This window comes from Hemitrygon akajei, chromosome 5 (genome assembly GCF_048418815.1).
Source record: "Hemitrygon akajei chromosome 5, sHemAka1.3, whole genome shotgun sequence".
Classification (NCBI taxonomy): domain Eukaryota; kingdom Metazoa; phylum Chordata; class Chondrichthyes; order Myliobatiformes; family Dasyatidae; genus Hemitrygon; species Hemitrygon akajei.
The window spans coordinates 163,979,050-164,221,805 of NC_133128.1; the positions used below are offsets into that span (position 1 = coordinate 163,979,050).

At 39.0% G+C, this 242,756-nt stretch overlaps 2 protein-coding genes across 6 annotated transcripts; one reads left to right on the forward strand and one right to left on the reverse strand.

Moving 5' to 3' along the window:
• Positions 1–14,893: 14,893 nt before the first annotated feature.
• On the reverse strand, positions 14,894–23,816 carry dusp19a (dual specificity phosphatase 19a). The gene is made up of 4 exons (XM_073047053.1): positions 23,460–23,816; positions 22,389–22,435; positions 21,354–21,506; positions 14,894–16,106 (listed from the first exon to the last, which is right to left on the reverse strand). The coding sequence occupies exons 1-4, from the start codon at positions 23,680–23,682 to the stop codon at positions 15,918–15,920; spliced, it is 612 nt and encodes a 203-aa protein (XP_072903154.1). The 5' UTR covers positions 23,683–23,816; the 3' UTR covers positions 14,894–15,917.
• A 54,422-nt stretch (positions 23,817–78,238) lies between these two features.
• On the forward strand, positions 78,239–240,862 carry nckap1 (NCK-associated protein 1). Of its 5 annotated transcripts, none has more exons than XM_073047054.1 (32): positions 78,239–78,553; positions 95,784–95,801; positions 96,443–96,553; positions 114,046–114,138; positions 118,097–118,153; positions 118,241–118,383; positions 123,342–123,432; positions 123,560–123,697; positions 123,775–123,823; positions 129,142–129,298; positions 131,224–131,280; positions 133,825–133,921; positions 135,038–135,147; positions 138,695–138,827; positions 140,368–140,449; positions 140,552–140,610; positions 142,209–142,354; positions 143,264–143,396; positions 159,009–159,128; positions 169,069–169,208; positions 169,837–169,968; positions 171,355–171,573; positions 171,666–171,796; positions 177,934–178,031; positions 194,550–194,643; positions 197,562–197,644; positions 198,748–198,828; positions 201,725–201,818; positions 221,543–221,659; positions 226,024–226,133; positions 239,115–239,204; positions 239,916–240,862. In XM_073047054.1, the coding sequence occupies exons 1-32, from the start codon at positions 78,449–78,451 to the stop codon at positions 240,030–240,032; spliced, it is 3,405 nt and encodes a 1,134-aa protein (XP_072903155.1). In that variant the 5' UTR covers positions 78,239–78,448; the 3' UTR covers positions 240,033–240,862. The 5 variants fall into 5 exon arrangements, with proteins under 5 accessions (XP_072903155.1, XP_072903156.1, XP_072903157.1 ...); XM_073047055.1 differs by having other exon boundaries at positions 114,052–114,138; XM_073047056.1 differs by lacking the exon at positions 95,784–95,801 and having other exon boundaries at positions 78,240–78,553.
• Positions 240,863–242,756: the final 1,894 nt, after the last annotated feature.

The following is a 242,756-nucleotide window of genomic DNA, read 5'->3' on the forward strand; positions in this document are numbered from 1 at the left end:
TTGTTTAAAAAGATCATAGCTGAGCATTTGATTGTTTCCTCAATTCCACATCCCCTTCTTTTCATGAATCTCCCCACCCCACCAGGTTATCAAGTATCAATCTCCTTAAAATATTCAAACTATGGTTCCACTGCCTTTTGATGAAGAAAGTTCCAAGGACTTACAATGTTCTGCATTCAGAATATGCCCTCTTATTGTTACTACTGTCAGGGAGGCAGTAGAGAAGCCTGAAGACCCCCATTATCTGATTCAGGAACTGATTTTTCCCCTCCGCTATCCAATTTTTGGATGGTCCATCAACCAATGAACAATATTAGAGTCATAGAAAAGTACTGTACAGAAACAGACCCTTGGCCATCTATTCTGTGTCAAACCATTTAAGCTGCATACTCCCATCAACCTGCACTGGGACCACATCTCTCCATACTAGTACTATCCATGTACCTATCCAAACTTCTCTTAAATGTTGAAATCGAGCTCACATACATCACTTATGCTGGCAGCTTATTCCACATTCTCAAACCCTCCGAGTGAAGAAGTTTCCCTTCATTCCCTTAAGCTTTTCACCTTTCACTCTTAACCCATGAGCTTTAGTTGTAGTCCCACACAACCTTAGTGTAAAAAGCCTGCCTGCATTTACCTGTCTATACCCTTCATAATTTTGTATACGTCTATCAAACTTCTTTTCAATCTTCTATCTTCCGAGGAATAAAGTCCTAACCTATTCAAGAGACAATTTTGAATGAGATTCGAGGCGACATTGGATGCACGGCAAGGTCTTCAAGACATTACTTCCAACAAAGCGAAACCCAATAGCATGAATGGCAGCAATGCTTCACTACCAGATGAACTCAACGCCTTCTATGCACGCTTTGAAAGGGAGAACACAACTACGGCCGTGAAGATCCCTGCTGCACCTCATGACCCTGTGATCTCTGTCTCAGAGGCCGACGTTACGCTGTCTTTAAAGAGAGTGAACCCTTGCAAGGCGGAAGGTCCCGAAGGCTCTGAAAACCTGTGCCAACCAACTAGCGGGAGTATTCAAGGACATTTTCAACCTCTCACTGCTACAGGCAAAAGTTCCCACTTGCTTCAAAAAGGCAATAGTTATACCAGTGCCTAAGAACAATAAAGTGAGCTGCCTTAATGACTATCGCTCGGTAGCACTCACATCAACAGTGACGAAATGCTTTGAGAGGTTGGTCGTGACTAGACTGAACTCCTGCATCAGCAAGGATCTGGATCCATTGCAATTTGCCTATCACCACAATAGGTCAACGGCAAACTCAGTAGCTCTCCACGTGGCTTTAGACTGCCTGGAGAACAAAACATGTACGGCAGGATGCTGTTCATCGACTATAGCTCAGCATTTAATGCTATCATTCCCACAATCCTGATTGAGAAGTTGCAGAACCTGGGCCTCTGTACCTCCCTATGCAATTGGATCCTCGACTTCCTAACCAGAAGTCGATCTGTGCAGATTGGTGATAACATATCCTCCTCGCTGACGATCAACACTGGCGCACCACAGGGGTGTGTGCTTTGCCCACTGCTCTACTCTCTATTTACACATGACTATGTGGCTAGGCATAGCTCAAATACCATCTGTAAATTTGCTGACGATACAGCCAGTGTTGGCAGAATCTCAAGTGAGATATGCCAACTAGTGGAGTGGTGCCACAGCAACAACCTGGCACTCAACGTCAGTAAGACTAAAGAGCTGATTGTGGACTTCAGGAAGGGTAAGATGAAGAATTACATACCAATCCTCAAAGAGGGATCAGAAGTGGAGAGAGTTAGCAGGTTCAAGTTCCTGGTTGTCAAGATTTCTGAGGATCTAACCTGGTCCCAACATATCAATGTAGTTATAAAGAGGGCAAGACAGCGACTGTACTTTATTAGGAGTTTGAAGAGATTTGGCATGTTAACAAATACACTCAAAAACTTCTATAGTTGTACCGTGGAGAGCAGTCTGACAGGCTGCATCACTGTCTGGTATGGAGGGGCTGCTGCACAGGACTGAAAGAAGCTGCATACGGTTGTAAATCTAGTCCGCTCCATCTTGGGTACTAGCTTACAAAGTATCCAGGACATCTTTAGGGAGCAGTTTCTCAGAAAGGCAGCATACATTATTAAGTACCTGCAGCACCCAGGGCATGCCCTTTTCTCACTGTTACCATCAGGTAGGAGGTCCAGAAGCCTGAAGGCAAACACTCAGCGATTCAGGAACAGCTTTTTCCCCTCTGCCATCGGATTCCTAAATGGACATTGAATCTTTGGAGACTACCTCACTTTTGTAAAAAAATATACAGTAGTTCTATTTTTGCACTTTTTAAAATCTATTCAATGTACATAATTGATATATTTATTTTTTTTAATTTTATTTATTGTTTTTTTCTCTTCTAAATTATGTATTGCATTGAACTGCTGCTGCTAAGTTAACAAATTTCATGTCACATGCTGGTGATAATAAACCTGATTCTGATTCAACCTTTCCTTATAACTCAGGTCCTCCAGTCCCAGCAACATCCTTGTACATTTTCTCTGTTCTCTTTAAACTTATTTACATGTTTTCTGTAGGTAGGTGACCAAAACTGTACACAATATTCCAAATTAGGCATCGCCAACATCTTACACAACTTCAATATAATATCCCATCTCCTGTACTCAATACTTTGATTTATGAAAGCCAATGTGCCAAAAGCTTTCCTTACGACCCTATTTACCTATGATGCCACTTTTAATTTACTACGTAGCTTTATTCTAGATCCTTTGTTCTACAGCACTCCTAACCTGGTTGGTCCTACTGAAGTGAAACATACCACACTTTTCTGCATTAAATTCCGTCTGTCACTTTTCAGCCCATTTTTCTAGCTGGCCCAGATTCCGCTGCAAACTGTGATAGTCTTCCTCACATCCAATCTTGGTGTCATCCACAAATTTGCTGATCCAGTTAACGTTATCATCCAGATCATTGATATAGATGATGGACAGCAGACCCAGCACCAATCCCTGTGGCACTACACTAGTCACAGGTGCCCAGTCAGAGAGGCAACCATCTACTACCACTCTCCGGCTTCTCTCACATAGCTAACATCTAATCTAATTTAATACCTCATCTTGAATGCCAAGTAACTGAACCTTCTTGACCAACCTTCCATGTGGGACCTTGTCAAATCCCTTGCTAAAGTCCATGTAGGCAACATCCACTGCCTTGCCTTCACCAACTTTCCTGGTAATTTCCTCTTTTTGCACTACTTATTTAATTTATTTTTTTATCTATACTTCTTATTGCAATATATAGTTTTATTTATTTTTTTAAAGTTGAGATACAGCGCAGATTAGGCCCTTTTGGCCCTTCAAACTGTGCCAACCATCAGCCCCCGACTTAACCCTAATTATTGGACATTTTGGACTGTGGCAGGAAAGCGGAATACCTGGAGAAAACCCACATGGTCATGGGGAGAAGGTACCAACTCCTTACAGACGGTGGCAGGAATTGAACCTGGGTCGCTAGGACTGTAAAGCATTGTGCTCACCACTACACTATCATGCCCTCCCAATTTTTCTTATTATGTATTGCAATGTACTGCTGCCACAAAACAATGAATTTCACAAGATATGCCAGTGATATTAAGTCCGATTGTAATTCTGATGAGGGTTGGAACATGGTGTTGCATTTGTACAAAACATTAGTTAGACAGAGTACAGTATTGTGAGGTGACATAAAATGTGTTAGGAAAGACAATAAATTATTTGATTGAATAAAGTGCATGAAATTGTAAGTATTTTAATAGTCTTACACAAAAGGGCATCTTTCACCAAGGTGATCGTCATCCAGTAACATTTGATGTTTGTTTTGGTATGTGTCCTGGGAACAGTCTGCAGACCAGAGGGTACTCAGCTACATCTGCTCAGAACAAGTCTAGAAAAGCACCCTTACATCTTTTTCCAGATCTTCATTCCTAATACGGAGAGGCAGGCAATGTCTTTACAGCAGCAGGGATCACTGACCGGGGTTCAATTCCCGCCACTGTCTGATGAAGTTTGTATGTTCTCCCCATGACCGTGTGGATTTCCTCCCACATTCCAAAGACGTACGGTTAGGATTAGTCATTTCTGGGGATGCTATGTTGAGGCCAGATGCTGACAATACTTGAGGACTGCTCTGAGCACAATCCTCACTGATTTGATTTGACATAAATGATGATTTCAGTGCATGTTTTATGTTTCAATATACATGTGACAAAGCTAATCTTTAATGTTTATCTTTGATCTTCGAGTTGTTTTGACAGTCTGCTCAGGAACCCATCTCACAGGATCTGTTACAGGTGGGTTTATGTCCAATCCCTGTACACCTCCACTCCCCATCAGGAAGGCCTAAAGCTCTCAGTTCCTTTCTGGACACTAGACCCAACTAGTTCTCCTCCACCTCCAACCTCTTCTGCCTGGCGGAACTGGTCCTGACTCTTAATAATTTCTCTTCTGGCTCCACCCACTTCCTTCAAACAAAAGGTGTAGCCATGGGCACTCGCATGGGTCCCAGCTATACTTGCCTTTTTGTGGTTACGTGGAACAGTCTATGTTTCAAGCCTACACTAATGTCTCTCCTTCACTATTCCTACGCTACATCAATGACTGCATTGGTGCTGCTTCCTGCACCCATGCAGAGCTCGTCAACTTCATCAACTTTGCCTTCAACATCACTCTGCACTCAAATTTACATGGTCCATTTCCGACACCTCCTTCCCCTTTCTCAACCTTTCTGTCTTTGGAGATAGCTTATCTACTGATACCTTTCATAAACCCACTGATTCTCACAGCTACCTGGATTATACCTCTTCCCTCCCTGTTACTTGTAAAAATGCCATCCCATTCTCTCACTTCCTCCGTCTCCACCACATCTGCTCTCAGGATGAGACTTTTCATTCCAGAACTAAGCAGATGCCCTCCTCCTTCAAAGAAAGGGGCTTTCTTTCCTCCATCAATAACACTGCCCGCCCCTGCATCTCTTCCATTTCTCTAATGTATGCCATCACCCCATCCTCCTGCTACTCCACCAAGCATAGGGCTCCTCTTGTCCTCTCTTACCAACCCACCAGCCTCCACTTCCAGCAGGTAATTCCCTGTAACCTCTGCAATCTCCAATGGGATCCCACCACCAAGTACATTTTGCCTACCCCTCACTTTCTGCTTTCCACGTGGATTGCTGCCTACGTGACCCCCTTGTCTATTTGTCCTGCCACACTGATCTCCCCCTTGGTACTTATCCTTGCAAGCAGAACAAGTGCTACACCTGCCTCTACACTTCCTCCCTCACTACCATTCAGGGCCCCAAACTGTCCTTCCAGGTGAGGTGACACTTCACCTGTGAGTCTTTTGGGGCCATGTATTGTATCTGGTGATACCAGTGTGGCATCCTGAATAACAAAGAGACCCAACATAGATTGGGAGACTAGTTCATCAAGCACCTATGTTCTGTCCGCCAGAACAAGTGGGATCTCCATTTTAATTCTACTTCCCATTCCCATTCTGACATATCAGTTCATGGCCTCCTCTACTGCCAAATTGAGGCCACACTCAGGTTGGAGGAACAACGCCTTATATTCTGACTGGGCAGCATCCAAATTGATGGTATGAATTTTGATTTCTCGAACTTCCGATAATGGCCCCACCTCTCCTTCACCATTCCCCATCCCCTTTTGCCTCTCTCACCTTGTCACCTTAACCTGCCCAACACCTCCTTCTGGTGCTCCTCCCCCTCCCCTTTCTTCTATGGCCTTCTGTCCTCTCCTATCAGATTCCCCTTTCTCCAGCCTTTATCTCTTTCACCAATCGACATACAAGCTCATTACTTTACCCCTCCCCCTCTCCCGGTTTCACCTATCACCTACTACCTTGTATTTATTTCAACCTCCCCCCCCACCTAGTTACTCTGACTTCTCATCGTTTCCCTCCAGTCCTGATGAAGGTTCTCAGCCCGAAACATTGACTGCTTACTCTTTTCCACAGATACTGTCTGGCCTGCTGAGATCCTCCAGCATTTTGTGTGTGTTCCACAGGATCCACCATGCCTTTCTCCTGTTATGTGTTTATGATCTTTTCCATGAAGGACAGATAGAGTGGTGAAGTCCAAGTGAATAGAACATTATACGACAGACCCATCCTTCACAACACTGGGGATGGGTAGAATCTTAGTATTAAGTGAGGATGAGGGCAACATCCACCATTAATGCTGCTTTCACCGGCATCTCCTCCATTTCCTAACCATCTGTGCACACCCCATCTTCCTGCTGCCTTAAAAATGATAAAGAGTTCCTCCTGACCACCTACCACCCCTTAGGCATCCAACACATCATTTTCCACAACATTCCTACCAACAAGCAAGCATACCTTTACCCCACCCCTCCATTTTCTGCAAGGATTGCACTCTCCATGATTCCATTCGTCCCTCCCCACTAATCTCCCCCTGGGCACTTATCCCTGCAAGCAGCCAAGGTACTACACTGGCTCATTCACCTCCTCCCTCACCTCCATTCAGGACCCCCAAAGGTCCTTCCAGGTGAGGGAACACTTCACCTGCAAATCTACAGGTGTTGTCTATTATGTCCGGTGCTCCTGGTACAGCCTGCTCTACATTGGCGAGACCCATCGTAAATTGGGGGACTGCTTTGTCGAGGACGTTCTTTCCAACCGCCAGAAGTGGAACTTCCCAGTGGCCAAGCATTTTCATTCCAATTCCCATTCCAATGTGTTAGTGTATGGCCTCTCTTGTGCCACAAAGAGGCCACCCTGAGGGTGGGGGAACATCACTTGGTATTTGGTCTGGGTAGCCTCCAACCTGATGGTATGAATATTGATTTTACCTTCCGGTAAAAAAAAATCCCTATCCCTCCCCTCTTCTATTCCCCACTCAGGCCTCTTAGCTCTTCTCACCGGCCTATCACCTCCCCCTGGGGCCCCTCCTCCTTTCTTTCTCCTGTGGTCCACTCTCCTATCAGTTTCCTTCCTCTCCAGCCCTTTACCTTTCACACCCACCTGGCTTCCGTTATCACCTTCCTGCTATCCTCCTTCCCTTCCCCCACCTGTTTATTCTGGTATCTTTCCCCTTCCTTTTCAGTCCTGAAGAAGGATCTTGGTCTGAAACGTTGACTGTGGTATTTAACATTTATGTACAGCAGTTCTACATGCAGCTTGATGCTGCCACACAAAAGGTAGTAATCAAAACTGGGTAACGTTGGGAATGCTTTTTCCTTCATTCCTCTAGAGCAGGGGTTTCCAACCTTTTTTTATGCCATGGACCTTACCTTTCAACAAGGGGTCAACAACAGGTTGGCAGTCCCTGCTCTAGAGACATGCATCATAATCTTGAATCCCAGTAAAAGAGAAGATGCTCAGGTGACTTGCTCAGCGGAGCAGTGGTGTATGGCCCAGATTTGTGCCAAATATGTCAACACCAAAACAACCTTTGCAGTTGATGACTAGGTTCTTCTTGCCTGCCTTCAAAAGAGAACACCAGCGACTGAGAATACTGAAGTTCGTAACAGAGTGCTGAAGCAAAAATGTTTGTGGTTGACAAAGATTAAGATCATCATGTTTAGTTTGTTGTGAGTTGCTACAACATACAGTATATAGTTATAGAATCTTTGAAGAAGCTGTCTGCAGTTCCTGAATTTCAATAGTCAAGGATCTTATTCACGTATTTATATGTCCTGTTTCTGGATGGAGTTCAAAGACTTTTTTAAAAATGTGTTATGGACCAGGATCTAGTACTTTCTTGCTGTATATGACAACTAAACTCTTCTCGGGCTTACTGTACCTGGCTTAAAGCCCAAGAGGAATTTATTCATCTTAGGGACCAATTTGCCACCTCAGGACTTCTCCATTCAAATCAAGTAATTTCATTATTTTTTGTAATTCACTCTTAATTCCCCCTTGAATGGATGATGGTGAGACACCTTCCTGAACCACTACAATCCTTTGAGTGAATGTACTTCAAACATGCTGTAGGACATCGAGTTCCCTGAGTTTGACTCAGCAATACTGAAGCAAGAGTGATAATAATGCATATGAAATGCTGTCACTAACAATTAGTAACATCTCCTTGTGCCACCTACATCAGTTCTGCCTGTTGATTCTTGAAAGAGCTGGTACAACCATTTCTTACCTTTTCTATATTTTATTATCTATCTGAACCTCAATTCTTGTCACACACACCTTCCCCCATCAAATAATTCTGCTGCTTTTCTCCATCATGTCTGCATCTCCACTTATCTCTTTATAGAACAGACTGTTCCACCCTTCATACCTGTCCCACTGTTCACCCAGTTAATAAGAGATGTGATCTGAAATCCATTTGTTCCTGCTCTGAATGTCATAATCAACCCAGTATTCAGAACTTTTGGGAGAAGAGAAGCTTTGTTCAAAAAGTACTTACCGATTTCATTCTAACTAGCTTTAAAATAAATGCAACCTTAGCTGATCGTGACCAGCATGATGCTTGACATTTGAGTACTGAGACTTTGAAACAGACACACAAAGTAATTTCCAGCATCTGCAGATTTTCTCATTGTCTTTCAAACAGTTACTCTTTTTCTCTTCAGATTAACTTTGAGCTATGATATCCAGGAAGATGATTTACACCTATAAATACTGAGCATATACTGCTGCTATTCTCTACCAAGATCATTTAAAGATTTTAAAAAATAAAAATAATTTCTCCACTAATTCATCTCTAATAGGTGAAAAATGTGGCGGTATGTTTCAAATAGTAATACAGCATCACTAAATGTTCAATAGCTAATTGGGTTTCCCATTGAATAAATACTTATATAGACAACAAGTAAATTATTTGCAGTTTTATGACATCATTTAGAAATTATTTTTCACCAGTTTACTACTTTGTTGCTGTTTACCATTCAGTTATAATGACTGACATAAAATAAAAATGTCATCATCTGGCTTTTCTTTTTAAAGGCGCTGACTGACCTGTTACGCTGAATTATTTGGACATTTTGGCTGCAGTGTTATTCTGAGTGTGTACTTTTTGGATTTGTAAACTCAAATCAAACCTATTTCAGTGAATCCCTAGGAGGGATGACCTAATCTGACTGGAGTAACAATGAGACATCTTTATGACATAATCACATACATAAATTGGGAGGAATCGCTAACAGCAACTGCTTTGGTTTGCTTTGTATCAGCATCTGGTCTACCTTCTAATCATTGATTTTAATTACCCAAATACTAATTGGATAAAGTCAATGTGAAAGCTACAGAGTATACAGAACTCTGAAATTGCATTCAAATGAACTTTTAAGTCAGCACACAGTAACTTCAACAAGAGGGAGTGGGGAATAGTTGGGAACTTCTGGACTTTAAGGTATGAAATACCCAGATGAAAAGAATTTCAGTGGGAGCATATTTTTATGATAGTAATCATAATTCATTTAGACAACATACTGTAAATATGGATAAAGACAAAGGTTTAAAAAAGAGAGAAAACACTGTTTTTACTAGGCTTTGGTTATGATGAAGGACAAAAAATAGACTAGAATTAGCTAATCGATATTGAATCAATCTTAGAGCAATGAAAGACATTCATCAGGGGATTTAGCAGAGTCAAGATAAACATGTTCCCAGGAATGGAAAAGGCAAGACTGCCAAATTTACAACATACAGATAATAAAGTCCATTGAAACTACAATAAAGCAAAACAAAACAGATACCAAATCTGCAGACTGACAGGAGCATAAAGAAACTGTAGGAGCGACACTAGAAAATTAAAAAAGGGAAGCAAAGAGGAGATGTGAGAAACTGCTGGCGAGTAACCTCAGAGAACATCCAAAGATATTTTATGTTCATAAAGAGCTAGGCGATACCATGAACAGAGTAGAACCTATTAGGGACCAAAAAGGAAAGCAATACGTGGAGGAGGCAGCTATGGTTTTGGTCCTTAGTAAATGCTTAATAAAGAGAGGGTCAACAGAAATAGACACAATGTGCTGAATTCCAACTTCTCCATCACCCCATTAACATAAAATGGAACACAATTTAAAGACACAAAATGAAGTTTACAAACAAATGGCAAAGAAGCTCTGGGCATGACCTTCTCACAGAAGCAAATGTCTGAAGAGAGCTGTCAGGTTTGGTAAGACATGATACATTTCTTATTAAATAACATGCTAAAATCATAACCAACTTTTTGTTCTCTGATGGAGTCCCTGGAGAACTTTACCATTGCCTGTCTGGTGATTCAGTGTGAGTTCAAACAAATGTGCATCAGGTAAATGCAGTTAGATTCACTTCTGCCCCAGTTTACGGCTGCAGGGATTCCCACAGATTCAGCTATCTTTTCTCTGCTGATCCTTTTCCACAAAGTGTGCAAGAGAAATTAATTGAACATAAAACAAATAGCAGTATAGTAATCACTGGCTCCTGACTGGCAAAGTGGAAACAGGAAAACACAAGATTGAGAAACACCCTCAAAATACTGTTACTAATCTTCCTGTAAAGATCTCATTTCATGACAAGGATTTATTCGCCTTTCCCTTTTATAATGAAGTGGAATAATCAACAATATCACAATGTTAACCTTTCTGTCTCTTTGTAAAAAGCTATACTGAATAAAATTTGAATTCAATTGAAACTCAGTGTAATATTTTTGTTTGCATCTTTTAAGAAAGATCACGATGTGTTCTTAATACAAATTTAAGATCATCCCTTGTATGAAAATTTTAGGAGAATAGCACTCAAATTCCAAAACATTAGCTACTCACTGAAGCAGTTAATGAAAGTACTTCTTAGGTCTGTTGAGGTAATGTCATTGTATCTCATCTTCAGTCTTTCTTCCTTCTGAACTCCAGTTCAGATTGATATAATTTCATGTGAAAAATTGTTTCCAGTTTTTGACACTTGCTGGGTTTTTGAATATAAAAAAATTGAATAAATTGCAGAAATTCATCCTTCAAAGGTGAAGGCTGCAACAAGAGGCTTAGAATAGAAGCTGATTTTATGTGTGCCACTAATTGGAAGAGGCCATTGATTAAATGATAGACTCACATTTGCTAGGATGTAAATGGACATTATTTTCCTGCTCAGTGATAGAAGTTTGCTACTCAGCATAATATTCCAAGCTGTAAAACTTAGCATTTTAAACAATAATCTATATTAAATGCACAAGCTTTCAATCAAAACCTTTTCCCAAGAATGGTGTTGTGCTGGTTCCTGATTTAAAACCTTGAGTTAGTATCTGCTTTTTGCTCTATCTATAGGATACTCTTTGCCACACTGATGAGTTAAATTGTATCCTTTGCAATTAAAATCATACAGAAATTAGTGTTAAAGTCCATCTCATCCATGCCTGCCATGATGTCTATCTATACCAGTCCTATTTGCTTGTGTGAGGCATGTATCCCTCACTCCTCTCTTATCCAAGTACCTGACTAAATGCTTTTTAAGTGATGTAATAATTCTATTTGTTTCTCCTCCTCTAGTATTTCATTCCATATAACCACTAACCTCTTATGAAAATCTTACCCCTCACATCTCCTTACTTTCTCAATAAGCCTTGCATGGGTTACCTTATTAAATGCCTTGCTGAAATCCATATACACTACATTTACTACTCTTCCTTCATCAATGTGTTTAGTCACATCCTCAAAAAACTCAATTAGGCTCATAAGGCACAACCTGCCCTTGACAAAGCCATGCTGACTACTCCTAATCATATTATACCTGTCCAAATGTACATTAATCCTGCCTCTCAGGATCTTCTCCATCAACTTACCAACCTCTGAGGTAAGACTCACTGGTCTATAATTTCCTGGGCTATCTCTACTCGCTTTCTTCGATAAAGGAACAACATCCACAACCCTCCAATTCTCCAGAACCTCTCCCGTCCCCATTGATGATGCAAAGATCATCGCCAGAGGCTCTGCAATCTCCTCCCTTGCCTCCCACAGTAGGCTCGGGTACATTTCGTCCGGTCCCCGCGACTTATCCAACTTGATGCTTTCCAAAAGCTCCAGCACATCCTCTTTCTTAATATCTACATGCTCAAGCTTTTCAGTCTACTACAAGTCATCACTACAATCATTAAGATCCTTTTCCATAGTGAATACTTAAGTATTCATTAAGTACCTCTGCTACTTCCTCCGGTTCCATACACACTTTCCCACTGTCACACTTGATAGGTCCTATTCTCTCATGTCTTATCCTCTTGCTCTTCACATACTTGTAGAACGCCTTGGGGTTTTCCTTAATTCTGCCCGCCAAGGCCTTCTCATGGCCCCTACTGGCTCTCCTAATTTCCTTATTAAGCTCCTTCCTAGTAGCCTTATAATCTTCTAGATCTCTAACAGTACCGAGCTCTCTGAACCTTTTGTAAGCTTTTCTTTTTTTCTTGACTAGATTTATTACAGCCTTTGTACACCACAGTTCCTGTACCTACCATAACTTCCCTGTCTCATTGGAATGTACCTATACAGAACCCTACACAAATATCCCCTGAATATTTGCCACATTTCATCCATACTTTTCCCTGAGAACGTTTCCAATTTAAGCCTCCAATTTCCTGCCTGATAGCCTCATAATTCCCCTTACTCCAATTAAACGCTTTTCCAACTTGTCTGTTCCTATCTCTCTCCAATGCTTTAGTAAAGGAGATAGAATTATGAACACTATCTCCAAAATGCTCTCCTACTGAGAGATCTGACACCTGACCAGGTTCATTTCCCAATACCAAATCAAGTACAACCTCTCCTCTTGAAGGCTTATCTACATAGTGTGTCAAGAAACCTTCCTGAACACACCTAACAAACCCCACCCCATCTTAACCCCTTGCTCTAGCGAGATGCCAATCAATACTTGGGAAATTAAAATCTCCCATCACGACAACTCTGTTATTATTACACCTTTCCAGGATCTGTTTCCCTATCTGCTCCTCAATATCCCTGTTACTATTGTGCGGCCTATAAAAAACACCCAATAAAGTTATTGACCCCTTCCTGTTCCTAACCTCCACCCACAGAGACTCCGTAGACAATCCCTCCATGGCATCCACCTTTTCTGTAGCTGTGACACTATATCTGATCAACAGTGCCACACCCCCACCTCTTTGGCCTCCCTCCCTGTCCTTTCTGAAACATCTAAAACCCAGCACTTGAAGTGACCATTCCTGTCCCTGAGCCATCCACGTCTCTGTAATGACCACTACATCATATCTCCAAGTACTGATCCACGCTCTAAGCTCATCCGCTTTGTTCACAACACTCCTTGCATTAGATACATCTCAATCCTTCAGTCTGAGCGAGTCTTCTCTATCACCTGCCTATCCTCCCTCTCGTGACTGTCTACAAGTTTTCTCTATTTGTGAGCCAACCTCCTCTTCCCAGTCTCTTCAGTTCAGTTCCCACCCTCCAACAATTCTAGTTTAAACTCTCCCCAGTAGCCTTAACAAACCTCGCCGCCAGGATATTGGTCCCCTGGGATTCAAGTGCGACCCATCCTTTTTGTACAGGTCACACCTGCCCTAAAAGAGGCCCCAATGATCCAGAAGTCTGAATCCCTGCCCCCTGCTCCAATCCCTCAGCCACACATTTATCCTCCACCTCATTCTATTCCTATTCTCACTGTCGTGTGGCACAGGCAGTAATCCCGAGATTACTACCTTTGCGGTCTTGCTTCTCAACTTCCTTCCTAACTCCCTGTACTCTTTTTTCAGGACCTCTTCCCTTTTCCTACCTATGTCATTGGTACCAATATGTACCACAACCCCTGGCTGTTCTCCCTCCCACTCCAGGATATCTTGGACATAATCTGAAATATCCTGGACCCTGGCACCTGGGAGGCAAACTACCATCCGAGTTTCTTTCCTGTGTCCACAGAATCGCCTGTTTGACCCCCTAACTATAGAGTCCCCTATCATTACTGCCATCCTCTTCCCTTCCCTACCCTTCTGAGCCACAGGCCCAGACTCTGTGCCAGAGGCACGGCCACTGCCACTTCCCCCAGGTAGGCTGTCCCCACCCAACAGTACTCAAACAGGAGTACTTATTGTCAAGGGGTACAGCCACAGGGGTACTCTCTAGTACCTGACTCTTCCCCTTCCCCCCCTGACTGTGATCCACTTGTCTGTTTCCCGTGGCCCCGATGTGACCACACACCTCTCTATCACCTCCTCGCTCTCACTGACTAGACGAAGGTCATCGAGCTGCATCTCCAGTTCCCTAATTCGATCCCTTAGGGGCTGCAGCTTGACACACCTGGTGCAGATATGGCCGTCCGAGAGGCTGGGAGACTCCAGGACCCCCCCACATCTGACACTGAGCACAGAAAACTGGCCTCACACACATAGTTCCTCCTTTCCGCAAATAACACAGGTAAACCTACCTCGCCTTGTCCCATTACCGCCTCAGCCCGTTGAGCCAAAGCCCTACCACACTGCTGCCTCTATCTCCGCTGCCCACTCCGAACAGTGCCCAATGGATAGGGCGGTCTTCCTTTGAAACCTTTCGCACTCTACTGGCTGACATCACGCGCCTGCACAGCCTCGCCTCTCTTTTACCCCGAGTAGTAAAAAATTCCCTTCACTCCAAAAAAATCAGCCATTCACTCGCCGCCTTCTCCCTCCAATAGCTTCCAGTTCGAGGCTTTCCTGCCCTGGGAAAACAATTTTGACTATCTACCCTATCTGTGCCCATTAGTAAATTGTATTAATCAATCTTATAAAGTTTTCTGTGGACTGAGTCAGGATTTTGTGTGATAGGGAGCCAATTTTATTAGGAATCTGATAAGAAGATTTTAATCTGCATCACTTACATCCCCTATATTTGCTACACCAAACAGGACCCAAGAAAGGAGATTGGTACTTACTGAAAAGGACACCCAAAAATCAATCTTAACAACTGGATATTTTATTGCTTATACACTGGTCATATCATTACATGTTAGTACATTTTTAATCAAAATACTCCAAGCCATGAACTTTTAATATTAACTTTTAAAATAATATTCGTATGAATTTGAATCTATTTAAGACACTCAAGTAAATATAAAGAATCTGCCTCAAGAAGTCATCTTTTTTATCATTTATGATTTTTAATGGCAGGTGAATCCATTTGAACAAAAACTCCTGCTTGACACATTTGTAACCATTTATACTTTACACTAATTTTATACAATTTCTTAAACTCAACGGATTATGATTTCTTCTAAGTTAGTTTCATTTCAGTACAATATCGTGGGCCAAAGGGCCTGTTGCTGTACTGTACTGTTCTATACAACACACACAAAATGCTGGAGGAACTCAGCAGTCCAGGCAGCATCTATGGAAAAGAGTAAACAGGTGACGTTTCAGACTGAGAACCTTCTTCACTCTCAATGAAGGGTCTGGCCTGCTGAGTGCCTCCATCATTTTTGTTGCTTGGACTTCCAGCATCTCTAGATTTTCTCGTCTCTTTACTGTTCTATGTTTTATTTGTCGAGTATCTAGCATTGTAAATATTAACCATTAAATAAACAGTTCTACAAGCATAAATAATTAAAGATCCATTGCTCCAAGATAATCTAAAATAAACAACAACATAAGTTTTACAGTACATATTTTTCTAACAATAAACATATGGTATCTACAGTTTTGTTACCAAGCTGTTGATTGTATAAATCACAGCAACTTTCTTTTACTTTGCTCAATATTAACCCTTTTAGTTTTTTGTAGTTTGTAATTTATCAACATTCAAACCAGCATAAATACATTATTTATATTTACATAACATTAATTTGGGAAACATTAACAGTAAATACAGCTAAAATCAAGTTGAAAATGTACAAATTGCATTAACAGCATTGCTCTCCTGTCAAAAGTATGTAGCATTCATACAATTCAGTCCTTCTTATTCAGCACCATTTTGTTCTATTCATTTCTTTGTCTGGTAATTCTTCAGTTGCTCCATAAACCCAGGGTTAGGATTGATAACCTGTCTTGCATTCTTCACTTCTGAGAAAGCATCATTAAAGCTGAGTCCATATAACCACATGAGATAACCTATCACTATAGATGCAGAACGAGACACTCCAGCATTGCAATGAACCAGCACCACACCATTCTTGAAAAGAATATGACAAACAAGGCAAAGTGATTAAATGACTATCAACTCACTGTCACTTAAATAAGACCAAACTTAGTTCATATATAACGTAAATAGTACAAAATGTTTTCAAGGTAGCTACCTAATATTTGGCTTTTCAAAATTATTCTCCCCAAGGTACTTACCTGATTTTGAACGATTCCAGTGCCATTTATTTATACAATATAAACCTCGTTAATGGGAAATGATAACTACAGGTCTGCTTTTTGAGTATCTTACTACTATAGAGTGGTGGCGCGTGGCCTAGTGGATAAGGCATCGGACTGGTAATCTGAAGGTCACTGGTTCGAGCCTCAGCTGAGGCAGAGTGTTGTGTCCTTGAGCAAGGCACTTAACCACACATTGCTCTGCGACGACACCGGTGCCAAGCTGCTTGGGTCCTTGTGCCCTTCCCTTGGACAACATCGGTGGCTTGCAGCTTGGGCAACTGCCGGTCTCCCATACAACCCTGCCCAGGCCTGCACCCTGGAAATCTTCCAAGGCACAAATCCATGGTCTCACGAGACTAACGGATGCCTATATACCGTAGATTCCGGATTTTAAGCCGCTACTTTTTTCCCACATTTTGAACAGCTCTGAACTCTGCGGCCTTTAATACGGAGCGGCTAATACATTATTTTTTTCATGCCGCCAAAAACATTTTGCCTCGTAACAGTAGACCAATAAAATTGATGAGTAGTTCACAGAGGTCCAATGAAATTGTACGATAAATCAAGCGCACTTTCACAATTAAATTATTGTAAATCAGTCATTTGTACTCACCCTCATCAACATGGAAAACACTCGAAGAAAAGCATTGTGCTGCCTTTATGGCAGTTATTTAGTTTATAATATTTTCGCTTAGTAATTCATTTTCTAGTTAAAGTTAGAAGTGTTTTAACTATATTTGTTTTCTGTACTACATCGCGGGATGCTATGACGTCACACCCGGTTTCGCCGCGTCTTGTGGGAAAAATGCCGTTTGCGATAAACGGGAAGGCGGGGGGCGAGCGGCGGAGCCAAAACGCTGCTTTTAAGTTAAAGGCGATCAATAACTTTTCCTGGTAGGCTGCAGTATATATATTTTTTACCAGTCGTTAGGAGATATTGGAATGTTGTTCAGTAAAAAAGTATACGCAACGTATATTTAAAAGTAGCCGCGTTACAGGCACGGTTCGAAAAAAAGCACTTGCAATATGTATTTGTTTATGTTACCATATGGATTTAATTAAAAGTTAAAAAATCCTCACGTGTAATATCTTTCTGTGTAAATATCTCATATTACAACGTGGGACACCTGCGGCCGAAAATCCGGTGCGGCCTAAAATCCGGTGCGGCCTGTACAAGTAAAAAATTGATTTTATTTCTAAAATTAGAGCCAGCGGCTTTTAATCAGGTGCGCTCTGTAGTCCGGAATCTACGGTAATACTATAGACTATGATACCCAACAGCATATCAACAGTAAAATAAGCACTGGCTATATCTTCAGATTTAATTACAGAATATTGCTGTTTAGCATTCCAAACATCCTCAACAAAAAAAAAAAATCAAACTGCATGCTAATTGCTTTTGATTAGGACTTCAAGCTGGCTGGTGACACAGTGGCATCAGCGCCGGTCTTCAGAGCGAAGGCTCCAGCCGGCTCCCTTGCACACTTTCCATCCTTGCTGGGTTGAGCATTGAGCTAGCAACTAGGCCTTGTAAAAATTAGAAAGCCTGCTAAAAAAAAAGTGTCATCATGATGGTTTCCCGATGACTCCACTCGGAGTTAAGGGCTTTCTTCTTCAAGCCTGTGATATTTTATTTGATTCCTATACATTCTCAGCTCTTACTCTAAGATAGAATTTATGATTTTGTATCTTTCATTTCTTTTTAAAATGTACCCAAAATACTATTTGATTTCTCGATTAATATTAAAGGTATTATATCAAATGCATCAATATCAAAATTGGATTAATGTTCCATGTACATGCATTACTTTACTTTTATTGTCACCAAACAATTGATACTAGAGCGTACAATCATCACAGCGATATTTGATTCTGTACTTCGCGCTCCCTGCAGTACAAATCGAAGTAAATATAATAAAAAATTTAATTATAAATCCTAATTAGAAAATAGAAAAGGGAAAGTAAGGTAGTGCAAGTCAGGTCCGGATATTTGGAAGGTACGGCCCAAATCCAGGTCAGGATCCCTTCAGCAGTCTTATCACAGTTGGAAAGAAGCTGTTCCCAAATCTGGACGTATGAATCTTCAAGCTCCTGATCTTCCTCCCAGAGGGAAGAGGGACAAAAAGTGTGTTGGCTGGGTGGGTCGTGTCCTTGATTATCCTGGCAGCACTGCTCCGACAGCGTGCAGTGTAAAGTGAGTCCAAGGATGGAAGATTGGTTTGTGTGTTGTGCTGGGATATGTTCACGATCTTCTGTAGCTTCTTCCGGTCTTGGACAGGACAACTTCCATACCAGGTTGTGATGCACCCTAGAAGAATGCTTTCTACGGTGCACCTATAAAAATTAGTGAGGGTTTTAGGGGACAGACCAAATTTCTTCAGCTTTCTTAAGAAGTAAAGGCACTGGTGGGCCTTCTTGGCAGTGGATTCTGCTTGGTTAGACCAAGTCAGGTCATTTGTGATATTCACCCCAAGGAACTTAAAGCTTTTGACCTGTTCCACCTGCGCACCACTGATGTAGATGGGGTCATGCGGTCTGCTACTCTTATATCTCTTAACCTGTTAAAAATAATTATTTGGCAAGGTCTCTTCAGTTGAAGTTAATGGTGGAAATACATACTGATAAAAACATACTGATATAAATCTTCAATGCAAATATTTATGACATTACAGTCACATCTAAAACCTATACATCAGTCTGTCATGTTCTGCAACTTGATGGTAAAGTAGAACCCAGCCCTACCATCTCCCAAACTTAACACCATTACTACTGCAGTAATGGATCCACTTTCTCCCAAAACAGGACATAAATAGTCTCCATCAATCCTCCTCTACTGTTCATAAACTCACAGAACTGTACAGCATAGGAACAGGTCCCTTGGCCCACGATATTACGCCAAATTAATTAAGCTAATGGCACCTAATCCCTTCTGTTGGCACCATATCTCCCATTTTCTGCATATTCATCGGCCTATCTAAGACCCTATTAAACACTATATCATACTAGCCCCAGCACTACTCCTGGAAGTGCATTCCAGGCACTTACCACTCCTTTGTCTAAAAAAATTTTGCCCTGAGCATTTACTTGGAACATTCCACTTTCAACTTAAATGCAATTCCTCTAGTGTTAGAGAGTTCAACACCGGGAAAATATATCAGCTGTCTGTTCCATCTCTATTGCTCATCATTTTGTAAACTTCTGTTAGATCTCCCCTCAGCCTCTGCCATTCCAAAGAAAGCAGCCGAGTTTGTCCAACCTCTTGTCATGGTACATGTCCTCTAATCTAAACAGCATCCTCGTAAACCTCTTCTGAACCCACGCCATAGCCTCTACATCCTTCCTATAATGGGCAACCAGAACTGACTGAAATACTACAAATGCAGCCTAACCAAAGTTTTATAAGGCTGCATTCTAATTTCCTGATTCTTAAACTCAATGACTTGATTAATAAAAGCAAGCATGTCATACGCCCTCTCCAGCACTGTCAACTTCCAGGGAGCCATGGACTTGGACTGCAAGATCCCTTTGTACATCAACAATGTTCAGGGTCCTGCCATTAACTATCCCTTTACATTTGTTCTCCCAAAGTGCAACACCTTACACTTCCCTGGATAAAATACCACCTGCTATTTTTCTGTCTATATCTGCATCTAAGGGTCCTGCCATTAACTGTAATCTATATCCTGAAGTATCCATTGGCAACTCTCTACATTTTCCATAATGCCACCAATCTTTGTGTCATCAGCAAACTTACTAACTACCCATCAAGTCATATGTTATCCCAAACAGCAGAGGTCATAGTACAGATCCCTACAGAATGCCATTAGCCATGGGTCTCTAGTCAGAATTAGTCCAATCAACCACCCTCCTCTTGCTTCCTATGAGAAAAATAACTCCAAATCCAAACAGCCAAGTCATCTTGGATCCTTTAAAAAGTTAACGAGGAATACAGAAATAATTTAAAAATAATAACATAACAGGGAGGCAAAGTATTTTTTCCTTTTTCCTAAAAACTTTTCCATAATACTCAATTGAAACCAATTGTGTTTCAGATTCCATGTCAGGTCTCAGCGGATGCTGGATTCAAAATACAATTCCTTAGTGACTTTGCTTCAGATCCCATGAGACAGATGCCCAAGGCTTGCTACAGAATAAATGGCTGTGTGCGTAGGACTGTTGACAAAGTCACCATCATTCAGCCTAGTGTTTTTCTTATACTAACCTTCCCATGACTTGACAAGGTCCTCTCCTTTAATCATAACTCAGAACGCAGCACACCACTATCTAGATCTTGTCAAATACATAATACTCAAGCTAAACTACAATTTTTATGATTATTCCTATACTTGTCGCACATTATCTTTCACCCCTTACCCGGCCAATGCAATGCAAATCCTATCCATCACACCACCTACTCACTTCTGCAAAATAATAGAAAAAGCAGTGTTTCACAATGAATAGGAAAACATTAAGAGAAAACCAATAGGAAGCAGAACAAAACTGATACAACAAGATGGATGTATGTGCACAGAGCAACATAGATACGTACGTAATATCACTGATTTTGCAAAAGTTGGAATGCTAAACAAAATACTTGATTAAATTAGTCTGGATATTTATTAGTATGTTGTTTTTTCCTACTAATGAATATTTGCTTCTCATTAAACAAATATTTTCATTTGTGATGAGGTTTTTAAACTGTTCGGTGGATTTGAAGGTAAATGATCAAACCCATTACAAGCAGTTTCACATTGCTAGACATGATACCTAAAGTCAGATAAGGAAACTATAAAAGAATTGTTGGTGGAATAGTCTTTCAATCAAGTCTTCAGTAATAAATAATAAAACCAGTTGATCACTGGTATGTGTGTGGAGTCAATTTCCTCGTACATACATTCCTTTGTCAAAGGAAAACAGAGCTCAGTGGAAAAAAGAATAAATTATGCATTGCACACGCATCAAGTGGAAATATTTTATTAATAGATTCACCAGTTAATGTGAAATGCTCTTTATGTGTTTAATTGCAATAAATTAATTCACGACCAGCGCTTCTTACCTGTGTCTTGGCTTGGTCAATAAAGTCAAAGCATTCTTGAAAGTACAAGGTGATGGCAGTGTCAGGGAGGTCCAGTATGGAAACGTTTTTGTAAATGAACTCACAGGGAAAGGCATTTTCTATGCCATAGCCCACGTTCAAGATGTGAGATATCTGAGAAAGAAAACAGGTTTTTTTGTTTAGAAAGCTATCTGTTTCACCTTTCCACCTGTGAAACGTTCGAGGTTTATATTCAAGCTGCTCTTTAGCTAGTTGCTAGCGAATGCACAAGAGTTGACTTTGCTACCGGCTTTACTTCCTGTCAAGGAGAGTCCCTCTGATCCACTTTCAAACAATTTGTCTGTTAAAAACATTAAAAGGTGCATGTACAAAGGCCCATACAACATAGAAAGAGGCCTTTTGCCCATTGTACCTGCACTAATCATAAAATACCCAGTTTACCTAAGCTTACACTAATCTCCTTTATCATCTCATAGGCTAATCTCTTGTCAATCACCCACACTATAGACAATTTACAGAAACCAATAAATCTACGTACCAGCATGTTCTTTGAAGCACGTGAAGGAACATATGCAAATCCATACATTCAACACCCAAGGTCAGGATTGAACCCCAGCGTTCAGAACTGGGAGGCAGCAACACTACTTCTGCACTGTCGGGCCGCACTACCTGCTGGTCTGAACTCTAATTTGCAATTGCATGTTATTTTTGATGTAGAAGAATATTCCAATGTACCTGAAGGAGGGAAACCCACATCAAATCTTTGTGGGATGATTAGCAGAAAATGTCTATAAAGTGGGCATTTGAAGATAGAATGTAGAGCAATGAGCCAAAACAAAACTCTGATTTGTAGATCCGACTGAGGCACAAACTAGAAAGAATTCTTTTTAAAAATGAAGTACGATTTTGATGTAAAAAGAGAATTTAACCTCTAAAGTCCAGTGGCACTCAATATGGTCCAACCAAATTTGGTGCTGATGACTCATTTCAGTCATTCACCCATTTTTAAACCAAAGTAAAACTTATTTTTTTTACCTTGTGTGTTTTTAATTTCTCATAATTATGGGCCACATCTTGTGAAGCTGGAAAAGACACAAATACAAACATTATCAACAATCTTCTTAAATTTGTGAATTCTGGACTGAGGCTAGAAATACAACCAGCTGTAGCTGAGTAAACTCACTGAACAAGCAGCTAGCTGACTGACACTGGCTTTGGGAGACTACCTTTTGAAAATCAATTGTCTTAATAAGTAACTTGATGACTGGATGGGAGAGCAGCTTTCAACCTTGTCATTTTATGCATTGAGAGCACTTAATGCCAATAGCATGAAAGTGTAGAACTTAATGCTAACGGCGCAGAGTCTAGAGGTGCATGTGATAAATGGCGTACAGATTCGTAATTATTACCGAATGTTGATTGTGCTAAACTTACATGTGAAGGTATAACTGTTTCCAATGTAATTTTGTCAAAATATCAGAATACACCAAGAATGATACAATTTAAATACCGTAAACACAAAGAATCATTCCAAATTCTGGTCCCAAAACAAGTATGATTTAAATAACTTCAGAATAATTTAAATAAACAGCTCCAACTATTATCGGTATGATATGATCTACTCAATATTACAAAGCCATAAAAAACAGGGAAAATCATTGCTTCTTAAGAGAGCACGGGATTTAATAAGCAAAACACCTACAGAAACATTTTGTTTTGCTTATTCAACATGGAAACACCCTCAGAAAAGCTCACTTATATTGTTAGATAGCACCATTATTATCGTCATTACTTTTTCAAGAGAATAACTTACTCCAGTAAACAAAACAATCTCTTACTATAAAGAAATTGTACTAGTTGGCCTTGCTATCAAGCCAATAAAGAAATGACTCCCTGAGTTTAAAAAGCAAACACGAGGAAATCAGGGTTTTAAGGGAGGCAAGAAAGATGTAGCGAAAAATAAACTTCCTTGGTAACAAACTAACAAGTTTACTTTTACCCGCTTTCAGCAATCAAACACACGCAGCTACGCTACAATGAGAAAAGGCAATGTAGTAATCCCCTCTGTGAGATTAGAAGTTATAGCAGAGGTTCTATTACGCTCACCCAGCAAAAGCCACGGTTTAATAACACCAACTTGCAGATCAAGGCTGGTATCGTGGACATATCCACAAGCTCCATCCGTTTGCTGAGCATCTTCTTCGACGTGCACTCGAGCATCTTTCAGCGTTTCAATTAGTCTTCTCCCAGTTATAGTTGTCACTCTCGTGCTCTGTTTCCTGAGCGACGTTTTGGAAAAAGCCTTGATTTCATTGACAAGCGAATGCATCACATTTAAATTGCAGAAAGCAAATAAACAAAATACTGATAATTCAATATATGATATACACTAAAAGGCAAAAATCACAACAGCATGACTTCAATGTGCTGTAATAAACATGGTCAACTTAATACAAGTAAGGCACTTACTACACAATCCGTATTGAAACCAATCCTATCCTTCTGATTGGTTGTTTCTACGTTGCGGGATACCAACAACGTTCTATGAAATACAAATTACTAAAAGAAGAAGAAGAACTTGGTTGCTCCAGAAGTATCGCCACCTACTGCAGGAAGATCGAAGTTTGAAATTACGTATACTGTATGCAGATACTGAATTTTGTTGAAATATTATAGCAAAATTTAATTGGGATCCTCCAGCTCGATAACATAATGAATACAGCGTAATCACAGATCAGTAATATATGTGGTGAAAATTTTACTGACAGAATTACCAAATTATCCTCCCTTTTGTTGGCTGGAACTATCAATGTGTTCAAGACTAAACTGCATTTAAAAACAGAGACATCAGTCCATCGACAATTCTATTTGCTGCATTCCAATTTTTCATTAGATTTGTTGCTGATTTTCACCCTACTGTCTCACAGTCCTCTGACTTGCATTCCCCTTCCGGAATTCTCCCTCTCCATCTTGGGGGATGTTGTATCTACAAACATCTATACAAGCTCACAGATTTTCACAACTACGTTGACTATACTTTCTCCCACATTGCCTCCGATAGGGTTCTATTCTTTTTCTCCTAGCTGCTCCATTTCAGTCAAATTTGCTCTGATGAGATATTCCGCATAGGTGCCTCTGAAATGGGTTGCTTCTTCCTGAATCATGGCTATCACAATGCATTTCATCTATTTCTTGAGCTCCTGCTCTCACCACTCTCTGGACAGAGCAAGAAGAGAGATGGAGCAATGTAATTGTGTGAAATCATGTCTCATGAATTTGATGTGAGTCCTTTGAAGAAGTGATCAAGATAGTAGGTGCAGTTGATGTAATCTATGTGGAACAGTAAAGCCATTGATAAGGTTCCATAGGATAAGTTGCTATAGTAAGTTTGATTGCATGTGATCCTGGGAGAGTTGGTGATCTAACAGAGCTCCCATGGTATTTAGCTTTCACCCCATCAGCCTCCACATCCAGTCGATCAACCTTCTTAATTTCCACCGACTTATTTCTCTACCCTTTCAGAAGCTCATAAGGACTGCTGTCTTTGCAGCTCTCTGGTCCACCATTGCACTGAGTCTAACTTCAACAAACTTCTGTAGGTGCACAGTGGAGAGGATCCTGACTGGTAGCATCAAGATCATCAAGTGATTGCCGTGGAATCTGGGCACTCTCGCAGGCAGGCAGCTGGAAGAAGTTGGCAATCACACACATGAAAATACACATACCAGCCAATTTGGGTTTTTTTGGTAATTGTGTTTAATTTCCTTCCTTTTGTTTTGTCTTGTCAAGTCTTGACTGAAGCACATTGATGTCAATGTTCCTTGCTTAACTTAGTCCACATTTTGGTAAAAAAGATTACAATTCTGTCTGAAGCTGTGAAGGAGCAGTATTAATTTAGTATTAAGTTACCTCTTCTGAGCCACAGTGTTGGCATCAGATTTTAGTTTGAGAGTTTTAGCTAGCAGCCCTGTTGTACTATCATTTATTATTTTCATTTTGTTCTGTACAATTCTTTTTAAAACTCAGTGAACTGTTCAATGTGCTTCAGTGTCTCTCCCTCTGCACTTTAGCCATCACCGAACACCTTGTCAATAAGACTTGACCATCAAAATGGACCCAGCAGAGATAGAACAGCTGACATTGGCTCTGAGTTTCACTGGTCCGGTAGGAGAGAAATTAAAGTCAGTGGAGGCTGGGTTAGCAGAAATGGTTCACGCAGTCAAACAACAATCTCAGAGCAGCAAGCCCAGTGCAAGCAGGGACAACAAGTGTCAGCACACACACAGCTCACCAGAGACAGTCAGAATCAGGTAGCAGTCACTACTGCTCTCATGGCAGCTATTCAGTAACCTTCTGTGAGAACAGTCGAACTCCCAGCATCAGTACCACCCACATCCCCCTCTACAGAAGTCTCTTCAGCTTTAGCCACTATTGCCCTCATTCCCTTGCCAGCCTCCTCACCTGAGACGAGCATTTCTCCACCAGGAAAACACTTGGAGACCCCGACGGCTGCAGGAACTTTATTACCTAGTGCAGGCCAATTTTCCAAGCCCCGGCCAGGTCAGTTCAGTGATGAAGCATGTAAACTGGCTTACCTGGTGAATATGTTAGATGGAACCCCCACTCAACCTGTTCAATGCTCTGTGAAAACAAGATTCCCTTGCGGCCTAGTCTTTCCAGTAATTTGTAGTCAATTTCAAAAGCATTTTTGACTTTCCAGTGCAGAGTCAGGAGGCTGCCCACTGACTCTAGGGAGAGGGACAGTGAGGGATTATGCGGTAAAGTTACACACTTCTGTTGTTGGTACGGGGTGGAATGAAAGATCCCTCATCACCGTTTTCCAGTGTGATCTAAACACTGTTGTCTGGCACGAGATCACAGTCTGTGATGAATAGGACCACCTGGATGATCTGATAAGTCTGGCCATTAGAATAGACAACTGGCCAGCTGAGTGGCACAGAAACAGAATTCCCTGAGCCTCCTCATTAATTACTGCAGGTCCTCACCCCTCTCTCGCCACCCCAGTACACAGACAATGGAGGAGCCAATGCAGGTGGCGGACCCTGCACCTATCTCCAGCAGAGCAAGATCATTGCAGGAGAACAGATTGCTGACTCTGCTGTGACTCTCTGGGATACTCCTAGGCATCATGTCCCAAGCACCCTGTAAAAAAGGATGCCCATCAGCAGGAAGAGGAATTCTGAAGGGACGTTTCTCCCTGCAAGGTTTTTCCTCTACTCAAGTAATACTCCCAGTTTCCCTGTTACGGGGTCCCAGACCCATGAACTTCAAGCATTTATTGACTCCAGAAAAGCCAGGAACCTCATGGATGTCTCGCAGGCCCAAAGATGTTTCCACTCCACAACTGAGAGAGAATATTGATGTCAAGGCTCTGGATGGTTGGCCTCTGGGCACCTGCAGGATCCACATTTCCACAGAGCCCATCCAACTTGCGCTCGAAGGCAACCACAAGGAATAACTCTCCTTCTACTTGTCTGGATCCAACTCAAGCCATGTCAGCATATACCTCCTGTGCGAACTGCTAGTGCAGACCTGTCTGGAGTTCCAGCTGAATATGCGGACCTTGAGGTCTTCAGTAAGGAGAAGGGCACCTCTCTGCCTCACAGCAGTCATGCAACAGCACCACTGACCTCTAACCTGGTTGTAGTCCTCCCCGGGGGCCGCTCTTCTCCCTCTCTCATCCTGAAAGGGTGGCCATTGAAGAATACATCAAGGAGACATTGGTCTTAGGATTTATCCATCCATCAAACTCACTAGCAGAGGCAGGCTTCCTTTTTATGAGCAAGAAGGATGGCAGGGTCTGAACCTGCATTGATTATTAGTCCCTCAACAGTGTTATGGTGAAGAACTGCTACCCTCTTCCCCTGCTAGCCTCTGCATTTGAACAGCTCCAGGGAGCAACATTATTTTCCAAGGCAGATCTGTGCAATGCTTACAACCTGGTTTGCATCCGAGAAGGTGATGAGTGGAAGACAGCATTCAACACCTCTACTGGCCACCACGAGTACCTCATGATGCCATTTGGTCTGGGCAACCCCCTTGCCGGCTTTCAGGCTCTGGATGAAGATGTGCTCCAGGACATCTTTGTTCAGCATATGTTTCAACATGTTGAAACTGTTTGTTTTTGTGTATTTGGACAAAATTCTTATCTATTCCCGCTCTCACCAGGGACATGTCAGCATGTCCACAGGGTTCAAAGGTGGCTCCTTGAGAACAAACTTTGTGCCAATCCAGAGAAGTGTGAGTTCCACAAAGAGCAGTATTGTTCTTGGGCTACATCCTCACCCCTTCAAGAGTTCAAATGGACCCAAGTAAAGTTCAAGTGGTGGCTGAGTGACCCAAACCATCACCAGTCAAACAGGTGAGGCATTTCAAGGGGTTTGCAAACTTTTATCTCTGTTCCATCAGAAACTACAATTCCTTTAAGGTTCTCATAAATGCAATCACCAAGAAGACGTCTGCAGGATTACAGTGGACAAGTGAAGTAGATCAAGCCTTCTCAGAGCTAAAGTAATTCTTCACCACTGCTCCAATGCTGCAGCATCCAGTCCCATTCCATCCATTCATCATTGAGGTTGATGTATCTGGTGTTGGTGTTGGAATTGTACTCTCCCAGTGCTCAACTCCCGTCAAGTTTGTTGGGCTCGCTTCTTTCAGCCCTATTTACTGTCCTGGCAGCTGGAATAGAACATCGATGCTCTCTCTTCCGACAGTTTTGACATCTACGAAGACAATGCCTTATCCGGAGCACACTCGTGCATTGCTGTTCCAGTGATTTGGGAGAAAGAAGCAGAAGTTAAGTCGGATCTAGGGCCAAGTGGGGAACCTCCCGACCGGCTGTTTGTCCCTACCACTGTGCACCCCAGAGTGTTGGAAAGGGGTCATTCATCCTGCCCAGTTGGCCACCGGGTCATTCAACGGATCCTGGAATTTGTAAAGTTACAATTTTGGTGGCCATCTATCTCCCAAGGTATTCATGACTTTGAATCTGCCTGTCCTTCTTGGGCTTACAGCAAGATGTCACATCACCACCCTGTCAGTCTGCTCTGCCCACTGCCTGTGCCTCACCGCCTCCCGGTGGATTTCATCACTGGTCTGCCTCCGTCAGATGAGAACACTAGCATTCTGGTCATTGTGGACAGGTTCTTCAAAGCAGCCCACTTCTCCAAACTCCCATCAGCATGTGAAACTGCCACCATCACAGTTCAGCATGTGTTCATTCCTTCAGGACAGTGTCTGATTGAGGATCACAGTTCACATCCCAGCTTTTGAAGGCTTTCTGTTCTCTCTTGGGAGGTCCAGCCACTCTCTCATCAGGTTTCCATCCCCGTCTAATGAAGACAACCCTGCATTACCTTATCACTTCCAGCCCCACAACCTGGAGCTCCCAACTGTTTTGGGCAGAGATTGCTTACAGTAACCTTCAATCATCCTCCACTGGCATGTCCCCCTTTGAATGCCAAAAGGGATGCCAGCTACCACCCTTCCCTTACCAAGAGATTGATGTAGGAGTTCCTGCTGCTGAGCAGTTTGTCCAATACAAAGAGCGCATGTACAGACAGGCCAGGGCTTCTCTGCTGGGCACTCAGAAACAATAAACCTGGCAGGCTGATTGGCTCTGCTGAATAGTGAGGCCTCCCAAGCTAGGAGAAAATGTTTGATGCATCCATTGAGAGTTGAGAGCTGCAAGTTGACCCCATGCTACATGTGGCTATTCATTGTGGAGAAGGCTATCAACAGAACCTTCTAGAAGCTCTGCTTACCATCATCCATGAGGAGTCACCCAGTGCTCCCGGCTCAAGCCAGTGACTTCCTCCAGTCACTCCTCCTCCTCTTCCTTCCCGCTTGCTGGATGCCTCCCACATCTATTCTGTGCAGTGCCTCCTGGCATCTCGCCGACAGTGGGGCAGGTCTAGTATCTCGTGTTGGGAAGGGTATGGCCCAGAGAAACACTCTTGAGTTCCGGTCCATGACATCCTGGATGAGTCTTTCATCCAGGATTTCCAGTAAGCACAGGCCTCTGGAGCTGTGGGAGCAGCGCCTAGGGAGGGGAGCCCTACAGCGACTGCCACGGAGTCCAGGTGCTCTCGCAGGCAGGCAGCTGGAAGAAGTCAGCAATCACGCATGAGAACGCACATTCCAGCCAATTTGGATTTCATGGTAATTTAATTTAATTCCCTTTTTGCTTCACTCTTGTCAAGCCTTAACCAAAGCACAGTGACGGCAGCATTCCCCGCTTAACTTAGTCCACATTCTGGGAAAGAGGATTACAACTTAGATGGACGCTGTAAAGGAGCAATATTAATTTAGTATTAAGTTACTATTTCAAAGCCACAGTTACGGTGTTCGATTTTAGTTTGAGAGTTTCAGTTACAGCCCTGTTGGCCTAGTGTTTATTATTTTCCTTTTGTTCTGTACAGTTTTTATTGTAACTCAGCAAAATGTTCATCCCACTACCGTGTCTCTCCCTCTTCACATGGGCCATCACTGAACACCTTGTTGCAGTCCATCAATGGAGACAAAGCTCTCCACATCACTGAGCAGTTTTACAACTGCGACCACAAGAAAGCAGCATCCATCATCCAGGACCCATTATCCAGGCCAAGCCCTCTTCTTGCTACTACCAACAGGCAGGTGATACAGGAACTTTATGTCCCGTACCACCAGGTGCAGGAACAGTTGTGACCTCCAGCTATCAAGCTCCGGAACCAGCATGGATAACTTCACTCACCTTAATGCTGAACTGACTCTCCAACTTCTAGACTCACTTTCAAGAAACCTGCAACTCTGTATTATTTATTTACTTTTTTTCCATTACTGTATTTGTATGATTTGTTTGCTTTTGCATATTTCTTGTTTGTCATTCTTTGTTATTTACAGTTCTTCATAAATTCTATTGTATTTCTTTGTTTTCCCATAAACGCTTGCAAAAAAATCAAAACTCAGGGTAGTATATAGTGACATATACGTACTTTGGTAATAAATTTAGACTATAAGTCCATAAGACCAAAAGATATAGGAGCAGAATTAGGTCATTTGGCCCATTGAGTCTGCTCCGCCATTTCAGCATGGCTGATCCATTTCTCCTCTCAGCCCCAATCTCCTGTCTTCTCCCCATATCCCTTCATGCCCTGACCAATCAACCTCTGCCTTAAAGATACATAAAGACTTGGCGTCCACAGTAGCCTGTGGCAATGAATTCCACAGATTCAACACTGTCTGGCTAAACAAATTCCTCTTCATCTCCATTCTAAAAGGATGCCCCTCTATTCTGAGGCTGTGCCCTCTGGCCTTAGACTCATCTACCTACATCCTCTCCACATCCACTCTATCAAGGCCTTTCACCATTCAATAGGTTTCACTGAAGTCACCCTTCATTTTTTGGAATTCCAGTGAATACAGGCCCAGAGCCATCAAACGTTCTTCATATGATAAAGTTTATGTGTCATAACACCTTTACCAGACTTAACAACATTAGCAACACATTAAATGGGTAAGGGAGCTCAACTGTCCTTTCACACCATATTCTTTCATGCTATCAGAGACATTCCTTTTGTTACGTGTACTCATCTATCCTCCCATCTTCTCTGTTACCTGGACAACCTGGACCATAGAATCAGAATCAGATTTATTATTTCTGACATACAGTATGTCAGGAACTTTGTTGTTCTGTGGCAGCAGTACAGTGCAATACATAAAATATACTATCGATTATGAAATAATAGTAGTGGAAAAAGAGAGCAAAAGTAGCGAGGTAGTGATCGTGGGTTCATGAAAATGGTGGATGCGAGAAGGCTGTTCCTAAAATGTGGAACGATTTTAGGCTCCTGTACCCTCTCCCTGATGGTAGTAATGAGAAGATGGCACGTCCTGGGTGGTGGGGGTCCTTAATAATGTATGCCATCTTTTGAAAAGGTCCTCGATGATGAGGAGGGCTAGCGCCAATAATGAAGCGACTTTGAACTATGAACTTTTAGCCTCCAACTTCTCATATTTCAGCATTTTCCCAAGCAACCACAGGTGATACTGTACATACCTGTGCCTCACCTCTTCCCTTCCCACTAACCAGGGGATTAAGCAGTATTTCCAGGTGGAAGGAGTAGTTCACTTGCACTTCTTCCTACTTACTATACTGCATTCTGTATTCACAATATGGCCTCCTGTACACTGAAGAAACCAAATGCAAATTGGGGGAATGCTTCATTCTGTGCAAGTGACGCTTATCTTATTAGCTGACACAGCAATTCTCCATCTCTTCCCACTCTGACCCTTCTCTCTGTGACCTTCTCCTCTGTTACAAATTGGCCCAATGCACATTTGAAAAACTGCACTTCATCTTCCACTTGAACATGCTACAGCCTTCAGAAATCAATATTTAATTCTCCAAATTTAGATAACTTACTCTTTCTTTCTGTCATGATCAGAACTGGCCATTGCTGCATGTTGTAATTTTAGTTCAGACTTGCTTCTTCTAGTTGTGTGGTCGGGCCTGCTGGGCATGCCTTACAGTCTTACCATTAGCAACACATAACACAAAACTAAAGATTTAATCTGATCTTAACTGTTATATTTATTCATTTGGTTTCACCCGATCAGAGATAACTTTTTTGTTCCACCCCATCTTCTCTGAAAATGCTCATCACCAGACCGCTGGAAGAGTTATGGACCTAAAGATTCAACTGTTCCTCTTTCCACAAACATTGCCTGGTCAGCTGAGCTTTCCCGGTATTTCCTCTTTTCAGATTTCAAGCCTCTACAGTTTTTTTTTTGATTTTTGTTGAACCATGTTTTACGTCAATCACCTTAAATACATGCCTTCTTGCTTCCAATACCTCTACCATAGGTAAAAGTTTCGCATATGCCTTATACAATTTTATACACCTCTATCAAGTCACAACTCAGCTTCCTTCACTCAGGGAAACCCAGCCTATCCAATTGCACCCCATAATAACCAACGTCCTCCAATCCAGGGAGTATTCTGGAGGATTTCCTCTGCCTTCTGTTTTGCACAACCACATCCTCTGTATAATGTGACAACCAGAATTTTACACAGTACTCCACCCACCTAGTATTTTGCAATGTTGAAGCCTAGCATACCAATTCTTAAATCCTGTACCTCAATTTATGAAGGCAAATATGCCTTATGCTTTCTTTACCTCCCTATTCACCTATATTGCTATTTTCAGGGAACTATGGACTTGAACCCCTACAATCCCTCAACAGCACCCTAACATTTACTATTTTAAGTACTATGCATAGGCACATCTAAAATAATTCTGTAAAGCGAAGGTGCTTTCAAAATAATGAAATGAAAAGTTTCTAAATATAAAAATGACTATAAAGAGCAGTAAACAGTAATAAACTAATTCAAATCAATATTTGGTGTGACCAACCTTTGCCTTTAAAAGTGCATCAATTCTCTTGGGTATACTGTCATGCAGTTTTTTTAAGAAAATCGATTGGTAGATTTTTCCAAACATTCTGGAGAACTTGCCACAGTTCTTTTGGAAACTTTGGCTGTCTTGCTTCTGTCTCTCTAGGTAGTCCCAGAGAGCCTTGATAACGTTGAGAGCAGGGGTATATGGAAGCCGTACCATCTGAAACCTTATAAAAAATCTAGGGTGCAAAACGCTATATGTCCTACCCCAGTTTGAATTTCCAAAATGTATCATCTTGGACTTGTTGGGATTAAATTCCACTTGCTCATGCTCTGCCTGACTTTCCAACTGATCTACAATATATTCTGCTGTAGACATAGACAACCTTCCTCACTATCCACAACACCTTCAACTGAAGCTAAATTTGTTCTTCCTTGTGAAATAAGAACTTTGCAAAGTAAAGTCCATGCTGCATAGAATTATCTTCATGTATAGCACAGAACCTTGTCTTTACCATGGTTTGAACTGGTGTGTGGACAGACAGTTTTCCCAATGCACCTAAACTTTCCTTATTTAGTGGACTGAGCTTGAAATCAACTACCATGTGACTGATTCCACTTTTAGTCAGGTCCTCCTGTCACCAAAAGAATTCCTGTTGTTCATACAGCTGCTGAGTCCTAATTGAACACACGTTTGCTGCCAGAATCTGAGTGGCTGCTTGTGAGGAGGAGTTTCAAAGCTGGTGTGACTTGAGGCAGAATGGCCTCCTCTTTCAATATTGCAAAGGTACGTCTGCTTCTTCAGCACTTTAAAGGGAAGGAAAGAAAGATTATTCTTAAAGTAGAGCAGAGAGGAAGAAAGACATGACCGTGAAAGGTCTTGCATTGTGAAATACAGGTTGTACTTAATGAAACAGAAATTAAGGGGAATTATGACAAAAAGTATTGCATGAAGCATCCTTCAGTACTGACTTTTACAGTGAAGGAAGTTCAGTGAGTTATGTCACAGTGTTTGCACAATTATAAATAACGGGCACTGATGCTAGAGATACTGGCCTTGAGAACTTAGATCAAAAGAGCTGCATTCATTCCTCAAGGATTCTGATGGGGCCATTAAACATTTCAAAGCATACGCATGATTTGGTCATTGAGAAGATGAATGGAGGTTGCAATGTCGTTAAAAAAAAAGCAAGAACGCTGTTGTGTATTTATTCAAGGTCGCACTTTCACAATCTTTACCATCACAACTCTGTACTTAGCAGCTTGTGCAATCACCATAACAAAATTAACTGCACTGCATCTCCTTCTACCCAAATCAGGCAGTGCTGGAGAAAATACTGTGCATTGCTTTTTTTTCTCATTTCTCTCTGCCTTACAGTTTTTCTCTCTGTATGGACTGCACACTATAATGTTCACCATTCATCTCTCTTTCTCCCCCCTCTCTCCCCAACCCTCCCTCCCTCCCTCTCCCTCCCTCCCTCTCTTTCCATCCTTCCTACTTACAGAATGTTCTTAGAATAAGTACTAATTTTAATAATGAGGGGGGTTTTAAACAGTTGATAGTAAATAAAATACTTATAATTCAGTCTTACTTGAATATAGTAAATGTAGGAGCTGGGTTGTACATATCAAATTGCAATGAAATATTAATCAAATAATTTGTCCTACTCATTTTGTTGAGGGTAAACATCAGTTAAGACATCAGGGAAAATGTTCCTGCTGTGTAAAAGAGGTCTATAAGATTTTTTACACCATCAGGGGAAGTCAATGGAGATTTGGTGTAATGCATCTTGACAGATCATGTTAAGAACAAGGCACTCTCCCAGTTCCTCACAAATATATTAGCCTAGGTTTGTGTGTTTACACTTCAGAAGTGGAGCTTGAATTCACAGCCTCCTGGAAAGAAGCATAACCAAGATTCCCTATGAAAATAATATTTACTGTAGTTATATTGTATCACCAATAATGGCCTGGCTTTTACATATAGAATGTGACTACATAATGATTGTTCACAATAATTTAAAATATCTATAAATTGCATTTTCTGTAGATCTTTTAACTTTTTATGCCAGGGTCCTGGACAAGCTATCACTCATGCCCAATAGAATGCTCTCCTGTCTGTTTCATAAAGATAAATCAGACTTTGTTTGAAGGAAGAACCCGACATACTATTGGAAATGAAATCCAATAGCAGCACAACCAGCAATATATGATCAAGCTCCTGTATGTAACTGACTTTGTTGGGGACGGCACGAGTAAACTTGGTTCTTGGATCATTTTTCTGCTTAAAGATCTTTCCAAAACTGGGCAACTATGTCATTGCCTGTGAATGAGGCATTGAACATTTGTTGTATTCATGGAATTACTATAGAAATAGCAGTCTGATGTGGGTAAGGGTTGATTTTCTGCAGTTGCCTGTACAGAAGACAAGTGGTGGGGGAATGGGGAGCAGGTATTCTTTCAAATTTCAGAAGGATGAGCAGGATTGCGATCCCAAATAGGTGAGCAGGATCTGGTTGCTGAAAGAATTCGATAGTCTAACATGTAATGCTACTTGTACATTTCAGGACTGCTTTTCTCCTTACAATTCTCCCCTTGCCCTTTACTTACTCACATCTACACCATCATTCTTACCAGTGCCATATTCTTTCATGACAATCATATCTCCACAACTTGTTATCAAGTGGTGGGTATATAGCATGAGCTGTCAGGGGTGGGTGCAATTACATCTTTTAAACGAAAGTTGGACAGGTACACTGATAGGAAAGAGATATGCGGCAAATGCATGCAAAAGGGACTAGCTCAGGAAGGTCCCTTAATCAGCATGGATATGCTGAGCTGAATAACCTGGTCACTTTATAAGTCTATGACACACTTCATGTCTGTGAGGGGGAAGTTGGCACAAAAACTCATTGAGAATCATAGACCTGCAGGGTGCTGACACCCATCATATTATATCCTTGTTAAAAGGAAATGGTAATGTATAAAAAATTGATTGTATCATTTAAAAAATGTGGCCAAGGGAGTTAACAAGCACATTATAACTGGTGAATTTGGGGAATATGCTCTTTGTAAAATTATCTTCACTTTCACCTTACTGAAGTCTTTCTTCACTCTATATAAAGTGATGGTGCTTTGTGCACACACTCATGTGTATAATCATAATTTTGTTAATAACTGTTAACTCTCATCCTTCCCTTTTTAGTTCCAATGGAAAATGAAGACTTCATTGGAGCAGTGGAAGGAAAGAAATCCCCTTTTGAGCAGAAACTATTACTCAACTTTAATAATGCAAGTGACAGTTCAGGAAGCACTAACCTGGGAGGTTTAGAATAGGAGGTGGGAACTGCAAAGGAACCCAAGATTGGGCTTAGAATTCCATAGGATTGCAGTTTGGTGCGGGTATTCTTATATTATAGCCCTGTCACTGACGGCCAAGATGTTGATGCCAAGGTCCCAGCCTTCAAACAATCACTGATGACCGTACATCACCAACTTCTTTAAGTGCATTGCCCTCCATTGTTTATGCATAATTTGGCCAGGTGCAGAGACAACAAGGTGATCTTGAAAACAATGCAGTTAAGCATTAAGTGTGTATTCAGCGTTGAACACTGAAGTACACCCCTCAACCACAGAGCCTCCAGTGATGTTTTGACAGAACTTCAGTCTGCTGGGATCTCGGCTCAAGCTTCAAATGTTTCACCAGACTTTGAGAGCATTCAATACCATTTCTGCAGTCCGTAGTTGCCCAGAAATGGGGATGAAGTGCTACATGTTGCTATGCCAGAGCTCTTCAATATTACTATAGGTAACTAGTTTAAATCCTTAGTATTAAGTCCAGCCACCTTATTCCTTGTGAAGTAATGTACAAAACAGGCTATTTCATAAAAACACAAAAGACAAACATTGGGGAATTTGCACTCAGGTGATATTTTAGTTTTAAAGAAAATGTTATGAACTTGTTTTAACATTTGTGCTAATCATTGGAATCTAATCAGGGTCAGCAAAGATGGAAGAGAGGTATAAAGAAACACACACAAAACATTGGAGGAACACAGCAGGTCAGGCAGCATCTTTGGAAAAGAGCAAACAGTTGATGTTTCAGGCTGAGACCTTTCTTCAGGACCGAGAAGGAAGGGGGAAGATGCCAGAATAAAAAGGTGGGGGAGGGGAAAGAGACTAGCTGAAAGGTGATAGGTGAAAAAGGTCAAGGGCTGGAGAGGAAGGAATCTGATAGAAGAGGAGAGTGGATCCTAGGAGAAAAGGAAGGAGGAGGAGACATATAAATGACATTGAGTACATCTATGTTAGTAGATGCATTGAAAAGATAGAGTTACTAATGAAATGGCAGATCATAATTAATGGGTAAAATAACTTTACTTGATAACACACAAACATATAAGATTCACAGTGCTGTGCAGGATCATTTTTGAATGGTGCACCTGTAATAACTTCAATGAGCCTTGAAAAAACTTTGCTGATTTTGATAAATATTTTAAATTATTAAAACTATATCATCATTGGGGATTACTTTATTGAATTAATTTTCCGTGGTATTTGGAAAATACCATCAATAGCTGATGGGATGATGTTAGCACTTTGGTAGAGACAACTAAAATGTAAATTAGTCATAGCAATGCAGTGCAATTAAGACCTATAGAATGTTCACTTTGAACATGGAACCTAAGAAAAACAAGAAAAAGTATTGGCACAGACTAACTGCACCAGAGCTTTCAATGATAACTGTTCAGTTCCCTATGATATTACATTATTGCTGTTATGCCAAGACCACTTTGGTATTCTGACACTGTAAGTATCAATGTCACTATCTTGATGTGTTAGAAAATATTATCCTAGAAGATGTTGTTAAAACTACATTCTGTTTTAAAGATTACAAGATTTCTGATGCAGCTTCCCTAAAAAAGGAAATGTATCCTGATTAATCAAACATATAAACATTTTTAAGGTCCTCTTTTCTAACAAAAGGCAATTTTTAATCCCACTTACAGCATTTGATTTATTCCTTGGCAAATAAATAACATACTTGAAGAATTAAAGCCTGAATCCGTTTGTAAGCTTTTTGTATACATTTCAGAATTGTCTAGCAAGGCAAGATACCTGGGGTAGATCAGAACCAAATGAAATTTGTACTTTTAACTTAAAACAGGTGTGAGGGGCTAATGAGCTGATGTATAAAGGTTCCAATTGACTCTGAGGAACTCCCTCTTGTAAATCATGTTATTCATGACAGGTTTGTAGGATATGAATGCCCTTAAATTTTCCCTGAAAATTCTAAGCCTTTAATATGCCAAATATTATTCAGGCACATTGAAGAGGTCACAGGTAATGATATCAGCATATCAATGTAAAGATTATTTACGTGAACTAGATTTTGGAAGAGGAATGGTATACTTATGCCACACACGCCTGTTCTCATGTTCCTAACATTCTGATGTTCCAATATCCCTGACCTCTAACCTAACTAACCCTTTGTGCCTGTCTTACCCCTACATGAGTGAAAGTGAATAATTCACCCAGAATCACAATTTGCAAAAGACAGTTTCAATCTTCAACCCTGCTCAGATGTAGAAATGCTTTCTATTCATAAAAGGTCTCTTTTTAACTTTCTCGCCTGCTTGTCCAAGGCCAATGGAAATAGTCTCTATCCACACTTATGTATTTGAAGTTTTAATTATATCCTAGACCTAGCCTTCATAGGGCCATTCAGGTAAATCTACATAATGATGTCACTAAGAACGATGAATCCTCCCTATGGTATGATACTGAAACCTGATCACCGTACCCAAATTCTGTCTAACCAGAGTCCTGTCGAAAGCTTTCATATTTCTTGTATTTTAGTCTTCTGATGATAAAGGATAGCATTTATTTAGCCTTTTTAAATTATGCTTTCTACCTGTCCATGATGTTTTAATCTTCCATATACTTGAGACATTTGAGTAACTTTAGATTCCAGCTATTTCTAACTTTTTATTATTTAATCTATACTTTAAGGTTCAAGGTAAAGATTCCCATTCAATATTGAAAGCCATTTGCCTTAATGTTGTCCATTTATTTTGTCTATTAACACCTGATTGCAATTTTATCCTTCCATCTGCAGTGATATTATTCCCTAAGTCCTATCATTGGACCATCAGCAAACTAGGATGAATGCTCTCTCTTTATTTTTTGATAGCTGACTTGTCGTGAACTGGACACATGTAACTGGGCCCCCCAACTTGGGTCATGTGGTGAGGCTTTGACCTATCTTATTCTCAGTTAAAAATAATACAGTTTATTGTTGAATCCTTGTTTGACTCCCCATTACATCCTGAAAACTAAACCATCTACCTTTTATTCATGTGTTCTGATCTGTTATTTTATCCTGTTGGCAATATATTAATAGGTTTCTTTACAGGAGAACCTTCAAACACAATCTGATACCTAGCAACAAAAAATGATGCTAAGTGAAACAATCAAAGGATTAAAAGATTGATTTTAAAAGCATAACATAGATGAAAGAAAAAACAACTCTCAAATACTTATGGAGGAATTCCAGCGTTTAGAATTTTCTTAGTGAAAGATATGGCCATCAGTCATAGAGCAATTAAAGTTGGAATGATCAGGTCAGGACTGCAGGACCATATGTATCTAAGATCTTGTTCGTCTGGCAATTTCAGTGACAGGGAGGGAGCAATCAGACTATTTAAAGGCAATGAGAATTAGCAGTCACCAGACATGAACATCTCAGATCTGGCCCTCATTGGGTTTTGGATCTTATGGTTCATCCAGGTCTTCTGGTTGGGGAAGACTCTGAATGATTTAGTGGAGACACACTTATCTATAACTGTTTTAATAAAGTCTATGACATTCATGGTGCATTTATTCAGATCTGCAGCCATTCCTCTGTTTCCTGCAACCACCTGTTTGTTGTCCTGATCTCTAGAGCTTTGCTCTTTAGCCTCTACCTGTATGCAGGTAGGAGAAGGATAGCTAAGTGATTAGACTAACTGAAATGTAGTCTGAGCATGGTATGGTAGGCGTTCCTTATCTTAGTATAATAGCAGTCTAGTGTGTTGGGACGTCTGGTACTACAGGTTATATGCTGAAGGCAATTGGGCAGAGTTTTCTTCAAACAAGTCTGGTTAAAGTCCCCAACTATGATTTGAAAAGCATTGGGATAGAATGTTTCTTGTTTGGTGAACTTTCCTACAACTAGCTAGCATCCAAAAAAACCATGGGAGTCAAATGTGACACTTGACGGAGGAGTATGCAAAATGGTTTCATGAGCCATCACACTTTAGCCCACTTCCATCATAAGCCATGTAACTGCCACGTATTGCAGTGGCAGGCCAGTCACTAGGTGTGACTGTTGTTGACAGATGATTTCTTGCTTCCCAACCTCCTGGAGCCCTTGTAATGCCTGGATCAAGGACCCAACCCTGGTGCAAAACCCATATCTAGCTTCAAGTACATGTCAGGGAAAAAACATATTGTCAATTACTCAAAAGAGAAAGTATATCTTCTCATACCATGTAGGTTACAATATAGAGAAGATAGTTCTTAAACAGTTGCGTATCAGATGTGAACATGTGCCTGGTCAGTTTGATGTGCGAATATTTCATTGGGCACAAAAGTCCTGGAGACTGTAACTGTCATGTTGAAAGAGCATTTGGCATAAATAAAGCATGAATGTGCTTGAGTCTAAATTGCAAACCTGAAAATAATTTAAAACTTTTAATGATGAAGTGTGTTCTACTGGGGCTGTAAGTGAACATAACAAGTACTCCTTAAGGACCTCATCTACATCCTCTTCAGCAAAGCAAATTTTTTCCACTTTATCCTTGAGTCTCCCTAATTATCTTGTTGATCATGATGCATGTGTTAATTGCTTTGGGATTCTCTTTAATTCTACTTGCCAATGACTTTCCATGGCTCCTCCTGGCTTTCCTCATTCTTTTCTTGAGTTCTTTTTTGGTCTTTTTATAACCCTCAAGGGCTGTGTTTGAATCTAGCTTCCTAAGCTTTACAGACTTTTCATTTTTCTTTTTAACTAAATTCATCACCTCTTCACACCCAAAGATCTCCTACCTTGCCATCCTTGCCCTTCCTTTCTTACTGGACCATACAGTACCTGTCCTGTGCTCCGCACAATTGGTCTTTCAATTTGCCTAGAATCAGCTGTTCCCAATTAACTTTCCCTAGTTCCTGCCTAATGCTCTTATAATTTGTCCTGTTCCAATTTAATACTGTCCCGCAAGATCCATACTTATCCTTTGTATGGCTGTCGTAAAATTTAAGGAGTTGTGGTCACTGTTCTCCAACAGCTCACCCACTGAAAGGTGGGTCACCTGGCCAGGCTCATTATCCAACATCTGGTCCAGTACAACCACTCCACTTGTTGGACAATCTACATACTGATTTACAAAACCCTCCTGGATGCACAAAACAAATTCTGCCCAAGCTAAACCTCTTACTCTCAGAAAGTCCCAGTTTATATTACTGAAGTCAAAGTCCCTCATGACAATGACTTCATTGTTTTTACAGCTTTCCTTAATCTGCCTGCATATCTGTTCCTCAATGGCCATGGGGGGGGGGGGGGGTGGGGGAGGTCTGTATTACAATCCCATCAGAGTGATTGCACCCTTCCTACTTTTGAGTTTTACACATTTAGACTCCATGGACGAGTTCTCAATTATGTCCTCTCTGAGTGCAGCTGTGATATTGTCCCTGATTAGTAGTGCAACTCCACCACCTCTTTTACCTCCCTCGATATCTTTTCCAGAACATGGAAACCATGGGAAATTAAGCACCCATTCCTGTCCAACTAAGTCTCTGTAATGACTAGAATATTATAGTTCCATGTACTGATCCATGCTCAAAGTTCATTGCCTTTACTCATAATTCATAGCATTAAAATACCTACTCTTCAAACTATCTGTCCCATCATATCTATTACTGTGTTCCTGCCTGTTTTTACTGGTCCTGACATCTACATCTGTATCCCTCCTTTCTGACATAGAAACATAGAAAATAGGTGCAGGAGTAGGCCATTCGGCCCTTCAAGCCTGCACCGCCATTCAGTATGATCATGGCTGATCATCCAACTCAGAACCCTGTACCTGCTTTCTCTCCATACCCCCTGATCCCTTTAGCCACAAGGGCCATATCTAGCTTTCTCTTAAATATAGCCAATGAACCAGCCTCAACTGTTTCCTGTGGCAGAGAATTCCACAGATTCACCACTCTCTGTGTGAAAAAGTTTTTCCTCATCTCAGTCCTAAAAGGGTTCCCTTTTATCCTTAAACTGTGACCCCTCGTTCTGGACTTCCCCAACATCAGAAAGAATCTTCCTGCATCTAGCCTGTCCAATCCCTTTAGAATTTTATACGTTTCAATAAGATCCCCCCTCAATCTTCTAAATTCCAGTGAGTATAAGCCTAGTCGATCCAGTCTTTCTTCATATGAAAGTCCTGCCATCCCAGGAATCAATCTGGTGAACCTTCTCTGTGCTCCCTCTATGGCAAGAATGTCTTTCCTCAGATTAGGGGACCAAAACTGCACACAATATTCTAGGTGCGGTCTCACCAAGGCCTTGTACAACTGCAGTAGATCCTCCCTGCTCCTGTACTCAAATCCTTTTGCTATGAATGCCAACATACCATTTGCCTTTTTTACCGCCTGCTGTACCTGCATGCCCACCTTCAATGACTGGTGTACAATGACACCCAGGTGTCGCTGCATCTCCCCTTTTCCTAATCGGCCACCGTTCAGATAATAATCTGTTTTCCTGTTCTTGCAACCAAAGTGGATAACTGCAACCAAAGTGGATAACCTAGATAGACCTGCTAGTGGATAGACCTGCTACTCTAGTTCCTATCGCCAACCAAACTAGTTTAAACCCTCCGAGCAGCACTAGCAAACCTCCCAGACAGGAAACACGAGGAAATCTGCAGATGTTGGAAATTCAAGCAACACACACAAAATGCTGGTGGAACGCAGCAGGCCAGTCAGCATCTATAGGGAGAAGCACTGTCGACGTTTCGGGCCGAGACCCTTCGTCAAGGCTAACAAAGTCCTAACGTTGGTCCTGACAAAGGGTCTTGGCCCGAAACGTCGTAAGTGCTTCTCCTTATAGATGCTGCCTGGCCTGCTGCGTTCCACCAGCATTTTGTGTGTGTTGCTCCCAGACAGGATATTGATTCCCTTCCAGTTTAGGTGCAACCAATTCATCTTATACAGCTCAGCCCTGACCCAAAAATGGTCCTAATTATTCAAGAATCTGAAACCCTACCCACCCACCCCCCCCCCCCCGCACCAGTTCCTCAGCCACTCATTTACCTGTACTAGAGTAAGAAAGCAGGTTGGCAAATGTGTACTAGAAGGCAGCACTACGTGAGGATTTTGGCGTTTGAATAGTGGCCAATCAGAGATTAGGTGTGAGAGAAGAGGTGACTCACACAGTTCGGCAAATGTGCATTAAAAAGCAGGGCTTCACAGAGGTTTTTGGTGTTTGGACAGTGGCCAATCAGAGATTGGGATTCATTAGCAAGGAAAAATGAAAATAAGCAGCGGCAAGTGGAACAGCCATTGTTGGAATGGAGAGTGTTAGAGGGGGGATTTGAGGCTTCAGCAAGGACAGCGCTGAACGAGAGAAGGTGAAAAGCTATAGGTTGACTTTTATCTCCAGTTTATTTATTGTTTCCTTCTTTATAATTGTACAGATAGAGCAGTGGGAATGCCAGGCAGGATAGTTGAATGCTCCTCTTGCGGAATGTGGGAAGGCAGGGAGACTTGCAGTGTTCCTGATGACTTCAGCTGCAAACAGTGCAAGCAGCTGCAGCTTCAAACACTCCATGTTAAGGAGTTGGAGCTGGAACTGGATGAACTCCGGATCATTTGGGAAGCTGAGGGAGTGATGGACAGAACATGTAGGAAGGTAGTTATACACAAGGTGCAGGGCACAGGAGGGTAAAAGGGGTTAACCAGTCAGAGCCCCTCAACAACAAGCATACCACTTTGGATACTGTTGGAGGGGTAGATAAACTAGCAGTCAGGTTTCTGGCACTGAGTCTGCCTCTGTGGCTCAGAAAGGAAGTGGAAGAAGAGGCGAGCTGTAGTGTTAGGAGCTTTATTAGTTAGGGGAACAGAAAGGTGGTTCTGTGGATAAGAATGAGATTCCCAGATGGTATGTTGCCTCCCGGTTAGCCAGGGTTCAGGACAGTTCGGATTGAGTCTCCAGCATTCTTAAGTGTGCAGTGAGCATCCAGAGGTCATAGCCCATATAGGTAGGAAGAGGGATGAGACTATGCAAAGTGAGTTCAGGGAGTTGGGTATAAACAGTCAATGTTTGAACCCCTGATCACTCGGGAGGTTGAAGGGATGATGGACAGCCCTAATGTCCTGAGTCCTTATGAAGGGTTTCAGCCCAAAACCTCAGCTGTTTGTTTATTTTCATATGTGCTCCTTGGCCTGCTGAGTTCCTCTAGTATTTTGCCTTGAATTTCCAGCATCTGCCAGATTCTCTCATCACAGGGTGTTAGGTGCTAAGTTAAAGGGCAGGACCTCCAGGATTGTGATCTCAGGATTGCTACCTGTGCCATGTGCTAATGAGGCCAGAAATATGAAGATCCTACGGTTTAACATGTGGCTGAGGAGTTTTGGATCATTGGGCTCTCTTCCAGGGAAGTGGGACCTGTAGAGGAGAGACAATTTGTACCTAAACTGGAGGAGGATTAATATCGTAGTGGGAAGGTTTATTAATACTGCATTGGGGAGGGGTTAACCTAGAGTTTCAGGGGGATGGGAATCAGTGTGCCAGAACATAGAGTGGAGTTGTTGTGGAGACAGATGATGTGAAGACCTCAGACAAAGTCAGGAATGGTGCTGACGCTAATGTTCTGACTTGCAAGATGTAAGGCAGATGGGCTCAGGGCATGGATCAATAAATGGAATTATTATATTGTAGCTATCAATGAGTCTTGGTTGCAGGAGAGGCAGGACTGGAAGCATAATATTCTGGGGTTCCATTGTTTTAGACATGATAGAGCAGGAGGGATTAAAGGGCGAGTGGTGGCATTATTAGTCAGGGAAAATGTCACAGCAGTGCTCAGTGAGGACAGACTGGACAACTCACCTATTCAGGTTTTATGGGTGGAACTGCGAAATAAGAAAAGTATGACCACGTTAATGGGGCTATATTATAGACCACCCAACAGTCAGCAGGATTTAGAGAAACAAATCCGTAGACAGATTGCAGACTGTTGCAAGAAACATAAGATTGTGATAGTAGGTGATTTTACCGTTCCACATATTGACTGGGACTCCCATACTGTGAAAGGACTAGACGGGATAGAGTATGTCAAATGTGTTCAGGGAAGTTTCCTTAATCAAGACATAGAAGTCCCAATGAGAAAGTGTGGAATACTTGATTTCCTATTAGGGCATGAGACAGGGCTGATGGCAGAGGTTTGTGTACAGAGGAGATGTCAGGGTTAAGTTTTTTTTACACAGAGAGTGGTGAGTGTGTGGAATGGGGTGGTGGTGGTGGAGGTGGAAATGATAGGATCTTTTAAGAGTCTCTTGGATGGCTACATGGAGCTTAGAAAAATAGAGGACTATGGGTAAAGACGAGATAGTTCTAAGGTAGGGACATGTTCGGCACAGCTTTGTGGGCTGAAGGGCCTGTATTGTGCTGTAGGTTTTCTATGTTCTATGTTCTATATGTGTGTAGGGCAACACTTTAAATCTAGTGATTATAATGCCATTAGCTTCAAGGTAATTATGGAGAAGGTTATGGAGAAGGTTGGGTTGAGATTCTAAATTGAAGAAAGGCTAATTTTAATGGTGTCAGAAAGGATGTGGCAAATGTGGATTGGGACAGGCTGTTTTCTGGCAAAGGAGTATTTGGTGAGTAGGAAGCCTTCAAAAGTGAAATTCTGAGAGTACAGAGCTTGTATGTGCCTGTCAGAAAGAAAGGCAAGGATAACAGGTTTATAGAACATTGCTTTTCAAGAGATATTGAAGTCCTGGTTAAGAACAAGAAGAAGATGCATGGTAGGTATAGGCAGGTAGTATCAAATGAGGTACTTGAGGAGTATAAGAAATGTAAGAGAAATCCATAGAAAGAAATCAGGAGGGCTAAAAGAAGGCATGAGGTTACTCTAAAAGACAAGACGAAGGAGAATCCTAAGGGCTTCTACAGATGTGTTAGGAGCAAGGGACAAAATCGGTCCACTGGAAGATCAGAATGGCAATATATGCATTGAACCAAAAGAAGTAGGGGGAGGTGGATTTCTTTTGCAATTGTATTTTCTTGGGAGAGAGACCTAGAGTTTATAGAAGTGAGGCAAAGCTGCAGCGAGGTAATGGGCCTTATACAGATGACAGAGAAGGAAGCTTTGCTATCTTGAGGCCAATTATGGTAGATAAATCACCAGGGCCTGACAAGCTGTTGCTTCAGACCTTCTGAAAGGCAAATGCAGAAATTGCAGGGGCCTGAGCAGAGATATTTAAGTCATCCTTAGTGACTGGTGAGGTACCGGAGGATTGGAGGAGAGCTAATGTAATTACGCTGTTTTGGATAGACATGGACTGATTTGGGATAGGCAGTATGGCCTTGTGAATGGTAGGTCATGTCTAACCAACCTTATTGAGTTTTTTGAGGAAAGTACCAGGAAAGTTGATGAAGACAAAGCAGTGGATATTATCCAAATGGACTTCAGCAAAACATTTGACAAGATCTAGCATGGAAGATTGGTCAAGAAGGTTCACTCATTTGGCATTTAAAATGAGGTAGTAAATTGGATTAGACATTAGCTTTGTGGGAAAAGCCAGTGAGTGGTAGTAAATGGTTGCCTTTCTGACTGGAGGCCTGTGACTAATGGAGTGCCACAGAGATTAGTGCTGGGTCTGTGGGTGTTTCTTACCTACATCAATGATGTGGATGATAATGTGGTTAACTGGATCAGCAAGTTTGTGGATAACACCAAAATTGGGGATGTAGTGGACAGCGAGGAAGACAATCAAAGCTTTCAGTGGGATCTGGACCAGCTGGAAAAAAATGGGCTGAAAAATGGCAGCTGGAACTTAATGCAGATAAGTGTGAGGTGTTGCACTTTGACTGGACAACAGTGAGTGGTAGGGCACTGAGGAGTGCAGTGGATCAAAAGGGTCTGGGAATACAGATCCATATTTTATTGAAAGTAGTGTCGCAGATAGATAGGTTCATAAAGAAAGCATTTGGGCATATTGGCCTTCATAGACCAAAGTATTGAGTACAGGAGATGGATGTTATGTTCCAGTTGTATAAGATGTTGGTGAGCCCTGATTTGGAGTTTTGTGTGCAGTTTTTGTCACCTACCCGTGGGAAAAATGTAAATAAGATTTTAAGAGTATGGAGAAAATTTACCAGGATGTTGCTGGGACTGAAGGACCTGAGTTATAAGGAAAGATTGAATAGGTTAGAACTTAACTCCCTAGAACATAGAAGACTGAGGGGAGACTGATAAAGGTATAATAACCTCTGAGGTGTATAGATAGGGTAAATGCAAACTGGCTGTTTCCTCTGAGGGTGGGTGAGACTACAATTAGAGGCGATGGATTAAGCGTGAAAGGTGAAATGTTTAAGGGCAACATGAAAGGAAACTTCTTCACTCAGGTGAGAGTGAGAGTTGAGCGTGCTGCCAGTGAGTGATGGATGCGATCTCGATGTTTGAGAGAAGTTTGGATAGGTACATGGATGGGAGAGGTATGGAAGGTTACGATCTGGGTGCATGTCAATGGGACTCACTAGTTTAAATGGTTCAGCATGGACTAGATGGGCCAATGGGCCTGTTTCCATTCTGTAGTTTTCTATGACTCTACTATCATCCTATTCCTACTCTGACTAGCACATAGCACTGGGAGTAATCTAGAGATTACTACCTTGGAGGTCCTGTTCTTCTGCCTCTTTCCTATCTCCCTATACTCACTATGTAGGACCTCTTCCCCCTTTCTACCCATGTCATTAGTACCAATATACACCACATTCTCTGGCTGTTCAGCCTCCTCCTTGAGAATATTCTGCAGCCGCTTTAAGACGTCCATGACGCAAGCACTTGGGAGGCAACATACCATCCTGGTGTCTCTTTTGCAGCCACAGGGGAACACTGCACTGCTTACTCCTCTTACTTCTTCTGGTGGTCACACATCTATTATCTGAAGCCTGCGCTCTGGGTGCAACTACCTCAGGAAAAGTCTCATCTATAATGTCTTCAGTTCCCCGGATGATCCTGAATACATCCAGCTCAAGCTCCAGTTCCTTGGCCTAGTCAGCCATGAGCTGATGTTGAATGCATATCCTGCATATGTTGTCATCAGGGAGTCCATTAGGTACCATGCAATCCCACATCTTACAGGAGGAGAATTCCACAGCCTTAACTACCATCCTGCCTACACTTGTTATAACTTTGGCTTTAACTTCTTAAGCTTAAATTCTACAATCAAGCATATGATAAGATTCAGCACCCTTAGCCTCTATCTGTTCTCACCAAAGCCTCCCACTCTAACCCTGGCCCACTGCAACAATAGCTGCTCTGCTTAAACCTTCCTTCTTTTTATTTGCTCTTGCTGTTGGTTGTCTGTCATATCCAACAATGACAGGAGATTTGTGCAGGAGAATTTTTAAAGTGAAAAAACCATCGCATTGGGGCAGTTCCACTTTCTTGACTTCTGAAGTCCGAGACCAGCGGTAGCAGTAGTCATCCCAAACTGGGGTCTTCCTTAGTTACAATAGTTGACCTTGACTTCTTCTATGCATTGCCATGCCTTGGCTCTTCATGACACACTGCAGAACCGCCTTTTTGGCCATTGGATCTCACTGTTGCTCTTATCTGTCCAGTCTGCCGAAGCTGAGCTCACATGCTAGGACAGGCATGTCCCTATCTCACCAGATTATGAGGCCTGCTGACTATCCTCACCTGCTTTAGCCTGCCTGTTGAAGTGGTGTACTGGGGCGTGGCCGCTATCATACGCAAACAGCTACTTGGACAGGTGAGAGTTGAGTGTCCAGTGAGATACAAAGGCAAGTGAGCTGCCCACAAACAGATATGACAAGCTCCTTCACCAGAAGTATTACCCCTCCCTGGACACCTTAACATCCCATTGTTTCAGGCCGAGACCGCCCTGACGAAGGGTCTTGGCCTGAAACGTTGACTGCTCGTTTCAACGGATGCTGCTCAACCTGCTGAGTTCATCCAGCTTGTGTTGATTTGACCGCAGCATCTGCAGTGTATTTTGTGTTAACATCCCATTGGCCCTGGCTCAGTTACAAATCACCCAAGCAATCTTCTGCTCGGCAGACAAGACCCGACCAGCCCCACTCACTTTTTAAAACAAGGAACTGTCTCCAACTCATTCTGTGATTTTCTGCTCCACAGATAAGCCGTGACAGGTCTGGCTTGCTTTTTAAATTGGCATGTGAAGTCCACAAGGAACTGTCTCCAACTCATTCTGTGATTTTCTGCTCCACAGATAAGCCGTGACAGGTCTGGCTTGCTTTTGAAATTGGCATGTGAAGTCCACAAGGAACTGTCTCCAATTCCAACTAAAATTCTAGAGGAGCTCAGCAGATCAAGCAACATCCATGAATGGAAATTAACAGATGAGGTTTTGGGTCAACACCAGGTCCTGATGAAGGGTCTCAGCCCGAAATGTCGACTGTTTCTTCCCAACCATAGATACTACTTGACCTGCTGAGCTCTTCCAGCACATAGGGTGTATTGCTCTAGATTTCCAGCATCAACAGTACCTCTTGTGCCGACAAATGGTCTGTGGCTTGAGGATGGGTAAGCCACATGTACTTGCATATCATGAGGAAACACCTGTAAATAACAAAGCTTTCATACTACATATTATTCCCATGCCGTCACTCACTTGAAGAGAATCCCTTACATTGTATTTTGATGCAAGCACTGATGTGTATAATGAAAAACTATAGCCTCTGCCTGGTTTCTTCACACTTCATTTGGAGAAACTAGATGGAGTGTCAGAGATTCATGTTTGTAATTAAAATTTGACTGGACACAGATTTGTCAATAAAGGTCAGAATATATAAGTATTGGTCTGTTGCATCACTCATTCAATCTGACTGCTAAGAAAAGATTGTTGCTGGTTATTCTGCATCAATTATTTTTTTTTAAAACAACTGCTTAAAATAAAGAAGCTGGCACAGCAAATGAACTGTGTTGAATTGTGATTAAAACCTGGATCGACCCATTGGTTTGTATTGGGATAAAAAATGAGTTTGGATCAGATCCAGTTCTCAAATCATTTCCAGCACAACAGGAAGAACAAAAATATCTACTGATTAAGAGATTAAATGCAGCACTCTATGAGCCAAACATTGTGTTGTATATATTCTTCTCCTTAGGTAGTCTCCCTGGGTTGTGGATGACTTGTTTCCACTCTAATTCTGTGGGCAAATGATAAAGCCTATGTGGGGCAAATAGATCCAACCGCAGATGGTGCAGGTGAAGTTTGATGGGACCAGTGAGTGAGTAGATCAGGAGGTAATACACTCTTTCTCTGTATTATACTGGACTTCTTTATGCTCCTGAAAAATGGACTTGAAGTTTTCAGTGCTGGTCTGAACACTCCTTCTCCACTTTGAGCAGCCGTGGGCCAGAGATTCCCAGGAATAAGTGGGGATGTTGTAATTTTTCAAAGTTTCAGAGAATAAGATTTCAGAGAACCCTTAAATCTTTATCCCCATCCACCTGGTAATCTCCAATGACAGAGATTGGATTTGGGTTAGAACAACAGATTTTATCTAAGACAACCAACCAAAGGCTGTGCAAATATACTAAATGTAATGATGAATTTCTTCATTGATGTCTGTTGTTTCTGAGGGGTGACTCTTGAGATTTGGTAATTAGCACCCATTTTCCAGGATCTAATCTCTAATCTTTATTATGAATAGATTATGAATGGTGTTGTACAGTGGGAGAGGTTGTCAGAGAAATGTTGTTTTTACTCATGTTATGTGTAAATCTCATCAAATCTCATCCTATTGTATGCTTCAGTAAACAAGCTGAAGATAATTTGTACTCCAAATGGGTCCATCTACAAGTGTCATCTACATATTTCAGCTGATCTACTAAGATTTGGCTGTCCTAGTTCTGGACTGCAGGTTGGATAGTTTTGCATTAATCTTGGTTATCAGCTTCACTTCACTGGCAAGCTCATTGGAGGTAAGGTCTAGCATTATAATATACTTAAAATTAACAATAAACGTACTGCGGTAAAAAAAATTGAAAACAAATTTACAACAATGTTGTCGCCTTTGATTCACTGGTTTGCACAAAGACCTTTCTTGGTTGTAAACCAATTGGCTAAGATCATGTCTTGCACATATAGGTTGCAGATGAATTTCTGCAGGTAACCAAATGTAAGGAGTCATAGGCTCTAATGTTCCTTGTGTTTCCTGTAGAGTGGTCACACATTGAAGATCATGTCCTCCACAAATTTATATGGACACAATCCACATTGCGGTTTGCAACCTCCGCAGGATGTTAATAAAATTCCCTGCCAAGAATGGCAGGTAGATCTTCTCAGTTTGACTTATCTCCTTTCTTGAAGATAGAAACAATTGCAGCAACCTTTGTACAAAACAGTGAGGTTACACTTAGTGTTATCGTATACAGTTCTGTTATAGGAAAGATGTCATTAAACTGGAAAGAGTACAAAAAAAACAAAAAATGCTGACAGGACTCAAGGATCTGGGAGGCTGGGCAGGCTAGGACTTCAATCCTCATAGCATTATGTACTAAGGCTTGTCCAAAATCTTTTACAAAATCCAGACATCAGAAGTTTGGAGAGGATGGATCTTCAATCAGGTCCATTGACCGAGGATAAAAGGTAGGAGCAGGTCATGGCAGCATAATAGAGCTTTGACCAGCAACCAATCAGTGTGTGGTATTGATTGGTAAGAGCAAATTAAAGGACGGCAAGGGCAAGCCAAGTTGCCATTGTGGCAGCGACTGTCGTCTGAGCGGACATAGTCAGACTAGTGATCTTGAGGCATTAGCTCTTTGAGGCTTCACTCGGAGAAAGCATCCACTTGTGGGAAGTGGGAAGGCATGGAGATCTCCAGTACCCCTGATGACTACAACTGCAAGAAGTGCATCCAGCTGCAGTTTCTAACAAACTATGTTAAGGAGTTGGAGCTGGAACTGGATGAACTCTGGATCATTTGGGAGGTTGAAGGGGTGATAGATCAGAGATATAGAGAGGTAGGTTCCAAGGTGCAGGACACAGGAAACTGGGTGAGAGCCAGGAAGAGGAAAGGGGTTAAACAGCCAATGCACAGTACCCCTGTGGCCTTCCCCCTCAACAACAGGTAAATCACTTTGGATTCAGTCGGGGGGATGATCTAACAGAGGAAAGTTGCAGTGGTTGAGTCTCTGGCACAGAATCTGCCTCTGTGACTCAGAATGTAAGTGGGGGGGCGGGGAGAAGAGGCACGCTGTGGTGATAGGGATTTGTTAGATACAACAGGAGGTCCTGTGGGCGAGAATGAGATTCCTGGATAGTAAGTTGCCTCCCAGTTGCCAGGGTCTGGGATATCTCAGATATAGTCCTCAGCATTCTTATGCGGGAGGGTGAACAGCCAGAAGTCATGGTCCATGTAGGTACCAATGACATGGGTAGGACGAGTGACAAGGTTCTGCATAGGGAGTTCAGGGAGTTAGGTGCTAAGTTAAAGGGCAGAACCTCCTGGGTTGTGATCTCAGGTTTGCTACCCACATCACGTGCTGGTGAGGCCTGAACTAGGAAGATTATACAGTTTAATATGTGACTAGGGAGTTGGTGTAGGAGGAAGGACATAAGATTTTTGGATCACTGGACTTTCTTCCAGGGAAGGTGGGACCTGTACAGAAGGGACGGCTTGTACCTGAACTGGAGAAGGACTAATATCCTAGCAGGTTTGTTAATACTGCATGGTGTGGTTTAAACTGGAGTTGCAGTGGGATGGGAACCAGAGTGCCAGAACAGTAAGTGAAGAGGTTGTGGAGGCAGATGTTGGGAAGATTTCAGACAACGTTAGGAATTAAAAGGTTGAGCATGATACGACTATTGTCCTGAGCCTATTCTTCAACAGGAGAATTATTGTAGGAAAGGTGGATAGTAGTGCTGAAGATCAGGTAGCTGGATAACAAACAGAAACTATGTGTAGTGAGGAGAGGCTGTTGATAAGACAAAATTGCAGTTAACAGGATGTGTTGCAATGTAAAAGGTGGACAAAATCAAAAAGGGTGAATACATGACTCAAGGTGTTGTATCTGAATGGGCACATACACGAAAGAGCGAAGGGCGCTGAGTAGGCTACGGTCAATTATGGAAAACTCTGAACATCCTCTACATAGCACCATCCAGAGACAGAGAAGCAGTTTCAGCGACAGGTTACTATCGATGCAATGCTCCTCAGACAGGATGAAGAGGTCAATTCTCCCCAATGCCATTAGGCTTACAATTCTACCGCCAAGACTTAAGAACTTTTTAAAAGCTATTATTAATGCTTTTTGAGATAGTGATTTAAATGCATATCATATTTTTTTACTGAGTTAAGTATTGTATGTAATTAGTTTTGCTACAACAAGTGTATGGGACATTGGAAATAAAGTTGAATTTCCCCATGGGGATGAATAAAGTATCTATCTATCTATCTATCTATCTATCTATCTATCTATGAACTTGTAGCACAGTTGCAGATTGGCAGGTATGATGTTGTAGGCATCACTGAATCAGGGCTGAAAGAAGATTATAGCTGGGAGCTTAATACACTGTATCAAAAGGATAGGCAGGAAGGCAGAGGAGGCAGTGTTGCTCTGTTGGTGAAAAATGAAATCAAATCATTAGAAAGAGATCAGAAGGTGTTGAATCTTTGTGGATAGAGCTAAGGAACTGCAAGGGTAAAAAGACCCTGGTGGTTGTATACAGACACCCAAACAGTGGTAAGGATGTGGCCTACAAACTCCAACGAAAGATAGAAAATGCATGCAAAAAGAAAATGTTACAATAGTCATGGGGGACTTCACCACTGGGAAAATCAGGCTGGATTACAGGAGGGGGAATTTCTACGATATAGCTTTTTAGAGCAGCATGTGGATGAGCCTACTAGAGGATCAGCTATTCTGGATTGAGTGGTGTTCAATAATCCAGAATTGATTAGAGAGCTCAAGGTGAAAAAAACACTGAGGAGAAGTAATCATAATATAATCAAATTCACCTTGAAACCTGGGCAGGAGAAGCTGAAGTCAGATGTATCTACATTTCAGTGGTGTAAATGAAATTAGAGAGGCATGAGAGAAGAGGTGGCCAGAATTGACTGGAAAAGAACACTGGCAGGGATGACGGCAGAACAGCAAAGGCTGGAGTTTCTGGAAGCAATTCGGAAGGCACAGGATATATACATCCCAAAGAGGAAGAAGTATTCTAAAGGAACATGACAGTATCATGGCTCACAAGAAAAGTCAAAGTCAACATAAAAGCCCAAGTGAGGGCATATAATAGAGAAAAAATTAGTGGGAAGTTAGAGGATTGGGAAACTTTAAAAAACCAACAGAAAGCTTAACAAAGTATGAGCACATGCTATTACAGGAAAGATTATATCCTGGATGAAACAGTGACTTGATTGGCAAGAGGCAAAGAGTAGGAATAAAGGAAGCCTTTTCTGGCTGGCTTCTGGTGACTAGTGGTGTTCCACAGGGGTTTGTGTTGGTATTGTTTCTTTAAACGTTATACAAGGGGTGATTGATAATTTCGTGGCCTAAGGTAGAAGGAGTTTATTTTCGAAAACCTAGCACATTTATTTTTCAAAATAGTCCCCTCCTACATTTACACAATTAGTCCAGGGGTCATGGAGCAAACAGATCTTGGACCTCCAGAAAGTGTCCACAGATGGGTGATTGATAAGTTTGTGGCCTAAGGTAGACGGAGATAAGTTATACAGCTCTCGTTATAGGCACATACAGGTCAACTCTTTGAGTGATAATGCCGAAAGTTTGAAGTTACTAACTCATCTCCTTCTACCCTAGGCCACAAACTTATCAATCACCCCCCCCCCCCCACCGCTGTGGACCACTTCTACAAAGAAGGGATCCATATGCTCCGCAACCGCTAGACTAAGTGTGTACATGAAAGAGGGGACTATGTTGAAAAATAAATGTGCTAGGTTTTCTAAAATTGACTCCTTCTACCTTAGGCCATGAACCTAGCAATCACTCCTTGTATGGTCATGCACTTCGGTAGAAGAAATAAAAGGGCTGACTATTTTTTAAATGGAGAGGAAGTACCAAAACTGAGGTGCAAAGGGACTTGGGAGGCCTTGTGTAGGATTCCTTAAAATTTAATTTGCAGGTTGTGTCTGTGGTGAGGAAGGCAAATGCAATGTTAGCATTCATTTCAGGAGAACTGGAATCTAAAAGTAAGAATGTGATGTTGAAACTTTATAAAGCACTGGTGAGACCCCACTTGGAGTACTGTGAGTAGGTTTGGGCCTTTATCTTAGAAAAGATGTGCTGAAACTAAAGAGGGTTCAAAGGAGATTCATGAAAATGATTCCAGGATTGAATCGCTTGTCATATGAAGAGCGTTTGATGGCTCTGGGCAGGTATTCACTGGAATTCAGAAGAATGATGGGTAACCTCATTGAAACCTATTGAATAGAGAAAGGCCTTGACAGAGTGGATGTGGAGAGGAGGTTTCCTGTGGTCAGAAGGTCTAAGACCAGACGACGCAGTCTCACAATAGAGGGTTGACCTTATAGAATGGAGGTGAGGAAGAATTTCTTTAGCTAGAGGGTAGTGAATCTGTGGAATTCTTTGCCACAGACAGCTGTGGAGGCCAAGTCTTTATGTATACTTAAGGCAGAGATTGATAGATTCCTGATTGGTCAGGGCATGAAGGGATATGAGGAGAAAGCAGAAGATTGGCACTGAAAGAAAAATTGGATCAGCCATGATGAATTGGCAGAGCAGACTTGATAGACCAAATAGCCTAATTCTGCTCCTACATTCTTAAAACCAAGAGGGGCATAGACAAGTTGCAGGGTGAATGCACGCTGTCTTTTTCCCAGAGAAAAGGAATAAAGAATTAGAGGGCATAAGTTTAAGATGAGAGAGGAAAGATTTAAAAGGCACCTGAGAAGTAATGCCTTCACACAAAAGGTGGTTCATATGCAGAATGAGCTGCCAGATGAAGTGGTTGAGGTTGGTCACAGAAACAGAATCAGAATCAGAATTATCGCTGCCAGTGAAGACGGTGCCTATGTACAACACTCTTTTGGTCAACATCTTCTGGATAGATCATGAAACCATCTTTTTCACTTCTTTTGTGTCTTTTACATTGGTTTCTCCTCTTGAATGTGATTCTGGAACTGCTGGAGCCTGTGTTTTGCTGTTTGGAAATCACTTGGGTGTTACAGCGCTCTGCAGTCTCCAAGAGGATTCCGGGAGGCAGAGGCAGCGTGAGCAGGATGGTGCACAATCTGATGTTTGATCCCATTTAGCTGATTTTAGCTTCCACTGTCTGCCGAGCGATGAGGGAGATTGAAGCATTGAAACGAGTGCATGGGCTGAGCACCAGCTGCCTGCCTTTTGATTGGTTACTCTATGCCTGAGAGGGGAGAGCCTGTCACTGTGCCCGGGGGGTATGCCCAGGTTTATCTGTGTTTTGGATGCGGATTTGAAATATGGATAATTTTTTTTCAGTTTTATAGTTTTTATATACTGTGTTTTTTTTTACTGATCTCTTTATTTTTGGGCGGGGAGGGGGATTTGGGGGTCGATGCGCCTGATCTATTTTGTTTGTTTTTTTTTGTGCAGGAATAGAGATTTGGGGGTTGATGTGCCTGATTCATTTTGTTCCTGTTTTTGTGTAGGAGGAGGAATTTGGGGATTGATGTGCCTTTTCCATTTTTGTTTGTTTTTTTGCAGGGAGCTGGGATTTGGGGCTGATGATAGTGCTGCCTTTCTTTTCTTTCTTGGTTTTATGGGCTGCCTGGAGAATTGAAGAATTTCAGAGTTGTATACTTTGATAATAAATGAACCTTTGTAGATTTTTAAAATTTATAAACAAAAGATTATATGGCAGCAGGGGAAAATAGGACAGTATTTGCTGTAAGCTAGAACTGGAAACTCAAACCTACAACTTGAATAAGCATGGGCATTTGGATTTTTTTCTATCAATTTTTTTCTTATGTTCTACTGATAGTAAACAGGAGCTTTGAATGGCAATCTAGATTTATGCTTTTAAAGACATTCAAAATTAGGATTTGTTTGTAAATGCCAATTGATCCACAAAGTTTGGAGACACAAGCATATTCTGTCTCGAAGTTGGTGACCAATGGGACCAACAGATCACCAACTTGGTGATCTGTTCTAGGACCCCCGCTCTTTGTAATTTTTATAAATGACTTGGAAGAGAAAGTGGAAGGATGGGTTAGTAAGTTTGCAGATGACACGAAGGATGGAGACGCTGTGGATAGTGTAGAGGGTAGTTGCATGTTACGGCAGGATATTGACAGGATACAGAGTTGGGCAGTGAAGTGACAAATGTAAAGTGTGAAGTGAAACACTTTGGAATATCAAATTTAAAAAGAAGCACACAAAGTTAGTGATGGGATTCTTGGTAGTGTGGCCGAACTGGGATTTTGGGGCTGAGATCCATAGATCCCTCAAAGTTGATAGTGTGGTTAAGAAGGTATCTGGTCTGCTGGTCTTCATTAGTTAGGGGATTGGGTTCAAATGCTGCAATGAAACGTTGCAGCTCTATAAAACTCTGGTTAGACCACATTTGGAGCATTGTATTCAGTTCTGGTCAACTCATTACAGGAAGGATGGAAGTTTTAGAGAGTATACAATGATTTACCAGAATACTGTCTGGATTAGAGAGTTTGTCTTATGAGGAAAGATTGAATGAGCTCGAGCTTTTATCTTTGGTGCAATAGAGGATGAGAGGTGATTTGATACAGGTGTATAAGATTACAAGAGCATTGATTGAGTGGACAGCCAACATCTTTTCCCCAGAGTGGCAGTGGCTAATATCAGAGGACATCTGTTTAAGGAGAATGGAGGGAGGCTGAGGGGAGCTGTCAGAGGCAGGGTTCTTTTTCTTTTTGCTCAGAGAGTAGACTTCAGTGATGCAGATTACAGAATGCACTGCCCAGCTTGATAGTAGAGACCAATGCAATAGGGACATTCAAAAAAATCTCTGAGATAGGCACATGTATATAAGAGAAATGGAGGGTTGTGGACTGCGTAGGAGGAAAATCATGGAGTAGGGTTTATGTTACAGCACAACATTATCAGCTGAGGAGCCCATACTGTGCAGTACTCTTCGATGTCTATGTTCTCTCCACTACCATCAGGCAGAAGGTGCAAACGCCTAAACTTTCAGGCTTGAGGACAGCTTCTATCTTGCTTTTACAAGACTACTGAACCACCCCTTATACGATAAGATGGACTCTTGCCTTTAGAATTTAACTCATTATTGCCTTGCACCTTATTGTTTGTCTCCACTCCACTGCTTTGAAAATAATGAACCTTTGAACCTTTAAGATCACCAGCATATATCATGAAATTTGTTAACTTCATGGCAGCAGTACAATGAACTACATGAGAAATGAATATAGAGAAAAAAACTGAGTTACATTAAGTATATACATGTCTATTAAATAGTTAAGTTAAAATAAGAAGTTCAAATAAAACAGAAATAAAAAAGTAGTGAGGTAGTGTTCTTGGGATCAATGACCAGATGGCAGAAATTAGACGGCAGAGGGGAAGAAGTTGTTCCTGAATCACTGAGTGTGTGCCTTCAGGCTTCTGTACCTCTTTCCTGATGGTAACAGTGTGATTTATGAACCCACAGGTTTCATTTACTGTGGTCTGTTGCTTTAAACGCCTGAGTGAGGCGGGACTATGACATCAGTCACAGGCTTTGGATTTTTACACGAGAGAGAGAGAGAGAGAGAGAGAGAGAGAGAGAGAGTGAGTGAGTGAGAGAGAGAGAGAGAGGGAGAGAGAGAGAGAGAGAAGAAGAAGAAGAAGAAGAAGAAGAAGAAGAAGAAGAAGAAGAAGAAGAAGAAGAAGAAGAAGAAGAAGAAGAAGAAGAAGAAGAAGAAGACTGGACAGGCAAACTGAAACTCCAGCTTGTTACTGCTATGGTTTGGAACTGTCCTAAGCCCACAAGGGTGGGTTAAACATCAGCACATGGTGCACAACGAATGTGGCACCGTCACTTCGTATAATCTATAGGAGTGGATTTCGGGATATCTTTTAAAAAAAAATTTTTTATTGAATTTTCAAATAGGTTACAGAAAGAAAATTTTTTTAAAAAAATTATCAACCCTTCCCCCCCCCAACATATCCCTATAGAAAAAAAGAAGAGGAAAAAAGAAAGAAAGAAAGAAAGAATAAAAAACACAAAATGCTGGCAGAACTCAGCAGGCCAGACAGCATCTATGGGAGGAGGTAATAACGACGTTTCAGGCCGAAACCCACAGAAAAGAAAGAATGTCTGGATATCGGAAGATCCCCACATGCTTCATGGAGTTCATAATAGCTTTAATATGTATATTTATTTCTTTCCCCAGATAACCAATAATTTTATCTTCGGAGCACCTATATATTTAATCATATTTTTTGTAAATAAGGGTGCCAAATTTTCAAAAATATTTCATATTTATCTCTTAAATTATAAGTAATTTTTTCAAGTGGAATGCAGCTAAAAATTTCATTCTTCCAACGATCTATACTTAAGTATGAATCCAATTTCCAAGTAACTGCAATAGCCTTTTTGGCTACTGCCAATGCAATTTTTATGAATTCTTTCTGATATTTATTCAATTTGGATTTCGATTTTATCCCTTCAATATCGCCTAGTAAAAATAATATTGGATTATGTGAAAGTTGTATTCCAATAATTTGTTCCAGTAAAACTCTTAAATTTGTCCAAAAAGGTTGAATTTTAAAACAAGACCAAGTAGAGTGTAAAAAAGTACCAATTTCTTGATTACATCGAAAACATTGATCAGATAAATTTGAGTTTAATCTATTTATTTTTTGTGGTGTAATATATATTTGATGTAAAAAGTTATATTGTACTAATCTTAGTCGAACATTTATTGTATTTGTCATACTGTCAAGACATAATCTTGACTAACTTGTTTCATCAATTTTAATATTCAAATCAGTTTCCCATTTTTGTCTTGACTTATGAATTCCTTGTATAATTGCCTGTTTTTGAATCAAATTATACATACCAGAAATATTTTTTTAAATTTTTCCTTTATGAATTAACGTTTCTATTTCATTAGGTTTCGGCAATAACATTGTTTGACCCAGTTTATCTCTTAAATAAGCCCTTAATTGGAAATAACAGAAAAGAGTGTTATTTGATATTTTATATTTATTCTTTAATTGGTCAAATGACATTAATATAGCTCCTTCAAAACAGTCTCCTATATATCTAATCCCTTTGTGAAACCAGTTATATAAAAGTTGATTATCCATTGTAAAAGGGATAAGTTTATTTTGAATTAAAGGTCTCTTTGCTAATAAAGATTTCTTTATCTCATCATCAACATTTATCTTATTCCATCAATCAATGAAATGTTTTAGTATAGGAGATTCTTTCTTTTCCCATATCCATTTAGATTCCCATTTATTTATAAAATCTTCTGGTATATTTTCTCCTATTTTGTCTAATTCTATTCTAATCCATGCTGGTTTATCTTCATCAAAAAAAGATGCAATAAATCTAAGTTGATTTGCTTTGTAATAATTCTTAAAATTTGGTCATTGTAACCCTCCTAGGTCAAATTTCCATGTCAATTTTTCCAGCGATATTCTTGACATCTTACCTTTACAAAGGAATTTCCTCACACATTTATTTAACTCTTGAAAAAATTTCTGTGGTAATTGTATTGGTAATGTTTGGAATAAATATTGTAATCTAGGGAATATATTCATTTTTACAGCATTGACTCTACCTATTAATGTTATTGGTAACATCATCCATTTATCAAGATCCTCTTGAATTTTTTTCAATAATGGCAAATAATTTAATTTATATAAATTCTTTATATCATTATCAACTCTTATACCTAAGTACTTTATACCATTTATCAGCCATCTAAATTGAGTTATTAATTGACATTGACTATAATCTCCTTTAGTAAGGGGTAGAATTTCACTTTTATCCCAATTTATTTTGTACCCTGATATTTTCCCATATTCTTCCAATCTAGAAGATAATTTACGCAACAAATGTAATGGGTTAGTTAGATAAATCAGGACATCATCAGCAAATAAGTTAATCTTATATTCCTCCTGATTAACTCTGAAACCCATAATATCTGAGTCAGTTCTAATTAATTCAGCTAATGGTTCTATTGCCAACACAAATAAAGCAGGTGATAATGGACTATCTTGTCTAGTTGACCTTGTTAATTGAAATTTGGCCATTTGTCACCACTTTAGCTTTGGGGTTAGTATTTAAGGTTTTAATCCATTTTATAAAAGATACTCCTAATCCATATTTTTCCAATACCTTAAATAAAAAATCCCATTCCAATCTATCAAATGTTTTTTCTGCATCCAAAGCAACTGCCACACTCATTTCTTCCCTCTTTTGTGCCAAATGAATTATGCTAAGTAACCGAGTTACATTATCTGCCGATTGTCTATTTTTAATAAATCCTGTTTGGTCCATGTGTATTAATTTTGGTAAGTATTTAGATAATCTATTAGATAAAATCTTTGCTATTATTTTATAGTCCGTGTTCAACAAAGAAATAGGTCTATATGATGTTGGCTTTAAAAGATCTCTGTCTTTTTTTGGCAATACTATTAAAATAGCTGTCAAAAAAGATTCTGGAAGTTTATGCGTTCTTTCCGCTTGGTGTATTAGCTCCATAAAAGGAGGAATTAATAAATCTTTAAACTTTTTGTAAAATTCAGGCGGAAAACTATCTTTTCCTGGAGATTTATTACTCTGAAGTGATCCGAAAGCTTCTTCGACCTCTTTTAATGTTAAAGGCACATCTAATCCCTTCTGTTCTTCCGAATTCAATTTTGGGAGAGTTATTTGTGATAAAAACCTTTCTATCTCGACAATATCATTTTGTAATTCTGATTGATACAATTCAGAATAAAAAATTTTAAAAGTTTCATTGATTTCTAAAGGTTTATAAGTAATTTTATTTACACTTGTTCTAATTGCATTTATCATTTTGGAAGCCTGGTCTGTTTTTAACTGCCAAGCAAGAACCTTGTGTGATTTTTCACCTAGTTCATAATATCTCTGTTTAGTTCTCATAATTGCTTTTTCTGTTTGGTATGTCTGAAGTGTATTATATTGTAGCTTCTTATTAACAAGTTGTCTTTGTTTTTCTTCTGTCATATATCTTTGAGATTCTTTTTGTAATTTTGTAATCTCTTTTTCCAATTGATCTATTTCTACCATATATTCCTTCTTAATTTTAGAAGTATAACTTATTATCTGGCCTCTTAAATATGCCTTCATCACTTCCCATAATATAAATTTATCATCAACTGAATGTGAGTTTGTATCTCAAAAAAACTGAATCTGTTTTTTCATAAAATCACAAAAATCTTGACGTTTTAATAATATTGAATTAAATCTCCATCTGGAAATCGATTCCTCCTTATCCGTCATTATCATTGTCATTATCAAGGGGGAATAATCTGACAATATTCTTGCTTTATATTCCATATTTTTCACTCTGTCTTGAATATTAGCTGATAGTAAGAAAAAATCTATCCTTGAATAAGTTTTATGTCTATTTGAATAAAATGAATAATCTCTTTCTCTTGGGTTTATTCTCCATATATCAATGAAATTTAAATCTTTCATCAATGATAAAGTTAATTTTGCTACTTTTGGTTTTGTAACAACCTTTGTGACCTATCTAAAACTGGGTCTAGACAAAAGTTAAAGTCTCCACCTATTAATTTTTTATCATGTGCATCAGCCAAATTCAAAAAAGCCTCTTGTATAAATTTTACATCGTTTTCATTTGGTGCATAAATATTCATAATAGTCCATAGTTCTGAAAAGATTTGACAATGTATAATTATATATCTTCCTGCAGAATCAATTAATACATTTTGTATTTTAATTGGTAAAGTTTTATTGACCAAAATTGCAACTCCCCTCGCTTTTGAATTAAATGAAGCTGCTATAACATTTCCGACCCAATCTCTCTTTAATTTCTGATGTTCTATCTCTGTTAAATGTGTTTCTTGTATAAAAGCTATATCTATTTTCATTTTCTTAATGTATGTTAAAATTCTTTTTCTCTTCACCGGTCCATTAAGCCCATTAACATTAAAACTTTAAAAATTCAGTAAATTAGTCATTATTTTTAACGGGGTTTCTCCAGTCTATAATAATGCATAATATTTCAACTCTCATAGTACCTTGGGGAATTATTTTAAAATTCTTCATGATGCTATGTGTCTCCCCTTCGATCATCCAGGCAAAGAAAGAAAGATAAAAGAAAAATAGATTATAAAGAAAAAAAACCAAAAAAATCCCCTGCTAATGTTGTGAATGAAAGAAAACACAACATTACCCCCCTCCGTTGTGCGGGTCATGGCAAACGCCATGATTACACATGTGAATCCCATAGCGATCGATCCGAAGCTCCCCCAGCTCCCCCGTAACATAAAAAAGTATGTATAAGAGAAGAAAAAATAATATCACTACTTTTGATTAATATTTCTCAAATTTTTACCTTTCTCCCCTGCATCATATAATTAAAAGTATTTTAAAATATTCTTCCGTCCTTAATGTCCATCAACTCACTTCAGTGTCCCCGTCTTCATCTTTAATCTGTTTCACTTTTAAATCTTTACTGTGTCTAGCGAATATTTGGGAGTTCTTGAGCAAACTCCTCTGCATCCCGATGATCAGTAAAAAATCTGCTTTTTCCGTCATCCAAAAAAATTATCAGTCTTGCCGGTTGGCGCAATATAAAATTATAACCCTTTTCCCATAAAACTTTTTTCGCTGGGTTAAATTCCTTCTTTCTCTTCAAAAGGTCATAACATATCAGGATAAAAAAAAACTGCTTTCCCTTCTATCATCAATGGCTCATTTCTCTTTCTGGCACATTGGGCAGCCACCTTCAGGATCTTTTCTTTATCTTGATATCTTAAGAATTTTATCAAGATTGGTCATGGGTTTTGGTCAGGTTGGGGTTTTGGTCTTAAGGCTCTGTGGACCCTTTCGATTTCAATCAACTGGGTTCCCTCTTACATTTCCAAATTTTCCGGGATCCATTTTTGAAAAATTTTATTGGATCCTCTCCCTCTATCCCTTCTTAAAGACCAACAATTTTAATACTATTTCATCTACTAAAATTTTCAAGCACGTCTATTTTTTCCAACAGTCGTTTTCTTTCTGATGTCCAGTCAAGAATATTATCTTCCATTTTATTCACTCTCTCAATAGTGTCTCCCGTTATTTCTTCCAGCTTTTTAACTTTCTTGTCCATTTCTCCTGTTTTTTCACCATTTTATCAAACATAGTCTTCATATTTTTAATATCTTTTATTATTTTTAATGTTTTTAATTCTTTTAATTCATGCATTATTTGCATCAAAGCTTCTCTTATGTCTCCAGAATATCTTCCACCTCCAACCTCTTCCTGTTTTTCTTCTTTTACCTCCTCATCTTCATCTGTATATTCCAGAGAATCCGAATCCTCCTCGGGTTCATTTTCACTTCCGCTTCCAATCGTAGCTGGGATTTGTAGTTCAAATTGCTCATGTTTGCGCATGCCGTTTCCTGCGCGTAAGTGCAGTACCTGTTGTTCCTTCTTGGAGACTGTTGATGTTGCCGCCGATTTCTGTTCTGTATCACCGGAGATAAGATGCACTTGAGTCCGAGACTTCTTCATGGTGGCCGGCTCACCTTGTACTATCTTCAAAGTAGAAGTTTTCTTCTTTGTCTGTTTAGGAGGCATATCTAAGGAAAATCCTGAGTAGTTTAGACGTAGTTTTTAGAAAATATTTACTAACTTTTCTTCACTTAAACATTAATTTATTCATTTTTTTACAGGAAAACTGGATTTCCACTGACTTGTTATTATATATATCTGACCCTGAAAGATCTATTCCTGCTATTTCTTCTTTGCTCACTCAATGTAGTAACTTTTCTGGTTATAAATTGAATTTTAATAAGAGTGAACTATTTCCATTAAATATGCATGTTCCAATTTATAATCATGTACCATATAGAATTGTTACAGATTATTTTACTTATTTAGGTATTAAAATTACTAAAAAACATAAAGACTTATTTAAAATTAATTTTCTACCTTTAATCGATCAAATTAAGCAACTTGCTAATAGGTGGTCTCCACTATCTTTGTCTTTGGTAGGCAGAGTTAATGCCATTAAGATGATGATACTACCTACATTTTTATATTTATTTCAAGCATTACCAATTTTTATTCCTAAATCTTTTTTTGATATGGTTGACTCTATAATATCTTCTTATTTGTGGCAGAACAAAAATCCTAGACTAGGCAAAAAATATTTACAGAAGCCTAAGAAGGAGGGCGGCTTGGCTCTACCAAACTTAAGATTTTACTATTGGGCAGTTAATATACGGTATTTAATATTCTGGACACAAGAATCGACTACAGCTGCTTGCCCACAATGGGTAAATTTGGAATGTAAATCTGTACAAGATTTTTCACTGATCTCAATCTTAGGATCTTCACTTCCTTTTTCGTTATTCAAAATGAATAAACAGATAACTAATCCCATAGTCAAGTATACATTACGAATTTGGTTTCAATTTCGTAAATTTTTTGGCTTGAATAAGTTTATGCTGTCCTGTCCTATAATATCTAACTACTTCTTTCGGCCTTCATCTATAGATCAAGCTTTTCTTTTATGGAAAACAAAAGGTATAACATGTTTTCGTGATCTGTTTTTGGATGATAACATTATGTCCTTTGAACAGCTATCGAATAAATATAATTTACCTAAAACCCATTTTTTTAGATATTTGCAAGTCAAAAATTTTCTGTATAATGAATTAAAGTCTTTTTCGAAAGAATGTCCATTGGACATTACAGAAAGAATTTTAGCCCTCAATCCTTGTCAAAAGGGTTTAGTAGCTATCATTTATAATATGATTATGAGTGTACAGCCAGCTGTATCAGAAAAAATTAAGAAGGAATGGCAAGAAGAATTGCATTGTCCTATCTCTACTGAGCAATGGGAAAATTTTTTATCATTGGTAAATTCATCCTCTATTTGTGCTAAACATGCCCTAATACAATTTAAGGTTGTACATAGAGCTCACATGTCTAAAGATAAACTTGCTCGATTTTATTCTTATGTTAATTCAACCTGTGACAGATGTCATTCTGATGTTGCTTCATTGACTCATATGTTTTGGTCTTGTCCTTGTTTACAAAATTATTGGAAAGATATTTTTAATATTATTTCAAGAGTTTTAAATATCAATTTCCAACCACATCCTTTTACTGCAATTTTTGGTTTAGATAGATAGATAGATAGATACTTTATTCATCCCCATGGGGAAATTCAACTTTTTTTCCAATGTCCCATACACTTGTTGTAGCAAAACTAATTACATACAATACTTAACTCAGTAAAAAAATATGATATGCATCTAAATCACCATCTCAAAAAGCATTAATAATAGCTTTTAAAAAGTTCTTAAGTCCTGGCGGTAGAATTGTAAAGCCTAATGGCATTGGGGAGTATTGACCTCTTCATCCTGTCTGAGGAGCATTGCATCGAATATAACCTGTCACTGAAACTGCTTCTCTGTCTCCGGATGGTGCTATGTAGAGGATGTTCAGAGTTATCCATAATTGACCGTAGCCTACTCAGCGCCCTTCGCTCAGCTACCGATGTTAAACTCTCCAGTACTTTGCCCACGACAGAGCCCACCTTCCTTACCAGCTTATTAAGACGTGAGGCGTCCCTCTTCTTAATGCTTCCTCCCCAACATGCCACCACAAAGAAGAGGGCGCTCTCCACAACTGACCTATAGAACATCTTCAGCATCTCACTACAGACATTGAATGACGCCAACCTTCTTAGGAAGTACATTCGACTCTGTGCCTTCCTGCACAAGGCATCTGTGTTGGCAGTCCAGTCAAGTTTACCAATGATAGATAATAATCGTCTATCCACTTCATCTCAACAAATGATTGCATTTGTTACATTAATGGCTAGAAGATCTATTTTACTGATTTGGAAAGAAACTAACCCTCCAACTGTATTTCAGTGGTTTTCTCAAACTATTTCCTGTTAGAGTTTAGAAAAAATTAGAAGCGTGGTTTTTGATTCTTCGGTTAAATTTGAGGAAACTTGGAGACCATTTATTCAACATTTTCATATGAGTTAAATGGTCTGATCCTAAACCAAGCTCAATAGTTTGGGAGTTATATTTATACACATATATACACATAACACTGTAAACTTTTGTTTATCTTGGTTACTATATTATAAGTAGTTACTAATAAAGATAGTGGTTTTAACATCAAAACTAGACTCCATGTATAATCTATTGCTGCCGGTTTGTTTCTAAAATGTTACATTTCGTAATGGTGAAGAGACCATGTCCGAGGTGGTGGAGAACGTTAATGATGGATTCCACCTTCCTAAGGCATTGTGCCTTGACGATGCTTTGGATACCATGGAGGCTAGTACCCCTGATGGAGCTGACTAATTTCACAAGTTTCTGCAACTTATTTAGTTCTTGTGAAGTAGCCCACTCAAATCAGACAGTGATGCAGCCAGTCAGACTGCTCTCCACGGCACATTTATAGAGGTTTTTGAGTGTTTTAGTTTACAAGTCAAGTCACTTTTATTGTCATTTCGACCATAACTGCTGGTACAGTACATAGTAAAAATGAGACAACGTTTTTTCAGGACCATGGTGTTACATGACACAGTACAAAAACTAGACTGAGTAAAAAACACAGAAAAATAACTACACTAGACTACAGACCTACCCAGGACAGCTTAAAGTGCACAAAACAGTTGCAAGCATTACAATAAATAATAAACAGGACAATAGGGTAGTAAGGTGTCAGTCCAGACTCTGGGTATTGAGGAGTCTGATAGCTTGGGGGAAGAAACTGTTACATAGTCTGGTCATGAGAGCTCAAATGCTTCGGTGCCTTTTCCTAGACGGCAGGAGGGAGAAGAGTTTGTATGAGGGGTGCGTGGGGTCCTTCATAATGCTGTTTGCTTTGCGGATGCAGTGTGTAGTGTAAATGTCCATAATGGCAGGAAGAGAGACCCCGATGATCTTCTCAGCTGACCTAACTATGCGCCGCAGGGTCTTGCGATCCGAGATGGTGCAATTTCCGAACCAGGCAGTGATGCAGCTGCTCAGGATGCTCTCAATACAACCCTGTAGGATGTGATGAGGATAGGGGGGTGGGAGATGGACTTTCCTCAGCCTTCGCAGAAAGCAGAGATACTGCTGGGCTTTCTTTGCTATGGAGCTGGTGTTGAGGGACTAGGTGAGATTCTCTGCCAGGTGAACACAAAGAAATTTGGTGTTCTTAACGATCTCTGCCGAGGAGCCATCGATGTTCAGTGGGGAGTGGCCGCTCCGTGCCCTCCTGAAGTCAACAACCATCTCTTTTGTTTTTTGTTTTCTTCACATTCAGAGACAGGTTGTTGGCTCTGCACCAGTCTGTTACCCGTTGCACCTCCTCTCTGTATGCTGACTCATCGTTCTTGCTGATGAGACCCACCACGGTCGTGTCATCGGCAAACTTGATGATGTGGTTCGAGCTGTGTGTTGCAGCACAGTCATGGGTCAGCAGAGCAAACAGCAGTGGACTGAGCACACAGCCCTGGGGGGACTCCGTGCTCAGTGTGTTGGTGTTGGAGATGCTGCTCCCAATCTGGACTGACTGAGGTCTCCCAGTCAGGAAGTCTAGGATCCAGTTGCAGAGGGAGGTGTTCAGGCCCAGTAGGATCAGCTTTCCAATCAGTTTCTGAGGGATGATTGTGTTGAATGCTGAACTGAAGTCTATGAACAGCATCTGAACGTATGTGTCTTTTTTGTCCAGGTGGGTTAGGGCCAGGTGGAGGGTGATGGCAATGGCGTCGTCTATTGACCAGTTGGGACGGTACGCAAACTGCAGGGGGTTCAGTGAGGGGGGCAGCAGAGTCTTGATATGCCTCATGATGAGCCTCTCGAAACACTTCATGATGATGGATGTGAGTGCAACGAGACGGTAGTCATTTAAGCAGGACACTGAAGACTTCTTCAGCACAGGGACGATGGTGGCAGCCATGAAGCACATTGGAACGGTGGCGCTGCTCAGGGAGATGTTGAAGATGTTCAACCAAATCTCTTCAAACTCCTAATGAAGTACAGCTGCTTTCTTACCTTCTTTTTAGCTGCATCAATATGTTGGGACCGGGTTAGGTCCTCAGAGATATTGGCACCCAGGAACTTGGAATAGCTCACTCTCACTACTTCTGATCTCTCCATGAGGATTGGTTTCTGGTCCCTTGTCTTACCCTCCTGAAAGCCACAATCAGCTTTCACAATCAACACTTAAAAGACATTATTCACAGGTACATGGATAAGAAAATTAAGAAGGATATGGATCAAACCTGGGCAAATGGACCAGCTTAGGTGGACTTCTTGGCATGGATCAGTTGTGCTGCAGGGCCTTTTTCCATGCTATATTATTCTATGACTCTCAGGTTCCCTAGTGTATCTTATTTTTCCCAGATGTGTAAAATGTATTGCAGATTTGTCACTGAAGTTCTGACTCACCAACTTTTAGAATTCCAGCATGACTACTGTTTGATCCAGAGTCCATGTTTTCCATTGGTGTATGGTCTTTATGAGTTCCTGTCAGAAGTAGCAGCAAAGTTGGACAAAATAGATTGTTGCAGCAGGACAAAGACAAAAGAAGATCAGAGTTGCTGTTACAAAGATCTCCAAACCTTTCCTTCCAGGTGATACTGGCGGTCTCTCTGTAGTTGGCCATTCCTCTCCAATCTTGGCGTCTAATTGAATGGGTCTTTCAGTGATTGGGTTATAAATGGTCTTAACAGTGCTAAAAAATCCATGCATTCTTTGGCTATCAACTAGCTGCTGGGAAACTTAGGTTTGTTTCCCCCATTCGTCATCTGCTCCTTAAACCATATTTCTACTGGATCTCAGCAATCCTGCTGCAGATGAACCATTTCTTTTCCTTGAGACATAGTGAAACATCTAATCCAAAAGCAAAATTAATAGAAAATCTGCAGATCCTGTAAATCAAAGCAATTCACACAAAGTGCTGGAGGAACCTAGCAGGTCAGGCATCATCTACAGAAGAAAGTAAGCAGTTGACGTTTCAGGCCAAGATCTCGGCTCTAAACATCGCCTGTTTACTCTTCTATAGATGCTGCCTGCCCTGCTGAGTTCCTCAAGTGTTTTGTGTGTAATCCAAAAGCATCTTGCTTTTGTGGTTAATTTATATTTATATCTCCTGATCATTCTCACCAAATTCATCCAGTGGGAGAAACCAAGAATTTTAACCCAAGTACCAATCATGGTGGACCAAGGTAGTCTAGAAACTTTGGATATTCTATGGGTCCTGTTGGATGGCAGTTATCAGGTTGTCAGAGAAGTGCTGTCCTTTGGAAGGTCCCAGGAAACTTTGATATCAATGTTCTTAGTAGCAACAAATGTTTGCCAATGCTTGAGTCCAGGCTAATGTATTAGATGTGGATTAAGCATTTCTTAGTCCATCTGTTACCAGTGCTTTTCATGGCTAGGTGATGCAGGTATCCACTTGTATGTGAGCATTAATATCTATGCAGCACATTCTGCTCTCGATTTGTCTTTGTCCACAGTCGTCCTGGTGCACCCATGCTCCAGGATCATGGCCGTACCATACTGTATGTATGCTCGGTCTTGCCTCCTTGATACTATTAAACATATACTTGCAGCAAAATGTGCAATTCTTTAAAATGTATTAAGGCTGATTTATACTTGTGCGTCGCATCTATGCTGTAGGTACCGCGTATCCTAAGCCGTACCTATGCCATACCATACGCCGTAGGGTGACAAGCACCTCCCCAAAAAAGTAACTCACATGTCGCGGCGACGCAGACCGCAACAACTATGATTGGACCACTTGGTAGTACCGCATTTCCTCCTACGCATTTCCGGTTGCTTCTTCTCCGACATGTCTGTACACCGATGCGAAATAGATGAACCAAATCATCAAATCTACCTGCCGACATGCGAAAATGTTTGAAATGCATTTCCTCGTCCATGTCTTTCAAGAAGAAACTCAACACAGTGGCATAGAAACCCCACCGCCAACTAGCATTTTGGCGCACATCAATGCACGCTCGCTACGGCGTAGAGCGACGCATAAGCGAAAATCAGGGCTACAGCGTAGCCAGTACATTCAAGTATAAATCAGCCTTTATGCAGCAGATTCATACAACTGATGTTCTGGAAATATTCTTAGAAATTGACATGCTTTAGGGAAATGCATTGAACTGCTTGGAGAAACAGAACCAATTTGTTCTTTTCAGAATCAGAATCAGGTTTATAATCATCAGCATGTGACGTGAAATTTGTTAACTTAGCAGCAGCAGTTCAATGCAATACATAATATAGAAGAAAAATTAAAATAAAATAATAATGATAATAAATAAATAAATTACAGTATTTGTATATTGAATAGATTAAAAATCATGCAAAAAACAGAAATAATATATATTACAAAATTGAGGTAGCGTTCAAAGTTTCAATGCTCATTTAGGGATTGGATGGCAGAGGGGAAGAAGCTGTTCCTAAATCACTGAGTGTGTGCCTTCAGGCTTCTGTACTTCCTACCTCATGGTAACAGTGAGAAAAGGGCATGCCCTGGGTGCTGGAGGTCCTTAATAATGGACGCCGCCTTTCTGAGACACCGCTCCCTGAAGATGTCCTGGGTACTTTGTAGGGTAGTACCCAAGATAGAGCTGACTAAATTTAAAACCCTTTGCAGCTGCCTTCGATTCTGTGCAGTAGCCCCCCTCCCCATACCAGGGAGTGATACAGCCCTTCAGACTGCTCTCTGTAGTACATCTATAGAAGTTTTTGAGTGTATTTGTTGACATACCAAATCTCTTCAAACTCCTAATGAAATATAGTCTCTGTCTTGCCTTCTTTATAACTGCATCTATATGTTGGGACTAGGTTAGGTCCTCAGAGATCTTGACACCCAGGAACTTGAAACTGCTCACCCTCTCCACTTCAGATCCCTCTACAAGAATTGGTATGAATTCCTTCATCTTACCCTTCCTGAAATCCACAATCAGCACTTTTGTCCTACTGACGTTGAGTGCCAGGTTGTTGCTGTGACACCACTCCACTAGTTGGCATATCTCACTCCTGTACACCCTCTCATCACCACCTGAGATTCTACTAACAATGGTTGTATCATCAGCAAATTTATAGATGATATTTGAGATATGCCTTGCCATACAGTCATGGGTATAGAGAAAGTAGAACAGTGGGCTAAGCACACACCACTGAGGTGCACCAGTGTTGATTGTCAGCAAGTTCACAACTCATCTGTATATCTATAACTCCTCTAAGACCAACAACCATCAATAAGAAGCACAAAGGTAACAGGTGCACAGGAACCCCAGCACTTTCAAGAACCATCCAGGTCACATACCATCCTGACTTTGAAATGTCACTCTGATCCTTCATTGTTGCTGGCAGTGTGAGCCAGTACACTGATATGGAATGGCCCTGAGACTATGGTTCAGTGCATTGATGAAGGTAAGACATTGATGAGACTGTACTGTTAAAGAAATTCATCACTGGATCTAAATGGCAAAGAACATGAGAGGAAAACTGATTAAGATGGCAGCACACCCTCAATTTCTCAAGGGCAATGTGGAACGGACAATAAATGCTGGTCTTAGCAAAATAAAAGAAGAATAAGTTGAAAAAAATTCCAATCAATCAAACTGCAGATACTGGAAATATAAAATAAAATCAGTAAATGCTGAAAACAGATCAGGCATTATCTCAGGAAAGAAAAAAAAGGTTAACCTTTTAGTCATGCCTTTGATTCAATTCATGAAGATGAAATTGAAATTGAAACAGAAATTGAAATATCTTTATTGTCATTGCATAGAACAATTTGTCATGCACCAATACAGCGAAAATGTGTTTGTAACTCTCGTACCCAATGCTATAAAATAACAAATAAAATAAATAAACAATAAATAAAATCAAGTAACCAGCCAGTACAAGCAATGTCCAGCAGTCCAAAAGCGCAACTCAGATGCATGACAGCCATAAAACCAGTATTAAAAGTAGCAATATAACAAAATTATGGATGATGCTTGATCAATTGGTTCAGAGCAATTATAGCTCCAAGAAAAAAGCTATTTTTTAGTCTGGCAAGTGCGGGCATAGAAAATTAAAATGTTTCATAGAAACACAGAAACCCTACAGCACAATACAGGCCCTTCAGCCCACAATGCTGTGCCAAACATGTCCTTACCTGAGAAATTACCTAGGTTTACTCATAGCACTCTATTTTTCTAAGCTCCATGTACCTGTCCAGGAGTCTCTTAAAAGACCTGTTGTATCTGCCTCCATCACCATCGCCGGCAGGTCTCACCACTCTCTGTGTAAAAAACTTACCCCTGACATCTCCTCTATACCTACTTCCAAGCACCTTCAAAATATGCCCTATCGTGTTAGCCATTTCAGCCCTGGGAAAAAGCCTCTGACTATCCACATGATCAATGCCTCTCATCATCTTATACACCTCTATCAGGTCACCTCTCATCCTCCATCACTCCAAGGAGAAAAGGCTGAGTTCACTCAACCTATTCTCATAAAGCATGCCCCCCAATCCGGGCAACATCTTTGTAAATCTCCTCTGCACCCTTTCTATGGTTTCCACATCTTCCTGTAGTGAGGCGACCAGAACTGAGCACAGTACTCCAAGTGGGATCTGACCAGCGTCCTATATAGCTGCAACATTACCTCTCGGCTCCTAAGCTCAATCCCAAGGTTGATGAAAGTCAATGCACCATATGCCTTCTTAACCACAGAGTCAACCTGCGTAGCAGCTTTGAATGTCCTATGGACTCAGACGCCAAGGTCCCTGTGATCCTCCACACTGCCAAGAGTCTTACCATTAATACTATATTCTGCCATCATATTTAACCTACCAAAATGAAATACCTCACACTTATCTGGGTTGAACTCCATCTGCCACATCTCAGCCCAGTTTTGCATCCTATCGATGTCCTGCTGTAACCTCTGACAACCCTCTACACTATCCACAACACCCCCAATCTTTGTGTCATCAGCAAATTTACTAAACCATCCCTCCATTTCCTCATCCAGGTCATTTATAAAAATCGCGAAGAGAAGGGATCCCAGAACAGATCCCTGAGGCACACCACTCCTCACCAATCTCCATGCAGAATATGACCCGACTACAACTACTCTTTGCTTACTGTGGGCAAGCCAACTCTAAATCCACAAAGCAATGTCCCCTTGGATCCCATGCCTCCTTACTTTCTCAATAAGCCTCGCATGGGGAACCTTATCATTTCCCATGTAGAGTCTGTAGTTCTATTGAAGTGAAAGGACATGGGATGAAAGCTGATGTTTCTTCTTTGTCTTACAATTGAAAATTGTGGAAAAAAATGCTCGATATGTCAATTTACAAGGATGCACTGTTCAAGGAGTTTCTAACAGGTAAATAGGAAGAATGTAATTCTACATTCCTGACTATAATGTGATAGATGGAATGCAGTAATCAGATATTTCACAGTAACTTTAGTATGCATTGTGAACTAAAAATAACAGGCTGAACTCATTGTTTTTTCTGGCAGTCATATTTCTGTGAAGGTGGTTTTCTTCTGTCATGAATGTCCTGCGAACACAGAAATCTAGACAAATGACTTGAAACTGCCTCCTCACTATTAGAACAGCCCTTAGTTTATTCTGCCTTGAATTTGGAATTGAACTTGGAATTGGTTTATTGTTGTAAAGTGTACAGAAATACAGTGAAAAGCTTGTCTTGCATAGTGCTTATGCAAATCAATTCACCCACAAGGGTGACCCTGAGCTCCCAGCAGCCTGTCACTTTCATTCTCTATCCCACTCCCACACTGACCTCTCCTGCCTTAAGCTTTTTATATTGTTCCAACGTTGCCCAATGTTATTACCTCAAGGAACAGGGTCTCATTTAACTTGGTATATTACTGCCCTTCCGACTCAACAGTGAGTTCAATAATTTCAAATAACCAACATTTCCAGATTGTGGAAGAACTGGTATGTTCTGTTACAAGGACATCAGTCTGTAATGTTAGTACACATTTTTCTTTCTCCACAGATGCTTGCTAACCAGTGAAGCATTTTCAGCATTCTCATTTTATTTCAGATGTCCAACAACTGTTCTGGTTTGTAAGCCCAACGCATTTCTGTCTTGCGGGCTTGAAGGCTGCCCCAGCACAAAGAACCATAGAACATTACAGCACAGAAACAGGCCTTTTGGCCCTTCTTGGCTGTGCTGAACCATTTTTCTGCCTAGTCCCACTGACCCACACCTGGGCCATATCCCTCCAACCCCTCTCATCCATGTACCTGTCCAAGTTTTTCTTAAAAGTGAGCCTGCATTCAATACTCCAACTGGCAGCTCATTCCACACTCCCACTACTCTCTGTGTGAAGAAGCTCCCCCTAATGTTCCCTTTAAACTTTTCCCTTTTCACACTTAACCCATGTCCTCTGGATTTTTTCTCCCCTAGCCTCAGTGGAAAAAGCCTGCTTGCATTCATTCTATCTATACCCATCATAATTTTATACACCTCTATCAAATCTCCCCTCATTCTTCTACGCTTCAGGGAATAAAGTCCTAACCTATTCAACCTTTCTCTAAAACTCAGTTTCTCAAGTTCTGGCAACATCCTTGTAAACCTTCTCTGCACTCTTTCATCCTTATTAATATCCTTCCTGTAATTAGGTGACCAAAACTGCACACAATACTCCAAATTTGGCCTCACCAATGTCTTATACAACCTCACCATAACATTCTAACTCTTATATTCAATACTTTGATTTATAAAGGCCAAGGTGCCAAAAGCTCTCTTTACGACCCTATCTACCTGTGACGCCACTTTTAGGGAATTTTGTATCTGTATTACCAGATCCCTCTGTTCTACTGCACTCCTCAGTGTCCAACCATTACCTTGTGTGTTCTACCTTCGTTTCTCCTTCCAAAATGCAATACCTCACACTTGTCTGCATTAAACTCCATCTGCCATTTGTCAGCCCATTTTTTTCCAGCTGGTCCAAATCCCTCTTCAAGCTTTGAAAACCTTCCTCACTGTCCACTACACCTCCAATTTTTGTATCATCAGCAAATTTGTTGATCCAATTTACCACATTATCATCCAGATCATTGATATAGATGACAAATAACAATGGACCCAGCACTAATCCCTATGGCACACCACTAGTCACAGGTCTCCACTCAGAGAAGCAATCCTCCACTACCACTCTCTGGCTTCTCCCATTAAGCCAATGTCTAATCCAATTTACTACCTCAACATGTATACCTAGTGACTGAATCTTCCTAACTAACCTCCCATGCTGGACCTTGTCAAAGGCCTTACTGAAGTCCATGTAGACAACATCCACTGTCTTTCCTTCATCCACTTTCCTGGCAACCTCCTCGAAAAATTCTAATAGATTGGTTAAACAAGATCTTCCACGCACAAAGCCATGTTGACTCTCCTGAATAAATCCCTGTCTATCCAAATACTTGTAGATCCTATCTCTTAATACTCATTCCAATAATTTACCTACTACTGACGTCAAATCTACCGGCCTATAATTTCCCAGATTACTCTTAGAGCCTTTTTTAAACAACAGAGCAACATGAGCTATCCTCCAATCCTCCAGCACCTCACCCGTAGATACCGATATTTTAAATATATCTGCCAGGGCCCCTGCAATTTCAACACTAGTCTCCTTCAAAGTCCGAGGGAATACCCTGTCAGGTCCTGGGGATTTCTCTACTCTGATTTGCCTGAAGACAGCAAACTCCTCCTCCTCTTCAATCTGTATAGGTTCCATGACCTCACTACTTGTTTGCCTTGTTTCCATAGACTTCTTGCCAGTTTCCTTAGTAAATACAGATGCAAAAAAACCCATTTAAGATCTCCTGAATTTCTTCTGGTTCCATACATAGCCAGCCACTCTGATCTTCAAGAGGACCAATTTTATCCCTTACTATCCTTTTGCTCTTAATATACCTGCAGAAGCTCTTAGGATTATCTTACATTTTGACTACCAAAGCAACCTCATGTCTTCTTTTAGCCCTCCTGATGTCTTTCTTGTATTTTTTTTTCACTTTTTATACTCATCAAGTACCTTATTTGCTCCGTTTCCTATACATGTCATACATCTCTCTCTTCTTCTTTATCAGATTTCCAATATTCGTAGAGAACCAAGGTTCCTTATTCTTATTCACTTTGTCTTTAATCCTGACAGAAACATACAAACTCTGCACTCTCAAAATTTCTCCTTTGAAGGCCTCCCACTTACCAATCACGTCCTTGCCAGAGAACAACCTGTCCCACTCCACGCTTTTTAGATCCTTTCTCATTTCTTCAAATTTGACCTTTTTCCAGTTTAGCACCTCAACTGGAGGACCAGATCTATCTATCCAAGTAGAAACTAATAGCGTTATGATCACTAGACCCAAAGTGTTCCCCTGCACACACTTCCATCACACCCTCAGACTGTGTTGGTCATTGATGCAAATGATGCATTTCAGTGAATGTTTCAATGTAAATGTGACAAATAAAGCTCGTCTTTCTTTTATTTCTTTCATGCTTCTGTCGTCATTCATCCCCTTCTACTTACATCTGTTCCAGCCAGATGGGGTGTGATCAACAAACCTTTGGCGCTATCTTTCAGCCACCACACTCTGAGTCATTCAATTTCACTCGGTCTCCAATTGATCACTGGCATTCCTTTTGTTAACATCTCTGCAATTTTAAAGATTTCAGATTGAACCTCATCAAACTGAAGCATTAACTTTGTTTCTTCCTCCGCAGATATTCTCTATCTGCTTAGTATTTCTGGCATTTTTTTTTGATTTTTGGAATGGGACTGGCTGCATCAGATGGGCTGAATAGCCTCTCGCGATTCTTTTAAGAATGCATGATGAGGTGGAGGATGGCTGCATATCATCAGTCATGTGTTTAAAATGGTTCACGCTGACTCACGACGATCTCCACTCTGCTTCGTGCGGAGAAGCTCAAGGGCAACGTCCCGGGCGCGAGTGGCCGCGGCGGCGGCGGCGGCTGGTGGGAGGGACGCGAGTCAGCCGGGGACTGGGGGGCGCTGGTGAGTGCCGGTCACGTGGGGGCACCACGGCACGGGAGGAAGAGCCTCGGTCTGGGCCAGGTCCACCACCTAGAGAAGGAGCTGACGGCGAGGGCGGGGCGCGCTGCTGCTCTGCGTCGATGGAGGATTTGCCCTCTCATTAGCTTCGGCCCGTGATCGAAAACCACTCTTCTTTTCTGGGCTGGGGGGGGAGAAAAAGGCGGCCAGCCGACGTGACTTCGCACCATGTCCCGCGCCGTGATGTCGAGCCAGCAGAAGATCGCAGAGAAGCTGACAATCCTGAACGACAGGGGGATTGGTATGCTGACCCGAATTTATAACATCAAAAAGGTGGGTGCTGCTGCCAGGGACGAGGAGAAGGTGCTCCTGGCCAGGCACAGGATGACCAACCGGCCTGTACTTCCCATCTGACCATTCTTGCTCTATTTTTCCGTCCAAATTTATCCCTTGTCTATATAATACATGATGGTTCCCAGTGCCCGGCCTGCAGTGATTCCAAACTGACGCCTTGTGCACAAAACCAGTGGAGGATTATTTGAGTTTAAATTCCGGCTTCTTTTTGTATGTGTGTGTCAATGCATCACAGAGTAATGCCTGTTTATTTTCTTTTCCGCAGTGTAATAAGGTAGAAGAGTTGGCCTTCGTCTTGGGAGACGTTTGTGCCTGTTGAATTAGGTGTAAATTTTGACCCACCGATATTTTACGCTGTTAATTTTTTCAATACGACCACTTTCAATTGAAGTCAGCAATGTCCAGTGAGATCAGGAACACTACATAAATATTGCGATCGTCAGAAATTGACAGTATTTTTATTTTCCACGGAAAGGTGTTTACCAAATATGCATTTGAAAATCGCGAATAGTTCATTAAGTTGCGAAGATGTGTTTTATGATCATGCAGTTGTAGTTTGAAAATGGTGTAATAATTTGCGATTCATCGTTTGGTTTTGCTGTGTTATTTAACGATATTATTAGGAACAGGTGAATTTTAATAATCAGTGCCCTGTTAAATTTAATTCGGTCATGTAAAACTGAACTAGATCAGTAAGCCCTTAGAAATCAAAGGAACCCCATTGAGGTGGTTTTTTTGGCCGGATGTGTGGCTTCTGATTGCGTTTCATAGAGGAAGTAGTAGAAAATCGCACACGCTCTTAAGACAACTGCTTCGTGGGAATATGTGTCCATATTTTTAAGTAAGCGATTTGCCTAACGCGGATCGGCACAATCCCCCAACTGGATGAGGTTTATTTGCTGATGCCCCAACAGAGGAAAAAATAGGATGCTAATACATCTATACAGTATTTTTTGACGTAATACACTCATGTACATTATACATGAAGGTGTCACTCACTGATGGTTTTAATCTGCAAGGGATTGTTATTAGATTATGTTAAATGGATTTGGTGCAGTGTTAATTTTTAAATCTAGCTAAATTGAATGCGCGCATTGACATTGTAACTTTTTAGAAGTGCCTAAATTTCGAATTTCTATTTATATAATTGTATGCAAGATAGTACCAAACAAAGCACAAAAAAATTATTTTGAAGTAATGGGAGTTTAAGCAGAAAATTGTATATTATAAATGCATTTATCAAAAGACTTGTTCTCAGTTCTGCACCTTGCATGGATTTGTTTGTTTTCATTGCATTGAAATTCTAATATAGACGCGAAGTGGTGTTGTAGTTTAAGTTTTTTTTAACGTCTGTTGTGCACTTCTAGGATTGAATTGCATAACTAAAATAAGCAAAGCTTAGAGTTTCTTCAAATTTTTAATCACTTCAAAAACATCACAAAATGTCCAGGTTTTACTTGCCCTTCTCATAGTTTATTTGCTATTTTGTACAGGGTTGCAATAACTTCAAGTTGTCAATTATAATTTTAAAAAAATATAGAAAGTCTGTGCTGGATCATGATAAATACGAAAATTGTCAGAATATTGTTAGAACGCTTTACATTTTGTGAAACTGCATGCGTACATAAATTTGACCTTGAGTGCACATTCTTTGTATTAGTGCAAATTTCTTAGACTACCGTACTGATTTCTTAAAGTTCTGGATCAGGACAAACTGCTCAGTCACTTTAAGCTGTATTGTTTTAAGGAATAATTATGTTTACAGTTTTATTTTTTATATATAGTGTGTGTATGTGTACAGTGGTGTTAGAAAGTTTGTGAACCCTTTAGAATTTTCTGCTTCTGCATAAATATGACTTAGAATGTGATCAGATCTCCATGTCCTACAACTAAATAAAGAGAACCCAATCAAATAAATGACACAAAAATATATACTTGTTCATTTACTTATTGAGAAAAATGATCCAATTTTACATGTATTTGCTGGAAAAAGTATGTGAACCTTTGCTTTCAATAACTGATGTGACACTTCCCCCCCCCCCCACCCCACCCCACCCCACCCTCTTGTATAGCAATAACTTCAACCAAATGTTTCTGGTAACTGTTGATCACTCTTGCACGTTGGCTTGGAGGAATTGTAGACCATTTCTCCCATACAGAACTGATTCAGTTCATCAATATTTCTGGGGTACCTTGCATGAATTGCCCTCTTCAAGTCATGCCACAGCATCTCAATTGGGTTAAGATCTTGTCTCTGACTTGGCCATTTCAAAACATATATTTTCTTCTTTTCAAACCATTCTGTTGTTCATTTACTCTTGTGTTTCAGATCATTGTCTTGTTCTATTAATCTTCAGGTGACAGACCACTACCCTGACATTCTCCTGTAAAATATCTTGATACAACTTTGAATTAATTCTTCCCTTAACGATTGCAAGCTGTCCAGGCCCTGAGGCAGCAAAGCAGCCCCAAGCTATGATGCTCGTTCTTCCATACTTCACAGTTGGGATGAGGTTTTCATGTTGGTGTGCAGTGCCTTTTTTCCTCCAGTGTGCATTTCTGCCAAAAAAAGTTCAACTTTTATCTCATCTGTACACAGAATATTATCCCAGAACCATTGTAGAACACCCAGGTGGTTTTTGCAAACTTGAGACGTGCAGCAATTTTTTTTTGGAGGGCAGTGGTTTCATCTGTGGTGCCTTTCAAGAGCACCAATCTTGTTCATTGCATCTCTTATAGTAGGTACATAAGCAGAGACTTTAGCAAGTTCTAGAAATTTCTGTACGACTTTTGCTGTTACCCTTGGGTTCCTTTTCACCTCCTTCAGCACTGCACACTGTACTCTTGGTGTGATTTTTGCAGGACACCTACTCTGAGGGAGAGGTAGCAACACTACTGAATTTCCTCCATTTGTAGACACTTTATCTTACTGTGGACTGATGAACACTCAGGTCTTTGGAAATGCTTTTGTAGCCTTTACCAGTTTCATACACCTCTACAATTCTTATTCCAAGGTCCTCTAAAAATAGTTTTGATTGAGGAGTGGTGCACATAACAAGATCTTTCTTGAGAAGAGCAGGCTCTGTCAATACCCTGACATTGTGTGTCTTTTTTTAAAGGGCAGGGCACCTCTACAACCCACACCTCCATTTTCAACTCATCAATTGGAACACCTGGCTTCAAATAGCTTTTCTCCCCTGATTTGTTTAATGTGTATAGTGAAACAATATTACAAAAGTAAGAGACATCTTGGGAATCAAAGTTGGCTGTGAAAACATCAATAATTTGAGATATGTAGATGACACTGTGTTATTTGCAAGTACAGAGGAAGAACTATGAAACTTAATTGATATAGTTGTTGAAGAAAGTGCAAAAATGGGTCTATCTATCAATTGCAAAACGACAGAATGTATGGTGATTTCCAATAGGAAGGAGAATCCTATCTGTAGGATGAGAATAAATGGGGAAGACACAAAACAAGTACAGAACTTTTGCTACTTAGGAAGCAGGGTGATATCAGATGGCAGGTGCGATATGGACATCAAAAGAAGAATAGGGATGGTAAAAGACACCTTTACGAGAATGAAGAGAATACTGACCAACACTAAACTAGACATGACAACCTGCCTCAGAGTACTGAAATGTTACATTTATCCAGTTATGTTATATGGATCAGAATGTTGGACAATAGTAACATGAGGAAACGAATTGAAGCAGCAGAGATGTGGTTTTTGGGGAGGATGCAAAAAATATCATGGATGAAACGAATATCTAACGATGTCATGAACAGAGCAAGCACAAAAAGAGAAATAATGTATGAGATCATGAAAAGGCAACGTAACTTCATTGGACATGTGATTAGGAAAGAGGAGTTAGAATGCACGGTAATTATGGGAAAGATTGAAGGGAAGAAAGCAAAAGGAAGGCAAAGACAAATGATGGAGACAGTAGCCAGAGAACTAACTGGAAGTGAATACCAATAAATTGATCCACTTGACCTGAAACAAGAGTGTGTGGGCCATGGGAGTCAAAGCTCAAACTGGGCATGGCACCTGATGATGATAAGTAGACATTACCCACGTGTTCAGGGCTTTCTTCATTGTGTCAGTAGTTTCCTCTCAGTTTTCATGACTATCAGTCATACAGTTCTGGAGACTCAGGAAAACCATCAGATTCAGATGTAAAAGAATTCTTCACTGCTATTTCCGTAACAATTTTGTTTTACCACTTTGGATTATGAGCCCAGAGCTGAACCCCCGAACCTGGAGGACTGGTGGAACACTCTTAGTCTGCCCTCTACCCTTTGACCTGTTTGGCATGGGTGACCAAGAACAAAAGCATAATGCCCTGACTTCAGCCAACATAGCTCTCTGGGTCATTGGGGCACGCAAACCTCCAAACCATGACAAGGTTGTGGTCGTCCTAATTGGATGGTACACATTCCGCATCATCTCTTATCTTAAAAAGAGACCCAAAAATAGTGAGGTAGTGTTCATGGGTTGGCTCATTGTCATTCAGAAATCTGTTGTTGGGAGGGAAAGAAGCTGTTCCTAAAACATTGTGTGTCTTCAGGCTCTTGTACCTTCTCTCTCATGGCAATCATTGTAAGAAGGTATGTCCTGGGTGAAGGGGGCATGAAATTCTAAGTAAATTTATTATCAAAGTACATATGTCTCCATATACAATCCTGAGATTCATTTTTTGGTGGGCATACTCAATATATCTGCAATGCCCTGGTTCACATCTTTACTGTGATGCTGTAGGTATTTTATTTAGCAGCTCTGTAAGAGCAGTTTGTTCTACAATCAGCCTGTTTGGGTTATTGTTGAAGATGAGGGATGATGTGGAATGTATGCAATCTAATCAGTGGGATGTTTTTCTTGGTGAAGGACAATAAGGTTGGTCTTGGGCTTTTGTTCGAGATGAGATGAAGAGAGATGCTGGGGAGACTGGCGGTAGCATACGATCCAGTGGGAAACCTGTTTGTTTGAGATGGATTGCAAGTGATGATCAGAAGGTGGTGTGGGCTTTCACGCTGACTGATGACCCAGTGTGTGAGTGACAGAGAAGTTCAAGATGAGCTCCAACTTGTGGTCATTTGACTGTTTAATTAGAGTGGGCCTTTTTCTTTTTGTTATTCTTTATTAACCTTTCAGTTAAGATCCACAAATATCATTCCTTTAATCATTTGCAGTGTACTGTCTGTTATTTCGTGGCATTAATTTGTAACAGGGTAGCAAATGACAGAGCATCTACACAAAGGGAGATTTGGGGTGGGATCTGGTGTGCCTCAATCTCTAACGTTTGGCGGGGCCGGAAGTTGTCTTCCCTGGACTTGCACAGCCCAGGAAACTGGAGTATTTCATATCCATATAGAATAATAACCATAACAGAATCAATGAAAGACCACACCAGCATGGGTATTCAAACTGTGCAAAAAAACAAGAAACAGTGTAAATACAAAAATAAAGAAATATTAATAATCAACAATTATCAAGAGCATGAGATAGAGTTCTTGAAAGTGAGTCCACAGATTATCGAAAATTTCAGTGCTGAGGCAGGTGAAGTTATCCCTTTGGTTCAAGAGCCTGATGATTGAGGAGTCCAGATGTTCCAGGATTGAGTGAAGATCCAATAAGATGGCATCTCCTTTGGGCCTGTAGTTCTTATAAGTAAATTGGAATGGATGCAAGTCACTTCTCAGGCAGAAGTTGATATGTTTCAGCACCAACCTCTCAAAACATTTCATCACTATGGATGTAAGTGCTCCTGGACAATAGTCATAGAGGCAGGTCACTACGCTTTTCTTGGGCACCGGTACAATTGAAACCTGCTTGAAGCAGGTAGGTACCTCGGACTGCTGAAGTGAGAGATTAAAGATCTCTGAATGCTCCAGCCAGTTGATCAGCATAGGTCTTTAGTACTTGGCTTAGTAGCCCATCTGGGCCTGATGCTTTTTGTGGGTTCACCTTTCTGAAGGCTGCTTGCACATCGGCTCGGAGACAGAAATCACAGGATCATCAGGGGCTGTGGGAGTTAGTGATAGTTCCTCCATAATGATGGATGCCACCATTTTGAGGTGTCAATATTTGAAAATGCTTTCATTTTCAAGCTGAGGTTGCAACCTTCTGCAGCTATTTCCGATCTTGTACAGTGGTCAGACTGAAGTTGAGTGCGAAGTTGTTACAACACTGAATAGTATAGTGCAGAAAGCCAAGCTTTGAATGTATTCGGTGAAACATCAGGAAAGTGTTCATTGAAACTGGAACCAGGAGGTAATACAGAAGAATAAGCATTAGGAAAAAGCTGAGGAAGAGATGGATATCTGTAGCCTGAATTACATAATAATATAGCAATGTTTCCAGGGTTGTTTTTCAATATATAAACAATGTTTATTTCGAACATAAAAGCATTCTGCTTCATATATTAGCTGATTGCAATTCTCATCCTTGTTTTCAGCTCGAAATTGAGCATGTTTTAAAATGGCAATACATACTTGGACCAATGATTCAGTATATTTTCAAGTTAAAATGAAGATACTACTTATGCTTCTACTAATTTTAACAAACTGTACTGCAAGTCTTTAGTAATTATGCAGACACAAAGATAGCTGTTCTGGCTGGTCATCTCTAATGCAATCCCATGCCCTCGGGCTCGTAATGCTGCTGTCTGCCTTTTATCTTCAAATTGTTATTTTAGTATATTCTGTCTCTTTCACAAACAGTGCTTGATTGTCATTTTTCACATGTGCCATAAGATCATCCTCAGTGGTGTGCATTCTACAATTGTGTCTTCCTGACCGCACACTTTTTTCCAAGCATCTCGTGCACTGTTCTGAACCGTTTTGTTTGATTTGCATGTACTGTAGGTTTCATATGATGTATTTATGTGGATTTTTCCAAGAGCTTCTGTGTGCGGCATTCTTTTGTGGGTATTGTTTTCTAGTTTTGGGTTACTTATTCTTCATATCTTGTTTTTCTGGCAATCAAGCAATTTGATAAATACTGATTTTGTTTTTCCTCTTCTTCTTTAAACATTAAAGTGGCTCATGATTTATGTTCCTGCTAATTTTAACAATTGCTGGTGTAATGATGCTAAACTTGAGAGCCAATATTATGAAGTTAGCTTACCCAAATCAGTGTTGATTGCTTAAAGGGCAGCAACATTGTGAGTGTTGTAGATATTGTTAGATCCTTTGAAGCTTATTTGATCTGGCGTCACTTTAAAGAATGACATGATGTTTTGGAGATCTGATTCCAAAGATTTCCAGTGCTTTGTTGCAAGAGGAGGTGGAGAAGTGGGATCCTTTATCCAGAATTAGCATGTGCCCTCAAGATGATGATGAATGGAGGAAAGGCTCAAGAACCTTAAGTAAGGCTATTTTTAATGACTTTGCACACGATCAAAGTCCACAAATACATATTCAAATGCACTCTGTGCATCATGAACATCGAACATTTTTCAGTGTACCACCCTTGGAGCTTGTTCCCCAGTGGTCTATAATTGACTGTTTATCATTCCATCTTACACAGTGAACTCCATCATAATCAACATAAACTGTCGATACCTAGTATTGCAGTACCAGCATAAGCTGCCCAGGATCTAGAATATCATGTTTAAACTGCTGCCATCCTGCAGTGTATCTTGGCCAATCAGCAGTATGTTATCCCAACTGAGCATGAGAATTTCTGAAGTGAAGTAAGTTGTCTCTGGAGCACAAACTTGCTATCCAGTGAAATAATTCATGATTCGACCATTGGCTCTCCATTGGTATTTTGTCTGTCGCTTTTCAATTTGCTACCATAGACTGCTCTTGCCTGTGCAAAGTAGAATGGCCTGTTGCTGGTCTGTTCAATTCCAGGACTGTTGAAGATTGTCCACTGAAGCCACCATACATTTTCTACCATGTATTGTATTAGTTTTCCGTTTAATACATAGTCTTCTGGCCCATAATGCTGTTGTCTGACTTGTATCTTCTAATTGTGCACTTGAGGCATTGGGTTTTCATTACAAAGCTGATACTTCTCTATCTACTTCCCTGCCAGCCCACCAGGGATAGAATCCCCCTGGTCCTCACCTATCACCCTACCAGCCTACAGATCCAATGTATAATCCTCTGTAACTTCCGCCGCCACCTACGGGATTCCACCACCAGACACATCTTCCCCTCCCCCCCACTCTCGGCTTTCCGCGGGGATTGCTCCCTACACAACTCCCTTGTCCATTCATCCCCCCCATCCCTCCCCACCGACCTCCCTCCACGCACTTATCCCTGCAAATGGAAGAAGTGCTACACCTGCCCCCACACTTCTTCCCTCACCACCATCCTAGGCCCCAGACAGTCCTTTCAGGTGAGGCACCACTTCACCTGCGAGTCAACTGGATTGAGGTACTGTATCCGGTGCTCCCGATGCGGCCATTTATACATTGGGGAGACCCGCCGCAGACTGGGAGACCATTTCGCCGAACACCGGCGCTCAGTCTTCCAGCAGTGGCAGGATCTCCCTGTGGCCACACACTTCAATTCCACAGACCACTCCCACTCCGATATGTCTGTCCATGGCCTCCTCTACCGTCAAGATGAGGCCACACGTAGGTCGATGGAGCAACACCTTATCTCCCGCCTAGGTAGCCTCCTACCTGCCGGCATGAACATTCAACTCACAGACCTCCGTTGATACCCCTGCCCCCCCCCCCCCCCCCTTACCCCATCCCTATCTATAATTTTAGTCTGGTTCTCTTTCTCTCTCATTTTCCCCCTCGCTATAATCTCCCCCCAGCCCTACCTTTCTTTCTCTTTTATTTCCCATAATTCTCCACCTTCCCCCTAGGCTATTTCCCTTCAGCCTATCACCTCCCAGCTCTCTACTTCATCCCTCCCCCCACTTCTTATCCCCCCTCGACCATCCCATGTTACTTCACTCCTGATGAAGGGTTTCGGCCCGAAACGTCATCACTACCTCCTCTCATAAACGCTGTCTGGCCTGCTGAGTTCTGCCAGCATTTTGTGTTTTTATTTATTTCCAACATCTACAGATTCACTGGTGTTGCCTTCTCTATGGTCTGTTTTGATTCATGAAGCTGTATTAAAGTGTTAGGTTTCTCTTGGCTTTTATTTTTTATTGTTGTATAAGCCATATGGGCAACAACAAAAAGAAGGATGAATGTTGAATTGAGGTTGGAGCAATTGCTGGTATCTCAGCTGGGTCAGAAAACCATTGTCTGGGTTAATCCCTCTTGATCAATTATTTACCAAAGTGGTCACCAAATGTTGAAGTTGTTTAGAAGATTGGCACAAATCTTTTACATGGTTTTGAGCATTACAGTGTTCTTTCAAAACAGTCCTGCAGAGGAAATATTTAAGCTCAATTTTCAAGATCCAAGATAGCGGCGTGACGCAGCTTGCAGTGGCCACTCCGGAACTGATTGTTATTTGTGAAGTGGGGTGCCGTGTGCAATCATAATCGATTGAAAACGGACGTGGAAGCACGGAGAAACATTGGGAAATTCCAGGAAGACCTTCTTCGTTGCTGCTGCTGCTGTGAGGTCCAGGACTCTGCTGGGAAGAACAGGCCCCCAGTCCTCGGGGTCGCGTTGCTGATGGCCGTTGGCGGGGTCGTCTTAATACGCTCGGCAGAGGATGGTGCTCGGAGAAGCTGTGCCGGAGGGGATGGTCGTTGACTCGGAGGTTCGACGGACTCGGGTCACTTTCGGTGTGTGCTGCGTATGCGAGGCTGGTTTCGACGGAGCTTGCATTGTATGCTGCGTCTGTGAGGCTAAGTCGGGTGGCGCCTTGGAAGTCCATAGCTGGGATACTCCCTTCTGCCGCCGGTGTGGGATGGCGAGTCTTTCGGGACCCTGGGGACTTGTGGAAACTGTGATGATTTCTTTTGAACTTACAATCCTTTAACATCTTGGACTATTTTTACTGTGCCCATAGTCTGTTTTATATCAATTATGCTATTGTTTGTACTGTTGTAACTATATGTTGTAATTATGTGGTTTTGTGCAGGTCTTGTAGCTTTAGTTTTTGGTCTTGTTTTTGTCTGGTGGATTTGGAGCTCCTTTCCGGGGAACGCGCTAGATGGTAGCGTGATATTAATACGCAGCAGCCTCTCCGGACTCTGGATTGGGGATTGCCAAACGTTACGTGGATTTTCTGGTGTAGTCTGTTTTGTCATATGCTTTTGTGATATCATTCTGGGGGAACGTCGTTTCATTTTTTAACTGCATTGCATTTGTGGTTTCTAAATGACAATAAACTGAATCTGAATCTAATCCTATCTTTAATTGAATTTAGTATAGCAGCATAACTATGTTATGGATTGCTCATTAGTCATGTAAGAAATTAACCCTTATCATTGATAGCTGTTCTTTGATATTTTGAAATGCTTTATTCAAAATAAATGCATATTAACTCTGGCCTGGATTGCAGACAATGTCCCTTGTCTTTGATAATGAACTGGTGGATTTTCAGGGAATGGAATTAGCTTCTTGTAATCTAGTATTTCTGAGTTAAAGTCAGAGCCTGGATATTGGCTTTCTGCACTGCAGGCAATGCTGTAATCATTGGGAAGCTGTGTGTTTGCTCAGCCTGGTGCTTTCTGGGAAGTGCGAATGGAATATCGTGAACACTGTTTAATTAGGGAACACTATGAGGTGGACAGAAAACTGTGTTGTGAATAGCTCTGGTATGGTGATCAGAAACTGACAGATATAGATACTACTGTCACTCCTGACTACTTGAGTTTGCATTTTTACTTGATGCTGGTGTAAGCTAACAGTGAGAATTTCTAAATGCACTGTCTTTCACATTGTTCTTTGAGTTTGAGTAGCAGAGTTATTCCTGAATGAGTGTGATCTATGTTTGAGACATTCTCTAGCAATTGTCCTCCTACACTTTCTTCTCATTTTGCTATCTCCAGGTGTTTCCCTGCTCTCTGTCCTCTGCTTATTGCTGTACACCATTACAGTGGAAATATTTATTAGTACATCTTGAAACACTGATATATATTAATCCCTTGAAACAAAGGCAGATTTGTTCAGAATTGTTTCATCAGCCTAGAAGCATCAGTCAACAAGGAGCAAGGTCACCACTCAGGCGCTGAGTGTCGGTAGCAGTAAAGAGAAGGTGAAATATGTATAGTTTGCTAAATACGTCAATGTATGACTGTATCATTCCATACCTTTGGCACGATTACATGTAAATCAGGAAGTGGTGATGGTGTAGGCAGGGCTGGGGAATAGTCTTGGTTTATTATTCTCTCGTACTGAGATACAGTGCAAAGCTTGTCTTGCATACTATTCATTCAGGTCATTACACAGTGCATTGAGGTAGAACAGAGTAAAACAATAACAATGCAGAATAAAGTGTAGCAGCTACAGAGTACGAACAATGCAGGTAAACAAGGTGTAAGGTCATAATGAGGTAGTTTTGAGGTCAAGAGTCCAACTTAATGTTCTGGAGGAAGTGTTTAATAATCAGAATCAGGTTTAATATCATTGACATATGTCATGAAATTTGTTCTGCAGCAGCGGTACATTGCAAAACATAATACAACTATAAATAGTAATAAATATATTTTAAAAAATTTAAATAATTAATGCAAATAGCAAAAAAAGGTTCATTGTCAATTCGGAAATCTGATGGTGGTGAGAAAGAAGCTATTCCTAAGATATTGAGTGTGTGTCTTCATGCTCCTGTGCCACCACCTTGATGGTAGCAATGAAAGAGGGCATGGCCTGAGTGATGTGGTCCATAATGATGGATGTTGCCTTTATGAGGCATTGCATTTTGAAGATATTCTTGATGCTGTGGAGGCTAGTGTCCATGATGGAGATGATTGAATCTGCAATTTTCTGCAGCTATTTTGGATCCTGTCAGTCGCTCCTCATATGATGGAAATGCAACCAGTTTGAATGCTCTCCATGGTACATCTGTAGAAGTTTGTAACTCTTTGGGTCTCCTCAAACATATGATAAAACATAGTCACTGTCAAGCCTTCTTTGTAATTGCATCATTATGTTGGGCCCAGGATAGATCTTCAGAGATATTGACACCCAGGAACTTGAAACTGTTCACCCTTCCTACAGCTGATCCCTTGATAAGGACTGGTGTGTATGCCTTTGATTTCCGACACTACTCAGCTGGTCGATCTTTTTCACTTTTGTCCACTTCGTCATCTGAGATTCTGCTAACAACGTTGTGTCATCAGTAAAATTCTAGATGGCGTTTAAGTATGCCAAGCCACACAGTTGTGGATGTAGAGAGAGAACAGTGGGCTAAGCATGCGTCGTTGATGTGTGCCTGTGTTAATTGTCAACAAGGAGATGTTATTTCCAATCCGCACTGGTGGTCTCCCAGTGAAAAATATCAAGGATCCAATTGCAGAGGTCAAATAAAAATGGGGTAGAAGCTATCCTTGAGTTTGGCGGCACATACTTTGTCTTTTCTTTCATTGGGCAGAAGAAACAAAAGAATGTCTGGGGTGAGTGGGATCCTTGATTATGCTGGCTGATTTACTGATGCAGGTTGAAGTACAGAGAGGGAGAGAGTCCATAGAGGGGATGCTGGTTTCTGTGATAGACTGAGTTGTATTCACAACTCTGCAGTTTCTTGCATTCGTGTGCAGAGCTGCTGCTGTACAAAGCTATAGATACAGTTAGAATAGAATCAGGCCATACAGTCATGATTGTACAGGGAGTAGAGTAGCGATCTGAGGATACAACTTTGTGGAGCACCAGTGTTTGGAATAATTAGCAGTCATGTTGTTGCCTATTTTTACTAATTTGCGGTCTTTTTGTCAGGAAATCAAAAATTCATTTGCAAAGGGAAGATGCTGACTCACAGGACCCAAAGTTTGGTGACAAGTTTGCTTAGAATTATAGTATTGAAGGCAGAGCTATAACAGAATGGTTATAATAGGAGTAATGAATGGATCTACAGGAGTCAATTTGCAACAAGCCATACTCCTGTACCATCTTGCAAAGTATCACATGGAATGAAGGAGAAAAGACCCTTCCAGTCAACATACAATCTTGGATTTTCTACGCCATGTGATTTCATTGAATGATTTCCACAGGGAAATGGATACGTAACCAAATATAGCTCTTATCAGGATATTGACATCAGTGTCCTTTAATTTGCTCCTGACATTGCTGTGCATTGCTAACCCAGACTTCAAGAGGGATGTCTGTTCGAAGGCTGTCATCCTTCGAACTTATCATACCTGATCCACTGTGAGATATGTAGCATAAATGAACATATGGATTTTGGTTGCTATTTTCCATTTGGTTCAGTACCCACAATATATGTATGGTGAGGTGTGATTTGGCACTATATAATTGAATAATGCGATCTTTCATGCAATGCACAACCTAAGCAGTTTTTTGTTTGAAAGGTTGCCCTTAATCATGAATGCTAATTATAGTTGGAGCTTTCCCAAAAGATCATTTTTTCTTGTGTAACAGGAAGAGAGAATTTCAGGGAGTGCTTCCTTTTCTAATTATTATTCGCCCTGCTAAATTGTTTAAAGGAGTGTCCTTTGGTTGTGAGATAAGCCAAATGGAAAGCTAACTTGTTCCAGGTTCTGTGCAGTTTTCCTTTTTGGACATGAGTTATTTTTGAGTAGGACATTATAAAGAAGTGACTCAGAATAAAGTGTAATTAAAATGTCAATAATACTGGAGAATTCTCATTTTACAAAGACATTCATGAGTTTCAGCAAAAATATTTCCATCGTTGAGATGAAATCTGTACTATTATGATACTTAAGATATTTTGAGGAAAGAGACTGGCACAATTTAATTTTTCTTTATAGTATTAAGCAACAAAGGACATCACTGGAATTCAGCTGTCTTAATGCTGAATAGTTCACCCATGTTTGTGTAGAAGTTAAAGAACACGCCTTATTAAGCAATAGACTCCAAATTAGTGTCTGCTCTCGAATGATAACTGTAGCAGTAGCATCAAATGTTAATGGTGCATTATTAGAATTTTAAAAAGCTGTTGTAATTGAACACAATAGTGGACTCTTAAAACCAGTACTTTTATCTTCTTAAAATTATAAATGCCGGTCCCTACCTGTTTTTTGTCCTCTCGCAATTAAATGTTGAGTTAGATGTTTAACATTTGCTATTTTGAACCCCATAGAAATATAATTGTTACAGATGCCAGAAAGAAATCTTAATTTATGCAAAGATCAAAATAGTAAAGCCTTAATTTACAGCTGAAGTTAATATATCAACTGCCAGAGTTTATTTGATTTTTCTAGTTGTTGTATAGAATTGTTTCAGAATATTTGAATCAAAAATACTTTTTTTTTAAACCCCCAAGAAGCTTTGGGCTTGTAATTGGGTATAGTTCAAGCCTTTTGTGGATAATGATTTTATTACATTAAATGAGATGGATGTTAAAATTCTCCTTGAATGCATGTATTGAACCACATATATTGACTACCTTGAATCAATGTGACAGTTTAAAGTGACTTTATGACTTAGTAACTGCTTGTAAGTATTTTGAATAATTGAGTTTAAGTGGTAAATCCTGAAGATTATATATTCATCTAATGTGTTACTTTACTATGCTTTTGTGTATGGGGGAGAGCAAATATGCTATTTATTGAATTTTTAAAAGCAATAATCCTTGAACACTAATTTACTAATTATGGATAGATTTTCAGACTTTAAAACTTGGTTTCAGTCAGAAGTGGTCTCGAAGTATCTGATTTAGACTTGTGTCAAGCAAATTTCTGAACGTTTTAATTTGTTTGTCATTAGACGGTGCTATTCAAACGTTATGAATAATGTGTAAATTTTAAGTACAATTTGAGCATTTGGCTTACTTTTGCTGGTTTGTTTTAAATAGCCTGAACTTTCACCATTCCTATAAATTTCAAATCTGAGAATTTTTAACAAAATAACTGAAATATCTGGTTTATTTTCACATGATCACTCTTTGATCTGTTAAGTAATTTAAAATACCATACAATGGACATAACTCCGATTACATTCCCCTCATCCATGAGGGGTAGGGACACAGACTTGCTGTGGATGACACAGCAGGAAACACATAACTCTGAAGCCTCTGTTGCTGATACTAAGGTTGCAATGACATGCTATGGTCAACCCCTTCATGGATATAACAATTTCTATGTAAGTTTTGTCTTCTATGCTTCAACTTGTCAAAGCAAGCATGGCTTGCATTTGGTCTATTACAGCCTTGACTGGCTTTGGAGTTTTCTCAGTATTCACAGCAGCTGGTACTGAGTGGTTATCATTGAAGCATAATCTGGAGGGTTCTCAGTATAACCACCTGTTCTTGCAGCATGGACTGCAGACCTAGCTCATGTTCCTGATTCCAGTGTTACCCTCCCTAGCCATATCTCCATTCGCACACCTAGCCTGCACACTGACCAATGATATTTTACTACATGCCAGCCCAATAAATTCATTCATAGCAAGCAGAATTCACTGAACAGCACAGGGCCTGTGCTCAGCAGGGACAAACGGTGCTTGTTGAATTCCCTGAAAACATGGTTGACCTCACGAGTGTGTAAATTTTTATACAGTGAGTCAGCAGATGAGTGTAGTAGGTATGTTGGCTGTTCATTGTACAACCCCAGCATTCAGAAAGTTGTGCCATTTGGATTATATTAACAATGCCTTCCCTATATACTTGTCATTACACAAGTACAAAAGGTAGTAGAATAGCCATTACTGACTTGACATCTGTTATTTGTTTTTTTTAATCATGGTCAACTTTTTCAAACACTTACATACTCATTTAACATGCTGTCCTGTAAAAGTGAGGTCAGAAATTTGCAATTTATATCCACCAAGTTTAAACTGATATATTTAGTGTTATGTTAATTTGCTATTTTATATACTTTTCCTGCACAGTAACTTTAATTGTCAGTCTGTCCTGACTACTATAGGCAATATGTAAATTGCTCAAGCATTATTGGGGCTCATTTTCATTTGGTTCTGGGTAACATGGCAATGAATTTGCTAGGTGGTGATCCACTGGAAACTAGTGATTCGGTCATCTTCCTTGCAACTCAATCAGATTAGAAGTACTTTATCATATCTACCTGTATATCATTCAGCTTTGTAAAATGCCAATTTTTTTTGTTGTTTAAGTTTAAGGTTTAAATTAGAGAAAGGATTATCAATTAAAGTAGGCAGCCACAATTTTGGTTTCTATTCACCAAATTTGTAATCAAATTTAAAACTTCAGTTTATTTCTTTCGCCTTTTAGTTAAGCGGATGATAAAGATACTGCTGCCCTTGGTACAGTCTGGAAGCCCCTTAATATAAAACACCACCCCTCTTTCACCCTTACCCCTGCCCCAACCATAGTTGCAGTTCAGCATTTCTGCATTGTAGTGCAGGGTCTGATATAACTGAAAGAAAAAACGCCAGTTTCTGATTCTTTGTGGATGCAGGGTACTGAAAACGGACACAGATGAAAGCAATTTTACTCTCTTGTTGCAATTTTTTTTGTACACAATCCTTTAGCAGTGCTGTTTTGTGTCCCACTTAAATCAAGTATAAAAGAAAAATTAGATCAACATTTTGTTGATATAGTAAATATGCTAGTAACCCAATTTAAATGCTTGAAACCAAATGCCATTCTAAGTTGTTTTGACTTAATTTTAAGTGAAATGCACATGCTAAAATTGTAGTGGTAAAATTGCTTTGAAAACTCGGCTTTGGGCAGGGTCTGTGTTCATTGTTTTAGTGTAAATCTATACTAAATAATGTTTAACATCTCGATTGAAAATTATTTTAACATTTTCTTTAAATTCTTTTGACTAAATTGTCTTTAATTGCATGTACATTGTCTTTAACTCTAAACAATTTTTGCCTAATTTCTCAGCTGTCCTGCATGCCTTCTTTGAAGTGGTTTTGCATGTGATGTCTGGAACTGTGGGTTCAACCTTACCAGTAATATTATTAATGTATGGTGTTAGTATAAATTTGACTTTCTTCAGTTGAAATGGAAGCATGAGTACTTTGAGTTTTTCCTTGATTTCATGTTGTCAGAAAATAATCTGATCTTTAGCTAATACTTTGTCTTGAATTATATGCACTTTTCCTTTCATGTAGGCATTTAAAGTATTATTCCTTACTTTGTGTAGAGGCATGTCACATGTTGGAAACTTGTATTTTACATGTGTTCTCTTTTTCTGTTACAATGCTTCCACAGCAAGGACAAGTTTGGAAGGTTTGCAAAGCTTTTCACCTTCCCTCTGCTATCAGACCAATCTCATCACCCATGTCTTTTCTCTCCACAATTTATAGGCCAATGGATGAGCTTGAGAAATCAACGACTAGAACCATTCATATAATTATAGTCACAGCGTAAGGCTCAGATAATAAGCCATCTAAATTCTTTGCTGATCTTGATTAAATTTTCCTTGACTAATTATAGAGCAAATGTGGAATCTTGCAGTGTTCAGATGTTTTCCCCATTAAGTGGTTAGGTTTGACTTAATAGTGTGACTTATTATTGATAAGCATAACAGCATCACCATTGCTATTTATAAAGTTGGAAATATGCAGTCTGTTAGTTTTGAATAACTTGTTTTTATTCCTATATCACTAGATTTAAAACAAAATGCTCCTCTCTTTTGGGAGTGAACCATTTCACTCAGTGCTATACAGCTGCTTTCTATAATATTCTGTAGCACATTTCTTATTCTCTATCACCCATTGCATTCTTCAGTTGTGGTGATCACTTGCACTTGCCTCATTCTATCACCTCTTCACTAAGATGTATTGAAATTTCTTAATTTCACTGAATAGTTTGATTGTAACTATTCGTATAAGATATTCTATGATCCTAATATCATTTGTTTATTGCAGGCTTGTGGGGATCCAAAGGCAAAGCCATCATATTTAATTGACAAAAACTTGGAATCTGCTGTCAAATACATCGTCAAAAAGTTTCCGGTTGTTGATACTCGCAACAACAGTGTAAGTATGAACTTTCAAGAACTTGTGAACGATGCCTGATGTTTAATTTGCATTGTCATAGAAACTAAAGAGAAGTGGATTTTGTTTTCTGACCAATCCACAGGGTTTTGTGATTTCAACAATAGTGAATCATAATATCCACCCTTGTAATATGGAACTGACAGCATCATTTTGGATGTGCACATGGAATAGTTAAGTGCTTAAGTTGCTGCCGTAACTGCAGCACCATACAGTGTACCTTCTGAAACACTTTCCAAATTAGCCTTACAAATTCAAGATTGCTTAATGTCATTTCCAATGGACAAGTGTAAAGGAGAGCAAAATATTACTGTGAACCCGATGCAGCACAAGAAGAAACATAATAAGATTAAAAAAACACAATTTAAAAAAATGCAATAAACACATAAGGTAGCTTGCATACATAGCGTCCATCAAGTGGACGCTAGGCACAGGAGTATCTGTACATAAGGTGAATCTAACAGGAAATGATAAAATAGTGGTGGGGAGTGGGTTAGGGTTGATCAGCATTACTGTTGGGGGGGAAAGCAATTGTTTTAGAGTCTGGTAGCCCTAGAGAGAATGCCTACGTAACCAGCTCCCTGATGGAGCTGGTACAAACAGTCCATAAGTAGAGTGGGTGGGATCCTTCATGATATTGTTTTTTTTTTCTATTGGTGATCTGAGAAATTTATGACATATTCTTGCTGTAAAATTGCTGGAGCATTTTGTATTCCATTACATGAATTGAACTTCTATGTATAGCACTCTAAAGATCCAAATTTATTTATCACGTGTAGATCAAAACATACTGTGAAGTACATCAAAAGATACAGCGAAGTACAGTAAACTAGATGCCTTGTCAATTTGTAGCCCCAAAATATAAATTTTGTGTATATGGATTATAAATCCTTCAAAAATATGGATTGGACTGGACACCATCTATTCCAGCAGACTCAAGAGGAAAGCAATCAGCATAACCAGAGACACCACACACCACGGCCACTCCCTGTTTGACCCGCTGCTGTCCAGCAAAAGGTTCAGGACGCTAAAAGCCAAAACAAATAGACTGAGGAACAACTTCTACCCCAGAGCTGTGGCCTCCATCACACCACTCCCACAGAACAATGACTGAAACTGTCAGCACACACATGCACACACAAGAGGACTCAAATACTTGCACTAACGGCTCTTTGTGCATTACTGTGATATTCTGGTGCTGCTGAAACTTATTTTCTGCTACTTATCTATTTAATACTGTTTTTCTATTACTGTCTTATTTTTATCTACCGCTTTGTTTGATTGCTTGAGAGGAAGCCAAACAGAGTTTCATTGTACCTGTGTATAATGACAATAAAGATCATGCAATTCAATTCAATTTTTATTTTCTTCAAGAAGCATGCACAAGATTAAATTTTACTTAAAGGCAGTTAAATGTTAAAACTGTGCTTTTTGTATGTTTGCTCTGTTAAATTTTCAGTGTTTACCTGCCAGCTGATTTGCTGTGATTAGAAAAATTTAATTTTGATAACAACTGAGATTCTAATAGTGAATAGGTTATATTTCTAAATACTAGCTAACTGAGAAAATTAATTTTCTCATATTTATTAATTGTGGTGTTGCTCTTTGGTCTCAGTGACCCAAGGAAATATAAACATTTGAACAGAACTAAATACACCAATTGCCAGACTGTTGCAAGTTGACTGTGATTCTGATTTTTATGTGACAAAAGTTTAAAAAATTATGTTTTGATATGTCCAAGAAAACAAAGGCAAGTCCAAATTACTCATTTTATTCCTCCATCTACTATCATCAACAATGTGATCGAAAGTATTTCTAAGCTGCTTTCCTGTGGTCGATATTCAGGGGTGACCTTTTCATTGATGCCCTGATGCAGTTCTGCTCAGGAATGCTCATCTCCAGGTTTTCATCTGAAAATGGACAAAAGATCTTATTTCCAGAGAGAAGATAAAAGTGACAGCACTTGACAACAAGACAGTGTTTGATTGGCTTCAAGGAGATATTGTAAAATTGAAGTCAATGCAAATAAAATAAAATTTTGCTTCACTGGCTTAAAGTGGCACACTTCTGATATCAAGAGACTTGATAATGCTGTTTCTAAGCTAGATGGAGACTGCTCATTTGCATTGTCAGTGTCTGCTTAAATCAGTAAGTGCTTTTTGTAAAATGTAACTGAGGGAAAAATTATCTTTCATCCTGATCATTATGTACATGCTTGGAGCTGAGTGTGATATTTGATTGTAGAACAGTAGCTGCCATGAAGATAGTCCCTTATTGGCTAATTCATCTTCATTGAGTCTTATACAGTAAAGTGATAGAGCTGTATTACAATGATACTGAGACAAAAACCACATTAATATACAGTAACTTTACATTAATGCTGTAATCTCTTTGACTCAGTTTGCCATTTATGTTTTAATACACCAGCAAGTTAAACCCATATTCATGCAGAGGTGATTTGGGGAAGTAGTGCTCTGTACAGGAAAGTGCAGTGGGTAGATATCAAAAACAATGGAATCCTGCTGTGCCTTTCCAGAGAACTGGAATAAAAGCGGATGTTGTAAGGTGACAGTATAAAACACTGCCTTATCACATTACACTGAATGCAGTGCATACTTCTCACCAACCCTTCCAAAAATAAATTTACTGAATGATGGCTATACACACCTGGTTAAATTTAGAGTGAAGAAATTAGATTTATCTTTTCTGACATTTTAGTTAGGAAGTTATTTTATCGAAGTGGGGCAAGGGTATAGTTCAAAAATTAACCTTCAGCAAGGATGTTTGGAACCACTTACATAAAAGTGCATAGCAATTGAAAGTTTTCAAATGACAGTTGATTTTAAATCTTAGCTTGAATTTTAGATGAGCAATGATAGTCATAGAAATGTGCAGCACAGAAACAGGCCTTTCAGCCTATCTAGTCCATACAGAATCCATTTAAACCGCTTAAGTCCTAGCAATCTGCTCTGGGACCATAGCCCTCCATACCCGTACCATCTGTGAACATACCGAACTTAATTTAAAATTGATCCCACGCTCATCATGTGCTGACAGCTTATTCCACACTCATGACTCTGAGTGAAGAAGTTTCCTCTCATGTTCCCCTTAAACTTCTCACTTTTCACCCTCTAGTTGTAGTCCCACCCAACCTATTGGAGAAAGTCTGCTTGCATTTATGCTATCTATACTGATTTGCCTTGCATCTGTGATGTTAGATTAATTGGGATAAAGTTGTATCTACAAAAGCCCAGGGGGTAAATGTGGTTTAATTCAATGGCAGTTCAAGTTCGGGGTGCTATAGAACATAGAGCAGAGCAGGCCCTTCAGTACACAATATTGTGGCAAACCAACTAAATTAGGAATCAAATGGACAACTAAATTAATCCCTTTTGCCTACACTAAATGAACAGTTATGGGAAGGTTAGATGGATTTAAAAGGCATGAATAGTGGGAAACAAGGAAGAATGAGCCCCAGTCTCCCAGAGGGTTAACTACAGCTTTAAGCTTGTAGGCTTGTGAATGTAAAAGATGCAGCTCTTCCTTTGTATGGTTTTCTAAAGCCGTTTGGACTAGTGTTAAGGTGAGACCATACTAAACATTAGGAAATGACACCAATCAATGTATATCAAGAAGTGGACACACACTACTCATATCTTTTGACTGAGTTCTGAGTCAACCAGACTCTCCTTTGAGTAATGTCTGCTAATAGCTCGGTACAGCCAATAAATGTACCTTTTGCAAGAAAACCACATTATCAACATTGTTCGTGGTACTGAAGAAGAGGCTGTTTTAAGCACGATATGTTACATGCAACTCAATGTCTATTTTTTAAAAAATCAGTCTCTACAAGTAATTAATTTATTAAACTAGTATAAGACAAGAAATGTACTTTCTAGTATATAATTTGCTCAAGACAAATCCTTATTTTTACTGTAAACTATCCTCATCACTCCTTTGAACAGAGATGAATGCAATTGATTTTTTTTCGAAGAATAATGAGTTGAAAAGTCTTGGAGCTACATGGTGCTAAAGCAAATACTAAAACAATGGTGCAGGGTAGATAATGCAGTTAGAAAAATTGAGTAATGTTAATTATTTCTTACATCCAAGAAGTAAGGTGAATTTTGTGGCTGCTGAATTTTGACTAATTATAATATCACCAAAATAAAAATGCAGAATTATTTTTCTCCATTTGAGTAATTTCTTAATTACAAGTTGAATTTCTCCTGGAATTGAGGCACACACATCTTTGCATTAGGTACTAGCTGATAAACAGAGGCAGTTTTGTAGTTGATAAAGTTTGAGGAAGTTGTAGTAGCAATCAATTTGAATCTATTTTGTGCTTTTGTTATTTAATGAAGTGGAAATGAACTTGCACATCTTGACTGCTTTCTGGTTTTTAAAAAAAAACCTCTAATGATTTTAAATTACTAATTGTAGTGGCATCTCCAAGCCACGTTATCCCTCATGTCAAAGCATTTCTTGGAGAATTCGCAGGTCTAAATGAATAAGCTTCTGTATGAAAATAACTTATTCAAAATTGCATTATGTGGCTCCATCATATTTTATAATCTATAAATTGGATGGTAACCTTGCTGTAGTGATGTCTGTAGCTTGTCATCTGTATATTATTAAAACTTCAGAAGTATTTAGTTTCATTAGGATATAAAATCTGAGAAAGTGGGTTAAATTTGTAATGTCCAGTTCCACAGTTCTCTTTTTCTCAATTCAGAAGTAATAATGGTAGGGTGCAATTTGTGGCAGTTTTGTTTTCCACTGACATTGTGTGCATTATGTTATCACTGTCCAATGATGTGTTATCTGTATGTCATGTAGTTAACCCAAGGATTTCCATCATATTTGTTCTAGAGGTACCCAGAGAACAAGAATCCATAGCTGTACTTGCAAGGCTGGTTGAGGTGGGTCTGGTATGTAGTCTAAACTGAGATCTGGGTTTTGGATGAGATATATCTGGAATATTTTGACAAGCTGAAACAAATAAGTTGTGTGATAAATTCCTTGCCACTGGCCTTTGCATTTGTTATCAATAGTGAGTCCTTAACTCTTTCACCCTTGAATACAGGGACTATAAATTGAGGTTAGGAACAAGGTGTAATAATCTACAAGCTTGATAGAAGAACAAACAGCTTGTATTTTTTATCAAAAATTATGATGTTTATTTCAGATGTTGTCTCTCCACATATAAAATAGGAGCAATATATTAAGTGAAGTAGAATCTATTCAAATACCATATGAGTTTGTCTAATACTCTCAAAGTAAGTCATTTCACAGGCACTTTACAGATGGCACATAAAAAGTAAGCAGTGGCAGGAAAAATAAGGATCTGAGTGATTTGGCAGGTCGAACGTATTTCAAGATTTCAAATCAGTGTCCCAGCAAGTGTCTTGATTCGACAAAACGATGCCATCAGTAATGGATGGGTTATGTTCAGTAGACAAGAAATGGAGAGATTCCTACTGATTTTGGGGGGGGGTGGCGAGTGATGTTTAGACACTTTAAGATGCAATTACAGACTTTAATACATTGCCTAACTGGTGGGTAATTTAAATTAAGAGCAGGGTATTGATTTGAATAAATTGGAATTTGTGGAAGATGAGGCTTCTGGCGATGGTCAAGGAATGGCAAAAGTAGGTTATTCATGCAGCCTGAGATAAATGGGCAATTGTAGATCAAAGTAAATGGCCCTAGTGAGAGTTCCTGCAGGCATCGTGAGTTGTATGCCCAAGGAAATATTGTAGCAAATGCACTGTGGCTAAGATGAGGATTTCAGTGACTGGATATTGAAATTAACATATATGATATGGTGGGAGATTAAAAGGGGAGAGAGTGGAGCAAAAATGGAGAATTGGCCAGGTGCATACATAGATGATGCTGTTGGAAACTTCATTTATTAATTCTAGTGGAGTTAGTCAGAAGAAGGGATTGGTTCTTGTACTCTGTATTCTTCTGTGTAGAAACTAATAAAAATATTGGTTAAATATAAAATGAGTCTGTCTCCAGTACCATTCTGACGGATAAGGAAAATCAATGAGGCATGGAGCTGTCCCAAAAAAAACACAATGGATCTGTTTTGTGCTAGATATGTTAAAATTTGTGACACTAAGGAAATGAAAATCTGCAAAATGATTTGGAAACAACTGTGATGAAAAATTGAATGATTTGAGAAGAAGGACGTTGAAGTCAAAGGTGAGCTGACACTTCAGTAAGTCAACTGTTGTAACTGTGCTTTGACTGATGACCAGATTAATTTTGTTAACTATTTTTTGGAGCAGGCGAGACATTGTTTCCTTAACTGTCATTTCTGATGCAGACAAGTCAGTGTCTGATTCACTTTTTTAAAGAATGCGTATAATCAAGTTGAAATGTGTGAGTGTCCTGAGCCGCTTGTACCACCTTCGTGAGGGCAGCAATGAGAAGAGAGCATGTCCTGGGTGATGGGGGACGTTGATGATGGATGCTACTTTCCTACAATGGTGTTTCACGTAGATGTGCTCAATGGTTGGCATGGAGACTGGGTCGTATCCATTACTTTTTGAAGGATTCTCTGTTCTTGGGCATTGGTGTTTCCATACCAGTCTGTGATGCAGCCAGTCAATATACTCTTCACTACACTTATATAAAAGTTTGCCAAAGTTTTAGTTGTCATGCCAAATTTCCGCAAACTTTTAAGGATGTAGAGATGCTGCCAGGCTTTCTTCGTAATTACACTTATGTGCTTGGCCCAGGAAAGGTCTTCCAAAATAATAACACCTAGGAATTTAAAGTTGCTAACCTTCTTCACCTCTGGCCCTCTGAGGATGGCTCATGAATCTCTGTCTGATATCCTTCTGAAGTCTACAATCAGCTCCTTGATCTTGCTGACAATGAGTAAGAGATTGTTGTTATGGCGGCATTCGCTCCTATATGCTGATTCATCACTATCTTTGATGCGGCTTTCAACGGTGGTGTTGTCAGCAAATTTGAATGTGGCATTGGAGCAGTGCTTAGCCACACAGTCAGAAGAGTAAAGTGAGTAGAGCTGGGGATTAAACACACAGCTTTGTGCTGCACCTGTGCTGATGGAAATCATGGAGAAGATGATGTTGCCAATCCAAGCTGACTGGGGTCTGCAAGTGAGGAAATCGAGGATCTCTATTGCACAAGGAGGTATTGAAGCCAAGGCCAAGGAGCTCTTTGATTAGTTTTGAGGGGGTGGTGGTATTAAGTGCTGAGCTGTAGTCAATAAAGAGCATCCTGATGTCTGCATCTTTGCTGTTCAAATGTTCCAGGGTTGAGTGAAGAGCCAATGAGATGGCATCGGCTGTGGACCTGTTTCTCAGCTAGGCAAGTTGGAGCAGATCTAAGTCACTTCTCAGGCAGTTGATATGTTTCATCACCAACCTATCAAAACACTTAATAACTGTGGATGTAAATGCTATACTGGATGATAGGTATTGAGGCAGGTTACAACGCTCTTCTTGGGCACCAGTATGATTGAAGCCTGCTTGAGGCAGGTGGGTATCACACACTGCTGAAGCAAGAGATTAAAGATCTCATTGAACACTCCAGCTAGTTGATCAGAACAGGTCTTTAGTTAACTTGACCAGGTACAAAATCTGGGCCTGATGCTTTTCATGGGTTCACCCTCCTGAAGACTGCTCGCATGTTGGCTTCATAGACTGAAATCATATGATCAATGGGAGATGGGAGTTCATGATGGTCCCTCCATATTTTGATGGTCAGAGCGAGCATAGAAGGCATTGAGCTCAACTGGTAGTGAAGCCCTGCTGTCAGCTATGTCGTTTGATTTTAACTTTATAAAAGATGTTAGTATTCATGCCCTGCCACAGCTGTCGAGCATCCTTCGTTGATTGAAGTTTGGTCCAGATTTGCCATTTTACCCGTGAGATGACTTTCCAGCTACTGTACCTGGATGTCTTGTAACTTCCTTGGTCAACCAGACTTGAATGCCTCTGATCTAGCTCTCAGCAGATTGTGGATCTCGTGGTTCATCCAGAGTTTATGATTGGGGAGTCTCTGAATGAAACTGTGGGGACACGCTTGTCTACAGTTGTTTTAATAAAGTCCGCTGCAATCATGGTGTATTTATTCAGATCTACAGAAGAGTACTTGAACATGACCCAGCACACTGACTCGAATCAATCCCATAGCCTCTCCTTTGCCTCTCACAACAACCTCTTTATGCCCTAATCACTGGAGCTATGCACTTTAGGTTCTGTCTGTATGCAGGTAGGAGAAGGACAGCCAAGTGATCCAATTCATTGAAATGCAGTCTGGGCATGGAATGGTAGGCATTCCTTATCTTAGTGTAGCAGTGGTCTAGTGTGCTGGAATCTCTGGTGCTACAGATTATATGCTGATAGTAATTGGGCAGGGTTTTCCTCAAACAAGCTTGGTTTAAGTCCTGACTATGATTTGAAATGTGTCGAGATGGACTGTTTCTTTTTTGGAGCAGCATCATGCAGTATCACAACTTGATTGTAATTGGCCGCTGGTGGTAAGTAAACTGTGGTCAGGATCACGGATGAGAACTCCTGAGGTAAACAGAACAGACAGTATTTGATCATTAGGTGTTCAAGGTCAGGAGAACACGAGTTCAACAAAGCTGCCACATCAGGGAACCACTGAGAATTTATCATGAAACACACCTTCACCTTTTGACTTTTTTGAATTAGGAAAAATAACAGGTAAGGTGATAATATGTCAGTCACTTTCATTAGTTATCCCTCATTTCTGGACAAAACTACCTTGGCTTTTAAGCTCTAACTTCTGTTAACTTGGTGATACTGATTGCCAGAATATTGATTGTGTTGAAAAGTAAGGAAGATATGATATGAAGAGCAACTTAAGGTGATGTGTAGCTTCAGTATGGTAAGTGAAAATGAAAATAATGTCACATTTTTTTTTGGAGTTTTTAAACCTTGTGCATGCCCCTGTACTGGTGATGTAAGTCAGTAAATCCACCAGTAGAAAATAAAGTTGATAGCATTCTGTTTATTTTGGCAGAATCTAATTTGGCAAGTTGTATTTCATTGAATTACTTCCTTGTATGCCTCAACTCACCTTCGATAAGCTTTGTCACAAATAGCCTATGCTTCAATAAACTTATGATTCATGCTAATGGCATCAAAACTTTGGTGTTGATCAAAAGCCAGTAATAAGAATTGGAAATGGTCATTGTCCCACATGCAATGTTAATTTTAACTACCAGTTGTCAACCCAAATCCCCATTGACCATATTCTGCTGCAATTTGTCATTGAGCGCATGTTGAACAACCAACAACCCAATTCTTGAATTAGTTTCAGAAATATAATTGCTATGCAATAGAAAGGATATTTTTATTGCAATGATTATCCTTTTGATTGAGACATTTTCCTTTGCCCTGATTATTAATCCGGCATTTGAAGAGTTTTTTCTTTGATTCTCAATGCCCTTTGGTTGTTTTGTGTGGTGCATGGATTGTTATTTTGGTCCCCTGCTCTACAAACGGAGTGTGGCCATGGTTCATAGTCTTTATCTAGTACATTCATCCTTAATGGGGACTGCTTGGAACTAGTTAGGATTCAGTTGAAGCTTTTGGTTGAAGACACACTTCAGCCCTTGCAGACATAAGTTTGTCTCCAGAGCTGAAGATTGCTTTTTCCACAAGTTGTATGGTTAATCACCATCACTATTGACCTCGTGTGGTTAGACTGGAAACCTTTGAGCTAATGTATAAGGCCATAAAGCCCTTTGCTATCATTAAAGTTAGATGTGCTGGGCTGCTAAGTTAAAATATGACGTAGGTCATACCAGTGCTGGTGGTGGACACTTACTTCATAAGCATCCAGTTTGAAGTTGCTGAATCTGTTTTCACTCTGTACCACCTAGGTTGGTAAAATGCAATGTTATGAGATTAATATCTATAGTGTACTAGTTCTCAAAAAGAGCCCTGTAGTATTCATGTCAATGCTTCTGCTGATTAGCAGCATTGGCAGGTGAGGACGATGTCATGTAGGTCATTTCTAGTTGGTTCTCTTCTACAAGCTGAACAAGTTATTGGAAACTGATCAGTTTCTTAATTGTAACTAATATTGCACTAATTACTATGGCCTTGCTGCACTCATTGTTTGATTTTTTTTTTTACCCAAGTGGAGAAATAATTCTGCAACAGAAGGATTAATTGGTGGTCAATAGCAGGAGGTTTCTTTGCCTTTGTTTGACATAGTTAGATTTCATGGAACTCAGTTTCCAGATTGTTTTCAAGCCTGTTTCCACCTTGTGGATATGCTCTTTCAAATGCGTAGGGAATGATCAAGTATGATGGTAGTCATATAGATTGATAATGACAAAAAGACACCATTGATGTTCTCTTTGAGATTATTGGAACCCTCCTCCTATCTGATTGTTACTTATGAGGAAGCATATGTGTAACATCCATTAGTGTAACATTCTGAGATGGAAGTGCATGGTTTATTGACATTGGCAGTGCAGGTGAAGAAGGTAGTTTAAGCAAATGAGATCATTGGCTCTATAAATAGAAATATACAGATAGGCCCTCCCCAGGTTATAATTACCTGACTTGTACATACAACAAAGCTCCCATAAATATTAAATTTAATTGAGAAATAGTCCTGAAGGAAGAAAAGCTGTTTGTATGTAACCTACCCACAGAAATTGGACACCGTCCTCTTAGAAACACTGACTGATATTTTTACTATGGAGGATTGCATTGAAAATTGACAAGCAATCCTTTCTGTTGATATTTGTGAAATGATACTCCATTAAACAAAGTAACATGCAATGATACTTAACATTAGTCATAGAACTTGAGATATCTTGATTCTATACAATTGTAATTAGGCTTGAGAAGACAAATGTTCACGATAATTGGCCCTCATCAACACCGTTCATTACAGTACAGTGAAGGTATGGTTACCATGTTGAGTGACTTTGTATATTTTCTGAGTTGTGGACGGAATCATTGTGGATGTATGTAAATAAAAAGATAGTCATTCATAACACGGGGATAGGCAATGCCAACACAAGGATGCACAATGGTACCAAAGACATGTCTTTAATATAATCACTGGTATGGGCATATCTGGACTATTTGGTACTCGGGTCTGTAGGGTGGAGATTGAATAAGCTTTCTAGTGCAAACAATAATAGTATTTGAAAGGGTACTATTTTAAGCTTCTGTTTCATCTTCCACTTGTAGATTTGTTTAATGATAATATCCTTGTTAAAAGAAAATACTGTAGTTAGAATTGGGATTTAACATGTCCCTTGTTAAACATGCACCAGAAAATGTACAACTGGCAAATACCCAAAATTACTAAATGCTGATTTACTGTCTTTGGGATATGTGTTCAGTTTTAGGACTTTCCCCTACCAGTACGTTGCTACTTCAGGTTCTACTCAACTAACGACAGCGTAACCACAGTGCTATGAAGTTTTAAATATTTTTTACTGTCTAGCTCAATTTATTGCAGTAGATAACTGATAATTAATTTGTCAAATTCCTCAGAGCACTGCCAACAGGTGCTGCATTTTAATGTTGGCATTTCTACACTAGTGTAGCCTTGGATGCTTTCTCAACTAAAATATCAGTTCCCACAATGATCTGATTTTTTTTTTCCTTCCCATACTATTTTTCTTTCTTCAGGTTTGTTTGCTTTCTGGTTTGCCTGGAAGAAAAACTGAGAATTTTATATGGTCAGGTTTAAGGATTAAATATTATTCAGGTTTCTCAGTGCAGCAGAATTCTGCAGGAGTTTCTTCCACTTTGACCTAGTATTTGTACTGCAACTTCTATTAAAATGTATCTGCACGTTCTGAAGTTTGGATATACTACCGTAAATGTGTCTAATGTATGTAGGTGTGGTTGATTGCCTGAAATGCAATTGTGGAATGCTATACAGCAGGTCAAAGTCTTCGTCACCAGGTACTGGGTGATTGGAAGTTTTTTTTTCCTATTGGCCAGTTACTTTTGGTGCTCTTAATATTTGAATGATTTTTCCAGTAGTTGGAGAACATGTAATTGAATGACAATGGATTTAATTCTGCACCAGTAATCCAATTTTATAATGGTATTGCATTTTTAAACTACAGAATATTCTGTACAACAGTCATTACAGGAAATCAAATGACATGATAACTGGTCAATTTAAAACATAAAATTAGTTAATTATTTACAATAGAAATGTAACCTCAATAATTGCATGAAATTCTGAAAACATGCCTTGTACTCCAATACCATGTAGGGTGGAAAATCAGGATGTCCTATGTATGTTACATGATTTCAGGATCACTGTAGTGACTGGTTCTCAGGTGCTGTACAAAGGCCAGCCAAACTATTTGGTGTCACTTAGTGTGATGAAACAAAAGGATAAAACTTGACTGATCAGCTGTTATTAACCTGATTGCCTACCAGAATCTGCTGCAAATCAGCCTGTATTAAAATTCTTCTCTTTGTGACTATCTGCACTGTTCCTAAATTGGGACAGTAGTTCTACAGACTTTATCAAGTAGCAGTTACAGATTTTGAATCTCACAGACTTCACCATTACAATCCATGGATATGCCTTATTAAACCTGTAGAAACAATAACAATGGTATGTAGTTGTTAATGATGGAGGGCGATCAATGATCCTCATCATCCAGGCCATGCTTTCAATGCTGCCATCAGGAAGGAGTTACAGGAGCCTCAAGTCCCAAACTACCAAGTTCAGGAACAGTTACTACCACTCAACCATCAGGCTCTTGAACCAGAGGGGATAGCTTCACTCATCTCAGTACTGAACTGATTCCACACCCCATGGGCTCACTTTAAGAACTACAACTCATGTTCTCAGTATTTATTGCTTATTTATTATTATTACTTGTTGTTTCTCTTTTTTTGTATTTGTGGTTTTCTGTCTTTTGCGCATTGGTTGTTTATCTTTGTGTTATCATTAATTCTGTTTCTTCTGTATTCACTGTGAATGCCCACAAGAAAATGAAACTCAGGATGGTATATGGTGACATATGTACTTTGATAATAAATTTACTGTGATCTTTGAAACCACTTTCTCCAGAAGTTCCAGATCTACTAATCTTTAGATGTGCTCAGAGTGGGCAAATGTTTTCTTCAACTTTCCTTTAATATTTCCACCAGTGAGCTTAAATCTACCTTCACAAGATTGATCATTCTGTTCAGGGTATTGGCTCTTTCTTGTTCGTTCTGCCCAGTGAATCAGCATTGGAGATCAAGTACCACCTGAAAGCACTCTGGTTGCATGGGGGTATTATGTATGATAATTGGGAACTTATTTGGCGGTCATTCATAGTTAAGTTACTCCTGAGCAAAAAAAAACTTTTAGGTAATAACGGAGTGGAACAAAGTGAATTTGACCATGTCCTCACCCATTATTCATGGTTCTGCTTGGTTCTGCATTTGTCCATAACAGTATTAGTATGAATGATCCCTGCAGCATGTTGTCTTCAACTTCCACTGTGTTGTGTATGATTGCTGCTGTGCAAAGTCAAATGGATTTAAAGCAAATCATCCAGATAATCCAGGTGGCCATCAGCCATAATACACTTGGATCTTGCACATCAGCAGTCCCCTTACACTATAATTATTATCAAAGAATTGACTAACCCAGCTCAATGAATAGAGAGAAACCTCCCAGGGACAATACCACTATTCTGTAACATTCAAAGATAGTATCACCAAATCTCCTATTGCCAGTATCATGAACAAGGAATTTAATTGGACAATCATTGAAGCATTGTGGCTTCTGGAGTAGGTTAGAAGTTAATAACCTTCTTCCTGTTTTCTTAAAGCCTATCATAGGTAGGCTACAAATCTGAAATATGACAGAAATCTTCCACTTGAATAAATGCAGCTGCAGCTCTGAATGAAGTACAGAACAAAGCTACCCCTATGCTTTTCAAGTTCAACTCTCCAATGAGACAAGCATTTGTTTCATAGATTCTCTTCCCACTTCATTGCTAAGTACACAATTTATCTTTCTGATTCCCCTTCCCTCACTTTAGTCACTACCTGTTTAACAAAACTGCCATCACCACTGGACTCTAAAAAATATATATATTTTTGCAAGCAACACACACAAAATGCTGGTGGAACACAGCAGGCCAGGCAGCATCTATAGGGAGAAGCACTGTCGACATTTCGGGCCGAGACCCTTCGTCAGGACTTCGTCGGGGTCTCGGCCCGAAACGTTGACAGTGCTTCTCCCTATAGATGCTGCCTAGCCTGCTGTGTTCCACCAGCATTTTGTGTGTGTTGCTTGAATTTCCAGCATCTGCAGATTTCCTTGTGTATATTTTTGCATGTTTCAAGCTTGTACCAATTTGTTTCTGCTTTTTTTTTGTCTTACATTATCTGTTACTCTTTGATGGGGAGAAATGTTCTGTGAAGGTGATCTCTCTCCCTTTTTCTGGAGCTCTGTTAAATGCAGTGTCCTGATCTTCAAATCCTCTTCCATAGATGCTGCCTAGACTGCTGAGATCCTCCAGCATTTTGAGTGTGTTGCTTGCATTTCCAGCATCTGCAGATTTTTCCCTTGTTCGTAATACAATGGCTGATTTTTTTCCTTTATTCCACAGTACATTTTGAGATGCTATTTTCTTGAGATCACAAAAGCTGTTATATTTCTATAAGAATCAGGTTTATTGTCACTGACATACGTCATGAAATTCATTTTGCGGCAGCGGTACAGTGCAATACATAAAATTACTACAAGTTACAATGAGGGCTATAAAATAAAGTGCAAAAGAGCAAAATGGGTTCCTGGACTGTTCAGTAATCAGATGGCAGCGGAGAAGAAACTGTTCCTAAAATGTTGCGTGTGTCTTCAGGCTCCTGAAACACATTGCTGATAGTAATGAGAAGATGTTCTCGATGGTGAGGGTCCTTAATGATGGGTACCACCTTCTTGAGGATCCTCCTTTTAAAGATGCCTTTGTTGGTAGAGAGGCTGGTGCATCTTCCTTTTGAAAATATCCCTTGGTGGGGAGGCCTATGGCTGTGGTGGAGCTGTTACTTTAACAAAAATGAATACAAAATTAAACATTAAAATTTTTTTCATTAGTATTTTAAGTATCTCAATTCCGTTTTTTTTCAACGTTGTCCAAAATCATAGGGTTTCTCTGATCTACAAAGCCAAATCCTCCCATGTAGTCTCTGCAGTTTTGTTTTGCCTCATGAATGCTTTGTGGCCATCTTTTTGAATGAATAAACACAGATTAAAAACTTGCATGTTGGACAAAACACTAATTTCACTGTGACCATGTCAAAACTCTGATCTTGTCAACGATCTTGGGTGAAATGCATAATTTAGTAGAGAAACATATTGCCCCTTTAATAAAAAAAGGTTCAAACTTGACCTACCAATATGTTATTTAGTTCTGCTAAAGTTGTGCAGAAGTTTGCTTTAAGATTATTTTACATTGTCTTTCAACTTTTTTTTGCATGCTTAACTTGACATTCATGGATAATGTGGTAAGTGCATTCACTTGCTGTGTGTAACCCATAATAGCTAAATGCTACTGTAATTGCATAGCCTTATTATTGTGCTTTTCTGATGGTGTAGACAGAATTTCAAAGCATTAACAAATTAAACTTTAATATTTGCACTAATTTTGTGTTTGCTAATTGGTAGTTTAGAAGCTGACATGGTGTTGAAATGAGTTCAGGTCAAAGTGCTAAACATAAGTAAGAGGAGCAGGAGTAGACCATCTGGCCCATTGAGCCTGCTCTGTCATTCAATAAGATCATGGCTGATCTGGCCATGGACTCATCTCCACCTACCTGTCTTTTCCCCATAAGCCATAATTCCCTTACTATGCAAAAATCTATCCAACTTTGTCTTAAATATATTTACTGAGATAACCTCCACTGCTTCATTGGGAAGAGAACTCCATAGATTCATCTGGAAAAAGCAGCTGCTCCTCATCTCCATCCTAAATCTACTCCCCTGAATCTTGAGGCTATGTCCTTCAGTTCTAGTCTCACCTGCCAGTGAAAACAACTTTCTTGTCTCTATCTTATCTGTCCCTTTCATAATTCTACGTGTTTCTATAACATCTCTCATTCTTCTGAATTCCAGTGAGTAGAATTCCAGGCAACTCAATCTCTCCTCATAGTCTAACCCCCTCATCTCTGGAATCAACCTGGTGAACCTCTTCTGCACTGCCTCCAAAGCCAGTATATCCTTCCTCAAGTAAGGAGACCAGGAACTGCATGCAGTACTCCAGGTGTGGCCTCACCAGTACCCTGTACAGTTGCAGCATAACCTCCCTGCTCTTAAATTCAATCCCTCAAGTAACGAAGGCCAACATTCCATTTGCCTTCTTGATAGCCTGCTGCACCTGCAAACCAGCCTTTTGTGATTCATGCTAAACACCCCCAAACCTCTGCACAGCAGCATGCTGCAATTTTTTTTAACCATTTAAATAATAATCTGCTCTTTCATTTTTCCTTCCAAAGTGGGTGACCTTGCATTTACCAACATTGTACTCCAACTATTAGACCCTTGCCCACTCACTTAACCTGTCTATATCTCTCTGCAGACTCGCCGTATCTTCTTCACAATTTGTTTTTCCACTTAATTTTGTATCATCAGCAAACTTAGATACACTATACTCGATTTCTTCTTCCAGATTGTTAATTTATATTGTGAACAGTTGTGGGCCCAGCATAGACCCCTGCAGCACACTGCTCACTACTGATTGCCAGCCAGAGTAACACCTATGTATCCCAAATTTCTGCTTTTGATTAATTAACCAATCCTGTATCTAATGTTAAAGGCATTAAGCAAGGCTTATCTTTGACAGGTGATTTCTTAAACTGTTTTTTTGTCATTTAAAGAGTACATACAAAAATCATAAAATTTCAAATTATTTCTGAAGAATGTCATGAAACTACCAGTGTAAACTCCAAAATTAGTTTCAATGCTGTACATAGCTTTGCTTCTGCCAAGAGGGATATCCAAATCCATAGCATCAATTAAGCAGAGATCATTGATTTATTTCTGTGAACCTGTAATTCTGTTTTATTTTGTGCCAATCTGAAGCAAGTTTAGATTTGGAGGAATGCAACATTGAAAATATGACTGTTGAATTAATATGATGGCATTGCTGCAGACAATAAACAGCAAATATTCTAAGATCCCTGATGGTCTTTTTTTTATTTTAAAGGCTTTAGTGCTTTTGATGTAAGCAAATGAATACCTTTCATCATTGTTTCACTAATATTACCAAATTGAGTAGCTTTTGGATGCTTGTAAATAGGACATGGTGGAATGGATTGATCTAATTGCTCTCCAGTCACTTGCTGGGAGTTTGATGTTTGTGGTGTAACAGTACCAGATTGTATTATTGGGCTGTTTGAAAATCAGGATTGAATTTAACAATTTGGATTTTACCTTTCTACTAAAAGTATTTTTCCTCTGCATTTTAGCAACAGTTGTCACAACTGCATAAGGAAAAGCAGGAAATTCTAAAGAATCTGGCACTTTATTATTTCACATTTGTTGATGTCATGGAGTTCAAGGTAAGCACGTTGCACAATAAAGATCTGTGAGCAAGATGATATGGTATCTCAAGGCTGTTGTGCTGTTTGGCATCCTAATGTAAAGTTAATTCCATTTTTGCTGGATTAATTCTTAATCTTGACTATACTGAATGAGTGAGGAGTTGTGTTCTGGAGAAATTAATGCTGATCTAGTAAATGTGCAGAACAATTTAAGTTTCAGTTCCTGAAAGCCTTCTAAATTTAAAGTTATTTAATGCCAGTGGATGGACATGAAGCCTTGTCTAACAAGATTGCAGGAAGTGCTATTTAATCTCCACATTTTGGGTGTTTAATGAATAGAAATGATCTTGATGTTCAAATTGTATGTTATATTCTTTACAGAATTTTGTTACTGTCAAGGTCAAAGGTATGAAGATTTAAGAATTGGAATTGCAGAAGGCTAGGTCACATACTAACAACATTCAGATTTGGATTCATTTATTTATCGTGTATACATTGAAACCTACAGTGAAATGTGTCATTTGTTTTAACAACCAACATAACCTGTGGATGTACTAGTAAAAACCCAGAAGTGTCGCCACATAGTCTGGTGCCAACATAGATACCCACCAATATAGAACAAATTTAAAGTTCTAAGTATGTATGGAATATATAACCCTGAGATTCATCTTCCCACAGACAGCCACAAAACAAGAAACACCATGAAACCCTTTCAAAGAAACATCAAACACCCTATGCATGCACAAAAAAACAAATCTCACAAGCTGGGAAAAGATGAGTGATGAACAGAATATTTAAAACAAAATCGAACTACATTCAACCATTGAAACAGTGTAGGAATGCTCAGTTTAGCTCAGTAAGCTTAAGCGAAGTTCACCTTCTTTGTTCCTCCCTGGTATTTAATTTCCCAGTAGTTCTTGTCAGTCATTAAGTTAAGGAACTGACTTGATAATCTAATTTCCTCTCCATTTCCACTTACCAATTACCACTGTTCTGATTTCATTCATTACGTTCTATCTAAATCTAGCCTTCAGAAGTCCTGTGTTTTTGTTCCATTGAGCTCCTACTTGTCTTGTTCTGAAGAGATAAATGGGATGCATTATTAGGGAATAGTTTAAAAAAAAATGCTTGGAACATGAGTTACTGTATATATTCAACTTTATCTACAGTGGTGCTAGAAAGTTTGTGAACCCTGTAGAATTTTCTTATTTCTGCATAAATATGATAAAACATGATCAGACTTCACACGTCCTAAAACTAGATAAAGAGAACATAATTAAATAAATAATACAAAAGCAAAGTTCTTGGTTATTTATTTATTGAGGAAAAATAATCCAATATTACATGTATTTGTTGGAAAAAGTATGTGAACCTTTGCTTTCGGTAACTGCTGTGACCATCCCACCCCACCCCCATGCAGCAATAACTGCAACCATGCATTTCAAGTAACTGCTAATCAGTCCTGCATATCAGCTTGAAGGAATTTTAGACCATTCCTCCTTATAAAACTGCTTCAACTTTGGGATGTTGGTGGGTTTCCTTGCATGAACTGCTTGCTTCGTGTCCTTCCACAACATTTCTATAGGATTAAGGTCAGGATTTTGGATCATTGTCTTGTTGCATTATCCAACTTGTATTAGTTGATGGACTGCTACCCTGACATTCTCCTATACAATGTCTTAATACCATTTTGAGTTACCGTAGATTCCGGACTACAGAGCGCACCTGATTAAAAGCCGCTGGCTCTAATTTTAGAAATAAAATCAATTTTTTAATTGTAAAGGCCGCATCGGATTTTAGGCCGCACCGGATTTTCGGCCGCAGGTGTCCCACGTTGTAATATGAGATATTTACACAGAAAGATATTACACGTGAGGATTTTTTTAACTTTTAATTAAATCCATATGGTAACAAAAACAAATACATATTGCAAATGCTTTTTTTCGAACCGTGCCCGTACGCGGCTACTTTTAAATATACGTTGCGTATACTTCTTTACTGAACAACATTCCAATATCTCCTAACGACTGGTAAAAAATATATATATTGCAGCCTACCAGGAAAAGTTATTGATCACCTTTAACTTAAAAGCAGCGTTCGCTCAGATCCAAAGCCGCTCGCGTAATGCGCTCCCTCCCTCCGTCCCGTTTCATCGCAAACCGGCATTTTCCCACAAGACACCGCGAAACCGGGTGTGACGTCATAGCATCCCGCGATGTAGTACAGAAAACAAATATAGTTAAAACTCTTCTAACTTTAACTAGAAAATGAATTACTAAGCGAAAATATTATAAACTAAGTAACTGCCATAAGGCAGCACAATGCTTCGAGTGTTTTCCATGTTGATGAGGGTGAGTACAAATGACTGATTTACAATAATTTAATTGTGAAAGTGCGCTTGATTTATCGTACAATTTCATTGGACCTCTGTGAACTACTCATCAATTTTATTGGTCTACTGTTACGAGGCAAAATGTTTACGAGGCGGCATGAAAAAAAACCATGCATTAGCCGCTCCGGATTATAGGCCGCAAAGTTCAAAGCTGTTCAAAATGTGGGAAAAAAGTAGCGGCTTAAAATCCGGAATCTACGGTAATTGTTCCCTGAAGAATTGCATGTTTTCCAGGTCCTGAGGCAGTAAAGCAGGCCCAAACCATGATGCTCCTTCCACCATGCTTCACAGTTGGGATGTTGCTATGTAGTTCTGTAGTGCCCCTTTTCCTCCAAACATAGCAATGTGCATTTCTGCCAAAATCTTCAAATTTTGTTTCATCTGCCCACAGAATATTGTTCCAGAAGCATTGTAGAACATCTGTGGTATCCTTGTGTGAACACCATTCTTGTTCAGTGTTTTTCTTCTAGTGGACACCTGAACAGAGATTTTAGCAAGTTCTAGGGATTTCTGCAGGTCTTTTGCTGTTACCCCTGGGTTTCATTTTTTCACCTCCTTCAGCAGTGCACATTGTGTTCTTGGTGTGATCTTTGCAAGATGCCCACTCTTAGGGAGAGATAGCAACAGTATTGAGTTTCCTCCATTTGGAGACAATTTATCTTGCTGTGGACTGATGAACACTCAGATCTTTGGAAATGCTTTTGTAGTCTTTTCCAGCTTCATGCATCTCTACAATTCTTCTTCTAAGGTCCTCTGAAAATTGATCCAAGGTGTGGTGCACATAAAGAGATACATACATCTGTCAGTAAGCTGACTTTGCGTGCCTTCTTTATAGGGCATAGCACCTCTACAACCCATACCTCAGTCTCATCTCATTGATTGAGATGACTCCAAATACTGTAGTAGAAAGTGTTACCCCAGCAGTTCACGTACTTTTTCCAACAAGTACATGTAATATTGGATAATTTTTCTCAAATAAATAAATGAACAAGCATAGTGTTTTTTTGTTACTGTTTAATTGGGTTCTCTTTATCAAGTTTTAGGACTTGCGTGAAGATCTGATCATATTTTAGGTCATATTTATGCAGAAATAGAGAAAATTCTCAAGCTTTCTAGCACCACTGTAGATGTGAAAGTTTATATTTATACACTTGGTTAGTGCTAATTAGAAAATAATCAGTCTGATTATAGTATAATTCTTATATTTTGATAATTATTCTGCATTCTGATGGTTTTATGACCTCCTTGAGTCTGATTTGTTTTATCTCTGTGTATTAAGTCAGTCCATTAACTTAATTTCCTTGCTGTTGCATTTTCTGTCCTTCAGGATACATCTCAGTAATCTCTTCTGTCTGAGTATTTTGAAGTATTCTAGACACATGGTGGCAATTTTATATTACTATGTTTCTGTAGTTTCTGAGATGGGATTGTTGAACAATTTCCTCTATTATATCCTGTTACTGCATAACAACAAAAAATGTTGCACAAAGAAATATTTTCAAAACATTAAAAATGTTTTTCAATTCTACCTTTTGATTTTCTCTATGAAACTTAAAATGTTATTTAAATGTGTTTCTTTGACAGGATCATGTCAGTGAATTACTGAACACCATAGATGCTTGTCAAGTTTTCTTTGATATTGTAAGTATTTCAGAAGTTTAACATTTTTTAAGTGGATATACAATCAACAACCATTTTTATTAATTTTTGTCTTCCCTCTAACTCCAGACTGTCAATTTTGATTTAACCAAAAATTATTTGGACTTGGTCGTAACTTATACAACACTAATGATTATGGTATCCCGTATTGAAGAGCGGAAGGCAATAGTAGGACTCTACAATTATGCACATGAAATGTTGCATGGAGCAAGGTGAGTGCTAATCTGTATTTAAAATATAAACATTTTAATATTGATGCGGTTTGTATATTAGTGATTGGGAAAGTAGGTATCAGGTAGCCTTTCACACACACAATGCTGGTGGAACGCAGCAGACCAGGCAGCATCTATAGGGAGAAGCACTGTCAATATTTCGGGCCGAGACCCTTCGTCAGGTAGCCTTTAACTTGATTATTAACATTAAAGATTCAACTACTCTATTAAATTCAATTTAAGTATTTGGATGATTATGTGAGGTAAATTAATATTGATTCATGGCAATTTGAATCTTGTATCACTTGAATATATTTCATAATTGTATATCTTGAATGCTTTTATCATGATACAAGCATTTGATGGGAAGAAAATAAATTGTGAAGCTAAACTATAAGAATGGTATGACTTAATTATGCTGAAACTTGACATTGCTGTCAGAGTTTGATTCTTACGCCAAGTCAAGTCACTTTTATTGTCATTTCGACCATAACTCCTGGTACAGTACATAGTAAAAATGAGACAATGTTTTTCAGGACCATGGTGTTACATGACACAGTACAAAAACTAGACTGAACTATGTAAAAAAAACACAGAAAAAGCTACGCTAGTCTACAGACCTACACAGAACTGCGTAAATTGCACAAAAACAGTGCAGGCATTACAATGAATAATAAACAGGACATAGGGGCAAGGTGTCACGCAGATCAGTAACTTTGCAGAGCTTGATTTGACCTACTTAATATAACTTTCATATTCTTTACAAGCTAATTGGAAATGACTGGTAGTTCATGGAAACTGAGTTTATTACTCAGAATTCATACGTATTCACACTTGCAAGTGTGCTGCTACAAGAAGTGCTATCTCGGCCTAAATTCTGATGGTAACAATTCCAAATTAGTTTAGATTATAATGTCAAAAATTAATTTAATTTATATTAAATTCTGTGAGTTAAATTCACTGGTCCCAAATGTGAAATTATCAGACTCTGTGTTGACATTGTTCTTTGCCTAGGCATTTTCTATTGCGTAAACCTTAAATATAATTCAGAAAACTTGTTCTGTGAGTTGCAAACACCATATTGTACAAATTGGTTAGGCTGATTTTGTACTTGAGCTGTTGAAGCTGCATCACACTATCAATTCCACAGTATGCATGAAATTCAGAATGGTTGCTGTATTATTTGGCCATTGTAAGTGCAGTGTGTTTTCCTGAATGGCACTTGCAGATCCTGTGCTGCCTTGTTATTGGGCAGGTATGAGTGTATTGAATACCCATCAGAAGAATGCAGAGGAATAATTCAGTCAGCCTTGCTGATTTGATATCAGTCCTGCTGTTTAAGGTCAGTGCTCACTCTTAAACATGCAAAGCTGAAGGAACAGTAGGAAGGAAACCCCTCAGCAGAATTTGAAGGAATTGTTAATGACTTAATTGTGAGGGTTTTTTTTGCTGCAAATCCATGCGTGCTTGGTGCATTCTGGTAGATGTACATCTTGGGATTCTGCAGGAAGTGCAGCATGTTATGAATCACAAACAGGAGAATCTGCAGATGCTGGAAATCCAAGCAAGACGCACAAAATGCTGGAGAAACTCAGCAGGCAGGTACCATCTGTGGGGTGGGTGGGGGGGGGAAGGGGAAGAAGTACAATCAGCTTTTTGGGCCAAGACATCGACTGCACTTTTTTCCACAGATGCTGCCTGGCCTGCTGAGTTCTTCCAGAATTTTGTGTATGCAGCATGTTATGAAGTTCTGTTGACTGGGCGTCTGTTCAAATTATTTGCTTCCGTATTGGGAAGCATCAGGCTGCAGTACAGCATACTTGAGAGAATGAGCAGAGAGCACACAGAATGTGGCAAGCTAATAGAATAGATCAGACCATGAACCTAGGCAGGAAACTGAGATTTCTGTGCATCAATATGGATGTTCCCTGTAAAAATAATAATATAGCATTAATATCAGAGCAGAAGTGAGGACCACATTTTAAAAATGCTGCTTCCTTTCATTTGCACCTGGACTTGTATGAAGTATTTCAGGTTGCTGTGTACCATTCCAGGAGGGCAGTTACAGGTGTCGTCTATTCTAGAGTAGATTTACCAGCAAGTGGAGAAAATATACTATTTATTACTGATTGTATAATTCTCCACATTGTTATTAACCCTAAGCAAATGGTGTTCTGATGCAGGTCAGAAAAATCCAGCACAGAGGTAATGACATCCTGTAGTGCCTATTCTTTCCGGTTAACCCTTGCTGACTGTATTGCCTTTTTCTTCAAGGCAGTGAAGTCACTGTTACGGCTGAATAACTAATCGTCTCCACAAGCCGTGGGTCACAGTGTGTGGTTTGCATCAGTATAAAATATGTGAGAATTTGAAGACAATACGAAGGTTGCTTGTTTTGAAATTGTTGCCATCTTTCAATGCTCCTTAGTATCTCTCCATTACATATTTATTTTTGGATACAGTGACACATGCTACTCATGATCTCGTCCCTCTGCAGAACTGTCCAGTTAAACAACAGCCAGTAAATATTTGAATCAGTGATGTTGTATAAGCCAATATCTTGGGACACAAAACTGGTTTAAAAAAAATAGACGGCTCAAGGGTGATCTGGCCAATGTCACATGTCTTTCAGACACGATAAATTGCTGTATTATAATTTTTATGAACTGTAGGCAATAATAGCATGGACTTTGTACAATTTAACTGCCTCCTACTCTACATGGCCACCTCCTTCGGACACACGCTATAACAATTCCTCTCCCAGTTCCAACAATGATCTGCTTGACCTCATCTTTTCCACTGTCATGGTGAGGCCAAATGCAAAGAAAAACAGCACCACATACTCTCTGCTTGTTTAGATTACAGTCCAATGACATAAAATTTGACTTTTCCATTAAGTTATCCATTCCCCTGTGTTCATTTCCTACTCCCAGCAGTTCATACAAGTTTTCTCTCCCTTTGTTCACCTTTTCTAACCACTTCCCCATTACCTGGACTCATCACCCCTTCCCGACCTGATTTTATTAGTGCACCACCCACATACCTACTATATATACCCAGGTTTGTTCTTCCTTGGGTCATGTTTTCCATCCCCTTTCTCCATTTTGTTCCATAAGCCTATCATCTCCTCTCCTCCACGTCTCTTTCTCCTCCCCTTTCCCTCAGCCTACGACAGATTTAGTTCAACCTGTTGGCTACCAGCCTCTGTCTTGCATTTTCTCACTACCTCTTTGTAATGGATATCTTCCCTCTGCAATCTGTCTTGATACAGGGTCTTGACACAAACCATCAACCACCTCTTTGCCAACAACAATGTTGCTCAGCATTGAGTTCTTCCAGTTGTTTAATTTTCACTTTAAGAACACTGCAGTTTATATCAATTTGGCTTAAGTCTATGATTTGGTCAGACAAAAACTAATTGGCAAGACATTTTGTTGCTGTGGGATTGGCAAATATTTAAAGTCATCTTTATACCTGTGTTATGAATCAACTGTTTTTATTGAAGGTAGGACCAGTGGGCTTGTTCCTATTTTAACTGAGCAAAGTTTGCAAGGAGTAAAGCAGGGTAATATACTTTCAGTTTTTTATTTAATCGTAGTTTGAAAAATTTATGTTGATTAGAATGAAAAGGGAAATGTCTTTCCCTTAATAATTTTGAAACATAGTCTAACTACAATATTTATTGACAGGCTTAGAAATTTAATATTAAGAAGTCCAAACGTCCAGTATTAGAAATACGTAATAACATAACCAAACATGTTGATGTATTTCTAAAGAACCAAGGTTTGGTGACATTTATAGTAAGATGTTAGATTCCCAGTGTCGTTTCTCAGAAGGCAAATACTGCTGCAGTTGATGTCATGGTGTGCTTTAAAAACGTTAGCAGCTTTTGGGTAAACCCTTAGTTGAGAAAGCTCAGAAGCATAAGCATTTGGATAATACGATCAGGAAGTGTTGCTCATTTGAGTTTGTTTTAAGTTTTGTGTTTTTTGTTGGTTCTGGGTTCTGCAGAAAATTACTCTTTATTGAGCTTCCTAGGGATTGCTGGATATAAGAGCCTCTCTCACAAATTTTGAAAATTGCTCTCGGGCAATTGAAACTTTATATTTTTTATAAATAGTTAACATTTTAGTTTTGTATAAATTTTTTTTAAAAACTTTTTTATTGCATTTTCAAGTAATTACAGAATAAAAGTAATTACTTGAAAACGCAATAAAAAAGTTTAAAAAAAATATATACAAAATTAAAATGTTGAAGACTTATTAATGATGTTCAGTAAATCCTTAAATTCTTACTGCGTTTCAGTGTTTTCAGTATTCAGTGCTAAACAATTTAGGAAGGGTTTTCTAAAGGTTTTTTTTTTAAACATTAACTTTGCACTGAAAACATTCCTCTTCAGCTGTTAGCTCAAGTCTTTAAAGCGTTTTGTCAGCATCAACTGTCCGTACAGACTAGCATTTTGACCGAATCTTTAATATTAAAGGCATCCTTCACTATTCAACATCAATGGTTGGCTTGCATCGTTGGATGCCAAGGAAATATTGTCATCCTGAATTGACATTCAGCATGCATAGGCTCTGGTAAGCATTGACACCTGAAGTCCAAAAGCACAGATTCAATTAACAACATGAAGCCTCATTTGGATGGCAGTTCAGCAGAGATTCTGGTCATGCTTGAAGAGTTAGAACCATCCTGGTGCTCCTTGCCTTGTGGACCAGAATGTAAAGCATTGAAATGGATCAGCTTGAGTGCTGAGTCCTGCCCTTTGTGTTTCATTTGATCTTGTCAATATTTGTTCAGCTTCCTCAGTCCTTTTATTTGAGAACTTATCAACTACAGCTAACATGAGAATGGTTCGTTATTCATAAGCATTCAGTAATTGAAATAGTATGATGTTAGATACTGATATCTAGTTGACTTGCTACTGAGAATAGCCCATGTAATATTTTTTCTGATAGTGATCGTGAGTATCCAAGACTTGGGCAGATGATTGTGGACTATGAAAACCCCTTAAAGAAAATGATGGAAGAATTTGTACCACACAGTAAAGTAAGACAAATACATCATTTTTCTTTACAAATTTTTTTCATGTTTTTTTATGTTTAGCTCTCCAATTATTTTTCTAATATTTTTGAAAGTAATACTGCTGTGTATCTTTCTCCCCTTTTTTTTGAAGTCTTTGTCGGATGCACTAATTTCACTCCACATGGTTTATCCTCGACGGAACCTTTCAGCAGAACAATGGAGAAATGCTCAGTTATTAAGTCTGATCAGTGCTCCCAGCACCATGCTTAATCCTGCACAATCTGACACGGTAAATTAAATTGTATACTTTCAGCCTCTTTTGATAGCAGTTTAAACAATTATGAAACTGTTTTTTCTTTTGTTCAGATGCCATGTGAATACCTTTCTTTGGACACAATGGAAAAATGGATTGTTTGTAAGTATTAAGTGCAAATGCAATGTTATGCCTTCTCTACTGCTTAAAGACATACAATACTGTGGAAAAGTCTTGGATGCCCTAGAATTTTATATAAATGTTGTTTTAGATTTTTTTGTCTTCTGCATTAGTGTGTCAGTAGAGAAGAGCAAACTTTAGATTTCCAAATATTTATTTTCCAAAAAATGTTAGAGATGTTTGTATTTGGTGAAGAAAGTAACAAAGTAATAGACCACTTTTCAAATAAAAGCTGGATTACTTGGTAGGTATATAGCCCAGTGCATGGTTAAACAAAAATAACAAACAGGAAGCTGATGATCAATGACATAATGAGCTGAGTGAACTAAACTGATTAACTGAAACAGAAACAGGTGTAGAAGGAATTAAACTGAGCAAAGAATAACCAAAGTAAAAGGTGAGGGTGTGGCAAATGTGACCATTTAACCTTCAGATCTTTGATTCTTGCAGCATGTGTGATGGGCTGGGATGATCACACCCAGACCAATTCGCATGTCCAGGAAATTTGGTGGTAAGCGTACAAGCACAACAAAGTATTTAAGTCTAATTTATTATCATAAAACAGAAAGTCACAATAAATACCACATAGTGAGTTACAAAGATTTCCATAAAGATTTCAGGGCTCATGTTTCGTAGCTACCTCTTGATCGTTGCTGTCGTCAGCAGACTTGATTGCTGGTGTTGGGGGAACTCCAAATTCCAATTCGTGAAATCACCCTGGGTCGATCCTGGGCACTGATTGATTGAGATTCCTCTGTCTAGATCAAGTCCCAAGAACCGAGGGAAAAGTTATCAATTAATTAGGGTTCAATCCACAAGCATAGCAAAGGCACCCAAAGGCAGATAAACTCTTTGTTCTTCTCATGCCACTAGTGCCTTGAGGCTAAGAAAGAATCCAGAGGTTATTAACAAACATTTAACAAATGTACAGTGTTTAACTTGTACACGCACCTTACAAGGAGGTAAAGTGTCATTTGGAATTGTTCAGACTATAATATTTTTACAAAATTTAGTACACTACAACACACCATGGCAAGATTGAGTATAAGCATAGCAACAAGATGCAAGATGGACATCCTGCGTCAGCAAGATCTCTCCCAAGCAGAAATTTTGCAGTTGACAGGGGTTTCCAGGTATGCTGTCCGAACTCCTCTGAAGAAGCATAAAGAAACAGGCAGGGTTGGTCAGCCATGGAAATTGAGTGCAGCAGACAAGAGATACATTAAACCAGTCAAGTCTTGTCAGAAGTGATCTTCATGGAAGAGTTGCTGCCAAAAAGCCATTCTTCCAAAGTGGAAACAAAGCTGGTGCACCATCAATAACTCTCGGAGACGAGAGGCAAAAGATAGGCTTTTATTAGCTGCAAACGTGACCACGACATCTTGGAGACTGAGGGAGGAGCAGTGCCTCCAATTGCCTTCATACAGGGGTCTGTGGGAGGAGCCACAGGAGCAGTCAGCAGAGGGGCGTGTCCAGGCAGGTATACACATAGTTTACCACAAAAGCCAAGGGACTTGCCAATGCACAAAAGCACAAAGACTGAGTTCTAAACAATAGTAGCAAGTGCTCTGGACTGATGAGTCAAAATTTGACATTTTTGGCTCAAACGGGAGGCGGTTTGCCCATAGAGTTCAAGAGAGCTACATGGATGAGTATCTGCAGAGAACGGTGAGGTTCTCTGCAGGTTTAGCGTTGCATTTCTGCAAATGGAGTTGGTGATCTGGTCAGAATTAATGTTATCATCAATGCTGAGAAGTACAAGCAGATTCTCATCCATCAAAGAGCCGTCTGATCGGTCTCAGCTTCACTCTGTAGCTGGACAATGAATCCAAACACACAGCAAAGGTAATAAAGAACCGTCTTTATTGTCTTTAGTCTTAACCGTCTTTAGTGAAAAGAACAGAAAAGCAAAGAAAATGGATGATATGGCCTCCAGAGCTCAGATTTCAACATCAGTGCTCTCTGGGATGACCTGAAGATACAGAAGCAAGTGACATAGTCAAAGTCTGCAGAACTGTGGCAAGTTCTCCAAGATGTTTGGGACAGCCTACCAGCCAATTATTATAAAACTGCATGACGGTGTACTGAAGAAAATTGATGCAGTTTTAACAGCAAAGGGTGGTCACACCAAATATTAATTTTAGTTTTTTACTGTTTACTGCTTATTATTTATTATTATTTTTTAAAAATATATATTTTAAAACTTTTAATTGTTTTTGAAAGTATCTTTGCTTTACAGATTTGTTTTACATGTGTCTAAGACTTTTACACAGTACTATATTCTTAAATAGAACTGGCAAACCTTGCTAGCTAATATTCCATATAATTTTGGCAATTCTACATTTTTTATATTTCACTTATGAAACCTTTTGATTTTGCTACTAATTTACATCAGCAGGGTGCAGTAGCTTCAAATAATGGCACTGGTTTAGTTGAAGCAGAACTTAAAAATTGCAAATAGCAAGTTTTTTTAGATTGTAAAACTTTCAACTGAAAAATATTAAACAGAAATTATCACACTTTTAATTTTTTAACTGCAGCAAAGATCGTAATTGAACTGCGTACTTCCCATATACCTTAATTAGATTTTACAACCACTCTACACATTTTGTCTTAAGCAGAGGCAGAATTTTTCAACAAATGTATAAAACCTCAAGCCAAGAGGATGAACTTTTACTTTTGCTGTCTGCATCAGGCACTGAAAGATTAAGCTGTATATTGTGCATAGGATTTAATATTTTCCGTACAACATAGCAGTCCTATTTATTAAGTTAAGTGAAGGCATAGCTGAGTGAGTGTATCCTGTATCTCAACAACTGGTCAACTAGGGGATTGTTTTCATCATGAATAGTATGTTTCATCCTGGATAATGGGTATGTCAATTTACATTTGCGTTTACACTCAGTGGCTGCTTTATTAGGTACACCTATGCATCTCATTTTTGCAAATATCTAATTAGCCAATCATGTGGCAGTAACTCAGTGCATAAAGGTACGCAGACATTGAGTTATTGAGAGCAAACATCAGAATGGGAAAGAAATGTTTTGAGTGTCTTTTGACTGTGGAATGATTGTTGGTGCCAGACAGTGTGGTTTGAGTATTTTGCAAACTGCTGATCTGCTGGGATTTTCACACAGTATTCAGAGTTTACAGAAAATGCTGCAAAATGCATAAAGCATCTAGTGAATGGATGTTCTGTGAGCAAAAGCACCTTGTTAATGAGAGAGGTCAGAGGTGAATGGCTAAGCTGGTTCTAGCTGATATGACAACAGTAGCTCAAATGATCACATTTGACAACAGTGGTTTGTAGAAGAGCATTTCTGAACACACATGTTGAACCTTGAGGGGATGGGCTACAGCAACAGAAGTTCACAAATATGCACTAAGTGGTCACTTATTAGGTACAGGCCACTAAGTGTGTAATGCCATAAGACAAATGAGCAGAATCAGGGCATTAGCTAGTACATATCAAAAGAATTTGTATTCAGGTTTCCCCCGCTATCCAAAGGTAGAGCGTTCCTATGAAATGGTTCGTAAGCCGGAATGGTGTAAAGCGAAGACGCAACTACCTTTTATTGATATGGGAAAAATTTGTGAGCGCTCGCAGACCCAAAAAATAACCTACCAAGTCATACCAAATAACACATAAAACCTAAACAGCCTGTATAAAGTAGAAATACTTTTCTACAATCATTGCAGCACTGTCAAGCGTAGCGAAAATCTCATGCAAGCACTCTGGGCAGAAACACTCTCAGCGGAAGCACTCTCTCCAGTAACCTTTAAGCTATGAAGTTGCTGTCGCCTCAAAAATCGATCAAACCACCCATGACTACCTTTAAATTCCACTCGCAACACTTTCATCACCATCGTCCATGTTTTCTGTTGCAGCTTATTAAAAAGACTGACTGATTTCTCCTTAGTATAAGATAACTTAATGGAACACCACGCTTTGTACACCCACTCAAGCAATAGACTTTCCATTTTATCCATTATTGGATGCCGACTAAGAGAGACCACTTTGCTACGAGCAGAACCAACAGTAACATCGGCAGCTTTCAAAATTCTTTCTTTCTGCATGTAAATAGTGCGAATGGTGGACGCAGGCAAGTTCAACACATGGACAATGTCCTTACTTCTTTCGCCACGATCAAAACGCTTATTTACGTCCAGTTTATAATGCGTAAAAGTGTAACACCTTTACGAGCTCTCTTAGGCTTTTTTGATACCTTGGAATTCACCTTGCCAATAGATTCACAAAATAAATCGAGATAAAGCACAGATGCTCACAGACACGTGTTTAAGCTATGGCAGCTAGAGTGCAGTTCCTGGGGAGGAGCTTGGCTGCTTGGAGCGCGTGCGCTGCCTTTTTTCGTAAAAGTGAAAACACTTTTTGGCTAGCAAAAACAGGTAACTAATGTAGGCCTTTTGAAAAAGTGAGGTGTAGTAAAGCGAAAGTTTGGAAAACGGGCCGCCTGTATTGTGTGAGTTGATTATACCAGTTTTTAATTGTATCTAAAAATGTGAGTTGTACTTGGTTTTAAAGCTATTTGGTAACAGGGCTACCACTATTTTGCATTGTTTTGCCAAGTGTTATCACCTAGGCATCTCATAAATATTGGAACCCACTAATTGTATACTCCTTCAATTTTCATGTGCAGGGCAATTTAGTAAACTAAACTTCTAAAGGATCAAATGGCTTAGGCGCTCCAGAATCAGATAAATGCAATGATCAGTTACTCAAAGATATCATGTTATTTTTGTACTGTTACTATACAGATTTTTTTAAAATTGCAAAATGATTTGAGAAGATAAATACTGTAACCTGAACCATATGTAGGTGTTTGTAGTATATGAGTGGCAGATCAGTTATTTGTCAGGTACCTATCAGTTTCCTTCACCTGGGGAGTGTAGGGAAAGGTGGAGGATCCCATCACAAATAAGACAAAATTTACAGGTGCTGGAAATCCAAGCAACACACACAAAATGCTGGAGGAATTCAGCAGTCCGGGCAGCATCTATGGAAAAGATTACAGTCTATGTTTCAGACTGTCCTGCTGAAGAGTTTAGGCCCGAAGCAGCAACTGTGCTCTTTTCCACAGATGTTGCCTGGCCTGCAGAGTTCCTTCAGCATTTTATGTGTGTTGAGGAGGATCACAAGTCGGATTAAATAGTTGATGTTTTAAACTGGAGCTGCAAACTGTAGCACTGATACTGTGTTGCAAAATATTTCTAGGAGTCTGAAATATTTTTATCTGTTTCATGCATATGCATTACAAAGACTTGTTTTATCTCCATATTAGTTGGCTTTATCCTGTGCCATGGAAACTTGAACACGGATTCGGCAGCTCTAAACCTGTGGAAAATTGCACTGCAGAGCAGTTCCTGTCTTGCTCTATTCAGAGATGAAGTATTCCATGTTCACAAAGTTGCAGAAGACTTGTTCATGAACATAAAAGGGTAACCTTTTTTAGAATACACTAATGAAACAATGTTGTGGAATGTGACTGGTGACTGGTACAAAATAAGTCACAAAATTAATCAAGATCATCATTATTTTATTGCAAATATTCAGTGTAATATAAACATCTGCCGATTGTGCCATATCATTGACCTGAAATTCCTGGAAGAAGCAAATTGCCTGTGCTTGACACTCTTGAAACTGTGCTAGAATCATGTCTGATGAGGTCAAGTATGAGAACTGCAGACATTTACTATAATGCTATGGGTATGGAGTTTGCAGTTGTGTACCTTTCTACTATTTACAACGTTCATCATGTGTTTCCATGCCTGGACTTCTAAATGCTTCTGCTTCACTTTGAGCAGTCAGGGACCAGAGATTATTAAAATAAGAATATCTATTTTCCAAAAAAAGTCATTGGGTACATTTAAGGTAGAGGCAGAGGGGTAGGGGGCAAAGACAGGAGATTAGGGCGGAGAGGAATAATGGATCAGCCTTGATGAAATGGTGGACCAAATGGCCTGCTTCTGATGGTCTTATTAGCTGACTGACTGGTCAGCAAACCGACCATATCGTTGGAGATGTTGACCTATGATTGGTGCTGTTAGATTGCATATCCTTAACAGTGGATTTTGAACTTTAGGAAAAAACTTGGTCCATGAGATTTGCTTCAAACTGATTTACTGGCTATAAATAGTGAGAACTACCCACTGAAATAATGTCAGCTCCTCCTGCACCATATTTCTGGTCTAAAGATTGTCAAAATTCTCGAACAATATGTATTTGTGATTGTTCCTAATAGAATATTGGGAGCAGAATTAGTTTCAAGAGGAATATGGATTAATTCGGTGAACATGACTCAACAGAACTTAATTCAAAAATTGATGTTTCACAATATTGTGAATAAATTCCAAGGTTAATTATGCAGTTACATGCCCCATAGATCTTGTGATCAAACTCTGGAGAGAATACTTGTTTACTATATAATCCTAATTTACAGTGTATTTAAGTCTTGGCGATTTATTAGCAACTTTTATTTTCTTATAGGTAAGCATTAATTGTGGGCTATGAAAAGCATATAATATCCTGGAGGTAGTTGCTTCTGAATTGGCCAGTTTTTAAAAATTACTTCTAAAGTTTCCCACGTTAAGCTCTATACATGTGCCTGTTACAAATGTTTCTGTATTTTTTATGTTATTGAAATAAATGGAAAATTCAGGCAAACCTAGGAACATAATGCAAAGTGGCACATAGTTGGAATTACTATATTGATTTAATTCCAAATACTTAACTATTCATCACTGGATATCGATACAAATTTCCAAGAAGTTATTCATCTTTTCCTTAAAAAAAACCTTCATGTTTTGGGATTTGCATTTCCAAAATGAATCCATGAAATTAATTGTAAACCTAACAGAATAATCTTAAAAATTACCACAACTATCAAAGTAACATTAGTCCATGGTCTAGTTCCAATACAAAATACTACAACAATCTGATACATGGGACTTTGGTGCCAGACTTGCAGATTTTCTGGACTATTGTTTCTAACAGTTGTTCAGCATTTATATGTATTTTTTTAAATTATTACCAACTTCATTGGAACATTTATTATAGTGTAATTTGAAAAGGAGTGTGACAAGTAGGGTTTCCAGTGAGTGGAGAGGGAGTTAGAGACTGAACCATCAACAGTTTTGAATTCTTAGATAATGATCTGGTGATTCAGAAATCTGGTTTACTGTATCTAAATATTTTTCTCAATTTTTTAAATTAAAAATTTACTTCCTCCAAATGACTTGTCAAGTTACTCGGCACTACTTGGCTGACTCTAGTGTGGATTTCGTTATGTTTATTCTAGATTTGCAAATAATTTTTAACCAACATTTACTGTGGTGTTCACAGCCTGATACTTTACTTTTCATAGTTACAACAAACGCATAGCTGATATTCGCGAATGTCGGGAGACTGCATTGTCACATGCGTAAGTATATCTAATGTTTGGAATTGATTAAGAAGTCATTTAATACTAACAAATCTAATGAAACCATTTTGAAAGAGACAGTTAGATATCTGGCCAGTTGAGCATCAACTGGGTAAGGCCTTTTGCTAATATTCACTGCTGTGGTTACCTATTACACTAAAAGTTTTGAACTTAGAAAGGCGTCTTGGTAGCATATAATATCCTGGAGGTAGTTGTTCTCCTGAAGTATCAGGACCTTGTATCATAGAATTCTATCACTTGATTTACTGCCTATTACACCACTGGTGTTTAGAGCAGCATTGAAGGTCCTCCATCTCTGGCAGCCTTCAGGGCATCCTTCATCATGTCAGTGGTTTCCTTGTGGTTTTCAAACGTGCCACTCACACAAGTCCTGGATGGAGTCTCAGGAATACCATTGCGCTCTGATGCAGTACAATCCTTCATTGCTGTTTCTATAACAATTTTGGTTTACCAATTTAGAGTTCTTGGCCCTGAGCTGAATCCCCAAACCTGGAGGACTGGTGGACTCTTAGTCTGGCCTCTACCCTTTGACCTGTTTGGCATGGGTGACCCTACTGAGAGCCAAAGCAGAAATCCCTGACATCAGCCAACATCGTCCTCCGGGTCACCGAGACACAAAAACCTCCAAATCCAGCAACAAGATTGTTGTCCTCTTGGAGGTCAATTGCTTAAGTAGCCGGTTAAAAGCTCAGCTTGTAAAACTATCAGGAAAAGCTTTTTAAAATTTTTTTATTTTTTATTATGGATTTCTTGAGTATGCCTGCAAGAAAATGTATCTCGGGGTTGTATATCGTGACTATGTATAACACACACATACATAGAGTGCCTAGAAAAATTATTCACACCCCTTGGAGGAAGGGGTCTGCCATTAGGTGTATCTTTACTCATTCCATTTAGCCTCCCAATGTGCAACACCTCATGTTTGTCTGGTTTAAACTCCAGCTGCTCACATACAGTGCCTATAAAAGGCATTCACTACCCTTGGATGTTTTATTGTTTTACAACATTGGATTACAGTGGATTTTATTTGGCTTTTTTGACACTGGTCAACAGAAAAAGACTACGATCTCCTGTAGTTAGTAGTCAGTTATTTGGTTTTTGTTGATGTTGAATGAGACATCGTTGCTGTGGTACCACACGAAGTACATTACAGATGCTGTGGTCAAAGCAACGCGTACAACATGCTGGAGGAACTCAGCAGATCGGGCAGCATCCGTGGAAACGAACAGTCAACGTTTTGGGCCGAGACCCTTCGTCAGGACTAAAGAGGGAGGGGGCAGGGACCCTATAAAGAAGGTGTGGGGAGGGTGAGAAGGAGAAGGCTGGTAGGTGCCAGGTGAAAAACCAGTATTTTTTGTAAACCAGTAAACTCCAACCTGAGTTTGGCCTCACCTCTGCCACAACAGACAGGATCTCCTGGTTGCCACCCACTTCAGCTCTGCTTCACATACCCATTTGGATATGTCCATACATGGCCTCCTCTACTGCCATGATGAGGCCAAACTCGGATTGGAGGAGCAGCACCTCATATACCGTCTGGGTAGTCCCTAGCCCCTTGGCATGAACATTGAATTCTCCAAATACCGGTAATTCCCTCCCCCTCCCTTCCCCCATCCCAGTTTCACTCTGCCTCCTCCTCCGGCTGCCTATCACCTCCCTCATGGTTCCACTTTCTTTTACCACCCATAGTGCTTTCCCCTTAAATTCCTCCTTCACCTTTCCTGCCTATCCCCTCTCTGCTTCCCTTCCCCCACCCCTTGATCTTTGCCCTTTCTGGTTTTTCACCTGGTGCCTACCAGCCTTCTTCCCACCCTCCCCCACCCAACCTTCTTTATAGGGCCCCTGCCCCCTCCCTCTTTAGTCCTGACGAAGGGTCTCGGCCCAAAACGTTGACTGTTCATTTCCACGGATGCTGCCGAACCCGCTGAGTTCCTCCAGCGTGTTGTGCGTGTTGCTGTGGTTGGCAACACTAGTCAGGTTTTCAGTTTCTCTCCTATATGCCGATTTAGCACTACCTTTGATTCGGCCAACAACAGTGGTGTCATCAGCAAACTTAAGTAAGGCATTGGATTTAACACACAATCGAAGGTATAAAGTCAGTAGAGCATTAGGCTAAGCACACAGCCTTGTGGCCCACATGTGCTGATGGTGATTGTGGAGGAGATGTTGCCAATCCATACTAACTGGGATCTGTAAGTGAGAAAATCGAGGATCCATTTACACTGGGAGGTACCGTGGCCTAGGTCTTGAAACTTTGGGATGAGTTTCAAGGGGATGATGGTGTTGAATGCTGAACTGTAGTCAATGAAGAACATCTTGATGTATGTATCCTCATTGTTCAGTTGTTCCAGAGCTGAGTAAAGACTCCAAAAAAATGGCATCTGCCATGGTAGACAACTTGGAGTAGATCCAATTTAGTAGTTAGTGTAGTGGATTCAGTGTGCGCTTCTTTGCATGTTTCACCTTCTTTGCTTGTCTCTGAATGTTAATAGTTTTCATTCATTTGAACTTTGTCCCCTTTAGTGGACCACTTCATAGAGAACGACGCAAGTTTTTGCGGTCTGCCTTAAAAGAGCTAGCCACTGTTCTTGCTGACCAACCTGGATTACTTGGTCCAAAGGTACTGAGTTTATATTTCAGTGATTTATTTTATTCCTGTAGAGTTCAAGCTTTAGAATATTAGAAAGCACTGTTTATACTTCACTATCTGTAGCAAAAAAGAATGATGCCCTTTGCATTATTAACAGGAAGTGGATATTAATGCACTTGTTCTGGAGTTCATTCCCTGACTTGGGCAAAGATGTTTTGCTATACAAACTTAGTTTCTCAAGCTTACACCTGATAATTCTCAGAAAATTTTATTCCCTAAGATTACTACCTACCAATTTATGTGAACATATTTAAAGTGAATTTGGACAAAAGCAGTGCCTCAAAATAATATCCCAGAAATAAGCATTTGAAAATAACTAAATTGCCAGTCCTCTAGTACAACTTAAGTGTTTTGAAAGTAGATTTTTTTAGCACTCTTTATTTGTATAATTCATTTTTTCTAATAGAAATACCTGTATTGAGGTTTTGAGCTCAGAATATTTTTATCTTGAGGTAGATATGACTATTATCCCAACATCATCTAATGGCAAGCAGCCAGAATTTATTTTTGCCTCTTGTGAAGTTTCTTGGTCTTTTGGCTTTTCAAAGTCAAAGTTGAACAACATCACAGGCATCAGCACCATATAAGCAGTATTCACAATAAAAATAAACATAAATTGTACACAAATTTTACAAAAAGAAATAAATGGAACAAAAAATGTCCATTTCAAAGCAAAGTGATCAGAGTGGTCAGAATTTCTGAACTGTAGTGGTGACAAAGATTTTGCGAGATGGTTCAAGAACCAAATGGCTGAAAGGAAGTAGCTGTTCTTGAACCTAGTGCTGTGCCACTATGGGCTTCTGTACCTCCTGGCCAATGCTAGCTGCAAAAGATGGTGTAGCCCAGAAAGTGGGGATCTTTGGATGTGCCAGTTTTTAGGCAGTGCTATCTACAAATGGTGCTGGGGAGGGATCTGACCATAAAGTATTGGGCAGAGTCCACTAATGCTGCAGCTTCAGTTCAGCTTGCCATACCAGAACATTGTGCAGCTAGTCAGGACACCTACAACAGTATATCTGCTTAGAGTTTGTACTAGCAGAACATTATTCCATTTTGTGAATTGTAATTCAGGCTCTCTCCTTGTAGGCACTCTTTGTCTTCATGGCTCTATCTTTTGCACGTGACGAAATTATCTGGCTGCTTCGTCATGCAGATAACATTCCAAGAACAAGAAACAGTGATGATTTTATTGATAAGTAAGTAAATGTGTTAATGGTAAATATGTGCTAATTTTCTCTTGTGGTCAGGACATCAAGGGTCCAAGAATGATATTTTTCATATCAGCATATTTGATGATGAAAGGAACAACTTGAGGGGAAGTCATACAACATAAAAGAAAAGATATTACAGGATTAGATTCCATCAGAAAAGTGGGTTGAAGCTAGTATGAGCTTGGGGGAGAAGTGGGAAGTAAGAGAAACGTGGAATATCTGCGTGGCCTTAGCTCCAATTCAGATGAGGATGAACAGTGACTGGAAAACATTTGAGTACAGGTTTGGGGAGGAGAGCCTGCAAACTGTTGATTGTTAAGTAAAGCAGTTTTGGTTTGTGTTATTCTGTCAGAATATGAAATAGATGGTTGTCTAGTCAAGACTATGATGAAATAGCTTTTAAAAAGATATAAAAATACTGATGGCAAATTTTTGTAAGAAAATCACTTATTGTAGCAGGAAAAGGTGAACCTATGCCTTCATCATAGAGGAATCCAGCAAGATTTTGCTTAAGAAGAATTAAACTACTTTGTGAGTATCTTGAGAGTTGTCTCCCATGAGACAGATTTTGAACAGAATATGATTAAACCCAGGCAGGTGGATGGTAGAAATAGTGAAATAGTTGTTGGTGGCAGCCTTGTTGTTAAAGATTAAGTTAAACTCTGAGTTTATTGCCCTATACACTAGTGCAATGAAAAGCACACTGGCAGCAGCATCAGAGACACAAGAAAAACAAATTAAATGCAAATTATGCAAAAAAAATGCAATTAGGATTAAAAAAACAAGGGCTATTGTTGTACAAAGTTGTCAAAGTAGCCATTATGAAAAGTGTTGTGCAGGTTGGTTCAATATCTGAATGGTTGAAGGACACTAACTGTGCTTAAAAATGATGACGTGAGACTTCAGGCTTCTGTCCCTCTTGTCCAGTTGAAGCTGCAAGGAGATTACATGGGCCAGATGGCAGTAAGCTTTCATGATAGGTTTATTGAAGTGCACCTAATGTAGATACTGAAATTCCAGTGGTCGGGAAGGATGTGCCAGTGATGCATTGGGCTGATTCCATTGCACTGAAGTTCTTGTACATTCAAATTGCCAGACCAAACCATGATGCAATAAGTCAGGATACTTTCAATAACATCTGTAGAAGCTCGTGAAGGTTGTTTGGTGACATGCTGCACCTCTGAACCGTTCTGTCCTTGTGATTTTATCTGTGCTTGTCCAGGACAGGTCAAGTCCATAAAACTATTGAAGGAATGAAAGGAGACAAAATCAAGGTGTGACTGATTATTGATACAAACAAAATTTATGGAAGAGAAATAGAGTTGAAGATGCTGATCACAGATTGAGGCATTTTAATTGGAAAAAAGGACAATATTATAGGAACCTCCTAGAACTGTTCCACCATCCTTTTAAGCTCTAATCTGCTTTTTGCTTCCCCGTGCTCTTCCACCCCTCACACACTTGTCTTCAAACTGTGCCAGTCAGAAATCTTGGATTTGAAATGCATGCTTTGCTTCCAATCAGCTAATGACATGGAAGAGTTCCAAACATTTACCAGCCTTTGTATAGTAGTAAGCTCAAGGAATTCTGCAGATGCTGGAAATCCAAAACATACACAAAATGCTGGCAGAACTTAGCAGGTCAGGAGCATTCATGGAAATGAACAAGCAGTGTGTTTTGGGTGAGACCCTTTTTCAGGACTGGAAAGAAAAGGGGGAGATGCCAGAAAAGTGGGGGAAGGGGAAGAATGATAGCTAGAAGGTGATGGGTGAACCCAGGTGTGTGGGAAAAGTAAAGGGCTGGAGATGAAGGAATCTAATAGGGGAGGATAGTGGACTGTAGGAGAAAGGGAAAGAGGAGGCACACCTGGAGGAGGTGATGGGCAGCGAGATGATGTAAGAGGTCAGTGTGGGGATCAGAAGGGGGCAGGCATTTTTTTAACGGAAGGAGAAATCAATATTTATGCCATCAGGTTGGAGGCTACCCAGACCGAATATGAGATGTTGCTTCTCTGAGTGTGGCACAAGATGAGGCCATGGACCAACATATCAGAACAGGAATGAAAATCAGAATTAAAATTTTGTGGCACTGTGAAGTTCTGCATTTGGTCAGTGGAGCAAGGTGCTTGACAAGGCAGATCCCCAATTTACAATAGGTCTCACCAAAGTAGAAGAGGCCACATCAGGAACACTGGACAAAATAGACGACCCAAGCAGATTCACAGGTGAAGTATTGCCTCACCTGGAAGGACTGTTTGGGGCCCTGAATAGAGATGAGGGAAAAAGTAAATGGACGGGTGTAGTACTTCGGCTGCTTGCAGAGATATGTGCCAGGAAGATTAGTGGTGAGGGATGAAAACAAGGATATCATGGAGAATGGAAAGCAGAGAGTGGAGGGGAAGAGGTAAAGATGTGTTTGTTCGTAGGATACCTTTGGAGATGGTGGAAGTTGCAGAGAATGTGTTGGATGCAGAAGTGCATGGGGTGATGGGTAAGGGCAGAAGGAACTCTATCATTATTAAGGTGATGGGATGATGGGGGGGAGTGCAGATGTTCAGGAAATGAAGGAGATACAGGTGAGGGCAGCATCAGTGGTGGGGGAAGGGAAACTCCTTTCTTTGAAGGAGGGGGACATCTCTGATGTTCTGGAAAGAAGAGCCTCATCCTGGGAACAGATGCAGCAGAGACAAAGCAACTGAGATAAAGGAATGGCATATTTGCAGGAGACAGGCTGGAAAGGGATATAGTCAAGGTAACCATGGAAATCAGTAGGTTTATAAAAGATACCGGTCGACAGTTTCTCATCCAAAGATGGAGACAGATCAAGAAAGGGGAGGGAGGTATCAGAATTGTACCAAGTGAATTTAAGGGCAGAATGGAAGTTGGAGGCAAAGTTGATGAAATTGCATGGGTGCATGAAGCAGTACCAATGCATCCTTAATATAGACGAGGAAGAGTTATTATAGTGTTTTCTACACCAACTCCTGAAATATCTGGTTTTAACTAATAGATTATGCCACTTGCTCTTGGACTGCACAAACTCTCCACTTAATTCTCTGAAACTCAAAATGAAAAAGGATCTCCCCTTGATGCTCTGAATTCGTGATATTTAATTCTTGGAATTCTAGTATAATTTTGTTGTCCCTTACTATGTACAAATATTGTATTTTATGAAGACAAAATTTATCTTAGTATAATAAATAGGATTATTATTTAAATAAAAATGGTTTGTGTAACAATCTTTTCATGGCCCAATCATGCTTAACAAATTGCTATATGCTCGACAATGGAGAGATTGGAGGTTTAAAACTGATCAAATTTGGAACGATCAAGCATTGCATATTTTTCATTATATGCTGCGCAATTGATTTAAACCTGATTTTTAGTGTGCTAATTAATACTTTTGCAATTACTAAGTCTAAGGAATGGAGATTTTTTTTGTTTGAAAATATAATTTTCTGCTATACCTTTGGAATCTAATGAAGGTATGTAATTGGGAATCACTGGTATTCTTCATACATTTTTTTCTGTAGGCACATTGCTGAACTGATCTATTACATGGAAGAACTCAGAGCACATGTGCGCAAATATGGACCAGTGATGCAGAGGTATTATGTCCAGTATCTCTCTGGCTTTGATGCAGTGGTGCTGAATGAACTTGTGCAGGTATGAATTTTGCAAAATATTAATGGTATCTTGGGTAAAAGAGTTAGAGAAAACTAGTCACTAAAATTATGCTGAACAAATCTGAGGTCAATATAGTGTAATGTATTTGAATAGCCAGTAGGTGGAGTACAAATCTTGTCCTTTTGTATGTTTGCAGAAAAAGGAACTGGTGAATCATAGCATCTTTAGTCTGTGTTTTGTCAAATGCTTATAATGCAGACGTTTTTTAAAATAGCTAACCTTTCAAATTTGTTTTCTGCAACATGTGAACATTTGATTTCTATTGTGTCACAGTAGTATATACATAACATTTAACATTTAAATGGTAAGATGTCTCTTCTGATATCTTTGAGACCTTTTGTTGAACTGGTTCCTGATTTATGACTTAATGGAGTCCTGAATAGGCAATCTCTTTCAAGGTGCTTCTATTAGATCATATTGGTGCCTTTGATGGCTAGCTCCGAATGATAATGCCAAGTTTGTACGTGCATAGCCTCAGTTCATTTTTAGTGAACCTACACTTGTGTACAATAATTTGGTTATCAGTTTTGTGGACTATTATACCCAGTTTGTCTTGGGACTTTTAAAATAAATGTTTAATAATTCCTTTGGATCCCGCAACATCAAATGTTGGCAGTGAACTGGAATCTTTGGTAGTTGACCACTTGTTTAATGAAAATCATTATCCTGTGTGATGACTCTTGCATTGGTAGACACCTTTGATATATTTCTTTAGGCCAACGTCGACAGAATATATGAAGTAAAGAGAGAAGTTAATGTTTTGGTATTATTGATTGGTTTCTTTTCATGTAGGATTAGTTGGTGAAGTTTTATATGCTACTGAACTGGTACAGAGTTTAAACCCCATCCTGGTAGTTGTGAAATTTAAATTCAGGTAATAATCAGGAATTTTGGGGAAAATGGACTATGTATTAGCAATTTTACCAATTTAAAAAGCTCCACCATTGAAACTGCTGATGAAATTTTGATAGTGATTGCTCTCTAGCAGAACTATCAAACATTTGGATTGTTTCAGGTGATGAAAATTAAATGTTTAACTTAAAGCACTTGAAAACACTTCCAAGTAATTAAAGGTATGATAACAAGTACAGGTGATGAAATAAAATTGACCTTGCCTTTATCCTGTTCTCTTAAAATGTACATTAAAATGAAAAAGCTTACAGATCTTGCATTAAATCGGTGACAGAGCCCCAGTGTCTCAACACAAAGTCTACTGGGAAGTGTATTGATTTATATGCTGCGAAGAATCTGCAGCAAGTTCAGGACTTCAGATATGCTCAACCTGAAATTGTAGTCTCGTATTTACATGGGTAAATTCTGGTAGTTTACTAAGACCTGTTGCCATTTAGAGGCAAAATTTTGCTTAAATAATTTGTGACGGCATCGGACAGGTATTAGCATAGAATTTGTTTATCAAGAATGAATCATGTATGCTTGTAGAATTCTTTCCTTCTCTACTGCAAATTGAGGAAATGGATTACAAGAATTACTGAATTTTTATGTAATTTTTCCATTCTAGAATCTTTCTGTGTGTCCTGAAGATGAATCCATCATTATGTCCTCCTTTGTGAACACTATGACTTCTTTAAGTGTAAAACAAGGTGATATATTCATTACTTAATATGTACTTAAATTATGAAGCAAAGTAAATTTATCCTGTGCAAGAAAGAGCATTTCATTACAAATTTGCTTTGCATTTATAGTGGAAGATGGAGAAGTATTTGACTTCAGAGGAATGAGACTGGACTGGTTTAGGCTGCAGGTAAGATCAGAGAGCTTTTATTAGATGTTTTAAAAAACATTTATTCAGATATGAATTTAAAAGCCTCTTGAATTTTTAAAGTAAGGTGCAATTAAAAGCTCTACAGCTAATAAGATGCTGCTGAAAAAGTTCTTGAAGTGCCAAGCATGTTCAGAAATTGCTTATCAGCTGGTGGATAAGTGTAATGTTTTATTATTGATGCCCAGGACATTTAGTTAACAGCTATAATTTGATGGATTTGCCTTATGTATCAACATCTGCCTTGCCTTTGTTTATATTTATTAAAGTACTTCTTGATGGCCAGGCAGCTGCATTACAGAATAGTGAAACAGCTAGGCTTTCACTTAAAGCAAAACATGAAGAGGGTAAATTGTCATAATATTCTTTATAATTCAGATAATGATTTGAGATCAACACACAGAAGATGCTAGAGAAATACAGCAGTTCAGGCAATATCTATAGAGGAAATGAACAGTTAATTGTAAATGCAATTTCATTTGGTATTTTCTCAGTGATCTCCATCTTAAAACATCCACCTGATTATAACAAAACGATCAATTGTGATTTTGAACATACCACTGCAGCTACAAGTTTACTTACTAATGTGAAGAGAAATGAAATAAAGCTGGAAAACAAGCAAGTGTTTAAATTGTTGTAATAAATGTCAGGAAAAGGCGGTTTGATGTTCTGCCACAGCTCTTGACAAAATATTCATTTTCAAGCATTTGCATTCTTGCTAAGAATTTGCAACAAGTTCCTTCAGCCACTGCCTTTATTGTCAGATTTTCAAGCCCTAACCCTAAAAGGCATAAATGATCAAAAATCTGGGGGGTGGGCTGTGAGGTGGGAGTCAAATTGCTGGAAACATTAAGAAGCAATTATGGAAAAGAATTATGTTAACGTTTCAGATTGAGTGTTTTCAGGATTTTGCATTTGAGATTTTCAGCAAATGCAATTTTTTTTTCATTTCCTGAATCACTAATGACCAAATCACCAAATGGTGGTGAGGAGGCAGAGATTTTATAATAGCCAGTCACTTAGCTATCAATGACAACAATGCAACAAAGGGAGTACATCTAGAGAAGGTTTGGTTGGATGATCAACATTGTACGGTTCTCTTCATAGCCAAAAAACGATATACTGTAATGGGAGTCCTGTGACAGGTCACTAGACAGATTCATGGGGTGATGGGTCTGACACGTGGAAGAAATAAAGTAGGCTAGGGCTCTTGTCTAGAGTTTATTAAATTTAGAGTAGGTTTGTCCTCTCCTTGGTTGAGGTATCTAGAAAATGTCAGAGGCTGAAAATTAGGGTAATGACAGAGGTAAGGAGAAACTTGGGAATATCCTTAAAATTAGTAGAACATCTTGAGGCATTTTTTTTAAAAAAGCGCTTTAGAAATTCTTAAAAACCCTTTTTGTGCTGGAGTATTAATAACTATTTCACTGGACATACACACAACTTGTGGAACCTTAGTTCTGCAAGCTTAATATTTTGAAGCTGAGGTGGGTGAGTGATAAATTTTCAAAGGAATTTTATCAATAGGTATTATTTCTTCATCAGTAGATTTGAATCAAGAAAATGTGGTTTGTTCACAGGCTTATACTAGTGTTTCCAAGGCTTCTCTTAATCTATCAGATCACAAAGAGTTGGGAAAAATGATGAACACTATTATTTTTCACACAAAAATGGTAGATTCTTTGGTTGAAATGCTGGTGGAAACTTCGGATCTTTCAATCTTCTGGTAAGTTCTTACTTTGTTTTAGTTTTTGAGTCTTATCAAGTGGACTTCTGAGTGGAAGACGTACCACAGTATTTTCTTGATACATAGTATATTGGGGTGCCTTTGAAGAATTTAACTTGGTGGCACAAAATTTGGTCCGTCTGAATGAGCTAATGAGAATTACATTTGTTTACCTTGACATCTCTCCTAAACCATGCTTAATAAAGCAAAAATCTTGAAAATACTTTTGTATGAAATATTTAAATATTTAACCTGACTTTTTTCATTAAAATAAAGACATGCTTTTATCCTGCCACGTGCATCTTAATGAATCAAAATCTACTTATATTTTGGTCTACAACTGAGGGACTGCTGTATTATGAATAATGTCATCTTTAGGATAAGACATGAATGTAAAATGGGAACCTTCTGAATGGTCTTTAATGTGAGCCCTCTCTGCTTCTCCATCATCCCTATATTTTTATTTTCCTAAGATACCACCCATTTTCTCAACCATCTGCTCTCTTATGTCAAGGAATAGTTTAAGGTGTTTAACTGAGCTTAAAAATGATTAATACAATAAAGTCTTGCTCTCATGATTTATGCCGGTCAATGGTACCATGAATGGTGTCAGATTTATCTTGCAACACGAGTATACAAAACAGATAGCCTATTTAAAACATCTGCATTAGTGTTTATTATTCCTTGTTGAAAAAGTACATTTAATATTAAAAGTCTGGAACATTTGTAAATGTGTGCATTTCCAAAAAGCAACATAACCAATCTTTCTCTACATAAAAATGCCAATGTTATACAACTTTAGGGAAAATGCATGGAATTTCATATTTAATGAGGTTTAAGCAGATAACTATTTTGACTTTTAGGTTGTTTGGAATGTTTATGTACTGAAATGGTGTTTATTCCCTTAAGCTTTTACAGTCGTGCTTTTGAAAAGATGTTTCATCAGTGTTTGGAATTGCCCTCTCAGTCACGACATTCAATTGCTTTTCCACTGGTTTGCACTCATTTCATGAGCTGCACTCATGAATTGTGTCCTGAAGAGGTAAGTTTCTTCAATGATTAACAATGTAGCTGTGAATAAGTCATATAGGTGCTTGCTACAATGTTCTCTTTCACGTGAGACCTGCTGAGTGTTATAGCCACTGAGCTACGTGATATTGCCAGAACAGAAAGCCCTCAATTCTTGCTCTTGCTCTTCACTTAAACACATTCCACAAAGTCTGAAGCACGAAATGGGTCTATTGGATCCAATAGGTGTTCATGACAGTTTGTCTTAAACTGGTTTTTCCTGTTCCTATACGTATCTAATTTTCCCCTTTTCCTGAAATCATTTCAAAACAATTAAATTTTGTCATAAATTCTGCTTTGATCAGTTACATATTCTACAGCATCTCAAACTTGTGATTTTTATAAAGTAGTTGCTCTGGTTCATTGCTGCCCATTGTCTCTGCACACCCAATCTGGGAGAAATGCAGAGGTTTGACAGCATAGTGCAGTTCTTAAACCAAAAATGCTGTGACTGACACTGTCCCTGATAGAAGGCATAATTGAGGGCATCTCCAACATAAAATAAAGACAGAATACGCTTAATGTGTTTAATTTTTCTCAAGAAGTACATGAAGAGAGAATCTGAGGGGTATCTCTTCACTCAGAGGGAAGTATGGTTGTGGAAAAAGCTGCCAGTGGAAATGGTGGATGTGTGCTTAGTTGCAATACTTAAGTAAGTTTGATTAAATACATGGATATAGAGGGCTAGAGTCCAGGTGCAGCTCAATACAGCATGACAGAATAACAGCTTGGCATATACTAGATGGGTTGTATGGCCCATTTCTATGCTGTAGTGCTCTGTCTCAAACTACAAAAACAAGTGATACATCTAAAACATCTTTCTGTTTCATTTGTGACTTTTTTGTCCTACTCCTGCATTAATAAGTACAACGCTGAGAAGCTCTGAGTACCTGCTGGAGCTGCTTTGAGTTCCACCTTTTGTTAAGTAGATACATCCACAATTTTTAGTTTGTTGCTTTGAGTAAAGAAATAAATGCCATTACTTTGTGTATAGGTAGTATCAGAGTTGTATTTTATTGCTATGTGCTGCAAAGCCCCAATTTTGGTCTGTGAAGGAACTAGCAGGGTCAGCCACCATGCAGGACTTGCTGGTTTTGAGTTGTGACATTATCTGAATCAATGGTTGCTAATTGATATTCTTCATTTTGAAGAACTCCAAAAACTAGAGCAGTACTTATGATATTGTGCTGACCGATAAACCCTGTGGTCAGTGTGTTCCAAGGACCATCACTATTTAAAAACCCAACTCAGATACCTCCTCAAAACTTTTCTCTGCTCACCTTAAAGGGAAGTTCTCTGGAATTGATCACTGCCCCTGTGGGAAAGATGCTGACTGTCCACTATCTATGCCTGTCTTATCCACGTCTAACAAGTTGTTCCAACGTGAAAAATCCTAACTTGCTCAACCTCTCTTCATAAGATGTCCTCTGCTCCAGTCAGCAGCCTGGTAAATAACCACTGCACCCTCTACAGCCTCCACATCCTTCCAATGGGGAAACCAAAACTGAACATAATACTCCAAGTGTGGTCTAACCAGGATTTTATAGGTTTGAACTCCATCTGCCACCTCAGCCCAGCTCTGCATCCTGTCTTATCACTTTGTAAACTACTACAACCTTCCACACTGCTGAAATACCACCAACCTTGGTGTTTGCAAACTTAGTAACCCACCGTTCTACTTCCTCATCCAAGTCCTGAATAAAACAAAATCAAAAAGAGGGGAAAAAATGCAAAGAATAGGAGCTGCAGTATACTTGTTAAGGAAGGGGAATGCTCACAGGGGTAGCCTGCACCAACTGCCTATTTCATTTTACTCTCTTGATAATCATCCAGCTACTTGCATCCAACAGTGTAGGTGTGACTGCCTCTCTAATTCATAGCAATAAACCCTTTAGCCTTCCGAATGATCCAGCTCAAGCTCCAGTTTCTTAACATGGTCTGTAAGGAGCAGCAGCTAGCTGCATCTTGCAGATGTAGCCATCAGGGACACTGGAGGACTCCCTGACTTCCCACATCCTGTAAGTGGAGTATACCTCTTGCCTTCACTTAGCCATCAGACAGAAAGAGACTTTACCTAAACACTAGCCTCCCAAACCGAACCTCAACCCTTTTCACATAGCACTTCCTCTAAGCACAACCACAAACAAAACCTTACCTGTTTTCACCTGTAACTTCTTACTGAAGTTTTATTTTTCTCCTAAGTTGCTTTCTCTCCCCACACCAAGCCACTTATTGGTGCGGAATTCTCTTGAACCAAAAGATCAGCTCTCTACTTTAACACTGGCCTATTCCTCTTGAGCCAAAGCCTCAGTTCTCTACTCCAACAATGGTTATTCTGTTTGAGCCTAGCTCCTTTTTTATTGGCTGCTGTCAATTAGCCAATCAGCTATTAACTAACTATTTGCAAATTTACCAATTGAAGGAGCCTGTTAAAGTGAAGCTCAACAAGTCTCAAGACTTTTTCCTTAGATTTAGAATCAGATTTTATTGTCATTGACGCTGTCATTAAATGTTCCTAAAACATTGACTGTGTTTCTTCAGGTGCCACCTCCTTGATGGTAGTAATGAGAGGAGGGCTTGTCCTGGATGGTGTGGACCCTTCATGATAGATGCCACCTATTTGAGGCATCGCCTTTTGAAGATGTTCTCAGTGGTGGAAAGGCTAATACCCATAATGGAGCTGGCTGAATTTACAACCCTCTGCAGGTTTTTCCAATCCTGTGTTGTAGTCCCTCATACCAGACAGTGGTGCAACTCATTAGAATGCTCTCCACGAATCATATGCAGAAATTTGCTAGTCTTTGATGGCATACCAAATCATGAAGCTGGTCACCCTTTCCACTGCTAACCCTTTGATAAGAACTGCTGTGTGTTCTCCTGATCTCCCCTTCTTGAAATTTGCAATCAGTTCCTTGATCTTACTGATGTCGAGTGCAAGGTTGTTGTTGTGACACTACTTAAGCAGCTGATCTGTCTCACTCTTGTATGCCTTCTCATCTGAGATTCTGCTACCAGCTTTTGTGTCATTGGCAAATTTATAGATAGCATTTGAACTGTGCCTAGCTACAAAGTCACGAGTGAGTAGAGAGAGTAGAACATTTGGCTAAGCACGCATCCTTGAGGTGTGCCTCTTGTTCCAAGTCCTAGCTTAAAAAGTTCAATGTTAAAGTTCAAAGTAAATTTATTATCAAAATACATACAGTGTTGTGCAAAAGTTTGGGCACTCCTGGTCAAAGTTTCTGTTGTGATTAGTTAAATGAGTAGAAGATGAACTGATCTCCACAAGTCATAAAGTTAAAGGCAAAACATTCTTTTCAACATTTTAAGCAAAATTTGTGTATTATTTCTGTTTTGTACAATTTTAGAGTGTGGAAAAAAGGAAAGGAGCACAATACAAAAGTTTGGGCACCCCAAGAGATTTGAGCTGTCAGTTAACTTTTACAAAGGTCTCAGACTTTCATTAGCTTGTTCACAGTCATCGTTAGGCAAGGTGATGCCAATTTCAAAGCTTTATAAATACCCTGACTCCTCAAACCTTGTCCCAACAATAAGCAGCCACGGGCTCCTTGAAGTAGCTGCCTGGTACTCTGAAAATTAAAATAAACGATGCCCACAAAGCAGGAGAAGGCTGTAAGAAGATAGCAAAGCATTTTCAGGTAGCCGTTTTCTCAGTTCGTAATGTAATTAAGAAATGGCAGTTAACAAGAACGGTGGAGGTCAAGTTGAGGTTTGGAAGACCAAGAAAACTTTCCAAGAGAACTGCTAGTAGGATTGCTAGAAAGGCAAATCAAAATCCCTGTTTGACTGCAAAAGACGTTCAGAAGTGGTGGCGCACTGTTCTACTGTGCAGCTACACCTGCGCAAATATGACCTTCATGGAAGAGTCATCAGAAGAAAAGCTTTCCTGCGTCCTCACCACAAAATTCAGCATCGGAGGTTTGCAAAGGAACATCTAAACAAGCCTGATGCATTTTGGAAACAAGTCCTGTGGACTGATGAAGTTAAAATAGAACTTTTTGGCCGCAATGAACAAAGGTATGTTTGGAGAAAAAAGGGTGCAAAATTTCATGAAAAGAACATCTCTCCAACTGTTGAGCAAGGGGATGGATCGATCATGCTTTGGGTTTGTGTTGCAGCCAGTGGTACGGGAAACATTTCACTGGTGGAGGGAAGAATGAATTCAATTAAATACCAGCAAATTCTGGAAGCAAACATCACACCATCTGTAAAAAAGCTGAAGATGAAAAGACGATGGTTTCTACAACAGGATAATGATCCTAAACGCACCTCAAAATCCACAATGGACTACCTCAAGAGGCGCAAGCTGAAGATTTTGCCATGGTCCTCACAGTCCCCTGACTGAAACATCATTGAAAATCTGTGGATAGACCTCAAAAGAGCAGTGCATGCAAGGCAGCCCAAGAATCTCACAGAACTAGAATCCTTTTGCAAGGAAGAATGGGCGAAAATCTCCCAAACAAGAATTGAAAGACTCTTAGTTGGCTACAGGAAGTGTTTACAAGCTGTGATACTTGCCAAGGGGGTGTTACTAAGTACTGACCATGCAGGGTGCCCAAACTTTTGCTTCGGGCCCTTTTCCTTTTTTGTTATTTTGAAACTGTAAAAGATGAAAATAGAAAAATAATCTTGCTTAAAATATTAAAGAAATGTGTCATCTTTAACTTTATGCCGTTTGGAAATCAGGTAATCTTTTACTCGCTTAGCTATTCACAGTAACAGAAATTTTGACCAGGGTGCCCAAACTTTTGCATGCCATTGTATATGTGACGATATACAACCCTGAGATTCATTTTCTTGCAGGCATACACAGTAAATCTAAGAAACATTACAGAATTGTTAAAAGATCGTACCCTAAAGGATGGATAAATAACCAGTTGTGCAAGTACACAAGAAAAAGAATAATAACAACAACAAATAAGCAATGAATATTGAGAACATGAGATGATGAAACTCTGAAAGTGAGTCATCAGTTCAGTGATGAGGGCGAGTGAAGTTATCCCATCTGGTTCACGAGCCTGATGTTTGAGTGGTATTGACTGTTCCTGAAGCTGGTGATATGAGTCCTGAGGCAACTGTAGCTTGTACCTGAAGGCAGCAGTGAGAAGAGTGTATGGTCTGGGTGATGTGGATCCTTGCTGATGGATGCAGCTTTCCTGCAACAGTGCTCCATGTAAGTGAGCTCAATGGTGGGGAATGCTTTTTTAGTGAAGGACCGGGGCCATGTCCACTAATTTTTGTAGGATTTTCTGTTCACGGGCATTAGTGTTTCCATAGCAGATTGTGATGTAGCCAGTCAATACAACACATCTACAAAGGTTTGTCAAAGTTTTAGATGTTATGCCAAATCTTCGCAAACTTCTAAAGAAGTAGAGGCGCTGCCGTGCTTTCTTTGTAATTGCACTTGTGTGGTGGACCCAGGACAGATCCTCAGAAGTGATGACATCAAGGAATTTAAAGTTGCTCACCCTCTCCACCTCTGATCCCCTGATGAGGATTGCTCTGGACCCTTTTTTCTCCTGAAATCAATAATCAGCTCCTTGGTCTTGCTGACTTTGAGTGAGAGGTGGATATGGTGGCACGTTAGTTTGTCAGACATAAATTTATCTTCATGCAGATACTTTATTTTTCTAACTCTATTTGCATTAAGCCTGGATTCATTGCTACCATTTCTAAATAGCAACAGCATAATTCATACTCTGAATCCAAAATGAAGTTCCCTCTCTTGGTATGAAGAGTAATGACCAGTGGAAATTAATCATTTAAGTAAACCAATCCTATGAAATTGTTCGTCATGTCTTTTACTTATCAAAATAAAGATTGAGTATTAAACTTTTGCTGAGAATATTAGAAAAATTATTTTTAAAAATTAATCAGAGTTCCTTGTCATACCATTTAAACTAGTGGTCGCCAACCAGCTGATTGCGATCAACCAATCGATCTTTGAGACTTTCCCAGTAAATCCCGAGAGGGAAAAAAAGCAAAATAAATACACAAGTACATTATGCCTGATACACCTTTTGATGCAAATATGTAGTAACCTCTACTTTGAAAAAAGACCACTTGACAATTTCATGCCCAAAAGGAACAACTTTGTCTAGGACGGTAAAACGATATTCGCATACAGAGGTTTTCACTAATGCGCACCGGGGCAGAAAAGACTGGAAGGAAAACCGTTCAACCCCGGAAACAATCTCTCTTTACAAACGGTTTCTGTAGCGGGAGTATTTCTATATTACCATGATCCTAATTGGTATTAACTTATCTTTATAATACTCATATTACAACCCTTCTCCCCCTTTAAATTCCAACATTCCCCAAATGTACAAGAAATTAGAAACAAAAACAGTGGTGTTGTTGCTTTGTACCTCTGAAACTTATACTAGTGTCTCAGTAAGTTTACCAATACCAGGAAAGTTGAGGAGCTGAAATCAGGGTTGAAGGCCAAGCAAACATGCTGCTCAGAGGACATGGATCGACAAGTGTTTAAAGACTTGTCACTCTGTGAATATTTTTCACGACAGTTTGTTGAATCCCTGGATATAATGCAAACAGCACAACTTGTATTTGTCAGAATGGTTTTCCAGGATTTTACTACAAAGGAGGACTTCCTCACTCTTTTGCAAAGGAGAGAACGAGAGGTGAGGATATTTAAATGAGTTAAAAAAAGTTGTGAAAATGACATCCCCACTCATAAACTGGTGGCAATTACTACTGATGGGGCCCCAGCAGTGCATGGGGTGTGCGTTGGTTTTTATAACCTTGTGCTGTAATGACCCTGATTTTCCCGACTTCCTGGATTATCACTGTGTGATTCATCAGCAGCCTTTGGCTGGGAAGGTCGTGGACTTTTCTCATGTAATGACACTGGTGGTCAAACTGATAAACTTGATTCAAGCAAAAACGCTTCAGCTCCGCTTATTCAAGGCGTTATTGGATGAGCTCGATGCCGTTATGGCCTATTTGATATGCTAGTTACTGTGTTTTTTTGGTTAAATTAATTTGAAAGTTTGACAAGCATTTTATGTAATTAAAATACAATTAGCCCAAATAAAGGGCCTCAAGTTGGAAGTAAAATCTGAGCTGTTTTTTCTCTGAACGATTTAGTAGGTCGATCTTACCTTTCACTAAGGCCGAGGTAGGGAATCTTGGGCTTAAAAAGGTTAGTGACCACTAATTTAAACATTCCTGATGCTTATAATTTTCGCATACAGGAAATCCATTGTACATGAAGCTAGTGATTGGGAAATGTTGATTTAGGCAACATGGCATTTGTTTGATCAACACTTCCAATGAACCCAACCCCAATACATTTTGTTTGCCAGTTATAATCAGTTGCCAGAAAATAGCATGACCCTTTTCTCACATCAACCAGTGCCCCAAGATAACAACCCATGTCAGCTGGAGCATCCAGCAGCAGTGAGTTGTATCTTACTGCTTTATGGAATGGCATTGTTATACTTGTAATCACTATTGATGTTTTTTGCTAGGATAGTCAAATGCTTACATGAAAGTTAACCCCATGTATTAATAATCAATTGACAGTTGTCTTTGATAGGGTGCTGGAGGAATTCCTAAAAGTTTGATAAATAAGACTACTTATAAACAGTTTGACAATGAAATTAACTTTTTTGTATTGAGTGGCTGTCACTCAGTCACTAGTCCATGATAATAGGCAGATGCACTGTAAGCACTGGACTCGAGCTCGAAGTTCCATCCACACCCTGAGGCTTTTTACTGGAGTTCTATATCAGTAGTTACAGCATTGATTCTTTGGAGCCTTAACTTGATGGCTGTCTGTCTAAGTTTTTAACACAAAGAAATTTCACAAATTAAATGAGTCTTCTATACATCTGAGCGATGCCGTCTTCATTTTATGAAGTGGCATCTGATTTTGCAAATATCAGATAATTTTAGTGTATATTAGGTTGGGTGCATTATCTCTTCAGGCAGACAAATTGCTTGGATTAGTCACAACTATATACCGGTATGTTCATTTCAAAGAGTACTTTCCTTTATATCTGATAGTTTGCAAGATTCAACAGAAGGGAGGTCTAATATTAGAGTCCTTCTCAAAATTTGAAGATGGTCAAAGTGGTTTAGTTAATTCAGTAAAGATGTCGAAGTGAACAGCAAAAGGATAAATTGCTTCGTGCTTTTTTTCATTACATTTTATTACAGATGGAACATAATTTTTAAAAACTAAAATTTCTTCTGTCAGGAGGTTTATCCCTTAAGGGGCTGACACAGCAGTTATGATTGCTTTCAGTCGGACAGTAAGTACCTGAGCAGTGGCTTTAAAACAACAGGGAAGATTTAACACTGCTTCATCTAAGCAGCAATATTTTGCCACAATGCAGCAACTATTCAGGAGAAGCCTTAAGTTGATGGTTATGTACCAAAACTTTTATTGTGGAGAATTTCACATATTGAAACTTTACAAGCAGAGGGATGTACTTTTCATTTTATGGTTTAATTTTAACTCTGTGTCCAATTTCAAACTGTTTGGGGAACAGCTTACATTTGAGAAACACTTATTAGAATTCTACAAGTACTTTGTCCAATATTTGAGAAGCACACAATAAAGTGAGATTAGGAAAAGCCAAAAGTGAGATTTTAAGAAAAAGACCTCTGGGAGAATTTTTAAGTATGGGAGGGACCTCCAGGATGGTGGAAAAAGTCATGCAGTGCACCATGAAAAGTAGACCACTGTTGGAGGTCTGGAGAAACCTGGAAGGGTTAAGACTCAAGAAAGATTTGTAAATGAAAATCTTCTGCATTGTTAATTTGCAATACAGTTTAGGTGCCACTAACGGATCAGAACTTATAGCTAGTCAATGTAAGTGGGGGAGGTCAGCACTGGTAGTCCAACTGTGAACAGTATCAGATTTATTTAATTTTCAGATGTATGATGCTGAGACTGGAGTGGAGGATGCAAGAATAAGGATTGAACAGAATAATCTTATTGAGATCGGCAAGGAAGTTTTTATGGGTTCAGGGACAATATAACGTGTATTCTCAACATGTAAACCATTTGCAAACATTTTCTGTGGTCAAAATGCATCACAAAGTTTTAATATATCTGAATGATTGTGTTTTAAGTCTGGAATCTATAAGTAAAGCCAAGCAGCTGGAATTCATTAAGAACTTGTATGATTTAATTGTAAGTTGTAATTCATGAAATCTCATGTTCAGACAAAATAAATCTTTTTGCCTCAAGTAGTAATCACAGTGTAACACTCCACGGGATCCTGTAACCTCTTCCATCATTTTTGTTAGTAATAAGACTGGATCTCCAAAGTTCTCCACTAGCTTTGAGAGCTTGCTTTCAAAGAAGATGCCTTCAGCAGGCTTAGAACTAAGACAAAATCATTAAAACTGCAAATACTGTAAATCTAAAATAAAACCAAAAAATGTTATAAATATACATTGAGATAGACTGCATCATTAGGAAGAAAAACAGGTCTTCGGCCCAAGCTGTTAACTCTGTTTCACTTCCCACAGTATTTCTACATTTTCTGTTGGAACTGAAGCTTGTGGATTGATTTGTAAATCCCAGACAGCAGAGCATACTAAAATTATTGCTAAAATAATTAAGCAATGCTGTAAAAATTCCTACATCAGTTAACACAAATGAAGAGATTTGCCCTTGATTCTATATAGAAGCTATCTTGTATTGAACATGAGATCATATGTTTGGTTCGACATTTAGAGAGCAGGTGAAAAATCAACAATGTTCCACTTGTTCTCACAATATTAGTTTTCTTAATTCTCGGAATGATCAGACAAGAACTTGTTGCGTTAGTGCAGGTAGGAATGGGGTGATAGCATGGTTAATTGAGTGGCTGCGGAGATGGTGCAGGAGACATGGTTTCAAGTTCTTGGATCATTGGAACCTTTTCTGGGGAAGGGGTGGCTTATACAAGAGGGACAAGTTGCAACTGAGCTGGAGGGGAACCCATATCCTGGCCGCGAGCTTTGCTGATGCTACTTGGGAGAGTTTAAACTAGTTTTGCAGGGACCTAGAACACCAGGTCAGTAAGGGAAGGATCGGACCGGAAGGTAGAAGTCAGGGAAGGTATTGAAAGGCAAAATCAAAATAACAAGTATTATAGGTCAGATAGTTTGAAGTGTGTGTATTTTAATGCTAAGAGTATTATGGGTAAGGGTGATGAATTTAGTGCATGGATCAGTACATGGAACTATTATGTTGTAACCATTGCTGAAACTTGTTTGAGAGAGGGACAGGAATGGCTGATTAATGTATGAGGTCTTCGAAGTTTTAGAGGAGGTATATGAGGAGATGGAGTTGCACTACTAATCAGGGACAATATCACAGCTTCACTCAGAGGAGACATAATGGAGGGGTCAGACATTGAGCCTATTTGGGTAGAACTCGGGAATAGGAAAGGTTCAATCACACTGATGGAGTTTTACTACAGACCCCTAATAGCCACAGTGATGTTCAGGAACAGATATCAGATTAAGGAACACACACAAAGTGCTGGTGGGACGCAGCAGGCCAAGCAGCATCTATAGGAAGTTGTACAGTCGACATTTAGGGCAGAGACCCTTCGTCAGGACTAACTGAAAGAAGAGTTAGTCCTGATGAAGGGTCTCGGCTGAAAAGTCAATTGTACTTCTCCCTATAGATGCTGCCTGGCCTGCTGTGTTCCACCAGCATTTTGTGTGTGTTGCTTGAATTTCCAGCATCTGCAGATTTCCTCATGTTTCAGATTAAGGAAATATGTTTTTAAAAATATTAATAATAATAAGTAAATAATAGGGTTCTCATGGGGGATTTCAACTTTCCTAATATAAACTGGACTTCCTTTGCTGAAAGGGTTTAGATGGGGCTGAATTTATTTGCATCCAAGAAGTTTTATTAAATCATAATGTTGACAGCCCTATGAGACGAGGGGCCATACTGGACCTCCTGTTGGGTATTGAGCCTGGCCAAGGGTCTGAACTTTCAGTGGGTGAACAGTGAAAGAAAAGTGACCACAACTCCTTAACTTTCTGGATTGCTATAGATAAGGATAGGTATGGTCCTTGTGCAAGAGGTTTAAATTGGAGTAGGGCAAATTACAAGGACATTAGGCAGGAGCTAAGATAAGTTAATTGGGAGCACCTTTTTTCTGGCACATCAAGTCCACATCAGATATGTGGAGGGTGCTTAAAGATCAATTGCACAGAAAAAAGGAAAGGTATCTTCTTGTTAGAAGGAAGGACGAGGATAGAAAGATAAGAGAACCTTGTATTCCCAAAGAGATGAGGAATTTACTCAAGGTGAAAAAGGAAAAGCATAAAGCTTCGGAAGCTAGGATCAAATGATGCAAGTAAGGAGTATAAAGAAGCCAGAAAAGAACTAAAGGGAATTAGTAAAGCCAGGAGGGGCCATGAAAAGTCATTAGCAAGTAGGATTAACGTAAATCCCAAGGCATTCTATTCATGCATCAAGAGTAAGAGGATAACTAAGGAGAGGGTGGGACCACTCGAGGATAAAAGGAGGAATACTTGCTTGCAGAGAATGTGAGTGGGGTACTTAACGAGTACTTTGCTTCAGTATTTACCAAGGAAAAGGGTATGGAGACGCAAGAGATCAGTGCTGAGCATATAAATACATTACAGCTTTTGGAGGTCAAGGAGGAGGAAATGTTTAGCCTGCTAATGAGTATTAAGGTGGATAAGTCCCAGGGCCTGATGGAATTTACCTCAGGTTTTTGAAGAAGGCAAGAGACGAGATTGCTGAGTCTTGCCCAGTATCTTTGTGTCCTCTCTAGCCACAGTGAGGTTCCAGAGGTCTGGCAAGTGGCTAATTTTGTATCTCTATTTAAAAAGGGAAAAAGATAAAATCATGGGAACTATGGACCAGTGAGTCTCATGTCAATTGTAAGGAAATTGCTGGGGAAAATTCTTAGGGTTAGGATGTATGAGAATTTGGAAACCCTTAGCCTAATTAGGGAGAGCCAGTATGGCTTTGTGCTGTGCAAGTCATGTCTTACCAAGTATTGTGTCCTTTGACAAGGTGATTAGAGATATTGAAGGTAGGGCAGTGGATGTTGTCTGCATGGATTTTAGTAAGATGTTTGCCAAAGTCCCTCATGGGAGGCTAATCCAGAAGATTAAGATGCATGGGGTTTGCGGCAAATTGGCTGTTTGAACTAGCTTGCGCATAGAAGACAGGATAGCGGTTAAAGGGACTTATTCGAGATGGAGTTGTGGGTGGTGTCGAAGACTGGTGAAGAATACAATATAGATCAATTGCAGATATGGGCTGAGAAATAGCAGAAGGAGTTTAACTCAGATAAATATGAGGTGTTGCACCTCGGTAGAGCACATGCAAGGAGACACTACACCATTAAGGGCAAGGACCTTAACAGTGTTGCTGATCAGAGATATCTTGGATTCCAAGTTCATAGTTCCTTGAAAGTAGATATATAGGTCGATAAGATGGTTAAATAAGACTTATGGATTGCTTGCTTGCTTTTATTAGTCGAGGCATTGAGTTCAAAAGTCAGGAAGTTATGTTGCAACTTCATGAAACTGGTTCGGCCCCATCTGGACTATCGCATACAGTTCTGGCTGCCCCTCTTGCTATAGGATAGGAAGGAAGTTGAGGCTTAGGAGACAGTGCAGAAGAGGCTGCCTCATTTAGAGTACATGTGTTATCACGAGAGGCTGAATAAACTTGGGTTGTTTTCTCTGGAGCGCCAGAGGCTGAAGGGAGATTTGCTAAGAGGTTTACAAGATTAAGAGGCATAGATAATGGTCAAAGAGTATCTGTTTCTCAGCGTTGAAATGTCTACTACCAGAGGGCATGCATTGAAGGTGAGGGGGTAGATTCAAGGGGGATGTGAGAAGTAAGTTTTTTTTAACATGAGAGCCGTGGATGCTTGGATTGCACTATCTGGTATGGTGGCAGAAGTAAATACATTGGAGGCTTTAAGAGACAGACACATGGATGTAAGGAAGATATGAATGAATTGACTACTTCTTACATCCTTCACATACATGAGCAAAAATCTTTACGTCTCCATCTAAATCTGCAGTCATGGTAATTTATAATAAATGGAACAATCAGTGTAATATAAAAGTACAGTCAAATCAGCATGAGTTCATTCGTCTGATGGCCTGGAGAAAGAAGCTGTCCCAGGGTCTGTTGGTCCTGGCTTTTATGCTGCAGTACCGCTTCCCAGATGGTAGCAGCTGGAATAGATTGTGGTTGGGGTGATCGGGTCCCCAATGATCCTTTCGGCTGTTTTTACACACCTGTCCTTGTAAATGTCCTGAATCATTGGAAGTTCACAACTACAGATGCGCTGGGTTATCCGCATCACTCTCTGCTGAGTCCTGTGATTAAGGGAGGTACAATTCCCATACCAAGCAGTGATGCAGCCAGTCAGGGTGCTCTCAATTGTGCCCCTGTGGAAAGTTCTTAGGATTTGAGGGCCTATACCAAACTTCCTCAACTGTCTGAGGTGTAAGAGGCACTGTTGTGCCTTTTTTACCACACAGCCGGTATTTACAGACCACATGAGGACCTCTGTGATGTGGATGCTGAGGAACTTAAAGCTGTTTACCTTCTCAACCCCAGATCCATTGATGTTAATGTGGGTTAGCCCATCTCCATTCCTCCTGTAATCCACAACCAGCTTCTTTGTTTTTGCGACATTGAGGGAGAGGTTGTTTTCTTGACACCACTGTGTCAGAGAGATGACTTCCTGACTGTAGGCCACCTAGTTATTGTTAGAGGTAAGGCCAATCAATATAGTGTTGTCGGCAAATTTAATTAACAGATTGGAGCTGTGGGTGGTGATACAACTCCAGTCTGATAATAGAGGATTATGGGCATGATGTAGGTGGGAGGGTTAGTGTTTGGGTCTTTCTGATTTGTTTTTTAGCGGGTTCGGCACAACATTGTGGGCTGAATGGCCTGTTCCTGTGCTGTACTCTTCTATGTACATTTGTGGCCTCTGTTATCTTCCAAATAGAATTCAGTAATCTGAGGGAATCACCGTTGCAATCACAAGGATGGCATGCCACTGGCACGCCACTTCATTAGGAGTTTGAGGACATTAAGTATATTACCCAAGACTCTTAACAAATTTCTACAGGTGTACTGTGGAGAGTGTTGGTCTGGTTGCATCACTGGTGTTCAGGCACAGAACCAAAAGTGGCTGCAGAGGGTTGTACACTCAGTTAGCTCCATGACAAAAACAAGCCTCCCCACCATGCAGGATATCTTCAAAAGGCAGTATCCAGCATAAAAGACCCTCACCACCCAAGATATTCCCTCTTCTCATTACTACCATCAGGGAGGAGGTAAAGGAATCTGAAGATGCACATTCAACACTTTAAGAACAGCTTCCTTCCATCCACCATCATATTTCTAAATGGTCCATGAACACTATCTCGCTATTCATCTGTCTGCCTATCTCTCTCTGTCTGTCATATATATTGTAATTTTTATGCGCTTGCCACAAAACAAAATTTCACAATGTACTGTATGTCAGTGATAATAAACCTAATTCTGATTCAGAGGTTGACACAAAGATCTTGGGTTAAGAATTTACCTGCACAGAAAAGAGTAAGGCTTGTTTCATGAAAGTTGTCATCTTAAGCAAACTAAAAATTATATTAGAATTTGGCACTGGTAGTTTAGATGGAACTGTTTGCTACAATTGTAGATAGTGATTGTTTCAGAAGTTTTACATTTCAAATGCTGCTTAATTCACGCAGTTAGTGACTTGTTCATATTTCTTGTCAACAATCTGTATTTGTGTTTGCTATTTTGATTGGGCTTCTTGTTTGATATATTGATGCATGAAATTGCCAAGTAATTTTAACTGGTTACCAAGATTAAGGTCTTTGCTCTATATGTGCAAAGCCTTGAGTCAACACATTCTTCACACAAGAATTTTAGAAGTTTTAATTTACTATTTGATCAAATGTACAGTGTAAATGATTAATTATATTCAGCATTACCTATTATCTTGCTGGAAAGAAGCGTAAGCACCAGTCGGCAAATGATAACTGAAAGCTTGCTTCCTTAATTTGACTTCAAGTTTACTCCACATGTTTATTTATGTAGTTTGGCCTAGTGTGTGAATTAATGCGTTGGTCTCTTTGTGAATTTCCCCAATATCACACTGTTTTACTTCAACAGATAAAAATTGATTATTTAAAGTTCCTTGTTCCACTTATCACAGTTTTACCTAACTGAATGACTGGACTCTGCAGAGTTCACTTTCCGAGGAGAAACTTTGGGAGGTGAACTACGAATATTGTCAGTTGCAGTTTCAGTCAATGTCAAAAAGAAATGTGGCTATGCTGTAGTTTGTAGATCCAGTTCTGATTCAGAAACTAAGATATTGTGTATGTGCTAAGCAGTTGATTTCCTCAGGGATTTTGTATAGAAGAAACAGTGTATTTTTTTTAAACTGAGTTTGTATATTTTGAAATGATGATATCATTAATTCCCATATAGAATAAGGCCACTGACTTTCAACATAGGGTATGTGTATTCTGAATGCATTTGGCACTCACAACTTTCATTACTTTATAGAGGCATCACATTGGAGATCGTAGTCTCTCACTGTGCAACATGTTCCTTGACGAGATGGCTAAGCAAGCCCGCAACCTTATTACAGATATATGCACAGAGCAGTGCACTCTTAGTGATCAGGTAAGGTTTCAGCTTCTCTTTTGCAGCTTTGGAAGAAAAGCATTTGGGTAAAACAGGTTATGAAGTTTCTGCATGCTGTCACCTATAATGTAATATAAGATGCATTCCAAGACGCGTGGCCATTAATACCAGAGTTAAAGGCTTCAAAATATTAATAATAATAAATTTATGTACATAGCACCTTTCATACATTAAGATGCAGATTCAAAGTGCTTTACATAGATTGTAAAGATAAGTCAATATTGTCCTAAAAATACAAGACAAAATTAAAAAATCATAAGAAAAGACAATCATAAGTAAAGGCAAACATATAAAATAAAATACAGCCAAATACAGTACTGTGCAAAAGTCTTAGGCACATACATACTGCTAGGGTGCCAAAGACCTTTGCAGAGTACTGTAGTAATTTTATGTATTGCACTGCACTGCTGCTGCAACAAAATAGCATTTCATGACATGTGAGTGATGATAAACCAGACTCTGATATGGGTCTCTACTGTGTACTGAGAGAGGGAAGGGGGCAGGAGAGGGGAATCATGATTGGAGAAAATGTTAAGATAAATTCTGCAATAATCAATAAGCCAGTTGCTTGGAATCAAATGATGCCTGATGTCTCAGGATTGAGTGTGTCTGTACCCAAGCCACCTTCCCCGCAGCCCCAGCGCTCCTCCTTTGCCCCGATGCTCCACCCTCACCATTCCCACCATCATTTGCTTCTGCCAAATTTACATGCTTGCTGTCCACTGCACATTGACAAATACAATTCTGTGCAAAATTCTAGGCACCCTAGCTATATATATGTGCACAGTACTATATAGCAAATTACATAAATGTAATCAACATCAACAGGCATTAAGTAATTCTATAAATGGGCCAAATTTGAAAACGTAGGTTTGTAGAAGCTTTCAGCAGTCCTAGCCTGGCGTATCTCAATCAGTTAAGTATCCCAAGGTTTTGATGCACAAGAGCAAAAGGCCACGTCACCAGTTCTTGTACGCTTAGCAAACCTGTATTCATGGATCTAAGATTAGGATTAGGGATGTAAGGGGATAGACATAAAACATGGAGAAGCTCTATTAGCCTTGTATACAACTAAGAGTATTTTAAAATTGATCCAGAAAGGACACAGGCAGCCAGTGTAATGCCAAAACTAGTGAAATGTGCTCAGATTTTCTTTTCTTTGGTTAAGATTCTTGCTACTGCATTTTGAACAAGCTTCAGCAGATTATATCTGTTTTAGGCAGTCTAGAAAACAGAGTGTGGCAGTAATCTAATTAGCTAAAAACAAGAGTGTATCAATTTTTCTGCATCTTGTGATGTTATAAGAAACCAAACTTGCAATATTCCTTAAATGATAGAATGCTGTCTTAATAATATGGTTAATACGTGATTTGAAGTTTAGTTCAGGGTCAATAATAACACCTAAGTACTTTGATTCTGGCCTGATTTGTAAGGCCAGATGATCGTTTATAACTGAGATTCACATTTTTTTTATTGCTACCAATAGCCAAAATTTCTCTTTTTTTTCCTTATTTATTTTAAGGAAATTCAAACTCATCCATTCTACAATGCTAATTAGACACCGGACCAGTGGGTTTAGAGCCTCGGTCATCTGGTGTAATAGACGAATGCAGTTATGTGTTACCTGCATAGCTGTGCTAATTAACCTTGTGTTTTCAAATAATCAGATCAAATGGGAGCATGTAGAGTGAGAACACCAATGGGCGAAGAACTGCTCCTTGTGGCATACCAGACATAATATCTTGAATATTGTGCTGTTCTTAAATTTTTTGTCTAGAGAAATTTACAGGTAAAATCCAAAGGAATGAGATGATTTTTGGAAAATTTAAAGATTTCGGAGCAGTTCACATTTGATTATTTGAATCTATGTAGCCAACTAGGCTCTACAAAAAAAAGTTCTTGTAGATTTTGAACAGTTTTGACATTCCAATAAAATTACAATTGTTTATTGTGATGAGCCAAAATTGCCTACACCCAAAGTGCAGTCATGTATTCTTTTTATTATAAGCAGAGCCACTCAATATTCTTGGATGTCCATCCAAAATGTTAAGTAAGCTTTGTGTAGTCTTAAAGGAGGTAATGCAGCTAGTAAGAGTGATGAATTTCATGTTGTGAGGCTGAAGTGATCTTGTAACCAAGAATGATATGGTTAACAGAGAGAGGAGATGCACAGATTCTAGTCCTTCAGCCTTTGGTAAGTTTCTGAAAAGAAAGACAAGGATTTGAATGGGAATACAATGAATTTGAGGCTGACAGTAACAAAAATATTGGTGAAAGATTTAATGGCAAATGGTCTTGAAGAATTGCCAGACAGTAATGCATAGGGCAGAAGGCGATACTTGGAAGAGTTGGTGTATTAGGACGAGGATGTAATTTGTGAAGTAGTTGTTAAAAGAAGCAGAAGGTGAACTTTTGGCCATATCTGAATGGAAGAAATTTGGGCTTCTCAATTTGGATTTCAGCTGATACAAAAGGATACATATGTAAAAGTTGGCCATTTGGCTGCACATAATTTCATCAATTTACAGAAATGATACCATGGGGTTATGTATTAGAGTAGTATCCATAGGCCTAGCTATTGATCAGAGATAGAGATTCCAATCCTTTTATTATAATTAATGAGAGATTTTTTGAAAAAAAGGATCTAGTGCTTTCCCAGCATATATGATGAATAAACTCCTTTCGGGTTACCAGCCAGTTTTGGCTATTGATTATAACAGACACTTCAATGACAAATTCTGCCATCCTCTGGGATGATGCCTGGGCAAGTCTAGTCCAGTAGAATATATATATCCCTGTATCCCATCCCTCCTGTTTGGTTAGTCCTCATCCAATCTGGTTTCCGCTCTCCCACCTTGTTTACAATCGAATTCCAGTTCTTATTTAGAGTGAGACTCTTTGTCTTTGTTAAAAAAAAAATTCCTCTAGTTTTATTTCAGTGGCTTCCTTTACCAGGTGGTCTCAAAAGCCATTGGCGCTGCACAGTAGTTTTGTGCCATTGAAGTCAATCCTAAGGCCATTGCAAATGCAGTGTTCTGCTACTGCCAATTTCTCCAGGTAACCCAAACGGATAAATCAGGAAGCCTAACAACGAGGAGCAACCCGTCACTACTGCCTATCTTCCCTATATTATTACGGTTTCTGGAAGGATGCCATGATCCTGAAGGAACACCGGATTAATACCATCAATAAGCCCGTAAGGAAGCTCAAATCACAGCTTATGCGGGTCTGAGATGACCTCAGAGGACAGCTGGCGTATACAGGATTCCCTGTGAATGTGGAGTGGCGTATGTTGGCCAGAAGGGGGACACAGTGGACATCCACATCAAGGAGCACAGAAGGTGCATCCATTTAGGCTACCTGGAGAAATCAGTAGTGGCAGAACATCACATTTGCAATGGTCATAGGATTGACCATGGCACAAAACTACTGTGCTGCACCAGTGGCTTTTGAGGCCGCTTGGTAAAAGAAGCCATTGAAATAACACTAGAGGAAAAGAATTTTAACAAAGACAAAGGTTATGCTCTATGTAAGAACTAGAATTTGATTGTAAACAGGTGGGAGAGCAGAAACCTGATTGGATGAGGACTAGCCAATCAGGAGAGATGGACAACAGGAATATAAATGTCACCGGATGGGATATACCCAGGCATTATCCCTGAAGAAGATGGCAGAGTTTGTCATTGAATTGTCAGTTATAATCAGTAGTTGTATCTGGGTGAAAGCTTGAGAAGAGTTTAACGAGAGGTTGTTAAACAGAACTGTTCCTCTTCCCATATGGTAATTTGTTTCTTCTTTTGTAAGGAGCAAATTGAGATAGGCAATAAACAGAGAATATGCTGTAGAACTACTTCCTACTGAATAAGGACAACTATTATTTTCTGACTAAGCATTACTGATAGTTTTCAAGCAAGGAGACTAATCCTGGTTAAGTCGAGGGGCATGTCACAATTGAAGCATTCTCTGTACATGCTGAACAATTGATGGTGCTAAGAGATCTTGCTTTTCCAAATCTGTGCTGTCAATGCTGTACCCAATCCTAAGTAGTAGTGGATGACTAAATAATTAACAGGAGGCCTCATGCATTTGCTTTAGGTGAAGAAGGACAGTCAGCACATGGAACAGCGTGCACAATTTCCCCTTCAAACTACACAGCATCCTGACTTGCACATATTTAACTCTTCCTTTATTGTTGCTGGCTTAAAATCCAAGAACTCCTTTTGTTACAGTAGTGTACATCTATCCTTGCCACATATCTCCGTACAGAAAAGGATAGGATTCAAGATACTAAGTTTGAGAGGGAGATTAGAATGGAACCTAGTAACAAGAGGCTAGGTTTAACAGGAGAAGTCTGTAACCTTTCAACAGCCATAAGGAGAACTAGAAAGCATAGGGTAATGCGGATGCCATATGTGACTCCATTTGATAGAGGTATGGCAGGGCTGGCTCTCTGGTTTCAAAGATTGAAATTGAATATTGCAAAAAAAACTAATGTGCATTTGAGAGATTAAAAAGATCTTTCTCTTTGAAGAGGGAAAAGAAATGGAAGAAGGATTGGTGGAGCGTTTTGGGAGGAAGAAGGTCTTAAAAGGGATGGGAAGGAAATGTAATGTCTGTTATCATTATCTGGTCAGGAGAACCTGGTCATCAATTTTTTTGTGAACTGTGGTCCTCTTAGAAGGGGCATTATTGTAAAGAAAACAAACCAACGTGTTTGATTCATGACTCGGACTGAATAAGCAAAGGGAAATGCCCAAAGATTTGAACTGCAGATTAAAGAGGTTCAGTCTCAGTGGAATAGGTGTCCATTGTTGCCTACATTTTGAAATGAGGGATCTTAAGAGATGTCTGATAGTGGAGAATAGTCACAGTGAATTAACTTCATTCTCCAAGATAACCCTGAATTACTGGGCTATTTTGTTGTAGAGAGAGATAGCCAATAATGCAGATCCAGTCGAATCTGATGATGGATGACCAAACTACTGGGTCAGATAGTGGATCTTAGACCTAAAAAAAAGTGCTTGTGTAAGATATAGCTTTTGCATCTCTGATTTCAGGCTGATATGTTCAATCTGATGGCCAATATGAATGGGCTATAAATCTTTCAAATATGCAAAAACATTGTATGTGGCTTGTTCACAGCAGCACAGTTAGCATCTTTTGAAAGGCCAGTTCTGAATTGATCATTCTTATCAGATATAAAGTATAATGCTTTAACATGCCAACTAAAATGAAAGTGCATTTGTAAGCTCTTATTCTTGTGACTTAAAAGTTCAAGAAATAGGCTGCACTAAAATAAAGTCCCAGTTTTTTTTCTCCTATGCCTGAAGTTTGGCTGACCAGTAGTTTTATACTTGAATCAAAAATTGTATGTTCAGGATCTACAGGTAATTTAGCTGGTGCTTCCTGTGTTTTAAGAGTGCATGATATTATCTGAGCCACAGTCTTGAAGCATTAAACTGAAGTTTTCTTTTAGTTTGAATAGCAGGAAATATTATTAAGCATTCTTTTTCAGGGAAGAACTGGGTGTCACTTTTATCCTGGCTAGTATTTTTCCTAGGTCCAAACAAAAGTCTTGCTGATGCGTATGTTCTACGTAAACAAAAACTCACATTTTGAACATTTCAGACATTTACAGGCTTATCAGTAACAAGATTTTTTTTTAGCCAAGCACTGATTTGACTTCAGGCAGTTAATGACATTTGTGGTGGTGTGATATCACCAGGGCAAGTCTGTAGTCTTTGAGCAAAGCAAAATGCTATGTTGCAATCATTTTAACATGATCTGTGAGTACTTGACGTGGGTTTCAGAGGCTAGAGTAGCATTTACTGCTCAATCCTAATTATCTTTAAGAAATTGCTGAGCCTTTTGGAATGCCTTTGACATAATGCCATGAGGTTATTAAATAATAAAAAAAGTGGTTGTATTAAACTGATATGGATTTAAGATTTGTTAATGAAAATATTAGGAATAAGCAAGTCACCTTGAATTTGGCAACTCTAGCTAATGCAGGGCCACAGTGATTGGTTCTGGAGCCTCAACTGTTCATTAAAACTCTGAACCAGAGCGTAGATTATTGGTGTTATATAGATGGGCTCAGTAAATGAGAGAGAATGTGCAAATGGTATGTAATGTGGAAAAACTTGGGTATAAGAAATTAAAAGAACAGTTCTAAAATAGCATGAGACTGAAAAGTTTTGGCACTGAAAGAGACCTGGATGCCCTTCTTTGCTAATCATAAAGTTAACATCAGTGATGGATGAGGGTTGAATGATCTACATTTACCGGTATATATGTCTTTGAACTGCTGCTGTCCTAGTAGAGTCCTCTTGTTAGGTAGGAAGTTCCAGGATTAAAAATGGTTCACAATAGAGGAGTATATTCCATGTCAGGAAAGTATGTGAAAATTGGGGAGATGGCAAAACAAACATTGAAGAAAAATGGAAAGATTTTGGAACAGCTGGAACTGTGACAAAGAGACTTGTGGTTGAATATCTGCCACTTGTAAATGGAGTGCTTCGTCAGCAGCTAAATCATCTTTTAAAGAAACAATGCCAAATTTGCTTTCTCTGGTATGCTGTATATGCTACATTATAACCAACATTAGGTTGGTTGTTAATCTTGTCACATGACTATTTCCCTGCTGATTGCCTTGTCAAACATTTATTAGAAAACTAGTTGATCAGGTGAGTTGGAGACATGATGCATAGATCACAAATAGTGAACTGAGTGACATGTCTTTTGATTTGCAATAGTTTAATTGTTGCTATTCATATGTCAAATCAATTGTTTATAAAAACAACTTTAAGAAGACTGGGGAAAATATCACATCTGTGAGGTGCCACAATGCAGTTTTGTTACTGCTCAGTTTCAGTGCTGGACTGAATTTCCTTCTCAGTCTTTTTTTTTGCTTGTCAAGAATAGGGAAAGAAGCCTTTATATTATACTAGATCCAGTTTTAAGCAGGTTCTTATTACTGCCTGGATAAAAAGTCGAAATTGTTAGAAACATAGCAAGTCAAGCAGTGTTAATGATCAGTGTTTCAAATACTTCATCAGAACTGCTACAGTGAACAAGCAAGTCAGAGGCTTGGGAAGGAACAGATGGGACACAGACGAACCTGAAAACTGTTTGAGTAATGGAAATTTGCACTATAGAATCAGTAAACCACTAACCAAAAATTCTAAAATATGATTAAAACTCGCGTTTACTATTTTTTTTTCTCATAAATTCTGAGATTGTTTATCAAGAAATACACAAAGGTGCTGGAGGCAGCATCTGTGGAGGGCAAAAGGCAGTCAATATTTTCAATCAAAGCCCTTCACCTGGACTGAAAAGAAAAAGGGGAGATAACTAGTATATATTAAAAAAAAGTGGAGAGAAAGAGTGAAGCAGGACCTGGCAGGTGATAATCTTTTTCAACATGTATTTCTTGATGCGCACACGGATGATGTGGCCTCACATTACAGAAAGCATTGTGGAATGTTTTCCTAGGAAATCATAACACTCCCTGTAACATGGAGTCAGTCACCTGTTTAGGGGATATCAGTTGTAATCTAACTACACTTTTGCAGGATTTATTGGCTGGGACACATGGAACACTAAGAGCACAGCTTCAGCAGACTACTTGAATAGTCTAAAATATTTAGATAGCTCAGAGCTCTGATACACTAAACCAACTGCATTGGTGGTGCTTCCTGCGCCCCTGTGGATTTTGTCAACTTCATTAAACTTGTCTCCAACTTCCACATTGCCCTCAAATTTGCCCTCTCACACCTCTTGTCCCCAGCTGCCACCCCACCAGCCTTGGTGTCCAGCACATAATTCTCCGTAAATTCTGCCATCTCCAGCGCTATCCCACCACCCAGCACATCTTTCCCTCCCCTTCTCTCTACCCTGCCCCCAACTGTTGGTATCACTCCCTATGTGACTCCCTAGTCCATTCATCCCTCCCCACTGATTTCCCTTCTGGCACTTATACTTGCAAGCAGAACAAGTGCTACACCTGCCCCTACACTTCTGCCCTCTCTACCATTCAGAGCCCCAAAAAGTCCTTCCAGGAGAGGCAACAGTCCTTCCTGTTGGGGTGGTTTACTGTATCCAGTTCTCCTGGTGTGGCCTCCTGTATATCATTGTGCCCAACACAGATTGGGGGAGACTGCTTCACTGAGCGCCATCCACCAGAAAAAGCAGAATTTCCCAGTGCCCACCCAGTTTAATTCCACTTACCATTCCCATTTCAACAGTACAATCCACAGCCTCTACTGTTGCGATGAGGTTACATTCAGCTTGGAGGAGCAACACCTTATATTCCATCTGGGTAGCTCACAACCTGATGGCATGAAAATCCATTTCTTAAACTTCCAGTAATACCTCTTCTCCACCCCCAACATTTCCCATTCCCATTATCTTCTCTTTCCTGAACTCCTTACATGCCAATCACCTCCCTCTGGTGCTCCTCCCCCTTTTCTGTCTTCCATGACCTTCTGTCCTCTCCTATCAGATTGCCACTTCTCCAGCCCTTTATCTCTTTCACTAATCAATTTCCCAGTTCTTTACTTCACCACTTTCCCTCTCTCTCCCCCCCCCCCCCCCCCTGTTTTCACCTATCACCTTGTGGTTCTTCCTCCCCTCTCCCCACTTTCTAACCCTGACTCTTCATCTTATTTTCCAGTCCTGATGAAGGGTCTCAGCCTGAAACATTGACTCTACTCTTTTCCAGAGGTGCTGCCTGGCCTGCTGAGTTCCAGTATTTTGTGTGTGTTGCTTGGATTTCCAACATCCTGTTTGAGGCTACATCAAAACTAGTTCAGTTATTGCTGAAAGTCATTTGAAAGAGACTGCTTAAAATCCAGAAGGTCAAAAACTAGAGTATGCTCTAATATACACCTGCCAAGTAGAGAGTATGGAACACCTTTCCTCTTGTATAGAAGATTCTCTATTCTCTTTGTCTATCAAAATGTTAACTTTCTGACTTGGGGAGATGATTGCTGCACATTGTAGTTTGTGGGAAGTATTATAAAATAATTTATAAAATATGAAAATATAAAGAACCTTTGTTCTCGATTTTTTTATTTAATTTTGTGAGAACTAGTTCTGTTTCTTGCTGGTAAAGTACAAAGTTAGACATGAGGTTCTGCAGGTGCTAGAAATCTAGAGCAATACACACAATGAGCTAGAGGAGTTCAGCAAGTCCGGTAGCATCTATGGATGGGAATAAACAGTTGATGTTTCAGGCTGAGACCCTTCATCAGGATCCTGATGAATGGTCTCTGCCTGAAGCATTGATTGTTTATTCCCATGCATAGATGCTGCCTGACCATACAAAGTTACTTAGTAGGGTTCTCTTGCTGATCATGAATACTTCTAATCTGGCAGAAAAGAAGTGAGTTGATGTGGAGAAATTGTGCAGTAAAATGATTCAGGAAGAATCAAAAGAGAAATAGTGAAGGACCATGAATCTCCTTTGCATGTCATAGCATTTTACTTGCTGATATGGAAGAAAAATGTACACAAAATGTACATATTGTGCATTTAATACTGAACTGTATAGGTTTTGTATGTTGCATAAAGAGCAACTCAATTTGCCTAAAACTTTGTTTTCATAAAATCTGAAAGCAGTCACAGTATATTTAAAGTTCATTTAGAAAATGTGTAGCTAGTTTCAGGAAAAATGTGTTGAAGAACAACCTAATATTTTACTACTTGCATATACAGTAGCTTTTCATTCATTCAATAGAGAACAAACAGTATGTTTTACAAAATGGAAAAATTTGCATCTATTAAATTGAAAAATTCACAACTCTTTTTTAAAGTCATATGTACTTGGTGGGATTAAATTTACATTAATATGCTAATGGTGGTAGTTGGGACATGTTCATCTCAAGCTGCTTTAAAGATTACACTTTTTGTTCTGTAGTTATTGCCAAAGCATTGTGCCAAGACCATCAGTCAAGCAGTGAATAAAAAGTCCAAAAAACAAACTGGAAAGAAAGGGGAGCCTGAAAGGGAGAAACCTGGAGTAGAGAGCATGAGAAAGAACAGGCTACTGGTTACCAAGTGAGCAGTCTTCAACTCATTTTTGTTATGGTCATGTTTTTTTTCTTTTCTAAGATCAAGGTTTTAAAATAAACTTGAGAAGAGATAACACTTCCAAGATTGATTTATTGTATTAAATTTCCTTACAATTTGTACTAACTCCTGATTGAAATTTGATGTTACCTTTCATTTACCAACATCATGAGTAGCTGCCTTCATTTAGGAAATTAAGCTACCATAAAGTACTACTTAATTTACCTATTGTGAATGTTTTCTTTGATTTTAACAAGCTTAAACTGATCAATGTATTGTGATTGTGTTGTAAGCTTATGAGGGGAAAAAGTTTCAAAGTAAATCAGAATGAAGTTAATTTAAATATTAGGAAAAGAGAATATTTTAATAAGAAAAACTGGAGTGACATGGAAGTAAAATGAATTTGGCTCATTCTAAATTAATATTGATGAATTGGGGCAGGAGTATCCAGCACTGTGCTATTATAACTAGGCTTAAAATAAATGTGCGTGTGTTTATATAATGCACTTCAAATAATTTTGAGCTGCTTTGAGATTTTTGGAATTTGTTATGCAGCAAGTAAATGAATTGCTGTTGTAATTGTCTTGCTCACTTTTTAAAAAATTTTGTTTTTCAGTTTGGATAAACTGCACACTGCTCTCTCTGAGCTTTGTTTCTCTATCAATTATGTTCCTAATTTAGTAGTCTGGGAGCATACCTTTACACCTCGAGAATATCTTACTTCGCATCTGGAAATCCGCTTCACTAAGTAAGAATATTTTTATGATGGTGAAAGAGATATTGTGCACGGAATTGTGGGATATTTAAAGATAACCATTTCAAAAGGCCAATAATGCAAAAGAAAATCCACTTTTCAAGCCAAGGCAAAAATCTTGAAGAACTCATTTGTATATAGTGGAGAGCTAGTACCCAGTTGCATCCCCTTCATTTCAGCTGTAGAGAGTGCATTCAAATCCTTGGTAATTTTCCCACAATAAAGATACAAGAATTAGCGATTTAGTAGTTAAAGTAATTAGAGAACTATAGTTAGTTTAAAAAAATCTTCTAGGGTTCTTCTGGAAAGAGAAATTAGGAGGGTATTCTATATAAAGGGGGCCATTCCTACCATGCTGTAATCGCCCTGGTGATTTATAAATTAAATTTGTACAGCTGTGTGAACATTATGGATTCATTTCCTATTCTATGCCGAGTTAGCTGATATCAGTTAGTGTGAAAGGGTGTTGTAGCCTCTTAAATTGAGATGAGCAATATTGACTAGTTTTCTGATTATCTTGGAATCAGTGCTGAAAATTCAAGGCAACAGGTATATTGGGTTTCTTGCATTGTTCCCTCTGACGGGGCTAATAATGTCTAGACCTTTACATAAATAACCATTTGAGAGCAATGCCTGATATTGTGGCACTGTATTAAATTGAAGAATTACTGCTGTAGAAAAGAAGAAAACTGGCATATTGTTTCACAAAAGGTTTTTCCCCTATCCCAACCCATCTGCAAAGATGTAGTTCAACAAAATATCCAAGTATTTCACCATCCAGCTATTTTTAGGTTTGTATGTCAAAGGCAAAATAGAAAATTTAAACTGTAACTTAACACTCTGACCCAAAGGTGCTATTGTCAACTGAAATAACTTTATATTTTATTTATGAACTGTCAAACAGGTAAAAGCTTTGGTGTGTTAAAATTATTATCTTTCTTCACTTTTTCCTCGACCATTTTTGACCTGTATGGGTATATTAGCTCTATTTAAGATTAGAAATCGTTCTATCTGAATTATTTCTCAAAGTACATTTATTGTACTTGTTTAGTTACGTGTAATCAATCTGAAAATAAAACCTGCCTGATCTGGTGGACCTTGCTCCTGATCATTTGTGTCATCAGCAAGAACTTAACTAAGAATATAAAACAATTGCAGAATTTCCAGTATCTTTAAAATTAAAGTTATAATGTCAAAAACAATGGTCACTGATGATGACCTTTTTTTTTCCTTTATATAGTGCTGATACCGACTAGACAATTTGGCTTTGTATCCATAATTTTGAAGAAAGTTGAGTCCTGAAAGTATGTTTTATCATGTCATTGTACATAAGTGTAATAGTTCAACTTTAAAATATACTAATTTAGATTTAAATTTCAGGTCAATTGTGGGAATGACTATGTACAATCAAGCTACACAAGAGATTGCTAAGCCTTCTGAGCTTCTGACAAGTGTGAAAGCTTACATGACTGTACTTCAATCCATAGAAAATTATGTGCAGATTGATATTACCAGAGTTTTCAACAATGTCCTTCTTCAGCAGACACAGCATTTAGATAGTCATGGTGAACCTACCATAACCAGTTTATACACTAATTGGTAAGTATTGAAACTATGTATTTTCAAATTATGAGAATTGGCTTATGTGATGTTATTTATGTTTACAAGCAACCTTATTTACATTTACACAGGTATCTGGAAACTCTTCTGCGACAAGTGAGCAATGGACACATTGCATACTTTCCAGCTATGAAGGCATTTGTCAATCTGCCCACTGAGAGTGAACTGACATTTAATGCAGAAGAATATTCAGACATCTCTGGTAAAGAAACTCAAAAATATTCCCCGCTGAATATCCTTAATTTTTTGATGGTCATTTAATCTCTTGAAGCCATTTAGACATTTGCCTGTCCAGACGGTTCTATTAACTCACCACTTGCCTCTGTTTTTCCATGACCTTATTTGCCTCAATGTTCTGTCTGTTTCTAACTAGTAATAGCAGAAATCAGACTTATCTACTGCCAAGAAACCACTCTTGTGAAATGGCACATTGCATGTTCTTTCTTTCTTTTTCAATCTTTTTATTATTATTATTAATATCAACATAATAAGATTAATACATAGATAATGGGATTACAAACATACGAATTTAAACTGAACATGAAAGGATACATAAGCAATAGTTACATTGCATGTTCATTTGGTGAATTAAAATGTTTTTCAATAGAAACGATTGAAAATTGAAAGGATTTAACTTTGTCTTCCTTTTCAGTTTTCTCCCTTCCTCTAATGAAGGAATGAACCCTTTTTGTCTCTAGTTCCATGGATACTATTTTTCTAAACTCTGCTTCTTTCAATTATCTCCAATGATTTTTTGAAACCTTTAAATTGTCACAATTCTAGGGCAAGCCTAAAACAAATCTGCTTGTTTAGCCAATCTATCAGTGTTAGCCTAAAATGTATAGTGGATTTACTTCAGTAGCTTAAAGATCGCAGTTAGAAGTGAGTCCTTTTCTATGGAAATAAACTAATGTAATTATATCGCTATTCAGAAAAAGTGTGTGAATCACGCAGATATGTTCTTGTGAAATTACTATTGAACATGTATCTTTAAACTTCAGTTATCTGATCATACACATGTTAAATATATTCAAAGGTAGATTTCATTCAATTAATCGTCACAAATTTTAAATTTGTCGGTATCCAGTGTGCTCTGCAGAAAAATGCTTGGCACAGCTGTGTTCCCTAAAGCTTTAAAACAATCTATTTGCTGAAAGATCTTAATTCTACAGGAAGTATAAATTTAGTTACAAGCCAGAGATGTAATGATATTAAATTGCATTACCTGGAATACTCTTCAATCAATCACACCCATTTTGAATAAAATACTTTTAATGGTATTAGCTCTGTTATCTGAGTTTATAATGTAACTTAAATTATGTTGTGGACTATTCAGTTAATCTGGATTCAGATTAATCTAGATTGCACAATTAATATATATTTAACTTCAGCATTCAGTAACCCACCAATGCATGATGCAAATTGTCCCTCCACTCTTTAAGAAGGGAGGGAGACAAAAGATAGAAAATTACAGGCCAGTTAGCCTCTCTTCAGTGGTTGGCAAGAATATGGAGTCCATTATTAAGATGAGGTTTCGGGTTCTTGGAAGCACACAATAAAATAAACCGAAGTCAGTATTTTTTCCCCTGACAAATCTGTTGGAATTCTTTGAGGAAATAGCAGGCAGTATAGACAAAGGAGAGCCAGTGGATATTGTTTACTTGGATTTTAAAAGGCCTTTGACAAGGTGCTGCACAAGAAGCTGCTAAACGAGGTAAGGTATTATGAAACTGCATGGAAAGATATTAACATGAACAGAAGATTGGCTGAGTGGCAAAAGGCAAAGAGTGGGAATAAAGGGAGCCTTTTCTGGTTGGCTGCTGGAGAGTACTGGTTTTCAACAGGGGTTTGTGTTGGGTCCATTACTTTTTGCATTATATGTTAATGATTTGGATAATCGAACTGATGGCTTTGTGGCCAGGTTTGCAGATGATATGAAGATGGGTGGAGGGGCAGGTAGTGTTGAGGAAATAAGATGTCTGCAGAAGGACTCAGACCAATTGAGAGAATGGACAAAGAAGTGACAGATGGACCATAGTGTAGGGAAGTGTATGATGTACTTTGGTAGAACGAAAAAAGGTGTAGACTATTTGTTAAACAAACAGCAAACTCATAAATCAGAGGTGCAAAAACATGGGAGACCTGGTGTAGGAGTCCCTGAAAGTTAACTTGTAGCAGTAATAAGGAAGGAAAATGCAATACTAGCATTCATTTCAAGAGCACTAGAATATAAAAGCAAGGAGGTAATGCTGTGGCTTTACAAGGCTTCGGTCAGACCACTTCTGGAGTATTGTAAGCAGTCCTAGGCTCTGTATCTGATATGGCATCGGAAAGAGCCTAGAGGAGGTTTATAAGAATCATGGAAAAGAAAGGGTTAACATGTGAGAGATGCTGGATGGCCCTGAGCCTGTACTCACTGAAGTTTAACAGAATGAAGTGTATCTCATTGAAACTAACCCATATTGAAAGGCCTAGCTAGAGTGGACATGGAGAGGATGGTTTCAATAGTAGGAGGGTCTCAGACCAAAGGGCACAGCCTCCAAATGCAAAGATGTCCCTTGTGAAATGAGATGAGGTGGGATTTCTTTAGCCAGAGGGTCATGAATCTATGGTATTCATTACCACAGATGGCTGTGAAGGCCTAGTTATTGGATATATTTAAAGCAGAGGTTGATAGGTTCCTAATTATTAAGAACATCAAAGGTTATGAGCAGTAAGCTTGGAGAATAGGGTTTAGAGGGGAAATAAATCAGGCATGATTGAACGGCAGAGCAGACTTGATAGGCTGAATGGCCTAATTCTGCTCCTATGTTTTATGGTCTTGTGGTCTAAAATTACTTCAGGAATGAGAGGAGGTATGAACATACTTATAGAGGAGTAAACTCTTCTTGGGTTCCAGCCAGGTACAGGTATCGATTTTAACTGATGTTTTGATGACAAACTCACCACCTTCATCAGGGATGATGTCTGGGCACATCTAGCCCAGTGGTATTTATACCCCTGTCGTCCATCCCTCCTAAGTGGTTTGTCCGTTTCCAATCAAGTTTCAGCTGTCCTACTTCGTTCACAATCGAATTCCAGTTCTTACTTAGAGCGAGACCATCATCTTAGTTAAAATTCATTTCCTCTGGTTTTATTTCAATGGCTTCCTTCACCAGGTGGTCCTAAAAGCCATTAGCGCGGAAGAGTAGTTTTGTGCCATCAAAGTCAATCCTACGGCCATTGCAAATGCAGTGTTCTACTACTGCTGATTTCTCCGGGTAACCCAAACAGATACACCTGTGCTTCTTGATGCAGGTGTCCACCAGGGAAATCCTGTAAATGGCAGCCTTCCTGAGTCCCTGGTCATCTTTCACCTGCATAAGCTGTGATTTGAGCTACCTTACAGGTTTTTGGGTGGTATTAATCCAGTATTTTTTCAGGATCCTGGTGATGCTTTCAGAAACCGTGGAAATGTACGGAAGACAGGCAGCAGTGACGGGTTCCTCTCGTGATTAGGTTTCCTAGCTTTTCCATCGGCTCTTTTAGGGAAATCTGATTGGATGAGGACTAACCAATCAAGTGGGATGGATGACAGGGGCATAAATAACTACCGGACTAGACATGTCCAGGCATCATCCCTGATGAAGATGGCAAAAGTTTGTGATAGAAACCTTGGTTAAAATTGATACTTGTACCCAGCTGTAAGCCCAAGAAGAATTTATTCATCATGTACATCAGGAAAGCACTAGCTCTATTTTTATAGAGGTATATCAAATTATATTGGGTAAAGACAATGGAGATTTTTAAAAAACTTACCATTAGTTGAAATATCAGGGACCAGTGGATAGAATGAAGGTGATTAGTAAAGAACCCAAAGTGACATGAAGATAAATGTATTTTAAGTGAGTGGCTGAAGTATTAAATGTCTGGTTGGGGTAGAACTGTAGGCAGATTCAGTTAAAGTACTTGTAAGTCACTTGAGAGAGGATGAAATCAGTTGGATTGCTCTGAAGTACTTGATGGGCTAAATGGCCTCCTTCCACGCTGTAATCGTTGGGATACTCCTGAATACATCTTTAAGCTGGTATACTGATTTTAAAAAAACATTTATTCAGTGGTCCAAAAAGTACTGTCGTTTTGAACTATAATGCAAGAATCATGTCTTTTGGATTAGACACATGCCTTTTCATAAATAAACTGTTCAACTGACTGGAGAGCATTTGTCCGTAAACATTTTCTTCCAAAAATGCTGATGGTTGCCAGTGTTCTCTGGCACATGCGGATGGCTTTTCTTTAAAAAAGGTGTCTGTTTCTTCACTGCATTTAAATTACCAATCGTGAATGTAACTGCATACTTTCACTGCAGACATAATCAAGACCATGTTTATACTTCTGGTAAATAACATTCATGAAATAGCATTGTGACCAGATTTTATTTCACACCATCTCTGACTTGTATCCAAAGGGACTGACTAGTGTCTAATAATAATCAACAGGAGCAAAACCTTTACATGCTGTCTCAGCTGAGTCATAAAGTTAAGTGGTTATAGCTCTTTGGTATGCAAGGATTATTTTATAAGCTAAAAAACACATAAAATCAATTTCTGGCTAATGTGCAGAACTAAAATTTTAAAAGTCCTGTTCCATAAAACTACATCTGAACTTAATTTGCCAGACAAATTATAAATTTTCAGTTGATTTGTATTAAGGCCTCGGTGTAACTCTGATACAGTGCAATTAGATTGTTTCCAAAAATGGCCAAGAGTTAAATTTTTGAATAGCTTGCGAATTTTAAAGGGACATTCATTCACTTCTGCGGTGAAGAATAAAATAATTGAATTACCTTTTGTTATCTCTATGCCTTATGTTATTTCTTTAATATACTCAATTGACTATTGCCCTCTAATTCTATGGAGTAAAAATATCCCCAGCCTCTTGTGCACCTATTAAATATCTCAATTCATTTACCAACTATTTCAATTCACTCTCTGCTTTTAAGCTTCAGATTATTTTTCAGCCCTGTCTCGTGCTTCCATGTAATACCTCCCTGTGTTAATCTTGAATCTGTAAACTTTTGCTCATTGCTGTTCTGTGCCTTGTTTGTGGTAATTTTGTGCCTGCAAATCCCATTTCCTACTTCAATTCCCAGTGAACTGTGCACAACTTCCATTCTGGTCCTCCAGTTTAACTGATTATAAATTATTGCCTTTTATAATAACACCAAATGAATTCTGGGTCTTTTTATATTCAAACTGGTCCATCTTTAGCTTCTCTACCCTCTTGAATATCCCTAAATTTGTCATGTCTTAAATTAGTGCCTTACTTTTCTTGTCAACCTCTTTGAATGTCTCCCTTTCTGTTACTACTCTTAAAAACCAAGAATTACCTAGAAAGTTCCACTTTTTGCATCATGCCTGCTGTAGATGACAGAAATGTACAATGTGCCTTCAGGCATGGTTAATTCATCCCATGATTTCTGTTACCCAGCTCTGGATATGCTCTCATAGTCTAAATATTGTGTATCTGATCATGGCCAGAGAATTTTCATAAGGTTTTTTTTGTGTTCCAAAGATATTTGTCCTTGTCTTCATGATTGTGCAGCCATTAATAACATTATCCTTTGACACTTCCAGCTTGAATGTTGGTGAAACCTTTTTCTTCTCTTTTACACTTCTTTCAACTATCTTTTTTGTTGCTTTTGGAGTACTTTCATGTATAGAATTAGCTAAGTTTCTCTGTTAGAAAATCCTCTCCACTGCCTTCAATCTCATTCCCTTCCAGCAGCTGTTCCCCCTACTGTTTAACTTAAGGTCAAGATCTGCTTCATTTGTCTTTCCCTGTTTCGATGAAGACTGCTCACTTCAGCCTCCGAAAAAAATAATTATTCAGCATTACCCTTTGTATACTCATTTGGTGCTGTACATCCAAGGGTTTCCTTTCGGCTTCTGGTCCGTCAGCATCAATTCATCCAAAATATTACCATACCATATTCTAGTTTCTAATCTATTCTGGTACTAGTACTCCAGTGGGGTTTTTTTGCTGTCTCATGTTGGCCTTGGTACTCCAGTGTCTAAAATTTCTATTTGAGTGCAAATTTCCTGGATGGTATTAAGCAGTAGAAAGTTATTGAAAGTCATTGATTTGTACTGGAATTCTATTCTACATGTTCTGTAATTTGTTTTAGTTTTTCCAGAAGTAAAAATATTATTATTGGAGTTTAAATATATTTATCATTCCCTTATATGCACAAACTTCATTATTGCAGACAGCTTTTGACAGAATGATTATTAGTTCGATGTCAGACTTGTATATGTGTAATGGTATATGGACTAACATAGCTTGCATATTTTCCCACAGAAATGAGGGCTCTTTCTGAACTTTTGGGTCCATATGGAATGAAGTTTCTCAGTGAAAGCCTGATGTGGCACATTTCTTCACAAGTGGCTGAACTCAAGGTAAGACTATGGTTGATTACAGCAGTATCAGCTTTCATCTTTTTATACAGATTAAAGATGATAAAATACAGCTTTTTTAATATTTGCAGCCAGGAAACTTGAACTTCAGTGAAATGGATGTTTAATTTTGTGTATGTTTTAGTATAGATGTTTAATGTCAATATTAAATAAATCTTGATTCTTATTTTAGCAAAAATTCAAAGTAAATACATTGTCGAAGTACATATATGTCACCATCTACAACTCCAAGATTCATTTTCATGTGGGCAATCACAGTAAATATAAGAAGTACAATAGAATCAGTGAAAGACCACACACAACAGGGCAAACAACGAATCTGCAAAACAAACAACAAACAGTTCAAATGCAAAAGGAATGATTTTTTTTTAATGTTAGAAACCCCGTAACTGGGTCACTTACCAGCAAAGATGGAGAGGTCCGTTGAAGTCTGATACTATTTTTAACAGTATTTATTAGTAAAAAGACACAAAAATAATATCAATGCAAACATTCAGATAATATACGTCGTCAATACTAAATCTGAAAGTACGGGTATAATAATAATCAATGAGAAATAAGCTCTATCGTTGTCTAGGGGATAATGTTTTGTCCGATGGAAATATAAAAGTCACTCAGTTCATGCAGGCTTCAGCCTTTGGTTTGCTGGCTTCAGCTGGGTTTGCAATTGTTGGAGAGAGAGAGATTTTGAGAAAAGAAACTTGCTGGCTTTCCTTGATCCGTATTTGTCCTTTAGCGAGGCCGTTCTGTGGAGGACTTGTCATCCAGGCAAGGATGGACACACACACACAAGTCCCCACCGGTCTCATACGTTTCTCCTGGTGTGTCTGAAGGGGTTGTTCCCCAGACCCTCTTTTATCCTTAGTCACGGGGTCTCAGATGTCAGTCAGGTTGGGATGATGCAATCCCTCAACCTGCCCACTCTGGTCATCCCCTGAGGGCTTCAATGAATAGTACAGTACTCAATGCACAATTCCATGTCCAAGAGACAATGGCTGTTATCCGTGGCTTTGTCTTGCTGAGGGGCCAGGACACATTCCAAAACCTTGAGGATTCTCTCTCATTTCCTGGGTCCAAGACCCGAATTAATAGCGATCTTGCGATTCTCAAGAAGGAGGGGGCGACTTTGTACCCTTCGGCCCCTCAGAGTTGTGGCACATTCGTAACACCCCCTTCCTTCAAAGCTTTTTTACCATCGGTAAAAATGAATTAATACGGAGTCTTACAGGAGTTCAGAATCTAACACAATACAAAAGAGTTTTTTTTTCACTACAGAGTAATACAGTTATACATTCCATTCAGCATCTAAACAGCTAACGATTACATTGTCACTTCCTTTAATATCTTAACATCTTGTACCTTAATAAATTCTTGTAGCATCAGACTCCAATTTAATAACTACCTATTTTTATTCCTTTTCTTCAGCAAACAAAAACTAAAGAGTTGTGAACTGAGCTTACGTGTATACTACAAAAGTTCATGCAAATACTAATCTTTATGTTACTTTCAAACAGTCAATCTTCCATGGGGTTGTCTTTATTATTCACATGCTTTGTCGAAATCCCTTAAAGCCGGATCCTGTTATTTAAAATGGCATCCCGTCAACCCTCGCCCCGTTTCCAGTTAAGCTTGTGCACCAGTGTGGAATAGGCTTTCGCCTGCTCCTTTCATAGGAGTTACTTTATCAACAATGTGTTCCAAACTTAGACCATTTTCTGAATTTCCACACAATTCTTTAATTTTAAGCAAGTTGTTGGTTTTATCTTCAGGACCCTTCATGTTATTAGTTTTCAGCTTAAACTCTTGGTCCAAACAGCATTTCAAATTCTGCCTTTTCACAGCATACTCTTGAATAACAATAGCATGTGGGGCACCTTTACATTCCAAATCAACCTGTAATTGATTCGCAGGCACCGTGTTACCAAGCCATTGTCTCTGCAGCCTGGTTGCTGCTTCTGACATCAATCCAGACTTTAAATTTTCTTCATTCAATTTAGGAACTACACTTTTCCCTTTTCCTTCAATAATAATATTCACCTCACCACCTTTTATCTCTTCACTAACTTTTAACACACCTTCGAACACGAACAGCTGGGAATTCTCACTTCCCACTATTACGAAGGTTAACCCTTTCTTCACTGAACCAAGTCCATCTGACCCACAAGGATTGCATTCCTTTTCAACTGAATCAAATACCTGAGACTTTTTCTGAGCTCCATTACTAGGTTCAGTACTACGTGCATCCACATCTTGAACACACTCAAGCGGGACATTTGCCTCTTCCAGGCTTTCAATACCCGTACTCTTTTCAAATTCTAAATTCCCCTGATCCTCCCAGTTACTCTCTGGGCAACTCACTTCCGGAGTAAACTCAACCCCACGGGCTGAAACAACCTCATCTGCCAACCCAGCAGACTTCTTCAAGGTAATGGCATCCTTTTCATCTAGGACTGCCCTCATTTCATTATCGGGAACACCTTTAGAATTTTCAACTTCTTCAAACAGTTCTGCCAAACCAACCCTGGACCTTTTAACAGCCTTATCTGTTTCTCATCTTTACTCCGTGCCTCTATAAATTTCCTCCTCGCTAAGGGAAGGTCTACCTCCTCTCCCTCACTCTCTTTCACTTTCCTATTCTCCGTTTTACCACCCTCTAAACCTTCTTGGTACAGGGTCGGTAAAAACGTCTCGGCCAAATCGATACTGGCCTGATTTAAACTGATCTCGTTCTCAGCTGCCTTTCTCGACATGCTGCGAGTGGTCGCGCATGCGGGATAGATCTTGGAATCTAGGGGCAGGACCTCAACACTTACAGGCTGGCTCGTCAGCTTCATTGTTGACCAAACCTGACCACCGGCTAAATCGTTACCAAGAAGGACGTCCACGTCAGTTCTCGGGAATTCTGATCACACCCCTATTTCAACTGGTCCAGATACCAGCTCACAATTTATAATGATCCTATGCAAGGGCACCGCTTCTGTCCCTTTTCCTATGCCTCTCAAAGCTACCATTCCAGTCTTGCGACCAAAATCTAGTACCTTACTGCTAATCAATGACAGTTCAGCTCCCGTGTCTCTCCAGATCCGCACTGGAACTGGTGTGTCTTCCTCTCTCTCAGACACAGTTCCTTCTGAAATACATTTCTCAGACCCTTCTCATACTCTGTCTACCTGGGGCTCTCTCGTCGATTTACTGATCACCACAGCACATCCTGTAGGAATTGCTGCTTTCCATTTTCCTGTCTCCTTCCTCGGAGCAAGGCACTTAGATGCAATATGACCCACCTTTCCACAATTAAAACAGGTCAAGCCACGACCTCTCCTGCCGTCTTGCCTCTCCTCCTCAATTTTACCACTAGCTCCCAGCGGGATCTCTGCCTCAGCCGGCGGGCTTTCTCTACCGTTCCCACGGTCTCTCTGGTAACTTTTATTCGAGGAAAACTTTGTCTTGTGGGTTAGGGCATATTCATCTGCGAACCTAGCAAATTCGGAGATGGACTTATTCGGCTTCTCATTCAAATACATCCGGATATCATCCGAAACACAACCTTTAAATTCCTCAATCAGAATTAACTCCCTGAGACGCCAAAAATCTTTTTCCACTATTTCTGCTGCACACCAGCGATCCAAGAGCACACCCTTCTCATAGGCAAACTCTGTATACGTCGGATTCCACCCTTTCTTTAAATTTCTGAACTTTTGTCTATAGGCCTCCGGTACCAATTCGTAGGTCCAAAGAATGGCCTCCTTTATTTTCTCATAATTCTCAGACTCCTCCATAGACAACGCCACATATGCCCGTTTTGCCTTCCCTTTTAACACACTTTGTAACAACGCCACCCACTGATCTCTGGGCCACTTCTGATTCACTGCCACCTTTTCAAAATGCAAGAAATAACTATCAACATCCGTCTCCTCGAACGGAGGTACTAACCTAAACTCCCTACTAACATAAAACCGCTCCTCTCGGTCTGACCCTTGAGCTCTTTGCTCTTGCCTTAACTTCTCCATGTCCAGCTCATGCTGTCTTTGTTTCTCCTTCTCCCTTTCCTCTCCTTCCAGCTCTTTTAACCTAATTTCATGCTCCCTCTGCTTCTCCGCTCTGTCCTGCTCTTTTTCCTTTTCAGCTCTTTTTCCTTTTCAGCTGCTTCCAGCTGTTTTAACTTAATTTCATGTTCCAACCTTAATTTCTCCAACTCTAACTGAGCCATTCCACTAGCTGGTGCCTTTTCAGGGATATTTTCCAATACCTCAGCTGAAAACACATTCTTCACAATATAGTACTGAGTTATGGCCCTCCGCACCTCCCGCTTTTTTATCGACAACCTCACCTCTGCGAGGTTTAGTCCTTTCGCAATATTTATCAAGTCCGACTTTGTGGCCGCCTCTAGCGCCTCCAGAGTCGGGTTTTCTATAAATTCATCCACGTCCATCTTTGCTGGTTTCCCGTCTGGCTACCCGCGCAACCAGACCCACGTTTGGACTTAAGCCCGATTCACTGGCCCTCCAATTTGGTATCAAATCTTGAGATGAGGCCCCCACTTTGTTATGAACCCTGTAACTGGGTCACTTACCAGCAAAGATGGAGAGGTCCGTTGAAGTCTGATACTATTTTTAACAGTATTTATTAGTAAAAAGGCACAAAAATAATATCAATGCAAACATACAGATAATATACGTCGTCAATACTAAATCTGAAAGTACGGGTATAATAATAATCAATGAGAAATAAGCTCTATCGTTGTCTAGGGGATAATGTTTTGTCCGATGGAAATATAAAAGTCACTCAGTTCATGCAGGCTTCAGCCTTTGGTTTGCTGGCTTCAGCTGGGTTTGCAATTGTTGGAGAGAGAGAGATTTTGAGAAAAGAAACTTGCTGGCTTTCCTTGATCCGTATTTGTCCTTTAGCGAGGCCGTTCTGTGGAGGACTTGTCATCCAGGCAAGGATGGACACACACACAAGTCCCCACCGGTCTCATACGTTTCTCCTGGTGTGTCTGAAGGGGTTGTTCCCCAGACCCTCTTTTATCCTTAGTCACGGGGTCTCAGATGTCAATCAGGTTGGGATGATGCAATCCCTCAACCTGCCCACTCTGGTCATCCCCTGAGGGCTTCAATGAATAGTACAGTACTCAATACACAATTCCATCTCCAAGAGACAATGGCCGTTATCCGTGGCTTTGTCTTGCTGAGGGGCCAGGACACATTCCAAAACCTTGAGGATTCTCTCTCATTTCCTGGGTCCAAGACCCGAATTAATAGCGATCTTGCGATTCTCAAGAAGGAGGGGGCGACTTTGTACCCTTCGGCCCCTCAGAGTTGTGGCACATTCGTAACATTAAAAAGAAAATAATAATAAGGAACTAAGCAATAAATATGGAGAACATGATATGAAGAGTCCATGAAAGTGAGTCCATAGGTTGGAGGAATAGTTTGATGGGGTGAGTGAAGTTGTCCCCTCTGATTCAAAAACCTGATGGTAGAGGGGTAATAACTGTTCTTGAACCTCGTGGAGCAGGTCCAGAGGATCCTGTACCATCTTCCTGATGACAGCAGCGAGAAGAGAGCATCCCCTCAGTAGTGGGGTTTCCCTGTTTATGGATGCTGCTTTACTGCAACAGCACTCATGTAGATGTGCTCATGGTGGGAAAGGCTTTACTCATGATAGACTGGGCTGTATCCACTAATTTTTGTGGGTTTTTCTGTTCAAGAGCTTTGGTGTTTCCATAGTAGGCTATGATGCAATGAGTCAATATACACTTCTTTCTACATCTATAGATGTTTGTCAAAGTTTTAGATGACATGTCGAATCTTTGCAAACTCCTAAGAAAGTAGAGGCAGTGCCATGCTTTCTTCGTAATAGCACTTACGTGCTGGACCCAGGACAGATCCTCTGAAATGATAACATTGTGGAACTTAAAGTTGCTGACTGTCTCCAACTCTGATCCCCTGTTGAGGACTGGCTTGTTGACTTCCAGCTTCCTCTTCCTGAACTCACTAATCAGCTGTTAGTCTAATTAGCTAAATATCAAGAGATCTGTAAGTTTCCAGAGAATCTCTCACATTTAATGTGTTCAACAAATTTGAACTGTTGAACGTATAACATGATGGATTTTGATGCATGTGACCTCAAGGGATCTTAGTAAAATTCAAGGCAGTAGATTTTTTTGGGCAGGAGGGAGAACACTGGGAATCAGAGCCTTGAGGTGAATCAGATTATGGTTATTATTTTAGGGCAATTAACATGCAGTTAGAGTTCCTAGAGGTGCTTCCCTGAGTCCAGCTATCTTCAGCTGCTGTGCCATTTATGATAGGACAAGAACTGAGGGGGTGGGGTTGCTGCAGATTTTAATGAAGGTATCCATTGATTTTTTTTAAAAGTTGCATCAAAAATGTACAAGTTCAAATTTTAGTCAAGAGTACCTACATTAGTACTGATATTGAACTAAAACTTTTTATTGGCAATTAAATTATAGAGTGCTCCTCTTATTTAGAATACAGCTCTCTTGTTGGATTTGCCCTATTCCTTTAAAAAAAATTTAAATAGTTCATTCTTTTTTTGCATGTGCCTCTATTGGTTATCATTTGGACATGGCTGCTTTTTGTGCCTGTGGAGTTCAGTTGCATCCCCAGAGTTTCTGTGTTGCTATATTTTTTTAGTATCCAATTTACACACGAATGAAGCAAATGGAGCCAAGTACTCGTCCACTTACATAAAAATTTATCATCTAAATGTGCTTGCTGTTATATTTGTGTTCTTTTCTCATTATAAATTCTTGTGTCTGCATCATGATAGGAACTGGCAATATAGACTTGAGCCGTTGTGAAGCTTATCTTAAATTGCACTCCAGTGCTCTGATTTCTGTGCATTCAGAATTCCATTTGCTGCGGTGTTTATGTAAAGTATTCACAAATGTAAGCAATGAATATCTTTTAAAATGGAGATTGTATTATGTCAAACAGCACACACAAAATGCTGGAGGAACTCAACAGACCAGCCAGTATCTATGGAAAAGAGTACTCTTTTTCCATAGATGTTCCCTGGCCTGCTGAGTTCCTCCAGCATCTTAAGTGTGTTGCTTGGATTTCCAGTATCTGCTGGTTTTCTCTTGTTTGTGATTGAATTATGTCACTATCCCTTGGGCTGGGTGCCATTTGATCTTGCTTCATCTGAAGAATCGTAGATCTAGTACAGGCGCAGGCCCTTTGTCAACATATGCTTGGTGGCTGTTGCAGATTTGGTGGGCCAGAGTGTTGATATTCTGGATACAGTAACATCGATATTTGATTAATATGTTATTGGAATATTGCAGGTTTCCAAAGAGATATTTTATCCTGTTGTCACAAGTAGTGCTTGAACTTTTTAGGTTACATTTGCCACTTCTAAGTAGGTTTGTTAACTCTAATAATTGTTGGATTTGCCCCTTGGAATATTGTCCAGTGTGCTGATGCCATCATGAAATAAGAATTTTACATTATCATTTAATTGTGAGCAGTGCCTTGGACACTTAATAATACTCCCACATTTAACTTAAAACATTCCAATATCACAAATGGCTGCTTTTCTATAATGACTGTTTATTAAATGTTGACCATTTCTACAGTTTTCATAGGAATCTTAGCTATTTCTCATTTCATAGGCATTTCCTAAAACACTCAACAGAGTGTTTTACTCAAAATACTCAAAATCCAATTTTTTAAAGAATGTTAATTGTGAAGTTTACATTTCTCACTTCATCCTATCATAGGCTAATATCTGGTTTCAGGACTTGATAGATATTTTTCATTCCATGCTTGAAAGACATCTTGTATGAATAATTTTGTGTGGAACTAATTTGTACTTGTATAACAAAATAACTTGCAGGATCATATTTAAGCATTAGTCCATTGCAAAGTGATCAGGCATTTGATACCAGGTGGACATACAGTCAATGTCAAATTTTAAAAAAAAATGTTGTTCTTCAGTGAAATAATGTTGAGCTATCAGATCATTCCCAGCTTGAATATTTAATTAAATAATCTACTGCACCTAGGATGTTTTAACTGCTAGCATTCATACCAAGTTTTTAAAAGATTACTTTCTGAACATACTTCATTGAGATTGTGATCTTAATGTGAAACAACTGCAGATTTATTTTTTATACTTTTTGGAATTTTGAAATTGTAACAAGAAGCTGTAGGATATAAAAGATTAAGGTAGGCACAAATACTGATGTAAGCTTAACATTTGAAGGGAAAAGATACTGCTATGCTTTCAACAGACTAACTTTATGGTATTTTGTAACTATTATTTGATCATACTTAGTGCTGATTACAGTGAGCCAAAGACAACAAGAGAGTTGAGCAGACTGATACTGTCAATGCATTGATTGGAAGATAGAAGGGAGAAGTCAAATTTTAGAAATGGTTGAATTGTTTAGTATACTACGTCAGTGTCAGAGAGCCAATAGCTGTAAATTTCTGGTCAGCATATAGAAATAAAAAGGTGCAATGCTTCTAATATATGCATACTAAAGTACAAAACAAGGATAATGGACTGTTTCTACAAAATTGGCATAGCTCCAAAATAAAATGAAAACCAGACTCATGAAGTCTTATGATCAATGCCACTGAATATTGAGTGAACAAATTAAATTCCTCTTTATTATGTTACAAGATTTTGGCACGTGTTCATTTGTCTATGAAAAATTGCAATCGATAGTTTTGTTAATAAATGAGAACTAATTACCATTGGAATAATTACTTGTGAAACAAGAGACCTACTGAAGGATCTCGGCCCGAAACATCGACTGTACTCTTTTCCATAAATGCTACCTGACCTGCTGAGTTCCTCCAGCATTTTGTGTGTGTTGGTTGTGAAATGCTGGATATAGCTTAGGCTTATCACAAAATCTTAGTGATATGAACTTGGAAATTATGATTGGTGTTCAACTGTTAAACAAAAAGTTCCCTTTCTCTCTCAGTTAAAAAGAAGTAGAATGGGTGATATTCATCAGTGTTATCTTTTATTACACTTGGTACTAAATGAATAGTATTCAACAAGTCATTGAAACCCATAAAAATTCAATCCTATCCCAGAGATGCTAAAGACAGAATATGAATTTGTGCCTTTTTATATTGTAAAATATTTTAGTTTTCAATGTCACTTTACAGAAAACATGTCTGGGGAAAGCATTAAGTACATAGAATTCATCTGTAATTTCATGTGTTAAAGACTAGTAATTCAGAGACCCAACTTCAAAACCCACTACAGTAGCTTTGAAATTAAATGCAATTAATGAACTGGCATTTGGAGCATATGAAGTCTTGGTAAATGCAAAAAAACCTCATTTTTACTGAGGTAAAAATACGCCTGGTTCACTACCTTCAGCAAGAAATCTACCAACCCTCCCTCTTGTGGATTGTGTGAACAGCACTGAACCTTTGTGTCAACTCTTACATAGCCTGTGAGATGACCCAGCAATGCCCTCATTTTTACCATGATAGTTATGTACAAGCAGAGAAAGTACCAAAATGATCACTGTGGTTCTAGAAGGTGGCTCGCCAGCATCTTTATGATGGTAGTTGGGGATAGGTAATAAATGCTGGCCTTGCTAATGAAACTCGTATCCTGAAATTGAATCTGCAACAAAAGACCATTTTGGGAGCAGGGAAAAGGTTGTGGAATTATTGGAGAAGTCTTAGACCAGAGCTGATAATGGGAAACCATTTGGGGGTCTTGATGGGGGTGGAGATAAAGAATTGTAAATCTCTATATGTCTAGATAGTAAATTTTGCACTATGGGTCTCGATATGATGACCTTGGCCTGAATGCTACTGATCTATACTGTAATGTTTTTCAATTGATCAGAACATTTAATAAATACTGAGCAGATTTTTTTTAATGCATTTAGACTAAACTCTGTACATGACAGCATAGATTTCTTCTGGATGTTCCAATTTTCGCTGTCAACCCAAAGCTTTACAAGTAGGCTATCAGCAGCTGCAAATTACCCCTTAGAGTAGATTAATTGCAAAATTTAAAAAAAAATCAAAGGGGGCATTTGACAGAGAGACTGACATTGGGGAATGAGAGCAATGGATTGTTAGCTTGGAACAAACTGGTTGAATATGTCCTGCATTGTAAATGATATACAAGAGCAAAAATACTCTTCAAACCCTGATTACAAAAACGACAACTCTTGCTCTACGTTATTCATCTTCGAGGATTTCCATTTTTACATCTCTGATCAGTTTCAACAACATGAAGAGTTGGCCACAACATAGTAAAGAAAAAATCTTTACAGGATTTCAACAGCTTGATCTTCTCTAGAAATTTTCCACGTTTGAAGATGAGCCCCATAGGAGAAAAGTTGGACTAAGATTCAACAAGTAATGTACAAATGGGAAAGGAAGTGCAAGGGACTGGTGGGGGAAGGGGTAGAAATTGGCTGATTTTCTTTTATATAAAAATATAGAGATTCCTCCTTATCCATCATTATCATTGTCATTATCAAGGGGGAATGATCTGACAATATTCTTGCTTTATATTCCACACTTTTCACTCTATCTTGAATATTTTTTGATAATAAAAAAAAATCAATCCTTGAGTAAGTTTTATGTCTGTTTGAATAAAATGAATAATCTCTTTCTCTTGGATTAATTCTTCTCCATATATCAATCAAATTTAAATCTTTCATTAATGATAAAGTTAGTTTTGTTACTTTTGATTTTATAGCACCTTTAGTTACCTCTAGTTAGGAGGAACCAATTTACAGATGGAGATTTAATTCAACTCTTAAAACGTCAAGATTTTTGTGATTTTATGAAAAAACAAATTCAGTTTTTTTTGGATACAAATCTACATTCAGTTGAGGATAAAATTGTATTATGGGAAGCGATGAAAGCATATTTAAGGGGTCAGATTATAAGTTATACATCTAAAATTAAAAAGGAATACACAGCAGAAATAGATCAATTGGAAAAAGATATAAAGTTAGAAAAAGAATCTCAAAGAGATATGACAGAAGAAAAACGAAGACAACTTGTTAATAAAAAACTACAATATAATACACCAGACATATCGTACAGAGAAAGTAATTATGAGAACTAAACAGAAATATTATGGGAAAAAAATATATAGAGATTTAGCTATATGATTTTGTTTGGATTTTTATCAAAAAATGGTATGTCCATAGCCCGGATGTTTCTTAGTCATGTTACTATGCAGTAAAAGCATATACTTTTAAGAGTTCTTCCACGTTGGCAGTTGTGTATCTTAACCTTTGAAGTGAGTCATTGTCTGAAACACAGGCCAGCAAAGCCAGTTTCCAGGCTGGAATTAATTAATCAGTATCATTTGGAATGACTGCAGAATAAATTGTTGCTTGTCTTGGTCTCTGCACCAAGCACCACTGTGGTTACAGATACAGTGAACTAAACATAATAGCGTGTGGTTCCACCGCGATATGATTTCTCCTGAGCAACAGCTTCAACCAATTAAGTAGGCATGTATAAAGTTAATCAGTTAAAAAGTCCTAACAAGTTGAATTTGGAAGAGTTATGGAAGGCTGTGGGTTTTTAGTGAATATCAGCCGATTGGTCCAGAGATGGAAGTAGATCAAGGAAGTGGGGAGAGAGGTGTCAAAAATTATTTTAAGTAAATTGGGCAGTATGGAAGTTAGTAAGAAAGCTAATGAAATTGGCAAGTTCTGTGCCTGTATAGGATGCAGCACCCAATGCAGTTATCAGTTGGGGAAGTTGGGGGGAATGCCAGAATAGGTTTGGGATAAAATCCATCCCAAACCTATTCTGTATTCCCAATAAAAAGCAGGTGTAACCAGATGTATCTGAATGCCCATAGCAACTTCGTCCATTTGTAAAAAGTGGGAGAAATCAAATAGTATGTTGTTCAGGGTAAACACAAGTTCCACCAGACGGGGAAAGAGTGCATTTTAGAGGGTAACTCAATGGATCTATGTTTTAGAAAGAAATTGAGAACCCCAACATTTCAGTGAATGAGACTTGCTGCAATACAGCCATATGTAGAAACACCACTGCCCTTAAGCGGAAAATCCTACAAAAAATAGTGAATATGGCCCAGTCTATCACAGGTAAAGCCCTCTGAATCATTGACCACATCTACATGAAACAGTTCCATATCCATCATCAGAGACCCCCCCCCAACCCCCACCACCAAAGACATACTTTCTTCTCTCTGCTGCCATCAGGAAGAAAGTACAGGACTCACATCACCAGGTTCAGGAATAGTTATTACCCTTCAACCATTAGGCTCTGAACCAAAGGGGATAAGTATTCCTTCTGACTTGTAATGGTGATTGGCAGTCCAACTTAAAATTGCATTCCACCACCAACTGGACTTGAGTGTGGTATAGAGAGTTGGAAACTAAATTACCCCAAAAAGCCCTATAGATTGTAAGAAGTGAAAGACAATATTGTGAATTAAATTAAAGTCACTCCCATAATTCAATAAAGTTTTTAAATGAAAACTATCAATCCCTTAAGATAGTAGTGAAGCCTGCATTTGATTTCTTTCAACCGTATATGCATCACACTATAATAGAATGTGGTCAACTGTTTCATAATGATGTCAAAACCTACACCAGCCAGAGTGGTGTTTTCCAACTAAATATAAGGAATAATAAAGCATTGAATGCCCAATTCTAAGTCGGGTCAATATAATTCCTTCCTCCTTGTTTTTCTTCCTTTTCCCATCAACCCAACACTTCTATGTATTCTGATAATTCCACTAAACTTCATTTGCCTTATTGAGATGTTCCCACAGCCAATGCACTCACTTTTAAGACTCTTTATCTTAATTTGAGATACTTGTTGCTCATTTATTCATTTTTATTATTTACTCTTGTATTTGCAAAGTTTGCTGTCTTCTGCACTCTGGTTGAACACCCTAGTTGGATTCTTTCATTGATTTTGTTATTATTATTCCATAGATTTATTGAATATGCCCACAAGAACAAGAATCTCAGGATTGTATTTGCTGACATAGATGTATTTTGATAATAAAATTTACTTTGAATTTTGGAAGTATATAGGAATTGAATGTCTTGGCTGTGGGTGTAGGTGGAAGGGACTGGACACAGGTGGGAACAAGATATGGTATGTTTAGGTGTGAGGAGAAGTACAATGAAGCAAAGAGAGGCAGAAGCAATGGCCCTATCAGGGTAAATTTTGGGTAGGTGGTAGAACTGGGCAGTTCAGGTTTGGGGAATGGAGAGCTATATGTTCAGAGGGAATTAAGGTAGAGTTGGTGAGGAGAGTGAAGAAATCAATACAGTTGACTGGCATTTGGCAATTAAAAATGAAAAGGTAAGAGGGAAAAAGCTAGAAGGGGGTGTCAGAAAGGGTCATCACTGGGAAGATGTGAGGGCTACATGCCCTCAGAGGTGATAGAACTTGAGGTTGGAGTATGAGTATGAAGGTAAGTCCTCTGCCTGAGAATGCATCACTTGGGTGTAGATAGGATGGTGAAGACATTGGCAGAGTTGGAAATGGTGTCAGATAGGGACTTGAGAAGAAGGTGATGAGAGGGAGGACCTGGTTGGGTATAATGTGTGGTCAGGAGCTGCTCAGAGGAGAGGAATTGGGATGAAACATGAGGTCAGAGGTTGGTGTTAATTGTGGTATGATTGGCACCAGGGGGTGAGGGGAGGAGTCATTAAACCTATTCTAGTGAGGAGCAGAGTCAACAGTGGGTGTTCCTTGTGCTTTGGAATTGGTAACTATGGAATCCTGTAGGATGAAAAAGGATATGGATTTTACTTTTAATGGATATGATCTTCGCTCTGTAGCTTTGGAATTTATAAATATAGTATTAATGTATTCTCCCTTGCTAATGAGAAGACTAAATATAGGCACCTTGCAATATCTTTGTGAAATTCATTTCTTTATTTTTTTTCCTTAAACTGCAAGTGTGATACCTTGTATACGACTTTTTTTTATCTGAGGAGATCATGTAAATCAGTATCTAAATTGATACTGCACAATTTCAGCAAACAGAAATCTAAATGAAGGGTTTGCAGCCATTTAATGTATCAATTGAATTGGTGTATATATTTTTTGAATTGCATTAGTACCAGCAACGTCTGCAAATTATTACATCCTGTATTTATAAACTGAGAACATATAGAAACATGAGCTTATTTGAAAATAGCTTACAGATGAAATTGTTTTAAATGAACGTAAGAAATATGATCTCCCTCTGAAATCAAATTATTTTTCATGTGCAGTTAACTTGAGGGAGTTTATTATTGTGTGAAGATAATATTGGCATTTGGTATTTCTTACATCCAAAAGGCCATTTAACCTTTCACCTTCATGTGAAAGTAATTTATTTCATTGTGGAGGAGGGATTGCAAGAGAGGAATGTGTGACTTGGGCTAGATCATCTAAAGTTGGTCAATTCCTTCCTGTTTTTCTTATTTCAGTGCCTTTGTATTCGACAGTGAAATGCTATTAAATTAATGCCTTCTACCAGTTAACTTGAGTATGATGCAAAACATGATAAAATTTCAGTCTAATATTCTTCTGGAATATTGTAACTTAGGCATGGCTATCTAATGCACAGTCAATGGGAAGGAAAATCTCAAAGGAATTCATTTTGTGCAAAGCCTGTATTATTCTTTAATCACCAATTAAAACTGTCTTACTTTTTGCTTCTATACCATCCACTAGTATTATGTCATGGTAATGTTAGGTAGATCCAAACTTAAGTTTGCATTAAGTAACTGTTTCAAGTCAAGTAAAGTCAAGTCACTTTTTATTGTCATTTCGACCATAACTGCTGGTACAGTACACAGTAAAAACGAGGTAACATTTTTCAGGACCATGGTGCTACATGAAGCAATACAAGAACTACACTGAACTACGTAAAACAACACAAAAAACTACAGTAGACTACAGACCTACCCAGGACTGCATAAAGTGCACAAAACAGTGCAGGCATTACAATAAATAATAAACAAGACAATAGGCACAGTAGAGGGCAGTAAGTTGGTGTCAGTCCAGACTCTGGGTATTGAGGTGTCTGATGGCTGGGGGGAAATTACTATTACTATTAAAATTATTATTAAAATTACTATTACCATAAGTGGTACCGATATAAAAGAAGCTGGATTTTCCTACAAGAATTCACTTTTTTTAATATGGTCAGGGTGGCGCCAGCGAATGATTCCTTGGGTGACATCTTCCAAATAGTCAATCATTTCAAGTTTTCCTACATCTTTTACCTATTTTTAAAAATCTTAATTGCGTTTTTAAAACAGTTGGAACCCGTGACTTACAATGTGTAATTTGAATGAGTGAGCTAGCGTTCTGCTGTATTTGAGAAAACTCCAGGAGATAATTGTGAGCGTGAGCTACCACAAGGGAAAGCTCAGATGAGCTGATGGGCCATGATCGACTACATTTCTTGCTGATTTAAAATGTCAAGGAAAGTTGAAACATCGAGGTGAATGCTGGGGGAGTGAGCAGTTCTCAGCTGGGTCCATGTTGCTATGATTGAAATTCTGACATTTATGGAGTGGACTGCTGTACATATTGGCCTCTTTCAGTTCTATGGGTTTTTTCAAGTTCTCACCCATTTTTTCTTGTTGCCATTCGGTAAGTTGGGTGTTTGGGATTTGATGTTCTTGCTGCTATTTCTCCATGTGGGTGATCTGTTACTTTTGTGCAAGGGAGAAGATGGGGGATTTGGGGTTTGCAAGTTTTTGATTTTTTTTTAATTTACCCACGAGGCAGATTACAACTAGAGGGCAAGGGGGGGATTGGTGTCTTTCAGCTACTTCTATGGTTTTCTGTATTTTATGTCTATCAGGAGAAGACAAATCTCAGAGATGTATTCTGCATTCATACTTTGATAAAATGAACCTTTGAACCATAATGGATTGTTTGATGGGGCTTGAAGTATCACTCATGAACATATCTAAAGGAAAGTTACCTGCAAATTCCCTAATGCATACCTTGTGGCAACTTCCATATTTTTCCCTTCTGTGAACTTCTGCAAGAGATACGCCCATTTAGACACAAGCTAAAATAAGATTATTTCAAAAAGAATGATCTTCACAGCTGAATTATCAAATAGCATACTTTCTCTACTTAAACATTTAATGAGTGACTATTTATGGTTATCATCTGCATCTTAGTTTTGTATCGACAAGAGTAAGAACAGTTATTTATTCTATCACAAGCTGGAGTTCTGAGGGAAAAAAGAAAGGAAAGAAAATTGAAGAAGATAGTGTATCCAGTTTCACAGTTTTTCCCTGTGTATTGAAAAAGGAAAAATGGAAAACTGCAAACTATCATGAATGTTTTGTTTTCAGAAGTCAAACCACACATGATCTGTAGACGCTTAATCTCCTTGGGAACTGTAGACTGTGGAACCATCTGGAGCTTATAAAGCTAATTTCCTTTTGCCAGATTGAAATATCTGTTTGATATTGGTATCTGACGGACTGCCTAATACAGAATATTCTTTCTTTTGTAGAAACTAGTAGTAGAGAATGTTGATGTGCTTACACAAATGAGGACGAGCTTTGACAAGCCAGACCAGATGGCAGCACTCTTCAAAAGATTAACATGTGGGTATTGAATATGTTCTCCAATTACAGAAACTGAGCAGACAATGTAATGATTTTCCAATCTGTGTTGACACGGCCTCCCAGTTGCAGAACTATAATTCCATTACACATTCCATCCTTGCCTTGCATACAATCATACGAATAACAAATAAAATGACCTGTTAATTTTACACATTGTTGAAACTTAATGACATGTGTAATATACTATTTCCCCTTAGGAAAGGGTGAAGGAAATGAGAACCTTGCCTAACCCTTCTCCTCCCACCACCCCCTCCCGCCAGCAGTCCCCCTAGAAAGGGCAGCATATTAACTTGTCAAGTCTTTTCTCTTTCATTTACAAACAGTTTTCTTAGCTTGTTAGGCCAGGACGGCAAGATCCCAGTGATTTTTATCTTAGTATTTGTCCTTGTATTCCAATTAATTAGTTGATCAATATTGTCCAGAACTAGACTGACTTCAGATTTTTATAAATTCCATGAGTAGCAATTGATCCTTTTTTAAAAGTGTTGACAACCACCAGTTCTTTCCCATTTGTATTTTTTCCAAACTAAAATTGGCAGCTTTGAAAAGCTAGTTTGTTTCATAAGTTTGAAAAGTGCTGAGAGTACTCTAGGGAAGAGGCTTTTACTTTTATCTATTTAGTCTAAAGATTAGAAAATCTTTTGTAATTGTTGCCTTTTGTAGTTCTGTCCAGGCTGGAAGGAAATTAATGAAATTCATTTTTGAGTCATCAGTGACATTCAGAGACCATTTGATATAATGTTGTGGCGATGAGCATAAAAACAAATCTTGATAGGCCCAGAACCTTTATCGTGTCCCAAATGACTATATAACTGAATTCAAGCAACATTCCACAGTAAACATTTGTGGAGACAGACAGCTGTTTGAGACAGGTTATCAGCTAACTAAAAACAGACCAAGGTCAATTTAAGACCTTTGTTCAATCTGTACTTGAACATTGTTTTAAATTTTGTCTTTAAAAAATATGCTTTAGCTCACCGGTCCTATGCGAGATAGTTTAAATTTTTGCAAAGATTAATTAAATTTCCCAATGTGAAAGGAATGCATAAAAACCTTAAGAAACTTTACTGTAAGGAAATCCTTTCTAATCCTGCAGTACCCATGACTCCTAATTTTTCAACTGTTGAAAAAGTAATAAACGCCTGAATTTTTCAACTTGCTGGAAACATTTTTAAATCTGAAATAAAATGCTTCACAATACAGACTGAGAATTGATTGGGAGGATGAACTGCTGAAGTGAAAAAGACTATTCCTTTTTACTTTTCACTAAGTGAAAAAGGAGACTAGGGCCAATTAATTGGATCTGCATAAAGTTTTTCAGTTAGAGTGCTAAAAAAGCAAATTGGAAAAGTTGTGGGAGGCTGTAGGTTTGTAGATAAGAAACAGGCTGCCCACTTCTTTGAGCATGTTCATCCTCCATTAAGGTTACTGGCTGATCTTCTACATCAGCAATGTTATCGATCAAAGTCCCCATAATCCCTTGATTTCATTAATACCCAAAATTCTCTCAATCTGTGTTTTGATTGAACATCCACAGTCCTTTATGTTACAGAATTCCAAAGGTTCACAGTCCTCTTTGTAAATGGTCTACTTCTGAAACTATATCCTATAGTCCTAGAGTCCTGAGCTAGGAAAAAACATCCCTCTGGTATCTTGGCCATAAGAATTTGGTATATTTTGGTAAGATCTTAACTTATTTTTCCGAACTGTAGAGTATATTATCATAGCCTGTCTCGGCTCATGTTGAAGACCCTGTAATGAGATTAATGAACCTGTCTGGACTTCCTTCATAGCACATATTTCTCCATAGTAATGAAACCAAAACTGCAGGTGTGCTCTTACCAAGGCCAAATGCAAGTGCAGTATGACTTCCTTATTCCTGTATTCAAATCCCTTTACAATAATTGGCTAATAAATTGCTTGAATCTGTATGTTGGCCTGCAGCAACTTGTGTGCAAGCAAACCAAGCCCACTACTAATCCTTCACCAGTTAAACACTCCATTTTTCTGTTACATAATGAATGACTACATTTTTCATATTGTATTACATCTGTCATGTTCTTAGCAACTCACTGAACTTGGATGTATACCCTTGACGCCTCTTGACATCCTCTTTTGCCCCCTCAATACCTCCAAACTTGAAACTATAACATTTGGTCCCTTCAGCCAAATTGTTGATGTGATTTAAGAAAAGCCAAGGTTTATTGAACATTAGTCACAGTGGAGTTTGAAGCCTTCACTCTCATATCTTAAATGTAGATCCATTAAATATAACCTTTTACCCATGTTTTGTAAAAGTGAAAAATAAAAAAAATGGAACATTTCCACTATTTTAATTAAAGTTACAGCACGGAACAGACTCTTCCAGCCCTTCAAGCCATTCCTGCCATCAATCCACTGATTTAACCCCTTGCCTAATCATGGGGTAGTTTACAATGACCAATTAACCTACTAACTGGTATGTCTTTGGATTGTGGGAGGAAACCGGAGCACCCGGAGCAAACTCACACATGCGAGAAGAGATGTAAAAACTTGCTTACAGAGGACGCCAGAAATGAACCCTGAACTCCGACACCCAGAGCTGTAATAGTGTCGCGTTACTTACTACACCACCGTGGCTATGTTTCGTTACTACTTTTAAAAAAATAACTCTGATTATTTAAAAATTGAAGCCATCCATATTTTAAATTAGTGTTTCCAATTTTCTAAGAATTTGATTTATGTTCACAAGGATATTTTTGTACAGTTTATTTAAATTACTGTGTAATTAGTCTGAAGCTGAAGATTGTTCAGTAGAATATGGATACATTTCTGAAGAGTATGTTTTGATGCATTACGCTTGATCTGTCTCAAAAATTCTAGATGCTACTCATTTTTCTTTGTTTTATAAACTGTAGCGGTTGACAGTGTATTGAAGAGGATGACAATAATTGGTGTTATCTTATCATTCCGTTCACTGGCACAGGAAGCACTTAGAGATGTAAGTACAGATAGATTCACGTACATCGTATGAATATCTTTGAATGTGTTTGTGGTCACATTGCCAAATGCTGTACAACATTCTTAAAACCGTATTGGTGACAATGGAAGAGGAAATAATTTTGAAAAAGCGTTTAATGGGAGCTAGTGAATTAAAAGGGCTCTAGAGATAAAAAAAAGTATAATGGATTCTGGTTAATTGAGACACATTGGAACTAGTATATATACGCCCAGATCTGATTGAATGGTAGAACAAAAGGGGCCAAATTGCTTTGTTTCATCCTCTAATCTATACTCCTACAAAAGTTTGCAGTTATTTTTGAGAAGCATAGTTAATCACAACTGAGCAGATAAAGCGATTTTCTTGGAAACAAGGTACAGGTTAAATGAAAATTAACATTCATGAAGGAGCAGTTAGACAAAATGATTGCCAGAGACCTACAGAGTAACCAATTAACAGTGCCAGAGTGTATTTTGGATGATACTTTTAGATGTGACTATGTTTTACAGAACCCAAATGACATAATTAAAATAGATCGAGGCATGTGCGTTTTCTATTTGTGGAATATGGGTGCGTTATATCCAGTACTCCTGTCCAGAATGCTTTTACATTGGAACTTAGCCTTGCTTCTGCCTGCCGTTTAGTTTCTTTCTTTTGCCTCTGCTTTTGTTCTTTTACTCATTTGTGATATTCATGAGCTTGTAAACAGCAATCGTGATAGCTTCATGTCTATTACCTGCAGTCATCGGACTTCTTGTCCAGTCAAAGCAGTTGCTATCTTTGCGGACATCTTGCAGTATTTACAGTCTGAAAGCATTTATTGTTCCTTTGCTGCAACTGAGGAAGTAACCTCTGAATCAAAGCTACTGGACTGGGGGCTTTAGTGTGTTGCTGCCAAAATCCTGGGACAAACATTTCTGGAACAATGCTTAACTTCAGAATGTTGAAGAGCATAACTTTATTTTCTAAGCCCCTCCATGCTCTTTAGACTACAGCTCCTATTCTACACTGCCAGATTTGCTCATTCTACCCCTCCCTTTCCTCATTCTGAAGGCTTGACTTCAAAATCTACTAACACTAATTTTGGTGAGTATTTCTTTCAGGTTCTGTCGTGCCACATTCCTTTTCTTGTTAGTTCAGTTGAAGATTTCAAGGATCACATTCCAAGAGAGACAGATATGAAGGTATTGCAATTTGAATTTAAGATCAAGTTATTTATGGTCTATTTAATATGAAGTATTTACTGCTAGAATTGCAGAGTGTGAATGTAATAATCGTGTATTGAATTATAGATTAATTTAAATTTTGTGTATTTTCCTGTGGTGCACTTTTCATGTACTGTTTGGTTTAATTGAATTTACATTACAAATGAAGACAATGTGCGTGCTTGTAAGTTAGAGAAGCTATTATGCTCATTGGAATTGGTATTGCCATAGTATTCTCACTTGTACCAAAGTACAGTGAAAAGTACGTATTGCATACTGTTCATACAGATCAAATTACACAATACACTGAAGTTTGTGAAGACGAGTTCCATCTTTTCGTACAAAAGATCTGTTCAAAGGTGTAATAAAGGTGAGATAGAATCTGTCTTTGAGCCTAGGAAGAGAGAATATACTGGTTAATTACACTAGCTGCTTCACTGATGCAGAGACAAAGTCCAAAGAGGGAAAGCTGGTTCCCAAGATATGCTGAGCTCTGGCCACAACATTCTGCAGTTTCTTGCCGTCATCGGCAGATTGGTTGAAGTTAGAATACTTTCTGTGGTACACTGATAAAAATTGGTAAGGGTTGATTGGGACATGCCAAATTTCTTTAGCCTCCTAAGGAAGTAGAGGCTTTGGTGAGCTTTGTTGGCTGTGACATCAGCGTGGTTGGACCACGACAGATTATTTGTGATATTCACACCTCGGAATCTGAAGCTGTCATCCTCAACACCGTTGACGTAGATAGGACCATGTGCACTATCTCCTTTCTGAAGCCATTGGCTAGTTCTTTTGTTAATAGGAGAAAAAGGTTCACACGCAAAATGCTGGAGGAGCTCAGTAGGCCAGGCAACATCTCTGGAAAAGAGTAAACAGTTGATAAACTGAGACCCTTCTTCAGGACTGGAAAGGAAGGGGGAGAAGTCAGAGTATGGTGGTGGGAGGGGAGGAAGAAGTACAAGGTGATGGGTGAAGCAAAGAGCTGGGAAGTTGTTTGATGAAAGAGATAAAGAACTGGAGGACGGGCAATCTGATAGGCGAGGACAGAGGCCATGGAAGAAAGGGAAGGAGGAAGAGCACCAGAGGGAGGTGATGGGCAGGTAAGGAGAGAGAGGAAAACAGGAATGGGGAACAATGAAGGGAAGGGGTGCAATTACAGGAAGTTCAAGAAATCGATATTCATGCCATCAGGTTGTTGTCTTGACACCACGTCACTAAGCTCTCTCTCCTTCCTGTACTATGATGCAGCCCGCTATGGTCAAACTTGTAGATGGAATTAGAGCAGAATCTGGCTATGCAGTCATGAGTTTCTCGGGAGTAGAATAGAGGTATGAGGAAGCAACCTTGTGGAGCACCAGTGTTTAGAATAATCACGATGGAGGTGCTCAGATAAAAAGAGTAAATGCTGGAAACACTTGGCAGGTTGGGTAGCATCTGTGAAATGTGAAATAGAGTTAACTTTTCAGGTGGAAGGCTTTGTCAGCTATGTGATACTGAATGATTCTGAGTTCTAACATTTGCTATACTTTTATTTCCAAACTACAAGACAAAAGACCTCGATGAATGTGATTAGTTTTTTTTAGAAGCAATCCAGCCAATTCAACTTCAGCAATTGGAGTTCATAACTTGATAATTTCCAGAAATTTATCCCAAGCCTTTCAAAAACACTTGTTCGGCATTGCACTTAACACTAATTTGATTAATAAAGTAAATGTGGTCTGAATGAATTGGTTTGGGATTTGGATATAGTTTCCAATCTACATAGTGAGCGAGTTATTAAGTGTTATTTGATAGCACTGAAGTGAGATGATACCATTGCCTTCACAAAGCTTTCCTGCTATTTGGAAGGATGTTAAATTCTGATAGAATTCTCATTATTTGCCTTGATTTGAATGGATATAATAATCTTAAAACCTTAATCAAGGACAAAGTGGACTGTTTGATGCCCTTTGTGCCACTGACATGAAACAACAAGAGACACTACTATCAATAATTTACACTGCACAACACTCCAAGCCTGTTTCATTGTACCCTCAAAAATTGGTCTTTACCACAAAGAAAGATTGGGCAGCAGTGTAAGTGAACACCATTGTACAAATCACAAGGAATCAAGAAATTCATGCTATTACCCTTTCAAGAACAATTACGAGTTGTTAATAAACATTACAGTGTCCCTCCACCTAACTTTGTATCATCCACTAACTTGGCCACAAAGCCATCATTCAGATATAGCATAAATAGTAGTGGACTCAACACCAGTTGCTGGTGAACCCCACTAGTTACCAGCAACCAACCAGAAAAGGCCACTCTTATTTCCACTCTTCGCGTTCTGTCAGTCAGCCAATCTTCCGCCTGTGCTAGTAACTTCCCTGTAACACCCTGGGTTCTTATAAAGCAGCCTCATATGCAGCACTTTGTCAAAGGTATTTGCCAATTAAATTCCTTTTCTGCAATCTCCAGTACTTTTATTACCGATGAAGAAACTTGATACAATAATTAGCAGTCAAGTTTGCTAACAGAATTAATCCAGAGATTGATCTTTCACTCCCAGATGTTGTCTACTCATACTCTAGGCATGTAGCGTGTATTTCTGGCTTTGAGGCAAACATTTCAGCAACTAATACGTCAAATGACTGCAGCTGAATAGATGCAGCCAGTTTTCAGCCGTAATAGCACAACCATAATACTACATAATATCCATTTTCTTGTGAAATATTATTTCTAAAATTTATATTAGCAATTTAACGTGAAATTCCACATGTTTGTTATAGTTATTTGTGTTTTAGATTTAGTAAATAGATTTCTGGCTTATTCTATATGAAGAATTTAGGGAATTATTTTTATTATCTTAAATGTAATTTCTTAACCTGTGCAGGTTGCAATGAATGTGTATGAACTCTCTTCAGCATCTGGTTTGCCTTGTGAAATTGACCCAGCACTAGTGGTTGCGCTGTCATCACAGAAGTCAGGTATTTGAGCATTCAATTTGAATAGTTATCTTTAATAACTTTTATTTTGGATTTTTCTTTGCAAACTTGGTATAGGTTCATATTCCCAAGAAGGTAAAAGTCAGTGAAATAATGGAAATGGTATTGGGTCCAGAGGAACTTGTTACAAGTTAATGGGCAATATTTTTGGGTCCTTTCCTACCGTTGTATTAGAAATGATGAGACATATTTTGGAACTTAGAATTGTTTTTTTTTACTGAATTCTGTAGAAGGTAATGACCACAGTAATGACAAATATATCTTTAAATGCTACATTTAGTTTAGAGTCAAAGTTATACAACAAGGTAACAAGCCTTTCATCACAACCTGTCCTTGTCAGACAAGTCAGCTACCTGAGTTAGTCCTGTTTTCCTGTGTTTGGGTACTCTCTCTCTCAAATCTTTCCTATTCGTGTACATAACAAAATGTGTTTTAAACATGGCAATGGTTCTTACTTCTAGCACCACCTGTCACCAGCCTCTATAAAATAGGATGGGGGAAGAACTTGCTGATCAGGTCCCATTAAATCATTTCTTTTCTCTATTTAAACCTATATCCACTCATTTTAGACTCCCCTACTATGGGAAAAGTCTCACTATTCTCTTTACTGTTGCCCTTATGATTCTATATACTTCCGAAAAGGTCACGCCTCAATTTTCCTACGCTCCTGGAAAAGAAGTCCCACCCATTCAGCCTCTGCTTATGACTCGAGCTGCCCACTCCCAATAACATCCTTGTGAGTTTTCAAGCTTAATGAGTTAGTTGCAAAAGTTGGATGATCACAACTAGGCACAATATATTCCCGTTGCTGCCTGTAAGGAATTTGTACGTTCTCCCCATAACTGCCTGAGTTTCTCCCAGGTGCTCCAGATTCCAAAGGTGTACTGGTTAATTGTTCATTGTAACTAGTACTATGATTATATTAGGGTTGCTGGGCTTGAAAAGTCAGAAAAGCCTATTCCGTGCTGTATCTCAATAAAAATAATATTTTAAAAATACCAAGTTTGACAAGATGTTATAGAAGACCTACAGGTGACTTGCATTTTGTTCTAATGGATATAATTTGTATGTGTACTGAAAATTCTAGAAGTTACTTTATGGAAATAGGCATTCAGTAAGTTGAGTTACATTTAATGTGTTTTATTTGCAGCATATTTATGAATTTTCTACCTGAAGATTGATGTAAACAATCTGACATTCCTTTTTCCCTATAAACATTTCTCCAGCCTCTTTGTGTAGGAGCCAGTGTTCACTTGGAGCTCTTTCCCTTTTATATGCTTAAGAAACTCTTGTCTGTTTTTAATTTGTTTATTTTATTTATCTAAATGTATCTCCATTTTTTTCCTCCTCCTCTGAATTCTGAATTATCACATTTTTCTATTTAACACTTTTTTGCCACCCCATACATTTTCTTTCAACTTTATATCCATCTTCACCTTTGTTTCATCTTCCTTTTAAACCCTTCCTCCTTACCGAGGATATTCCTCCTTTTTTTTTTAAAGGTAGATAGATGCCTTGAGAATTTTAGGATTATCTGTGGTTTGGAATAAGGCCAATATAATTTTGTAAGTAAAAAATGGAAAAGAATTATTAAATATCTAGAGCCATTTGGTCAACAATGAGTAAATATTAGAATTGTTCATAAAGGGCATGTGGAAAGTCATTGAGGAAAAATAAACTAGTACAGTTGGCCCTCCTTATCCACGAGGGGGATTGGTTCCGGGACCCCCTACAGATGCTCAAGTCCCTTATTTAACCTGGCTCAATGCCATGGACCTTAAGGCCCAGCGGAACCCCAGACTTTATTTAACATGTCTCAGTGCGGTAGTCTTTAGGACCTGGCGCAGCCCTGAATCTGCAGTGTTTCTGTTCACGAAAATAATCACGATCACGATTGAAAATAAAGTGGAAGTAATAAAGCAATCAGAAAGAGGTGAAACGCCATCGGTCATTGGAAAAGCGTTAGGCTACAGTCGGTCAACGATCGGAACAATTTTAATGGAGCATGTGAAAGGCCCTACCCCGATGAAAGCTACAATTATTACTAAGCAACGCAGTGGTTTGATTATTGAAATACATACGTTTCTTAAGTGTTTTATATGCATATAAAGGTAAAATATGTACTATATACTAAGACAAACGTTTGACTAACTGACGCTAAATAATACCGAATGTACCTGTTCCGACTTCAAATCCAACTTAAAGACAGACTCGGGAACGGAACTCCTTCATAACCCGGGGACTGCCTGTACTTTTACATCATCTCTAGATTACTTATAATACCTAATACAATGTGAATGCTATGTAAATAGTTGTTATACTGCATTGTTTAGGGAATAATGACAAGAAAAAAATAGTCTGTACATGCTCAAACAACGAGTGCTGGAAGAGCACTTCTGGGTTTTCCCGATCCACGGTTGGTTGAATCCGCGCATGCGGAATCTGCGGATAAGGAGGGCCGACTGTACAAATAGAATAGAAATGACAGGTCTATTTTTGAGGATATACATAGTAACATAGCCAAGGAAATATCAGTGGATGCAGTATACTTAGATTTTCACATGTCATTAGGTACAAGGTGACCTACATGATAAGAGTAAGAATAATATTCACATTGATTTAATATCACTAATTAGGAACAGAAGAGATTATATCTGGAGTGGCAGGTACAGCTCGTGGAGTACTGCAAGGACTAGAAACCTGCCTCTTAATGCGCTTTTTTTTAAATGGCCAAAAGAGGTAAAGGGTCCTTGTGAACAACTGGCAATGTCAGCACATGCTTAACAGGTAGTAGACATTTAAGTTGTTTGCTATTGCAAAGTATTTGAATTTAAAACCATATGAGTACAGGAATACTCTGATAATTGGAACTTTAGTGCCAGATTGGTAGAGTTCCTGATTAGACCATAATACAGAGTTAAGCCATTTGGCCCATTGAATCTGCTCCGCCATTTCATCAAGGCTGATCCAATTTTCTCCTCAGCCCCAATCTCCTGCCTTCTCCCCATATCCCTTCATGCCCTGACCAATCAAGAATCTGTCAACCTCTGCCTTAAACATACATAAAGATCTAGTATCCACAGCTGCCTGTGGCAAAGAATTCCACAGGTTCACTACTCCCTGGCTAATGAAATTCCTTCTTCTCACCACTCTATTCTGAGGCTGTTTCCTCTGGTCTTAGACTCTCCTACTATAGGAAACATCCTCTCCACATCCACTCTGTCAAACCCTTTCACTATTTAATAGGTAAGTACAGGTTCGGCACAGCATTGTGGGCTGAAGGGCGTGTGTTGTGCTGTAGGTCCTTGTTTTTTCTATGTCTCAATTAAGTTGCCCCTCATTCTTCTGAATTCCAGTTTGGGGGGGGGGGGGGGGAAGGCCCAGAGCAATCAAACGCTCTTCATATGACAAGCCATTCAAACTTGGAATCATTTCCTTTGAACCCTCTCCAGTTTCAGCACATCCTTTCTAAGATAAGAGGCCCAAGCCTGCTCACGATACTCCAAATGAGGCCTCAACAGTGCTTTATAAAGTTTCAACATTACATCCTTGCTTTTGTATTATTCTCTTGAAATGAATGCTAACATTGCATTTGCCTTGCTCACCACTGACTCAACCTGCAAATTATCTTTTAGGGAATCCTGCACAAGGATTCCCAGATCCCTTTGCATTGCAGTTTTTCATATTTTCTTTCTGTTTAGAAAATAGTTAACCCTTTCATTTCTTCTACCAAAGTGCATAACCATACACTTCCAAACACTGTTTTCCTTTTGTCATTTATTTGCCCATTCTCCAAATCTGTCTAAATCTTTCTGTAGTTTCTGTACTTCCTCAAATTACCTGCCCTTCCTCCTTTCTTGAATCATTAGGATCTCTTCTGGGGGAGGTATGGCCTGTACCAAAGTGACGGGTTGCACCTGAAATCAAGCAGGACCATATTCTCACTGACAGGCTTGTTAGAGCTGTTGAGGGTTTAAAATAATTTGGCAGCGGGGTAGGAACTGGAGTGAAGGGACTCGGGATAGGACAGATAGAGAAAAAGCAAAGATAGCATGCAGTCCGACTGTCAGGAAGGTACAGGCCGATGATAGGACAAAATTGCAGCCAGCAGAGTGAGTATCAGTGTATCAGGGATGCAGAATCAAAAAGAGTAGCAAATACAGTACACAGTGTTATATCTCAGTGCATGGAGCATAAGAAATAAGGTGGATGATCTTGTTGCACTATTGCAGATTGTCAGGTATGATGTTGTGGCCATCACTAAATCATGGTTGAAGGATGGTTGTAGTTGCGAGCTGAATGTCCAAGGTTACCCATTGTATCAGAGGGATAGAGTAGGCAGAGCGGGTGGCGTGGTTCTACTGGCAAAGAATGCTATCAAAATCCGTAGAAAGACGTGACATAGGATTGGAAGGTGTTGAATCCTGGTGGGTTGAGTTAAGAAACTGCAAGGATAAAAGGACTCTGATGGCAGTTATATACAGACCTCCCAACAGTAGCTGGGATGTGGATCTCAGATTACAACAGGAAACAGAAATGGCGTCGTCTCAAAACGTCAGTGTTATGATGGCCATGGGAAATTTTAACATGCAGGTTGATTGGGAAAATTGGGTTGGTAATGGATCTCAAGAGAATGAGTTTGTTGAATTCCTATGAGGTGGCTTTTTAGGGCAGTTTGTTATTAACTTTACTAGGGGATCAGCTATACTGGATTTTGTGTTACATAATGAACCAGAGGCGATTAGGGAGCTTAAGGTTAAAGAACCCTTAGGAGGCAGTGATCACAATATGATTGAGTTCAACTTGAAATTTGATAGGGAGAAAGTAAAGTCTGATGTTAGCGGTATTTCAGTGGAGTGAAGGAAATTGTAGTGGTGTGAGAGAGGAGTTGGCCAAAGTAAACTGGAAGGAGATGCTAGCCGGGATAACAACAGAGCAGTATTGGCATGAGTTTCTGGGAAAGATGAGGAAGGTGCAAGATAGATGTATTCCAAAAATGAAGAAATACTGAAATGGCTAAATAGTCCAACCACGGCTGACAAGGGAAGTCAGTGCTATTGTAAAACAAAACAGAGGGCATACAACAAAGCAAAAATTAATGGGAAGATAGAGGATTGGGATGCTTTTAAACCTACAGAGAGGAACTAAAAGAATCATGAGGTGGGAAAAGATGAAATGTGAAAGTGAGCTAGCAAACTTTATCAAAAGTGGATAGTAAAAGCTTTTTCCCAAGTATGTTAAAAAAAATAGAGAGATGAGACTGGATATAGGACCGCTAGAAAATGAGTCCAGAGAAATGATGACTAGGGCCAAGGAGATGGTAGATGAACTAAGTGAGTATTTTGCATCAGTCTTCACTGTGGAAGACACTGGCAGTGTGCCAAATGTTGAAAGGTGTGAGGGAAAAGAAGTGAGTGCAGTTATTATTACAAGGGAGAAGGTGCTTAAAGAACTGGAAGACCTAAAAGTACTTAAGTCACCTGGACCAGATAAACTGCACCCTGGGGTTCGAAAGAGGTAGTGGTAGAGGTTGTGGAGGCATTAGTAATGATCTTTCAAAAATCAGTAAGCTCTGGCATGGTACCAGAGAACTGGAAAACTGCAAATGTCACTCCACTCTTTAAAGAAAGGAGGAAGACAGCAGAATGGAAATTATAGACCAGTTAGCTTGACCTCAGTGGTTAACTGGAAGCTGATAGTGTAAATTTTCATGGATGAGGTGATGGAGTACTTGGTGACAGGAAAAGATCAGACAAAGTCAGCACGGTTTCCTTGAGAGGAAAACGTGCCTGATGAATCTTTTGGAATTCTTTAAGAACATTACTAGTAGGATAGACAGAGGATGCAGTAGATGTTGTATATTTTGACTTTCAGAAGGCCTTTGACAAAGTGCCGCACATGATGTTCCTTACCACATTAATAGCCCATGGTATTACAGGAAAGTTGCTGGCATGGTTGGAACATTGACTGAAAAACATGGCAAATGATATACAATGTTGGAAATTGCATGACCATACATTTTCCTAGTAGAAATAAATGTGTAGACTTTTTTTTAACAGAGAGAAAACCTAAAAATCTGAGGTGCAAAAGGACTCCTTGTGCAGAACACCCTAAAGGTTAACTTGCAGATTGAGTCACAGGTGAGGAAGGCAAATGCAATGTTAGCATTCATTTCAAGAGGTCTAGTCTTAAGAGCAGGGATGTGATGCTGAGGCTTTATAAGGCACTGGTGAGGCCTCACCTTGAATATTGTGAACAGTTTTGGGCTCTTCATCTGAGAAGAGATGTGCTGACATTGGAGAGGATTTAGAGGAGGTTCGCAAGGATCATTCTGGGAATGAAAGGGTTATCATACAAAAAAACATTTGATGGCTCAAGGTCTGTACTCGCTGGAATTCAGAAGGATGAGGGAGATCTCATTGAAACCTTTCGAATGTTGAAAGGCCTAGACAGAGGAGATGTGGAAAGGATGTTTCCGATGGTGGGGGAGTCTAGGACAAGAGGGCACAGCCTCAGGATAGAGGGGTATTCATTTAAAACAGATGTAGAGAAATTTTATTTAGCCAGAGGGTGGTGAATTAGTGGAATTTATTACCACAGGCAGACTTGGTGTACTTAAAGGCAGAGCTTGATAGGTTCATGATTGGACATGGCATCAAAGGTTATGGGGAATAGGCAGAGAAGTGGGACTGAGGAGGGGATAAAAGGATCAGCCATGATTGAATGGCTGATAGACTCAGTGGGCCAAATGGCCTTATTCTGCTCCTATGTCTTATGGTCTTCATATCATTAACAAACTTTGCAACAAAGCCATCATTACCATCATCCAAATTATTGACATATAGTGTAAAAAGAATCCGTCCAACACAGACTAATCACTGGCAGCCAGCCAGAAAAGGCTTCCTTTATTACCACTCTTTCCCTCTTGCCAAACAGCCACTGCATTATCCGTGCCAGATTCTTTCCTGTAATAACATGGGGTTGTAGCTTGTTAAGCTGCCTCATGTGTGACACCTTGTCAAAGGCCTTCTGAAAGTCCAAGTACACAACATCAACCAGTTCTCCTTTGTCTATCCTACTTATTATTTCTTCAAAGAATTCCAACAGATTTGTCGGGCAAGATTTTCTCCTGATGCTGACTTTGGCCTATTTCATCATGTGCCTCCAAGTACCCTGACATAAACTCCAACATCTTCCCAACCACTGAGGTCAGACTAACTAGACTATAGTTCCTTTTGACTCTCTCCCTTCTTGGAAGAATGGAGTGACATTTGCAATTTTCCAGTCTTCCGGAACCATTCCATAATCTAGTGATTCTTGAAAGATCATTACTAATGCCTCCACGAACTCTTCAGCCACCTCTTTCAGAACTCTGGGGTGTATACCATCTAGTCCAGGTGACTTATCTACCTTTAGTTTCCCAAGAACCTTCTCTCTAATTCACACATTTCATGACCCCTGACACCTGGAACTAACACCATACTGCTAATGTCTTCCACAGTGAAGACTGATGCAAAGTACCTTCAGTTCATCTGCCATTTCCTTGTCCAGCATTACTGCCTTTCCAGCCCTCTGATATTCACTCTCACCTCCCTTTTACACTTTGTATCTAAAGTATCTTTTGCTATCTTCTTTAATATTACTGCTTAGCTTACTTTTATAATCTATCTTTACATTAATGACTTTTTCAGTTGCCTTCTGTTGGTTTTTTAAAGCATTCCAATCCTCTAATTTCCTACTACCGTAGATTTCGCACTACAGAGCGCACCTGATTAAAAGCCGCTGGCTCTAATTTTAGAAAGAAAATCAATTTTGTACTTGTACAGGCCGCACCGGATTTTAGGCCACAGGTGTCCCACGTTGTAATATGAGATATTTACACAGAAAGATATTACACGTGAGGATTTTTTAACTTTTAATTAAATCCATATGGTAACAAACAAATACATATTGCAAATGCTTTTTTTCGAACCGTGCCTGTAATACGGCTACTTTTAAATATACATATGTATCGGTAACACACAAATTACGTTGCATATACATTCCAATATCTCCTAGCGACTGGTAAAAATATATATACTGCAGCCTACCAGGAAAAGTTATTGATCGCCTTTAACTTAAAAGCAGCGTTTTGGCTCCGCCGCTCCCCCCCACCTTCCCGTTTATCGCAAACCGGTATTTCCCACAAGACGCGGCGAAACCGGATGTGACGTCTAGCATTCCGGGCTGTAGTACAGAAAACATACTAACAAATGAATTACTAAGCGAAAATATTATAAACTAAATAACTGCCATAAAGGCAGCACAATGCTTTTCTTGCGAGTGTTTTCCATGTTGATGAGGGTGAGTACAAATGACTGATTTACAATAATTTAATTGTGAAAGTGCGCTTGATTTATCATACAATTTCATTGGAGCTCTGTGAACTACTCATCAATTTTATTGGTCTACTGTTACGAGGCAAAATGTTTTTGGCGGCATGAAAAAAAATCATGCATTAGCCGCACCGTAGTAAAGGCCGCAGTGTTCAAAGCTGATCAAAATGTGGGAAAAAAGTAGCGGCTTAAAATCCGGAATCTACGGTAATTATTGCTCTAATATATGCCTTTGGGTTTTTTTGTTGGCTTTGACTTCTCTTGTTAGCCACCATTGTGCCATCTTTCTTTAAGAGTACTTCTTCCTCTTTGGGATATATATATCCTGTGCCTTTTGAATTGCTTCCAGAAATTCCAGCTATTGCTGCTCTGCCATCATTCCTGCCAGTCTTCTTTTCCAATCAATTCTGCCCAATTCCACTCTCATGCCTCTGTAATTCCCTTTACTCCACCGTAATACTGATACATCTGACTTTAGCTTCTCCTTCTCAAATTTTAGGGTGAATTTGATCATATTATAATTACTTGCCCCATAGGGTTCTTTTACCTTAAGGTCTCTAATCAGTTCTAGTTTACTGCATAACAACCAGTCCAGAATAGCCAATCCTCTATTGTGCACATCCATGAGCTGATCTAAAAAGCTGTCTCATAGGCAGTCCAGAAACTACCCCTCCTGCAACCCAGCACCAACCTGGACTTCCCAATCTGCTTGCATATTGAAGTCCCCCATGACTATTGGAACATTGCCCTTTTGGCATGCATTATAATGTGTAGGTCACATCTTTACTACTGTTTGGGGGCCTGTACACAACTTCCATCAGGGTCTTCTTACCCCTGTAGTTCCTTAGCTCTATTGACAACGTTTCAACACCTTCCCACTCTGTCACCTCTTTCTAATGGTTTGACTTCATTTTTTACCAACAGAGCAACATCACCCCCTCTTCCTTCCTGCCTGTCTTTTCAATACAATGTGCATCCTTGGACATTAAGTTCCCAGCTAAAATCTTCTTTCAGCCCTGATTCAGTGATGCCTACAACATTATATCGGTCAGTCTGCTACTGTGCTGCAACTTCACCTGCTTTATTCCGTATACTGCGAGCATTTAAATGCAACATTTTCAATACTGTATTTACCTTTTTGCAATTTTGTCCGTCTTTTACGTTGCAACTTATCCTTTTGACTGCAATTCTGCCCTATCAACTACCCATTGCCTCTGTTTGTAAACAAGCCACCTCATCTTTAGCACTATCATCCGCATTTCCTACGATATTTCTTGCATTGAAATATAGGCAGCTCAGGATACTAGTCGCACCATGCTCAACCTTGTGGTTCCTAACTTTGTCTAAGGTCTTACCAACATCTGCCTCCACAACCACTCCACTAACTGTTCTGGCACTGTGGTTTCCATCCCCCTGTAACTCTAGTTTAAACCCCACTGTGTAGCATTAAGAAAGCTTCCCGCTGGGATATTAGTCCCTCTGCAGTACAGGTGCAAGCCATCTGGTCTGCACAGGCCTCATCTTCCCTGGAAGAGAGCTCAATGATCCTGAAATCTTGCGCCCTCCCTCCTGCACCAACTCCTTAGCCACATATTAAACTGTATAATCTTCCTAGTTCTTGCCTCACTAGCACGTGGCACAAGTAACACAAGTAGCACTGATGAGATCCTGCCCTTTAACTTGGCACCTAACTCCCCGAACTCCCTATGTAGAACCTTGTCATTTGTCCTACATGTGTCGTTGGTACCCACATGGACTACAACTTCTGGCTGTTCACCCTCCCACTTAAGAATATAGATGACTGGATCTGAGATATCCCAGACCCTGGCACCTTGGAGGCAACATACCATTCAGGAAACACGTTCTCGCCCACAGAACCTCCTGTTTATTCCTCTATCTAATGGATCCTTTTTCATCAAAGCATGCCTCTTCTCCTCCCTTCTATTCTGAATCACAAAGACCACTGCAACTTTTCTCTGTTAGATCATCCCTGCTGACAGTATCTAAAATGATATACCTATTTTTGAGGGGAAGGCCACAAGGATATTCTGCACTAGATCCTTAACCCCTTTTCCCTTCTTGACTGTCACACAGTTTCTTGTCTCCTACACCTTGGGTGTAACTACCTCTCTATTGTCCTATCTACCACCCCCTCAGCCTCCTGAATGATCTGGAATTCATCCAGTTCCAATTCCACTTCATTAATGTGGCTTGTTAGAAGCTGCAGCTGGGATGTACTTCTCGCAGTTGTCGTTCTCTGGGATACTGGAGGTCTCCCTGCCTTCTCATATCCTGCAAGTGGACCATTCCACTATCCTGCCTGTCATCCCTACTGTCCTAGGTGAGCTGATATAAGGCAGGAAATGGGGAAAAAAAACTTCAGCTCTTCCATCCTTTGCTTTCTCTCACTGAAGCCTTGATGAGCTAAAGCCTCAAGACTATGTCCACTCAGATGACTGCTGCTGTACTTGCCCGTCGTCCTTTAATTGCTCTTGCTAATCAATCTCAAATGCCAGTTGGTCACTGGTCAAAGCTCTTTTTCATTGTACTGATGTGCTGCTGCCTTTTATCCTTGGGCAGTGGACCTCTTTGAAGTCCCCTCCTCTCAAAACTTCTGATGTCTGCATTGGCTGCTGGTCAAAACTTTTTTTTCTTGGATGTTACTCTATAGTAAATTTTCCAGTAAAACAGATTCATTTAAAAGGAGTGTGGAAACTCGGACTCCCCTTTAGTGGGCAGATTTTTGAATCTGTGGCTGTAATGGGTATATAGGGAGCAGGATGCACTATGTAATCAGCTGGTAGATAAATCATCAGTACTGTTGAATAATTGATTATTCAAATTTTATAATTTTGCTGAATTATATAGGACTTGTAAACAATACCTGAAGTAAACTAGAATTTGGGATGGATTACCTGGAGAAAGATATAATTTTTTTGAGACAACATGGCAAAAAATTCACATAACTTAATTTTCAGGATGAGATTGTACAGTGATGTTTCTTATAGAACAATGCATATTTGGTGGACGTTTCAAACGTTTTGCACCTCATTCTAGAATGGATAAGGGTGTATTGCAGAGTTAGTGGAATTGGTATAGTTCTCGGCAAGAACACTTAGCGGCCACTTTATTAGTACCTCCTGTACCTGTTAAAGTGGACACTGAGTTCATGTTAGTGATTCTCTACTAGTGTAGCCCATCCACTTCAAGGTTTAACTTGTGTTTTCAGAGATGCTCTTCTGCACACCACTGTTGTAACACGTAACCACATTTGATAAAAGATATTCAAGTTACTGTCACCTTCCTGTCAACTTGATCCAATCTGGCCATTCTCCTCTAAACTCTCATTAACAAGGCATTTTCACCCACTGAACTGCTGCTGGCTGAATGTTTTTTTTTGCTTCTTGCAGAATTCTCTGTAAAGTGTCGAAACTGTTGTGTGTGAAAATCCCAGGAGATGAGCAGTTTCTAAGATACTCAACCACTGTGTCTGGCTCCAACAATTATTCCATGGTCAATGTCATTTAGATCACTTTTCTTCCTCATTCTGATGTTTGGTCTGAACAACAGCTGAACCTTGTGCATTGAGTTGCTGCCACATGATTGGCTGTATAGTGTTACGTATCCCGTAACTGGATCACTTACCAGCAAAGATAGAGAGGTCTGCTGAAGTCTGATGGTACCATTTTTAAACGTTTTTATTTATAAAGGGGCACAAAAGTAAGGTTAATACAAACATTCAGATAACATACGTCGTCAATACTCAATCTAAAGCACAGGGATAGTACTAATCAATAAGAAATAAGCTCTATCGTTGTCTAGGGGTAAGGTATATATTGTCCGTTGTATATCTAAAAGTCTCTTGCGTTCACTGCAGTTCCACCAGCTGCCGTCTTTTGGGATGTCGCGGTGGTATAGAGAGAGAGAGATAGAGATTGAATGAAACAGTTACCCGGCGGGGTTTTTTCCAACCTTTAGGAGTTCGATCCGTCGGAGTCTCGTTGAGGGGTGGCCGTTCACTTGTGGCTTCTCCTGTAGCTAAAACCTTTCTTTCGTGGTGAGGTCGCCAATCCCAGGCAAGGAAAAGACGCACACAAACCCCTCCACCGGCTGTCGCTATTAAACGCTGTCACAGGATTTCTAGCGTGTCTTCTGGTGCGTCTGGGGGGGCCGTCTTTACAACCGCTCTTTTATCTGAACTCACGGGGTCTCAGATGTCAATCAGGTTGGGATGATGCAATCTCTCTCCATCTCTCCACCCACGTTGCCCTGAGGGTATACACGTAGTACAGTTCCCAATTCACAAAGGTGTCTCCACGAGACAATGACCACAGTTGCCAGCTTTTGCCTCGCCGTGAAAAGAGGGACACTGCACGTATCTCTCTCTTCTCTTGGGTCATTGACCCCCCCCCTTCACTAGGTCTCTGGCGATTCTCACAAAGGAGGGGGCTGGGATCATAACAATAGAAATTTGCATTCGCATGTACAGGTGCACCTAATTATGTGGCCACAATGATTTGGAGGAGGTGAACCTTGTTCACGGAACATTGTAAATATAGGAACTTCTTAACTGAAGTGCTATGGATGTTCAATTGATGCACATATCCAAGATATAATAAGTTTCTGTTGATAGTTAAAACTAACAAAGCAAGCTTTGGTCTTATAGAAACTGAGCCTTGGAATTTAATAATTGAAAACTAGGAAATAGCATGAATTAAACTGGTATTTTGCTTCAGTATTCACTACAGATAATATATAACAAGAAATTACACAAGATTGAGAACTGAGGAAAAGAGTTTGAGGAAATTATAATCATGGGCAGTGATGCAAAGTAAATTATTAGAGTTGTGAACTGGGAGGGTAATAGCCTTCCCCTTAGGCTCTTAACAATGGTTAGTGAGATTGTTATCCTTCCAAGATTGCCTAGATGCAGGGAAAGTTCCGTTAGATTGGCAAACAGCAACTATATTCAATTTTAAAATGGGGGGAAGCAATAAGCAAAAATAAAAACAACTACAGGGCTTTTAGTTTAACATTTGTTAGGGAATATGGTTGAAGCTATTAAAGATGTTACTGGAAGAAAAAGGCAAGGTTATTAGGCAGTCAGTGAGACTTAATGAAAGAGAAATCATGTTTGACCAATCTCTTGTAAATCTTTATAAAAGCAATATGATCTGTGAATAAAGGGAAACCAGTGGATGTGCTAACCTTAGATTTCCAGAAAGTATTGGTAATGTAGTGTAACAAAGATTATTGCAGAAAATAAATGTTCTGATGCTTTGACTTTATCTTGTATCATGTTGGAGCTTAGGTTCTCAAAACAATTCACAGGAACCTTCTGGGTGTTTAAGCTCTTATTGCTAAATTGTAAGGGTAATATTTAATACCACCAGCATTAATCTTTTAAGATTTCTCATGAGCCTTTGGGATTAGAAATCATTGACCAAATATTATATGTATTTTATTTACTTCTGTTTAATTACAAAATTTTGAATATTTAGTTTGAAAATCCACACTAAAGTTAAATGTGCTCTAACTCTTCTCAGAAATTCTTTCCGAGTGTGTCATCTTGGCATTTATTTCCTTTTCGTTCTGCGGTACTTAAATTGGTTTTGAGTGCAGGACTAAATTTTGGAAAACTGAGAGCTGGTAATTGCTGAAGGAAAGTTGGTGTTGCAGTGTACAAGGCTCTACACATATATGATAACCATACTGAGCAGTTAATGGAAAGAAATAGAAAGGACATTGTACAACTGGAAAAATGAATCTGCCATTACTTCTGAATGAAGAATTTGGTTCCATTCATGTCATCTGCATGAGCTCATGGAACTGGAGTTTGCTAACTGCCTGGACTAAAGAAACTATAGCAATATTTCTTGTAGCTGAATGGCTGACTCGTGTTTTAGAGAGCTTTCCTGTTTGACTTTTTTTCTACAAAAACTACAAGAAGACCAGGCAGCTCTATGAAAACTAAATGTTCAGATTTTATTTTGCAAAATATATCTTCCTATTTACCGCCCACTGGGTTTGTAGATATCTTTTCATCAACATAGACTTTGCTCTCATTTTACTCCTTTCCAGTTTATAAGCCTAACTTGCGTATATCCCATTTATATTGTTCCGTACACACAACCCTGTAAAAGTATAAGCGACAATAGAACACACCTGGAGTCTGTTTTTTGCTGTTTACAAAACACTGTTTTATTAATAACTATGTCATATAGTAACTTAAACCAGGTAAATCCAGAGTTAACAGTAGGTGTAAATATATAAATCCCCAAGCTACTTCAAGCTTAGTTGGTAAGTGATACAGTCTTACGAAGGAATGTAAGAAAAGTTCAGTTCAAATGCACAGGTTAATTAATGTGAGGTGTTTGTAATCCAAAGGCGAATGTTGTGAGAAGGCAATTACGTTGATATTCCACAGATTCCACAACAGCAATACAAAATAACAGTAGCAGTAGGTTTTATCTCCAAAGTTGTTCCACTCCACACACGAAGTATCACCGACAGTGATGTTCAACGAATATCCTTTCAACACAAGTGGTACCACACCCGAATTCAGCTCCGGGACATCTCAAAGTGGTGGCCACAGGATACTCAAACAGAATCCATGTATGGATTATCACCAACAATAGCTTATCACAAAGGGGACTATCTTCAAGGGAACCACCTCAGGCAAGGGTCGACACACCAGTAGATTCCACAAGGTTACCCCAATCACACGCAACGTGATAGCAACTTAGCCAGTTCCACGACATACGAAATAACTGCTACAGTGATTTGCCACAGGGGTGCCTTTCTTCAGTGAGATACCACCCCCAGACAAGGGTAAACACACACATGGTATTCACAAAAGTTTTCCCCTCACCAGAGAACCCACTCCTGTGAATTAACTAAGTGACAGTCACACTTCTCTTTTCGAATGGAAACAAACTCTCTCTCACGGGCTACTTGGAGAGAGTCTAAACAGTGATCTCTTTGTCACTAGCTTTCTTCTGTTTAAAACCTTCCTCTCCTCTCCTCTCTCCTCTTCTCTGCAAACTCCATCTAGTTGCAGCAAAGTTGTGAGAGTCATTTATCAATTACTCTGGATCGATCTCAACTCACCCCTTTTGGGCTACTGAAAGTTTAAACCAGCGACCGACTCACTGGTGTCTTCCATTGACCAAATCCATCTTGACTCTGACTGTGTGTCTCTCCCCTCTCTCCCCCCTCAGCTCAAACAGTGTTCAAAAGTCAGTCTCATTCTCCCGGCGTTTTAAAGTGACAGTCCACAGAAAAAATGAACCCTAGGGGTACATAACAATATGACTGAACATTTGACAGACTGTCAGGATGTTTTTGCCTGCTGCTACGGGGCTGCAGGCCTCTCCTGCCTTAGGAACTAGGTCTGTGGCTGATTTTCCACCTTGTGAATACTTGTCTTATGAACGGTTTTCAGAACTGAACCCTGTTGTAACCTGAGAAGGGCTTATATTCAAGATTAATGTCTGAATCTACTGCTTTCTCATGACAGCTGTATTTCTGTCATATAAAAGCAATTCATTTGTGATAAGAGAAGGTAGCATTTTTTGTGCTTCACATCAATTTACCTTTCATAATTGAAGGGAGAATGATTTTTATTAAATTGTCTTCATATTATTGGAATTGGGAGGTAATTTTTTAAAGATGGAGAACATTCAATAAAGGTTTATGTCAAGCTAATGTTATTTTGTCAAAACAGGAATTAGATTTAGTATCACTGGTATATGTCATTAATTTGTTTTGCAGCAGCAGTACATACATTGCAATGCAATAATAAAAACTATAAATTTCAGTAAGAAAAATATATAAAAATTAATCAGGTAGTGCAAAAAGAGAGCAAAAATGAAAAATTAAGTGAGGTATTGTACTTTGACTCACTGTCCATTCAGAAATCTGATGGTGGAGGGGAAGAAGCCCTAGCTAAAATGTTGAGTGTGTGTCTTCAGGCTCCAGTACTATCTCCTTGATGGTGGCAATGAGAACAGGGCATGTTCTGGGGTGATGGGGGTTCTTAATGATGGATGCTGTCATTTTGAGGCATTGCCTTTTAAAGGTGCCTTCTTTATGCTCTTGATGTTGCTATAGAATTGAAGTAGCATTAATGAACGGTTGAGAGGTAGGGTGGAATGTTTGATAACCATATTTATTCAAATCCCAGTAGTTATCCATATATTGTGGTCTGAGGCGTATGAGACATAAACATTCCAGCTACCAAATAACTCTCCTGAGACAACAATGTAATTATAAAATGAAGTATAAGCAAAAACTTTTTTTTATTAAGAAAACTCATGGAGAGCAGCAGAAGTAGTTGAGTAAGGGAATTCTAGATAATGGATTGAAGTGGTTAAGGCACTCAATAGTGGGACGAGAAAATGACTAGAATGTGAAAAGTGATGAATTTGCAGATGCATGGTGTAGAGGAAGAATAAGTTCGTTGAAATAAGGTTATTCATATAAATCTGTATTTGGCTTTAGCAGTTACTAAAGTTATTTATGCTTTGAGTCGAGGATAGTTTGTGTCCACCTAATCTAAAAAATCTATTTAAAATATGAATTACAGCTTTTCTATTTTAATTTAATTTTTGAATTGATAACTTTGGATATTTTTAATATAAGAATCAGGAGATGTGAGGATAATTTGGGATAGGTACCCTGGGATAGAAGATCAGCTGTGACTCACAGAATAGCCCTTGCCTCCTTATTATATTTGTTGCTTTCAAAGTTCTCCTAAGTTTTCTTTAATTAAATCATTACGTTTTCATTTTTATTCATCCTTTATTTTTCCCTCCCCCCCCCCCCCCCCGGCTTCCTTTGGAATTGTGCAGAGTTGCCTGTATTTAACCTAGTCATGATGGGCCCAAAATTTGCACCTTACTCAACATAATAGCTGTATTGTATGTGGTATGGATAAAGGCTGATGTTTCATGATACTGATGCAAATTGGTCAATGGTGCGTGGGCTGACTTGTTGGAAAAATGCTCAACATTCATTTAATTTTATAGTTTCAGCCAGCACTCAGTGTGTCACAGAGTTTGCCACATGCAGAGTATAGGATTATGTAACATTTAATGTTAGCGGTGCTACTACTCGTGTACTACACAAATGGGTTTCCTTCAATTCTTTTGTGAAGTGCTTAAATAAGCAATTTTCCAATCACAGAAATTTATCAAATTCCCCAGTTCCATTAGTTTCCTGGAACTTAGAAGCAGAGAACAAAAAGGAACAGCAAATCCTGAGGATATGAACCTCTAATTAGCTCAGTCTACCCTGATTATTGCACTGAAGTAAAGCTTGCATCAATCACATGTTTATGCCTTTTGGGTCTTTTATTGTCTTCCACATGGCACATTAGTGTAACGGTTGACATGATGCTTTACCGTCTCAGCTGCAAGATTGGGGTTCAATTGCCCGTGACCACATTGGTTTCCTCCTAAATTCCAAAAGGTATAGACATTAGAGTTAGTAAGTTGTGGGTTGTTTTTTTTGGCACTAGAACCATCCTTGAATACATTTGATTATTAACAGGAACAAGTTTGATACTTTTGATGGTTTAGGTAATAAAAGCTTTTGTTGATGTGAAGTTCTATAACTTAAATGTCTTAGGCTATCTGGCTAATTCCATAGATTCTTTCAGAATTCTCTTCTGCTATTCCCCCAAATTACACAACATATCTTTTTAATTATGTCTTTTCTATAATACAATTGTGATTGTCCTTCAACGATTTTTTAACTGCCAATTTTAAGTGTATTTCATTAGCTTGATGTTTCAAAGTTTCACAGCCAAGGACTTTTACTGAAATGTGGTTACTAATGCAATGTTAGCTATGAAGTGCTTTGTTATGGCCTAGTGTTGAGAAAGGCATATATAAAAGCCAGTTTTTAAATATTGCAAATTTTTTATCTACTTTAAGCCTTCTGCTTGCCTCCAAGAACAAAATTCTGCCCTTTTCCTGTCAGTAAACAGCTATGGAAAATTAACAACAAAGACAGTTGATTGGAAACGTTTTTTTCCCCTTCCTTCTGATAAGTTCAAACTAATTGCCATTGGCATCCTTTCACAGGGTATAAATGCTATGAAAATTAGCTTTTCTGCAGCAGTGCTGTACCTCACAAACATAATACAACTTAAATCGACAAATTATACGTAACTAAGTGGTTTGGTGAATCAGCAGTTCAGAATATTCCTATCAAAGTATACTTGAGGTATAGTCAATTTTAATGAGCCTGTTAATAAGATCAGAGCTGGATCCTCTATCCTGGGTGAAGATCCTTCATCTTCCAGGGTTGAGGTCTTTGGAGCTTCTGCTTGGTACTTTTTGTAGCACTGGGTTTTTACAGGATGGGGTTGATAGCTCCATGCCCAAACCTTCTCCTTTCACAGCTGGACTTGGGACTACTCTTGGAGTTTCAGTTGCCTGTGTTCAGCCTCAAACCCTCTAAGACCCTGCTCTCCATGTACCTATCCAAATGCCTCTTAAATGTTGCAATTCTACCTGCCTCAACCACTTGCTGTGGCAGTACATTCCAGATGCTCACCACCCTCTGTAAATAAATTACCTCTTGGGTCTCTTTTAAATCTCTTCCCTCTTGTAGCTGTATCCTCTAGTTTGGACTCGCCACGATTTGGGGGGAAACCAGGGAATAAAGATCCAGCATGGCCAACCTCTCCCTCTTTCTCAAGTCCTCAAGTCTCGGTAGCATCCTCGTAAATGTCTTCTGGATCCTCTCAAGTTTGGCAATATCTTTCCAATAATAAGGTGACCAAAACTGTGTTTGCACCAATTAATTGTATAAATGCAACATAATGTACCTACTCCCAAACTAGAGTTCTGACTGATGAAAGCCAACATTTTAATTGCCTTCTTCACCATCCTGTCTACTTATGTGGCTACTTTCAATGAGCTATACACTTGTACTGCCATGACCACAAAACTTTTCCATTCACCGCTTAAGTCCTAACCCGGTCTGACTGTCCAAAATGCATTGTGTCACACTTATCAAAGTTGAAATCCGTATGCCATTCTTTAGGCCATCTCTCTAACTGATAAAAAATCTCTTTGCAGTTCATTGTAATCTGCTGCATCATCAATGGACCCCTAATTTAGTATCATCATCATCAAACTAAATCAGCAGCTTGCTATGAATATGAACATGGAATTCAAGCACAAATTTATGAAACAGACCTGAAGTTTATTACTAATGATTCAAGTTTTATTAATACTTAGCAAAATCAGACTAAATTTTAAATGCCGGTTAAAATGTTGTTATTGGTATTAATTGATACTCATTCCCAATCATTCACAGAGAATATTAGCCCAGAGGAAGAATATAAAATTGCCTGCCTCCTGATGGTGTTTGTTGCTGTATCTCTTCCTACTCTAGCCAGTAACGTCATGTCCCAATATAGTCCTGCTATTGAAGGTAAGTACTGGATTTCTGCAGTGGTGTGTCAAGACAAAATCATGAAGCTTCAGAAGCTGTCATTGTAGTAAAATATTTTTGAGGACTTTATTTCAGCATTTCATGAATATAACTGACATTGAAAAGATTTATTTTCTATTTTGCAGGAAATAAATAGCAGTCATTAGGTTTAGATTCTTAAAATTAGAGAAGTCTGTATTTTAATTTTTAATGAGGATATTATCAACTGTCCTACATAATTTGTTACTCACTATTGCTTGCAATTACATAAGTGAAAGAAACTAATTTTAAAAGAGAATTTTAAAAATGCAACCATACATTTGTTCAGCATTTCCCTTGTAGTATTTGAGCATCTTTAATTTGTACATTAATCATCATTTGCCTTATGGTGAGAAAAAATTCCCTCTGACAGCTACATATTTCAGCCTGTGGATTTAAATTTTTACAATGTTCGCAGCTTGGCTTTAAGAAAATGTGATTTATGATGCTCTGGCATTTTAATAAAAAGTCTGCATGTGATCCAGGTACTTTTTTTGCTACATTCAGTATCAAATATTTTCTGCCCAAAGTTCGTGCAGAATGTTTTAACAGTTTCTATGGCAGGGTAGTGAAAATTTCAATGGCTCAAAAGATCCAGCCTTGAGGTCAGTGTCTCATCAGGAGCAAAATGTGAACCATATTCTTTTACAAACTCCTATTTCTAACAGTTAAAGTGTGTGAATATAATCTTTTTTTTTCATTGCGCTTGTGGATATGACAATAAACTCGACCTTTTGACTTTTCAAATATAATCTAGAAGTGTCAGATGTCAAAAAGTAAATTGGGGAAAGAAGTAAAAAATCTGCTTCCTGGAACATGAATATTTAATTTGAAGCATCAACACAGTGAAAGATTGTAAAGATAATTTAGATAGTTCCCCAGAGTGAATCAGCCACCCAAAAATCAGAAAGAACCACAGGTGACTGGTGTATTAGTATTTTGTCTGGATGTGCATTTGGTTTTGGATTATCCTTATGGTGCAATGAATTGGAGTGTCAAAGGTTGCTTGATGGAGATGGGGAAATTTTGCTTCAGATTGGGTATCTTGGAGCTGCTGAACTTGTTTGAGATAATAGACAGTAGACAATAGGTGCAGAAGTAGACCATTCGGCCCTTCGAGCCTGCACCGCCATTTTGAGATCATGGCTGATCAACTACTATCAATACCCGGTTCCTGCCTTGTCCCCATATCCCTTGATTCCCCTATCCATAAGATACCTATCTAGCTCCTTCTTGAAAGCATCCAGAGAACTGGCCTCCACTACCTTCCGAGGCAGTGCATTCCAGAGCCCCACAACTCTCTGGGAGAAGAAGTTTTTCCTTAAATCTGTCCTAAATGACCTACCCCTTATTCTCAAACCATGCCCTCTGGTACTGGACTCTCCCAGCATCTGGAGCATATTTCCTGCCTCTATCTTGTCCAATCCCTTAATAATCTTATGTGTTTCAATCAGATCCCCTCTCAATCTCCTTAATTCCAGCGTGTACAAGCCCAGTCTCTCTAACCTCTCTGCGTAAGACAGTCCAGACATCCCAGGAATTAACCTCGTGAATCTACGCTGCACTTCCTCTACAGCCAGGATGTCCTTCCTTAACCCTGGAGACCAAAACTGTACACAGTACTCCAGGTGTGGTCTCACCAGGGCTCTGTACAAATGCAAGAGGATTTCCTTGCTCTTGTACTCAATTCCCTTTGTAATAAAGGCCAACATTCCATTAGCCTTCTTCACTGCCTGCTGCACTTGCTCATTCACCTTCAGTGACTGATGAACAAGGACTCCGAGGTCTCTTTGTATTTCTCCCTTACCTAACTCTATAGGAGAAACTTCAATCATTTTATATGCACAGAGAACAGCACCAATACAGTCATCCTTGCATTAACCATACTTGTTTAATTCTTACAGCTCTGATGAAAGTCATTAATCTCAAACATTGACTGTTTCTCTACACAGATGCTGCCTCATTTGCTGAATATCCCCAGCATTTAAGTCAATATCGAGTTTGTTGTCAAATGTACATGTATGCACAGGTGAAATGAAAAGTTTACCTGCAGCAGCATCGTAGGTTGATAACATTAAGGACACATTCACAAGAAAAACACATTTTAAAAATAAATTATAAAAAGAGTCCCATTTATAGGTTTTTGTGTTTAGTTTTTCTTTGCTTTCCAAAATTTTAATTTGTGTCTCTTGGAAAGAGATGTTACTTTTATCTTCAATTTGCAAGAACTTGTGGTTTTTGCACTGGCTGTGGGTATGTTTTTTTGTGTTATTTCAGACAAAGATTTGATCCAGATAGAGTGACTGATAATGAGAGTCTCAGCTGGGTCTCTGTGTTGGATGACTCGCCTACCATTATTAGGATTATTTAACAAATAAGTCTGTTTCTGGAAAAAAAAGTCATATAAATTTGGAACAGCTGACAAATGTGGAGAATAATTCAATGGTTATATAGCAAAAGATGGAAATTACAGACTGGGGACATTTTGAAACATTTGAGAATCATACTGTTTCAGACTGAGTGCTTTCCATTATTTTACTTGCACACACACAACTTACTGCTAGATTATCATTTTGTGATTCAGATAAGAGGTAAAATATAGAGGATTCTCTATTCTAGAAGAGATGTTTAAATCATCATTAACAACAGGTGAGGTACTTGAGAATTGGAGGATAGCTAATGTTGTACCGCTGTTTAAGAAAGGCTCTAAGAATAAACCAGAAAATTATAGGCTGGTGAGCCTGACATCAGTAGTGGGAAAGTTTTTGGAAGATATTCTAAGGGACTGTATTAATGAGTATTTGGATAGACAGACTGATTAGGGATAGTCAGCATGGCTTTATGCATGGTAGGTCATGACTAATCAATCTTAGAGTTTTTTGAGGAAGTTACCAGGAATGTTGATGAAGACAAGTCAATAGATGATGTCTACATGGACTTTAGCAAGGCATTTGGCAAGGAACTGCATAGGAGGTTGGTTAAGAAGGTTCAGTTGCTGGACATTGAAGATGAGGTAGTAAATTAGATTAGACATTTGCTTTGCGGGAGAAGCTGTAGAGTGGTAGTAGATGGTTGCCTCTGACTATCTGGCCTATGACTCGACTGCTGCAGAGATCGGTGCTGGGTCCATTGTTGTTTGTCATCTACATTAAGCAATCTGGATGATAATTGGTTAACTAGATCCACAAAATAGCGGATGACACCAAGATGAGGGAGGTAGTGGACAACGAGGAAGACTGTTAAATCTTGCAATGGGATATGGACCAGTTGGAAAAATGGGCTTAATATGGCAAATGGAATGCAGAGGTATTGAACTTCGGGGGAATCAACCAAGGTAGGTCTTATACAGTGAATGGTAGGGCAGTGAAGAGTGCAGTAGAACAAAGGGATCTGGGAATACAGGTCCATAATTTATTGAAAGTGACATCACAGGTAGATAGGATCGTAAAGAAAGCTTTTGGCACATTGGTCAAAGATTAAAGTATTGAGTACAAAAGTTGGGATGTTATGTTGAAGTTGTGTAAAGGTTGGTGAGGCCTAATTTGGAGTATTGTGTGTAGTTTTGGTCACCTACCTACGGGAAAGATGTAAATAAGGTTGAAAGAGTACTGAGAAAATTTATAAGGATGTTGCCAGGACTAGAGGACCTGTGTTTTAAGGAAAGATTGAATAAGTTGGAACTTTATTCCCTAGAATGTAGAAGAATTGGGGGTATATAGAATTATAAGAGTATATATAGGGTAACTGTAAGCAGGCTTTTCCCACTGAATTTGGGTGAGACTACAACTAGAGGTCATGGGTTCAGAATGGTAGGTAAAATGTTTAAGGGGAAAGTGAGGAGAAACTTCTTCACTTAGAGACTGGTGGGAGTGTGAAACGAGCTTCCAGTGCAAGTGTTGAATGTGAATTTGATCTCAATGTTTAAGAGAAGTTTGGTAGGTACATGGATGAGAGGGTTATGGAGGACTATGGTCTGGGTGCAGTTTACTGGGACTAGGCAATTTAAATGGTTCAGCATGGACTAGATGGGCCAAAGGGCCTTTTCTATGCTGTAGTATTTTATGACTCTATCGTTCTGTTTTTCTCTCTATAGATGCTGCCTCGCCTAAGTATTTCCAGATCTTTTTTTATTTCAGTAATCTGGGTTCCATGGGATTTTTGTTTGTTTAATAATCCTTTGTAGTCAAAAACAACTGTGACTGCATGATAGCAGAAGTATCTACATTCATGAAAATGGGGTGTTTATGCTTCACTTATGAAGGAGACTTTCTTGATTGATACGCATGTTGTCAATGCCTTCATAGTACCTATGTTTAACTCTACAGGGCATTGTAACAACATTCATTGTTTGGCCAAAGCTATAAATCAGATTGCTGCTGCCTTGTTCACCATTCATAAAGGAAGCATTGAAGATCGTCTTAAAGAATTCCTTGCTGTAAGTTGAGTTCCTGTTTGTTTTTAAATCTGAATGGATGCTTAAACTCAATAATATATATTGCAATAAATTTGGACACAATGAGACTGAAGACTAAAGACTAGATTAATGGGAATATATAGTGGAAGCTTCATTGCCCATATTAAATTTATTACAGTAAGGCTTTGATACTTCGGCACCATTGAGACATGGTGATGGGCTGGCAGTTTTTTTTTAACAATTTATCGTAGCTGGTCCAATCCACCAAAGTGCTTTTTTTTTAAAAAAAAGTCACACAATAGTGTAATACTCTAAATTATCCCACAAACCTATTTTGTTTAAAGATTGCAGGAAACAGGATCCCAGCAAGTAGGGTAGTGGTTAGCACATCACTTTACAGTACCAGCAACCTAGGTTCAATTCCTGCCGCTGCCTGTAAGAAGTTTGTTAGTTCTCCCCATGATGGTGTGGGTTTCCTTCCTACCACAGTCCAAAGATGTACCAGTTAGTAGTTTAATTGGTCATTGTAAATTGACCCATTTTTAGGCTAGGATTAAATCTGGGGATTGCTGGCCAGTGCAGTTTGAAGGGCCGGGGGACCAATTCTGCACTGTATCTCAAATACCGTAAATAATTTGAGCGAGGGTGTGGGGAATGGAACCCCAGTGACTCAGATGTCAGACCATCAGAATTTCCAGTCAATTTGATAGTGGATTATCAGAGTTTTACTGTATGACCATTTTGGGTTTTTTTTTGCTTATTAGCCTTTCTACCCAATAAATTTAAATTTTATTTTTATTTGTATTGACCTTCATTCCTTTGCACAAGGGATTGCCCTTTTGGTGCAAGACCGAAGTGTTAAAGAGGGTCTCTTGGTTATTGATCAGTTCATTCCTTCCATTATTGCACCAGTTTTGCTTTTTTGCCTTTGAATACTAAAAACTGGGATTTCTTTGCATCAATATTCTTAATTATTTGAGTATTATTTGAAGTTATCACAATGATTATATCGACATGCTGTACAACTAGAGTAAAAATTTTAAACTAATATTTCACTGCATACTGAGCACAGCATTATCGGAGGTGCTGCATTTTAATATAGTAAATTGAAACACTGTTTCTGTTAAGAAACTAAATGCTAACTCAATATAAGGGTGTCCTATAAGCAGTTTACCTCAACCATCTACCAACATACTAATTGATCAATCTCAGCATTACCAGTTTGTGAAACCTTACTGTTTGTAATGACAACAATGGACTTGGAAAATGTAAAATGCACTTAACAACCAATCCAAGTGAGTTCCAAATGATCTGAACATCATTTATGGTGGCCAGAACACTCAGTACATTAGTACATTCTGAAATACTCATGATAATGCTGGCTGTTCATCAATTACAATCTAATTAAAGGATAGGCCGTTGTAAAGGAGATCGTGAATAGTAAGTTTGAATATTCTGGATATTAGATTCTGGTATATAAATTGATGTCATATTTAAATTATTTTTTTAAAAAAAGGAAGTATGTCAGATCTCAAGTGGCATTTGATTGTGCTTTAGAAATGAACCTTTTTTAAGAAATTGGTTGTTATTTTTCATTGCCAAAAGAGCAAAGTATGTAAGTTATACCATAGGCTTCAGCTGAGAAATTCTCTTGCTCTGCTTCCTTTCAAGATTCATGTTTTATTATAATTTTATAATTGAGTTCTTGAGAATATGGTATAAATCTTGTGATAGATTACCTACTGTAGCTAAATAATTTGGTTAAGAATGGGAATCCTGGAAATGACCTTATGATAAAATGTTCAAAATGGGACATAGTAGGGATAAGCAAGATTTTTTTAAAAAAAACAATGGGGAAAAGCAAAATAAAGAACATTATTCATTAGTAGGATCTTTTGCTACAGGAATATTTTTTTCTTGTATAAGGGGTGGAATCAAGTCATTGTAAACAGAATATCGCATTGCCAAGAAAAGTTGTGCTTGAATAAGGATTATGCTTGGATCAGGATTTCCATAAACTGAAGATAAAAATAGCCAATTTGCAAATATTTGAAAACTGTTAGTGCAGCCAATTTAACCATTCATTAAAAAACCACAACGTAATATTTTAAAGTTAATATACAGTGAATGCATTCAGTAATTCAGTCTAAACAACACTTTTAATGTAAATGATTAGATTCTAAATTGTGCAACTGTCTCTTGGTGAAATTTAGCAGTTCCTTGACTAGATGTAGTGTGGTATTTTAAAAAGTTGGTTAATAGCTGCATTTTATACTTGGATCAAGATTTATTTGTAAATGTTATGGTTGGATCAGATTGTGTGTAATGGGAGCGACTGCGAAGTAGTTTGGTATTTTGCAATTCTATACTTGGATCAGGTATGTGTTTACCTAAAGTCAGTGTATCCCTCTTTTCTCTTCTATTTTCTGTTTGCCATATTTTTTGTTTCTTCCAGCTATCCATCTATCTCAATTCTTGAATAATATTAATAATAAAACAAAAATTGCTAGAGAGTAAATAGTGCAAAAGTAGTTTTTCGTGGTGTTTCTTTATTGCTCCATTTCCAATTGTTTAACCACAAATCCCAGGAGAAAGTGCAAAAGAATTCCCACACCATCTAAATAACTAAATGTAGCATCCTTAATTGTGTCAATAAAATTGCTGTCTTGTTTATCCTGTTCAAAAGGGGAATGGGTTCTGAATTTTGGACAACACTTGCACATTTGTGAATTAGCATTATGATTTAATCTCCTGCTTTATAAAAATGGCATTTTTGCACTAAAAGCCTTGCAGCCAAGTAGTGGCCTGTTATCTGTGGTATATTGTTCTCCTATTCTTTATGAACACTTGGCACCGATATAAGGAATAAGATTCTATATTAATTTCTGTCATTCCTTGGGTTATTTGGGACTGAACAACTTTAAGGATTTAGTCTGTTAATGGTTTCAGACTCTACTGTTTTACAGGTGCTGATCACAATTTTAGGCAAACATTTTAGAACTCCCTTTCATATTAATTGTTGTGGTTCCTTTCCTCACCTTGTGGCGCATCAGGCAGCAACCTTGCTGTTTCTTTAGCACTTTTCTCTGCTTTATTTTTAACAAGGATAAGTTGCTAGCTTGACGCACAACCCAACACAGATGGAAAGCATGCAAGGAGGCGGCTGGATTTGAACCCGGGATCACTCGCCTGGAAGTCTGGTGCAGATGTCGCTACACCATGAGCTGGCTTTCATATTAATGATTACTGTTTTTGTCTCTGCTGATCAAAACTGGTGCAGATGTCACAGCCAATCAGCCGTAAAAGTTAGTTACACTTAATATTTCGTCAGGAGTTTTCTGCTTGCAAATTGATTGCAGTGTTTTCTTTAGTAAGAAACTGTTTCAAAAGCAATGCATTAGTTATAATGTGCTTCAGGATATTTTGATGGGATGGATAGTTACCAAATAAATAAACCTTCCATGTCTTGAATGTGTTCACAAGACAAAAAAGTTGGACCATTTTATCTTAATAAGTTTGAAAAGCTTTAGGATTTTGCTTGTTCAGGATTACATTATCTAGTATCAGCTGAATTCACATTAGTACTTTTTTCAAATTGCCAAGAGATGAAGAGTTAAAGGGTTATTTCTTCTTCCCACCATTAGAATTCATCTTGTAACCAACTATATTGAAGGGATAATTCAGTATCCTGTAGTCTTAATTACAAAAGAAAACCCTTCTGGTATATTTTCAAGTTGTACCTGTATAAAGTTGTATTTGATATTTATTTAAAAGATTGCTGCTGTGAAACTTGGTTGTTGCTTTCAACTATAAACTAAATGGAGTAGTGCATCACTACTATGCCATTTCCATCTCTCCTCCTCAAATCCCATTAACGTACCTCAGCTCAATAGGAACACACAAAATTTGCTATTTTTGTTTTGTTTAAAAATTTCAAGTTGTCTGTCCACACCACCTCTTTATGATTTCAGAACTTCTATTTACCTATCTAACAATTCTTTATATTTCATAAGAATAACTTTGGAAGCAGTCAGATGAAAACTTAACTATTGAAATTTCACAATTCACATTCTTTAAACAATGTTTTAAAATGTTTAAGTGTGCAGGTGGCTAGAAAATTGTACTGCTCCATTGCAATAATATAATCCACTCCAATTGAGCAGAGTTAAATTTAGTGCTGTGTGTGCAGTAACTATTTTGCTTTTAAGTCATTTGCAGATAAAAGCAGAAATCTCCATTTTGTAATTCCTAACGTTAGAATGCTATTTGTTTAATGTGAAATTAATAAATGCATGCCAAAAGATCAGGTGCAATACACGAATGTAATTAGATCCAAGAGTCCTCCAAATAGGTACATCTATTCCTAAATCTCTTGTAGATTCTAATGTGCATTGTTAGATAGACCTGCCAACTATAACAAAAATTAAATAGATCTGCGTGTGTGATGCTAATTAATAAAACTGCAGTATTTAATGGGAAATCAATTTAGAAAATATAGTAAATTTCATGTTTTAAATAGTTTGATGTTAGAAATAAACTGATGTTGGTTGTTTACAGAGTTTAAATTGACTACATTCAAGCCTCATTATTTAATGTCAAGTTCAAATCTAGTTTTAATTTGTTCTGAACTAAATATTGGCAGAGGGGCAAGTAGTCTCGAATATGGCAGTAATAAATAAAAGTACATGTAGGCACAGGAAATTTTGTAGATACTGGAAATTTTGAGCAATGCACACAAAATGCTGGAGTAACTCAGCAAGTTAAACCGTGTCCTGTCTCAGCACGAAAAGTCCACTGTTTCTTTCTCTCCACAGATGCTGCCTGTCTTGCTAAATACACTTGTAAGGTGCCTTATTTAAATATTCTAAGACCCTCCAGATGATTTGTTTTTAGAAACAATAGGAGGTATAAAACAAAAATAACTGAACTTTTTTGTGTTCATCACAAGAGTTCAGCATGCCAGTAACCTGTAATGATATGTTAAGTACCATTACTTAATGGCAGATCAACTCTTTGAGTGATTATGCAGAAAGTTTGAAGTTAGTAACTCATCAGGGGTGATTGATAAGTTTGTGGCCTAAGGTAGAAGGAGATGAGTTATTAACTTCAAACTTTCTGCATAATCACTCAGAGTTGAACTGCGTGTGCATGTAACGAGAGCTGTATAACTCTTTATAAATCCGTATGCTCCACGACCGCTGGACTAAGTGTGTAAATGTAGGAGGGGATGATGTTGAAAAATAAATGTGCTAGGTTTTCTAAAATTGACTCCTTCTAACCTGGGCCACGAACTTATCAATCACCCCTTGTATTTTCTGAGAAGTTTGCAAAGATTTTGCATGTCATCTAAAACTAAACAGATATGCGGTGGTTAACTGGTTGCATCACAGCCTGGTATGGAAACACAAATGCCCTAGAATGGAAAAGCCTACAAAAAGTAGTGTATACAGTCCAGTCCATCACAGATAAAGCCCTCCCCACCATTGAGCACACCTACGTGGAATGCTGTTGCAAGAAAGCGGTATCAAAATGTCATCAAGGTCCCCACAATCCAGGCCATGGTCTCTTATTGCTGCTGCCATCAGAAAGGAGGTACAGGAGCCTCACGACCCATACCACTAGGTTCAGGAGCAGTTATTACCACTTAACCATCAGGCTCTTGAACCAGAGGAGATAACTTCACTCATCCCAGCACTGAACTGTTCTTACAACCTATGGATTCACTTTCATGGATACTTAATCTCATGATCTCCATATTTATTGCTTATTTATTATCAATATTAAATTTGTTTATTTTTCTTTTTGTATTTACACAGTTTGTTGTCTTTTGCACACTGGTTGCTTGTCCATCTTGTCTGTGCTCTTTCATTGATTCTGTTGTTTTTATTTGTATTCACTGAATGCCCACTAGAAAATGAATCTCAGAGTTGAAAATAGTGACATATACGTACTTTGATAATAAATTTACTTTGAACTTTGAATTTGGAACCAGTATTTATTGCTTATCTCAAAATGCTTGAGATGGTAACTTCCACAATCCATGTGAAAGAGATTTTAAATAAAATAAGAGTTTTTGGATTTCTCCCTATATGGACTTGATTTTGGCTGCACAGAGCTCATCCTGTGGTTGGTTCCACCAGGTCCTCTGGGTAACAGAGGTAAATAGGATTTTTCTATTGCAAGCGGTCCCAACCTAAGGTGCACGGACCCCTCTGTTAATGGTAAGGCTCCATAGCATAAAAAGGTTGGAAACACTTGCTCTATTGGGAGCCATCATGCATGAGACATGCCACATGGCTGATTCCCAAATTTTAAGTAAGCAAGTAAATAAACTGAAATGTGTGGGATTAAGGAGATGGTGATTAAATGAATACTGAATTGGCTAGGAGAAAGAGCAAAATGTAGTAGTTTTCCAGAAAGGAAGTGTGCAGTAGTAAGTAAGCACTGAGGAGGACAGAGGATAAAGAGAGGCTAAAGAAACTAAGTGGTGCAACAGGATGCAGAGAGACCTGGGGAACGTGTAATTCAAAAGTGGCGGTGCAAAGTGGGAAGTTCAAAAAAATAGTACTGCATTGAAGTACAAAAGCAAGAATATTTCACTGACACTTACTATGTAGCTGTTAACCCTCAGTAGGAGTATTGTGTTCAATTCCTGCCATCACTTCTCAGGATACATGGCAGAAAGACTGAGTAATAGATTTACCTAAATTACACTAGTGAAATTTAAGAGACTACTAGTCAGGTATATGGAGGAATTTAAGGTGGGGGGGATATATGGGAGGCAGGGTTTAAGAGTTGGCACAACATTGTGGGCCGAAGGGCCTGTACTGTGCTGTACAGTTTCTATGCTTACAGTTTCTAACATATTCTATGTTCTGTGAAACCAGAAGGTTTATTGAAGACGATAGGTGCAAAAAGATCCAATTTTGAGTAAAATAAATGAGCAAGTACCGCATCAAAGGTGATGATGACATAAAAGGGGGAAATATTTGCATTTCAAGTGATGTGGAAGCAAGTTCAATTACTCTCAAAGAGAAAGAGCAGAGAAGTGGAACATTTCAGCACTTGGAGCTGACATAGACATAATAGGCCAGATAGCAGGCTTATATGCTGTATTGAATGAATGTAGGTTTCTGTTTGTAAATTGGTATTCTGGAGTTGTTATTATAGAAAGGACCCTAAGTAAAAAGTAAAGAATAAAACTTGAAGCTTTTTCTGAAAAATAAAGTCAGGATAATTGGGAAGTTGGTGATTTTAACATGTATAGAAACTAGGAAAGATAGAACTGAGAGGGTGAACACAAATTGAATGTTATGAACACATCTACTTTTGAAATTGGATTGCTTTATTGTTTTATCCAAGGTCTGAAGGCTGGTCATTTGAGCAAATGTAGATATTTCTGACTATTGCAGTTTAAAAAAGAAACCAATATTATAAAACTCATGGAAAACATATACAGAGAAAGTTGCAGGAATTAAATTTCTGAAACTACCCATTTTAGAAGGGAAATGAATCGTATTGTAGGATTTTATCTTTCCAATAGTGGTGGTGCAGAAGTAAATGTCAATTTAATGGATTTGCAGTCCTAAAGCAAACTTTCAGCTGTAGATTTGTACATCAAGATTCATGCACAATGTGCATGCCGCAGGATTTTCCGCCCATTAAAGTTAATGGGCAATGTTGTGATTGTGGTGACCTCGGCCCAATTTCTGATATGAGCTGCAGGCATGCAAAGCCCTGCGCTGGGAATTCAAATTTGTGAAATTGCCTTGAAATATTTGAAAGAAAAAAATCTTATTAACCAGGCATCTAAAAATTCCTTGGAGGTGCTTGTAATTTAAAGGATAAAATATTTCAATTGGTATTTTAAAACATTATTCTTAACTACTATTATTTCATACCAGAAAGTGAAAGGGAGATCTGTTCCTCATTTGCAACACAACTTGGCCAATTAGCCGTCAGGACTGTTACCATTCAGTTCTATCATGGCTAGACAGTACAGCTTCTACTTCCTTGCCTTTGCTATTTTATCACTTGAAACCTCCTACAAGTCTCTCAAACTCGGTCATAAATTCAACTGATTTAGTTACTTAGACAAGAAGTTATAAATTTTCATTACACTTTCTATTTCTAGTTTTTATTCTTGAATGCCCTGGTCCTATTTTTAAGACATTATCACTTCCTCGCTACTTCTAGCTTCCTTGAAATAAAGATCTGTATTCAGTCTTGTGCCTTTTGGTGACATGTACCTTCTCATCAAAATTGCCTTCTCCATCCATTTTTCCAAGCCTCTCAGTGTTAAGAAAATAGTAGGTATACCTTGTATCTAATCCAACATGCACATATCATGTCCCTTTCTAACTTACTCTTTGCAACCAGTTAACTTCCTGTATCTTTAATTAGTTTCATTGCAAAATTTGCTACTGGAATAATGTTTTATTTCTAAACATCTGCTGAGGCTCCAGACTGGATCTCAAAGGGAGCTGCAATTTGCACATCCAGCAATTTTGATAATGTTTCCTACTATCTCCTACTTCCCATCAGCTTACTGATCCGTGTCATTTTGCTAATCATTTCTAATCAAATGTCTTCTGGCTGTTTATATGCACAGCCTTCCTGCTCCACCGTGCTAATGACCTCAATAAAAATACTAGCCAGCAGTGAAATAGGCCAACAGCAGTTAATGGCAATGTATCTATCTGTACTCATCAAAAAAAACTATCCAGTTTCATCCCACTTTCTAGTTTTATCCATATCCTAATAGGATATGACATTAAGAGCTTATATTAGTGTTCTTTTAACTTGAAATTAGGATTCCCTACTTCCTCCATTTTTTTAAGACATTCAGTTTCAGAACGTTATGCTATCAGGGTGAAATAATTTATTATTTTCTTTTACTTCCAACAGTTTCTTTAAATCTGTGATTCTTGGTTATTGGCTCTGCTAATGAAACTAGATATAATCTATTTAGAATCCTCAGTTTTATACATCTTAATTATATCTTTCCTCAGCCATCTCTTTTTCCCAGAAGATGACCCCAGATTATCCAGTCTTTGTTTACTAAAATTTTCCTGCATGTTAATTTCCTGTGCCCACCCTGTCTCATGCAATTGTTATCGTACTATAATGTGGTAACTACAACTATGTAGTCATGTAGCTATGATCTAACTAATGTCCGTTTAGTTTCAGAAAGCTGCTGTTAATTTTTTGTCAGTCAGGTTTCCCATATACTACCTCAGTCACCTGATCTTTCTACCTTTTCACCTGCGATCTGTGAATATGTTCCCCATTCCCTATGGTACTGTTTATTTTGTGTACCTTGCTGTGATTGTTCTCCAAATATACCTGACACTTATCCAATTGAATTCAACTTACCACCGACCATTAAAATCTGATAATCATAATCCCCAAGTCTGAATCATTGAAAGATACAATGAAATGGAGATGTAGCACTGAACTCTCAAAAGTTACTGTAAAAAAAATAATTCAATCATCTGAAGCCTTGTCAAATGTCTTAATAAGATTTATTTAGAAGCATTTAAATGTATTATCCTCATAAATCATCCCTCTTAATGCAAAAAAAAAGTTATAAATCACCTTCCTTGAGCAAATCAGATATCTGCCCTTGGTTAATGTTTGCTTCTTCAAATAAGACTGAAACTGTTCCTCAGAATTTTCTCCAATGACCAGGTGATATAATTACTTGACTTATCCAAGTCTTCCTTTTTGAACAAAACCAGCTTTTAGATTTCTGATAGCACACCCATAGCCAAAGAGGATGGGAAAATAGTGGCCAACACCTACCCTCCCCTCCCCTCCACTCCACTATTTCCTGCCTTGGTTCCTTTAACTAGTTGGAGTATGTGGTATATTTCTTGCTGGATTAGCAATTCATATACTTCCAAGATGCTGAACTATGTTTTCTAGTAGTTCATATTCTATTGAAATATTTCATGAGTTTTGCCTGAAAAATGAATTGTTTAACTATTAAATGAAGACAGATGCAAAATTTTTATTTTAGAACCATACCCGTATTTTATATGCTGTATGCATGTTGTTTTCTAAGAAGCCATATATTTCCCATAAATTTAAAAAGCCAGATAAAAAATTAGAAAACATCTTTGTGGCTTCCCAAATGTTACTTAATAATATAATCTCATCTAATATCTTACTATCTTCCTTTTTAAAATCATTCCTAGTTTCTGTACTCCCCAGTGTTGCTGCTGCTATCATGTTTCCAGAATCAGAGTAAGCTTCCTTTTTTAAAAAACACACATTATCTTACACTTCATGTCTAGGAAGTAATCTGGATGGTAGTCCTGCTGCCTTACATAATGTTTGTTCTGAACTTGGTCTCCTCTTACATTGCCTTGGTACTCGGTCGGGGCTGTATCCAGAGTCTATTTGCTGGCACTACAATTACTGCATCTTCTTTCCTCTGTTCAACCATTATGAGGTTGTTTGTTTATATTCCAATATCATGTTCTTCCTCATAGTTACAATTGCAATTTATTTTAACATAATTGTATCTGCCACTGTTTTTTCCTTTAATTCACAACTGATTCAGATACCAGATAAGAGGAAAGGGATTGGATATAAACTGCATTGCAGTAAAAGCGCAGTCTATATGCGTATCTGTACATCTCATCTGCTTATTCCTAGATTCCTTGTATTGAAGTGTATTATTAAATGTTACCAAATTGTTCTGTTGTCCATTTTTTTTATTTGTGTAAATGTCCCTGTTTCTTGCACATTCCAAACTTCCATATTCTTTATCATGCTTCCCTGTCTTGAGCCTTGCTCTTCCAAATCAATGTGGAGTAATGATGAGTAATTTTAAGATCTCTGCTACATCAAGCAGCAGCTTGAATCTTTATTCAGTTTCAGGAGCTGGATGTTCCTGACCTGAATAGAATTGAATTTCATGATAATTAATGGTGCTATACTCAGCCAGCTCTGCAGAGAACATTTCACTGCAGTTCTGACTTGAGGAAAGACACTGGGTTGTCTCTACGGATTTCAGGATGTCATTCACTGCAGAACAGCCAACCGTCGGCTTGCTCTCTTATCCACATTATTGATGTGGTTGATCCAGTTGTATTTCAGGTCAATAATGACAACATGGGGAGTTCCTAAGGGTAATTTCCTTGGGAACTTGGCAGTTTTTTTCAGGGCAGCTTATTAAAACACTCAGTCTTGCCTCTATATCTGAGATCCTCATCCATCTTTGGACTAAGACTGATGTGATCTGGAATAGAGTAGTCCTGGTGAAACATAGAGGGCATTGGTGAATAAATGCTGTTTGCTTAGACTATTGATGACTGTTTTCATGACTTTGCTGATTATTGAGGTAGACGTGAGTGATAATTAGATGAACTGATGGGTTCTATGTATGAACAGGACATAGCTGTGAAATTTTAGGAGCAGTCTTAATGATACAGCTGTCTGGTCCCATTAATTTTGATGTACCTTGTGCTCTTGGCATAATTTGGAATGAATCAAATTGGTGATCCCTGACTTATTTTGTGATTTGAGAAAGTCCTACCTTAGCCAAGGTTGCAACACCCCAAAATAGTTCCCAGAAATATACCAATAAGTTTTAGATCATCTTACACTTGTTCAAATTTTCAATAATTGTGACTGATTCCAACAATTTCCACAAAATAGACATTAAGCTATGAGGTCTTTAGTGACCACCTTTGTTCTCTCTTTTGTTTTAAAATGATGTTCTTTCACAATTTTCAATCCAAAACATACAATACATTAATTTAGAGAGGTCTGGAAAATTGCCAGTGCATCTGCCTTTTTCACATCTAGTTTATTTTCATTAATTGTAGCTGGAAACTACTTTCTCCTGGATGTTTTATCTTTCTGTTTTATTTCCATTGCTGCTTTTTAATCTGAATTATATCCATTTGTTACTTCACTGGAAACCAATTCAGAGTGTTTATGTTGAAAATCGTGTAGTTTTAGCATCTCTGACAAGTTTTTATTTTGCTGTTTGCAGTTCTCAAGTCTTTGTTGCATTTTAGGAGCTCTCCTCCTGTCGTGGAACAGTGCATGTAACTTTTGTACTTGGTGTATGGGAATCTACTGCAATATAGTGAATTCTGGTTATTTGAGCCATCGGTTAATCAGGACATCTGTTTATTTGGGACAACTCTTAAACAACTAATTGAGAAAATTGCTGGGATTCCCTTATTTTATTTGGGACACAATGCTGCTTAATTGGTGCTGAAGACGGGTTCTAACTAGTGTGCATTTATGTGGCTGTTAGACGCTAAACCATGCTTAGAGTGAACAGTTTTTAAATAGCATCAGTTGCATATGTTCAAAAAGCAGTGATTATTGTAACTGATAGTTGGCAAGAAATAAGCAGTATGACAATACAGAACTGTTTTGCCTACTGCGTTCAAGCTTGGCGATGCTAGAAAGAGCCAAAAGTGAAAATGAATTGATTTCACTACTTCAAGTTAGGAACAATGAAGAATATGGAGGTATCTTGAATGTTACAACAAAAATGAAGATTTGAAGTTTGCAATTGTCAATAGTATTGTATAAAGGTGGTCCGTTAACTGCACAAGATGTTTGTGATGAATCTGTTAATTTACAGTCAATCAAAAGAACTCGGCATTCACACTGGATGAACTCCTCTGTCAATAACTATTAGGAACTAATATACAGATTTATGGTACTGCAGTACTATTGGTAGTGTTCTAATTTGTTCTGTATTTCATAAAAATACATAATTTGTTACTCAGCTTGTCTTTTTTATCCCTTTTTATCTATTTTCATGAGATTTCGGTTAATTGGCCAAAATGTACTGGTCCTAATGTGTTCCAATTAACCGGAATCCACTGTATTATCAGATGATTCTAGCTAACTTTAACCTTTTCACTTCTTACCACCTTTGATTTGCTGTCTGAACTTGCTTGAGTTTACTTCATGGGAATTCTATGTCTCAACAAAGTGACACTAATATATTCAACATTACTTCTATAGCTTGCATCTTCAAGTTTGTTAAAAATTGGGCAAGAGACTGACAAGACCACTACCAGAAACAGAGAATCTGTTTACCTTCTGCTTGACATGGTAAGTATTAAGTTACAGCTAGATTATATTATATGCGGCCATATCATAAAAGATTGTCGTCATTAAAAAGAAAGAAGGATCTGCTCTTTCATCTCTGCTAAACAAGTAATTAATATTAACTGTGCTGTAAATGACTTTTACCCAAACTTACTTGCCTATGAGGGGCTTGTGCAGCTTTGTCTCCATCCCTTTAGAGGTCAGTTCTGATCATCTGCTGTGGTCTGTCATTTATTGCCAAATAGCAAGCTCATCTATCTTTCTACTGTAATCATATTCCTATCTAACTACTGCAATAACTCAATGTTGATTATCTTTCTTAACCTTCAATCATTTTTTCTGGTTCTGCAGCCACAGTAGTAAACAATGAGAATAGTTTTATAAAATCTGTTTAGATTTGGGAAATCTCTGATAACCACAGTAATTGCTTGCACTTACCAGCCATGTTTCATATTATGAGCACACCTGCAATCATCTAGCTTGTCTTTCATTAAAATAAAAGACCCACGGTGTTTGTTTTAACTTTGCTCTTACAGAATGTTTAATGTATTATTTATGATGCTCTGGCTGAGTTGCGAGCAGTAATTTTGTTGAGGTTTTTGTGGGTTTTTTTTAAAAGCATGAAATAAGCATTGCAGCAGTGTGGCCTACTTCGGTGATTGAAATGCCACTGTATGTAATTATTGGGTGACATGTCACTGGACTTTTCTGCAGATTGTTCAAGAGTCTCCTTTTCTTACAATGGATCTGCTGGAATCATGTTTTCCCTATGTCCTCCTGCGAAATGCATACCATGCTGTCTACAAGCAAAGTGTTACATCTTCTGCCTAAGTTGGAATTTGGTGAATGAAAAATTCAAATTAACTTCATGTTCTGCAGTACAGGTTTACAGACTAATGACTGTAGAAATATTTCACTTTAGCCTAAAAAGCAGTTATGAAACTATCATTTTTCATAGACATACATTGTATACCGGTGTTTTTTACGTTGATATTGATATGCTTGATTGATTTGCTGCATAGTGGCAAAACTGGTTTCAGTTAAATAGCAGCTATATTTGTTATAATTACACTACAATGTTGGTTGAGTTTTAAAATTATTTGTGCAAAAGAAACAGCTGTTTTAAAAACATCTTAAAGCTGTTAAAATGCAGAGGAAAATTTATATAATCACTATTTGGAGATGATCTGGCTTCCTTCTGTGTAAATTACTTCAGGCAATGCAAGAAAAGATTTATACCTATCATTCTTCATTGATGGTAAATGGAATAAATGGTTTATTAGTTGCATATATTTGGATTTAACACAATAGTTATATTTCCTTTAATTTTAAACAATATTACTCTGAAATACACTGTAATATCTACAAATTCTGTAGGAATGCTGAAATCTCCAAAAACAGTTCTAGCAATCCACTGCAAAATACTCGGAACAAATGTGATGTTTGTATAAAGCATAGTATAATTTTTTTTTATAAAACTAACTTCAGTGGAGAGCTTGTTGAATTTCACACTATCATTGTACCCTGTTGTACGCTATCACTGTATGAATATTTATCTCATAAGATGGCAGCCCTTAAGCTCTTTTATATGTTTTACATTTTTCAAGTTTGTGTATCTTCCATAATGAATAATAAAACGCCAGGTTACTTCACATTCACAACGGAGGATGTCTTTTTATTAATTCTAACTTGCTATTTAATATTTCCATCTCAGTAAAACTTCAATAATTTGCTTTTTAGCTGTTTAGACGTCATGTAGTTCAGCATCTGGCTCTCTGGGACCTCTTAACTCATTGGAACTCAGTTTTCTGTGGTTAACATTTTTAAACTCGCCTGGTTCATAGGAAAATTTATTATACTGTTGTGTATTTTTGAAAGGAAATTTACTGAGTTGCAGTATTAATAAGAATAACATCCACCGGCCCAGAACAGTCAGCTGGTCCAACACCAGCAAAGTCCTGCATGTGCTAGATTAGCAAAGTTTTACGGCAGTTGTGCCTATAATGTTTGAGACCTTTAGTTTCCCCAGCTTTCTGTATAAGGACAATGCTGTCTTTCTGAGTTAAATGAGACATAACTCTGAAATACTCAAATCATGTTATTCAAATGGAAGTTTTTTCAAAGTTCAAATTTATTACCAAAGTACATATATGCCACCGTATACAACCCTGAGATTCATTTTCTTGTGGGTATTGACAGTAAGTACAGGAAACAGAATAGAATCAATGAAAGACCACACCTAACAGGATGGACAAACAACCAATCTGCAAAAGATAACAAACTGCAAATACTAAAAGAAAAGGGAAGAAAGAAATTGAATGAAAGAAAGAATAAATAAATAATGAGAACAAGAGATGAAGAGTCCTTGAAAGTGATCCTTAGATTAGGGGAGCAGTTCTGTGATGGGGTAAGTGAAGATAACATATTCAGTTCAAATACCTGATGGTTGAGGGGTCATATCTGTTCCTGAACCTGGTGGTGTGGGCCCTGAGGCTCCTGTACCTCCTTCCTGATAGCAGCAAGGAGAAGAGAGCATGGCCTGGATGGTGGGGTCCTCGGTGATGGATGCTCTTATTCTGCAACAGTGCTCCTTGTGATTTGGGAAGGGCTTTACCAGTGATGAACTTGGCTGTGATCTACTATTTTTTTGATAGCTTTTGCATCCAATGGCATTGGTGTTTTCCATGCCAGGCTGTGATGCCACTGATCAATATACACTCTAAAAAGTTTGTCGGAGTTTTAGATGACAAGTTGTATCTTCACGAATTTACAAGAAAATAGAGGTACTGCTATGTTTTCTTCATTATGGCACTTATGTGTTGGACCGAGGACAGATCCTTTGAAATGATAACACTGAGGAATTTAAATTTGCTGATCCTCTCTACCTCTGAATCCCCTGATGAGGGCTGGTTCATGGACCTCCGGCTTCCCCCTCCTGAAGTAATGATCAGCTCTTTGGTCTTGCTGACATTGAGAAAGAAGTTGTAATTGTGGCACCACACAGCCAGATTTTCAATCTCCCTCTTCTGTGCCGATTCATCACCACCTTTGATTCAGCCAATAACAGTGGTGTTGGCAGTAAACTCAAATATGGTATTGGAGATGTGCTTAACCTCACAGAGAAGTGTTAAGTGAGTGGACCAGGAGGCTAAGTACACAGCCTTGTAGTGCACCTGTGCTGTTGGTGACCGTGAAGGAGATGTTGTTACCAATCCGAATTGACTAGGGTCTGTAAGTGAGGGAATTGAAGATCCAGGTGCACAATGAGGTATTGAGGCCTACATCTCAAAGCCTATTGGTTAGTTTTGAGGGGACGTTGTATTGAATGCTAAGGTGTAGTCATTAAACAGCAACCTGATGTACCAGGGTTGAATGAAGAGCCAATGAAATGGCATCTGCTGTGGACCTGTTGTGATGGTAGGCAAATTGGAGCCGATCCAAGTTATTTTTCAGGCAATTGATATGTTTCATTGCCAACCTCTCAAAACTCTTCAAAATGGACATAAGTGCTACTGGATGATAATCACTGAGGCACTCATTTATCCCTAATTTAAC

What these genes read in the sequence shown, in the direction of transcription:
- dusp19a (XM_073047053.1), bottom strand. Translation starts at nt 23,682, where the DNA reads ATGCATTCGCTTGTCAATGAAATCAAGGCTTTTTCCAAAACGTCGCTC. An exon ending in TAAACCGTGGCTTTTGCTGG is followed by an intron (nt 22,436 to 23,459) that starts GTGAGCGTAATA and finishes TGTCTTTTCCAG; the next exon opens with CTTCACAAGATGTGGCCCAT. An exon ending in AGAAATTAAAAACACACAAG is followed by an intron (nt 21,507 to 22,388) that starts GTAAAAAAAATA and finishes TTTCTTTCTCAG; the next exon opens with ATATCTCACATCTTGAACGT.
- nckap1 (XM_073047054.1), top strand. Translation starts at nt 78,449, where the DNA reads ATGTCCCGCGCCGTGATGTCGAGCCAGCAGAAGATCGCAGAGAAGCTG. An exon ending in AGAATATTCAGACATCTCTG is followed by an intron (nt 171,797 to 177,933) that starts GTAAAGAAACTC and finishes ATTTTCCCACAG; the next exon opens with AAATGAGGGCTCTTTCTGAA. An exon ending in GTCTTAAAGAATTCCTTGCT is followed by an intron (nt 226,134 to 239,114) that starts GTAAGTTGAGTT and finishes TTACTTCTATAG; the next exon opens with CTTGCATCTTCAAGTTTGTT.